The sequence below is a fragment of the Sabethes cyaneus genome, chromosome 2, assembly GCF_943734655.1.
Source record: "Sabethes cyaneus chromosome 2, idSabCyanKW18_F2, whole genome shotgun sequence".
Lineage (NCBI taxonomy): Eukaryota > Metazoa > Arthropoda > Insecta > Diptera > Culicidae > Sabethes > Sabethes cyaneus.
In genome coordinates, this window is record NC_071354.1 from 24577565 (window position 1) to 24865922 (window position 288358).

The window sequence follows — 288358 nt, forward strand, 5'->3', positions numbered from 1 at the left end:
ACTGGCGTAAAAACTGAATTTGCCATATGCCATATTTAATGCGAGGCCATATTGCCACATTCTAGTATTTTGTTTCAGCTCGCAAACAAAACGTCATCGAAGCAAAGTTGTTTGCAGAAAGAAAATTATTACCAATCGGTTTTCCTGTCACAGGAAGCAACTAAAATGATTTTGCTTGAAATTGAGATTGACTAACTGAATATATTTATTTTGTTAAAACAACCAGTTTTAGAAAATTTCAAAATTTCGGTGGCGCGATAATTTTATCCACCTATTATATTAATATGCGCGATAAAATTTAATGCACACATACTGCAAACGAACTAAGACTGCTCGAAATTCATTATTGATTCTATGGGATATTTGATTATGGTCACTATAAATCAAACCGTTCAGATTGATCTGACAGTAAAACTTTAACTTTTCTGCTCACGGATGTATTTTCAAGTTGACAAAGCTGGTGAACTGCTTTATTAAATTATGGCAGCGGCTGTCTAGCAGCTAAAGCTTAATCGGTTTTATTGCTGCTTTGAGCAGAGCGTGATTCGACTACTTGAGTTTATAACCTAATTCTTATAGAGGTTATAAAAACATTCAGAGAAGTGGGCCACTTGGTCAGAAAGCAGTTTTATAGCGATCATCAGAAAGTTCTGGTGAAGTTCATAGTTTTATTAGTGGTTTTATGAAATTGGTCATGAAAACCACTATACGAACGTAATAAAATTTGGAATTGTTACTTGGGTAGCGATAGCATGGACGTCGGTTAGCAGCTTTGTCTCAACGCAAAACTCCAAATTAACCAAAAACAGTCTATCAATTGCAGCAGAGAACAACAGAACAAAACAAATATAGCTACTTTTTTGCTCTTCTTTATTTTGTGACAGTGACGGTAAAGAAGGGTGCACTAAATCGGTCAAGAGACTGGTCAGAATTGGCTGTTGAACAGCATTACAAACGGATATAGTGCAAATAGCTTGACACTTTAGCATTATATACTTGTTATATAAGTTCATATATTGTTATTTTAGTGCCGTTTTAAATGCTGGGTGGTTACTTGGGATCGCTTACACCTAAAGTACAGGTAGTCATAGACAGTCAGCTCTAACTATTTGGAAGCATCACATAGTGACTTTATTCCTCGATAATTTGTCATGTTTCGCTTTTCGCCTTTTTAGAATACAGTAAACATGAAAAATTGTTTTAGTTAGTTTTAGTTTTATTGTTTTATTGAGTAGGAAAAATTCCTTTGAACACCGGCTTGTTGAAAATTACGGCAAGCGGTTTCGACAGCTCGGAAATCGTTTTCAAAAATCGTCAATTTTCATCGTAGTACAAACTGTAGATTCCAATTCCAATTCCTTCAAAATCGTTTAAATTTGGCTTTTTCGGGAGCTTTTCGACTTGCTTGGGACGCATGTTAAAATTGACTTAGTAAAATCACCGTTTTAGATTCAATTTTAAACGGATCTTTGATCTTTTTTTTGCGTTAGATTAAGTTGGTGGGCCAGATTTTATATTTGGACAAGATGGCAGCCAGAAAGCCTAAAAATATTGGATTCGTCAAAGTTTCTAAGTGGTTCCTTAGCTCAACTATTTTTTCGCAGAGTTCAAATTCAGCGAATGTTGTTTTTGAGTCATCATAAAAAGAAGCAAGGGCAAAAAATGCAGCACTGCAATCAATTTTTGCACATAGAGAGTCCCGAGCAGGAGCGAAGAGCAAATTAATATCAAAATGTGTTATGGAAATCGAATAATTTATATCAAAATTTGATCTTGTCTTGGCTGACACAGTTGGTAAAATTACAAAAAAAAATCAAAATTTTGTTCCTTTAGGGCCAAAATAATAACTACCTGTGTTATTTGACTAACAAAGCAATAACATGACTGTATTCAGAGTTTGGAATACCATATTTTGGTATTTTTAAGATATTGAATAACAAATGTAGTAGCATATGACATATTAAAAATTTATTTTATAAAATATTTATAATTTAAAATCTCTTTAATCAATAAAAAACATTTTTATGAAATATATCGAATGTCATTTTAAGGTCACAATCAAGAATGGAAAAAGTCATTCACCCAAGTGAGCATCGCTGATTTACGATCATAAGTTGTCGAAGGTAAAAAGATTACTACCGCTAATGCTCAGCAGTGTAGGAATGGGAAAACTATCATTAATTACTGATAGTTATCAGTAAGCAATAATATCACTAAGTATCAGTAAGGTTTCGCAGTTATTGATGCTTATTGATACAGTTACGTCGTCCTGTTAGAAAAATCAGTTGGTTTAAAGTTAATGGACGGTAGTTTGCTTACGATAGACGAAAGTGACACAACATGTCGTCGTTGTCGTCAGCAGCTTAGAGCCGGGGTGGCTCGTCCTGTTTCAAGCAGTCGTCTCTATTCAACTCAATCTTGGGCCATTCGTCGCAAATTTCCCAGTCGTCTCAAAAGTCATAAATCACTTTCGACTTGGTCAAGCCATCTTGCATGTTGAGTTTTCGTGTTTCTGGTGCCGGTGGGGTTGTTGAAAAGAACTGTTGTCGTTGCTCTATCGTCCGGCATCCTTACGACGTGCCCGGCCCACCGTAGCCTACCGACTTTCGTCAGATGTAGATGGGAGTCTCTGGGATTCTCAAGCAGTGAAAGTATGTCGTGATTCATATACTTCTACCCTTGATGAAAAGCATGCCTCTCGTTTCGATACCCGCTGGTCGGAACACAGCCTCAAGAGTGATGTTGAACAGTATACTGGATAAGCTGTCACCTTGTCTCAACCATCGCCGCGTCTCGAAGGGACTCGATTGTGTCCCCCAGACGTGCGAAACACATCACTCGTTCCAATATAGCTCTGATTAGTCGTGTCAGTTTATCCGGCAAACCGGTTTCGTGCATTGTGTGCCATAGCTGGTCTCGATGTATCGTATGTTGCTTTGAAATCAATAAAGATGTGATCCGAGGACACGATGTACCCTCAACATTTCTGCAAGATCTGTCGGATGTAAAAAATCTGGTTGGTAGTTGCGCGAGCCCTCATGAAGTCCACCTGATAAATTACAATTTAAAATTACAATGAATAATGCAGTTATATTACAATTTCCTATTTTTTTGCTACAATGCCGTGATATGTAAAATTACTGATATTTACTGATAGTTATCAGTAACGCACTGAAACTACTGATGGTTATCAGTAACGATTTTTAATGATAGTTCCCATCCCTACAGCAGTGATCCAGAATTGTACTGATTCGCTCTCGCTGTTAGATGTGCACGAACTAGTTTCGAAAGAGAAATGATTCAGAAGGGATATGGCAGACCAAGGTTAGTCAAGAGAGGTTTTCTGATGTTCGAATTTATTTTTCACCCCCGCTGGGTTACCCTTGACGATCACCGAAATTTTCAAAGCGGAAACTGTTGAATGTATTAACAACGTCGATGGTTGCTAACCAATCGTACCGCGCACTTCTGTTCTACAAACTGTGAAAACTAGATCACCTATTTTAACTCACCTTGTGGCAGACGTTTGGTTCGCTTCGTTTGTGTCAGAGAGTGAAAAAAACAGAGTAGGCATGATCGCAATCATTTCAGCTCATATTCAATTTGGTTCTTTTGCAACAAATGATTCAAACTGCCATGCCTTGGCCTCTCTGAGTGAGCATATAAAAGGTGATGGTTGTGTGAGTTGAATCGGTGACTGAGTATCGATGACAACATTTTGATGCGATTTTTGACCATGCCTGGTCACAATAAGATATGATAACAAACCCAGTTATTAAGGAGAAACCAAAAGTGGCTCACGTTATAGTATTAGAGCGACAAACACTGTACTGTACATCTCATGTGTTCGTTGAAAACCTAAACGTTTATTTGAATGTTGCATTAGTATTAGTAATATATGTCAAATAGCAGAGCTTGCAAATGTAAACACAGCTGATCCGCAGCCAACCGCTGCGACTCCAAATTCCCAAAATATGGTTTGTTTTCTTTATCCGTTCATTCCGATTCATTAAAGAGTTCCAGCAGCAACTGAATAATGCATAGAATCAATAGGATAGTTAATTAATTCGTTTGCATTGAAGGCCAGTTCCGTGTGTTTACTTTACTCTAAGCTTATCTATGCGGCAAAAGCTGAAAGCTCTTTAAAAGCTTATTGATGTGGCGAAACTTTGAGACCGTGGTGCTGTTTTTTCGGAAATCGCTAGTGCAACGAAATATGTGCGCAACCAAATATCTATTAAATAATTCCAGATTATACGTTTTATGAACACGTAATGATCTATATGATCAGTTAAATTTATTTTGCATTAGCAATTATGTTTTGTTGAGCGTTTGTTGATATATAGCGGATCGATAAATGAAATGACAAGTTTTAGGAAATTATAACAGCACTAGAAGCACTGATCACGTGGCGAAAGCGTGCTCTGCCAATACAGATGCATTTTTAAGGCACAAAACAATACATGCATCAAACGGTAGCCATTTATCCAGCCATCTTTGAGCCATTTTCGGTTTCCCCTTAAATTCATCTTACAAACAATGATATCTACTTAATAACAAAATGTGTTATCAATGTATCTCCATATCTATTCAATAACAAAATATAGGATTATACTTTAGTTTGATATAGTTCTGATATTATTTTGCTCTTCGTTTCTGCTCGGGGTATGACACAACATTTCTATACTTTTACTTTGTGCTGACTCCAACAGCACCAATCTCCAAACAATTTTACTAGCCGTTTACAGTTTTCTATTGATTGACGCAAGTTTACGGGCAGCCGGTATAAGTAAGCAAATATCATCAAAGAATATTGAGAATAGTAACCGGCCAAGGCTGCTTTCCTGTGGTACTGCGTGATTGTTAGTAAAGCTGTAGAAGTACGACTTGAACAAGATCAGTCGAATTGTATGTTAAACCATAGTAGAAGTACATCTCCTACCAAACTTGTAAAAGCTCTATTAACATCTATTCAATACTATCATGACTTAAGTCTTACTTGACGTAGTTTCATTTTCGTATTGTGTCTCGTTTTGTGTGCACGTACCAGGGTTTGAGTTACGGTCGTTGATAATAAATAAATTCCCAAACGGTGCTACATGCGGCACTATTTTTCGTGACCTCAAACAATTCGTCGCTTTTGCGACCGGCCCGGAAAATGGCAGTTGAGCTGAATATCAACAGGGAATATTTTCGCCGAATTTTGAAAATGGATCTGGATGTAAATACATTCAAAAAACGTAAAATCCATGGATTATCGGAAGCAACAAAACAAAAACGGCAGGAATGATGCAAACTGCTGCTCCGGTGATTCTGAAGTGATCTTTTCTGATGAGAAGTTGTTTGTTCTTCAAACCCCGCATCACGCTCAAAATGATCGGTGGTGGTCGGTTTCGATCATCTACGTTCCAAAGCACAAACGGAATAATGTACCGCGATACCAAAATTCATCAGCGGTCATGGTATGGGAAGGCATTTAAAGAAAGGGAAACTTCCACTTGTATTTATTGAAAAGGGTGTGAAAGTTAATGCAAAATACTATCTAGAAATGGTCTTAGAACAAAATTTGATGCCTTACGTTCGGGGAATATTACTGCTTTCAACAGGATGGAGCTCGAGCCCACACTGCAAATCTTGTGCAGACGTGGTGCAAAGCCAATTTAACGGATTTCATCTCGAAAAAGGAATGGCTTCCTAGTTCTCCTGAGTTGAACCTTTGAATTTTTGTATATGGGGGCACATGCAGCAGAAGCTCAAGGATTATAAATATTATAATTTGGATGAATTTAAGTTAGTTATCAACAAGATATGGGATGACATTGCGATGGAAATAGTGTCGCACGTAACGACTTCAAAAACCGTTTGAAGCGCGTTATCCAGGTAAAAGGGGATTCAATCTATCAATTGGTCCATGGGTAAACAACTTCTAAAACTAAAACTCGAAATAAAGCCTTTATTTACAAAAATATGTGACTTCGTTTTTGTACGAAAATATATGTGTCACACTGTAAATTGGAAATTTGTCAGACTGCCTTTCAATACGTTGATTTTTTTGAAAAAGTGCCAAAGATGCGTGCAGTTTAAAGACTATAGCCATTGGATTAATCTGCACCAAAACATTATTTCCAACAGTATTAAATACGTATATAGCTCTAAAAGACAATTTATACCATAGAACAGTTCTGTAGGTATATTAGTTTAGAAATATTTTACACTATCCCGAACAGGCATGTGTGCCCTAGACTCAGCAGTCCACTTAACCGCTTACCGTGCATGCGTGCGATCCGGCTAGATAAAAACCTGTGTAATAAAATACGATAATCCTGACTGAAGGACGGATTAAAATTGCCAATAACAATAAGTTGCGTGCTTAGAGAGACAGTCGGATACAATTGCAGTTGGCTTTCCCTCTCCCGCACGCATTGTGTTTGTGTCCATTCGGTTTGAATTGATTTTATTGTTCAAAACTTGAACCTGGCCGCTCCAGTTGAGTGTGTGTCCTATCACTGGGAAAAAGGACGACACCACCAAATTGGTCACGTGGAAAGTAAGGTTTGCGTCATAATTCGCCTAAAGGACAGGAAAAAGGATTGTCAATTTTCGAAATGGAAAATAAAAAACCCAAATCTCGGGAGAGTTCGGTCACGTATGCCGTGCCTACCTTCCAGTCAGTTCGCTCGGGTCCAGGGAGCAATAAATGTCCCGGCTATCGAAGGAAAAACCACGGTGTTTGGGGGTGAGTTGAAAACGAAAAAAAAACCAGACTAGTTTAAAGGTTGTGAAACAGTCCTGGGTGAAAATAAACCGATTTGTATACCGACCAGGACACTGACGACCTGGTTTTTTCTTCTTCTTTCTGTCCCACGAACTGCTTCAGGGTAGGCAAGAAAAATAGTACCGATGAAATTTATTGCGGTTTATTCGCGCTGGCGGTTGGTCGGCCTTTTATGTGCTAAACACGTGCAAATGAGTCTGGTGATGGAGGGTCCATTCTACAAAATAAGTGGAAGGGGTCAATTGGTTTTTTCCAGCTTCGTCCATTGATAAAAAAAAAAGATAAATGCAGAACAAATAAACCCCGATTTGGTATTGATGGTTATTATGATATATAAAGTTATGAACTGTACGGAGATTGAATTGACTAGAAGAAGAGTGTTTTGTCGCAGATGAAACACCGGGAAACCCAGTGTCAAGTCGAATTTCGAGGCAACCCACCAGCAGGAGCAGGAATCTTCTGTTCTGCAGTGCAGAAGAGTCGGCATTCCAGCCAAACAATGTTTTTGTTATCAGAATAACACAGTGAAGCCATTTGTTTCCGAATAATGGACATTATTCCTCTATTATGCTTTTTTATGGCACTCGAAACGTACTACACTCACATCTCGGTGTCGGCCTATCTCGTTGGAGTGCTCTCCTTCTCCGCTGCCAGGCCAGGCCCGGCCACGCCAGGAAGTATATTCTATATTCTATGATCGTATTATAGAGCGGAGTAAAATTGTTCGGCATTCAACCAACCGAACCTGCTTGCCTGCCCGGTGTTGGGTGCAAATGCGATGCGACAAATCTTCTTTATGTCCAAAAGTTTTTCCCTTTTTGGTTGGAAACTGGGTTGGAGAGTAAAGGAAGCGACTTGTTTTCCGAGTGTTTGATTTGCTTCTATGCACCACACCTAGGCCTGTTGTCCACAGGTTTCTGATAGCCTAAGGTTCGGGGAAGAATGCTAGGTTCAAGCTTTTATCATTGTGATTTGGTTCGGGATGTGAGTTTGAAACCATTCTGTCGACAGTGCAAGGCAAGCTTAGCAAGGAGTTATAATTGTTTTATGATTGCAGGCAGGCCGCTCGCATAGACTGGAATGGTGTACTATCCGTATGTTTGCATGAACTGTAATTATTAATAGAAAAACAATACAGCAATGTAAGGCCACAAACAAAATTCAATAAGCATTTTCATATCAATATGTATTCACTGATTTAAACCCTGAGAAGAAGCGGCTGAAATTTGTTATTCATTTCAACATCAGTTTCGCGAATATCATTTCGTACATCTAAGATATTAACAATTGATCGAAAAAATAAATACCACCGTGCAAGAGAGAATATGTCCAACCATTCGTGAATTGTGCAGCATTGATGGAACGGCTCAAACCTTCAATTGGAATCAATTGCCGAGTAGCGCCGTTGTGCGGCGACTGAAATAATAATAATAATAATATCCGCACATACGCACATCCCTCTTATCGAACGGCATCCGGATCCGACAGACGCCTGGAAGCAGAAAGTGCGAAAGGATTTTCTACCCAGCCAGCGCAGCGTCGTATTTATGCGACTTTCTATTCTAACCGACGCTCGGCGGAACACGTTTCGCATTATTAGCCGTGAAGCGTATCGCGCTGTTTTCGTTCGGCTCAATCAAAATTTTTCGCACACAAGACACGACCAATTCAACCTACGCTTCCTACCTACGTACCTCTAAGAATAAGAGAAGGCGCGTAATGCTGCGGAGGCCCGCAGTCATTGGAGCCCAATTTTGATAGCGCGCCGTCAGCCACAATCGACGACTAGCGTGGAAATTGTTATGTCGCGGGTAAAGGCTTTATTATTATTCCAAAATGACAGATCAAATCATCACCACCGTGTTCGGCTCAATGCTAAAATGTAGCTAGAAATCATACCCCGTGGAAAGAAAATAAACGGAAAACATTTGAACGACTGTGCTAAACAGAGCCGACACGGTACGTGGGTGGTCCAGAATCATCACCCTCCGCCTGAATCCTGACGATCTACGAAGGAGACGCGTGTGTTTTGCGCTTATGGTTAGTATTGAAATAAGGAGAAAATTGCTGTTGCACAAATTCGCAAATTTGTTCATGACTTTCCAGAGGGAGAAAATGTTATTTTCCTACCGTTTACCTACGCTGGTCGTCTTGATTGGGTAAAACGAGTTGTTTTTCTGCAATCTAGCCGATGTCGTTGCACCGGAAATCAAGAACATGCAGAACACGTTCCTTCTCTGATTGTTAATCGTTCCGTGTTGTTTCGTACGAGTGTTATAAATTTGTTTTATAAACCGTCGTATTCTGTGCTCGTAGAAAGTTTAAAACATAGATAAAAATAAATAAATAGAATAAGAGAGTGTAAAAATAAAATTTATTTATTCTTCTAAAGGTCAAGAGCAAAATTAACTATATTAAATTCCTACTGCAACGTGCGGGAACGTTTTACTCAAAATAATCATTCTCAAAACCGGCAAAACTAGCTCATTGTCCAACTTGATCAAAACTTGTTTAACTCACCCCGTATTATGCAGTCTTTTGTAGGATTTTTTTGCGGTAATTGCTACAGTAGTGCGGTGTGTACGCGGTGGAGGCAGCTTCCGACGGCAGGTCGCCGTCAACACTCTCAGATTTTGGTAGTTACGTCACTATGAAAGCATGGGTAGTTTAATTTACAAATATTCAATTTTTTCCTCACAGTAAAGTAGAAAACAATCCCCCCGTTACTTAGCCAGATAAAATAAAGCGGATGGCACTTAAATATTCGCCGTGATTGTATAACATTTCGCCGAATACCATTTCGCGAAAATCCTTACGCGGAATATACCATTTCACGGAAAACCTTTTCGTGGAAAGTATAATTTCAATCCTCGGGGTGATCCGCTCCTTAAGGGCCAAACAGAATGCTGCGTCAACGCGTCCGTCAGCGTTGTTCTGACAGTTTTCCCACGGATTTACTGTCAAATTGACGCCAACGGATGCGTTGGCGCAGTATTCTGTTTGGGCCTTTACTCGTTGTCGCTCGTTCGGACCCAACTGAAGGAATGTAATATGACCTAGGAAAACAAATAAACCTAGACAGAGGTGATTTCTGCGGGGGCTACAGATAGTTTTTGGTGGTTTTTTTATTGCCTGTGTATAAAATTTCTCGTGTTCGATTAGTTTTTGAGTTACGGAAAAATTTCTGTTTAGTTTGTATGAGAGTCCTTTTTCTCCTACCTCAAGGGGTCTCAAACCATTATAAAAAAATCCTGCCTGCAAAATACCTTACATGCCAAACTTGGTTCCATTTGATTGAGTAGCTCTCGAGTTATGAACAAATTTGTATTTCATTTGTGTGGGAGCCCCTCCTACTAAAATGGGGTGGGGTCCTAATTCATAATAGAAAAAATTCTTGCCTCCAAAAACACCCACATGCCAAATTTGGTTCCATTTGATTGATTAGTGTTCGAGTTAAGAGGAAATTTGTATTTCATTTGTATAGGAGCCCCCCCCCCTTTTAAAGCAGGAAGGGGTCCTAATTCACCATAGAAAAAACTCTTACCTTCAAAAACCTTCACATGCCAAATTTGTTTCCAGTGTATTGATTAGTTCGCGAGTTATGAAAAAATTTGAATTTCATTTGTATGGGAGCCCCTCCTACTAAAATGGGGAGCTCCAAAAACCTTCACATGCAGAATTTGGTTCCATTTGCTTGATTAGTTCTGGAGATATGAAGAAATTTATATTTCATTTGAATGGGAGCACCCCCTCGTAAAGGGGGGAAGGAACAGACAGATAGACAGACAGAAGAGACAGACAGATAGACAGACAGAAGAGACAGACAGAAGAGACAGACAGAAGAGACAGACAGAAGAGACAGACAGAAGAGACAGACAGAAGAGACAGACAGAAGAGACAGACAGAAGAGACAGACAGAAGAGACAGACAGAAGAGACAGACAGAAGAGACAGACAGAAGAGACAGACAGAAGAGACAGAGAGAAGAGACAGACAGAAGAGACAGACAGAAGAGACAGACAGAAGAGACAAACAGACAGACAGACAGACAGACAGACAGACAGACAGACAGACAGACAGACAGACAGACAGACAGACAGACAGACAGACAGACAGACAGACAGACAGACAGACAGACAGACAGACAGACAGACAGACAGACAGACAGACAGACAGACAGACAGACAGACAGACAGACAGACAGACAGACAGACAGACAGACAGACAGACAGACAGACAGACAGACAGACAGACAGACAGACAGACAGACAGACAGACAGACAGACAGACAGACAGACAGACAGACAGACAGACAGACAGACAGACAGACAGACAGACAGACAGACAGACAGACAGACAGACAGACAGACAGACAGACAGACAGACAGACAGACAGACAGACAGACAGACAGACAGACAGACAGACAGACAGACAGACAGACAGACAGACAGACAGACAGACAGACAGACAGACAGACAGACAGACAGACAGACAGACAGACAGACAGACAGACAGACAGACAGACAGACAGACAGACAGACAGACAGACAGACAGACAGACAGACAGACAGACAGACAGACAGACAGACAGACAGACAGACAGACAGACAGACAGACAGACAGACAGACAGACAGACAGACAGACAGACAGACAGACAGACAGACAGACAGACAGACAGACAGACAGACAGACAGACAGACAGACAGACAGACAGACAGACAGACAGACAGACAGACAGACAGACAGACAGACAGACAGACAGACAGACAGACAGACAGACAGACAGACAGACAGACAGACAGACAGACAGACAGACAGACAGACAGACAGACAGACAGACAGACAGACAGACAGACAGACAGACAGACAGACAGACAGACAGACAGACAGACAGACAGACAGACAGACAGACAGACAGACAGACAGACAGACAGACAGACAGACAGACAGACAGACAGACAGACAGACAGACAGACAGACAGACAGACAGACAGACAGACAGACAGACAGACAGACAGACAGACAGACAGACAGACAGACAGACAGACAGACAGACAGACAGACAGACAGACAGACAGACAGACAGACAGACAGACAGACAGACAGACAGACAGACAGACAGACAGACAGACAGACAGACAGACAGACAGACAGACAGACAGACAGACAGACAGACAGACAGACAGACAGACAGACAGACAGACAGACAGACAGACAGACAGACAGACAGACAGACAGACAGACAGACAGACAGACAGACAGACAGACAGACAGACAGACAGACAGACAGACAGACAGACAGACAGACAGACAGACAGACAGACAGACAGACAGACAGACAGACAGACAGGATTATCAACATCTCATCAGGGCAAATCTTTTGGGGCCACCATACGATTGAATCTTCTATGAAAGCATTCGATTCTTAAAAGATTTTAAGCAGTGAATTTACTTGAAATCACTCCTGATTTTAGCAATGAACCCAAGCTGTTGGAATGCTTTCGAAATACAGTGGTTTACCGATTTTATCTACTCATCCGAAAATTTTTGGTAGATATTTTTGGAAAGTAGTCAAATTTGAGGAAAAATAAATTGCTCCAAAATAATTTAAATGAATAAAAAATATTGGTAATATTGATAATTTTCTTCGATTATGAATTATTTTAGGGTAATTTTACGCATAGGGCTCATTTTATTCATATGAACAATTAGCCATGATGCATGTCAACTCAGAAATATTATGGATAAAAACTTATCGAAATTCAAAATTGCTCCGATTTTATTCAAATGTTGTGTACTTATTCCAGTAAATTTGAGATCCGTATTGTTATTTGGTACTTAGGGTTCTCTTTTCTGAGTCAGTGTAGTCCCAAAAGTTACCATTTTTTCCACATTTTTTCTTTGAAAATTCATAACTTTTGATCCATTGAACCGATTTCAATGGTGTTAATACCAAATGGAAAGTATTTTAATGAGCTTTTCAGAAAAAAATATTGGACTAAAGCTCAAACTTTTTTTTTTATTATCGCAAAAACATTGAAAACATTCACTTTTCATGTTTCCATGGTGTGTAGACCAAAGAAATTCTAAGTTTTCATAAAGTATCGAGAATACAATGGAGACGCATGGTTTTTGTTCTTACTTGTAATAAAAGGGGGGTTTTGACGAAGAAATGCGTTTCTAAAATGACACGCCATGCGAGTCAATTGCATTTTCGCATCTTTATTTCTTAAAAAAGAGTATCTCAAAAACTAAAAATGTCAGATATCTGTTTTTTGATATCGTATGTAAACAACTAGCTTGCCATTGAAAGTATAATGAAAAAATAAAACCTTGTTTTCATTTCCGGGTTTTCGAGTGATTGCTATATCTTTATACTATATATTTATATAGTAGAAAGGCAAAAACGAATATTTTAAATGTTTTAAGTGATTTTAAGAGTTTCAAGGCTCCTACAAAAAATGTTTTTACAATCCTAAAAAACATTGAACGTCAGTTTATTGTTTATTGGAGACGGGGTGTGCACGTTAGCGTTACGGTTGAAAAATATCACAAAGGATCATTATGAAATGTAAAAAATATTCATGAAATCTTCCAAATTTTCATGCCGAAAGGACAATTTAAAAAAAGGTAGATAAAACCGGGTCTAAATGGTAGACAAAATCGGGGGTACCTAAATTCGGGTGTAGATTAAACCAGGTGTAGATATAATCGGAATACCACTGTAATACAGTAGAATCGTGAAGTTTGAAACCGATTACGATGCTAAGGTCGCTTACTTGATCTACCATCCGGACCTGTTCTAGGGCCAGTTTACGACGGCGTCTTACCGATGACAATCGTTGATAGAACGCACGGAAAGAAACATTTTAGAACGTCAGCGTAGATAAGTGTGCATACGGCTTCAAGTAATGTATCCATGTCTTCAAAACATAGAAAGAAGAGCAATGGTTCCAAGTTACTTCTTTGGGGAACACCAGATTAATTGGTTAACAATCACAGGTATGTTCCAGTTGGATTTGCAAGACTCTGTCGCATAAATTTGACGCAATCCAAGACAATAGTTATTGCGAGGCCCCTATTAGCCGAAGCTTTCGAAGAAGCAGTACTGTGGTGATACGGTGGTTGATACGGTCAAATGCAGCTTTCAAATCATCAATTTGTGATGGATTCAAAACTAGAAGATAGCGTCGAAGACTGATGAGGACACTGATTCTGGACTGACGATCGGACTGGACAACCCCATACGCTGTGATAGTGAGGGATCCGACATTGGTTCACTCCGGTCGCCAAACGTCGACGATGCGATGGTGTTGGGAAACCTCAAGCGTCCAAGAGAATACTGTGCAGCTGGCGGTTACTTACTGGGGCCTTGGTCGGGGATAAATGACGTTCAGCTTTTCATTTTGTCGACGTGGGACCGAACGAAGCCATCAGTCTAAACGTTCTACAGTCAGTCCACAATCATGGGTCACACACAACTGTGGGCTACAATGCGACGAACGATATGATTTGATATTTACTACTTACCCTTGTGCCTTTACCATCCGGGATATTTTATGATTTTGTACTTCGATATTGTATTCAATTTTTCACATCAAGTACCGTGGAAGTGTGAGTAGTTTCCCCCTTGCAAATTTTTTCCAGTCTACACCCTAGGGGGAGTGGGAACGATTATTGTTATTATTAGCGGGCAGGCGTTTGTGTTTATTGTTTACTTCGCTATGCTTATTAATATTCATATAAGGATGATGATGATGGTGACGATGATGAGGATGTCTTTATCTATGGGCCGTCGTTTTAGGAGGGATTTAGCTAAAGAATGGCCAAATCAGCAACGGGTGGCAAGTCGGACGATGGTAGTCAATTGGAAAAGTGTGGCAAGAATTAACGTATAGGAGATGATTTTATTATATCCCTTCAACCTTGAAACTAGATTTGATTTGTATTTCACAGAAACTTTACCGAAACGATAAAACTATTTTGTTTGTCTTAAATTGCATTCGAAGCTTTGATTGCGGTGAATTCTAATGCCCCCTCCCCCCCAGTATGGTGTTTCGTTGAGTAAACATTCCTTTTCTGCAAGCTGGCCCGAGGACAGCAATTGACTTTTTCACGCCCGCGTTAGAAGAAACAATCGCCACCCTTCTCATTCATCCATTGACCGGCTGTTTCGCTTTCGGAAGGAATCGACAATCGCAACAATGGCAATCAACGTCGCATTCACCACGCAGACAGCTAGTGCCGATCAGCTCCATTGAGCGAGTCAATAGCCCTTGTAAGAAAAACATCAATATTTTCGAAATAATCTTTTATTTGCCGCCCCGGGTGACAACTATATTAGATTCTATCTATTCTGCTCCGGTTCCAGCTCGTGGTTCGTTGGAAAAAGGGGGTGTCGGGTGTATGTTTTTTTCACCGTGAGCAGAAACATCCCGTGTCGTGGCTGTGCCACATTCAGACGACTTCGAATCGATTTTGTTGTTTGTTGCATTGAAGCTCCGATAGTTACAGAACTGACAAACGAACCTCGAGCTTTGAATAGGATTTCTGTCTCTGGAAAAAACGAAACCAAGCTTTTCACCTTCAATCTTTGAATGCTTAGTTTATTGTTGGAATCATTTCGCTTGTTTCAGTTTCGATTTAATCAATAGTTTACCGGTATAATTTGAGCACTGTTTTATTTTAACTTTCAAACCAGACATATTCTATACTATCAGGTGCTATCAGTCCTTCATTAAATGGAAATAATAGGGGAAAAGTGTATAATGTGACCCCCTAAGAATAATTGAATATATCTCTGTTACGCTTCCCCAAATTACCGTTACAACTGCGAGTGTATGATGGTAGTTGAGCTTCCAGTTGATATTGTACAGTATATATGATAAGAATTATTTAGTAAAGGTACCTAAATGTTGTGTTTCTCGTCTGCGCGGGGTAATTTGCGCCACTTGCGGTATAATATCCCCAATGCGGTACCGTAGACTCTCGTTCGTTTGACCGTTTTTAATCTGAACACGTTTTAATTTGAACCCCGGTGGTTTGCACGACGTGCAAATTAAAAATTGTTCAAATGTCATTCTCAACATGTCATCATTTGCTTATGCAGGCAATGCACATAAACACAATTTGTACTAATCTATCGTGTTTAATATGTTTCACATTGCGTTTTCCCAACAATTATAATAAAGATCCGATCGAAGAAGGAAATATTCGCTGCTTGCAATTACCAACTGAATCAAACCACTAAAACAATAACAAAGAGTAGAGCGGCCAGTTCATACAAGTTCCAGCATATTGAGGGTTGCCAGTTGTTCAAATTAAAAACTAACCTCGTTAGTTTGCATGAGGGATCGTTAAAACGAACGGGGGTCCACTGTAATTTGAGTATTGCTACCAGAGATAGGCCTATTCTATTTTGTAGAAAGTAAAACCACAGACTAACAGACGTAACACTGAAGCCTCATTCCATCGTCAATAAAAACGATCATTTCAAATTTTCCCTAAATCTAAGACTCAAACAACAGTCGCTGCGCGAGAACACCGCTCGTCTGCGTTGGAGTTATTGTCAGACAATATAGGGTACGGGAGGGTATTTTAAGCAGGTTTCTAAATTCAGCCTATTTGCCTCTTCGTTCTTATTGGCGAAATATATACCTTTTAATATGCTATAACTATTTTCTCAAGACTGTAAGTAAGCTACACACTTAAAAAACTCAGCAAAATTTGCCGAGATTTGGACAGCCGAGCATTCGGTTAAAATTTTAGTTTTGCAAATCGACGTTTACGGATCTTTACTAACGTTTGGCATCATACAAAATTTTATCGAACGCTCGGCTGTCCAAATCTCGGCAAAATTTTGCTGACTTCGGCACTTTTTTTTAAGTGTGTACTATATTTTTTTTAAAGAACGTCAAAACCACCTATTTTTCTACTAGAACTAGGCCATAGGCCGTAAAAATAGATGCCATCACTTAATGGGCTGAAAATACCCTCCCGTACCCTACAAGTAAATTTATAGCATTGCTAAATTTATAGCAATCTACTCTGCGTAGCGCGATGGCTATACCAGGTGATGCTAGTGTTTTTTTTCCAAGTTTTAGGGGTGTCTTTTAAACGATGTTTTGTTAGAAAATTTGTTCAAAGTGTTACGCCTGTTAGTCTGTGGTAAAACTATTTCCGTTGTTTTCAAAATATTGTATTTTTATGTAAAACTAACTGACCCGACAAACTTGCCACAAAATAACCTGTGTTGTACATAAATCATGAATCTCGGGTGATCTTTGTCACAATCTCGAATTTTGAAAGTTTCTGAGGAGTTCAACCTTAGATGATTCATTTTGGCAGTTACGTAAATATGAAAGCATCCCAGGTAACCAACACGCATCTCCAATGCTATTCAAATGTAGGCCAATAAGCATTTAAGTCGTCTTAAATGCTACATAAATGCTATTTTGGCAAAGTATACAGCTACTTTACTGATAACCTTCTTATAGTGCTGACAATGCTAATTTACAGCTAATTACCGACACGAAGAATTTGTATACAATTTTAGATGCCAATTTACAACACCTATGCAGTCAAAAAGCTAATATACAACAACGTCCAGTATAAATGCCGGAAACGCTGATTTGCTGCTTATGTTAATGCTTATTAGTTACCAGGAATGTGTAGTTTAATATACAAATTTGCAATTTTTCCTCACAGTAAAGTAGAAAACAACTCCCCTGTTCCCTCATTGCATAGCCAGAAAGCGGATAGTAATATTGTCAGTAATTTCTGCCATCTAAAACTTCCACATGCCAAATTTGGTTCCATTTACTTGATTAGTTCTCGAGTTTTGAGGAAATTTGTTTTTCATTTGTATAGGAGCTCCCCCTCCTAAAGTGGGGAGGGGTCCTAATTTACCATAGAAAATATTCTTGCCTACAAAAACACCCACATGCTAAATTTGGTTCCATTTGCTTGATTAGTTCTAGAGTTATGAGGAAATTTGTATTTTTAATTTCACCCCTATTTTTCCATTTAGCTGATGCAACTTTTCGATTCAGAAATAGGTTAAAACGACATTGATTGATATCAGCATACCTCACACAATTGTTTCTATTTCACTTAAAGAATTTACTAAGAAAACGGTTCTGTACACCGAGGTCTTACTGAGTACAAAACAGTTCGAAAAATACGTTCTTCCAGCAAGAATGTAAGAAGATTTGATTTGATTCAAAATTAGCTCTGCCCTTAATTATTCGTCTACTATTTTCTTATCTTCTTAGTTTATTGGTTGGGAATTTCACAATTGCTAAATTTTTTTGTCCGTTACTGTATCACTGGCAAATTGCAGCATACAAGCGATACACTTTACAACAGCTTGTAAGCAAGTGAATGCTTGCTCGTAAGCAAGTGCTTGTTTGGCTCCAGCAAAACTGCTTACATATAATCGCATATCAGTCTCATATCAGCAATCAGCTGCAAATAAGTATTGTCAACACTACAAGAGGGTTAGCAGTAAAGCATTTTGAGTCAATCTGGATACTGCTGCACATCCGTTATCGGTCCCACGGAAACTCGAAACTGATCATTCGCAATTTTTTTGAAGCATGGTCATTGAATCAATAAACTTGGTAGAATCGATAAACAGTCGGGGTCCGGTTGGACAAAAGTATATCCGGATCATTAGGTGATACTCAGTGTTACGAAGCCCACACTCGCGTGGTCTAATTTTCTCACACACGCGTACTCATTCTAACGTACACGTCGGCATAAGCATCCCTTTAAAATTACCGGACTTATTTCTACATGCACTGCAAACAGTTTCTGTGATTGTGTTTAGCTAACAGCTTCAGTCGTCGCTCGTCGTTCGTCGTTGCGGCCCGATCTGCTGATATCGATTACTCACCACGGTTCGTACTCCCACTCCCACTTCCAGAAGAAGAAGCAGTAGAAGAAAAAGTAATGCAAAATTTGTATCCCAGTGCGCCATCAGACTCACGGGTAGCTGATTCCCCGCGAGTTTTTTGACTCGGGAATAAGCTATGCATGAAGACGATGTGAGGATGTGTATGCGCGAGTGTGTGGGTAGCAGAATGTCTGCACTCCGCCCCGGCGGCTGTTTCTTTTTGCCTGTGTGTGCGGCGTAAGCGTGGAATGCTATGTTTCTCATACTCTTTCGCGTGTGAGTAGGCATGGTTGACTTATCGCTCGATTCGCAACATTGGTGATACTTATGGTTTTCATCGCTAAGAGTCCTCCTGTGCAATAACCATTGGCGGAACTAGTGGGGGACCTAGGGGGGGGGGGGGTAAGCCCCTGCTAAGAGAGATTTAGTCCCCCTAGAAAAATGGACCTGGTCGTCCAAATAAAATGGTTGAAAAAAGTGCCGGGGGCTCTGGCCCCCCTGGAAATGAACGCTAGTTTCGCCAATGAGTATAACTGCAAGTATACTTTATATTCGATGTCGGAGACATAAAGCTTAGTTCCAATTTCCAGCAAAATTTCAACAGCGATTTCAAATCCAATTTGTAGTACAACTTAAAGTCTAATTGTAAAAAAAGTTGCAAATAAAGTTGCTTCGTCCACAAAGCTAATGAATTGATAAAAGGATTTTACTCTTGATTTTCCATGAGAAATTAGGAGTTGTTTGCTCCAAATCACCGTATCTCGGAATGACGTTGGAATTTTTAAGATGGAATTAGGAGGAGAAAAATGCCGATTTAGTTTTAGAGTTTAAAAAAGTAGATAATTAAAGTAATATTTAAAAAATGAACCATACTCAAAATTTAGTTCAAATCCGAGAAGGTAGAATACAACAAGAGAACAGCCGCTTTTATAGATAAGTCAACAGTAACAAAAACTCTTATACCTAAGACTTATATGCGATTAAAGGCTCTGTTTATGTTTACCAGAAGCATAACTTGCACACAACCTAAATCGTGTAGAAATGAGAATATATTTTCGCTATCATCCACTAGATGTCAGTAAAACCTAGAATTTTTATGTATTTTATGCTACCATCTTCACATCGAATTGAGCTCAAACTCCCGCAGCATATTACAAGCACCATTTGCCGGTGCTCACCAGTAGGGCTCGCTGAAGGATTTTTCGAATTTGAATGGAAGTCATGCAAGTTTGTGGTGATTAAGACTATATTTATATTTTGTTCAATCATGAATTCCTTCTTCGCTCAGTATGCTGATATTTTGTTATAATTTTTTTTCTGTTCTTAACCACAGAAGCACGTACCTAGATCGTTTACGCCAAAGTGGAGAAACAATTTAACAGTTTTATTTATACAAACTCGCATCATTCTTTGCGTCGGTTAAAGTTAAATACATACTGTCAAAAGAATCGATTGTTTTGTTTTTCTTTACGTGCACATTCACTGTTGGGTTTTCACTTGGATTTCGTTAAAACATTTGAAAATGTCAGTTAAATGCTCGCTTATTTCTACAATTTTTACTAGAGTTCTTTTTCTTAAAGAGGTGTGTTTTTCTTACCTAAAATGTGAGAAGTTGTTAATGGTTTATTTGATGAACTATTTTACAGTTATTTTTAATGTATTCTTAGCGTAAATCACGTGCTTCTTCACTTTATTTAAGTTATATGAAAGATTCGTTTCCTTGCATGCTACAACCCTAACTGTTCTAAAACATATGCTACAAACTGGTATAATTTAAAACGTTTGCGTCCTCGCTTATCCATTTGGTTTAGGGATAAGGTTCTGGGATTGGGAACTACAATATGACAATGCACTTCGTTAAAACTTGTCGAAAAGGACATGTTCCGATCGAAATTAGCCGTGGGGTGCGTTTCCAATGCAGGTAGTTGTACAACGGTTTTGGCAACCCAACATTTCACAGTGAACGGATGCATAAAAATAATAACATCTTATACTGACAATAATAATGATAATATCAATAAGAATCTAAACAGTAATTTGCGATCGTTGATCCATTGTTTTGTAGTGCCTAAATTCTACCAATTTAATAATCTCTGTCGTCCATCACTTCCGAGTTTGGTCAAAATATAACCGTCAGCGGGCGGCGATAGTCGCCGGCTCCTCCACCACCGCTTCCGGAGCTACCGACACCGCCGGCACCGGTTTGACCTGCTCCAGCATACTGATACAGACCTGCAGTACCACCGCCCAGAAGGTTAGCACTGTTGATACCATAGCTGTTACTATGCAACGGTGAGCTGTCCACCTGTTCACCAAGCTGTGGTTTTATGTCAACATTGACATCGCTCAGCTGTGGCGTTGGTTCACGGTCATCCCCGTTCAATTGGTGTTGATGATGCAGCTGATGCTGCTGCTGTTGATGCGCTTGTTGCTGTGCCTGGGATTGCGCCTGCTGCTGCTGTTGTTGCTGCTGCTGTTGCTGTTGCTGCTGGGAGCCATAGATCTTGGAGATGTCAAACGCATAATTGGCGGCTGCCGTTGCTCGATCCTGGTACATTTTCGAATCAAAGTACGCCTTGGTTAGCACGGTCGTCGGGTCGAGGTAGGCGCTGTAGGGATTGGCTTGCGATTTGGTAGTGTCGTATAGAGCACCGGCGGCCGCCGTATTCAAGTACGCACTGCGATCCAGGGCAAATTTCGAAACGTCCATCTGGGAGGAAATTGACGACTGAAAAAAAGAAACGAAAAGAGAATCGTGCATGAGTCAAACTAAAAAATACAAAGTTGCTTGTAAATGTGTCAAAAAACACCAACACCAAGCAATCCATCTTATTCATGCTTTTGCCAGTTCGTTTCAGTGAAAACTGAAACCGTTTTGCTACTGAATCTAGTGGCTTGCAATTCGGTAGCCCAGGTACGGCCAAGCGCTGCTATTGCGACTGACGCGTTTCCATCAGAACCCGAACTGGACACCCCGAGATCATAACTGCTCCGACGCGCAGGCGGACAAGGGGGGGAGCTTTTATGATGCAATTTTATTGATTCACAATCAGCATGACCGTCGTCAAAAATTTACACCCAACCGGTCGGTCGGTTGGTCGGTGATGCGCAAGAAGCAAGCGGAAGCGTAGAAACTCATTTAAATTTTAAAATGCTGCCACCAGATCCTTGTCCGGGGGTACTGCCGACAACGATGACGACGACACTATGACCGACACCGCATCACGGGAAGGTTTCTCTTTACGCGGACGGACGGGGTCCGACAGTTGAACAGGCCAAATGACAGCCAGCAGCGAACCGACTACGAGGATTGCTCGACCCGATCAGAAGAACACCAGAAGGGTATCATATTTTAGCTTCTTGTTTTGGAGGATTAACGAAACTTTTCTTCCCCGCTAGGGACCGTTCAGTAGTGGGGCAGTGCGAATCGAGCTGAGTGGCTTTATTGTTCCGTTTTTGGGAATTGTTTTGAAATCTGGCGGAGGTTTCCGTCACATTCCAAAATTAATAGTAATGATTTGAATAATAAATCTGCCTCAAGCACATAATAAAACATATATTTCCAATTACTTTTACTAGAGGACAAGGATTCACGCGAATTTGCGAATCGCTCTGAAATTATTTTTCCCGATTCGTCTGCCAGTTTACATATTTATACACTAAGACCAAACATAACATGGCACATGTGTGGCATCCTGGTATTTATACCATATCAGAGGATTTGACTGTAATCAATGTGTGCTTTTGTTACATTATTTGGGTAGTTGCCGGCAGGCTTCATTCTCGGTTTTCTGCTCAGTAGATGCTCATTTGACTACAGCGCCTCAAGTAAACAGAATTCGAAAAAGTAGTGTAAAGGGAAATTGTAGAACTAATTTTTATCTACATTATTGTTGAAGAAAGTATAGTTTTATCTTTTGTATTTACAGCGCTATGCGATTGCTACTCCGTTGGTAACCAAATGAGCGCTCTTTTTGCTACCAACGGGGTAGCAGCCCCATAGCGCCGTAAATACAAAAGATAGAACTATACTTTCTTCAACAATAATGTAGATAATAGTTAACTCTACAATTGCCTTTTTCACTACTTTTTCGAATTCTGTTTCGTTGCGGCGTTGCAGTCACATGAGCATCTACTGAGCAAAAAACTGAAAATGAAGCCTGGTTGCCGGTAGGGTGTAACGTGCACAGAGAGAAAGTGTCGGAGTTAGTTGACAGCTTCCCGCGTAAGTGCAATGAAGAGTCAGTTGTGAGATATGGAATAGCAAGTCATCACATTAGCGATCTATTACCAAATCGAACCTTCGGGGTGAATTTAGAGGAAAAATATAAGGTGAGAAAAATGAAATATATTTTATAGTGTATTTGATCCATTCGGATGGTTTTTTTGATAAATGCGAAGAATTCTTCAAGAGGAATTGTTAAATCAAGTACATTCAACAGCTTTGCAGTTATGCAACTTTTGATAACTTCTAAATAACATCAAAAGCTAGCTAGCTTTAAACTTTTTGCTGACTTAATTTTGAGAGTCGTTACTACAAAGATCAGGCCTATGATGATGCTGTCGGAAGTAACGGTGTGTGATTGAAGCAAATTTGTTAAGCTGTGAGAGAACAATACTTTGTCTACTGATAGGCGTCAATAATTTAAACCTCACGGTGCCACTGCACGTGACGGAAGGCAGAAAAAACGGTCCCGTTGCCGAGAAAACCAAATCGGGCTGGAGCATTTCCAGTGGCAGTGCCAAAAGAGTTACTCACAGGTTGAACTCCTTTTTACACAATTTAATGCAGGATTACTTTGATATTGAGGATACAGGAGTAAAGCTATCGCTACAACTGAAATTCAAAGAAGACAAGCATGTCAGATTAATCATGGAAGAGACGTGGGACTTAAATAAAATGAAAACTTATCCAATTTAATTCTATTATGCATATTTTATTCTTGACAGATACGTATTTCGCCTTCGACTTGCAGGCTTCCTCAGTGTCTGTTTTCGAACTAAATTAGCCAAAGTAATTTTACGGTTTTTATAGGAGCTTAAGGTTCCGTGAGCTATGTGCGCGTATACAAAATTAGTGTAGGTAAAGGGATAGTAACCGTTTCCAGGGTCTTTGTTTAGTAAAGTGGAGGAGCACCTCTTATAAATCTCTAAACTTTCCGTTACATCCATCTTCCACGCAGAGCAGTTGTTTACTACTTTTGCGTTGTCAATGGTCAGCGGATGGTTGTCGTTGAAGATATGCTCAGCCACTTTTGATCTAAAATGGTGTGCTAGACCCTTCTCGGCATCTCTTGGTGCTTTTATTACCTCTATCAAGTGTTCTTTAGTAGGTACGTGTATCCAGATTCCTTCTGGTCTGTCCGATGTAAACTTTTTCGCAATGTGGGCAACTGATTTCATAAACCCCGGGTTTCATGTGTTCTTCTATCGGGTCTTTAGTTGATCCCAACTGAGCTAGGTGTTTCGGCTGGTGTAGACTAGGACACTATCAAATTTCCTCATTTTTCCACGGAGAGGGCGTGTTATATTTTCGTCATATTCTACTGTCACTCTCTTAAGTTCTGATGTTATTGGTGTTAGTGTTGTGAATGATTTTTTGTAAGCGTCTCTTCTTTTCTTGGAAATAATGTTCTGGATTGTCGTTTCTTTATATCCGATCAATTTTGCAATTTCAAGAATGTGTGTTAATTCTTTTCGTTTTCCTAGCTCACTTAACGGTAATGTTTCCATCCTATGTATCATGTGATGGAAACCTGCCATTTTGTATTGGTGGGAGTCTCATCAACGTAAGATTGCTTTGACTAATTTAGTTCGAAAACAGACACTGAGGAAGCCTGCAAGTCGTAGGCGAAATACGTATCTGTCAAGAATAAAATATACATAGTAGAATTAAATTGGATAAGTTTTCTTTGTATTTAATTCCCAAGTTTCGTATTCTAGCCAGCCACGACGCAAGAATTCCGGAGAACTGTACAGTGAAATCCGTTCTCTTAAGAACCCCACCGGCACCAGAAATTAAGGTGCCCACCGTGCTAGGTTAAAGGCGACTTGCGAGACGCTCAACGAATTGGCGACGAGTAACCTAGGACCGAGTACAGTGGAGAGGAATTCGAAGATTCGAGATCCTGAGCTGGCAGCCAACCTAAGGAAGCAAGTCGAAAAACAAAGCTATCAAATGCGAGTTACTACGAGAAGATCCAAAGCGTGTTTGGTATCTGCCACAAGGTGCAATGATGAATCCACGAAAAACTAGGAAAAGTTCCTTTAATTTGGCACGCTACAGCTATGGTAGACGGAATATTCCTGAATACCATACTGTTTGAGGAAACTGCTAGAGGTAACTGCTTGAGCAGGATCGTCATTTGAAATGCTTTCTATAGAGGAACAACTCAACGGAGCCCATGGAAATATTTTAAAGGACGTCGCTATATTTGGTTTCACCAGTTCACCGGTGTCAGCGCAGCGACGCCAAGGAGTTCGCAGACCATTTCCCACGAGTCGCCGAAGGAATCGCGAAGAAACATGAAGAATTGATGACTCTCTCGATCGTTTCGTGAACAAAAATGAAGCGTTGCGTGTGTCAAACAAGACCAGCTTCATTCACTAACAAGAAGGCTGAAACTGAATGTCAAACAGTGCGATTGTGTTGTGAGCAGAGATGCCAGAAGTGAAGACATGTCTTCATTTGGAAGACATTTTTGTTACAAAAAAGTGAAATGTCTTCACTTGAAGACATGTGAAGACATGTCTTCACCATGCAGTTTAAATGGGCGGAAAGCCGAAGGAAGACAAATGAAGACATTTTTCTTTGGTTCGTGAAGACTTTTCAAAAAATCGCCTGGCATCCCTGGTTGTGAGTGATGAAGGAGGAAGATCCGCAACATAGCAAGAGTTTTGCCTGAACTCTAGTGCAAATATTATAACATATAGGAAATGATGAACCGCTCAGTTAGCGAGGTACGATGCTGGTCTAACAAGCCAGTTGAGGCGAGTGAAGCTGCGTCATCCGTTGTGGCCTACTTCAGTGCAGTCACACCAGACGATGAAGCTGAGTGTCTATTAGCTGCTGTCAAAACGAAAGTTGCCTGTCTAAAATCACTTTAGGTTCTGCGATTAGAATTGCAAGCAGTGGTCGTCGGATGCCGCTTGATGTCATCGGTCTTGGAGTATCGACCTACAATCAGTACGTGGCATTCCATATTAAGGAGCTGCTATCAACAGCGGATGTTACATAGGGGACAGCGGTTCCAAAAGGGCAAAACGTGGAACTTTTTGACGTAGGACTACGTCTTTGTTTACTATACTGGGACTGGGTAGCACTTTGTGAAAACGAAAATAGATGTGTAACGTTTGAATGAAAGATTTCAAATGCTAATATATACTAAAATACTGAACGAAACTGAACAATTTATATGTCGTTGGATAGATAAAGTGACCAGCAATTTTATGAGGGCTTAGAAACCAATTTTAAAGAGGGCGTAAGAGGGGGGGCTTCTATTCAAATCAAAGACAAATTTCCTCATAACTCGAGAACTAATCAAGCAAATGGAACCAAATTTGGCATGTGGAGATTTTTGGAGGTAAGTTTTTTTTCTATGGTGTACTGAGACCCCTTCTTCTTCTAATAGGGGGGGCTCCCATACAAATGAAATACTAATTTCCTTATAACTCGAGAACTTGTCAAGCAAATGGAACCAAATTTTGTATGGGGGGGGGGGGTTATTTTAGGCATGAATTTATTTTATGATGGTTTGAGACCCCTAACCCCTATGGTAGGAGGATAAGGACTCTCATACAAATAAAACAGAAATTTTGCGTACGAGCCATATTTTCTGCTATGTAAGAAGCGGTAAGCTGTGAAAGTAGACTAGTAAAATCTTCTCGGACCAAAAGACAAAGAATCGACGCCGCTAACTTATGTACCTGATGCATTCAAGTCAAAAGTGAAGGGCATTCGAATGGCACGTCATATTTGCGATGAACGTGCTTTGGCTTTAACGTTATTTGTAACCAATGGCCCTTTTAAAGGCCACAAGCGAGTTAAAGTAAGATTATTGAAACATGTCAAGCTACGACGCAGAATCTTATTTAATAAAATAATCTGTGGGCTGGTCATTCATTACTATTTCAACCTGTATGATGCCCACAAGCGATTTTTAAAAGAAATCTCCATGTCTTAATGATTGCAGGCGTTGTACTTATGAATCCCCGTCCACGTATTTTCAAAGCCACCATTGCATTCAATAAAGAATTTAATTTGAATATTTTGCTCTTCTCTTTTAAAAATTCAATTAAACAATGGCACTAACTGATTTTTATAAACATACATGTGCCAGAAATGCAATTTACATTAGTCCTTGATCTAATGATCTGATATGGTCCTACGTCACCCTTTCGTACAACCCTTACGGCTGTATACCTTGCAGGTTTTCCTACTGTCTTGTGCTTTCATTTAATCATTTATGGTCTTCAGTACTTTTGTTCGTATGAATATCCTGCTTAATAAAAAAGTTAGTTAGTCAATAGTTAGTCATCGCTTACTATAATAAAAATAAAAAAATAACTTTTTTGTGTTAGGAAATATAGACATAGTTTCTTTGGTAAAGTTGTTAATAATGTAAAAACAAGCAACTTTGCTGAAGAAATAAAGTTTCAATCTTTATCGAGTGGTGAACTATAGAGCATATTGTTAAAAATAGAGCAAACTTCCTTAAAAATTAATTTTTCATACTTAGCTTTTGTTAGTTGCATTTTACAAGAATACATTGTTCTAGGAAATTATCGAAGCACTTAAAATACACGTTTTTGCAAAAGACCGCAAATCTCTTGGACCATTACTTGCTAAGTTATTGTATATTCAAGTTTTAAATTTTCATTACTTCACAAGCCCATGGGGTGAAATGAAGCAAGTGGATTTATGAAATCGGTGCTTTACCTTATAGCACTTGTAAAGGCGCCGTTTGTGCCCAATCACCCAAATGAGAGTACGGCAAGCATATGTTGTTTTATTTATTTATTTATTTATTTAACTACATATTCACGTAACACAAGTAACCTTATAATGGTTTTCAAAGTTTGCGTACAATGTGATTTCTGCTAATAATCAATCAGTTCTAATAATAATCAGTTTTCTGCTGAGAGGAATGTTTTACAAGATATTTTGAAGACGGCGTAGCTCTAGCACTTTTGCACACGCTCGGCAGACGGTTCCAGAGACAGATACTACGGTGACGAAAGGCTTTCCTGCCAGCATCAGTTACACAACTGGTTAGCAAAAGATTGTTTGTTTTATTTGATTGGGAGAATGAGTAAAAGTTTGAAAGATAAGTTGGCCCATCAAACAATATTTTATATGTTTGAGTGCATATTCGGAAGTTGAGAAAATTTTCAAATGTACACCCAACCAATGAGTTTTGAAAGCTTGAAATATGATCAAAACGGCGAATGTTATGGACGTAACGAGTGACGGAATTAAAAGCCAACTTGAGTTTTTCGAAATTTTCGTTAGATACATTTGCAAACAGGACACTACCTTATTCGAACAAAGGAACAATAAGAGTTCTAGCTAGTTGTAAACGTAAAGGTTGTGGAGTGTAATGACGTAGTGCTACTAATGAATGCATAGACCCATAAACTTTCTTACACACGGCTGCTACTTGAGCATCCCACTTCATATAGCTATCCATGAGTATGCCCAAGTTTTTGACAACCGCTGAATAGGGAATAATCTCGTTTCCAACCATAACTTGAGCAACTTCATCAAAAATCATTCTTTTCGTTCTGAAAATGATTGCTTGAGTTTTTCCAGCATTTAATCGAATACCATTTGAGTTACTCCAATCCATAATTTTCTTTATGTCCATATTGATTTTATTTACGAGAATGTCGATTTCATTACTTTTTCCGGGAAGGTATAATTGAAAATCATCAGCATAAAGATGAAATTTGCAGTACAGCAATTGCTCAGGAAGATCGTTAATAAACATCGAGAACAGAAGCGGTCCTAAAATGGATCCTTGCGGGACTCCGCTTGTTACGGTAGCCGAGTCTGATTTTATGCCGTTGAGCTCAACGTATTGTGATCGGTTATGTGTTTATGTGTTTCGCGTTCGTTATAGGCTTGATACAAGTCGACTTTTTGTGTTACTAGATAGACACATGATTTCTTCGGCACAGTTAATATCAAATATAAAGGTAAATCACTTTGCTAAAGAAATGACATTTCTATCTCTATCGAGTGCAGAGCTATAGAGCATACGCCCCTATAAAAACTGTAAAATTGCTTTGGCTAATTTAGTTCGAAAACAGACACTGAGTATCAGAGGCTGCCCCCCGCAGTGGCCGGCGCTTCCAACGGCGGGTCACCGGCGCTCACTCGCGGCCTGCGACCGTCTCGCCGAATCATCTAGGAGACATTTAGTACTGACACGGTAAATAGGTCTCGCATTTGCGCTTAGGGTAAGAAAGAACTTTTAATCATCTCTACCCTATAGTAAATATTTGTGTTGCTTATTTTGTTTTTTGCTTGATTAAAGTTAGTAGTAAACTGCACGCCAATTCATGTTTTTATTGAATAGTTATTTAGGCATTCCGAAAAAATTCGGCCTTTCGTGATTCGGCCTTTCGTGATTCGGCCATTCGTGATTCGGCCATTCGTGAATCGGTCTTTCGTGATTCGGCCTTCCGTGATTCGGCCTTTTGTGACTGTTGTTGAAATTCGGCCAATTGGATTTCGGCCATTCGTGATTCGGCCATTTGTGTTTCGGCCATTCGGTACCAGCCCAATGTGTGGGACAGTCGAGAAATTGGAGACGTACAGCCATGGATCGAGTTTGTTGACGGAACATTATTATATGCATATGCAATAGATTACTAAACAAGGAATGGCAATATTTTGACGGACCAAAGTGGAAGTATCGCTTCGATGAACACCTGAATGGCACCCAGGTGGAGAACCATGACGATGAGGAAAGTAATTTTGGCGGTGCTATACATATGGAAGAGGTTCCAGACCCAACTATGGACGAAGTTAAGGATACCATCAGGTAGCTGAAGAATAAAAAATCAGCTGGAAATGGATTAAGAAAAGCTGGCCACTTGTATCCACTTGTTCGTTAAAGAACGATCAACAACGGATTAAATATTTACACTGCGGCAGATCCTCCAAAAAGGCCGTGAATACCGAGTTCCTACGCTCTATTTGTTCGTTGACTTCAAAGCCGCATATGATACTATCGACCAGAAGGAGCTATGGAAAATCATGGACGACAACGGCTTTCCCAGGAAGCTAATTAAACTGATTCAATTTACGATGGATGATACACAGTGCTGTGTTCGGATTAGCTCTCATTAGACCGGTTCTTCTCTATGCGTTCACAATGCTTGTGGAGGGCCTGTGAGTGCTCAGAGCTTTCGAAAGATGAGTACAGAAGCACAGAGTATGGAGGCGGAGGATGAACCATGAGCTCGCACAGCTCTATGGCGAACCCTGTATTCAATAGGTGGCTAAAGCTGGACGGATACGATGGGTAGGGCATGTTGCAAGAATGCCAAGCCAGGAACGTAGCGGATTAGGATAGTTAGACTATGTGGAACAAGATCTGGTACAGTGCCAAGAAATTGGACAGCGCTAGCCCACAATGTAGTGAATTGGAGAAATTTTGTGCATCAGGCAAAGTCTTAGGATGGAAAGCAAATTAAAGAAAAAAGAAGAAGCGTAAATTTTGTTCTTAACCACGGGTAAGACCGTCTGAAGACGGCCTTTACTTTTGGAGCTCCAGAGCCGCATACGAAATTTGTTTTTAATTGGCAATATGCAAAATGTGTTCAGAACAGATTTCTTGACATTTTGATACTAATATTATAACATTCTGACCATGCATTCAAAAGTTATCATCTTTCAAAAACAAAAACTTCGAAAAATTCCGAAAATAATTAATGCGCGAATATTCCCTTTTTTACTTTTTAAGGAAAAGAACCTCTAGAACAAAATGATTGACCTAAAAAGTTTTTGTATGCGAAAATTTTATGCATTATTTTAATCTATACCTATAAAGAAGGATTTCTGTCTGTCTGTATGTTCCTTATAGAATCGAAAACTACTGAACCAATCGGCATGAAAGTATGCATCTAGAGGTTTTTTGGGGCCAGGAAAGGTTTTAGTGATGGTTAGAAACCCCTCCCCCCACTAAGAGGGGGGGCTCCCATACAAATGAAACACAAATTTCTGTATAACTCGACAACTAATCAAGCAAATAGAACAAAATTTGGCATGTGGGTGTTTTCGGTGACAAGAATTTATTCTATGGTAAATTGAGACCCCTCCCCTCTTTATAAGGGGAATTATAATTCCTCTCCTCTTTGAAAGGGGGGGCTTCCATACAAATTTCCTCATAACTCGAGAACTAATCAAGCAAATGAAACCAAATTTGGCAGGTGAAAGTTTTCTAGGGCAAGAATATTTTCTATAGTACATTAGGACCCCTCCTCACTTTAAGAGGGGGGGCTCCTGTACCAAAGAAACACAATTTTCCTCATAACTCGAGAAGTAATTAAGCAAATGGAACCAAATTTGGCATGTGGGTGTTTTTGGAGACAAAAATTTTTTCTATGATGAATTCGGACCCCTCCCCGTTTTAGGAGGGGGGGATCCTATACAAATGAAATACAAATTTCCTCATAACTGAAGAACTAATCAAGCAAATGGAACAAAATTTGGCATGTGAAAGTTTTTGAGGGCAAGAATATTTTCTATGGTGAATAAGGACCCCTCCCCACTTTAAGAGGGGGGGCTCCTATACAAACGAAATACAAATTTCCTCATAACTCGAGAACTAATCAAGCAAATGGAACAAAATTTGGCACGTGGGTGTTTTTGGAGATAAAATTTTTTTCTATGATGAATTGGGACCCCTCCTCACTTTAGGAAGGGGGGATCCTATACAAATGAAATACAAATTTTCTCATAACTGAAGAACTAATCAAGCAAGCGGAACAAAATTTGGCATGTGAAAGTTTTTGAGGGCAAAAATATTTTCTATGGTGAATAAGGACCCCTCCCCACTTTAAGAGGGGGGGCTCCTATACAAACGAAATACAAATTTCCTCATAACTCGAGAACTAATCAAGCAAATGGAACCAAATTTGGCATGTGAAAGTTTTCTAGGGCATGAATATTTTCTATGGTGAATTAGAACCCCTACCCACTTTAGAAGGGGGGGCTCCTATACAAATGAAATTCAAATTTCCTCATAACTCGAGAACTAATCAAGCAAATAGAACCAAATTTGGCATGTGGAGGTTACTGGAGGCAACATTTTTTTCTATGATGAATTGGGACCCCTCCCCGTTTTAGGAGGGGGGGATCCTATACAAATGAAATACAAATTTCCTCATAACTGAAGAACTAATCAAGCAAATTGAACAAAATTTGGCATGTGAAAGTTTTTGAGGGCAAGAATATTTTCTATGGTGAATAAGGACCCCTCCCCACTTTAAGAGGGGGGGCTCTCATACAAACGAAATACAAATTTCCTCATAACTCTAGAACTAATCAAGCAAATGGAACCAAATTTATCATGTGGGTGTTTTTGTAGGCAAGAATATTTTCTATGGTATATTTTCTATGGATTTCCCCACTTTAAGAGGGGGGGGGGGGGGGGCTCCTATACAAATGAAAAACAAATTTCCTCATAACTCGAGAACTAATCAAGCAAATGGAACCAAATTTGACATATAAGTGGTTTTGGACGCAAGATTTTTTTCTATGGTGAATTGAGACCCCTCTCTTCTTTAGAAAGCGAGTTATGGCCCATCTCCTCTTTAAGAGGGTGGGCTTCCATACAATTCGAGACTCTTCCATAAAACATTAGTCAATACAAGACCACAAAAACTATCTATAGTAACACTAGATCATTCAGGACGAGACGGTCGCGAGTGTTGCCGGTGACCCGCCGTCGGAAGCTTGCAAAACTCGAGATTGTGACAAAGATCATCCGAGATTCATGTTTTATGTACAACACAGGTTAATTTGTGGCAATACGAAGTTTGTCGGGTCAGCTAGTTTTATAATATATTTCAATTGAAAAAATATCTGGGCAGAGCGTTAGACATGAAAAAAGAAAAAGAGAAATTGGACTTTTTCTTATCTGGCGCTCCTCCAGATAATTATTTTTGCATGAAAATCAGAACTTAAGGTTTTTTTGTATGTACTTTCATGATAAAATAGTCATTAGCTTGATCGTATCGTTTTTAAGGTGCTGCCCGTTAGAGGGTTAATCATTGAAAAAAAGTTCCTTATTATGGCGACGAAATTGTCGTGCGTGTCATGTCCTACAAGCGGCTATAAATTGCTCTATTAGTGCGGTTCGTTTCATAAATTCGCCTGCTAGTTGGATTCGACGGATCGGAACCCCGGGTTCGGATCAATTTGACGCTGCCGGGTGTTGTTTGGTGGGGCTGCAGTTTCGAGAGAGTGTCCGAACCCCCGTCGCGTGCGCTTCACACTTGCGAGTCAACAGCAGACAAGCGGACAGGTAGGCAGGCAGGCAGGCAGAAGAAATGCGCGCTAATCATAAAGTTATTCACCGCGGCTTTTACTTCTTTGGTTCTTTTCTCTGTTTATTGTTGTTGTCGTTATCCAGCGATTCTTTCTCGCGTTTATATTTTCCATAGAGGTATGTATATATTTCACTTTTTTTTATTTTCGCGTCCAATATATCGAAATGAGTTGGCGTATTCAGAAGGCAGCTTCTAGATTCTCGAAACGGCTGCCGTTGTGGCTCTGGCTATGTGTTGTGTGCCCCTTTCCCGAAGGGTATCGCGGGGAATAAATATTTTATTCATTTATACTTTTATTGATTAACAATAATAATGTGGTCTCTGCGCAGCCGGTACTGGCCGGATCGAATGGCGAGCGAAATCCAGTAGAGGCAAAACGGGAAGACGGTGACAGCCCTAGAGGTGCGGAAGATCGGCGACTGCGCGTCCTTTGTCTTTGAGAGACACCTCCGAGACGACGTTCTACGAACGTTGGTAGACTGGCTTCCAGCACACACGCGATTGGATCATTTTCGGTACTGCGTCGGATAGGAAGCCGCTCCCCCTGGCTGGCAGCCGCGGGTTTGGTGCTTCATTTTCTACCGTCCGTCCGTCGCTATCTCTTTGATGGCTCTAATCGATTCTTCGTGATCGTAACAAATGATTTGTGGCGGATTAAGCAGCCTCTCGTTTTTTTATTATGCCAAAACTATTCACCATTCGACTAAATTAGTTTTTCTCTACTATTCCGTTGTGTTGTTATGTCGTAGTTTAGCCTTTCTTTCGCTTTTTTTTCTTCGTTGAATTCATTCGGTTCATTCCGTTGACAATGGAATGGTTGAGCTGCTTTTGCTTTTCTATCACTCTCTAGTGCCTCTATTGGCATTATGACCGGAAATTGTTTTCAACGCTTTTTATGGGGTAGAACGAAATTTTTCTCGACTTTGCTCCATTGTTTGATACAAAGTTGGGATTACTAGAATTGGCCTGATCCGCCGTTAATGTGATTCGTAAGAGTGTCGTCCATCAGTCTCTTTTTAAGCAAAGATCTGTTCAAACACGACAATTATTGTGATTAAAATGTAAACAATTTTATTAAAAAAGCAGCTCATTATTATTTTCCAATTCCTAGCCAAACAGCTATTATCAGAAATAGTGCTTCAATTACAGACGCATACTATAATTATATATTTACGTTACTAAAACACCAAGAAAAACGAATGCTATAGACTGAATCCCATTCGGAAATCCAAGAGACACAATTTACTGACACGGTATAGAGTTAACAAGAATCAATTAATCGTCTACCGATTTCCACAATTAACTAGCCCAAATTACTACTCGCAACCTGCCCGGGACCGTTTATCCGTTTAGGCTCCGGATTCTCCTGACTCACGCTCTGCTGCAATAGCAGCAGCGTTGATGCTCCGGTGTTTCGGTTTTGGCCATCACACCCATCATAGGCAAAGTAAATGTGTTAAACTGCGTTTAAATCCACTTAAACGCAATGATTTCCGAAGCTCCATCATCCGTACTAAACTGTACAGGCTGGATCATCGCAGTGCGCGGTTCGACCGAAAATCGGTACAAAATTGAAACATCATTTAATTGCACGCCCAAATCGTACAGCTCGAATCTTTTCTCGCGCGCGGGATCGGGATCAATTTTCACGGCACGTTACCGGGGGCTGCTCTATGTCTTAATCAATCCGGCGTTGTTGGAACGAACGCGAATGAATCGATTTAACCCATCCGATGCGGCCCTTGACGGGAGGATGGATTCCGGGAAGCTTCCATTAACCGGTGCGTGAAGCGATTTCCCGGGAGTCTCGATTTCCCACGGAATCGAACATTTGGTTCCGTTCGGTTATCTGAGCGGTGGTAATTGAAGTTCGATTTTTTCCCTCTATTTATCATTGGAGAAGAGAAAAAAAACATTTTGAACTTTAAATTATCACTATTCCTCCGCTTTATTTTCACACTTTTTCCAACTCGATTAAAATAACACAAACAGTAGCACCCACTTGGGCAAGCTGAAAGCGATATTTTCTGTTTGGAAATCACTTTAGAGCGAGCGTTTATTTTTTACTCCCCGAAAGAAAGGAGCGACCTGGTTCGGTTCGGTTCGGTTCTGAGTATCAACACATCCGCCCCGGGATGGGGTGTCAAATTGTCCTGTTTGTTTGAGAAACATCGAAAAAGAAACTTGCCAACATAATTACAGAACGCGGTAATTTTAATTTGCGTTGTGGGTGCGGCACACCGCCACCTCCTGTCGCGGCGCGGCTCGGTGGCGGTTTGCAACCGAAACGGGAACCCTCAAAGCAAACAACACGAATCATCAGCACCCGAAAAGCAGTGCTTATTTGCGTAGATGATTGAAGCGTTTTTTCAGTATTTGTCCGTTTTTTTCCTCGTTTAGATACGACTGAAAAGAAGTGTCACTCTTAGGGGGTTTGTTTGTTTTCGCACTTTCGGGAAATCATTCTTTACCGGGCCGGGAATCGGGTTGGTGGGAATTCAATCGTTTTCCGGTATGTCAGGTGGTGGCTGAACAGCTGGAATGGACGTTATTCGATTCGTTGTTCGACTAGTCCAAAGACCTTTAAGCATACCTGCTATAGCACTGGTTAGGTACAATGGAAAAAAATTGTACTTTTTCATAAATAGCTAGAATAGGGTAGGTGAAATAGCATGCAATCACCTGAGTCGTAAGCCAGAAAACATGGTGCATATCCTTCAACATCAAAGGTTATCCAGAGCATACATATATAGTGACTCTAAAAGTCCGGACTGTGAAAGTTTTGAACTATCTATAAGTCATAATGAGATTTTATTTCCTGCTTTAGATGTAGATTGACCAATCGATTTTAGTTTGGGAGGCATAATTACTCATAAAATATTTAAAAAGTTTAGCTGATTGCGATGATGAAATTCACTTATAGGTGTTCATAAATTCTCCGAGAAGTAGTGAAATAATAGTGCAAACAATGACAATTTTATTTAAAATCCTCTTGCTCTATCCTAAAATATGCAAAAACGACTAGGAAATCTTCCGATGATGCGCTTGACTTTATTAATGTAACATTAACAAAGTTTCGCCAACCTCAAACTAGCTCGTGATCGGTTGCAAAACTAATAGAGGCAAATTCAAATGCATACCTAATATAGAGCCAAAAATATTTTTAAAAATGTTATGAAAAAACACCAAAAAACTACGTAGGGTATGTTACTGCTTCGTCATAATTGCCTATTCCCGTCATGTCCAACACAAATTATTAAAAATATCAGCATTTTTATGACACACAATGCAAAACTAGTTATTCCCTAATATTTTAGTGTGATGTCTATCAAAGTGAGCTGAGATCTATTTAAATGCTTTTTATTATTAAAGAAGTCCTACCAGCCAAATTTCCACGTTTTTTCGTGCGACGAAACAGAAAATGTCGACTAATCGTTTCAATTTCCGTCATTCATAAATGAAAATAACTCACGCAAGGCATTGTCGTTATTCTACAGCCAGGAAAACTTGCCTGACCTGCAGAAATTTTGGCAGAATAACATTTGTCATGCCGTCCTACACAATTATATGCGGGTTAGCTTTGTAAACATTGTTGTGATTTTTAGTTTGGACGATGAAAAATTTTGATGGACGGATTTTAAAACGGTACGACGAATTTAAGAAATAAAGTCAGTTGCGTAATTTCAATAATAGGCTTTAATAATCGCTTTTCAGTGATTTCAAAGTTTACGGGTCGGAAGGTAAGTGTGGTTTCAGGTATCAGGTATCAGCATCTTTGGCTCGAGCAGCACGTTCCTCACAATCATGTGGAAGATTTGTGCCTTGCCCATCTTGCCCGTGTCATCATTTACCTGATGAGGACGGGAAGGAAAACAGGAGGGATAGGAAGGGGTGGATGAGGAATTTGGACAAACACAAACATATATATACCGAGAGATTTTTGTACCCCCGAAGGGATACTGCAATCCTTGGTAGTTAACTTATCAAAAGTACACCCCCTGGGGGGTATACTCATGATAAATAAGAGCTTATAACTCAATACCGCTTTCGGTAAGGAACATCAAAATGTCTCGTAATTTTAGTTTCCTAAAATCCGATTCATTTAAGACGTAGGATCCAAAGATCCTATGACGCAATTGTGCTACTGCAGGACAGTTGCAAATTACGTGATATGGTGTACCGTAGTCGGATTCACATAAATTACAATGAAACGATTCAGCTCGCTGAATCGTAGCCATATGATAATTTAGCCTACAGTGACCAGTCAGTGATCTGACAAGAATACTGCAATTTACCTTTGAGTGTTGCAAAAGAAATTTCGCAACCTTCTCACAAGGCTTAACAATGAAACTTTTCGTTTGACGACAAGTTTCAAGATTTTCCCAATAACGTACATGTTCAGATGAAAACCAAGATCGAATCTTTTGTTTTATCCAACATGCCGCAATTGGTAAAGCAGGTTCCGGTCCGAAAACCGACTTTTCTGCTCCAGATCTTGCTAGTTCATCAGCCCATTCATTTCCGGTTATACCAGAATGGCCAGGAACCCAAACCAGATGAACGGCATTTAGAATGCTTAGTTCTTCTAATTGGGTGTGGCAGGCGATGACTGTTTTAGATTTAGAATTTGCCGTACAAAGAGCTTTTATAGCGGCTTGACTGTCAGAACAGAAGTAGATAATCTTGCCTATCAGTTCTTTCTGAAGTGCAAACTGAGCTCCGCACATAATTGCAAAGATTTCAGCTTGAAAAACGGTGCAGTAACTACCCAACGAATAGGATTCCTCCAATTCTAGCTCACGGCAGTAAACACCAGCACCCGCGCGACCTGCGTACAAGGAACCATCGGTATAACAGACTACATGGTCGGAAATTTTCCTTTCCATGTAGCCTGACATCCAATCCTCTCTAGGAGGAAAGTCACTTGAGAAAGTCCTATACGGGAAAGTACGCATGAGCGTTACATCGCTAGTGTGGTTTAGTCAAATCAGCACAAGAACTTTTGGAGTATTCAATAAATCCATCCAACAAATGATGAAAATTAGAATGGCTTTACTTACGACGGAAATTAGAAATAAACCCTAAGTTTTATAAAATGCTATTAGATTTTTATAACAGATTTATCATTTGTAATTATTATACAATTTATTATTTATACGCAAATTCCCACTTGCTTGGATTAAAGGCAGAAAAAGGCTTCTGTCCCTTTCCATCTCTTCTTCCTTATCCATGTCATTGGTCATAATTGATAGTATAGCAACACTACCCGTATCCGTCGAAGTCACCGTTGTCATCGTCAGCAACCTAGAGCCGGGGTGGTTCGTGTTGTTTCAAGCAGTTGTCTCCATTCAAACCGATCTAGGACCACTCGTCGCTAACTTCCCAGTCGTCTCAAAAGCCGCAAATCATTTTCGACCCATCTTGCTCATTGAACCGCCTTATTCCTGGTGCCGGTGCACAGTGGTCCAAAAGGGCGAAAGGTGGAACTTTTTTCCTAGCATTTCTGTTCGTATGAATATTCCCCTTAATCTAAAACTTTCAAAAGTTAGTCATCGCTTACTATAATGAAAATAAAAAAATAACTTTTTTGTGTTAGGCAAAGTTGTAAATATTGTAAAAATAAGCAACTTTGCTGAAGAAATTAAATTTCTATCTTTATCGAGTGCTGAACTATAGGGCATATTCTTTAAAACTTCTTTAAAAATTAGTTTTTCATACTTAGCTTTTCTCAGTTGCATTTTACAAGAATACAATGTTCTAAGCAATTATCGAAGCTCTCAAAATACACGTTTTTGGTGAAGACCGCAAATCTCTTTGCCCTTTACTTGGTGAGTTATCGCATATTCATGCTTTAAATTTTCAAAGCTTCACGGGCCCATGGGGAACAAATGGGGCAAGTGGATTTATGAAATCAGCGCTTCATCTTAAAGCTTAAGTCGAGAACTATGAATTTGTATGGGTTCTGCTTGTTCCCAATCAACCAAATAAGACTACGGCAAACCTACTAAATGCTTGCCGTAGTCTCATTTGGGTGGTTGGGGTTTGGGGACAAGTGGAACTCATACAAGTTTATAGTACTCGACTTAAGCTTTAAGATGAAGTGCTGATTTCATAAATTTGCTTGTGAAGCTATGGAAATTTAAAGCTTGAATATGCGATAACTCAGCAAGCAAAGGTCCAAGAGATTTTCGGTCTTCTACAAAAACGTGTATTTTGAGTGTTTCCATAATTTCCTGGAACATTATATTCTTGTAAAACACAACTAAGAAAGTTAAGTATGAAAAACCAAATTTTAAAGAAGTTTTAAAGAGTATGGCCTATAGTTCAGCACTCGATAAAGATAGAAATTTTATTTCTTCATAAAAGTTGCTTATTTTTACATTATTTACAACTTTGTCAAAGGTACTATGTCTATATTTCCTAACACAAAAAAGGAAAAAAACACAAAAAAGTTATTTTTTAAGTTTTTATTTTCATTATAATAAGCAATGACTAAATTTTAACAGTTTTAGATTAAAAGGGATAATCATACGAACAAAAGTGCTGAAGACCATAAATGATAAAATGAAAACATAAGAAACTAGGAAAAAAGTTCCACTTTTCGCCGTTTTGGACTACTGTGCAGTGTCTGTAGCTACAGCGTCACGCTCCGCTTTCAGTTTGTACTCCGCCAAATATCGTCCGCAGTACCTTCTGTTCGAACACGGAAAGGACGCGTATGTTTTCCGTGGGCGCACGTTACGGCTTCAAATCCATAAAGAAATACTGGCCTAATAAAGGGGTTGTACATAGTCAGCATCGTACGGCGGCGTATGTTTTTGAATCTTCGCGTTTTGCGAAGGGCAAAGTTGGCCCAATTTCTCGCTTGAATACGCCGCCTGATCTCCTTACTGGTGTTGTTGTCTGCAGTTACAAGCGATCCCAAATACATGAACTCATCTACCACTTCTAGTTCGTCGCAGTCAACGATTAACGTCCATGGGAGGTGCGCGTTTGTTTTCATTGAGCATCTTCCTTTTATGTATTTGCTCTTCGACGCATTTATTAGCCCAATCCTCCTAGCTTCTGCTTTCAGTCTGGCATAGATTTCCTCCGTCGTCACAAAGTTATGATATCAAAATCATCTGCAAAGCCTACGAGTTGGCTACCCTTGGTGAAAATCGTGCCTCACGTTTCGATGCCCGCTCATCGGATCACTTCTCAAGAGCTGATGTTGATCAGCACGTAGGATAAGCCGTCACCTTGTCTCAACCCACGCTGCGTCTCAAACTAGATCCAATGTAGCTCTGATGAGTCGCGTCAGTTTATGTGGAAAACCGTATTCGTCCATTATCTGCCGTAGCTAGTCTCGATCAACTGTTTCGTAAGCTGCTTCAAATGTACTTTAAAGATGTGATACGTGAGCATAATAATACATCGGATAATACAAATCGGGTCCGTAGTTGCGAGAGCCTTCATGGAGCCTGCCTGGTAATTTCTCACGAAACCTTGTGCTATCAGTGACAGCCGACGTAACAGGATCTGGGAGACTACCATTTAGGCGGCGTTTACCAGCGTTATGCCGCGATGGTTGCAGCAAGCAATCCGATCACCCTTTTTGTAGATGGGACAAACCATTTCTTCCATCCAATCCTCTGGTAGCTTCGCTTCTTCCCAAATTTTAAAAATATCCCAGTGTAAAGCCGTTGCCAGCATTTTTCGACCATATTTATAAAGGTTATAAACAACGAAAATAACATGTTTATAAAGGTATGCCGGTAGGCGGTCCTTACTCGTGGCTTTGTCGGTCTTCAGCTTCAGGTGTGACTTCTTGGAGATCAGGTGCTGGGACATTACTATCTTTCATGGGCACTTATTAGTTAACTTTCGTTTCGCCTCCTTGTGCAACTTCGCCATTGAGCTGTTCATCGAAGAACTGCTTCAACCTGTCGTACACCTCGCGCTCATTTGTAATTCGATTCCTGCCCCTCGTCCCTGCACATGTCAGGTTTCGGTGTGTCCCGCACGAGTTTGCTTCACCTTCTCGTAAAATTTTTCCGTGTTTTGAAATCTTTCTTGAAAATAGGCTTGAAATTAAACCTAAGAATAATTAAATTTACTTTTACGCAATTAATTAACCTATTCAAAAACACCGACTATTGAAAGAACAACTCCGATTTCCAGGTTGCACATTAAGGAATTATTTTGTTCTATATTAATTTTTTTAGAGGTGCGGAACGTTCCGTGGGCACCCAGTGCTCGCCAGATCTCGGTCCTATCGGATTCGATGCGAAAACCATTTTTGCAGGATAGTTGACCGGCATTCTAGCAACATGTCCTGCTTAATGTATTCAACCAGCTTTAACTACTTTCTGAATACTAGGTTCACTGTAGAGACGCGCGAGTTCGTGGTTCATTCTTTGCCTCCATACAGTGTTCTCTTGCACACAGCCAAAGATGGTTCTTAGCACTCGCCTCCGAAAACTCCGTGTGCTCGCAGGTTCGCTTTTAACAGTGTCCACGTTCCATGCTCGTAGAGGACAACCGTTCTAATTAACATTTTGTTCAACCACAAGTGTTCAACTATATGCGCCTTTTAATCCCACGGCTGGTATTGTTATCTTCTGTTGCCGGTGAGACAAGGTATACGAACTCCTCGACTACCTCAAACTCATCCCCGTCGATTATCACGGAACTACCTAAGCGGGTCCTGCCGCGCCTGCCGTGTTTTATAACACCTTCAAGCACTATGATCAATAGCAGACAGGAAAGATCACCTCGTTTTCGAAGTCCCCTGCAAGATTCGAATGGGTCCGACAATCCACCAGAGATTGTCACACTGCACGAAAGCCGGTCTCATCTAGAATTTTCCATAACTCTTGTCGGATTACATTATCATATGCGGCTTTGAAATCAATGAACAGGTGATACGTAGGGTCTCGGAATTCGCGGCAGTTCCCGCAGGGTGAAGATTTGGTCTGTTGTAGACCGACCCTCCATGAAGCCGGTCTGATAACTTCCCACGAATTTATTGGCTATTGGCGACAGTCGATGGCAGATGACTTAGGACAGCACTTCGTTGACGGCATTTAGGATAATGATCGCTCGGTAGTTCTCACAATCCAGCTTATCGCTTGTCTTGTAGATAGGGCAAATAACCCCGTCTTTCCATTCCTCCAGTAGTTGTTCCGTATCCCAAATCTTGACAATCATTTGAAGCCAACAGCTAGCCAACTTGTCCGAACCCATTTTAATAAGTTCCGCTCCAATACCCTCGTTTCCTACTGCTTTGTTGGTCTTTAGCTGCCGGATGGCTTCTTTAACTTCGCTTATCGATGGAGGATCTCCGGTGTTTGCTGCACCAATGAAGTCACTACCTCCACTGTCATGGTCGCACATTCTCATTTATAAATTAGATTAATTTATTTGAATCGAAATTGAGTTATTGAATGTATGTGACTTAACTAGCCTAGTTTATGCCAAAGTAACACGCTTCTACCACATTTAGTTGAAATAACGTATTTATGACTTGTATTAGCCATCCCAACAAACATTTTTCTCGAATAGTAGCTTATTCAACCGTTGTTTAGCTAATTACCGGGTAAAAAGCACTTGATTAGCTCTTATGCAACAGAAATATTTGTTGGGATTTTTGTTTAAAAATAGCTTGTTCGACTAAGGACTGTATCGAAAAGTAATTAGCAACTTTTAAAATGATTTTACTCAAAAATGGATGAAGTAATTTTTATGTGCGTGCAAGCAAAAGTTTTTTTAAATATCTTAAAAAAGTTGTGCTACCGATTTGTTTCGATTATTTTTTTACTTTTCGCTATGCCACGGATTGATCTTGAAATCAGAAAAAAAATTCTGCACACTTGGTACACTGAAAACGGTGTTTTCTTTCAACCAAATCGCAAAACGGTTTAAAGTGCACCACACAAGCGTAAAAATATCATCGATATATAAGGAAGAGTTATCCTTGTAGGATCTGCCTTGGTCCGGAAGGAAACCTGGTTCCAGTTACCCCCGGTAGATTCTGAAGTAACAAGTCATATTAAACGACACCGATTGGTTTTTGGAATGTGGAGACAACGTCTTATTTGGCTAAAATACTTAAAAGAAGCATTGAAATAATTCAGTGAATCAACGTCAGGAACTCCATAAAGACATACAAGAAGCATGAGGATTCTAAAAAATCCGGAGAGCAACAATCTCGAGTCTAAATAAGGGCACGGTAACTATAAACGGATAATAGACAACGGCAACAACTGTATCTATATGGATAACGAAACTTACGTCAAACAGGATTCAAAAACGCTTCCAGGGCCTCAATTCTACACGAAATCGGGGGACGAGGTAGTGGATGATGCCGACAGTACGATTGCGCTGGAAAAATTTGGGCAGAAGGTTTAAGTATGGTAAACCTGTACTACAGTGCCTTTCAGACAATAATATCCAATTCGTCGAGAAAAACTTCAATCCACCAAACCAATGTCCAGAGCTCCGACCAATTGAACATTACTAGTCGATTGAGAAAAGGATTTTTAGGAGGGAGGGAACAGTTTCCCAATGCATGGAGGAATTCAAGAAAAATTGAATAGCAGCATCCAGGAAATGCACAAAAGCTACTGTGCAGAATTTGCTGGGAGGAGTTTCATCAAAAGTGCGCTCACTCTTTAGAACTTAATATTTTGACTAATGTAAGACATGTTATTGTTTCAAGTCGTACTGATCTTCAATGAACCGAAAACAAAAATTGAAATAATAATCGTATTTCATTCTTATTCACGGATAATTGTTGCTAAAGACTTTTCGATACAGTCCTTATAGTCTAGCTAATACCCGTGGAACAAGTGCTTGATAAGCTTTTATACAATAAAAATGTTCCTTGGGATATAACTGCAGCTTCAACTACTCTTTAATAATTGTGCTGCTATGGTGTACCAATTCTTCTGAAACAAATAATGGGCCATCCATCCAGGGGGGGGGGGGTAAAGTTATAAAGTTCAAATGGAAAATTTATTCAGGGAATTATAAGGCTTTACAGAATACATTACACCACTGAAGAGCTCCTTGAGTATCGTCCTGCCTAAAAGATTTTTGCAACCGCAAATAGTAGTCGCACAAACTCCTTAGGGGCTACGGAGTCTACCAGACACCAATGGCAATGTTTCCCTTGCTCCCAATGCTCCCTGAACGGTAGAGTTTGTGCCACTTGCGGATTAAATTTCGCATCTAAGGCAATGTTGTATGATTGCAAAAAATACACAAAATGACAAAATCCGTCAAAAAAGTTTTTCCAAGGCGTCTTGTTGCAAGGCGTCAGCAGGAAGTGCTGATTCTTTCAAAATTTTCCTCGAAAATTTTCTTTTTTTTTATTTGCTGGTTCTGTTTTGTTATTTGATGGATTGATTGAAGTGAATTATTTATTTTATTTATTTATTTATTTACAACAAAAATAGCATAAGATTTAAATCTTTTAAATTGCTACATAGCATATGAAGTGCATCTTTAGAAATTATCTTTTAAAGAACATTAAAAAAAATATATATAATTTAATTAAGAAAAAAAAATAATCAAAAACTAAACTAACTAATTAAAGTGCTCTTTGCATTGCTTCTTAAATGTAAGAAATGACTTTTGATCCCTCAGATTGCTAGGCAGTGAATTCCAGATACAAACACCTCTAACAAAAAATGTTTTTCCGTATAAAGTATTCCGTATAAATTATATTGATAGCTTGATATAAAACAGTGGAATAATGTATATATAATTACAAAGGGGTCTGTATATTGTACATTGGGGGTGTATATTTAAGTGACAAAGGGGGGAGGAGGGGTTGATTTTGGTCAAAATTTGCGAGACGTACTAAATGGATGTCGCCTAACTGTTGCACCACGCAACGAAGCAATATCAGTGAAAAACAATGCGAATAGAAGAGTTCCCATATTGCTACCTTGGGGAATATCCATTAGATAAATGAAGGAAGAGAAAGAAATCAAACTGGATATGTTAAACTTTGCATTTCAACACTAGTCCTACCGGCTGTTGATGCATACCTATTTCTATCGCAAGGGCAAATCACCTGTTTTTTTTAAGTCACACAATTATTCCACATATTCTTTGCAATATATTTGTATGTTAATATACACCGCCACAACTCCGGAACGCCTGGACAGTTTCTCACCAAACTTGTATCCTCGGGTATGTTCCTTGTCATAAGGAAATCATAATAGACGGTTTGATTAAAAGAGGGGTAGTTTCTTACAAGGGGGGAGGAGATCTACAACAGATGTACAAGTGGTTGGAAAACAAAACGGAGAATGGTCTCGAGCAAGATCGGGCACTCAGTTAGTGTACTTATAAAATCCATCGGGACATTCTGCGGGTGTGGTCTAAGGAGGAACTACCGGCAGATTGGTTGGTAGGTCTCACATGCTCCATTGACAGACCATTGATTCAAAACCGATTACCGTGGTATAACTTTCCTCAACCCAGCACAGGAAATTCTCTCCTGCATCTTTTTCCATAGACTGAGGCCACCACAAAAATCCTTTGCTGACGAATATCACTTCGAGCGGAACGTTTCACTACGGACCAATTTTTAATCTTGTGACAGATCCCCGACGAATTTCGAGAATTCAACTATAAACAGTACAGTATTTTTCGATGTGCCTTAGTTCCGGTGCGTTGGAGGGGTTCATGTCCTTGGGTATGAAAGCGACTCCATTGGCTTCGTGCCACTCCAGGGCATCCTTTGAATAAAGGGATGAAGCTAGATCCGGCCAGAAGATCGTAGGGACCTCGTGTTGCTTCAACAGAGGACGCTTCTGTAGACACTCCTTGAGGTTGATGGGATTCCGCCTAAATGCTTTTACGACATCACTAAGAGAATATCTATTCTGACCGCATTGCTCCTTCCGTTCGATGCTCAGAGTTTCATAGCAACGTTTAATCTCACGATTCAGAGTTGTTTTCCAATATCTCGATGAGAAAGTTGCGAATTTCCCAGGTGCTTGTGCAAAATCAATTCGTGACGTTGTTTTTCGGGTGACGTCATTTTATTCAATTTTCGAAAAACTGACAGTGATAAAAATTAGTGGCAAAGTAAAGGGGATGATAGCGCTCGTAAACGGGACGTTTTATGGATTGCGCAGCTAGCTAAATTCCTGCAGTTTACAAATGTACAACAAACTCACAAGTTCTACGTGAACACTGAAGCAGAGTGACTGAAGAGCTCTTGGAGTACATGAATGTAAGATTTTGCAATCAATACTTGGTGGTAAATTGCAATGTGGTGCAAGCATCTGCACCGCGTGTATACAAACGTGGATGTAGCCAAGCGAGTAAAACATGGCAGCGTACAATGGGCCGACCACATAGCGAGAATGCCAGATGAACGACGAGAATATTGGAAGAGCGGGTATTGGGAATAATTGGAAATTGGCAGTCTAATACCGAGTAATGTGTAGGCGATTTTTATATTCAGTATAGGATAGCTTGGGAATGCGCACAAGTGTTTTTACTTGTGGGTCTTCCCAACGCTTTTGTGTATTGACATATTTTAGAATACCAGCCTTTACAAGCTATTTCGAGCAATACCCAGCCCTGCGGCGGTGCTACAACTTGTAGACTACAACAGTCAGTAGGATTATTGCACTAGCCCGGTAACTGTCATGTACTCTTGGGAAGTCTGTCGATAAAGAAGGTTTAAGTCTTAAAGACGTTTATTCCAATTTATACGTTTATAGTCAGTGTGTACATTGGGGGGTGGGGGAGATTGAGTGACAAAACTTTAAAAATAATTTGCAATGACCTTAGTTGCATTAAGGGGCCATTCAGATACCACGTGGACACAAAAATGCCCATTTTCAACACCCCCCTCCCCCTCCATGGACAAGCGTGGACATCGACTCAACCCCCACCCCCCTCCATTGTTTGTCCACGTGGACATTTTATTTCTTATGTGAAATTCTGTGCTCAATTCTGTTTTCATTTGCGTTATTCTGTAATATAAAAAAATTAAGAAAAAAGCTTACGTAAAAGCAAGCTAAACTAGTTATGTTATCTAGATCTAGTTATTCTATCCATGCTGATCTTGTCCACTGCAAATAAATGATGGATTACAGGAAAGCCTGTTCCAGCTTGATCTTTACTTGAAGATTCATCTGCTTCAACCCCTGTTCAACCTGAGTACCTTAGCATGGCCGCTGACTTTAACACATCATGAGACCTCTCCGTTGTGGTTCGTGAAATTTTAGGAAGACGAGTTATTTTTCAAATACGTTGTCAATGGATTTTCTTTTTCATGGCGAGCTGCATTTGATTGTAAGGCAAAATACAATACACGTCGTGACCTAATTTTAATTAATTCAAAAGGCACAAATGAAAGTTCTATTTATTGCAAAAAATGTCGCTTGTCCACGTGGACATTTTCTATACCCCCTCCCCCCCTTCCGTGGACAAGCGTGGACATTCACGTACCCCCCACCCCCCTCTAAGCTGTCCACGTGGTATATGGATGGCCCCTAAGATATTTGAAGTAGATTTCCTTCCACTTCACATAAAGAAATGTTGCTTCCCAAATCGAAATATGCATCGAACGATTCATTCAAGGAGAACGTGCTTAAATATTCTGCACGTCACACTCAACCGATCCTGTATCGATATTCCCATGATAATAAAAGTACACAAAACGAATCAATCACATCGCATAGCACTTGTACCGTCATCGTACAAACAAGCGGAAAATAAGATGCGAACAGAAGAAAGAGATAGGTAAGCTATGTAGAATATGCAAGTTGGCAAGTAAGTAAAAATCCACCGCTATTCACGCGTTCGGAAAAGGCAGAGCGCCTGGAGAATAAAAGGCAGCAGCCCACATTTCCACCCACTTGCTGCTACCGTGTCAGCACATTTTGTTCTTGACCAAATCTTCTGCGCTCCTGTGGGATGAACCGGCAGTCCAAGCCTTCCATGGGGCTAACCAGTTAAGGGAATACGTAACCCGGATAGAAAGACCGCAAATTTCTGAAAAGGTCCACTGTCCTTCTTTGATGCATTGTACTGGGAATTCCGGTGACCGACAGCAACGGCGAACCCCAAAACTGGGCGAGGCTTGCTCGGAAGGAGATGTAAAATAAAAAAAAACAGTGAGGAAACAAAGAATCAAAGGTTGATTTGTATGAGGCAACATAATAACATGGTTGTAAGAACAATGTGTTAAAAACATAATTACACGGTCAGTTCGTTTTGGGTAGTTTACTTTGAATTTGTTTTCTTCACAGCTTTCGGGCGAGGTGAGAACCGAATCAATCTGGCTCCGGGCGTTCCTTGCTTCGTCGTTGCCGTTTACGGACGGGCTGTGTATATTTTTCTTTTCCGGCGTGAACCGGGGTGCCTCTTTAGGATATTAACAGCAGAGAAGCTTGCTGGCGAAACAAAAAAAAAACAACGTCTACACAAATATATTACCGTAACAACAATGCCTCCGGGAGATCGTGAACAAAGGCGCGATGATGAAATTTTAATGGTATGTTATTGAAATAAATGAAGCGATAAATATGGTGTTTGCCGTCCGGCTGGCAGTTTTAGTGAATCAAGGGTTGTGAGCGCCTTCTGATTGATTCATCACGAAAGTTTTCATCTTTTTGGAATGTTTGTCCAACTTTAAAGTCGAACCTAGCTAGTCCGGAATACTTTCATTAAAACTTAATACTGATCTTGAATGTCGTTGTTGTGAAGAAATTTAACGCAGGTTGCCTCAACTGGTAACCCTGTCCTAATGCCTCTAATCATCCATAGCCCTGGGAGCCGAATAATTGAAACATTAATCCCGCAGAAGCTCCCACCGTATACACTGTAAACAGTTATCAAACCCCGTTTCTCCAGATCCGCTTGTAAGCAGCCCGGAATGTTCGTATGAATGTAAGGTAGATTGTAGGTACATAGCAAAACCAAGATTGAAATGTTACGCTGAATAGAGGAAGAACAATCGACCGGTAGCACATTCCGCACCGATAGATGGCTGACGTGAGAACAATCCGTAACTGTCCGAAAGAAAGGGCTATTATTTGGACAAACAAGCTGCTCCCGTCGGAGGTGGGCATAGTCGCTACCGCGATATAAAAAAGGCGAAAAAGAAAAAAGGCACAACAAACCAACCAAGGAAGATTGAAAAAGTCAGTGCCTTCTTAGCATCCAGATACAGAGAGAAAGAGAGAGAGAGACAAGGAAGCAAGCCAAGAGTTTCTTGAATACACCAGGAAAAAGTGCACGGTTGACAGGCACTGCAATTATCGTATCAAAATGGACGCATTTTTCTTTCCTCCGCAGCTTACCAGCATAACGAGATGATTAAGGCGAGAAGATGAGATATTTCTGCTAGGTGGGACCGAATAGGAGAGTAACTCTGAACCTCTACCTGCTTGGTTCGGAAACTGCTGAACCACCCTAACGGCACGACCCGCGATGCCAGTGCACTCCAAGAGTGTTATCTGCGGAATTTTCGAGCGCGGCTGCCAGTGATGCAGCGAAAATGCGAATGCAGTTGGCTGCTTTTGTAAAGTACTTTCAACCGGTTCAGTGGGATAATGATAGGTTATTTTGTGGCTGATTGCATACGAGCGCGAACTAAGGGGCAGTCAATCTCGGCCATTGTGGAACAACAAAACAATCGTTCGAGCCGGTATTAAGCCATTGTGTTGGCTGCGTAATGGAACGTTCTTTAGAACTTTGGATGAATTTAACTGTGCCTCTGCGGAAGCACGGCGTTAAGGTTAAAGTAAATTAAACCGGTTCAGGACACAATTGGATTCGGAATAGAACGAGAATTGATCTTTGTAGTGTGTTTAATCAATTTTCAACTGAATCAAAAAACGATATTATTATTTAACTAAGAAAACTAACTAAGAATTAATACGTAAAATAACATGATTCATCCTCGTAAAGCTGGAAAAGTGTTCAACTGTGATTTTTCGATGAACTGGAAGTGGTTGATGAGCTCGTATATTAGGGATCTCTGGTCACCGCCGACAAAAATACGGTTAAGAAGATCCACAATGTTTTAAAATCGTTCGATACTCGCTTGACAACAGCTAGGAAGAAGGGAAGTGCAACGTAAACGGATCTCAGGAACCACTACAAGGATGCGATGGTAAAACAAATATTACGGAGATCTTTCTGTACAAACCATTGCTCGTAAAATAAAAATGTCGCCAACATGCATACACACTTCTAAGCAACGACAAGGCATGAAGTCTTTCAAGGTGAGGACTGTGCCAAACCGTAATGATAAGCAAAATACGACGACCAAAACACGCGCGCGTAAGTTTTATCGCGAATATTTAACGAAGTTTCCATGCTTCCTGGTATGTCTTTTTACACTGCCATGAAACGGAATGGCGTTGCAGAGCATTTTAGGACAAAGAAGAAAGCCAAGTTCCCCAAAAATATTTAGTTTGGCAGGCCATATGCAGCTGTGGTCGAGCAAGCAAAAGATACATCACTACGGGAACGGTTAACAAGGAAATATACCGTGAAGAATGCCTCCAGAAACGATTGTTACCGTTCCTACACAGCCATGATGTACCCTCGCTGTTTTGGCCTGATTTGGCATCTTGTTACTACGCCAAAGATGTTTTAGAATGGTATGATGCTAATGGAGTCCATATTGTACCGAAGGAGGCGAATCCACCTAACTGTTCAGAGTTACGCCCCATCGAGCGGAATTGGGCTTTGGTGAAAAGAGAGCTGTTCCAGCACAAACAACAACCAATAACTATAGACAAATTTTGAAAATCTTGGATACACTTAGCTAAATTGGTTGCCAACAAGTCTGCACTGACCCTCATGGCAAGGGTAAACTTCAAAGTTCGCCAATTTTTCATGTAGACCAAATAAGTAATGTTAATTTGTTTGATAATTATTAACGATACACACATAAATGATATGAAATTGTTTCATGGATTAAACTTCTAGCAAATTTGTTTTATTGCAAAATTGAGGTGTCCAGATTTTGTCGCGAACAAGCCTTAAGTAATTTTAAAAAGAGATTTCATCGACCTTTAGATAACTTTCAGAGAATTCTTAGACAACTATTCAAGAGCTTTCAGACGACTTTTCGACAACTTTTTGATAACTTTCAGGGGATTTAAGAAAACTTTCATAGCGGCATTCATGCAACTTTCTGACGACTCTTAAATGACTTCCAGAGGGCTTCAGACGACTTTCAGATGATATTTAGAGGACTTTTGACGGATTTCAATGGCTTTTAAGTGACTTTCGGGAGACTTTCAAACGACTTTACAAGGATAGTCAGGTATTTTTTCACAACTTCTAGAAGATTTTGTTAACGATATTTATACGACTTTCAGACAACTTTCTGACGGCTTGCAGAGAGCCTAAGATTACTTTTTAAAATCTGTCTCATAAATTTTCTACAACTCTAGAAGACTTTTGGAAGATTTTCAAAGGTATGTTCAGGTGATTTTCAAAGCTACTTTTAGGTGATTTTCAGGCGACTTTCAGTCTACTTTCAAATGACTTTGTGCAGTGCAGCAGTGACTAAGACTACTTTCAGAAAATTTTCTAAACGAAATTTAGATAACTTATAGACAATTTTAGATTACTTTCTGACGACTTTTAAGTGGCTTTCAGTGGGTTCTGGTTACTTTAACATGACATATGTCATGTCATGTCATGACATCGTCTAAAAATCATCTCAAAACCACCTAAATGTGCGTTTTGGGAATCTTCTGCAAGCCATCTGAAAAAAATGTTTACGATTTTTAGGCAACGTTCAGATGGCTGTAAGACGACTTTCAGACAACTTCAGACAAAACCGGACTTTTCGACAACTTTTGCATGATTTTGAGATGAGTTTTAGCCGATTTTCAGACGACCTTTAGACGACTTTCGAACAACTTTCAGATGACTAGGACTGCTTTCAGCAGATTTTTTAGGGTACTTTAGAATAACCTTCAACCCACTTTTTTGATGGCTTTTTAATTACTTTTAGACGGCGTTCACTCTCAGACAACTTTCTGAATGGCATTCAGAAGGCCTTAGATGACTTTCAAATGACATTTAGACGACTTTTAGAGGGCTCTCAATAGTTTTCAAGTGATTTTAGATGACTTTCAGACGATTCTCAGGCGACTTTCAAACAACCGTTCTAAGATTTTCAGGCAATTTTTCAACAGCTTTTATATAACTTTCGGATAGTATTCAGAATTCAGATAATTCAGATGATTTCATAAAATGCAGCAGATTACAGCAATCAGGTATCAGCATCTTTGGCTCGAGCAGCACGTTCCTCACAATCATGTGGAAGATTTGTGCCTTGCCCATCTTGCCCGTGTCATCATTTACCTGATGAGGACGGGAAGGAAAACAGGAGGAATAGGAAGGGGTGGATGAGGAATTTGGACAAACACAAACATATATATACCGAGAGATTTTTGTACCCCCGAAGGGATACTGCAATCCTTGGTAGTTAACTTATCAAAAGTACACCCCCTGGGGGGTATACTCATGATAAATAAGAGCTTATAGCTCAATACCGCTTTCGGTAAGGAACATCAAAATGTCTCGTAATTTTAGTTTCCTAAAATCCGATTCATTTAAGACGTAGGATCCAAAGGTCCTATGACGCAATTGTGCTACTGCAGGACAGTTGCAAATTACGTGATATGGTGTACCGTAGTCGGATTCACATAAATTACAATGAAACGATTCAGCTCGCTGAATCGTAGCCATATGATAATTTAGCCTGCAGTGACCAGTCAGTGATCTGACAAGAATACTGCAATTTACCTTTGAGTGTTGCAAAAGAAATTTCGCAACCTTCTCACAAGGCTTAACAATGAAACTTTTCGTTTGACGACAAGTTTCAAGATTTTCCCAATAACGTAAATGTTCAGATGAAAACCAAGATCGAATCTTTTGTTTTATCCAACATGCCGCAATTGGTAAAGCAGGTTCCGGTCCGAAAACCGACTTTTCTGCTCCAGATCTTGCTAGTTCATCAGCCCATTCATTTCCGGTTATACCAGAATGGCCAGGAACCCAAACCAGATGAACGGCATTTAGAATGCTTAGTTCTTCTAATTGGGTGTGGCAGGCGATGACTGTTTTAGATTTAGAATTTGCCGTACAAAGAGCTTTTATAGCGGCTTGACTGTCAGAACAGAAGTAGATAATCTTGCCTATCAGTTCTTTCTGAAGTGCAAACTGAGCTCCGCACATAATTGCAAAGATTTCAGCTTGAAAAACGGTGCAGTAACTACCCAACGAATAGGATTCCTCCAATTCTAGCTCACGGCAGTAAACACCAGCACCCGCGCGACCTTCGTACAAGGAACCATCGGTATAACAGACCACATAGTCGGAAATTTTCCTTTCCATGTAGCCTGACATCCAATCCTCTCTAGGAGGAAAGTCACTTGAGAAAGTCCTATACGGGAAAGTACGCATGAGCGTTACATCGCTAGGAGCAAGGGCAAACTTGTCCTCAGCAACAATTTGCGACCACAATCGAGTATGACCAGTGGAACCTTCCACAGACTGCCAAAGGCCAATCGCGTGTAGTCGATAAGCACATATTAGTGCCTCTTGCTTCAGGTGGAAGTGTAGAGGTTTAATATTGAAAATAACTTCTAGGGCGACAGTAGGAGTTGTAGTAAATGCACCAGACATTGCCATTAAACACATCCTTTGAAGATGGTTTAGCTTTGTCTGGACAGTCACAACTTCTCCTCTCTGCCACCATACAAGACAACCATACGCCAGTATTGGTCTGACAACGACCGTGTATAACCAGTGTATGTATTTGGGTTTAAGCCCCCAAGAGTTGCCAATTGCTCGTCTACATTGCCCAAAGGCCATGCACGCTTTTTTAATTCGGAAGTCAATATTTGTGGACCAGTCAAGCTTGGAGTTGAGAATCAACCCCACGTACTTCACTTCGTTCACAACATCAACATCCGAATCGTAAAAGCGCAGAGCGCGAGCTCCATTGGTATTTCTACGTCTTGAAAATAAGACGATAGATGTTTTGCTCGGATTTACCGAAAGTGCAGTTTCACGGCACCACGTTTCCACGACGCGTATTGCCTGCTGCATTAAGCCAAATAATGTGCTTATGCACTTTCCAACTACTAGGATGAGATAGTCATCCGCAAAACCATATGACGGATAGCCTAGACCATTGAGTTTCCTCAATAGGCCGTCCGCCACAAGGTTCCATAAAAGAGGCGAGAGAACGCCACCTTGTGGACATCCACAAACACTTTGCTTCCAAATGCTTGCTTGCCGTAAGGACGAAAAAAGCAATCGGTTACTAAGCATTTGTTCTATCCACTTTATGATTATTGAAGGCACATTATGATAACGAGCAGCCTCCAAAATGGAAGCGAAAGATACGTTATCAAACGCGCCTTCAATATCCAAAAAAGTTCCTAAGCAAGATTCCTTTTGTGAAAAAGCAACCTCAATTTTATCCACCACATCATGTAATAAAGTGGTTGTAGATTTGCCACTTTGATAAGCATGTTGTGCTGAATGAAGAGGAACTTCTACTAAGCTTGTTTCGGGGATGTGGTGATCAACAATCCGCTCAAGTGATTTAAGCAAGAATGACGTTAGACTGATTGGTCTAAAACTTTTTGCTTGCTCGTATGTCGCGCGTCCACCTTTAGGAATGAACTTAATGGTTATTTCACGCCATTGAGTTGGGATGTACCCAATAGCAATACTACACACAAACATCCTTCTCAGAATGTGTTTGAAGTACTTGAATCCTTTCTGCAGTAGAATAGGGTATATTCCATCTGTTCCAGGAGATTTGTATGGAGAGAAGCTGTTCACGGCCCACTCAATCGCTTCAGTTGTGACAAGTCTCCGAGCAAAAGCCCATGAGTCTAAGCCACCTAAAACGATTTCTGGATCGTTTCGAACTTCAGGTTCCACACAGCCCGGAAAGTGACTATAAAAGAGACATTCCAGGATTTCATTGTCATTCGAACAGTATTCACCGTTCGAACTTCGAATGTTATTAACCTGATAATCTTTCGATTTTGACAGTATTTTATTAAGTCGACTTGCCTCGCCGAAACTGGAAACGTTGCTACAGAACCTGTGCCAGCTCGTGCGTGCTGAAGATCGTAGAGCCTTTGCATAGGCTTTCCGGGCCTGCTTGAAAGGCTCCACGCCATCCCTCCGACGTCTATTCCAGGCTCTCCTGCATCGTTTCTTTAGTTCCGCGAGATGAGAGTTCCACCACGGTGTTCCTCTAGTCGTTTTAATAGTTTTTAGCGGGCAAGCTACTTCAAAAGATTCCGCAATAAAAGATGTTGTGGATTATTTGCTCCGTATCCCAACGAGAATTTCGGACAGACGATTATATGGACTGAAACGATTTGCTCCGTGATCCTTAGAGCATGCATTCGGTAGTGCTCCGGCAGAAAAAGAAAAATGAAACATAACCGTCTACACCGTTTAGATGAATTTCAGATAATTGCCTAATATCTCCCAAATGGCTCTCAGATGGCTTTTTGAAGTGTTCCAGATGGCTTCCAGAGCCTTTTAGACGACTTTCAGATGATATTCCGATTCCCTTCAGTTGGCTTATGACTTTTAGATGGCCTTCAGGCGACTTTCAGTTGAATTTCGAAGATTTTCGGATGGCCGTCGGACGACTTTGAGCTACCCCTGGCACAATAGTACATTGGCGTAGCAATACAAAATTGATGTTATTGTGATTACTTGTCAAAGCGCCATAGACCTGTTATTTTTATAGTGCTATTGGTACCATGATCGAATAGAGTTTTTGGTACTATGTTGAAGAATAACTAAAGTTCAACAGATATTCTAGCTTTTTTGCCTTCAACCAAAACTTCCTGCAAACCGTGCATTGCAGAAACACAGTTATTATCAATATGTTTTCATATCGTAGAATGGATATAGAATAATTTTGTTTGAGATGGAGATTGACTTATAAAATATAATCAATTTGTTTAAGTAACTAGTTTTCTAAATATGCACAATTTCGATGGCGCGTTCAGTTTAGGCACCAGTTGTGTTAATATTCCTTGACTTTTCCAAAGCCTTTGATACGATGTCCCACAACATACTCTGCACGAAGCTTCAAACCAATTTCAATTTTTCAAACCACGCTACGGGGCTTATTCATTCATATCTCACTGAAAGATGTCAAAAGGTTTTTAGCGATGGCTCATTTTCAAATAATATCCATATAACATCTGGTGTGCCACAAGGATCCATATTAGGACCCATTTTATTTACCATGTATATCAATGACCTCCCAGATATACTAAAGTTCTGCAAAATACACATTTTTGCGGATGATGTACAATTGTACTTCAGTTGTGAATCCATGTCTTCCCACGATATTGCCGCCAAAGTGAATTTTGATCTCGCTAATGTAAATGAGTGGTGTACTGCAAATAGCCTGTCACTAAATACTACTAAAACCAACGCTGTATTCATCACAAGAAACACACTTTCTAACAATTTAATGCCAACACTAGAACTAAATAATGTGCACATTAATTTTGTAGACAGTGCTGGTAGTCTAGGTTTTACTGTCCAGAATAACTTGGAATGGGACAAATACTTACTGAAGCAATGTGGCAGGATACATGCCTCTTTACGATCACTTCACAAAACTGCCATAAATTGCAGTCCTGCAATCAAATTGAACCTATTCAAAAGTTTAATTCTTCCACACTTTGTAGCATGCGATTTTCTACTGCTTAAAGCATCCGCGCCTATTTTATCAAAGCTAAAAGTGGGTTTGAATATGTGCGCGCGTTTCATTTTCGGCCTCAGTCGATTCTCAAGCGTGTCTCACCTACATAAACAACTAATTGGTTGCCCTTTTGAAAACTATGCGCGAATGAGATGTTGTCTGTTTTTGCACAAGCTAATCAACACTAGAGAAACGGGCTATTTATTTAACAAGCTTCAACCTTTTAGGAGTTCCAGATGCCGAACATTTGTTTTACGTCGCTATAATACTTCTAAATCTGGCAACACTTTTTTCGTACGAGGTGTGTCTTTCTGGAATTGTCTACCTAACGATTTAACTCTAGAAACATCCTTTACCGCATTCAGGAGAAAATGTATTGAGCACTTCAACCAATAGTTTTAAATGAGCACTTAAATTAGTAAATTCTTAACGAATATTTATATTTTTTGTAAAATTACGTGACGCTTATTCTACCATTCAACACAATGTGACATTATAAGACTTGTCTTAAGTCGCGAATAATAAAGATAAACTAAACTAAACCCATCATTCTAATATGCACGATATAGTTTAATGCGCATATGCCGCACAACTATGAAAATTGTAGAAATTTTTTGATTTGTTCTTTCACATACTTCTCAAACCAAATCGATCATGACCTCAGATCAGCTAACAGTAAAATTTTAACTTTGCTTTTCACGGCTATATATTTTCAAATCAACAAAGTTAGCTGACTTTACTATCGGGGTTAACTATGCATGCTGGCTTTGGATTTAGTTTTCCTACCACAATAAGCTCATGCTTTATAACTTTGTACAACTAAACGAAAGGCGTCATAAATTTACGGTAGCCGCTATCAAGCAGCGATATACAGACGACTTTCAGATGTCTTTTAAATGGTTTGCAGGGGGCTTAAGACGGCTTTTCAGATAACTTCTAGACGACTTTCAGATGTTTTCCAGGACTTACAGAGGGCCTCAAATGACGTTTAGATGTCTTTCTGGCGACTTTTAAATGATTTTCAGGAGACTTTAGATAACTTTTCAAGGTCATCCAGAGTATTTTTAGATGACTTTCAGGTGCTTGTTCCTGTTGGTCCAGATGGCTTTCAGAAGAGTATCAAAAAAGCCTGAAGCAACTATCAAATGTTTTTCGTACAACTTTTTATGATTTTCGGAGAGCCTCAGACGACTATCAGATGACTTTTCAAGGCCTTCCAAACAGCTTTTTGACAACCTTTAGAAGGCTATCTGATAACTTAACGGCGGTCGTCAAAACGACTACCGTAACGACAATCTGATAACTTTGCAGAGGTTTTGCGGAAGCTACCAGATGACTTTCAGAAGACTTTCAAGCAATGTTCAAACGACTTTCAGGGGACTAAGATTGTTTTGAAAAGATTTTCTAAACGACATTTATATGACTCAATATTTAGTGAACGGGACACAACACTAATAGTTCTTACAAAACGGATAGTTTTTCTAGTGACATTTAGATGACTTGCAGACAACATTCTGTAGGGCCTAAGGCGATTTTTCAAGGACGTTTACACGACTTTTTAGTAGCTTTTAGATGACTTTCAGGTATTTTCCAGGCGGCTTCCAGAAAATTTTTAAAATGAAATTTATGAGATGAATTTCTAGACCGCCTATTTAGCTTCGAGGTATGATGATGGTCTAACAAGGCAGTTTTAGTATGTGCGAATCTCAGCTGGGTGGCTGGGCTCTAGCTAATGCTAGAGTCAGTAGGATCTTTGCATTAGTACCATAATTGTCCAGTACTGTATTAACCGGCTGTGAAGTCTGTCCATAAACAAGAGCAATGCTTTAAGACAGTTATACCCAATGCCTTGCTTTTTAAACTGACATTAGACGAATTTCCGACAATTTTCTGACGATTTTTGTGTTTTGGAAGACTTTAAACAACTCTTAAATGATGTTCAGATGACTTTTAAACGACTTTAAAATGAATTTCAAATCCCTTTTCAGGCAACTCTTCAAGGCAAGTTTCAGGCGTCTATTCCACACCGTTTGAATGACTGTCAGATAATTTGTCAATGCCTTGCAAATGGCTTTCAGGTGGCTTCCAGAGGATTTTAAACACGACACGACTTTTTAGTAATTTAGAGAACACTTGCACTACCGCCGACTTTGAATACGTTCAAACGACATTTAAAACACATTAAGTTGTAATTTAGCTGATTTAAAGCTGAATTTTTTCTAAATTTGCAGTGGAAAGCTCAGCAATTTGTAAAAAATCTTGAATATCCATCCTAAAGTAAAGTTTTTCCAAAACTAAATTGAATATTTCTGTAAATGTTCGTACGAGAAGGGGTAGCAACACACTGGCATAGTAATACATTGGCGTAGTTATGCGGTTGTTTACTTATCAAAGCGCCTTAAACCTGTTACTTTTAAAGTGCTATTGAAACAGCAATACCATCATCAAATAGAGTTATTGCTGCTATAATAAAGAAGAAATAAAGTTCAGCAGATATTTCAGTTTTTCTTGTCTTCAAACAAAACTTCTAGCAAAGTGTATATTGCAGAACCAAAGTTATTTTCCATGTGTTTTCACGTCACATAATGCAGAATGGAGATTGGACTGTCAAATATCGTTATTTTATTAAGGCAACTGATTTTCTAGGCACGCACAATTTCGATGGCGCGTTAAGTTTAGGCACCCATCATTCCAATATGCACGATAAAATTTAATGCGCATGTGCTGCACTACTATGGAAACTGCTGAATATTTTTATTTTTTTTGGAACGTTATAAACAAAATCGAACACAAACTGACAGTAAAACTTTTTCTGTTTACTAATATTCTCAAAGCAACAAAGATAGCCGGCTTTACCGTCTGGCTAAACGAAGCCAACTTTGGATTCAACTTTACTACCATAATAAGTTTTATAGTTTTGTAGAACTAAACGCTTCATAAATCATAAAAGCCTTATATTTACGGTGGCCGCTATCAAGTAGCGAAAAATCTGCTGTTTTGAGCACAGCGTAATATTGTTAATGTGGTTTTGTTGTTTCTAAAACTGCTTTAAAACCCTTCTGGACAGTGAGATACTATGCAGTAAAAAAATTTTACAGTTCTTGTCAGAGGGTTTTTGGGGATTTATAAGTACCGACTAGCAGTTTATAAACTTATTTTCGGAAATCACTTGAAGAGTACAGTCAAACTTGAATTTTTTCTTGGGATATTATTATCCTTAAACAGTTAATATTATCCTTAAGCAGTGACAAAAATATTGAGGAGTTTCGTGTAAAAGTATTGAACTATTGAAAAACGCCGAACATTGTCTAATCAAAGGAAGAAAGATCCATGCCTGGGAGCTCATAATGAGAGGCACGATTCTCAGGCAGAGTAGCCAACTCCTATGATTTTCAAATGATTCGATTTGAGGGTGATAGAGTCAATCCGCGCTAGACTGAAAGCGGAATTTAACAAAATTGGCCTAAAAATAACTCTTCATTTTTGTTTTTAGAATGTTTGAGCTTTGGGAGGCAGAATTTGAAAAAATCATTCTTGGAGTATTTCTTGAGTCTAAAATTAATCGTATTTTTCTCAATTTTATGGTATTTGTATTTGAATTTTTCTAGTGAATGCCATCACTGAACACTTATTCGTATTCAAGCCGCAGTTTTCACAGAACCTTTCTGTTGTGTATTAAATTTACCCAAAAAAGGGTATAATTTTAAGGAAGTGTAATTGATCGAAATCGATCAATTATATCGATTAATTATAGCAGTCTTTCTGGCAACACTGTCATCCGATAAAAAGTAGAATACACGAGCCGGTCTCGGCAGTCTAAGTTGATCTTCCAACGTGAACTAGTGCTCAGTGCTCAGTGATCCGAGCTCCTTTTCTACGACTATTTACAATCTGGAGAGATTATTCTACCTTGCTGTCTTGTTGGATCCCCGGCCTTAGGTAGAACTCGCAGGAAAGACTTTAAACTTTCAAAATACTCTAAATCGAGCAGCAACTTTTGGCAGTCGTCCATAATCTTAATGAGAAAAAGAATTTCACTTATTCGGCATAAAAATCAGAAACAGTAATGATCCTAAGTGCCTACCTTGTGATACCCCGGAGTGCATGGCAAATGGGCGAGATATGATTTTGAAGTTGTCATGTGAATCACAGTTTTAATCGATAAGCATTCAAAGGGCAAGAATGCCCTTCGAAAAACCATACATGCAGTTGTTTGTATTCAAATTCAAATGTATATTTAAGTCTTTACAAATATTTAACTTAGCATATTACGCAAATATATTTTAAAACTGTATATAAACTATAAAACTGAACAAATTTCGCTGTTCCTAGAGAACCAAAATATACATCAACGTAATTCCAATACGCAACAATCGATACATTCCCGCATTCCGCAGTATGCTGTTGCGGTTTTTGGAATGAAGGCTTAGATTCCCCATGATTACACCCCCTTGCATTTGGTGGCGGGGATGTAGTGTTGAAGATGTCGAACGCTCGTCTTTCTACCTAAGTAAAAAACCACAGCCGCCGAACCGCGGCACGGTCATCACATCATCTTCAAAAAATACTTTACCGCACTTGAACTCGGTTTCAAAGTTCTGGGGCATCACGACCGCACCACCGGCACCGGTCAGCAGGCGGAGGGAAACCGTGAGGTGGGTGCGTGAAAATGACAGGAAAAATGACAAAAAGATGACATTGGCACAATGGACGTCTTAACGAGAGAGCTCCACCGAGCTCTTCTTTTGTCACGCGGAGAGCACAAGATACAGACGGCACAAGTAGAGAAAAATAAACGCGAAAAAATGACGAATAATGCAGTGAGAAGTACACGAGTAGAGCAAGGGGTAGTGGAGACGAGGAAGAGAGGGAGGCAACAATAATAATTTCCATTCATTTGGTTTATTATTTATTGAAAGTTATTTATTATTTCTTGTTATTTAAATTTATACATTCTTTTTTTCGCTCTTGTTTCTTGTTTCGCTTTGTTTGGGGCTGGTTGGCGTTTCTGCGTTTGTTCGGCGGTGCTTTTTTGTGGCGGTCGGTGGGCTTTTCGGCGCAACGAAAGGGGGTCGAAGAAGTTCCACAAAAAAAGCCAACGAAAAACAAAACCGGCAACAAGCTGTCAGTGGGTGGATAAGACAAAGCGTTCGATGTTTCATGCCAGTGACAAATGGTCCGGCTAATAGGGTTTTGTGGTTATGCCCTTTTGGAGTCATCTGCGCCGAAAGCTAGTGCTGCTCGGCGGTAGTTTAACGAGTCGTTTTGTTATTATAAACTTCGCATGATGGTCATCTGCTTTTGTTTGAGAATCGTTTTGAATGCGATGCTTAACAAAGGTGACATTGGTTATATTTACAACAAAAAGTACAATCATTTCAGTCAGTCTTTTTAGCAGAAAAAAATCATTACAGAGAAGCTTGGTTCAGATTGTACTGTACATAAATACTAAATAAGTTTTCATTTATTTTTGCTAAAACAAGCAAACAGTACAAACTGTTTAACTTACAGTACATTGAATTGCAGTACATTTCACTTGCTCAAATTGCAGCTGCCTAATTAACGTAATTATACATTCAACACACTTTTCCTACCAACATCAGCAGCAGCAGCGGTGTTCACACTCATAATTAGAAACGAAAGCTACCTGGTGGTAGAGGGGCGCGCAACGAGAAATAATTTCGAATGAGACAACCAAACAGCAGTTTGCTCGGGCGGGTCCTTCGACACCCGTCGTCGTTTCGAAAAAAAACGGCCAGGTCCGCGATGCGACGCCATGGCAAACATTTGGACTGTGAAATCAGCTATAATTGGAACCGATTATGATTAAGAGATTTCTTTTCAAATCGCTGCTTTTTTCTCACCTACTCATTAAGCAGCTCAAAATCGCCTTCTGGCAAGGCTGATGTTTCACTGAAGACTACCTACTCCTTCCTTGGTATAAGGGGAAAAGGTTAAAACAGTAGACACTTGCTACTTTGGGTCTTCGGACGAGCGAACGAATGCTGTAAAATAGAGACAACAATGAAGACATCACCAATTCGATGGGGTGCTCCTTTCCGGGGCAACGGTTGCATGAAGCCGCAGAGAAGAAACATGCAACAGAGGAGAGGGGGGTCTACTTTTGAAATGATTACAAGATTAATTTGATGATTTAACACTTTAACCACTTCGGACTCGGTAATCTACCTACGACGGCCTTCTGGGTGCTGCCGGATTCCATCAATCTATCTCTGGCTGGCCTATGGGAAAGAGCACACCACAGCACAGGGATGATGAGGGGCTTAAACTGATCGAACGGAGTCTCTCTTGTGGAGGGAAGCGATACGATCGATAGCTGACGCATAAATTGGTGGGTTTGAGCTGAAGCGTAATCTGTTCGTCGCTCGATCAGAATCCAAGATCGTTCGATTGGCAGTGGATATAATCGGAAGCGTCAGGTGTCTTGTAAACTATGATCTTTATAATTCTTTTGAAAGTCCTCGCGATAAAAAAAAATGTTTTTAAATGAGTTCACAAATATTTGAGAATGAAGCAATTACACTGAAGTCGCCTTTTACGCGAAGGATACGTCCCGCGTAAATCAAATTGGCGTAAAAAACCGCGTAAATTCCGAAATTCGTGTAAAAAAAACTTTGTGGTTTTCGACACTACGCGAAAAATAAACTAATTTAGCACATCCGTGTAAATTCCGAAAAACGCGAAAAAAACCGCGTAAATTCCAAAATTTACGTAAAAATAGTTGCATTATATTGCAATTATATTGCAATACACAGAAATAATACAAGGAATAAAAGATCTCTGTCCATTTTTAAATTGCGGAACTACCTCGTAGAACATATTGAATTTCATACTAATACAAAGAAAGATTTCGTACTAAAGATCCTTTTGAAATTTAAGTTATAATATTTTTATTAAACACAAAATTCAATTCTATCAGATATTTAGTTTACAAATAAGGCCATTACAAATATTTTATAAAGTGTTTGTCCTTTCGGTGTTCGGCCACTGAAGGGGGGGGGGGGGCGAAAAAAACAAAGTGAATTTTTTAATCGAGCAAAAAAAAACATGGATTTTAAGAATTTTTATTTAAGGTTTAAACGTGAAAAACGAATCTATTCTTGCTTATAATATATACGTCATTATTTTCTTTGCAAAAATATACGAAAAAAGACAAAAACAGAGGAAAATTTTTTTGGACGATTTCGGAAATTCCATTGTTCGAATTTCCATTTCTGTTTCGTGCTAGAAGCGTTAATTCAACTCAGAGACTCATTTTTCGAGTTTTTCAGACTGTAGAGTCCACAGTCAATTGATTTTATAAAAAGAAATTTGACTCATATCCTACAAATTATTTTTTTGCCCTCCGATTTTTCAAGCCAATTTCCAAGGGGGGTGACAAAAACTTTAAAAATGATTTGCAATGGCCTAATAGGAATTAGTATTAAATTTATATTGATGGTGTCATAGTTGCACTCCATTACCGATACACAAAAAATGGCACGACGTACTAAATATTGTATTCGAAAAAAGTAGGACACATAAAAATTGTCGCTAAAAGTCCATTTTATGACGGATTTTATTCAAACTAGTGTAGATGCTCCAGTCGTTGTAGTAGTACCAGTAGTGGTAGAAACTCGAATTATTCCAGTACCATTTGGTTGTTATCAAACTTGTACCAAAATCTGCAAAAATGGAATCTGCATGATGGAACCATTCGGCATCGCATCGCGAATCGGAAGTTTCGGCCAACGCTTGAACAAAATCGATTCCTACTTGGCCTTTTTATGCTAGCTCTTTTCGGTTTTCTGCTGCTGCCAAACCGCCCACACCTAATATTCCATTCTTTGTTCTTCCCGTCTTGTTCCACTCTAGGGATATTATAAAACACCTTAGGTTTTATTACTTCTACCTATTATTTTCAATGGGATATTTCTTCTTTCGATTGGACATCGCTTGACGTTTTTTCAATAACTTCATTGTAATTGTAATTGTAATAATTGTAACAATTTACATCGCACTGCCTAAAAAACATTGGGCTAAACCTTAAAGTTATTTATGATTGCAAAAGCATTGAAAATATTAGTTTTTTGGTGTTTCCGCGGCGTGCCCTCATTTTTTTTATATTTGTTTTTTGGAGAGCTGAGAATTTTCTACATAACACATAAAAAATCAGAACTAGGTACACAAATTTTAGTTTTTGTCATAAGAAAGTCACGATAATTCTAGGGAGACGCAAGGTGCTTTGTTTTTACCCGGTCAAACAGACTTTTTGGAGCTTAGCTTAGCTTAGCTTAGCTTAGACTGATTGCACATATCAATGGTTGCACTCAGTGATTGACCAGAACCAGTGAAATTGCATAATGAATCAAATGAATGTGGTTGGGATTTACCGATCATTCTCATTGTGCAAAATTCAGTGATTCGACATAGTAATGATCAATAACTGCGCCGGCCACGTCCTTACAATCAGGTGGGAACGGGGAAGGAATGTTAGTGTAATCTTTGCTGTTCTAGGGACCGTGTTAACCTCTGCATCCCTACAAAGATTACAGGAAGGAGTTTTGCTAGTAAGGTTGGGTTTGTTGGATCAGGATTCACCTTGATAAGTGATGCGATCGTTGCTTTTTTTGTTTTTTTATAAAATGTATAATTTTAGGTATGTTTTTCGTCTATTCATTATTCATTCGATCGTATTTAATTTTTTCATTTATTATAGTTTTGAGAATATATTTGTTCCAATGAAAAATTTGAATGAGTACTCACACTATTACCAAGTCTAAGCAGAGAGTTATATATTAGGTAAAAGTATTTATAGCAATTTAAACTCCAGACAGCCGGCTGTAGGGAGTGTTGCTAAATCGTGCATAACCGCGACAATGTCTCATCCCTGTAGATGGTGTATTTCATAGTATAGTACGAATAGTACGTTTAAACATAAATACTACTAACCGAAAGAAAGAGGGGTAAAATAAGTCAATATTTCGCTTCATTCATAACTCTCGGTAACATGGATGAAACTGGCTACTTATTACAATTTTTTACAATTTTAAACTAGTATTTATTATTATCTTTATCACGCGATATAAGAAATATATTGTAGGAAATTATATGCTTCTAATAGTTGATGCGGTGTGGCGGCAAAAACCGCTTACGAAGTCTACAGATTAAAGTGAAAGCCTGATACTCAGAACCGCACGACCACTCTGTACATGTCGAAAAAGTTACCTATCGCGTCCCCAAACAGGCGAAATTCCATATATCTAGAGCTCTGAACAACATAAAAAACGAAACAACAGACAATACATAGTTTTCAATTGACTGAGAAAATGTCAAATTATCCAAATTTGCTTAAAACACCTTTGCACTAAACCTATTCACAGCTGAGAATTCACAGGTCTTCCAAGTTCCAAATAACCATCAAAAGAATCTATTCAAAGGATTCAAAGCCAAGCTAATGTCCAAAGGCGAAAAAATGCATCCTTACCCACCGCACCTTCAATTAATTGAAAGTCCAAACCAAGGGTTAAACACTTTTATGAAGTCTGCACAATGCCGATTTACCGTCCCGCAATATAAGGCACGACCTGGAAGCACAGTGAGCTCATGTAACCGCATTTAGGGGAAAAGTGTATAATGTGCCCCCCCTAAGAATAAATGGATATATCTCCGTTATACTTCCCCAAATTAACGTTACAACTACGTGTATATGTTGGTACTTAAGCTGACAACCAATTGCAATTGTTTATTTCATTTAGTATTGTGGAATAAACATGCTAGGAATTATTTAATAAAAGCACCTAAATGTTGTGTTTCTCGTCTGCGCGGGGTAAAATGCCCCACCTGCGGTATAATATGCCCAATGCGGTAATTTGAGTATTTCTACCAGTGACAGACCAACTCTATTTTGTAGAAAGTAAAACTATTTCCTTTGTTTTGCAAAATATCGTTATTTTATGTAAAATAAACCTAGTTTCGGCCTTCTGGTGCACTTTTTCTTTTCTGCATGGGGCACATTATACTGCAGCTGTGGCGTTTTGTACCGGGTAGTTGAATTACCTAGAATTTGGACGTTGGTAATAAATTATTCCCACCACGGTTACTCTACAATACTAATTGAATTAAATAATGGCGATCGACTTCAACTTAGATCTGTTTACATAGTTTTAAAGCCACATTTGCAAGGGGGGCAAATTGCACCACCGCAAGTGGGGCATTTTGGCCTGCTTTTACTTATTTGAAAAAATATTAAATGTTAAAGCAAGTCAAGCGTTTCATACCGTTATTTTTAGCAGGGATGTCATTTTGAAGTTCACTTTACGCAATCGAATCGCAACAACCGGTTATTTACAGATTTTGACAAGAAAATAGCTTATGGAAATGACGCCAAAAGTTACATCGGAAGCTACTCAAAAACAAATTTATTTTTGTTTTGTTTTTACAGCATGTGACAACTGTCATACTTGCATAGTAGGCTAGTTCCATCAAATACTATTGTTTCTGGGTGGTTTTGCATTTTAATTTCGCTTGTTTAGCGAAAAACGAAGGGGGAGCACATTGGCCACGGGGGGCACGTTATACATAATTCCCCTACGAAACAAAAATCAGTCAATGGTGTTCAACGACATGCTCACGCGGATAGCAAACATGACGAATAAAATCAAAAATGACAATATCCTCCCACGCTTCACACCATATCTGCTTCGCCAAAAAAACGTGACACTATATCAGAGAAAGAGAGGTATTTTACAGTTGCAAGTGCAAATATGAGAAAGAGAGAGAGGTAACTAGTTCTAATAAGAATCTGTCTGCAGGATAAACGGTAATGAAGTAATTTGCGGTTTCGTCACCAACGAGAATGACATTTGCTGAGGATCGCTTATGTAGGAGTGAGAGGGGTGCAAAGAGTGGAGGAGGGGATCCGGGAGTTTGGAATTTGATGTTGTTGATATTACTCCTACTGCAAACAGCCTCAACGAGGGCCTCAGCTAATGTCAAAAAATCTTTATATGTGTGCGTGGTGGAATACTTCATGGATCGGTGCGGTGCAGCACTTGCTTCGCGAGGGGGCTGCAGATGTATTGATATCGGAAAGCTTGTAATTAGTATGATTTCAATAACTGTTATCACTAAGAAAGAATTTAATGTTTGCATTTAAGTTAGTATGTTTAAAATAATTATATGAAATATGAAAATGGATACATGTTTGAATGTAACTTGATGCATTTAGTGCTGAATTAATTTGTAACCCTGTATGAAATAATACTAATACTTATCCCTCGTTGCTTTGCTTCTTTCGTTAACATGGCAACTCGTTGACTCGATGACCGGCAAACATAAACCAAAAACTATATTACAATTCAATAGGAATATATGGCATTCTTCATTCTCTACGATGAAATTGATCACTATTCTTCATTTGGCACACTAGCAATCACTTCCACTCGCGTTGCAACACACCGAAAAAGTATCTACAACATACGCGGTAACAAAACCTAACTGTTCGCCATGCAGTCCCATTAGACACTCTTTCCGGTCAAACAGACTTTTTGGAACAGATAAACTAGAAATATTTGTTTCTCTGCCAAAAATATCCGTAAAATAATTCTATAAATTCGCAGCTTAATCGGAAAAGGTCTTTGTTCCTCTGGAGCTGATAAATTTTTGATATCCACAGTATATTATTGGGTCATCTAAAGTCATCATACATTTCTATGATACTATATGACTTACGTTATTCTATCCGTGTACTACGCTAATTAGGAATCTGGTGAATTGAGTTTAAGGAAATACAATATCAGATCACAGAAAACTCCATAAGAATGGATGATAAGTTGCAGCTAAACCTTAAGTGTGGTTAAACTTGCGCCTCCAACGACCGAAAATATGGTGAAAATTACCATAGACTGCAAGTGGATGACACTGAAGTCAGCAATAATCAGTTAAAAACTCTAGTGCTCAAATTTGTTCTCAGTTTACATGATTTTCTCACGAAACAAATGTTTCAAACTAACGTTATAAATTAAGCTATCTTTTTTAACAGGTACATTAGACCAGCATGGAGATTCGCAAAAAGTTTAGGTCGTACCAAGTTTGTCATCAGCAGCAGCATAGAGCCGGGGAGCTTCGTGCTTTTTCAAACAGTCGCTTCCATCCAACTCGATTTTGGGTCACAGGTCGACAATTTCTCAGGTGTCTCAAAAGACGCAAATCACTTTGGAACTATTCGAGCTATCGTGCACGTTGAGCCCCTCTGTTCCTGGTGCCGGTGGGGTTGTTGAAGAGAAGTGTTTTCGTCGCACAGTTACCCGGCATCCTTATGACGTGTCCAGCCTACCATAGCCCATCGATTTTCGTCAGATGTACTATGGGAATCTCTTCAAGCAGCCCAGTGCCACTTTCAGCTTGTATTCTGACAAATATCGTCCGCAGCACCTTGCGCTCGAACACGGTAAGAGCGCGTATGTCCTCCGTGAACAGCCTCGCAGCCCAAGGAACCATTTGGGTTTTATTACAGTTTTATGATGGCATTTAATACCAAAATTGGTCTTGAAGGCCACCATAAGAGTACAATAAAACTCACATTGCTGCTTGGGAGTTTCAAGTCCATAAATAACTTCGGTCTAGTAAGACTGGTCTCCTACACAATTGAATCGTTTGTTTGAGAAACCCTACATGTGCTTTTCACACAATTGAAGGAAAACAACAAAAAACCGATTTACTCGAAATATTTTCAACCCCAATTTGTGAACCAACCTTTTTCCAAACAAACGATTCAATTATTTTTTGCCTCCGCCGTCGCAAAGTTGCTTGCTATGTTATCAAAGTCATCTGCTAAGTCTAAGAGTTGGCTACCTATGGTGAAGATCGTGTCTTTCGTTTCGATGCCCACTCATTGAATCACTTCCTCAAGAGCGATGTTGCACAGAATACAGAATACAGAATACGTCGTCATCTTGTCTCAGCCCTGGCCCTTGTCTCACATCACTCAATCCAATGCAGCTTTGGTCAGTTGCGTTAGTTTTTTCGGAAGTGTTTGTACATTATTTGCTATGGCTGATCTCGATCGACTGTATCGTATACTGCTTTGAAGTCAATAGCACCAGCTTGCCACAAAATAGTATAAAGAATTTCACCAGGGCCTTCGCAAACCAAAAACCACAGGTTTAGACTATAATGAGAAGGTATGTTAACATAAAAAAGAATTATCAAGAATCCATATGCCTAATAAAGTACCTTTTCAATCGCTATATAATTGTTGATTTTCAATCGTATATAATGAAAATAACTGGCACACATACGATGTTCAACACAGAATTATAAAGCAGTACGAAGCGAGTCGCGCTTAATCGGATATTATCGTATATAAGGGTTGAAGTACGTACAATTATTCCTCATCACCTATATCGCCTCCAAAATAGTACGGATATGCGATTTTTGCGCATCAAATACGATATGTTAGCATGCATATCAGTGCGTAATACGTTTATATGCATACAAAAATGCTAGCTGGGTAGTGCGTTGAGAATAATTTAACGTTCCTGGCTATGTCTTTTCAGCATGTATGAAATATTTATCGGCTTCGTTTGAGGATCGTCTAAAACTCACCTGAAAAACGTCTGAAAGTTATTTCCAAACTGTCTACCGGTCAACGAAAAATGCTCTGAAAACCATTTGGAAGGCGACAATATGCAATCTGAGAGCCGTTTGGAAGGCATTAAGATGGCTAAAAATCATCTAAAAGTCGCTTAAAACCACTCAAAAGTAATCTGAATATCGATTCGCAAGTCTTCTGAAAGTCAACTAAAAGACTCCTAAAAATTGTTTGAAAGACATCTGGAATTAAACTGAAGCCCTTTGAAAATCATTTAAAAGTTGCCAGGAATTTTATTTACAAAATATCTGAAATCATCTGAAATTGTCTGACATCGTTTAAAAACTGTAATAGGTTTAAATGATATCTTTCCTCTCTTTTCTCTTTGGGTTTAAATGTTATTTAGTAAATCTTGTGAAAGCAGTTTTAGTCCCTTGGAAGTCGTCTACAAGTCACCTGTACAATCTATAAGCTATCAGAAAAACCAAAGGTTGTCTAAATGTCGTTTCCAGCAGTGTAGCGAAGCCCACACTCATGTGGTCTAATTTTCTCATACACACGTACTCATTCTAACGAACACGCCAGCATAAGCATCTATTTCGGACTCTCGCTCTTGTTTACTGTGATGGGTTGTTGCGGGTGTGTATTTGACTAACAGCTACGGTCGTCGCTCTCGTTCGTCATTGCAGCCCGAGCTGCTCATACCGATTACTCACGAGAGCTCACACTCCCGCCCGTGAGTAGAATCGAGGGCAAATATATCTTAGACCCAGTGCACTACTAAAGCTGCTTCGCAGGCAGCTGATTGCTCACGGGTTATTTGACTCGCGAGTAAGCTATACAGAAAGACGATATGAGGCTGTGCTTTTGCGAGTGTGTAAGTAGCAGATTGTCTGCACACAGTAACGGCGGCTGTTTGTCTTACGCTTGCGTGAGCTACGTGAGCATTGAATGATATGCTCCGTTTACCCTCTCTTATGAGAGAAGTCGTCAAAAGTCATCGAAAAATCGTCTAAAGTTACCTAAAACCACTCGTAGTCTAAGTAGTCGGAATATCGATTTGCAAGTCTTCTGGAAGCCAATTCAAAGTCACCTAAAAATGGTTTGAATGACATCTGGAATTAGTCTGAAGCACTTCGAAAGTTATTTAAAATTTGTTAGGAAAGTTGTGTGAAAACAGTCTGAAACCAAATTTTGTTTGTAATCTTAGTCGCTTGAAATCACTTTGGAATTCATCCAGGTGTCGTCTAAAAATCATCTGAAAGTCATCTAAAAACCACTCGAAAGTAGTCTGATTACCGCTTTGGAAGTCTACAGAAAGTTATCTGAAAGTCACCTAAAAGTTGTTTGAATGACGGTTGTCTGAAGCCATTTGAAAGTCACTTAAAAATCGTTTACAGATGATTTCAGATATTTTTCAGATAACTTTCTGGCAACTTTTGAATGACCTTCAAATAACTGAGATCATCTAAAAGTTGTAATAAAATTAATGAATTCTTCTCCTCTCTCTTCTCTTTAGATCTAAATGTTATTCATTAAATTTTATGAAAGCAGTTTCAGTTCCATAGAATCGTCTAAAAATTGTCTTAATATTTATAAACCATCTGAAAACCATCTAAAAGTTGTCTTCTGAAAGCCGTCTGAAAGTCATCAGAAAGTCATCTAAAAGCCAACAAAATGTCGTCTTAAGGTCTTTGTAAACGCGATTCCCTGAAAAGCTGATCAATTCGCGATAATTAATGAGTCACATACATTCACGCTTCATAGCATCGCTGAATATAAGAATATCGTGTGCAATGCAAAAGTGCGAAATAATACCTTTTGCTGCTTCTAAAGCAACTAACACTATTTTAAATTATTCTCTTTCCATGGTGATATTATTTTGAACACTTTTCGGGGTCTCCGGGCTATACCCCTCCTATACCCGCTAAATCGGCCACACTTAATCAATACCGTCATCCGGGGATACTTGCAACACCGAGGTTACTTGCAACACCTTTGCGCAAGGTGCTTTTGACAGCTCTAATGCATTTGTTTGTTTACATAACCATTTGTGGTCAACGCCGTTTTAAAGAAGGGACGTTTACCTATCGTTTAGTTAAGTCTAACCCATTATATCATAGTTCTGCTTGTTTTTATACGATTGGAAAGTAATTTCTTTCAGAGTAGGAAAAATGGATGTGCAAAGTTGCGCCTGTTCAATGACATGAAATAATTTTTTATCGTTTGGTTCCTGACCACAATTAGTGCATCATATAAGCTAACAAAAGCAGCTTTGAGCTATGTTTATAATTTGAACTTGGAGAAGAAACGATGAATTCGTGTTGTTACTTCCAATATGGCGCGACTTACAGCACTTGGAAAATAGATAATTATCGTAATAGACAGTATGTACAAAGTATGTTTGCATCTGTACGATGTTAATTTGTCTACGGCCATCTCCAGAAAAATTAAAACTGTGAAAAATTCCACGTGCCTTGAAACCGCAATTTGGAGTTTGCTGAAATGCTTCATTTCCACCGAATATCTTTAAAAAAGCGATAGACGAAATTGGGAAACAAAACATGCCTCCAATATCCCTTATTTTACCACACAAATATACTCAAAATATCTGAAAATAGTCATTCGCGGTTTGAAATCAAATTTAAAATCATAAGAAATGCAAAATCAGAAAAGTGTTGCAAGTAACCTCGTTTACTGGGTAACTTGCAACACCCCTTTTTTCGGTTCATTCTGCAGATTCATTTAGCTGATATTTTTTCTCATAATCATAAATCAAAAGTACTGACCACTATACAAGTTTTGGCTACATACACTTGGACCTAAGCGGTACACTTCGAAAGTTATACCAAGTCAAAGTTCAAAAGTGTTGCAAGTATCCCCGGATGACGGTACTCAATTTTTGAACGAATGCCGATGTCCGCAATGAAGTTAAGTTCGTGATAAAATTCAAAGTCGATGTTCATAAGGGATGTTCATCGATTTAAATAATCATTTTTTCGTGAATTCTCGTATCTCTGCTGAAAAGTCATCTGAAAATCGCCTGAAAGTTATCCGAACGTCAAATGAAAGTCATTTAAAGCCCTTTGAAAGTTATTTAAAGTATCCAGAAAGTTGCCTAAAACTATCTGAAACCTACTAAATGTCGTTTGCGATTTTAGTCACCTGAATATCGTTTGCAGTTCATTCGAAAGTCTTCTAAAACTCATCTAAAAGTCGTCTGAAAACCAGTAGTCTGATTGTCATTTTGAAAGTCTTCTAAAATTCATCTGAAAGTCATCAGAAAAAAGTCTAAAAGTTGTCGAAAAGTCCTTAGAAAGGCGTCTGTGAGCCGCCTAAAAGTTTTCTGAATGTCATCTAATGGGCATCTACAAGATATCTAAAAGAAGGCTTCTGAAAGTGACAATAAATTCCATTTTTAAAAACCGTCTATTTGCCGTTTAGACAATCTTCTGATTAATCTTCTTCTAGTCTTAGTAACCTAAACGTTGTCTGAAAACCTTTCAAAAGTCATTTGAAACCCACAAGAATGTTGTTTTGGAAGTCTTCTGAAAGCCGTCTGAAAGTCAACAGTAAATCATCTAACAATTGTCGGAGTCGTCTAAAAGTTCCTGAAAACTTGTCTAAAAGTCTATGAGAATCATCTAAAAATCATCTAAGAACTGGATACAAGTCATTCAAAGGTTGTCTGAAAGTCTTATAAAAGTCTGAGACGCTCTGAAATTCGTGATGGCTTTTAACTTCAGAAAGATGCTGAACAAATTATCTAAAAGTCGAATAGGATAATAGGGAGGACAGTTTCAGTAAAATCAAGTGGAAGTGCCCAAACTACGTACAGCTGCAAATGAGTGAATGTAGTTTTTGGAGCGTCTTAGAAGGATACGAAACCTGAAATAAAGAAAACTATACCAATTAAATTTCGAACTAACACTCGTTCGTAAACAGACACTAAGGAAGCCTGCAAGTCGTAAGCGAAATACGTATCTGTCGCGAATAAATATAGATGGTAGAATTTAATTGGAATAGTTTTCTTTTTATTTAATTTCAGACATGCAAATGAGTGCCAAAATAGTTCGGTTACCCTAAATCTCATTTAGAGCATCTTCAAAAAGCAGTCTTAGTCATAAGAAAGTCGTTTGAAAAACGTTCAAAGGTCGTCCGAACATGATTTAAAAGCTTTCTAAGCAGAGTGAAAATTTCTTCAAGGAATTATTTAAACAGACGCAATTGCTAAGGTAAGCATTGCAATTGACAAATGTTTTCTATAATATTAATTTAGCTGATTAGTCCCAGAGTTTTATGAAATTTCCAGTAATCCAGTGAAAATACTGTCGACTCGAATGATTCATTACCTTAAAAAGAAAAGATTTGTTATTTTTGCACACTCCATTCATGATAACAAAATTATCAACTGTTCAACAGATAATTTCTTCATTGGCTTTGAGTTTTCGACTCATTTTATATTTCTTTTCTTAATGCATACAACGATGAAACTCCGCAGCGATCCGTGAATGAAATGTGTGGAGTGCTGAACAATGACAAATCACTTCTAATTCCGACATGACAACCAACCGTTCGGCTGTTACGCCATTAGTAGCCAGCGTACAGACTCCACGACAGACAGATGACAAATCTCTACGCCAACCGGAGCGCAAGATCAAGATCTAACTTCGTACAGGTCGGCGTCATCGCTGTCGCCACCACCGCACACCGCCAGGCCAGTAGCTAACTCCTTCCTTCGGTAGCCATCCGAGAATCGATTGGGTGCGCGTCGTACGGAGGAGACAAAGCGGGTTAAAAGTGATTTCGTGTTTTTCAGGAATTGTGTTTCCGTCAGCAGCCAGATGGATTTAAAAAGGCAGCAAATCTGAACTTTTCTATCTTCGCTTCGTAGAGGCGAGCCCAATTATGCTCTTGAGACAAAACTCTCGACCTATTGTGTGCAAACAAACATTGAAGACGCTTTCAAGTGTCAAGAGTTCGAGAAGCTGTTGAGCTGACAATTCAATTTGGGATCTAGATTATCTGCCACTCGGGGAATTGGCTGGTTGCTGCTGCTTCTCGCTTGCTTTCGTCTTCCGAATGGCAGCAGGGACGAGTGGCGTGAGAAAATCTGGCCCATCGGACGGAAGAGGCTCGGAAGGTGGAACGAAACAAATCGTTTTAGGAAATTGTGAAACTGCTTCTGTCGAATCGTTCCCAGCTGTATGTGGGATTGACATTTTAGTACTAACCGGTGCACTGGTACAGCGTACAGGTACGCAAACGGCACGGAGAAGCAAATGAAGGCAAGATAATTGCACTTACCTGGGTCGTGGGAGGACTAGCTTGTGACAGATGACTTCCTAAGTGGTACGGAGCACCGGGCGCAAAGTAGCTGGGTGTGATTCCTGCAAAATCGACGAAAGAAGCTTGAATCGTGTTTATGAGTCACGGGGAAGAAATATTGCTTAATTCTAGAGGAAACCTCAATTTGGATTTTGAAGGCCCAAAATAGCAAATGTAAAATGTTAATTACTAACCTGCTCGCAGGGCGTCGACCGGCACGGAGGGATACGTCATCGGATAGGGATAACCATCGCGGCGGATTGGCTTCGGTTTCCTCCTCGGACGGTACTTGTAATCCGGGTGCTCTTTCATGTGCATCGCTCGGAGCCTTTTCGCTTCGTCGATGAATGGTCGCTTTTCGTCCTCGGTCAGCAGCTTCCACTCGGCTCCTGGCGTGGTGTGGAATGGAGTAAAAAAAAACGTCGGATTCAGTCACGGTATTACAACAAATTTGTATTTTTATGTAAGTGGATACAATAGTCAGCACGGGCAAAAGAGGGCATTCTCGCATACATTCTGTTTCTGTTATTTCAGCAACTATTTTTCTTCGATTTTTGTTTCCTTTCCAGAATTGAAATAAAATGGAAATGAGAGATAGAACTGTTCTTTTTTTCCTCTGTCGGTGAAGGCCGCTCTTTAGCCGGCAGCAGCATTGTTCTCCGCTTTGTTGATGGTTCTTTCTTCGAGCTCGAACAACACAAATTCTCCGGTCCATGAAAACATCCGGAAGCTCGAACCGAATTCCGCACAGAGCATCCCGACCAACAACTAAACAACATGTCGTTTTTCTTTCTTGTTTTTTCTCCCACATTTTGTACCCATTTTGTAAATTACAATTCGCTGACTTGCAACTTCAATTTAACATCAGGGGCTTCCAGCTCGCTTGGCAGGATAACCTGCCGAACTCCGGCTGTGCGATGAATTTCCCCCTTTCCGACCCGCCCGCGGCAGGCACTGTCCGGTCGCAGATAGACGACGGGAGGAGACAATGTGGCGATGGGAATCGCCGGCGGATGATGGATTTTAACGATTCCGAACCATCCGACCAGTAGCAGCAGCAGCAGCAGCCGCGTTCGGCTTGGATGGCGTTTGTTGCTAGCTAGTAGAGCTACTGGTATAGCTGCAACTGGCTAGCACACAACCACAGTCTGAAGCAACAACACTGGAGTGGGTCGGCAGGCGATTTCAGTTCAGTTCTAGTTGGCTGGCTTGGCAACGAGAAATATAACGGGTGACATTCGCGATCAGTGGACATTTAGTTTAAATCGATTATGTGAAGTGAAATAGCTCTCACATAACTATGACGAAATGAATGCGTAAATTGTGAGTTCCAAAATTTTAGATCCCTGATTAATAAATTTGAAGTTTTTTAATTTAAAGGAAAGGAAAAAAATAAATAAATTATTACTTTAGCTTCTTAGTATAATTTCCGGGTCAACGAACATACCTATTTTAGCCGAAAAGTTAGCCAAAACTATTGTTAAGAGAAGGTGAGATTCACCCTTACCATTTTACCTAAGAATTTTTATTTTCCTGGGCTTGCTTCTATTGAATTCTTTCGATAGGCGATCCATCAGCAAATTTCTACAGGAAAACGATTTACTCAAACTAATCCAGTGCACTAGCGTGCTCAGACAACCTTTCAGAAGGATATTTTGGGCCAGAAAATCGAGAAATCGTAAGATGACGAAGTTATTATTCCTTATCAAAAAATACCGACCAATTAGTTTAAAAATTCCGGACTTTCGAGTGCATCTGACTTGACTAGGCTTGAAACTAGATTAGAAACCAATGTTGGAATTGTACTTGAAATTGAATATAACATGAGGCACTAAATAGGCTTGGATTCGGACAAGCTGGGACTTGAAAATTATTTTCAAATTGAAGTAGAAATTGAACTAAAATTGGATTTAAAATTGGACTTACATTTGGCAGGAATTTTTACTTGGAATTAGAAATAAAAACGGATGCGATGAGAATTTTGAAGTTTTTATTTGGACTTGAAAATGGAATTGAATTAGACTTGGATTTGGACTCGACTTTAGAGTTGAAATTGGAAATGAAATTATGCTCAAAATTAAACTTAAAATCGAAATTGAAATTCGACGAAAATTGAACTCGAGATTAGACTTGAACTTGAACTTGACATTGAATATTAAATAAGACTTGAATATGTACATGGACATAAAATTCGACACGAAGTTTTACTTGAAAGATTTCGACATTCTTCGTCTTACACGTTTTACCACTTTTCTATTCCTTTTTCTCTTTTCTAGTCCCGTTTTACCACGTGTTATTTTTCTGCTGTTCTTGTACTGTGCCATTTTCTCATTTTGTCCCGTCTATCTCCTTTTTTATCCCGTTGGATTTCGATTTCTCATTTTCATCGTTTTCTTTTATTGGTTTTTATTTTTCTATCTCGCAATTCTTCTTTTTCTCTTTCATTTTTCTTCTTTTCTGTTCCGTGTCCCCTCACTTGTGCCATTTGTTCTCTTTTTATTTCTCGTCCTTTTCTCCCACGAACATTTTTCTATCCTGTTTTACTTCTATTTGTATCGTTTTGCCTGATTTTCTGATTTGTTTTCTCCTTTTTTCTGGCAATTGTTTCCCCTTTATCTTTTCCTGTCCCGTTCTTCGCTCTTCTTCTGATTTTCCTCTTGTTTTCCACTTTTCTATTTAATTTTTCATCTCTTTTTTCCAATTACAAAACCCATATTTCCTCTTTTCCAGTTTCGGTTTTTGTATTCATTCCTGTTCACTCCTTTTCAAGTTTTTGTGTTCGACTATTCCATTCTTCCTCTTATTATGTCCTGCTTTTCCTCCACTTCAGTCACGTTTTGCTTTTCGTTTCCCCGTTTGTTTTCAGTTTTTATTGTTTTCTCTCAATTTTACTCTCTTTCTGTTCTCGTTTCTCAATTTTTCTATCTTAATTTTCTCTTTTTTCTCATTTTCTGCCCAGTGTGTCGTTATTTTCTATGGCGTTTTCCTCGTTTGCTTAGTCGTGTTTTGTTTTTTCTCTCTTATTTTCCTTCTTTTCTTTTCCGTTCTCCCTTTGTTGTCCAGTCTCTTATTGTTTTGCCTCGTTTTCTTCTTTTTCTCCCATTCTCTTCTCTTCCATTGTTGTCTTTTACATCACGTTTTTTCTCCTATTATGACACGATTTTTCTTCCGTTTTTTCATGCCAGTTTTTCCTTCGCGTTTGTTCTTCTTCCCTTATGTTCTTCTCCGTTTTTTTTCTCTTGATGCACCAAGACACAGACTAGATACATCGGTAATACATCGTCGGCTTCGCGAACGATGTGGTGTTCCTACTAACGGGCGAAACACGAGAGCTACGTCCATAGGTAGTGGGTAAGATTCGATATAACAAAATAAGCTTGCGATGGCTAATCATAAAACGGTGCTTTCACTGGCGTTCCCAGACCTGGACAGAAGGTGGATACACTCCATTGGCCAGTGTTGGTGAAGATGTTTAATCTTTGTATTAGTTATTTGAGTTCTTATATTGCATAATATAGTTCTAAGATATTGTACATAAATAGTCATAGCCGGAAACTGAAACAATTTTTTTTACGATCGTATTGGATTTCATTTGACTGCATAAAAACATCTGGCTGTTTGCAACATTTATGTAGTCAGATTAGAGTAAAATGTTGCTTAGCAAAATCTTGATCGTTAGCTAGCATTAACTAATTTTTTAAAATTTTGCGACTTGGTCCGGTCTGATTTAACACCGACCATATGATACCGCGACAAGCAATCGAGTTGAGCTGGCGAGTCGAGTAGTCGAATCAAGCAATCGAGTCAAGCGATTGAGTGGAGCAGTCGAGTCCAACAGTCAAGTCGAGCAGTCAACTCGAGCAGTTAAATCAAGCTGTTCAGTCAAGCGGTCCGGTTGAGCAGTTGAGTCGAGCAGTTGAATCGAGCGATCGAGTCGAGCAGTGCAGTCGAGCAGTCCTGTCGAGCAGTATAATCGAGCAGTTAAGTCGATTAGTCCAGTCGAGCAGTTGAATCGAGTACTCTAGTCGAGCACTTCAGTCGAGCAGTCGAGTTGAGTGGCTAAGTTGAGCAGTCTAGTCGAACTGTTGAATAAAACTGTCAGTTGGGTCGAACAATCAAATTGAGTAGTCTAGTCGAGCAGGTGAGTCGAGCAGCCGATTCGAATAGTTCAATTGAGTAGTTGAATCAAGCAGTTCATTCGAGTAGTCGAGTCGAGCAGTTAAGTCGAGTAGTCCAGTCGAGCAGCAGAATCAAGCAGTTGAATCGAGCAGTTGAGTCGAGTGTCGAATCGAACAGTTAAGTCGAACAGATGAATCATGCTGTCCAGTCAAGCAGTCCAGTCGAGCAGTCGAATCGAACAGTCCAGTCGAGCAGTTCAATCGTGCAGTTAAGTCGAGCAGTCGGGTCGAGTAGTAAGTCAAGCAAATGTGTGAAGCAGTCGAATCGAGTAGTTAAGTCGAGTAGTCCACTCGAGCAGTTAAATCGAGCTGTTCAGTCAAGCACTCGAGTCGATCTGTCCAATCAAGCAGTTGAGTCGAGCAGTCGAATCGAACAGTTCAGTCCAGTCGAGCAATCAAATTGAGCAGTCTAGTCGACCAGTCCAGTCGAGCAGTCTAGTCAACCAGTTGAGCAATCGAGCAGTCCTGTAGTCGACCTACGAGGTGACTGAGAATACAACCTGTCATAACCTGTCCTGTCAGAGACCTGGTTTTCGGTACAGACATAAGCCTCTTATATAAATAGAAGATTTGGAATCAGACTTACAAATGAACACTAGATTAAGCATGTGATTAACAGTTGGATTTATATTTAAAATTGGTCTCAGATTGAGCTTGAAATTAATATTAAATTTGATTTGAACTAGATTTGATATCGGAGTTAAAATTGCACTTGAAATTGCTTTGAATTGGAGTTCAAATTCAAAATAAAATTCGATTGGGAATTGGACATCGAAATTGAACCACAATTGAACTTCAAACTGTACTTAAAATTGGGCTTGAAATCTCTCTTCAATTTAATCTTGATATTGGCATTAAATTGGACATGAAGTTGGACTTAGAATTGAACTTAAAATTGAACTTCAAAACGGACGTAACAAAGCAAGACCTTGGGTATAAACGTCTATAAAAACTTTAACCTTCTTTATCGACAACATACGCAGCCGATTATTAGAGTACAGGGCAATTACACAGCCAAAATTCGAGCATACGACGACTGGCTTGTTAGACCAGCATCGATTCTCGAAGCTAACTGGGCAGTTAATTGACATTGGCATTAAATTGGACTCGGAATCGGATCTAAAACGGGGCATTAAATTGGACTGTGAAATTGAACACAAAAATTGATTTAAAGTTAGACTGGGAAATGGACATTAAGTTGAACCTCAATGGAATTTAAAAATGGACTTGAAACCAGTAATGAAATTGAAATTAAATTAGTCTAAAAATCGACATTAAGATGGGAAATTGAACTAATTGCGCTTGAAACTAGATTTGAATAATGCTTTAAAATCGAACATTAAATTGCACTTGAAATTGGAACAACATTAGACTTGAAATTGGACCTAAATGGGACATTAAATTGGACTCGTAATCGGAGGTGAAAATGCCTTTAAAATGGGTCATTGAAGCTGGACCACAATTGAACTTCAAAAAAATTGTACTTAAAGCTAGACCTAAAATTTTATTTAAAATTAGACTCAAATTGGACTCAAAATTGGACATTACATTGCACTTGAAATTAGACCTGAAATCGGAGGTAAAATTGGAACTAAATAAGACTAAATTAGACAATTGGACATCAAATCATTATTCGTATTCTACTAAGACGCTCCAAAAACTTCAGTCATCAAATGGGTCATTAATAGGACTTGAGATCGAGGCAAAATTGGAATTTAAACGAACTTCAAACTGACTCTAAGATGGCACATTGAAATTGTACCTCAATTAGACTTCAAATTAGACTTAAACGGAGGTGAAATTGGAATTAAAGTACATTTGAAATTGAATTTAAAATGTAACATTAAATTGCACTTGGGGCATTATGAGACATTAAATTGGCAAATGGGACTTGCAATTGAATTCATGATTATACATCAAAATACACTTGAACTTAAACTTAAATCGTACTTGGAAATTGAATTAAATTAAAGGACTTGATATCAAGTTAAAATAACTTAAAATTGCACTTGATGCTGAATCTATTTTTACGCAATTAAATTTCTTATCGCTCATTATTCAATACCGGGCTATTGAATTGACAATTCCGGACTTATCGGACGCACAATGTGGAATTATTTTTTTATATTAAAGTTGTTATAAAAAGTGGGGCAAGTAGGTGGTTTTAAAGATTAGCAACCAGCAGGCGCATTGCAGCAGGCGAAAATCGTAGTCAGAGAATTTACCTTCGACTCGAAGCGTGAGGTAAAGTACTTGGGTGTAGTTATCGATGACCTGTTAAGCGACATGGCACTGACTAGAATATTGCCAAACAATTCTGCAATACTAAGCAGCAAGAGAAGACGTCTGGGTAGTGTTATCACGTCTCAGATATGGCATTCCTTACTAGGTTGCAGGAATCAAAATGCGTAGAAATCAATTGTGCCTGAACAGCATAAACATGGTGATGAGCATGAAGGTGGTGAGCGCATACCGGACCAAATCACAGGAAGCGGTTTGCGTTATTACCGAGCTGATCCCGTTTGGATTGATACTAGAGGAAGATGATAAGTGCTAAATAAACAGAGGCTCCCAGTGAAATTCGGAAAAGGACACAATGCGAGCATAGTTACGAAAAGGTGATTCTACAATATGACAACGCTCAGCCTCATGTTCAACGTTCAACGAAGATACCAAAAAAAGGACTAGCCTTTAAAGACGGACACATTTAGCGTAACGGTACTCGAGCTCTGTCAGCAGGATGGAATAAAGTTATAGCTATCGATGGGCTATAATTTGAATGATTTTATTTTTTAACGTTAACGCTGTATTTTCATAAAAAAAATTAAGCAATAACATAATTGGGCACCCAATAATAATTTAAGCATTTCTGTGATTTCACACTTCAAGGTTTCATATTCAGATTTAAATAAAACGCTGTCTTCATGCGTCATCTTCACCCAGGACTACCTTCGTTATTGTACTTCATGAAATTTCGAGTCGGAAACAAAGCCCCATTTCCGTGTTTCAATCTTTTGTCATGCAACTCTTCTCCAGTCAGTGGCGTTAGAGAAACGCAACAAACCGAGCAGATGTGAGGATTCCTCCACCTCCAGCCGGCTGCTTGAATGTTGAATCGTTTCCATGGAATTGGAAGCACGGTCCTGCCCCCTTTTCTGAACTGAACGAGTTAGTCTGTGCTGTCCCTCTGTCACTCTACAATTAATACAATGCGTCGCGTCGCCTACGACGGCAGTCTCTTCTTGCGTCGAAGGCTGAAAGTAATCTCGGAAATACATACACACTTCCTCTAATTTCCTTCGAGCAGGTGAGCGCTTTTGTTGGGGAAATTCAGTCTTTGTTCCGTCGTTGTTGGTTGAGTAGGATCTCAGAGCTCATTTACAAGTTATCACTCGACCGACCGGTAAGATGAGTGACATTCAGTAACGTACTAGTTTTACGATCGGAATATCATTAAATTGTTTGAGAAACACTGACGTTGGTGGTTCGTCACTGATATAATTGAAGGATGTTTTAATTAGAATTTAGTTAGAAAGTTGTTCGGTGTGTTTTACAGGAAATGTAATGAAGCCGAATATTAAATTTTCAGCAAAATTTCAGCAAAACCCTGAATTTTTCTGAAATAGTAAGTTTGAGGGGATGAATTTATTATGACAATTCAAAATTCGTTTAGTAACTTCAGTAAAAAAGATGAAACTATTAGCTGAGTATCAATTTTTCGTCCATTCAATCAGTGCTCGGAAGGAAATCAGCAAATATTTGCTCAAATCTAGAAAACCACATACTTGTGATTCATTGTCCCCGAATGCACTGGAGCTGGTGCTAACTGGCTTTCCAGGTACCTACCTACATTCTGAACGACACGACGTACTGAAGCATAATAATAAGTACGAACAAAAATCACATTACAACCGAAATGAGACCGAACAGTACAATGGGCTCAATGACGCAGCAAAGCAAATGCCGGGCTGGCTGCATCCCTTCGGATCGGTCGATAATTGCCACCGAACGACACGGGTTGTGTAGGCCGGCGGGGGACGTTACCCTTAATTCTAGCTCCTGCTGGTGGCGGTGATGCACCGCACCGTTGAGTAGTGTTGGTAGCAAACATTGATTAAACAAGGCGCAAACAAAACAGGTTTTTCGATTTTTGTGTATTTTTTTTCGGGTTTCCCTCAGCGCTGCTGTACTGTGTTCTGTCGTATTGTTTTCACATCTGATTGCTTTATTATTATCGTAGTCTCGATCCCGGTGGTGCTGTCGGTTCGTCTCACTCAAAATATGCTGCTGCTGCTTCTGCTGCCGTCCGGTGAATGGGTGGTGAAGTGTTGTTTTTTTTTCGACTGAGACGAGCAGACTCATCGAAATTGGGGAAATAATTCGCAGAACGTATGAGCACTCAAGTGTTATGATCTGTTTGTTTCATGGTTCGTTAAATTCGACAGATTTTTTTGTGCTTTGTTTGGTTTCTATTATTGATATTTTTTTTGTCTATGTACTCGAAATTTCCAAAAAATTTAATAGTGCTCAGACTTCAACTGAAAATGATCGAATTATGTTTTGATTCTAGCTGAACATGTAAAAAATTATAATATTAATTCAATTGCAATTTCAAATGCAATCAATTCTTCAAGGAAAAGATTATAATAATTTCTATTAAAGAGTGTGAAATATATGAAATTTGAAAAGTAGTTTTAAGCTTCCAACCTAAAGTCTGTTTTATCTAGAATTTAGCAGCACAAAATTTTCAATTCCTCAATGTGAAAATAAAATACAAGATTAGTAAATTTATATTTTTATAGGTTTTTGATTAAGCGCCAAGGAAATGTTACAAGAAAAAATATTCTTCGTCTTTTCTGAAAAACTTCGGACCTTTACGTGGAGAGGTGAACAATTTTCTTCACAGTGACATTACCAACCCAAGCAGCACATATTTGGCACTTTTAGTCACAAATCGGTTGCCACAACCGGTTTGAAACAACTGTGCTACTAGGGAACCGTATCTGCTATCTTTTTCCATCACCTTTCCATATCAGATGGTCTTTTGATTGTATTGCCATTGATTTGCCATAATCCACAACACATTTCAGAGATGTTTGTATCAATGAATCTGCAATTTGTTTAACCATCTCTAGTAATATACTTGATTTTAAATTTGCTAATAAATTTTTCAGCTAAATGAAAATAATTGAATAATGTCTAACTAGTAATCGTCGCTCCGTAGTTGGTTGGAATAAGCATTGCTAATTTTTGAACGGCTCAATGTAATTCACGAACCAACGAAAGTTAAAAAAAACTTTTATTTAATTCTGCTGAAACCAAGTTATATGCACAATTGAAAAACTTTAATCTTTCTCTTTCGATTCCATTTCTGCGATAGTTCAACAGTAATGTTCCGATTTTGTCAGCCCCATGTTAAATTTTTGGCTGACAAAATGGGGAAACTGACAAACTCGGGAAAAATTTTTTTTTTTCAAAATTCAAGACTTAAGACCTTGCAGTATCGAAGACTTCTACTAACAATTAAATTTTAACCCTCAATTGGTCAACCAAAAACTCTATGAACTGGGCACAGCACACTGCTCCAGAACCTTTGCGCATTAGCTTTAAGCGGGAAAACTTGGTTTTAGGCTTTGGAAGAGTATCTTAATATTAAAAGTTCTATCGTCCAGCAGAATCCAAATTTTGATTAATCCCCTAAAAAAAGTCGTGGGTTTATACCGTCTTTAGACATTACCCTTCTTTATCGACCGACTTCGCAGCCGGTTATTAGAGTACAGGAAAATTACGGGGCAGTGCAACGATCCTACTGACTCTATCTAGCAAGCATCGCCTATCCGAGATTCGAACATACGACGACTAGCTTGTAAGACCAGCATCGTACCTCGAAGCTAACTAAGCCCTTAATCCCCCTAAAAGTGCAATAAAAATATTATTTTTCTTCAGTTTCAATATAACACATTGATGTGTTCTGCAAAGTTTTACAGCATATTGTTACAAGAAATTTTGCTGAAGATAGTAACCTTTTATCTTTTTAGCAAAGGTAGAATAATCCTATTTCTCATAAATGAAAAATCGTTAAAATTAGTTTTTCTTTTTTAGCTGTTTTGTAGTTGTTGTATGATTTTTTCCTGTTTTACAAAGTTGTACAAATAGTAAAAATACACAACATTGCTGAATATAGTATACCTCTATCTCTGCTTGTTTAGGAACTATAGAACTTTTACTCTAAAAATACTCATACTTTTGACCCCGAATAACTTATCCCCGAATTTTATTCAAAAACTCTCCCCAGAGAATCAGAATAGCTTCAAGCAGGCTGAAAAGTATTATAAATCATGTTTAAAAGCACAAAAATTAAGCAAAATTTAAAGGCTGACAAAATCGGGAGCAGACAAAATCGGAACATTACTGTAGTTTATTATAGCCTAGTTCATTAAGACCGACAAATCAGATGAACTGAGCAATTAAGATTTTAAGGAAATAAAGAAAAAATCCCTGTACCGAATTTGGGCGTTCTTTTTGGTTTTCTTTAGCAGCAATATGGCTTGAACATTCGGCAATGCACCACCTTCGGCAACGGTAACGTCATTCAGAAGTTTGATCAATTGTTTGTCGTTACGGATGGTTAGCTACAAATGACATAGGATGATTCGAACGTTTTTGTTGTAACGAGCGGAAAACATGCCAATTTCAAATGCGTTAATACTAGGTAATAGGTGCGCCTGCACCAACGCGTTCAGTGTAATTTCTCTTTCGCAGCGACCTACCGAGAACTGCCCAGTAAACAATTTGGTTTGTATATCTCGATTGCAATTAAGAAATACGACATCATATCTGAACGAAAAAGTTATATTTCACGCCAGATAAGAACATATAAGTACCAAAGTGGATGCAATATACGTGCGAAAATTTTGACGATTATTTGCAATTCTATCTTGCATTTTATACAGCGGTTTTCGTAATACGCAACTTAATACTCCTGAATATATGATTAAGATATAACTTAATATTGCAATCATCTATACTGCCTTATAATTTATAGTCATAAGTTGTATATGAGGACATCCACGACTGCAAAACAATTTATTGTTCATTTTGTTTTGACATACTCTATCATTATACAATTCCAATGTAAAATTGACATGCACACGATTTAATGTGAACTTTCTATTACGTGTCTTTCCATTCTTGTGTTATCTGGGTGAAGAACAGCATGATCTAGCAGAGAATTCTTTTTGTTCTTTCTTCTTCGGTTGCTTTCAACTGGTTTTTGGTGCCATTTCTGCTGGTGTTCTTAGGCTGGGGTACACTGGGGCATGGGCACATCTTAAAATTTAATGTATTACTAAATAATTTCTCAAGGGGCAACCGAGAAGTTTGGAGTTGTCAATTCCATAGCACGATATTTTTACGATAATTAAATTAATTCCATAGAAATAGTTTCAGTATCAAGCCCAATTTTAAGTCAGGGTCAATTGACGTCCATATTTAAGTTCTATTTTAAATTTTAATATGTACAACTCTAATTTCATGTCCTACCACACGATTAATTTCAATTTCAGTGGAATTTCAGGTCTCATTCCAAGGCCAAATCTGGTGAGGTCAAATTTCAAGTCTCATTTAAGGTCCAATTTATAGTCAAATCTTAATGTCCCATTTAAGGGCCAATTTCAAGTCATTTGAAGTCTAATTGAAGCCCAATTTAAAGTCCTGTTTTAAAGTCAATTTCAAGTCTATATTATTCAAAATTCGCCTCCTCTCTCAAGCCCTTGACCGTTCCACTTAGGTTCCATTACAAGTCTAATTAAAATTCACTTTCTCCTTCAATTTCAAGTCCAATTTCAAGTGCAATTTCGACCTCAACAGAGGCTCAATTTCAAGTGCGATTTCATGCCCAATTCCGAGCAGGAGCGAAGAGCAAAATAATATGAAAATGTGTTATGGAAATCGAATAACTCGTATCAACATTTGGTCTTGTTTTGGCTGACATAGTTGGTAAAATTACAAAGAATTATATGAAAATTTTGCTCCTTTAAGGCCGAAAGAATAACTACTTATGTTATTTGAATAACAAATCAAAAATAACTACTTATGTTATTTGAATAACAAAGCAAGAGCATGATTGTATTCAGAGTTTGGAATAAAGTATTTTAGTATTATTAAGGTATTGAATAACAAATGTAGTAACATATGACATATTAAGAAATTATTCTATAAAATATTTATAATTTAAAATCTCTTTAATCAATACATTTTTTTAATAAATATATCGAATGCCATTTCAAGGTCATATTTAGATATGATAACAAAATCAGTTATTAAACTCATCTTACAACCAATGTTCTAAATATCTACTCAATAACAAAATGTGTTATCAATGTATCTCCATATTTGTTCAATAACAAAATATAGCATTATACTTCAGTTTGATATTGTTTTTATATTATTTTGCTCTTCGCTTCTGCTCGGGATTCCAAGTCTTATTTCCAATCAAAATTGAAGTTCAGTTAAAGTCCCATTTCATGTTCAATATAATGTTTAATTAAATTCCAATTTCACCTTCCATTTCAAGCCCAATTTAAGTAAAAAAAAGCCCAATTAAAGTTCCAGATAATGTCCCATTTGCAACCATTTTCAACCAATTTCATGTCTAATTTAATTTTAATTTTAACTCAGATTTCAAATTCAATTTTAAACTAAATTTAAACCCAACTTTACGGCCGCTGCTCACATAACAGTCCCATTTATATAGGAAACTACATAGAAAATGGGACTGTTATGCGAGTAGCGGTAGTTTAGGTCTTATTACAAGTCCAATTCTGGTCCAGTTTCATGCCCATTTTAATACCAATTCCAAGTCGAATTTAATTCCAATTTCACCTCCGATTTAATGTTCAATTTCAAATCCAATTTACCTCCATTTTCAGTTCACGGAAAATTTCAAGTTTATTATAAATCCAACTAAAAGTCCAATAGCGTGTCTCATTTTAAGTCCAATTTCAAGTCTAATTACATTTCCTTTTCAAGTCCAGTTCGTAGTCTATTGTAATGTAAATTCCAAATTTAAATATAATTTGGAATTTAACGGACTTCAACACGAGACGGATCAGACCGGAGCACACTTCCCGTATTCTCTATTAAATTTAATGTTTTTTACTATGGTGGAAGTTTAGAGTTCTTCGGCCAATCGGCCACTATCTTTGCGATTATGTGAATTCTAATCCTACGATTACTTAATAATTTTCTGGTCAAAACATGCTTTTTTAAAAGGTCGGTGCGCCACCTTGTTGTTTACCTTTCGGGCACATCAGTGGCCATTTCTGTGGTTTGCGTTTACTTGCACCGCCGTAGCTGATTGCACTGCGGAAAGGTAGCCCTTGATTTATTTTTATTCCTACACATTTCATGCCCAATTTTAGTCCGTCCCATTTTCAAAGTTTTGCTATTTCAGTACTTACGTAGCCAAACCTTTTCTTCGATTGTTGTTCTGTTACATAACGAGGGGTAAGTCGCTGGACGGCATCAGCTTGACGTTATTTATTTTACAGCAGATCGAAATTAAAAATCATTCAACATGTCTGGACGGGGCAAAAAAGAAATGGCAAAGTCTCGTTCAACTCGTGCTGATTTCAAGTTACTGATAGGCTGTGGTGGTTTGATGCGAAAAGGAAATCACGCTCAACGCGTTGGTCTAGCTTTACCTGTCTATTTAGCATCATTGATAGAGTATGTGAATTTTTAGAACTGGTAAGTTATCTCGCTCGAACCTCGAACGAACCGCACGCTACATTGAACTTGGTGCTATTTCCCTTTCCCTTAAATTTAAACGTGAATCAAGTTACGTACCCAGTTAGCTCCGGGTCCGGGTACGATGCTGGCCTAACAGGTCAGTTGTCGTATGTCAGAACCTCGGCTGGGCCCAACTCACAATTCTAAAGTCACTTGGTTTTACTTGAATTTTATAATGGTTTTATTACGGATCTTTACCTCTGGTTTCATTACGGTATTAGGCGATACCAAGAGGATGGGAGTCAAAACACACTTGTTACTGGCTATAAAACTATAATAAAAGTGTTAATAAAGCAGATTGATTATGGTTGTTTATATTACCATGATAAAACTATTTGGCTGCGCTAGGTCTTTTATAAACTTACCATAAATGTGGCGTAGCAATACAATATGGCACATTAACCCCTCTAAGGTCCACATCATTTTTAGCACCGCAAAATTCACTAAAATGGTGGTAACTTTTTTATCGTTCAATATTTTTTCACCAAATTTGGGGGATTTCCCGAAATTTTTTTCTATTTTCATAATATCTATAGATAATGGCCATGTGTCTTATGGCCCCGGAGTTATTCCGGAGTTGCTTGGGGGACCGCGACATGGCTGTTTTAGATAAAGTTGTCAAATATTTAAAATTTGTTTGAAATCTGTTGATTTTTGTAAATATATCATCGACTGTGAACATATCAGTTACTTTGCCGCAGTTACGAGCCGGGGACACTATGAATCCAGAACCGGTTCCCATAAAGGGACATTTCAGCATCAGTAAAGTATGTCGTGTCGCATATCAAAAAAAATCAGCGTTCGACAAAATAGCAATTGGTGATCATCTCATGTCTCTTAGAGGTCATTTGGTCGATTCCAGGTCCCTTACAAGTTCCTTCGAAATCCGTTCCGTGATGACTCAGAAAAGAAACTCTCCCCGGGGCCGGAACCGGTCATATGGCCTCTGAGAGACATAAGATGATCGCCAATCGCTAATTTGTCGAATGCTGATGTTTTTTGATATGCGATATGTCCACAGTCGATGATATATTGACAAAAATCAACAGATTTCAAACAAATTTTAGATATTTGGCAACTTTATCTAAAAAACCCGTGTCGCGGTCCCCCAAGGAACAACGAAATAACTCCGGGGCCATAAGACATATGGCCATTATCTATAGATATTATGAAAATAGAAAAGATTTTCGGAAAATTCCCCAAATTTGGTGAAAATATATTGAAAGATAAAAAAGTTACGACCACTTTAGTGAATTTTGCGGTGCTAAAAATGATGTGGATCTTAGAGGGGTTAATCAAAATTGTTTTATCACGGTAACTTGTCAACCCGCAATAAGTCTGTTAATTTTATAGGGCTATTGAAATGGTAACACCCTGACTAATCAGATTTATTGCTGCTATTATCTATTTATATAACAGACTTATGTCTGTACTGAAAACCAGGTCTCTGTCAGGACGTCATAAGAGACTTATCGGTAACTAAAAACAAGTCCCTGACAGAACGTCATGCTTTCGTAGCAATGGGTTGTATTCTCAGTCACCTCACTGGTTGACTGCTGGACTGCTCGATTGCTCAACTGGTTGACTAGACTGGTCGATTTGATTGCTTGACTGGACTGCTAAACTGAACTACTCGACTGAACTGTTCGACTCAACTGCTTGATTGGACAAATCGACTTCGAATCGACGACGATTCGACTGCTCGACTGGACTGCTTGACTAGACGGCATGATTCGTCTGCTCGACTAGACTGCTTCATCTACTCGACTAGAATGTTCGATTCGACGCTCGACTCAACTGCTTGATTCAACTGTTCGACTGAACTACTCGACTCAACTGCTCGAATGAACCGCTTGACTCAACTACTCGATTGGACTATTCGAATCGGCTGCTCGACTCAACTGCTCAACTGACAGCTTGATTCAACAGCTCGACTAGACTGCTAGACTTAGCCACTCAACCCGACTGCTCGACCGGACTGTTTGACTGAACAGCTCAATTTAACTGCTCGACTAGACTGTTCGATTAGACTGGTCGGCTTGACTGTTCGACTCGACTGCTCGACCCAACTGCTTGACTCGATTGTTTAATTCAACTGCTCGACTAGCCTGCTCAACTTGATTGCTTGTCGCGATATCATATGGTCGGTGTTAAATCAGACCGGACGAAGTCGAAAAATTTTGAAAAATTAATTAATGATAGCAAATAGAAGTTATTATTCAGTTTAATAAAATCCAATACGACTATAAAAACTATTTGTTTCAGTTTCCGTATATGACTCTTTTATGTACAACATCTTAGAACTATATTATTCAGTATAAGAACTTAAAGAACTAATACAAAGATTAAACATCTTCGCAAACACTGGCCAATGGAATGTATCCGCAGTTTTCTGAATTCTGAACAGACATTTATATTTTCCGGATCGTAAAATTCGGGCTCAACTAGTGAAAAATATTAGAGTTCAACACCGAAATCCTTTTTTTATGCGAGGCCATATTACCATATTCTAGTATTTTGTTTTAGCTCGCAAACAAAAGTTCATCAATGCAAAGTGTTTTGCGGAAAGAAAGAAAGTTATTATCAATCGATTTTCCCGTCACAGGAAGCAACTAAACTGATTTTGCTAGAAATTAAAATTGACTAACTGAATATATTCATTTTGTTAAACCAACCAGTTTTCGAAAATTGCAAAATTTCGATGGCGTGTTGATCTTATCCTTCTATCACAGCAATATGCATGGTAAAATTTAATGCGCATATGCTGCAAACCAACGGAGACTGCGCAAAATTTATTGATTATTCTATGGGATATACTATTATGGTCACTTTAAACTAAATCTATCTGGAAGATCTGACACTAAAACTTCAACTTTTCAGCTCACGGATGTATTTTTAAGCTAACAAAGGTGGTGTACTGATTTAGCTTATTACCAGAGCAAACTGAATGCAGTATATATTTGTAGCGAAAAGCTTGGCGGTAGCTGTGAAGCAGCGAAAAACAAAATCGGTTTTATTACTGCTTTATGCAGAGGAGTGTGATAAGACTACTTAAGCTTATAATCTGATTCTTAAAGAGGTTATAAAAATCTTCTGAAGAGTGGGCCTCTTGGTCGGAAGGCAGTTGTAAGCGTTGGTAGCCTCCGCTTAGAAGGTTTCTGAGATTTATTGTATAATTCGTTTAAATGTTATTTATTGTAAAATGTAAAAGCTGGAAATGTTTGTCGTAGTAGATGGTTTTTCTCCCACAGTACCACCCAACACCACCCAACAGATAGCTAACAATCAGCCAATCAACCTTAAGTACGCAGCCTGTCACCTATCATATCCCACCACTAGGAGGAAACGATTGAAAATGAGGGCCGCGCGGATGACAGGACTCGCGTCAGATGCAAATATAAACAATCTGGCGGAAGGCTCAGCTTATGTACTTGGCGAGGGCATTAACCGTTGGCGTAGGGCAATGACCTGGAACTAAATGCTTATTTAAGTTACACTCAACTTTCAAAAACAGCATTTTGAAAGAGGACCTCAAACCGAACGGTCAAAAGCAGTGACCTAGTACAAAGCCAAAAATTATATACCATTGTTGAAAGTGCTGTGCTGTAAAAGAAGTGAGTGTAACATAGCGAATACAGGTAATGCCATCCCTACGCCGTTTTGCCAATCAAAGCCCTCGCCAGCCAACTAACGCCTTCGATGTTTTTCTCCCAGAACCCCGCAGTGTTTGTTTTAAAACCCAGAACGATCATCCGTTGAGCCAGACTCCTTTGGCGGATCGGCAAAGCCCGAGTGAGTCCTTCATCCGACGCAGAAGAAGCGGCAAGGACCGCTGGTTAACAGTTTCGACGTGCATCCAGGCCGGAAGCGGCGATCACGTGCAGCAGCGATTGGTGGTAACCGAAGAGGACGAAAGGTGGTGCAGGCTGTGTGTGTATGCTGAAGAAGAGGGGCCCCGTCGAAGAAATATAAAAGGTTAGATAGATTAAGAAAGTGGGTGGTACAAAGATCAAAGATAGAAGGTAAAAGTCCGGAAAGTGTGAATAAATTTGTGAAAAGGTAAATCGTGAGTTTTCCATCGACTATATCAGGTATCTCCTTGCTTTCCCGCGAAAACCCCAGGATAAGCGTGCCGACCCTGAGGCTTGTTTCAGGGAGTCTCAGCAACGCTCGCGGCTGAGGCTAAACCAGCATCTTACACTTTGGCGCCCAACAAAAATTGACTTACCATCGTTTTTTGAAGGGTTTAGCTCGTAGAATTACCTGAAAACAGCCGATTACTACTTACGTCTCTGGGAAAACATCCGTGCTTTCACAAAACAATTCTCACTGATAAGTGGCGAAACTATTGAAACTTACACTGCGAGTGAAATTTGATTTTGTTTCAGAGGGGTTCTGTGTCCAATTTGAACGAAAACTATACGATCGTTTAAAAGAATAGTAAACTAAATTAGTTACACTCAAATAATTTCAGTGCGGGATTCGAGATCGGTTTGAGGAAATAACACAAAGATAAACGTGCATTTTATTTCAGTTGTAGTACATTAGCGACTTAGAATATCTTTTACAAATTTCATAATGGAACACCAGCATCTGTTTACGAAATATTACACTATGAACGTAGCACACCTTGCTAACGACGAACTCGATCACGAACTGCAAATTCGCGGCGCGGAAATGATGAGTGAATCGCGAAGTAAACAGGAACGGAAGTTGCGTGGTTTCCTGAAATCAGAAAAAGAAAAACCTAATTTGAATCTTAGAAAATGTTGGACGTCACTAAGAGGAGAATTGAAATGTTGCGATGATAAGCTAGAATTGATAAAAACCCAATTAGAGAATAAAGGTCCGAGGGAAATCCCTAACGAATCATTTAAGACTAGACTGATACACATTTTCTTCCGCATGGAACGTTTGCAAGTTCATGGTAAAGATGAAGAGCATCTGAATCAAATTGCGTTAATAGGTGGAGAATGTTTGAGACTATTGAACATTTTCTACTCAATTACCTCTCCTTTACCGGAAGTGAGAGAAGCTGAAACTGCGCGCGTGAATGAAAGCTTGCGTGCGCTAAGAGAAGAGAGTAATTCGGAAGCAGAAGTGGATTCAAACTCAGAAGAAGGGGAAGCTTTAGTTGATCAGCTTGGGATGAGAGATTCGGAACAGCAGGAGAATTTGCCCAGGGAAAATGAAAGAGTAGTAGCTAGGAGAGAGGTAGAAGAACACTTTGGGCAAGTCGATCAGGAAGAAGGCGCAATAGGAGGTGAAAAAGAGGGTGGTGAGAGCAATAGGGTAATGCAGTTGGCATCAGAGAATGATCTGTTGAAGGATATGGTACAGCAACTGCTTGCGCGAATTGAAGCGTTAGAGAAAGAAAAGGATAAAAACAAAAATAGTGCAGGGAAGGACAAAGAAAGGGATTCAAATAACACTCATGTTGAGGATAGATCTGGCGATAAGGAAATTGAAGTTCAACCGGAAAACTTTGTAGATTGGATCAAGAAAAGGTGTAGTTCGTCGGCAAGTATGGAAGCGAGATTGAGTGAAGGGAAATGTAAGAACCATAGAGAAGGAAATAAGGAACGATTCGGTGAAGCACGACCGAACAGTAATCGATTCCCGATTTACAAATGGTCAGTGCGGTACGATGGATTGGACAATGGTAGAAGACTGAACGAATTTCTGAAGGAGGTTAAATTTAACGCGAGATCGGAAGGGTTTTCAGATGAGGAGCTTTTCTTGTCAGCACACCATCTGTTTACGCGGAAAGCTAGAAGTTGGTATATGGAGGTCAATGGGAATAATGAATTGGAAACGTGGGAAAATCTGGTGAGTGAATTAAAAAATGAATTTTTACCTGTCGATATTGACTTCCAGTATGAAAGCCTAGTCAATAAACGAATGCAGGGACCGCGAGAAAAATTCCAAGACTATTATCTCGATATGGTACGTCTATTCCGTAGCATGTCCCAGCCTTGGGATGAAGTCCGTAAGTTTAACGTGTTATTCCGAAACACTAGGGAAGACTGCCGAACAGCGATGCTTGCGGCCAATATTTCGTCGATTCCTAGAATGAGGGAATTCGGTAAACGGTTTGATTCTATCAATTGGCAAATTTATCGAAGAAGGGACAACAGGTTCGAACAGAGAGCGCACGTAGAAGAGTTAGGAGAACAACAACGGATATTCAATAGAAATGGCAATAGCTTCAATAATCGTTTTTCCAATCAACGAGGTAGTTATCAGGAACGAAATTTTAAACCTAATTTCAATTCAGCTGGAGATAAAAGATCGGTTAATCGGTCTAGCGAATATCAAAAGGGTAACGGGGGACAAAATTCTTTTAGGAATCAACCCTCGAAGCCAGCAGACAACCAAAAGTCTGGAAGAAACGTAGACGAGGGGAAACCAGGGTCAAGTGGAACAAACGCCCTTCAGAGAATAGTAAATGCTTACATTCCAGTTAGGCAAGGAACATGTTTTAATTGCCACGAGGAGGGACACTCATGGCAAGATTGTCCTCAAAAAAGGCACGTATTCTGCGAAAAATGTGGGTTTCCAGGTTTCGAAACAGCTAGTTGTCCATATTGTCAGGCAAAAAACTTGAAACGGACTGCTCAATGAGGCACAGCAGTCATATTAACCGCTCTGAAAGTCCTCTAATAATTACACCAAATGAACCATCCACTATTCTTCAACAGTTAGGATACTCAAAGATTTCGGGGCAAGCAACTGAACGAGAGGAAATAGCTTCTTTGCTCGTCAAGCTCAGTGGTGACGCCCGGCCATTTACGAGAATCGAACTGATGGGGATAGAGCTGATCGGTTTACTGGACAGCGGAGCAGCACGTACGGTTTTAGGTGTCGGAGCGAGAAAGATAATAAAAGCTTTAAATTTAAAAGTAGAGCCAACGTCGGTAAATCTGAAGACCGCGGCAGGAGAGAATTTAGATGTAGAAGGTTGTTCGGAAATTCCAATTACGTTCAACGGGACTACTAAAATTTTACCTGTTTTGATCGCTCCGAAACTAAACCGAAGATGTGTGTTGGAATACGATTTCTGGCTTAAGTTTGGAATTCGTCCCACAATTCAAGACGAAATAATAGACATTTTAGATGATGGGATTCATAAGGGTTTGGAAGAGGAAGAGAAAGCATTAACTGAAGGACAGTGTATGGAATTAGCGGAAATACAGAAATTGTTCATGGTAGCAGAGCCAGGAAAGTTTTCAATGACACACTTGTTGGAACACACGATTGAGATTAAAGAGGAACATAGGGGATTAGATCCAGTAAGAAAGAATCCGTACCCATGGAGTCCTGAAATCCAGCGCAAAATCCATCAAGCAGTGGACAATATGCTACGCGATGGCATAATAGAACCGTCTGATTCAGATTGGGCACTTCCGGTAGTGCCAGTCGCAAAAAGGGACACGCCAGAGGTTAGGCTATGTCTAGATGCCAGGAAGCTCAATGAGCGAACAAAAAGAGACGCTTACCCACTACCCCACCAAAACAGAATACTGAGCCATCTCGGACCAGTTAAATATTTGTCTACAATTGACCTTTCACAGGCATTTTTGCAGGTTCCTCTGAACATGCATTCGAGGAAATACACTGCGTTTTCCATTCCAGGTAGAGGGCTGTTCCAGTTCACTAGACTTCCGTTTGGGCTAGTGAACAGTCCTGCTACACTGAGCAAACTGATGGATCGTGTGTTAGACCACGGTGCTCTAGAGCCGGCTATATTCGTCTATTTAGACGACATAGTCGTGGCAAGTCGGACTTTCGATGAGCACATGCAAAAGTTGAGAGACTTAGCGAGGCGTTTACGCGAAGCGAATTTATGCATTAATATACAAAAATCAAAATTTTGCTGTCAGGAGCTACCGTATCTTGGGTACATTTTGTCCCAAGAGGGGTTGCGACCTAACCCAGATCGAGTACAAGCGATCATGGGATACCAGGTTCCAAAATCGGTTAGACAACTTCGGCGATTCCTCGGTATGATTAATTATTATCGACGGTTTATCGCAAATTTCAGTGAAATCACGACACCGCTCACTGACTTATTGAAAAATAAGCCAAAGAAGGTGCAATGGACCACGGCAGCCGATAATGCATTTAGAGCTATAAAGGAACGGCTAATATCAGCCCCAGTTATGGCCAATCCTAACTTTACGCTTCCTTTTACGGTGCAAACCGATGCAAGCGATAACGCTATCGCAGGTGTCCTCACGCAGGTGCACAACGGTGAAGAGAAGGTGATTGCCTACCACTCCGAGAAACTTAAAGGCGCGGAACTGAATTACCATGCAGCGGAGAAAGAAGGATTAGCTGCCCTTCGCTGTATTGAAAAGTTTAGGGGATATATAGAAGGTACAAAATTTACATTAGTAACAGATTCCGCCGCACTAACGTTTATTATGCGAGCCAAGTGGAGGTCCTCCTCTCGACTCAGCCGTTGGAGTATAACTTTGCAGCAGTTTGACTTGGAGATCCGGCATCGGAAGGGCAAAGAAAACATTGTCCCCGATGCACTTTCTAGATCGCTAGAGAGTCTTGATGAAAAGCCTGAGGATAGTTGGTACAAGAATCTTTTCGCTGGAGTCAGCGATGATCCAGAAAAATATATCGACTTCAGAATTGTGGATAACGGATTATTTAAATTTGTAGCATCAAAAGCTGATACTTTAGATTACTGTTTCGAGTGGAAACAGTGTGTCCCAGCTTCATTACGAACCCGAATCCTGAAAGATGAACACGATGGAAATATGCATATTGGCTATGAAAAGTGCATTGAGAAGATAAAACGCTTATACTATTGGCCGCGAATGGCAGCCGACGTTAAGAAATATGTTTCCAATTGCGAATCCTGCAAGGAAAACAAACACTCCACGACCTCAACAGCACCTCAGATGGGCAGACAGCGTATTGCTACTAAGCCTTTCCAAATAGTTTGCATGGATTACATTCAATCTCTCCCACGCAGCAAGCATGGCAACGCCCACTTGTTAGTTGTCATGGACATTTTCTCTAAGTATTGCCTGCTTGCTCCCGTGAAAAAGATCTCAGCTGTAAGTCTATGCAAAATCTTGGAAGAGCAATGGTTTCGCAAGCTGTCTACACCACAAATTGTCATCACCGACAATGCGACAACTTTTCTGTCCCGAAAGTTCCAAAATCTGATGGCGAATTATGAGATTCAGCATTGGGCCAATGCTCGACATAGAAGTCAAGCAAACCCAGCTGAACGTCTCAACCGTACAATCAATGCTATGATTAGAAGCTATGTGAAAGAAGACCAAAAACTCTGGGATTCGAAAATTTCAGAAATGGAATTCGTTCTCAACAATACGGTCCATTCTTCTACTAAATTCAGTCCTTATTATGTGCTATATGGCCATGAAATTATAACTAGAGGGACACAGCATAGATTGGAAACAAAAGATGAACGTGATGAAATCGAGAGGGTTGATAAGTTGAGAGGAGTTAGCCGAAAAATACACGATTTGGTGAGCGCACATTTGCAAAAAACTCACGAAGATACAAAAAGACGATACGATCTTCGTCATAAGCGATACTCACCAACTTTTGATGTAGGCCAGCGGATTTTTAAGCGTAGTTTCCAGCAGTCGTCTGCAGGTGATAACTTCAACGCCAAACTTGGACCGCAGTACACGCCCTGCGTAGTACTAGCCAAGAAGGGCACTAGCTCCTATGAAGTGGCAGATCTAAAGGGAAAATCCTTAGGCGTTTTCTCTGCCGCTGATCTAAAAGCGTAAACGTTCCTAAAAAGGGATGAATTTTAGCAAAAAAATCGCAACATTTCATGATGCTTTAGTCGACTGCATGTAAACTGGCAAGCAAATGGTCAATTTTATCAATTGTTTTATCTAAAATTACCATAAACTTCCAGTCAGGCAAATGCAACGAACAGCACGTGAAAAATGCACAGGAAGGTGCATCCTAATGCAACCAGAATTTTAAATCGGCCGTAATGAAGGAAAAATAAATTTTTTATTACTTGAAAATATGTTGTGTGTATTATGTTTAATGTGTAAATTTAGAATTTTTAGGAGGAATCAGGAAAAGTAAACGGGAAATGAAGAAAATTGTAGGAAAAAGCTTGGTTTTGCTCGGTTGCACAAATGCATTTTTCTGACTTGTGTACAAGATTGTAAACAAGTTGAATCTCAGCCACAGTCAGAAAAGAATAAAATGCAGTTCGAGAATGTAGGTGAAAGAGAAAGACAGAAAGTATCGAATGATCTAGGTCAAGGTCACAGCAGCAGAAGTAACAAAATATAGAATATAGAAATATAGAAGATAGCAGAAAGGGGAAAAAATAGAGAATTTAGAACAATAGGAGTGATCACTTACCTGTGTATCGCATATCCCAATCCATAAAGCTCCACGTGATGGGCTACTATATCGGAATAACAGAATGAGAACTTTGTGAAATGTTTGAACACGAGGATAGATCTACTGGCCAGAATCTTTGTAAAAGAATAACGGGATAATAACATTTCACGGCGCGCGCACTGAATATTCTTCCGATATAGCACCACATCATAGTTCCACATGGTTCAGCAACAGATCTTTTACACAATTGACCAACAGTTGACAGTTCGTTCGATCTTTCGTTGTTTTCGCACGCACACCGATAAAATATGATAACGCCTATCAGTAAAGAGGTACTAGAGCGCAACTCCGACAAGTCGCGTGAAATAATTCATGTACATTTGCGTGAATTTGAAACTGTATATAATTACTCCGGAGTACAAATTAGAATAAATAAGCAGAAATTAGGATAAATTAGCCAGTAAAGATTTTTTTATAAATGTTTTGAATTTTAATTTGTTTTGCATGTGCATGGTTATTGAATTTTTAGTAGTCTTATTTTAAATATTTCTTTTAAACGATCGTCAATAAGCTGATTTGTGTGAGGTTACCACGTCTTAGGACGGTCGGATTTGATCGCTGGAGACCGGAGTCAATATTGATTATGATGGTCAGTATGGACAGAAGCCCTGAAAATGAGAGGAGTCGGTATTTCCGACGATGATAACTTATGACCCCGATACTCAAAAATACAAAACAGCAAAGTTTTCAAATCTTTTTGGATATTTGAATCTAGTATGGAGAGATGAAAAGTTTCACAAGCAACCGTAAGTGGGGGTAGTTTTGTCCGTGTGATCGTTATTTTGTGATATTGCAGGTTCAGCAGGTGGTGTAAAAGGTGTTGTGCTCATGTAATTCGTGATGGAAAAAAATGTTTACTGCTTAAACATTTTTTTACCCGAGCTGGGGGAGAGTGTAAGCGTTGGTAGCCTCCGCTTAGAAGGTTTCTGAGATTTATTGTATAATTCGTTTAAATGTTATTTATTGTAAAATGTAAAAGCTGGAAATGTTTGTCGTAGTAGATGGTTTTTCTCCCACAGTACCACCCAACACCACCCAACAGATAGCTAACAATCAGCCAATCAACCTTAAGTACGCAGCCTGTCACCTATCATATCCCACCACTAGGAGGAAACGATTGAAAATGAGGGCCGCGCGGATGACAGGACTCGCGTCAGATGCAAATATAAACAATCTGGCGGAAGGCTCAGCTTATGTACTTGGCGAGGGCATTAACCGTTGGCGTAGGGCAATGACCTGGAACTAAATGCTTATTTAAGTTACACTCAACTTTCAAAAACAGCATTTTGAAAGAGGACCTCAAACCGAACGGTCAAAAGCAGTGACCTAGTACAAAGCCAAAAATTATATACCATTGTTGAAAGTGCTGTGCTGTAAAAGAAGTGAGTGTAACATAGCGAATACAGGTAATGCCATCCCTACGCCGTTTTGCCAATCAAAGCCCTCGCCAGCCAACTAACGCCTTCGATGTTTTTCTCCCAGAACCCCGCAGTGTTTGTTTTAAAACCCAGAACGATCATCCGTTGAGCCAGACTCCTTTGGCGGATCGGCAAAGCCCGAGTGAGTCCTTCATCCGACGCAGAAGAAGCGGCAAGGACCGCTGGTTAACAGTTTCGACGTGCATCCAGGCCGGAAGCGGCGATCACGTGCAGCAGCGATTGGTGGTAACCGAAGAGGACGAAAGGTGGTGCAGGCTGTGTGTGTATGCTGAAGAAGAGGGGCCCCGTCGAAGAAATATAAAAGGTTAGATAGATTAAGAAAGTGGGTGGTACAAAGATCAAAGATAGAAGGTAAAAGTCCGGAAAGTGTGAATAAATTTGTGAAAAGGTAAATCGTGAGTTTTCCATCGACTATATCAGGTATCTCCTTGCTTTCCCGCGAAAACCCCAGGATAAGCGTGCCGACCCTGAGGCTTGTTTCAGGGAGTCTCAGCAACGCTCGCGGCTGAGGCTAAACCAGTAACTTACACAGTTTTATAGTAGTCATCAAGAAGTACTGGTGCAGCCCATAGTTTTATTAGCGGTTTTATGAAATTGGTCAGGAAAACCACTAGATGAACGTAATAAAACTTAGAATTATTACTTGGGCGGTACTGATAATCAGTAGGATCGTTGCTCTAGTCCCGTAATTGCAATTAAGGCTGCAAATTAAGGCTGTCAATAAAGTAGGGTCAGGTCTTAAAGTCCTTTATACCCAAGGCATTGTTTACGTAACCTTTGAACCACAGTGGACTGGGTAAAAAGGAATTTCTACAATTTATTTTTTGACACAAACTGCGCTCCCACATTCGTTCAGGAAGCATCATACAGCATCAGACTTTCAAGTGGAAGGATAGTAACGGTAGGAAATTCCAGAAACGCCGGCCCCAAACCGGACAAACAGAACGTGATGACCAAAACTTACGCAAGGAAGTTGTACGGGAAGTGGCTCACAAAATCGTTCCAGTCAAGTATACTTGACAACTGTCCCGGAATTTATCAAGTGTCGGCCTTGATGTAGGTTTTAACATTCATTACTGTTCTATTAATGTCAACCAGTAAATTTGAATAAACGAAGAGTTAGAAAAGCAAAAACTATATTCCTTTTCAATTAAATTAAAATCAAATCAAATTAAAAATATTGCCGTAGTGTTACATTCCTTTGTCAATGTTGAAAATACAATTATTGCGTTTTATATTACTGTGTTACTCAAAATAATCGACGAAAGCAATAACAGTAAAATCTACGCACACTTTACAGACAAAAAATTCTCACAAAAAAAGCTTCATCCCCCAGGAGGACGCGTGGATGCGTTTTGTTTTGATTGGTATCTAGTTGAGTATTCAATTAAAACCGATTTCGATTAAATGATGTGTTGAGAAGAGGGTTAATCTTGGTCACGTGGCACCATTTCAGCGAAGCAGCAGCGTGCTCCCAGCTTTAGCACGAGCGTCGAATCCTATCTCCTTTCGACCGTGCGTGTGTTGCGTGCTGCCTGTCCTGTCTCCTGTCTGTGTGGTGGATCTTCCCTCCATCCGATCCGCATACAGAAGCAACACAATCCGATTGTTGGCAAATATTTAACTTCACCCTCTTGAAAATATGATAATTTAGATTAGTTTTGTTTGAATTTATTATCTGCGGGCCGCCGCTGCCGCCACCAGCTGGTATCGTTGGTTGGGTGGGAGGGATAGACAGACTCAGGGAAGTGGAAATGATGGAAATGTTGGAAATTCGTACGTGAGTGAGCGAGGATTACTCCGACACGCAATATTTGGGTAACGGTGTTGGCTAACATGTCAGAAACAGATTAGAGCTGTCATGTTGAGGTAGCGGAGATTGAATTTCCCACCACGTCTGACTGACTGGTCGGATTTAGATGGGTTGATAGGCGTTCTCACGCCGTTTTGAAGGAAAATTCTAAGGGTTTGAACATTTCTATTGATTTTCAATTTAAGTATTTGAAATAATTCACAAATTACCTCCCTCTGCTTCATTAGCAATCTCAACTCAGCCGTAGAAAGTAAAAATACAATAAGAAAATAGCTTCAAAGGCCACCAAACCGATTGATCGATTGACCAAATTTGAACAACAAAACCTTTGCTGCCCTTCAGGATTAACGAACCGACACAAATCAAGTGGCCCGTTTGAGTGATCTGCTCAATTGAAGCTGTAGTAACCTTCTACAAAGTTTCCACCAACAACGTAGGGGGAGAGTTTGACGGCATCGAAATCGAATCAGGAAAAACCTGCCAGCCGGGCAGTCAATCCTGCAGTAACAGTAGTTTAACTAAACATTTTCCTTTTGTTAGTGCTTTTTTCCTCGACTAGAAATAAAATCGGGCAAACCTTCTGTTCCGAGTTTCATTCGCCCGCTCTGAAAGGAGGCTTTGTTTGTCAAACATAAATTTTCACCAAAAAATGACATCCGTGCCATTCAGGCGAATGCCGTTCAACTCGTACTGTTGTTTGGAAAATTTACGTTGGGAAAACCTGAGCATGGCTTGATGTATTGACTTTCGGCTAACTTCCAGCGAGGATAGAATGTGAATGGAATAAGAATTCACTCAATGGTAAGTGAAAGGAATGATCCATTTCAGTTTGGTCGTCTGACGAATGACGCGAATCATCTTTTATGAAGCATCTTTAAATGAATTTAAAAGGAGATTTTTAACTGTTCACACAAACTTTGCCACAAAAAGAGTTCAACATAAGTATTTGACATTTGTTTTTAATTTTTCTATACAAAGAAAACATTTTGATTAATTGCAAGTTCATCCTTAGAAAAATATTCACAACATTAATAATTCTGCTTATCAATTCGTCAATTTATCAGATAACCAATTTGTCAATTAGTAGTGTTCTTTTAATTTTTTTACTTCACAGATTCGTTAATTTTTTTTATATCTTGAACCAAAATAGAACGACTTTTTCGATCCGACTCTGAAAATTAACTTTTAATTGGGAAACTAATTGACTTTAATAACTTTACACTTAGTTTCTAACGTTTTAAAAACCATTTCTGTCAAAATTAAGCCCTAAAATTCAAAGCATTCTACAGTTGATTTTACACCCCTATCGAGCTTAAATTTTCATTGAAAAAGTTAAACGCGCCTCTCGTCACTCCCAGCCGTTCGTCGAAGCGGAAATCAAAATTTTACGTCAAATTCGATCATCATCGTCTTGCTCATGTCAGCCTCTCGGTGCCATCCCAATCCACTCCATCCCATCGTGGTTATTTAATTTAAAGATTGACCCAGATTAGAGCAAAACATGACACGTGGCACCTGTCATTTGGGCCAAATCGGTAAACGCCCGAGCAGTGCTCCGTCGCCCGTCGGGTTCCTTCTGAAAGGATGACAGCTAGTGAGTGAGTCTATTGTTTGATTTCCAGGATTCGAAAAGGTTTCTCCTGCGATGAAACGTGATGCGCAATTGTAATTTTCTAAATTGAAATCGTTGTGTTCGCAAGCATTACTTTGCTTCGGACGCGTCGTCGCCGGCGAGGACTTGCTTCGGGGAAGGGTTGCCCGGACGCGTGCTTTGACAGCTTCTATTGTGCTTTGCTTTTCTCGCTCGGTTGACTGTGGCATACGGATGCACGAACTCAAACGTCACCTCTCAAGTAACAGGGAGCCGCGAGGGTGGTGGCTGCCAATGTCAAGTGAGTCGCTTTTCTGCAATATGAATCCCGAACAATGGGAAAAAGATTGGAAAGTGAAAAACAATTACTTAAGTCTGGCGTAAAATGACGTTGACTCTGTTGAACATTACCGATGAATGCAATTTGTCTGATTGATAATTTGACAAATGATTGAATTTTTTTATGTAGTCGAAAATTTCAACAAGTATTTGGAAATACATAGTATTTTGGTTCATTTTTTGTCATGGTTTCAGCGAACTTCTATAAAACAATGAACAACTTATTGTAACCAAACACTTAATTTCGACTTCTGTTCTATCTAACAATGTGAATGCTTCAATTAGGAAAACATCTCATAACCTAAGCCTAATATCAAACGAACTTCCTATTCTTACAAAAGACGGGAAAATTGAACGAAAAACTTCCCATCCATTCATTCTTCCATTGTCAGTCAGTTGGCTCCTTTCATCGGTGATAGTCTAGTGCACTTTTGCTAGCCACTGATTGACTTAATAAAAAGCATCATTCCCCAACTTATCGGCTGTGCCAAACAAAGAGAAAAACTCGAAGAAACTTATTTAATAAAGGCCAGCCACTTACTTAACCTCAATCTCTTCCTGGTCGGTGGCGGCGTGCACCCCCCAAACAAGCAACAAACCCCGAATCCATCATATCCAGCCGAGTGCGTATTGACAGACGTATCGTAGTACTTGTCTCGGCCGGATAAAATCTCCGGCAAACCCAAATCCAATCGGATTTCTCCCCCACACAGAGGACACTTTTCCGCTTCAATCACAGTGGTTTCCTTGGAATCACTACATTGCTGACTGCTGTCGTCGAACGGTTTCCTACTCAATCCAGTTGCCCCTATCTTTCTTCCGTATGCACTCACACACACGTACACGGACGCATTAATATTGTTTACCGGAGTGTCGTTAACATCCTTTCGCCCAGTGTTCTTCCCGTTCATGACAAAATCCTAACTAGAAAGGGCTTGTTTTGTGTATGACAAACAATTATCACATAATCAGCAACGGCATCAATTGCGCTAACCACCCACTTCCACGCCCACACCCGGCCAACCACCGACCGAAGGATTCGTCGTCTACCCGGCAACGAATTCATTTCCCTCCTTGTCTATGATAGAAGGTAGGTAGGTACTTGTTTATCGATCCTATCATCATCATCATCGATATTGTGTCCCCGTTTACCGATGCGGCGACGTCGTTGGAAAGCATCTGTCGGACTAGTCAGCGAGACGGTAGCGAACCGGGAAACGGTGGTGGGGAAAAACAAGGAAATGTGCATTTCCCTTCGCGTCAGTTAGCACCGTTTTCAGATTTTCCGCGTATCGGTGCGCATCGGCTGATCCGGAAGGCTGCTCCGAAAGGGAGTTCTGTTCTGTTCGCAAAACAATCGGCAGGAGATAATTGAAATATCTTCAACCCCTTTGATTCCTTTCCGATAATCGGCGGTACATATCCTTCGAAGTGGTTTCTTTGGATTTAGGGCTATGAGGGTTGAATTTTTGATGCCGAACTAAAGACTGCAACTGGTTGCATGTTTACATGTCAATGTTCTGTTTTTTGGACTATCAATCTTCTGGTTTCGTTTTTGGTAATGGTAAATACCTGCAGTATATTTATCAAATTCAATAATTACTAAGTAACGATTGCAAACTAAAATGGGATTATTTCTTTATTTATTATATTTAAAAATTTGTATCTTTGAGCAATAGTTTAGTTTCATAAAAAATAGTTAAAGCTATGTGATTTTTACTTAGAAAACATAGTTCCCCGGATTTATATGCTCATTTAACTGAAAATAAAATCTTCTGCAAACTATCTTTGGCTGAAAATGTATTGAGCCTTCAACAAAACTGCTTCGACACCCTGCCGGACGGCCTTACAGCTCGAAGTTTAAAAACAGACACCAATGAAGCCTGCAAGTCGTAGGCGAAATACGTATCTATCACGAAGAAATATACATAGTAGAATTTATTTGGAAAAGTTTTGTTTCCTTTTTATTTAATTTCAGGACAAATTTCTGCATGATTCGAGAACTAATCAAGTAAATGGAACCAAATTTGGCATGTGGGGAATTTTGGAGGCATGAATTTATTTTATGATGGTTTAAGACCTCTCACCCCTGAGGTAGGAGGGGAGGACTCTCATACAAACAAAACAGAGATTTTTGCGTAACTCAAAAATGAGTCGAACTCGAGAAATTCGAGACTCTTCCATAAAACATTAGTCAATAACAAGACCACAAAAACTATCTATAGTATCAGCATCTTTGACTCGAGCAGCACGTTCCTGTTCACATTGATTTCAAAGCAGCATACGATACAGTCGATTAGGATCTGCACAAACAAACTGACACAAGTGATCAGAGCTAAATGAGATCGAGTGTTAGTGTGATGTGTGAGTTCGTGCGCATCAAGGGGTGCGCACTCTCTAATCCCTTCGAGACGCGGCGAAGGTTGAGACAAGGTGTCGGCTTATCGTTCATGCTTAACCTTCCTTCATGGTCTTAACTGACATTTGCCACTTTTGCAACTTAGAACTAGAAAGTTCCGCGCACTAGCTCTGCTCCTGTGAAGCTCTTGCGTCTTCCAGGTAGCGCTTCTTCGGAAGCTACCTATTAACTCCGTATGGAAACTCCATCCCAAGAAGGTTATTGGTTGTATTAACCATGTAACAGGTACCTAATTGGGGCACAGTCTTACAACCTAGCTCAACTCCTCCAAAATGAGTAATGGGTATCAGCAATTCGTAAACTGTGTACGCAATCAGGTCCAGCTACAAAAGACAGTCTTCGTTACTGTCGCAGTGGAAATTTTAAACCTAGTGCCTTTCTGGCATACGAAAAAATCCTTCATGCTTTTCGACATCGCTATTGAGAGTATCATCCCAAGAGCGGACAACTCCTAGGCATCGCAGATGAATACGATGTCACAACCAGTAACTTTGTGACGGCGAAGGTAATCTACGCTAGACTGCAAGCGGAGAATTAGGCTAAAAATAAATGCGTCGAAGACCAAATACAAGAATAGACTCATAGACAACAACCGCTGACGGCGTCGAACTGGAGTGGTAGATGTTCTTCGTCTTTGCTTCTGCTTCTGCGTCACTGATTCGGTGAGCGTCTCGATACACGCAAGTCGGCTTCAACCTGGTCGAGCCATCTAGCATGTTGGGCCCCTCTCTTTTTGGTGCCGGTGGGGCCCTTGAAAAGAACGGATTTCACTGCAGAGTTGTCCGGCATCTTTGCGACATGGCCGGCCCATCGTAGTCTCCCAACTTTCACCAGTTGTACGATGGGAATCTCTCTAAGTAGTGCGTGCAACTCGTGGTTCATACCCAGCTAGCATTTTCATATGTATAAAAAAGGTAAAAATCAGCATTACGTACAGATATACATGCTAAATAAATCGTATTTCATGCGCAAAACTGGCATATCCGTACTATTTTGGAGGCGATATACGTGATTACGAATAATTTTGAGCGTTACGACTATATAAGTATTTATATACGATAATATCCGATTAAGCGCGAGTCGCTCCGTACTACTCTACGATTTTGTGCTGAAAATCGTATATATGTCAATCATTATCATTAAATACGACAAAAAATCAACTTGATCCCACTTTATCCAGCTTTAGTTACGATTTCGAGTTTGTTAGGAGATATTTACGATAGTTTTCGTACATTGATATACGAGTTGGTGCTAGCTGGGTACGCCTTCGGCACTCTCCGTTATCCGTTTGTACTGCGCCAAAAATAGTTTGCAACACTCTTTCGTTCAAATACGGCAAGTGGACGTATGTATTCGGTATGCAATACAGAGAGTATAGACTACAGAGACGATAAGACACTCACCGTTCGTATCATTACAATCAAACGTTACAACCAAGAAGCATACACCGTCGTACGAAGCTAACAATGTACAAAACTCTCGCTAAGCCGGTAATTCTTTACGGATTTGAAGCTGCTACGCTAATTCACGCTGAACATATGCACCCTTACCGTTTTCGAGTGGTAGGTGCTACGGACGATATTTGACGGAGTACAAACTGAAAGCGGAGAGTGGTTAGTTACAGGCATTGATTGGAGATATTCCCATCCCTACCAGCGCAGTTGTTATAAACTAGGTATGGTAACCGAATTATGAATAATTTCAGTCATAAATAGGTTGCAGCAACCAGAAATAACAAAAGTGTGCTACTTGCGATCCTACATCCGGTGAAAGTCTATAGGTTACGGTGAGCCGGACACGTCGTAAGGATGCCGGACGACAGAGCAACGAAAACGGTTCTCTTCAACAATCAGACCAGCACCAGGAACAGGGAAGCCCAACGTGCAAGGTGGCTCGACCAGATCATAAGTGACTTGTGTAAGTGATAAGTGATAAGTGATTAATCTATTTTGGTCAATGTTTTCATCAAATATTTGTAGGGGGAACATTTTATGTGAAATATTGATAGGGTACTCGTGGACAAAAAAAGAGTTGGAAAGGGAGTTTCCCAGCTTATAGTTGGGAAGGGATTTATTCTAAGGACCGTTCTGGTTCACGACGGACGTAGTTTATAACATATCTCGCACTCAGCCAGATTTCCAGCGACCCTTACAAGGCGCCATTCCCAAGTAACATTAACGGTTTTATTACACCGTTATGATGGTTTTCGTTATCAAAATTGGTCATAAATGCCGTTATAGGAGTACAATAAAACTCAAATTGTTACTTGGGTTGTGTCTCAACGTTGCTTTTCGACAGCTTTCGTCGCGAGTTTCTAGGAATAACGAAACATTTAACACTGAAATGCAACAATGATATGCTATTCCTCGTCTTCCGATTCCTGTCAGTAGCTCATTATTGAGAAGCTTGGCTACAAAAGTCGCTTGTTGATTCTTCCGACGACTCTCTAGCGTATCCAAGTCTAAAAGCTGGCAACGGTCTTCGTAGCGGGGAAGATTATTAGGTAGATGCCACGGCAAATGTCTTAGAGCGATACGGACAGATCTTCATTGCACACGTTCTATTCTAGCTGTCCAGCACAAGTTATGGGGATTCCAGATGATACAGGCGTTTTCAAGTATTGGTCGTACTAATGCGCAGTACAATGCCTTCAAGCAATACGGATCTTTAAAGTCACGAGCGATTTTTGTGATGAATCCCAGTTGCTGCGAAGCTCTTGAGATGACAGCAGCATATTGTTGATTGAACGTGAGCTTGTTATCCAACAGAACACGAAGATCATTAATCTGATCGACGCGTTCTAGAAGAACTCCGTTTATCTGATAGTGAAATGAGATAGGCACATTACAACGATGAAATGATATTGCAACACATTTGGCAATGCTTTCTGTTAGCTTGTTTCTGTTACACCAATCAGCGAAGATGTCCAGCAGTGTTTGCAATCGGCGGCAATCGTCAACAGATTTCACAACTAGATAGATCTTTAGATCATCGGCATATACCAGTACGCATCCGGAATCCAGCAGAATAGCAAAATCGTTAAAGTACAAGGCGAAAAGCAAAGGCCCCCAGTTACTACCTTGTGGGACACCAGAAGTATTACAAAATTCACTTGAAAATGTCGATTTCAGCTTGACACGTAAAGTACGGTCTGTAAGAATGAACTCAACCACGAAGTCAGTCTATCAGAAACACCCAGTTTAGAGAGCTTGTGCAAGAGTATTTGATGATCTACTGTGTCGAACGCTGCCTTAATATCTGTGTACACAGCATCGATTTGCGTTCCGGCTTCCATTTGTGAGATGCAGGTACTGGTGAATCCGATCAAGTTAGTCGACACAGAACGACCCGGCATAAAGCCATGCTGGTGAACTGAAATATAGTTTCTAGTGCTGCTCAGGATTACGCTTCTGACGATGATTTTAAAAAGCTTTGATCCAGCAGAAAGACTTGTAATGCCTCTGTAGTTCCTACCTTACGTCTCGCTTTCCTCCCTTCTTGAATACGGGAAACATATAAGACTGTTTCCACAGCGTAGGAAACTTCCGCTGATCAAACGATTTGTTAAAAATCCGACTGAAGGGCAGGGCAAGAGTAGTAGCGTAGCGACAGAGAATATAGCTGGAATACCATCGGGACCAGATGAGTAGGAGCTCTTCAACTTCTTGGCACCAGCAATAACCATATCTGGAGTGATGTCAAAAACATCCAGATCAACTGCACCATCAGGGACATCCGACACAGCTATTTCAGCATCAGATTGTGTAGTACAGCCACTCGCGAACACAGAAGAAAAATTATCGGCAAACAATTCGCAAGATTCGGTAATTGTCGACGATTCCATTCCACCCAGGATCACACTAGAAGGAATGGAAGAGTTTTTCCTCTTGGAGTTTACGAATGTCCAAAAGCTTTTAGGATTATTTCGCAAACCAAATTGCACCCGCAGTACATAGGATTTGTAAAGAGAACTATTCAACCTACGGTAAGCGTCACTGGCATCTTTGAAAGCGCGTTTATTTAGCGGTGTTCGTTGCTTACGAAGTAGTTCTCTGTTTAGCTCTGTTCAGTGACCTCCGCCATTTTCGAAAGCATGATTCACTTCGTTCAATCGTCCATGCTCGAACGATGGACGTTGACTATTTCGGACCATAGAGTTGCCTGCATTACGGTTTGTGTTATCCATCTAGAAGTCATCACGCTCTTGACTAGTCAATCGTATGTAATGGCCTTTAGGAGTTTCATAGCTCGACGGTTCTATTTTTGTGAGTGCCAGTCATCAACTGAGCAAAGGGATACAGTTGGCAAAGCAGTTAGGTAAAAACTGCGCTACAACGTTCAGGAATGCGAATATGGCATAGTGTTTCAATGTGCCGGCCGCTCCTCATATAGGTGGACCATGGGAGATGATGGTCACATGGGCGAAGGCGGTTTTACGAACAATTCCCAATACCTCACTTTTGTTAGCTGCGGTTCCGTTTCACAACTAAACTTTGCTTTTAGTTGACACCAATTTTGTTTTGATTTGGTTATTACGACTGGAGTAGAAAATATCCAAACTAATTCCAACGCATATCGTATTCAACCGCAACTCTTTTCAGATCTTCTGTTACCGGAAAGTACTGTTAATATATATTTCTATACTGGATCATTCAATGGCTTAAATGATACTTCTATTATAACTATTTGCCCTGGTTGTTCAAGAATATAATTCATTTCACTTTGTTTCGCAACTCCACTGACGGGCAACGATTGCATTCGATGGATCACATAATGGAAAGCGACCATTTTGTGTTTGAAAGAGCGGTTTGAATTGTCCCATATTACCCTTTTAGTACCGTCTTCCGGGGTGAGATTGTGCCAAAAAAGCATAGGCTTTTGTTCTTTAGCTTGTTATACACACAATTTAGCGATTAAATTGATTTAAAGCCTGTAAATATTAGAGATGCCAATACAGGGGAGTATTTCGAAAACCGGTTTTTCGGTATTCATAAATGCAATACCGGTAAAATCGGTAAAAACCGGTAAAAGTTAATACTTAAAACTACATTCAAAAATTATATGATTTGAAGAAGATCTTTCCATAATCAATGGTATGTATGTATGTATGTATGGGGATAGCCACCATCACCTCAAGGGTTTCCCATTGTATGCAAGTAGAATTACTGCAGTATCGAATTTATCTACCCAGTAACTTTCATGTCAATGCTGTTCGTGAAGGACCAAAAGGGGTTGGGTGGATCTATAAGCAATGTCGCTTATATGATTCCACGGGAATATAAGACACTCCGGTTCCTAGATACATAACTTCGCCGTGCAAACTTATCTTGCGTGATGATTTGTGTGCTAGAAGAGCGCGTCAAAATCCTCTCCGACCTTATATGACTTGGGCTGGTTACCACATCCCTCATCCAGTCTTTGATTCATTCGATACCCTGATGCTCCCTTCCCTCCCTTTTAATGATGTATATGTAAATGTATTAAATAATGAGTAATATGAATATATAATATATAAAGAATATCTATTATAGTGGCAATGATTCTTCACTTGTTTATGTATCGCAGTCATATACTAATTAATAACTATATTCTAAAAGTACATTCAATTGTATAAAATTGTACACTGTATTATTAACCGAGTCAGCCTCTCGATGGGCCAGCAAAGTCTGCGACTGTGTAAGGTTTAAAACGGACAGCACACAAGAAAGACATCGCCACACATCAGTCTTCAGCCTAAAAAACAAAAGGCCAAACCACTACTTATCTAAGCACTCGTCGGAACGTCCTCTGACCACTCTACATATCAGACCTTACACATGGGAAGCATGGTACCCGTACACTATGTACAGATTGTTTGCATGATGGTCTCTTATTCCCACCACTAGCAAGCAAAAACACTAAAACACGAACGGCGATGATATGGTTTATTCATCAGCGGCTTCAACGACAAGTAGCGCAGCAGCGAAATGCACACACAGAAAGCACGAAGCTATGTGCTGGCAAAAAATTAACAAGCCCCAACTACTTAACTAACACACATGCACTTTGCATTTGATACACATTATTATACGAACTGCAGACAGGGTTGCCACATGCACAGATTATTCTGTGTTTAACAGATATTCGAAAGAAATCGCCTGTACAGAATCTGTATGCATAGAATACAGATTTTCGCCAAATTACACAGATTAAACAGATTTTTGAGCTTTTACATGAGAGTGAAAGAGACGGAAATAGTCAGATAAAAGGACTCTATCTCTTTCACTCTCATTGTTTTGCATTGGACAGATTTTTGCACAGATATCTTTCCTCGCCGTACAGATTGTCAGATTTTTCCAAGAAAAAACACAGAATTATATGTGGCATCCCTGACTGCAGAAACGGAATTTTTCTTGCGCTGAGCACACAGCTGAGCGAGCAATATCATTGCTCGAATACACAGACATGCATAACCGACAAAGGAAAAAGCTGAAATAGCTTGGTTCGGAATCGCACTTTCCATCACAATTAGCTCAAAATATCACTCATTTCGATCCGCGGGGTACAAACTCATCGTTAGTCACTCTTGCTTATAGCAACTAGAGGCACTCGCGTATATTAAATCAAAACGAAAACTACCGATCCTTCGATCCAACGCATCGCGAAAACACACAAACGTCCGATCTCTCTGCTTTCCCATACTGAACTGAGATCTTTCCATAATCAATGGTACCCAATTTCTTTTGGCATAACTAATTGACCATGTAGTTCATTAAAAAACCATATTTAACAATGCGGAGAGAATTTACCGTGTCATCTTTTAAACGAGAAAATAAATTTATGAAAAAGCTTCCGGAGGCAGAGAATCTCCATTCGGTTTCCATGGAGAAAGAAAGAACAATTCCTACCGGTAAATTAGAAATGCGGCATTGGAAAACCTTTGTTCAAAAGCTTTTGATAAGCAGCTTAGATACTGACATTTATGATAAATCAATACTGAAGGTCAGTTGATTTGGTTCCTCTGCCTGCTCTGTTTCTGAATTTATTCCTTTGACTTTTGAAATAATAAAACATCCTTGATGCCTCGAAGAATATTACAAAGTCATCACGAATAGTGCGGTTAATTAGAAAACAAATGAATTCAAATATACGAACTCTCTCTGAAATTCTACCAATACAGCAGTGGTGCGATACCTGAAAGGTGTTCCGCGAGTAGTTTCAGAGTTCGTAGAGTTTGCAATTTTTCCGGTGCAGCATTTCAACAGCAGCCAAGACTGGTTCTAGCATTGTGGCAATTTCTTGTTTCTTCATGAATTCCTCATTGCTTAAGTAAAGCGTATCCTTCGCAAAGCGCTACGACCAAGAAGCATACGTCGCTGTACGAAGCTGACAATATACAGAACCCTTATTTAACCGATAGTTCTTTACGGACTTGAAGCTGTGACGTCGCTCACAGTGGAAATACGCGCCCTTGTCGTGTTTAACCGGAAGATGCTGCGGATAACATTTGGCTGAGTACAAACTGAAAGCGAAGAATGGCGGAGGCGTATGAAATATGAAATATGAAATAAAGGCATTGCTCGGAGAGATTCCCATCGTGCAGCTGGCGAAAGTCGGCAGGCTCCGGTGGGCTGGACATGTCGTAAGGATGCCAGACACTAGTATAATGGAAGCAGTTCTCTTGAACGACCCCATCGGCACCAGGAACAGTGGGGCTAAACGTGCAAGATGGCTCGACCAGGTCGATAGTGATTTGCGACTTATGACATGAGACGACTGGAAAATTGGCGACGAGTAGCCCATGGAATGAACCGAGCGGAATGGAGTCGACTGCTTAAAAAGCACGAGGCACACCGGCTCTATGCTGACAGCGGTGAGGTATTTCAGAGTTTCCCGTTGGCAGAACTACATAATGGAGTTATTATTTGTAGAGTCCGCAATCATGAAATTAAGTTTACCCTATGCTTTAAAAGTTTTACCAGCGATTCAGGCTTCTTGAGTTGTTATTTGATCTTGCAAGAAATATCGAAAATATCTGTTTATGATCGTGGAAAAACCGGTAATTCGGTATTGTAAAATAGCCCGGTAATACCGGTAAAACCGGTTTCGGTAAAACCGGTATAGCATCCCTAGTCCATATATACTTGAATATTTAGTTACAACCTCCAGAAAGATGGTTTAGTTACAATGAACATTGATAATATTAAAATTACATGAACTTTGGCACAATCTCACCCCTTCTAGGGGGTTACATTGTGCCAAAACCATAAAGTTAAGCTAAATACCTAATAAATAAACAGTAGAGTATCTATGAACAATACACATGTATAGAACAATATGAATTAGTCCCTATGGGGTAGACCATGAACCACGTGGGCAATTAGAAATCGGGGGATGACCAAAAACAACGCACTTTACAAATTATAATAAAACGTATGAACGAAAACTACACGGGGGGTCTACAATAAGTATGTACGTGGTATAGACAGTTACTAAATATGTGGAAGCGTCTCCAGACTTTAGAAAGGGGAAATTAAGGGGCGAAAAATCTCAGAAGGCTTATCTATTTGATCATTCAACAAAGTTACTTATTTACTTCGTTTGAGATACATACTTCGGCAAAGGACAACCAAAATCAGCCTAACCTTTAAAACCGACTTTATATGTAAGGTAAAGCATATTTGTCTCAGAGTTTATTCAAAGGATCTAAAATTTCTAGAGGAAAAGTAAAATTTAATTATTTGGCAGACTTACGATACTGTTTGCTCTTAAAAAGATAATGCCATCTAAATTGTCAAAATATTGTGTTCCCTAGTAAACAATGCAAGTGCATTGATGTACACTGACGCATTTTTGTTGAGTATGTGAATTTCACACTCCGAACCGATCGTTATGTTTCTGCACAATCTCACCTCGTGGAGCTCGGAAAGTGCAAAATTTAGAAAAAAAAAAATGTTTTCGTAATCAAAAGCCGTCCAACGCATAAAACCCTTTCAATATATTGTAAATGAATATTTTATCTATCTCCAGAATAGCAAACTAAGGTGATTTCTTGTTTGGGTCTGTTTATCTGGGACAATCATTGCAAACGTTTTTTCCCAGTATTTTTAACCGTAAAGTTTGAAACACTTTTTAAGCCAAACTGTACTCTAATATTTGTTGTGTTCCATTACAAGTTATGAATAAATATGTTTTGATTCAAATCATTTTGAATTTGAGCCATCGATTTGCATAGATATAAGGCCATTGCAAATCATATTTAAAGGTTTTGTCACCCCCCCCCCCCCTTGGAAATTGGCTTGAAAAATCGGGGGAAAAAAATAATTTGTAGGATATGAGTCATATTTCTTTTTATAAAATCAATTGTCTGTGGGTTCTACAGTCTGAAAAACTCGGAAAATGAGTCTCCGAGTTGAATTAACGCTTCTAGCACGAAACAGAAATGGAAATTCGAACAATGGAATTTCCGAAAATCGTCCAAAAAAAATTCCTTCGTTTTTGTCTTTTTTCGTATATTTTTGCATAGAAAATAATAAAGTATATATTATAAGCAAGAATAGATTCGGTTTTCACGTTTAAACCTTAAATAAAAATTCTTAAAATTCATGTTATTTTTGCACGATTAAAAAATTCACTTTGTTTTTTTTCACCCCCCCCCCCCCCCCCCCTTCAGTGGTAGAACACCAGAAGGACAAAAACTTTATAAAATATTTGTAATGGCCTAATTTATTTTTAAATACAAACATTAATGGTTTTTGGCACAATCTCACCCCCGTGGCCCAATGTCACCGCGGATGGCGGTATTCCAAGTTTCCAAGTTATCTTGTCACACTAGGAACGGGAATCTGCGTTCTGCTTCAATGGAAATCTAATGTTTTTGTAAATGTAAGTAATAATATCGAAAAATTGTCCAAGTTTTTCTTCAACAAAGATACAAAAAACAAAGATACAAGATACAAGATACAATACACATATTATTACCAGTGGTTTGGTAGATTGCTTTCATAGAATTTATTTTCTGTGTTTGACATAAAGAACTCACATAGAAAAGTGAAAGAGGGATCTCCATGGATGTCCCTTTCGTTTGTTTATAAAATTACATAACAGTAATTATTAATTGATTTTGTTTCTGTCCATCTATTATCGCTGTGCTGGTAAAATAGCTAGTCTTTTAAATCGATCAAGATTTCATTCACTGGAATGCTTGGAAACAAAACCGTCACGACGAATAAAATTATTATATCCGGAAGATTTCAAGTTTTCAACGCAATCTCCTGTGCTCTAAATTGATCGACTCGGATATTTCTTTGGCGTGAATTTTAGAATTCTTTCACCAAGCATTTGCCAATTTTTCAGTAGGTACTTCCACCGATTCCACAATTTTCTTTATTTTATACCCAGTCCATGAAATCTTGGCAGACCCTTTATCGTTCGAAAAAGAGGGTTTTACCATGCAACTTCTACGAAAGATTTACAATCTTTCAATAGATTGTCTACAAGTTTCACCATACTAGCAAATGCCTATTAGGGCTGTTATTAATTTTTTGGAGATTGTTTCATCATACTCAGCTTTATCCATGATAACAATTTTGTTGCCTAAGACTGCTTTCAAACAGAACAGTTTTTCTACGTAAATTCTAGTTTACTTCACGTGATTAAGTGTAGTTTGGAGGTCTACATCGCGAGGCCTGCTTTGAATTTTTGGATGTATATTTGGTTTTAACCTTCCGTTACTCGCGCCAACTTTTGTAACACGGATACTCGCGCGTTGTATTTTGTACAACACTTTTTATCTCGGAATATTTCGGAATCCTGGTTATATAAAAAGTTACTGTCTGCAGCAAAGTTAATCAGTAGGTTAAGACCTATCGTTTAGGGGATTAAATTTTATAAGTTTGTCACCAGGTGGCGCCAAAACCCGCTGTAAATTGTACATCTTACAATTGCGGCCATATACAAGTTGCTGCATTTGGAAAGATCCTTTTATCGTTCCTAAATGATGTAGCATTCTATTGATTAATTTTTTTTCTAGTAGTTATCATGCTTTCTTAGATATTTTTCACATAAATCATCTCATCATATGATACCATTTCTGAAGTTGGCAGAAACTAGGGCATTTGTGGTTAGAAAGTAGGGCTGATGTGGAGTTTTGATTTACTTGGGCAGGATGTTTAGAAAGTTTTTTGGACAGAGATGATACATAGTGTGAAAATTGGATACTTCCGTTCATCAGCCTAGCATTTTTGGTCCACTAAAACATTTTCTGAAAACAGGATCATACAAATAAACAGATTCCGTAGATAGAGCACATTCAGAAAACTAGCTCATACACTAGCGCCGTGAAGTCACGAAATTATTAACTTTTGCACTCCTGCGGAAAGACCATCAACTGCTGAAAAACTTTGCTGTATACAGAAACCATTTTCCCTTTTGAAGAAATAAGAGAAAATTCCAGTACGGACCAAGTGCGGTACCCTTCACACGCCGCTTGTATCGTTTCTGCTATTTCGGTTCATGCTCATCTATTTTGCTGAACAGTTTAAAGCATTAATGTATAAAATAATTATGACATTTTGTTCGTAATAAGTTTATTGAAGAATGCATTTTGGTTTGACATCGATCTGTTATTTTAAAACAAAATGGCATCCAAAAATCTACAAGTGTTGTACAAAATACAACAGCGCGAGTAACGGAAGGTTAATTATTTATTACCTTGCATGTTCTTTTATCCACAGACCAGACCAGAAAAGAAATACCTTTCAGTTCCAAAATTTGGCTACAATGGAAACCAATTTTACTCTACATGCTCAGAAATATGCTAGAAGCATTGCAGATAATATTCCGATTTTTAAGATGCTTCAGATTCAGTTTTATCTCAATGTTTTTAGTGTCTTTGTCTTTTGTGTTGATTTTCAATTGTGTTTCTATTTACATTATATTTTTACTAGCTTAATTGTTAAGTGTATAGCACAAAAAAATAATGTCCTTACAAAAGCCGCATCTAATGCATGTATGGTTTAAGTTGAAATCGCTGTACTGTCAAAATTTTCTTTTCGCATTGTTTCAATAAGTTGGACTCAGCTTTGTTCCAATATGATTTCAGTATTTTTGTCTTCATTAAAAAAGTCTGATTATAAAAACAAACAAAAAATTACAGTTTCAAAACGAAAAATTTAAATTACAGAAGCACCTAAAAAGCGCTCGCATACATGTTTGTTTGTACAATCTGCCATACAAAGGATCACATTTAAGCCGTCTATCTACGCTAAATGACAAAACGCGAACAGTCGCGAAAGTTCCTTTCTGTACCATATCCAAAACAGTAATTACTACACAACAACCTCGCTCTGAATGTAACATTTTCCAGCACCACTATTTTCCCATTTTTTTTCCCTCCGACTGGGCGTATGTATGTTGGTCCTGGTCCATTGAGTGATACACGTCAATAGAAAGAAAAAACAGCTCGGGCTTGTATCCAGAGTATTATTATTTTCCTCGAAACAATAGAACCCGGTACAGAGCCGGCCATTGTTTCGGATTTTAAAACATTATTCACCGTCACAAAAGGGAAGGGAGGCTGCGCACAAACACACAGAAGGGAATGAAATTGTCTTCCAGCTAGCGTTCATTCAGGATCACAATGGTGGTGCTGTTTGGTGTATATGTGTGTGTGTGCGCTTTCATACATACACTCGGCGCAATGGCAATGCAATGGGTGGAACACTGTGGACACTGAAAGTAGTGAACGAATCTACACAGTGAAAGGAGAAATGATACATTGTTCCTCTGTAAACTGTAAGCTTCAAACAAGCGCCAATGGATTCAGAATGATTTGCACGAATCATGCTGCTGTGTTGTGCTGATGTACAAGCAACATATGCACGCACCCAGCCAGTGGGGGGGAGGTACACCTTCTAAGTCCAGGGACCTCAGCTGGCATGTCGGTGGATTCGAGGTTGGCCTCGGATTTCCTACCTGTGGCAGGCAGGTAAAAACCTGGAACAACCGAGAGTGTGCCACCGGGTAAAGTGTACCGTAGCCGCCTGCCAGAGCGTTTTTGTTCTCTTCAATTATATGTTGAATTTCCCGAAACACAGGGAAAATGCTGATGGGAGGAAACATGTGTTGCCATATATGGCCTCCCATTGTTGTCCAGCGCTCGGTTCTTGGTTCTCCTTTGGTTTCTCGCTCGCTCGGGCGAGAACTGGAGAACTGCAGAGAGCCGACTACATCCTTGTCCGGTGTGCATTTGTGCTAGAAAATGTCCGCTCAGTCAGCCGACATCGTTCCCGTCGTCAAAGGTGGTTGTCCTCCGGGAACAAGCGCCAATGTGGTTGAAACAAGAAATTATGCGCTCTACCATTTAGACTGGTCGTTGCAAAAATTTAAACTTGAAGTAAACTAAATTGCCACATACCAGGATAAACGTTCATCATAGATTCCATTAAATTGAACAATCCTTTCGGTTTGAAACACAGTCAAGCAAAATAAACCGCTCCCAATCGGGACAATAGCTTAAATTTACATGCAAACTTGCTAGCCCGGCGCAATTTCAATTCCGCAATAGTCCTATAATCCGCACATATAAATCACGGCTATCGATTTTCGTCCAAGTTTTCCAACTCAATTGTTATTCCCTGTCGAACACAACATAAATTTTACACAAAACTCGACCGGCCGTCGAGTCGAAGGGAAGGAAACAGAAATATCGCTATATTTACATCATCATCAATTTTGTATGTTTTCACCTTCCGAATGGATTATGTATATTTCTGTCCCGTCCCGAGGACGATGAGGACGACGATGACGGTGTGTATTGAAATGACAGCCCGCTGTTATTGTATGAAGCGAACAAATAATTGAACGGGCGTGGGCGAAATCGAGAGTGAACGAACTGGTCTCTTGCTGCTGCTGCTGCTGCCTCTACTACCGTCATCACCCTGCCGCACACGGAAAAAATATTGACGAGGGAAAAGTGCCGATCCTCTTTACATACAGACCCACCGGCCGTAACAATGAGGATCTGGGTTCGGAATCGAATTTTCGATTTTCTCCGTTCTTCTTCTTCTGCCTGCTTGGAAAAGCGGAAGCAGATTGCGCCGCGGCGGGGGAACTGAACTGAACTGCCGTGTGTACCTTTTGTCATTGCAGCACCACTCGATATATAGCAATAATGGATTAGAAGCCGGAATCGAAGAAAAATATTGTAACCAAATTCTATTGTAGTCGGAAGCTCTGCACGTACTGAGCCCTAAGTACCCACTGCAGCAGCAGCAGCCACTAGGTAACGAGGAAAATCGATTCCTCCGCAATGGCAATGGCAACGTAACGAGAGAAAATTTTTAAAGTGACTGAATTGCTACTTACCGAGCCGCTTGGAGATCTCTGAGTTGTGCATTTTCGGGTTGTCCTGGGCGATCTTCCGCCGTTGCAGTCGGGACCACACCATGAAGGCATTCATCGGGCGTTTGATGTGTTCCTCGGCGGGTTTCTTCATCATGGTCTGCCCCAGCAGGCTGTAATAGTAGGGAGAACTTTGGACTGTTACGTAAGACTGCTGATTCCTTTTCCGGATCGAACGAGGGGGGCAAAAGGGCGGCGGTGAGGATTAAAGATATTTGTGAACTCGGGACGGGTTGGTCTAACTCAGCGGTTCCCAACCTTTTTTCGGTTCGCGTACCCCCTGACGAATTTCCCTATACTACTCTGCAGCGAACTAAAGTTTTGGCGAACCCCCATTTGGGAACCGCTGGTCTAACTGATTAGCTTTTGAGAAACTCCAAGCTCGGGGTTTCACCATTAAGACATTTTTACATTAAATTTTATAATGAAAACGAGAAGTGCGTTCCAGCCTGGGTCCACCCGAGAAATTTGGGCTGGATTTGAAATTAAATTTCAATAACTTTAGACTTAAGATAAGACGATAGATTAGCATATGGATTTGAATTGGAAGTTGAACTTGGGTTTAGCATTACCATTACCACCAAATTTGATTCAAAATTGAACTGAAAATTGGGCTTTAAACTTGAGTTGAATTGGAACTTAAATTAAATTCATAATTGGACTTTGAATCCAACATAAATTAGATTAGAAATTGGAATTGATGTTGAACTTGAAATTTGGATTGAAATCAGACTTGACATTAGAAAAGCATTTGACTTAAAATTGGGCTTGATATCGGATATAAAATTGAAGTTGAAATCAGACTTTAAATCAGAGTTGAAAAACGAATTTGGAATTGTCTTTGGAACATTAAATTGGACTTGAAATTGGACCTGAATCGAACTTCATAAATTGTATTTAATATTGTACTTAAAATTTCGCGTTAAATTGTCCTGATATTGCACTTCAAAATTGGAATTAAATTAGAGATCAAATTGTATTTAAAATGGGACTTGTAATTACACTTGAATTGAACTTGAGATCATAGGGGAAATAGCAATTAAATTAGACTCGAAATCGTATTTAAAATTGCATTTAAATTGGACTGAACCCATTGACGTTGTGGAAGTTGAACTTGCACTTGAAATCGGTTTTGAAATTGAAATTTAATTAGTCGAGAATTTGGCTTTAAAATGGGACATTGAAATTACACCTCAATTGGATTTCAAAATCACTTGGAATTAGATTTGCAATTGACTTTGAAAGCGGATATTAAATCGCACTTGTTACAGAACCTGAAAGCGAAGGTTCGGAATGGGTTACTAAATGGTACTTAAGTTCGGATTTAAATTGGACTTTCAAATTGAATTTGATTCGAAATTAAACTTGGAATTGGACATGAAATTAGATTTGAAAGTGGACCTTGAAGGAACTTTACATTGCACTTGAAATTGGACTAGAAATCAAAAAAAATTGAAACTACATTAGACAAGAATTTGGTTTTAATATGGGACATTGGATTGGTCTCTACTTGAAATTGTATCTAAAATTGGAATAACTAAATTAGATTTGTATTTGGACTTAAAATGGGACAATAAGTTGGATTAGGGACCGAAGGCGAAATTGGATTTTAATTGAACCTGAAATTGGCTTTAAAATGGGACATGGAAATTGGTTCTCAATTGAACTTCAAGTTAAACTTAACGCTTAAATCGGAAATAAAATTACACTTAAAATTGGGTCTGAAATCAGAGGTGAAATTGGAATAAAACTAAATTTGACGTTGGTCTCAAAATAGGACATTAAATTGAAGTTATGATAGGACATGAAAATTGATTGGAATTCAAACTTCAAATTGGACTCGAATTTAAGGTTAAAATTTGACATGAGATTGAATCTATTTCTACGCAATTGATTTACTTATTGCCTATTACTCAATACCGGGCTGAATTGATGACTCCGGACTTCCCAGTTGCACCTAGAGAAATTATTTTGTTATGCGTTGAATTCGTTGGGCCATTGCAAATTATTTTTAAAGCTTTTATTACCCCCTTTTGAAAATGGCTTAAAAAATTAGGAGGCAAAAAAATGATTTGTGAAAAACAGACCAAATTTTTATTGTAAAATCAATTGTCCGTGGGCTTTACAGCCTAAAAAACTCGAAAAATGAGTGTACGGAACACTTCGAACACAGAACAGAAATGGAAATTCGAACAACGGAATTTCCAGAAATCGGAAAACGTATTAAAATTGTTTTTGAAATTAGACTTAGATTTAGTGTTTTGGACTAGAAGTTTTACTTGGAATTAAACATGAAATTAAACTTGGAATTACATTTGAAATTGGAATTCAAATTTTACTTGAAATTGAACTTGAAATCAGAGTTTAAAATTGACTTAACATTCAACCCAAAATTGGAATTATGTTAAACCTGAATTTAGACTTATATGAATTTGGATTTTTTTTCAAACCGGACATTGTCACGAAATTACACTTGACATGTTATTTGAAATTAAAATTTCAATTTTTGATGTTATTCTCTCACACGTTTCACTTCTTTCCTGTTCTGTTTTTTTTTTTCAGTCCTATTTTCCCCTTGTTGTTCCGTTTTTTCTCCTTTTCTGTACCGTTTTTTTGGTTTTTGCTCGCACTTTCTTTCCGTTTCGTTTTTTTTCTCATTTTACTTTTTTTGTATCGTGTTTCCTGTTCCATTGTTCTGTTTTTCTTCGTTTCCTGTTCTATTTTTTATTATATTCAGTCCTATTTTTCCGTATGCTTTTCACTCGTTTTTTGATTTTTCTTGTTTTCTGTTATTTTTATTGTTCTCAGTCTTTTCTCTTTTCTTTTTCCCTTTTTTTCAACTGCAATTTTCGTATTTTTCCAACCCTTTTCATTTACTTTCCTTCTCATTTTTCACCTGTGTCTGTTCTATGTTTCTCTATGTGATGCTACGTTTTTCCTTCTTTACGTCCTTTTATACTGTTTTTGGCACCCCTTTTCCCTATCCTCATCGGTTTTCCTTTTATATTTGCCGTTTTCCGTCTTTTTCTCTTCCGTTTTACCATTTTTCTAATCCGTTCTTCCTGGTTTTCTGTTTTCCTACTGTCTCCGATTTTTGGTTCATCTTTTTCCATTTATATTCCATTCGACCACTTTTTCCCGTTTCTTCTATCGGTTTTCTTTTTACTCTCTCGTTATTTCGTTTCTGTTGCTTTCTGTATTGCTTTTCTTGTCTCGTTTACCCTCTTTTTTCTCCCGTTTTCCTTTTTTCTACGGACTGTTTCCTATTTCTCTGTACTATTGGTCTTCTCCAGTTTTTTACCCTTTAATTGAGTCCTTAGTATCCTCTGTTCCGTTTTTCGTTTGTATTCTTCCATTTTCCCCCATTTTCAGGCTCGTTTTTTCTTTTTCTGTTTCTTTTTTTGTCATTTTTTATCCTGTTTCGACTTTTTTTGGTTCTGATTTTCGTCGTTTTTCGCTTTTTAACTCAATGTCCATCCTATTTTTCAATCGTCTCTTCCGACCTTCCGGTTAGAAGTCTTTTCTGTCACGTTTTGTTTTACTTTTGTGTTCTTTTTTTTTGTCTTTTTTCTCGTTTTTCTACTTTTCCTCTTTTTTCATCCCTTCTCCTGCTTACGTATTCTCTGGTTTACCTTTCCTCCTTTTATATCCCGTCATTCGTTTCATCATTTTGTGTTCAGTCCTCTCGTTTTGCCTCGTTTTTCCTCCCCTCTTTTTCTCTCCCGTTTTCTTCTTTTTCTCTTTATAAGTCCCGTTTCCCTCCCATTCCATCACTTTTTTCTTTCGTTTTTCATTTTTTCTTGCCAGCTGGTATTCCTTTCTCTCTCTTATCAGTTTGTTCAGTTCCGTTTACTCTCCTTCTCATTTTTCATTTTCCGCTTCTTATTCTAGAAAGTAGGAAAATTAGATAAACGGAATAGAAAAAGAGGAAAATCGCGTGAGAGAAAAAGAATAAAAAAAAGAAAAACGTAGCAGAATGGGATGGGAAACAAAATGAAGAAGAAAGCGGGAACGAAAAAGAGGGAAACGAGGCAAAAACATAGAGATCGCGCAGAAAAAGAAGCAAAACGAAAAGAAGAGCGAAAAGAGAGAAATACCATAGAGAACTAGAAAGAATATGAGGACAAACTGGACAAAAGGAAGAAAAATAAAATACGGGAGCAGTAAAATGGATGAACCATGAACTCGCGCAGCTCTATGGCAAACCCAGTATCCAGAAGGTGGCTAAAGCTGGACGGATACGATGGTATTCGCCTCAAATCCGGTAGGAACAAGACGATCAGGAGCGCAGCGAGCAAGATGATTAGACCAGGTGGAGTGAGATCTGGCGGAGAGTACTCAATGTTCGAGGAATTGGAGAGCGGTAGCCCTCAACCGAGTTACATGGAGAAACTTTGTTCAACAGGCTTTGTCTTAGGACAGCAAGCCACCTAAATAAGTAAAATGGAGAAACGAGAGCAGAAAAAGAGGTAAAATGGGACAGATAAAGAAAAAAATTGAAAAAAGTCGAATAGATAAAGCAGATAAAGAAAAGAAGAATAAATAGATCAGATAAATGTGACAGCAAAGTTGGAAAAGCCGAGCATAGGAGGATGAACGGTGCAGACGAAAACGTAACTATACTGTTTTATCATTTTATCAAGAGCAAAAAAGACAAAAACTAAGCCTGGAAACAAAGCAAGATGTCGAAACGGGACAAAAAATGTTAAAATATAAAACAGGAGAAGAGGAAACCCGTGCCTGAAAACGAGAAAAAACGAACAAAAAAGATAATAAGTGGAACAGATAAAAATCAGGACACAAGAAATGGGCAAAACACGGCACAGGGAAAGAAAAGAGAAGAAAAGGACGAAGAAAGAGCACAATAAAAGAAAAATGAGCGAAAAAAACCGAACATAAAACAAGAAAAACCAACAGAAAAAAGAAGAATAGCAACGGAGAAATAAGTAAACAGAGAGGAAACGGGGAAAACGGAAAAAAGAAGAGAAACTAGAAAAAGGGGAAAGATGGGACAGAAAAAGAAGAAAAGTAAAACAGGTGAAATGGACGAGAAAAAGATGAAAACCGGGAAATAAAAATGGAAGATCGGAGACTGAAAACTACTGAAACACAGAATTAAAAAAATAATCAAAATAATCAATAATCAAGACCGGGAAAAGTAATCGGAGGAAAGGGAAAAGGGAGCTAAAAACTGAATAAACGTAACAAAAATGAACGTCTGGAGCATCAAAGAGTAAAAACGGGGCAGATGAAGATGAATAACGAGAATGAGAAGAGTTAAAAGTTAGAAAAAGATGAAAACTGGAAACGAAAAAAAAGAGAAGAAGAAAACGACGAGAAATGTGAAACTAAATAAAAAAACGAGCGAAAAAACAGAGAAGAAAAAGAGCTTGAAATACGAATACATGGAACAAAACGGAATAACGATACAGTAAACACGGACAGAAAAAACGCGACAAAAATAGGACAAACAGAAGGAAAGTTACACCAAGAAAAAGGTACAGGAAGGGAGAAAAACTAAACAAAAATGGAAAACACAGGGACAGGAAAAGAGAAAAAACGGAATAGAAAGGAGGTAAGAAGTGTGAGAGAGTAAGGCGGAAAATGTTAAATCTATTTTCAAGTAAAACTTCGGGTCAAATTTTGTATCCAGTTTAAAGTGAAACTTCAAGCATAAATTAGTTGAAATTCAAGTTTCATTTAATGTCTAATGCCAAGTTCAAGTGCATTTTGAAACCATTTTCAAGTCTAATATTATTCCAGTTTTAAATTCAATTTTAAGTCAAATGAAAACTTTGATTTCAAGTCTAATTTCAAGTCCAATTTAAATTCAATTGGACATAATCCAATGCCAATTGCAAGTTTGAATTCAATTAATTTCAAACCTAATTTCAAGTCAAATTTCAACTTTAATTGCAAATCCATACCATCCAAATCTTATGCAATTCTATCTTCAAATGCAATTGCAAATAAAAACGTCAAATTATGTTTCAAGTTCTATTTCACGTCTACTTTCATAAAAAAGTTCCAGTCCAAATTACTCTTAATTTAAATCTAATTTCAAATCCAATTTTATGTCTAATTTCCAGTTCAAAATGAAATAAAGTTTTAAGCCCAAATCACGTTTAATTTAATGACCTATATCAAGTCCGATTTCAAATCTAATTGCAATTCTCATTCTGATCGGCCGGTATTTTCGTGACACGGTAACTTACGTGTAGTTTTTACCGTGTGAATAAAATTAATTGAAGTTTTGGCTGATAATGGATGAGAGTGTGTTGTTCATATCGGTAGACTTTCAACAAAATAAATTGAACGATTGCAGTGACGTCTCGAACAAGAAAAATTGCGTAATAATTGTGGGCATTCCCTTCCATAATCCTAATGATTCTCGTCAATGGATCACTAAACAGCTCAGAATCGAACATTCAACTGTATTCCAAGTGACCAGAACGTTCAGGACCCATCAGACTGTGAAGCGAAAGGATGATAGCGCTAGCAAATGTGGCACCACAGATCCAGAAAATGCCAGGATTTTATATTCCCATTCAAGTGCAGCACAACATTTCACTTCAGGTTGTGGAAAAAACAGGCGAAACATCCTATTTGATTTGTGCAAAAAAACAATGATATGTTCTGGACTAAACGTGTGAAAAATACGGAAGGCACCGAATCGGAGTGGCAAAACTCGCGCAAGGAAGCTATACAGGAAGTGACTCACAAAATCGTTCTGCATTCTGATGAATGATGAACCCTACATATCCGATACCAGTTAAATGCCAGAACACGAATACTATGTTACCGCCTCTAAATTTACTGTTCTCGCAAATGTACGGAAGAAGTTGTTAAAATTTGCTAAATGTAATATACACTCAAGTACTTTGTTTACACTGTTTAATTTTTCGATTATTAAGAACGGAATAATTTACGGGCCATTCACTTATTATTATTTAATGTATTTGGGAAAGGCTCGGCATTCGTCACATAGTTTGTAAATGCTCCCTAAGTTGACCCATTTTGGAGTAATCGAAAAAAAAACAAACCGTGTAAAAAAGTCTAGAGTGTATAATATTGCTGGCTCTAATTCAGACACAGCACTGTTGAAGTCTTTTATTTTCAGAAACAAAATCAAATAGGGTATGTTGCTGCTTCGTCGTAATTACCTATTCCCGTCATTTCCAACACTAATTATTAAAAATGACACACAATGCACAAATTTGTTATTCCCTAATATTTTAGTTTGTTTCCTCTCATACGCGATCAATCAAAGTGAGCTGAGATCTATTTAAATGCTTTTTTCATTAAAGAATTCCTAGCTGCCAAATTTCCAACGTTTTTTCGTGCGACGAAAAGAAGAAAATGTCGATTAATCGTTTCAATTTCCGTCATTCATAAAATAAAAATAACTCACGCAACGCATTGTCGTTATTCTGCAGCAGGGAAAACTTGCATAATCTACAGAAATTTTGTAGAATTTCCTTACTACGACGGGAATTAGAAATAAACCCTATCCGGTTCTACGATAAGGCGTAGAAGTTGCGTAGAAGTTGCCTCATAGCAGAAACAAATCCTATTGTGCTAACGAAGGTTATAGAGAAAAGGGACACTTTTCCTTTTCTTTCTACTATTCAATTACATATTATTTTGACATTAATATTAAACGAATTCATAGTAAAATTAAAAGGAAAAGTGTCATCTTTCCTCTGTTTTCATGCCCTCTGGTGTCCGCATTTTGGCGGCCTCCACTAGATATTCAATATCTTTTCACACCAATACCTAATTCGGATAACGGATCACAAAAGAAAGCTAACAAAATTTTTTCTGACCGAAAAAAAAATTGGGCATCAGAAGGTTAACGTGCTCAAGAGAGGAACTTTAATCAAAAGAAGAACACCTAAACTAATTACCTAACAGAAACTACTGCAGTTAGTCCAGTTATAATAGATACAATTTTACCAAATTTTATTTAAATTCAATCATCTTAGAATAGAATCATTGCTAACAGAAACTTTGCTGTTTGGAAAATTGCATTTCCACATTTTTTGCCTTAAACAAAATTTGAAATAATCATATCCGAAGTTGCAGTAGACATAAATCTAAATAAAAATCGCGGTTAGAGATTTTAATTTAACATAAAAAATACCAAAATCAATATTTTCCAAAATTTAGTTATCAGTAAATATTCCGACCAGCCCCGTCACAAATGTCCCCTCACTGCCTGTGGCTGGACCAGGAGCGGCCAGCACGAGTCTCAACTCACCCGTTGCTGTTGGCGGTTCCGTTCAGCAGACCACCGACATTCTGGTGCAGGTTGGCGGCGGCCGCGACCGCATGGGCCGCCGTCGTCGAACCGCTCTGGGAACCGTGCAGGGCGTTCACAGATGACGCGGCGTGCAGATTCTGGCTGTGCAGATTAAGCGAATTCAGTGCGGCGTGCGATGATTGATTCGTGAGACTCTGCGAGGTCGGTATCGACAGCGGATGGGACAGCGATAAGCCCGGTATCGACAGTGACGGTATCCGATCCATCATGTTTGCTGGCACCTAACACACCCGCGGCAGCGCTTGGATTAGGCTTGGATCTCTCGTAGGCGCGTATCCGTTCAGACCGTTTTGCGGGATGTAAACTCTCTGGAATAAAAAACAGACAGAAATTTTTCGATGAACTTCATTGAACCAGGAACAGCTGGATTGAATGATAGAGTTTTAAGACCCGCCCGGTCGGACTGCCCGGCTGGGTTGAGGTGGAACGGTTAATGGACGAAATAGAATTGCCGCCCGTCGGAACAATGCCACAACAACGCTAGGTTCGAAAAGAGCAATTTTCCCGAACAGCATGGCTCTACGCCGAAATGGTTGATTATCTCGGATGGCTACTCATGCTGCCGGCCGCCGTTGTTGCCGGATGATCTACTGCCGCTTTTTGATTTGTGCCGAAAATGGGGTTTAAAATTGTTGCCAACGGGGGGTCTTTCATAGTTGCTGCTACTTGTGTTTCGCTATGAGTTCTGCCGTATTGTGCTGATGGTTGAGTTTTTTTTGTGTTACTGTCCTATTTCACGTCAAAAGATTATCGTCATGATGACATTGCTTGAAGCCAGATCGTAGATTAATTTAAATCCATTCAACGTCAATGGGAGTGAACATTTAATAGCTTTTATCTCCCACTATCTTTGAATGTGTACAAACGATTGATGTACGGAAACAAAACCGTTCTTTAACATGACAGTGAGTTATAATAAATATCACCATGATAGGTATGCCTTATAAATTCGAAGTGAGATCGAGCACAGTGGTTAAATTTATTTTTCAAAATTTCCAAGGAACGAACAGTCCGAAATAACTCACGGTGTATCGACTTCCATCAGATTTATATGTTCCGGGATTAATCATTGGAACTTCTGCTTCGCGATTGGATCACATCAATTTCACCGTGCGAGCTTCTGCTGGTGCCAAGAAACGACCGCAGGTCGCTATTTTTCATAATTCCTCATTTAATTACCGAAATTCCGAAAAGACAATAAAAATGTGTTGGAAAACCGATTTTTAACGGCCTCATTTGAATATAAAATGATTTTGCTTCTTTTGCAGCTCTCAACCGGGTAGCGATCATAAAAACCAGGAGGATTAAACCCCCTTCACCATCGACTGGGCCAGTGGTTTGAGTCGACCGCCAGCCACACCCTCCGGCCGAGTCGATTGATCAATTTTTGTGGAGTTCATAAGTAGTGCTGTGTTGGCCGATCGGACCGCGCCAAACAAAAGACCGAAAAGAATTCTTATGAATTTATAATCAGTGGATGATAAATTCGGTTCCTAATTTCGGCACCCCCTGTCGAGAGCGCCCGCGGACGGGAGTCGCATCGCCGCTTATCGGTTTCGGTGACAAAGCCTAGGCAGCCGCAGCCAGCAAAAAAAAAACAGGTTGCGTCGAACGGAATCAAACCGGCAGCAGTTCGGATTTCGGATGAAAATGGACGATTGTTTTATTTTATGCCATTAATATCATAATTGCTGATCAGCGTGTGACGGTCGTAGAAGTTGGTGTTCTCCAGTTTAATTCAATCGGTGGTTTCTTGGAGTGTGAAAAATTGAAAAAATTGACGTTGTAAATTTGTATTCAGAATTATTTAGGAATCTAAATTTGATGTTCGGCTGAAAATCCCTAAAAATAAGTATATTGGCATCCCAAGTAACAATGCGAGTTTTAATGTACTCTTATTGCGGTTTTCATGATCAATTTTGGTCATGAAAGCCATGATAAGAGTGAAATAAAATCCAAATTGTTACTTGGAATGTCTTCACAATCATACTGTTTCAGAGATATTTGAACCCGAAAAATGCCTTTTTTCGAAAATCTGTAAAAAAAGGAAGTAACGCTACTGGTAGGAGCATTGATCAATCGGCGTAAAACTTTGGGACCAATTCCCCGGAATGAACACTTATGCCAACTTTGGGTGAAATCGCTTATGGTCGATTGTAGCCGGTGTGTACCTATGCTTGAGACGGAATGACCCATATTTCAATTTAAGAAATACACATAATTCAAGATTGAAACACTGACCATTTTCAAAAAAAATTGAAAGGAAATTGAATATGATACGTACATTTAATTTTAAGGACTAAACAAGACTGCAAGAAATTGCGATTATTGACTAACGCAGAACGAGGCAAACTCGAGCACGCTTCACAACTTTTTTTGTAAAGTTCGATATCATACGTCGAGAAATAATGTCCTTGATTGTATTTTGAAGCGACTGTAAGTTGCATCTTTCAGTTGCTCACTTATTTCTGACCAACCGGACTAAGAACTATACACCTATCTTCAGCTTAGCATGCATTAACGTCTGGTCATTCCGTTTGTACTAATTTGGTGGAATTTACCTCGTTTTGCATTTCGGAAATGAAACAACTTGATGTAATTTACTCGGACTCAAAGCTGCTTTTGATAGAATTGGCCATGCAATATTATTACATAAACTTTCCAAGCTAGAGGCATCACTGTGTGTGTATTGTGTGTGAAGCTTGATTCCTATATTTCTTCGCAGTATACGAACATGACTGGAGTTCCGCAAGGTAGCAATATGGACCCGTTTCTTTTTTCGCTGAACTCCGAATTTAACAAGTTATTGTCCTACAACTTATGAATTCGTTCAACGAATGCACTGCCTCACCTAATCAGGTCGCCATTACCCTCTACGATGGGTCCCAATGATGCTTTCGAGCTCTGCCTATTTCACATTAGTGAACACATCATCATGTCTGCACTCCAATAGTTATAGCCTTCATATGCTGGTCTAGACGGCATTCTAGCGTCTATTCTTAAGTTGTGATCGGAGGTGCTACTTGCTCCGCCTACGGAAATATTTAACAGGTCACTGCAGGACAGCAAATTTCCTGAATTGTGTAAATCCTCATTTATGTTCCGCGTTCATAAGAAAAGTGACAAGAGAGGATTTCGGAATTACAGAGACATCACCTCCTTATGTTGCAGTTCAAAAGTTTTTGGAATCATTATCAATGAGGCGGTTTTCTGCTCATGTAGGCAATTTTTTTTCTTTTTAAACCCTCCACTGACCCTATACCAAAAGGCTCGCCTAAAGAGCCTCCTGGTAATGGACTCTTACGTGCAAAACAAAACAAAACAGAACGCGGGGAAATATTACTACAAACAAAAATAAACAAAGTGATATACCAGTGGAACTTAGTTCCTTTGAAGGGATTCACGTGAAAATATACATTAATAACTATATAACTACGATAAATTATTAAACTACTTTACATGACAAAAGTGTAGGAAAAACTAGCACGACCTAGAAAAACCGCGTGCGTTTGCACAATGGACAACGGTAAACAAGTTGATGCTATCTGCACTGATCTCAAGGCAGTATTTGGTTGCGTGGATCACGAAATCAAATCAGAGATACTTGGAGTCTATAGATCCTCAATCTTCTGGTTAAGATTCTATTTGATAAACCGATCGCTTTGCGTTAATCTTGGAGTTTCTTGCTCTGAAACATTTACGAATGTTTCAACCGCCACCCAGGGGAGTAATCTTGGACCTCTTTTGTTCTTCAAATGAGGGAGTAAATGAGTTTTTAGTGAGAACGAACATTGGAAGAACTAGGAAAACTTATATGAAAACTTTGAAAAATAATTGACTTTCCAGGTGGGCCTTGAACCTATAACCCTCAATCTCGAATCGAGTGCGTTATCCAATTACACCACCGCAGTGCAAGCTTAGCTGGCATAGTGATAAGACGTGTAATCGATTCGCTCGACAACACCAAACAAAGCCAAACTGAAAACCAAATCGTGTTTGTGCAATACTGTTCAATATTCGCAGCCTCCGGCTAATATCCAAATCCGTACAAGTAGCACCTAGTGAAAGACCGGTGTCCAGCAGCGATGCTGGACACCTCAATGTTCAGGTCGGGAGATTTCCCTGCCCTGGGGCAAATTTCTTCTATAGATGAAGATCCCAGATAGCACCAACTCGTATATCAATGTACGAAAACTATCGTAAATATCTCCTAAGAAAGTCGAAATCGTAACTAAAGCTGGATAAAGTGGGATCCAGTTGATTTTCTGTCGTATATAATGATAATGACTGACATACATACGATTTTCAGAACAAAATCGTAGAGTAGTACGGAGCGACTCGCGTTTAATCGGATATTATCGTATATAAATACTTATATAGTCGTAACGCTCAAAATTATTCGTAATCACGTATATCGCCTCCAAAATAATACGGATATGTCAATTTTGCGCATGAAATACGATTCATTTAGCATGTATATCTGTACGTAATGCTGATTTTTACCTTCTTTATACATACGAAAATGCTAGCTGGGATGCCAAGTTTCTAGTGATTGAGCGTGAAAGAGAAGATCCCTCACTAATTCCAGCATCGCCATTTGTGATAAAAAGGCATGTCGAGCAAACAGTACGAAAAATCGAAGATTCCCGGTCAGATCTGCTGAAATCGGCTCCGTTACCTGACGGAACAAAACTATCAATCCGTGAGCATGAGCAACTGAATTTCGTGAAAGTGGTTATCACGGCACCAGAAAACTCGAAGAGTTAGAAGACCAGAAGGTAACCGAGGTAAGAAGAATTACGAAAAAAGTAAACGACAATAAAGAACCTACTCCAACGCTGATCTTAAAAATAGATAAGCCTGCAACTCCGAAGTTTATAATAATTGGCTTCTGTAGAAAAGCCACCCCAGTAAACAATTTGGTTTGTATATTTCGGTTGCAACTGAGAGATACTAAATCATATCCGCACGAAAAAGTTATATTTCACGCCACATAAGAACATATAAGTACCAAAGTGGAGGCAATATACGTGCAAAAATTTTGATAATTCTATCTTGCATTCTATACAACAATTTTTGGAACACACAACTTAATAATCCTCAATATGCGATTGAGATAAATGTTACAATCATCTATATTGCTTTACAATTCTCAGCCATAAGTTGTATATGATGACACGCACGACCGCAAAACAACTAATTGTACACTTCGCTTTGACATGCTCTAACCATTATGCAATTCCAATGTAAAATTGACATGCATATGACTTAACCTTCTGCGGCTGAGGTGGTAGTCTGACAGACACCAGAAATCAGAAAAATGCAACAGATGCGTCAAGCATTGTATTTTGATTTTTAAGTTTGCAGCGTCTTCCCGACTCATATCTGCGATCTAATTACATCCAATAGGTTGTTAAAGATATGTACAGAATTCTAAAATAATTAAGATCTGAATTTCCATAATTCAATATTAGGAATTATTAAGTTAAGTTTCGGTATCCAGTAGACTACCACCTCAGCATAATGGTTAAGATTAGGGCACCTCAACCGCAGAAGGTTAATGTGCACTTTCTATTACGATCTAGTGTTATCTGGGACCCGTACATTTTACCCACGACCTACCCGCTGCTTTAACTGTTGGAAATTCGGAAATTATAGCCAAGATTGGCATCATGAAGTATGTAACCGTTCCCCAAAGTGCATAAATTGCGATCAGAATCACTCAGTTAACTTTGCATTCTGCCCTATATATAAAAGAGAAAATGAAATAATAAAAATTAAAATAAATACAGTCCATGACCTGATTTTGTCACCCCCATGATGAATTTAGGGATCACAAAAACGGAAAAGTGACAAAATCGTGTATTTTTTCAATTTTTTTTGCAGGTAACTTAGAACGAACCTATAAAAATGTATTTCTGTCTGTCGGGATGTTCCTTATAGAATCGAAAACTACTGAACCAATCGGCGTGAAAATTTACGTGTAGAGGTTTTTGGGGCCAGGGAAGGTTCTTATGATGGTTGGAGACCCCTCCTCCCACTAAGAGGGGGGGGGGGGCTCCCATACAAATGAAATACAAATTGCTTCTTAACTCGAGAACTAATCAAGCAAATGGAACAACATTTGGCATGTGAGTGTTTTTGGAGACAAGATTTTTTTCTATGGTGAATTGAAACCCCTCCCCTCTTTAGAAGAGGAATTATGACTCCTCTACCCTTTAAGAGGGGGGGGGGCTTCCATACAAATGAAATACAAATTTCTGCATAACTCGAGAACTAATCAAGCAAATGGAACCATATTTGGCATGTGAATGTTTTTGGTGAATTTTTGGCAAGAATTTTTTTCTATGGTGAATTAGGACTCCTCCCCACTTTAGGAGAGGGGCTCCTGTATAAATGAAATACAAATTTCCTCATAATACGAGATCTAATCAATCAATTGGAACCATATTTGGCATGTGGGTGTTTCTGGAGGCAAGAATTTCCCCCGTAGAGATCATTTTCCTTCAGTTGGGTCACCCCTGTGAAATGATACTTTCTACGAAAAGATTTTCCGTTAAATGGTACATCCCGTGTAAGGTTTTTCGCGAAATGGTATTCTGCTAAAATCTATATTCCGCATTATGTCTACCGAGAATTGGTGTTCCGCAAAATGGTATTCGGCGAAATGGATTGTAATGATGACGAATATTTAAATGCTATTCACTTTATTTTATCAGGCAATGCAAAGGGGGGAGTTGTTTTCTATTTTACTGTGAGGAAAATTTGTATATTAGAACACCCATGAACTCCTCAGAAACTTGCTAAATTCGAGATTGTGATAAAGGTCATCCGAGACACAGGATTTATGTACAACAAGAAATTTTTGCGATTCGCCTTACGTCAGCTGCCTTGGAATGACCCAATTAATCTTCCAAGTTATCCAGAACGTTCTCAGTTGAATAACCTGGAGATACTCTCAGCCAGGCCAACCTTGATCTCATAGCAGGAAACGTTGAATGCTCCGAGCTCCTGGGTCAGATGCGATGGAATGTACCTCCTCGGCGGCTTCGTAATCCGCCATTATTTGTAATTCCGTTTCACAGAACTAACTACGGCTATAATAATTGTTTTAGTTTTTGTTTACGGTCTTTTAATAATGTTTGTAATGTCTTTGATTTTACGATGTCTAGAAATGCGTTCAGTGTTAGAATAAGAGATTTAAATTAGCAGTAAGTTAGTAATCTGTACGAAGTAGTCGGAGATGGTACATAAATAAAAACCTAAATAAATAAACACAGTTTAATTTGTGGCAATACGAAGTTTGTCGGGTCAGCTAGCTACATATATTTCATTCTGAACGCTTTTAGGACATTTCGCACTGCCTTCTTCCTTTCTGGGGACATTTGTCACTTTTTTACAGCACAGGTCCCAAAGGTATCAAAACACGCGTTTTTTAATTGCGCCGAAATTGCGCCGATTATGCTGCCCAAGCAACAACGTGAGTTTTATTGTACTCTTATGGCGGTTTTCATGACCAATTTTGGTCTTAAATGCTACCATAAGTGTGTAATAAAACCCAAATTGTTACTTGGGTGGTTAACTATGTTCAGAGTAAGAAACTCTTTCTTATGGTATAAATGATTCTTTGATTATCCCCCTAAAAGTAAGTTAGAAAATTTATTTTTTAAGTAGAGCAGAGATAGAGCAAATAATAAAGAACTTTGCCAAAGAAAGTAACCTTCTAGCTATTATAGTTGTGGAGATAAGAAACAACTTTTGTGGAAACGATAATCAACTTTTTGAACACAGTTCTTTCCACAGCGTTTTAGCACATTTGACATGTTTGACAATGATTTTTAAACAGTCAAATTCATATTTTTCTTGAATATAATAACTTGCAATCGTCAATATTTGAAAAGAAAATTTAAATTTTCTTGTAAAAATCATGCAACTTTCAATAGAAATAACTCCCAAAAATACAGAAACGTACAAGCCATTCATTACCCATGTGAAAGTACAACAAAAATACAACAAAATGCTAAACAAATTAACCTGACCCTGCAAGACCATCTAACGAAATACTTGCACTGAATGTTGTTACTCATTGGGCTTCAACATGGCGTAGTTCATAGCGTAGTGTGTATTTCAAGCAACATAGATTATTTTTAGAGATTCAGAACAAGATTTTCAGATATCCTTTTTGTATGGAATCTAATTAGCTGCAGTTCAAGGTGTACAAGTTTCAAAGTACCTTTGAAACTTCTTCATCATCACTATCGCTGTTAATGTGCCTGTTATCTGTACTGACCAATTACGTATTTTGCCACCTTTCGAGCCGCTGTGCACAGTAGTTCCGAATCGTGAAAACGCGATCATTACCTATTATGTAAAAATTGCGTAATTTTTTGACGCTGGTATTTTTGGAGAAGTTTATTAATAAAATATAGTGCGTATTATAATTACTTCTCATGAAACTTTTCAAAAGGACCTAAGTAACATTGAGAGACTCTCTTTCGTGTTCTTCCTCTGATTTTTGCGGCGACATAAATGCATTTTAACCAAAGTATTCTTAACGAATAACTAGCTTGTGACGCCAGCAACCGGTTCATGCAAAACTGATGTATTGAAGTGCCTTTGCATCGCCGTGATAAGCGAAAGAGAAGAGACTCGAAGAGAATCTCTCATTGTTACTTAGGTCCCTTTGAAAAGTTTCGCGAGACTTCTCCAAAAATATCACCCTTAAATAATTACGCATTTTTGTGTAAAAAGGCTTGAGAGTATTCCGCTTTCGTCCAAAATTAAACCCTCCGATTTGCAGCCATCTGTTAGCACAGGACAATTGCAGGGCTCATGCTACGGTCCTTGTGACTAACAGTCTTCCCCAGCCGAAATTCGAATATGCGATGACTAGCTTGTCAGACCAATGTCGTACGTCGAGGGTAGCCGCTCAGTTACACGCTGCATATATTTTTGTTATTCATTCCTGCACACTTCTCCCCATAGTACTAGCAACTAGTACTAAAATGCACAGCCCATTCCTCCTTTGTCTATCTAAGAGTCCAATTACTACTACGCTACTGCACACTATACATCATAAAAACAATTACATATGAAATCTAAGCAGAAAAGCAGGTCATTTTGACAAATCAAAAGCGTGACAAAATCGGGAAAAACGTGACAAAATCGGGGAGTGACAAAATCGGGTTACCACTGTGTAGTAAGAAATTTAGTCAATATTTAATAAAAAGTATGAAACAAAACAATTAACTCATGAAGCCCCACACTTTGTTCAGCAGAGATAAACAGCTGAAACTTTCAGGAAAGTATTGTTTTAGATGAACTAAGAAAAAAACGCAGATTTTTTTTAAATTTTATCCCTATGTCCTGCAACTCTATGCTGAAAACATGCAAAAGCATGATCTTACAGGGCAGTGGAGGAGTGGTATGCAGGTCTTACATCCAATCCAGAAATACTGTCATTGACGGTCCCCCTTTCACCGGTTTCGCTTTTTCCATCCGAGGGAAGCTGACTGAAAATTGAGCTGACTGAAAATTAGCAAGACCTGTTAGGTTTACACGGCTGTAATTTTGTTATATGTAACATCCAAGCTTTGAGCAAAAACAGTTCAATCAGATTTTTTCCCAATCTTTCTTTGTTTCTTAGGGTGCAAGTTGGTATCTCATATCTAGCCTTCTCTAGAATCGATAGAAGGGTGCGTTGAGTTTTCGCAACGCTGAGGAAATGGGTTAATATGGAATCAATATACAATCCAAAGACAAGAAACCGAATAATGTGAAATTAGCAGGGGAATGTCTTCGTATTTGGGCCACCTTTCGGCATTCGCCCATAACTTCTATTAATATTTTTTGAAACGATGATTTTACAATTGATGGAGGGACGGTAGGGGAAAGTATTGAAAATTTTTTTTGGGTAAGGAGGGGAAAGAGTGGAAAGGAAGGGGGGGGGGGTAATAGGTAGCTACGCTTACCAAGTTGTCGTTGTGACTCCTATCTTTTGTCCAATGCGGGAAGGTGCATGGGTCGAACCAAGCTATAATCTTAGATTATAACTGGATTCGAACCCATAACACCCGCCAGTGCATATCCTCCCCCCTCCTCACCTTTCCACTTTTAATATATATGTATGACCGCATTTCAAGGTCAAGACAAAAAACATGAGATTAATCTACTTCCCGGTGACACACAGAACGATTCACGCGATTCGCTGGAAAATTTCATATAGGATAGCTTATATTTTATCTGCTGGTCGGCCGTATCTGAATTGCATCCATTTTTTGGCCTACAGTGCAACTATTTGGAAACCTGGTTAGCATAATGATGTGAAGAATTATCAAGAGACAGCTCTTTTTAGATGTCTGTCAAAAGTCTTTGAAAATATGATGCATGATAGACTATACCAATCCATCAAATTCATAAACTCTGCAGGTCAACATGGCTGCATGAAGAAATGATCGTCCACCATGAATTTGCTATGAAGTTACATGTCAATTCTTGCGGATAGAGTGGAAAAACTACAACAAATCGACTCAGAGTACGCTCATTTCGCCAAAGCATTCGGCAACGTTCGACAATTCAAGTAATTGAGAAGTTCAGAAGAATGCAGATGACAAAGTGACACATGGTGCGCAGCTGGTAAGGCTTGCTCAACTCCATTCCAAATTCAGATCGGTGTTCTTCAAGGCAATATCTTGGGGCATTTGCTATTCGTTGTGTTCATCAACGACGTAAGGAAATGAAATTTTAAATTTCAGCGTGTGACCATGACGCCGATAAACTATTAAAAAATGGGCCAAAAAGTACTATTAAACACTTTTTAAATTGGCCCTCGACACAAAATGGCTGAAACTCAGAAAAACTAAGAATTCTAAAATATTTTCCGATTTGTACTAAACCAAGGTTTCTTTTAATTTGACTTCATCATTCTCCTACCATAACCAATTTCTCCTCAAAGTATTACGAATAATTTCCTACCCTTTCGTGGGCAGCTCGAAATCGATCGCGACATAATTAAATCAATTGTCCCTGCAGTTTACTGCCACATAATTATTCCATTAAGTAACCGTCACTCGCGTTCCGAGTTGCCGAGAAGTTCATTAAATATATAAGCAAAATTAAAACACAAACTCCCGACCACTTTCTGACATTCCCAATCCAGGCCCTATTTTGTTTGTCAACTACACTTCATTATTTCATTTCAATTTTCCAATGAAGTAGAACGACGACCGTCGGAATGGAGCAAAAAAAAAAAAGAGGTACAAAAACTCGTCAGGCAGACACCGACCCTCCCCCTCCCCCCCTCATTCCCACCGATGCCGATGACGTTACTACTAGTGAGTGGGAGAATGCGGAGAAAAAAGCTGAGTGAAAACAATTCCGCACTCATTATTGCTGTCCCCTGTTTCGTGTTTCGCCCGTGCCTGACCCTCTCCCAACAGCCCCCGTTCCCGTCGACGGGGGTCCTTCGGCAGCCCCGACCCGGTGCGGAAATTAATGAAAATGGTTTCTCACTCAAACTCCAAACCCTGGAAAAGGACGACAACCATTGCCATCAGCCAGCGATCCATTTCCATTTCCGGTTCAGCTGAAGCGACCGACCAACCCAACTGACTGAAAGGGACGACGACGACGATGATGATGACGCTCGTAATTATTTAAAGTGGAAAAAGGGATACCTCCAGTCAACTAGTTCGTGCAATTGGAGCTGAGACCAGAACTTGTTGACAGTTGAAAAATGCCGAGCCTGGGGGGGGGGGGGGGGCTTCCATGTTGGATTGTGCGATGCTGAAGCGGAAAGAGAAAACTGCCATTGTCGTTTTGGCCCCTTCCGCTCGAATGTTGGTTGGTCACCAGCTGCTGGCTCTCTCGGTTCATGTCTCTCTCTCTCTGATGTGCAGTTGCAGCAGATTTTGTACCGCTCCGGTCGCCGTCCATTAACTAGATCATGCCGACGACAGCTGTCAATCAGTTACAATGGAAGGAAAAATGAAATAAAATCGAACCCAACTGACATTGGAACTCGATTATGGATTGGTTCCGTCCTTGTTTCTTTGGGGAATCGATAATTTAGAGAATCAACCTTAAAGTTTTATTCCAAACATTGAAATTTGACAATAAAAAATGGTGTGTTAAGAAAGACAGTAAGACATCAAGCAAAAGCTTATCACCAGTGATTGAATTTTAAAATATTTGCTGCTATCACAGTAAATCTCATGGAAGTGATCCATTCCAAACCGAGGATCAATTATGGAACAAAAATAAAACTTAACAAACTACACAATAGCCGTAAGTACCGAACACAAAGCCGAAATCGGAGGGGTCCAAAGGGAAGAGAAAAGAATTCGGTAACCATCATAAATAATAATTTCATTTTATTAATGAACGAGAACCAGAAGGAACGGCCGAAAATAATCTCCAAACTCAAAGCATATTAATTTTAATCCCTCTAAAAATAAAAGATGAATTTATTCACGCTGCTGCGTGCAGAGGCGCAAGTTTACCTCGTACCTCCTTGGCGTACCGCGGTCCACGGACCGGGTCGTAAGCGAAGTCATCTCATCACTAAGCATCCGTCGCTGCGGCCCCCAACCTTCACCATCCTCACCGGCTTTGAGAGGGCGTGAAAAAGCCTTTAAAGTGTGAAAATGATAAAAACTTCACGCTGAGCTCAAATCATTCGTTAATTTTTTTTCTTATTATTGTGTAACCGCCGGGACTACGGGAAACGGCAACAGCGAAACAAAAGCCAGTCATATTTGGGGTCTGTGTTTTTTTCCTTCCTTACTCGGTCGCCGCCTCAGCCGCGGGACACTTCGGGACCTGAAGATGCTGCGCACGACGACGACGACGGCGGCGACGCGGAAGAACGAAAATATTGAAGAAATGCTCCAGCTGTGCGTGAGGTGTTTAAATCTGTCACTTAGGAATGCGATCGCGGTCGGTTCGATGCGTTGCCGGGACCCTCCGGACCCGGTTTTGATTGCGAAGGGCCGGCTAGCTCCGGTGGATCGTTGCAGACGGTGTGGCGTCGATTGGGACGCGCTCCATGGAGGAGTGAGTGGAATTTCCGATGGAATTCAATTGAAGGCGTTTAGATCTATTGGTGTTAACTCTGCCATTGTTCGACGTTATCCGATAAGATTTGGGGCAGCGATGATCGAATGTTTCCCTTGTCCTGATGTTCGTTTTAGCGGGGTTCTTTTTTGTTTGTAACTAAATAATGTTTGGATTGAACATTTCCAACGTAAAATAGTTGATCTAAATAGCGATGGAGCTAGAAACGAGTCTCAAGTAAGGTACTCCTATTTAGAGTATGAAGTTTATTGATAAATTTAATTTATGAAATGAAAATTTATCTCTTCGCTTTTAGAGCTTCACAGCCACTCATGACATTTGTTTTGTATGGACTATATGAAAATGTATTTAAAACAGATTACGTATTTTGGCATCCAACCTTGGCAACCTTGGGGCTATCACTTAGTTTTAGGTACGAACAAGCGGTAGCGAGTAAGACAGCATACATCCCTGACGATCGAGCTAGTCGACGATGTCGAATGTCTTAATTTAGAAATAGATATACCACACCAGTGTGCTTATCTAAATTCATAAATATTCCCACTGCATAATCATTATTTCTTTAGGATAAATAATATAATGAAGAACACCGCACTGATTGTACCATTTGAATGTCGATTATCCACAAACTTAAAAGTAACGTCCTGTTTGGCCGTTTCTTTGTGGGCTTCGAAAACCGGGCCGTATTTCAATTGTTCCTTTCGACGGAAAGCACCGCAAAGACTGTTGTTTGACGAAAAGCGAAAAGATATTAATCACCGACATCTAGCCGTAAAAACATACACATCAGCCAGTCCAACGCGTCCGACGGAGTCCGTCCGTCATTCCGGCCGGGGCGGAATGAGATGGAAATCAGCTTTAGCGGCGGTTTGTTAGAGGCCACCCGCTCTCTGGCCGGTCGACACGCTGGACCGGGGTTTGGCACCGGCTAAGTGGATTTGGATTGTGGCTGGAGCGGGCTGATCGAAGCGAAATCGCGCCGCACCAGCCAGCACCGCCTGGCACATTTCCGAGGTGTCAATCTGGATGGAAGGCAGATTCGCGATAGCGATCTTAATCGTGCCAGACAGAGTGGCAGCAAAACAGAGATCTCGACCGGGCCGGCCTCCGGGGAGGTTCAGTTTGATGCAACGCAGCGCGCACGGTGCGGCTGATTTGTGCGGATAACGATCTTCTAATGAGCTGTTGGATGCGTTTTGTACGGTTCAAACTGTTGTTTTGATACCTTGTAGAGCATGGTAACTCTTTAAAGAATAATTCGAACTAAAACTATTTATTAGTTTAAGGTCGTGGTGGCGAAGAGCTTCATCAGATTAATCCAAAATTCCAAAAGTTGTCCTTTCTACCATTCTTCGTCGTCAATATGGCTAGTAAATCACGCCCACAACAACCTACGTCACCCTCGTGGAATTTCAAGAATTCCTACCATGCCCAACATCCTGCCCGGATTCTTCCCGATCGGCTCAGGCCTCATTAAAATATGATTCCCGATGTCTGTTTCCCCACTCGAATTCGATACGCCATTCTTCGGCTGACATTTGAATTCTTTCCCCCAGTCGTCTGCGGTGTTGTTGTGTTGTGGGTAATGATTACCTTCCAGACAAAAATGAAACCGGGAACGAGGGTGGCTTTCCGAATTGTTACTTTGAGTGCCAGTGCCAGCAGCAGCATTGAGACTGGAGAAGTGTTCGACCGTCCGGGAGAAGACAAAGATAATTGGGGAATTATGGGTGTCATAAGTTGCGTCATTTTTGGAGGCTTTTCGCCTGCCGCCTTCCGCTGCTGGTTCCGCCTCCGCTGAGCGGAGGAGAATAAAGCGAACAGTGCCTTAAGAAGCTTACTTACTGGAATGTGTCTCGTTTGCTTGTTACGGTGAAACAACGTGTGAATAGGCTTTTGGGTGTTATCGGAACTGAAACGAACAATGAGTGAAGAGCCTCAATCCGGTTCGTTCGACAGGTGGTTTTGTTCGATTGATACTTTGGTGAATAGAAAGTGATTCATGCTAATTAAAGAGTGGTATTTTTTGTTTTGTTTGGGGAATTCAAACTACTTTTTCCATTGAATTGAACTTTTGTAGTATATCCCTATTTATGGTTCGTGTGAGCTTGCTTCACCATTATACAACAGATTGCTCCTTTGCCGCGACACGTTTCCAGTCAGGTACGATACGGTATGATTCAATTTCCGAGCACTTTTTCGGCTCGACGAGCTCACTACATACTCGCACTTTGGTGACTAGCTTTTTCTTCTCGTACTTCTCGTCTGCAAAATAAAATTGCAACGACAAAAAAGTGACCCCTTCGCCCGATATGTCGCAAACGGCCTGAGAGTGTTGCCTATAACAGTGCATCGAACCAAACAATTGAGCCGAACCGTCGACTTATAACAAGGTAGTGACTCCAAATCGTGACGATACACAAAAAAGGTGACCAAAACGTGCTACCGGTAGCAGCACACGATGTGGCGATGGGTCAAGGATTTTTCATTAGAGTTAATTTCAAACAGCTTTCTGGGTAGAAGTTTTGTACGACAACCTGAAAAGGAAAAGTGGCAGACATTTTCAAGCATATGAAACTATCGAAGTTCGCTGAATGTCATTGAAGCGAGAAAAACCGAAAAAGTAATTGGCATGTTATGGTGCCCTTTCAGCGATGAATCTAATTTCTCTACCACGATGAGTGAGGAAGTCCAAATACTAATTCGCACAGCTACGCGCCCAACAAAGAGTCAGGTCTCGTCAGGTCAGGTCAGGTGCGTTAGACTCGTTTTCGCCGTTTATCATCCACGGTGAAGTCTTGATTTAGAAGCTCTGGCGAGAAGGTACAGCATAGGACAAGCAAGTGAGCAATGAAGTTTACACAAAGTGGTAGAGATGAATAAAGAAAATCGACCATATAATCGAGAATCGGATTCCCAGGTGTTATTTCAGCGATGCTACCCGAGGAACGTATCAAGATTTCGAAGTACACGTTTTTGTAGACGCTAGCGAGGTAGCGTATTCTTGTTCTCCAAGAACGGAACTTTAAAAGAACAGTGCAGTCCAATTGCGGCTAAATCAAATCTATTTCTAGACTGGAGCTGCAGGCATATGTACTAGGCACAAGATGGACAATTTTCATCTTAAAGCAACTCGAAATTCCTGTATCCACGGACTGTATCCACTGGACAGACTCCAGCACAGCACTGGCTTAGATTAAATCCGTGATCCACGAAACTATCGGCATCTTCCTGGAATCGACAACGCCAGCTCAATGGCTGTGGGTACCGACAAAATCCAATCCCGCGGACGTAGCAACGAAATGGAAAAACGGCCCATACTTCAACAACTTCCAGAAGAGGAATGGCTACGGGTGAAAGATCCAGTCACCGCCAAGAAATTCGTGACTCCATTTTGCATCACAGGGCTTTCGAACCAGTTATAGATTTCGAGCGGTCTTGCTCTTGGGATACTCTGCAACGCGCAACAATCTACGTTCTGGGACTCCTCATAATACGTCCAAGAAACAGTCGAAATATTCAGGAAATTTACAGCAGAACTTCAAGCAAGGAAGAAACTATTTTCAAGCAAGTGCAACGGTCTATCCGCATTGGTAAAAAAAGCGAATGAACCGACAGTCTTGCCAAGAAGCCATCGGGAAGAACAGCTTCATTTATCTCTTAATACCAACGTTGAATGACCATCGATTGCTGCGCGAGCGCAGCAGGGTCGAACCCGCAAAAAGTTTCGATTTCGAAGTACGACATCCTTTGATCGTTCCGAAGATACCGTGTTATGAAACTCTAGGTAAAACCGCTGCCACCGCTTCCTCTTCTGTCGGGTACTCTTACCGCTGCGTCCACTATTTTGAACTATTGTGGTATGCTCCGTTTATTTCTTTTACTGTACGCTTCAAGCTTACCTATCACTTATTCAGGAAGTGCTAGGTTGGTAGCTGGAATGAGACATGTGTCAATCAGGGACCACTAAGTTTATGAACCTAGTTGCCCTGATCGGTGACGCAAACCAGACCTCCCCTTTGAGATACTGCAGTTTGCGTACTGTTTGTGCTCCACATTGCAGAGCAAGTTTTCCGAGGTTAAATATCATCTTGTACGAAACTGAGATTCTGAAGATGATATACTCGGACAATGTCCTGTCACAAGACCGGTAAGCGATTGTACGGCCATCTAATTGGTCATGTCTGTTCGGCTCTCCCACTGTTTCAGCTCACCCTTCAGCACACAGTCAGAGATCAGGCAGAGTGAATCTCGACCCGTGAGTAGAGAGTTGGAGCCACATCTTCGTTTGTCGACTCACAATGAGTCGGCGTGTTGAGGATAGACGAGGATCAGGACTGAACCTCTGCTAGCGCATCGCTCAAGTCCTGTTCCTCCCCTATTCTCCTCTCCACCTCATTCGTTTCTTTGTTTTTCGGTATGCACGGTAAGAAATCGTTCACTGCATCAGTGACCTGCTTGATGCAGCAAGGGCAAATTACTGTGGAGGGCGCCCTGGTACTCCACACACGGTGTTCAAAATAGCGTTATTAAAAAATAAAATAGGCCATTTAAAGGGAAAATGCCAGTTGGTTTGTAATGCTATCCTACACCTCTGAGCCAATTTTTAAAAAAATCGACCGACTAATTTTTGAGTTACGCCCTTCTGAAGTTTTAAAGGACAGATTGCTCATATAAAGTAAATAAAAATCTTCAATGACACTTCCAAAATGAACGTAATTCACAGCCGGTATTAATTTTTTATGCAACATATGCCAATTGCCGACCATTTTAGGAGTTTTACGCTGTATTGAGACTAACCGGAAATGTTCCGGATTAAGCTATCGCTGTGGAAATATCCAATATCGAACATGAACAAATACTTATCATGCGACACCTCAAATTATGCCAGAATTTAAGAACTAAATCACTGACAATCAGATCAACTACCTAGCACCACGTTGGTTATATCTCGACAAGTTCCGGGGACTTTCGGAAACACCCAGACGAGTGGCCAATTTCCTTCATGGACAAAAACTTATCGTGCTATACCTTAAATCACACTAGAATTCAATAACTAGATCAATGGAAGCCAAATCTACTATCTAGGATCAGATTTGGTCATATCTGGACATATTTGGGGGACTCAGGGAATCCCTGGGAAGTCAATAACACAATATGGTACATTTTTGATAATAAAGATAATTGGCCATTGTAGTTCTTGGTACTCCATTTGGCTTACTTGAATCTATTTTAAAAGTTTTAGTGTGATTTAAGGTATCGTATGATGAGTTTTTGTTCATGTTCGAAATTGATCATTTCCTAGGGGTTTCCGGAGCCCCTCAAATATGTCCAGATATGACCAAGCCTGACCCTAGATAGCATATTTGGCTTCCATTGACCTAGTTATTGAATTCTAGTGCAATTTAAGCAGGCTTCATTCTCGGTTTTCTGCTCAGTAGATGCTCATTTGACTACAGCGCCTCAAGTAAATAAAATTGGAAAAAGTAGTGTAAAGGGAAATTGTAGAACTAATTTTTATCTACATTATTGTTGAAGAAAGTATAGTTTTATCTTTTGTATTTACAGCGCTATGCGAGTGCTACTCCGTTGGTAGCCAAATGAGCGCTCTTTTTGCTACCAACGGGGTAGCAGCCCCATAGCGCCGTAAATACAAAAGATAGACCCGATCAGACAAACATAACAAAATTATAACAAATCATGATATTTTGTTATGACGGTATTTCTAACATAATTTGCTATAATTTTGGTCTCGTAAGTAGTTAAAATATCAAAAATTCTATCAGAACTTCTTAGTAGCAGTAGCAAAAATGTAACAAACTTTGTTATGTTTTGAACAAAATTATATCAAAATTTGTTAGGATATTTGTAACAGGTTTTGTTATAATTTTGTTAAAATGTAACAAAAACTTCTTTGCTTTTATCTGCTATATCGACATTTTATTTCGGCTAAATTGCCAAAAATAGTACAACACTATTTATCAGGAACATTCACAAAGAGCACAGAAAAAAACTTTCATACATTTTCAAAAATCGCTCCGGCTTCGACCGGGATTGAACTCACGACACATCGCACAGAATGCAACAGTCTTAACCTTTGTGCCAGAACTACTCTTGAATGAATGAAGGTTAAATGCTAATATGATTTGGCCGATAGATCATTCGGGGTTGTCAGTTTTTGCTTCGAGGTGTCTATAAATAGATTATAAGCGTTCACTCCAAAGCCGATATCAAGAGGACGAAGAAATCGAATCCGTTTTATCAGTGTTGCGCCACTTTAAGAATGTAGCACGAATTGCCATCAAATATGGTCGGTGTTAAATCAGACTGGACCAAGTCGCAAATTCAAAAACATGAGTTAATGACAGCTAGCGTTCAACAATTTTCTGAGCTGCATTTTACTTTAATCAGACTACATACATAAATGTTTCAAACAGCCACAGTTATCAAATGATTTCGAACGATTGATAGGTATTAACCATACAGAGCAACAAACTTGGAACGCGTTTTTCTCGAAGAGTTTTGTCGCTTGGTTCTTTGACTTAAAAACGTCCATATATGATCGGTGTTAAGTCAGACCAAACCAACTGATAAACTCTGATTTCGAGAAAAACGCTGGTACTGTGTAGTTTAAAGCTATCAATCATTCGAAATCGTTTCATATCTTTGGCTGTTTGCAACATTTATGTAATCTGATTAGAGTAAAATGTAGCTTAGGAAATTCTCAATTGTTTGCTGTCATTAACTTATTTTTTTAAATTTTGCGGCTTGGTCCGGTCTGATTTAACACCGGTCGTATAACAAAATAATGCTATCAAGATTTTTTGCAATAACTCCTTGGTTTCAGTTTTCGAGTCTGTAGACTTTTCTGCTCATTTTAGCAGGATTCAACCACAGAAAAGATTGAAAACAACCATGAACTTAATTTTTTAAATGATGTGTACGGTTGAAAGCCCATTAAAAAGTAAATAAATAAATGATGTGTAGAAGAAACTATTTCTCGGTAATTATGCGACCTATTTAGACAATTTTTTTGTTTTGTTGGTAAAGGTTTGGAGAAAATTTTAACTATTTTTGAACTTTGTAAACATACATAAACCGAGAATATAAAAGATAAGAATTCATTTTATCGTTCATCCATATTTTGTATGCTGTTTTGCTCAGTTATGTTCAGTTTCAAGCATCTAGCAATGAAATATAAGTGTAAGTAAACGAGACATTCTCCAACTACATCCCATTAAGTAAAAAAACTGATTCTCTCAAATTCTACAATGACATTCAAAAATAACTCTTTAGGTTATTTAAACAAAGACTTCTGTCAATATTGCCCGTTTCTTTGGTAACAAAACGCGCTGCTCGCTTTTTTGATAGCTTGAAATCGTCGCAGGGAGAATCTGCTTGGCTGTATGTAAGTTATAAGTATATATTATGCTTGTCTAGCACGTAAGCTATTGATTTAGTTGACAAAATAAACGATATTTGCCGCCGCGACGATTCTGGCGACGGTTTCGCCCGCGACGGTTATAATTCATCGCGTACGAAAGGGTGGGAAATTGATAATACGTTCTTTAATTTCTAGTTATACCTAAACTGCATGAGGTTCCCCAAGCGTGACTTGACAGGAGCGGTGTGTCACTGCATCGAGTATGTTTCTTAAGGTGCATTTAGATTAGACAATTTTTTAGCAACTGTTAAAGGGGAGGACCGGAGGTCTGTAACAAAATTGTAACAAATTTTGATATAAGAACAAAACTTGTAATAATCCTGTTAGCCTAATTATTTTGTCTGATCACAAATATAACAAACTCTGTTATTTCTATCTAATTGAGATATTTTTTTGTTATATGTTTGTTATAATCATTTACTCGGGGAACTATACTTCCTTCAACAATAATGTAGATAATAATTAACTCTACAATTGCCTTTTTGACTACTTTTTCGAATTCTGTTTCGTTGCGGCGTTGCAGTCACATGAGCATCTACTGAGCAAAAAACTGAAAATAAAGCCTGAATTTAAGGTATAGCACGATAAGCTTTTGTTTATGGACGAAATTGGCCACTCGTGTTCCCGGAAGTCCCCGGAACTTGTCCAGATATAACCAACGTAGGTAGTTGATCTGACTGTCAGTGATTTAGTTTTTAAATTCTGACGTAATTTGAGGTGTCGCATGATAAGTATTTGTTCATGTTCGATATTGGCTATTTCCACAGCGATAACTTTAACCGGAACATTTCCGGTTAGTCCCATAATTCCATACACGCGCCTCGGCGACATTAATTATTTTTGTACTAGGTTGACCCGTCGTGGCTAGCCACGATACCAAAACCTTCGAAAAAGTAATATGGTTTACAGTTCAGTAGCACGTAAAATTTATTAGTGAAACAGCTCTCAAATTGGCAACCTTCTATTAATTAAAACACATGTACTCTAAAAAGGAAGCAAATGGGGCTTACATAAAAGGGCAAAAATCTGTCAATCGCGAGGAACGTGTTGCTCGAGGGAGTACGTTTTGAAAAAGTACTCAATTTTAGTACCGTTTCTTGATTCGGAAGAGATCGGTCGGCTGAAGAACAATAAAGCGGCTGGGGCTACCCGGCGAACTGCTGAAATACGGTGGTGACGCACTGGCTAGAGCGCTGCACTTGTCAAGATTTGGGAGGATGAGCTACTACCGGAGGAGTGAACGGAAGGCATCGTGTGTTCGATCTACAAAAAGGGCGACAAGTTGGATTGTTGCAATTGCAATTACCGCGCAATCATACTGTTGAACGCCGCCTACAATGTACTCTCCCAAGTTTTATGTCGTCGACTATCCCCATTTGCAAAGGAGTTCGTGGGACAATATCAAGCGGGATTCATGGGTACCCGTGCCACCACGGACCAGATTTTCGCGCTTCGGCAAGTGTTGCAGAAATGTCGCGAATACAACGTGCCCACGCATCATTTATTCATCGACTTCAAACAGGCGTACGACGCGATCGATCGAAATCAGCTATGGCAGATTATGCACTACTACGGATTTCCGGATAAACTAACGCGATTGGTCAAGGCGACGATGAATCGAGTAATGTGTGTTGTTCGAGTATCAGGGGCAGTCTCGAGTCCCTTTGGATCTCGAAGAGGGTTACGGCAGGGTGTTGGGCTTTCATGTTTGCTGTTTAACATCGCTTTGGAGGGTGTGATAAGAAGAGCGGGTATAGACACGAGTGGCACGATATTCACGAAGGCCGTCCAGCTTCTTGGTTTCGCTGACGACGTTGACATCATTACACGTACCTTTGAGAGGATGGCGGAAACGTACATCGGACTGAAAGCTGAAACCAAACGGATTTTACTTGTCATTAATGTATCGAAAACAAAATACATGAAAGGAAGAGGTTCTAAAGAAGTGAATGCTGACCTCCCTCCCCGGATTCATTTAGACGGTGATGAAATCGAGGTGGTAGAAGAGTTCGTGCATCTGGGCTCACTGATTACCGCAGACAACGACACCAGCAGAGAAATACAAAGACGCATTATGGCAGGAAATCGTGCCTACTTTGGACTCCGTAGGACGCTGCGATCGAACAAAATTCGCCACCGCACGAAGTTAACAATCTACAAGACGCTGATTAGACCGGTAGTCCTTTACGGCCATGAGACATGGACTATGGTCGTGGAGGACCAACGCGCCCTTAGTGTTTTCGAACGGAAGGTGTTGCGCACCATCTACGGCGGAGTGCAGATGGAAGACGGAACGTGGAGGAGGCGAATGAACCATGAATTGCATCAGCTGCTTAGGGAACCACCCATCGCTCAAACCGCAAAAATCGGTCGCCTGCGATGGGCTGGGCATGTCGTGAGGATGTCGGACGACAGCCCGGTTAAAAAATTCTCAATAACGATCCGACTGGAACGAGACGGCGGGGCGCGCAGCGAGCAAGATGGATCGATCAAGTAGAAGGCGACCTGCGGACACTACGTAGACTACGTGGCTGGCGAATTGCGGCCATGGACCGAGTGGAATGGAAACGACTTCTTCGTACAGCAGAGGAAACCATGACCTGGAGCTGATTAAGTAAGTAAGTAAGTCTTGATTCGGTCTCACCAAAACTATGATTGTAGAAAATATCGATTGAATTATATCGGGCAAACGCTTACTGTCCTATCCGCTATCACTCGTTGGACCACAACTACAAAAACAACCTTCGATTTAGTAAACCGGACAAACTCTTGGATTAGTTATTTGCTTGAAATCGAGTCAATGCAAAACAAAATCTTTGGATATTGGAGATTTCGACGGCTTTTTTGCGACCTAGTTCTTTAAAAAATTAGAATACTTTTAATATACTTGAAATTAAATACTTTACAGTAAATGTCTAAAGTTACTTCTACTAAATTCTTAAAGTTAGAACCTAAATTTGCGGACTTCAATATTTATGTTACTTTATATTAAGATATTTTAGGTTGGGTCAGTTTAGCAACAAAATCATGGAACAACACGTTCCATATAAACCATATTTTGGTGAATTCTTGCTTTTTTATCATCAAAGTATGAATATGTTCCTTGATAAAACACCAGACTTTGTTTAAGAAAACACGCTGCATCACCTCTGTGTGATTCAGATACCATACCACACCTAATTCGGGAAAGGTTTTCGTCTGACGAGAAGCGTTAAAAAGTCCGAAAGAAGCAAATGTAGGTATAAAGATACTCAACAGGATATGCGTTTTCGCGCTTTAATTGAGTATGCGCTACTTTCTGATAATCAATTATAGCTTGAGTAAATAAAGGGCAGCCCTTATCATCACGTGCCAAATTACACGTTTATTCCATCAATCTCAAACGGTTGACGTTTGCTTCAAAAATTTGTTTTGAAATCAAATTGTTGTGATCGAAAATCATTATTCGCATCAGGCACTTCCTCGCTCCCCAAAAAAAATGACTGATTTTTTTCGTACGCCACAGTAAATTATTATAGCAGTCCATTTGAGCGCCATCCGCCAAGCTTTCCGCAACATGAGATATGACAAGATTCTCTAATAATTCTCTAATAACTTGGAAGAAGCATACAGAGGAACAGAGGAAAAAGGCTGCTTGAGATGCACTCGGCATAGCTTCGATTTGTAGACATTTTCTATTAAAATACTTTTGTGCGACGCTACTTCTCGCTTATAAAAAAGTTTTTTAGTCATCTTCAGGTTCCTCTGAACGGTAGCTCGATTGGGTTGAGTTGTAGCGTGTTAGAGGTTGGTTTTTATTTGTTAACGGACACTTTAAATCATAAGATTCATTCATCTCCGTGTTGGAGTCCTTGTCCTTTTCCGTAATCGCAGGATACCACATCCGGCCAAAACAGCATGGAACAATCATGCTACTTCACGAAAAACAACAGATATTTTTCCGGATGGTCATTTACGTGAATTTCACTGGTGACAGTTCTGATTACAATGAAAATGTCACTTTTTAAGCTACAGATACAGATAGCCAGCCAGACTAGATATTTCTCAGTGGACTTCCACAGTTTCATATGCTTGAAAATGTATGGCACTTTTCCCCTTCTGGTTATCGTATAACCACCCGACCCTGCCATTTGACACCTGCTTTGACGTAGGTAATCAATCATCACCTCGCTATCAAACTTCATCAGCATCGTCGTGTACAGCTTCTGTGATAGTGTTGACGCCATTTTGTTCTGATTTTCGTCGCGATTGGGGTTACTACCGACGGGGTTACCTCAGTTCCTAAGTTAACATTAGGTTTACAAGGTAATACATGAGATATGATGCATTCAAATGGTTTGTCAGCTGCTTTCGGTGGGACAGGCTTTCTCAATTTCGGCATAAAGATGGTTAAAAGTAGTTCCGGTCGACCGTAGCGCATCCGTAGGGTTCAGATTTTAAGGAACGGCATCGGGTATCAACAGACTATCAGTCTGCTTCGCACTGATTCTAGTGCTTGGTCCTCCAGGCATTCTTGGAGCCGTTCCGTTGAATAGTCTCTGTCTCGCTCAGCTAGTTTGTTCCATTCAAGTTTAATATTCATTCAATTATTGCGAGTTCAATTTAGGCTACAGCCGTTCTTATGAACTTACACATAACTAAAACTAATCACACGTCAATATAAAAATCAACCAGAAACCCGCTTGCTTCGTCAAAATAATGGCAAATTATTATTGACTCTCAACAAAATCACTCACTGCAAACGCGAAGCTCACCTCACCGTGCAATGTGCAATTATCGGTCCTCGCGATAATTATGTTAAGCCTACTTAATGAGCATCAGTTCGTTTCTTGCTCAATTGAAAAATCACCCGGCAGTCAAACAACTAACCGCCATCATCATCGCATCGTCAGCGCGCTAGTCCGTCAATAACACCGTCAATAGGTTGTATACCGAGAACGAGAGGATCGGCGATACAGGTGGAGGGCGTAGCAGCGAAAAGCAGGAAGAAAAAATTAATTAATTTTATCATAATTAATTTTTAAACAATTTTTCAAAATAACGCTCGCGTAATTATTGCCCACTTTGGCAATTCCGTTGACGGCAAGAGGACTCGAAAGGCCACCTCAACCATGTGCACATGTTCGTCGTAAGTGTGGGTGTGTGTATGTGTGCTGTGTCTGTGAGTATGTGTGCAATGGTAGGGCAGAACAGAGTGGGCCGTAATGAGGTCGATTATCACCTTACTGCACACAACGCTCCGGCGACTTCGCACAATGTCTCTGGTAAGCTCCGACCAGCAGCAGCAGCAGCAGCAATGGGCCTGCGGGCGATTGGGGCCGATAATGATGATGATTGAAAAATCAGAACTGATGAGTTGCGATGTTGGCGGATGACGACGTCGACACTCTGGGAGCAGGGAGGATCGTACAAAGTGGTGAAGAAAGCGCGACTCGAGACGAGGTGGTTTTAATGATAGGTTAATTGTATGATGGGTATGTGCCAGAAGGAGACAACCACGGCTGGTCACGTTGAATAGTAAAAGACTGGAAGGGGGAGGGGGTACCTACCTGGCGCATGTATGTGAGTACATAAATAAACTTGCGCATTGTGTGGCATTGGAATCAAGGCTAACAAAGTTGATTAATGAGGTGGTTTTGTTCTTCACGAGGACGAAATGATTGAAATAAGCATGTGATATGAAGCTGCAATGCTGAGAATTCGAAATTGAATTATTGATTGAAAAACAAAGTAATTTAATACTTTTTGTGCTGAACTTCATTCGGTTTATTAATTTTTTTAAAAGTACTTCAATGGAAATTTTAAAGACCTTATTTTCAGGTGTTATCATAATCAATATTAACTTTAACAAATTAACTATTTAGTTTGTTTATCAACTAACCTGTAACTGCCGTATGTAAGTGATATATAATTTAACAATTTAGGAGCAATTTACCCTATCCTTCCAGTACTAAGCCAGACATTCTACCCTGTCTGGAATGCCACCATAAAAATCTAATGACATTCCGTTCTCTGTTCTCTCGAACACAAAAAAAAACAAAACTTATTCTAAATGTGGCAACAACCACTTCAGATATTGAGACTTGATGGTCCTCATTATGCGTTCATTTTCGAACAATTCTGGCTGAATTGTCGGTGCCACAAATCAACAATCCAAAGCCAATCTCTAAAGAAATAAAAAAAAACACACACACGGAATGAGCAGCACGAGTGCTTTGCCGACTGGCGCGGCAGGCGGCGGACGCGTGCTCGCGTCCTATTGAAATAATTATCCCGTGAGTTACTACGCCACTGTGAAAAGGTCCCGACCGGTAGGTACTCATGCCAGTATAGGTAGGTACTTGTTGTGCGCAGGAAAACTCGTCGATTCACTGCTGCTGATAACAAGTTTTTCTTTCTCATTATTATGCTGTTCCGATTGCGACCAACGCCGACGGCTGGCCCCTCTACTGCTGTTACTGCCCCCCACCCACGTACGTCATGCAGCACTCGAGTTCTTTTTTTTTTGTGCTCTTTATTTTCGTGGTCACATGAATTTTGGAGAGTGACCTTTTCGGTAATGTGCAAACGAAAACCTTTGAGGACAATCGTTGAGCTGGAAGTCACGACCGAAAAGTTGCTCTTGTGCCTTTGAGTAAACTTTTTACCCATTTAAATGGGAAATTGATTTTCTAGCATTGCGTTGTGTCGACTGTGCCTCAGTTGTGACATAACAACGACAGAAATTAACTGTACTTGGTCTTGGAAGGTCATTTAGTAAATGAGTTTAATCATTTCATTTTATTTGGTTTGAAAAAATCATTGGACTCCTAGTGATTTTTATGATATGAAATACAATACATATACGATGGTAACTACATACAACAGTACAATTACAAATGTATCAGCTTTGAGTCGAGTTAAAGTCGAACCATTCGTAGACTTCGTAGACCCGCCATAAATCGGTTGGGGTCGTATACTTCGTAGTTTGCATTTCGTCCTTGCTCCTAGTTCTGTGGTATCGTTCGAGAACATATAAGTTCAGTTGACTCAGAATGGCGGAGCGGTCAATATCTCTTAAAATCATTCTAGCTCGGAACATGGCTTGAGCGTTGGCACGTCGTTTTTCAAGAGTTTCCAAATTAAGCAAGCGACAGCGGTAGGCTTCGGAGATTCTAGCTATCCAAATTTGTTGCAAAGGACACATGATCACGAACCCGGACTCCAAAAAAGAACTAAGAAGTAAATAGATAATGTGTGGAGATAATGCTGTTATAATGTATGCGGAAGGTTAGTGCACTATCAAGGACAACACCATGCGCACGAATATGATAGACGCATTCGCACAGTAAGCATGTTACTCGAGCATCAATCTTCAAATTTGTCCACTGGACATTTCAGTTCAATGCATTCGGAGTCCGTTCTCATTACCTTAAAGATTTATACATTATCAGCCTAAAAAGAGTTCAGTTGGTTTCGAGGTACGACACTGGTCTAACAAGCCAGTCGTCATATGTTCGAATTTCGGCTAGGCGGTGCTGCTAGATAGAGTCAGTAGGATTGTTGCACTAGCCCCGTAACCGCCCTGAACTCTAATAGCCGGCTGTGAAGTCTGTCGATAAAGAAGGGTCAAGTCGAAGAAAGACGTTTAAGCCCAAGGCTTTGCTTTGCAGCATAAAAAGACCGACAGCCAGATGGCTATGCTGACCGTTTGCAGACAATTAAAAAAAAAGATAAAAGAGTAGTGGTCCAAGGTTGCTACCCGGTGGTACGCCAAATATGTTGCACAACGGTTCGGAAAACTCGGGCTCATTCATGCCACTTGACCGTCAACCGTTGTTGGGGAATATCCCTTTACCTATACCTTATACCTTTAACCATAGCTGCTCAAGTGTTTCGGAAATGGCGATTTTCTGATGTTCCGCTGCTTACGGTCACTTCTGAAAACGGGAAATGTACTCCCGAATAGCTATTGCGAGTGAATCATCACGCCAAGCCAGTTTTCTGTTAACCGTTATGTGTGCGACAGGGTACCCGGGTACCTTTTCAGTTTTAAAATAGTTATAACTCATTCAATTTAAAACATACGTCATTGAAATTTTGCGACATCGTAAAACTCGTTGATCTTAAGTAATTGAGGTTTTTTTGGTGCATATCCATAAAGGGGTTTAGCAATGAGAGTCACTTGAATTTTTTTATTACGTAGGAGGGCGACAAGGGTACCCGGGTACCCATGATTTGCTATCTTCATAACTTTAGTTATGTTGAACCGATTTGGATGAAACTAGTGGCATTTGATTCATACATTTATCTAGTTTTGATTAGATAAAGCATTTGGCCATCAAATGACAAGTAGTTCCCGGGAATCGGTAATTCCAGAGCAACATCCGGTAAAACGTGGGAAGCCGCATGTTTTGAAAGAATATCAGCTTTCAGTAAACCTATTAGTTTTGAACTTGACACTGTGGACCCTTTTTTCATATAATTGTATAAATTGGTGACTTTAGATCCCATTGGCCACTCCAGAATTTGGTTCCTGTAGGGATACAGATGGCGAGTTGGGTGCCTAATCCAATATTAGAATTGGTTTAGCGGATCTTTTAGATGTTTTGAACTGAAATGGTCAGTTTAGAACTGATTGATAATTTCGGAACTGGTTCCAAATGTATAACGGATGGTTCTACGTTTTGAACGGTTCTGATAATGCTAAGCATTATCTTGAATCCTGCGGTATCGTCTGTGACCCCGTAGAAGCCATTTTCGAAATTACCAATCAAAATACAACGAAATGTAAAAAATATGATGATGATGATGATGATGATGATGATGATGATGATGGTCCCGCCTCATACCCCCACAAAGGTTTGAGCAAGACGGTTTATCTATAAGATAATTGATATAATAACAATTTGAACCAGTTATGCAAAAAAGACGAACTGATTTCATAAACAGGTATAAATTCTTTCAAAAACAGTTTACTTGAGATCTAATAAAAAAGCTTTTGATGTCTACCACAAAAGTTTGCAAGTTGGCCCAGCAGTCTGCCGGATAACCCACTAATCATTTATGATTTCTCTCAAAGCATGCAATATGAATTATTTTTCATCAAAATGTAAAAATGTCCTTTATACCTGTATTCCGCGCGCGAGGCTCAAACTTTTGTAGACTACTCTTTATTTTTTTTTTTAATTACTACAATTTAAAAGAAAATTCCATCATCACCATCGTGGTGAACACAGCAGTTAATGTGATATACAATTAAAATAAAAATAAATAAATAAATTCTATATAAATACAAGTTAAAAATATTCAATACATACAGAAATGAGAGCCGTTCATAAAAACTTTGTTAGTTACAATCTTCGAATTATTAAAAAAGAAAAAAAAATAGAATAAATATAGGTAATGCTATGCAAAATAAAATTATCCACATATAAATTAATCCTTTTTGAAATTTCGTCAAATGCATGCTACAGCAATGAGTAAAATATTTTCTTCCGTTTTTAAAAAATTGTTTTAACGTGTAAAATGCATAGTCTCTTAAACTCGGCAAGTGTTAATGCCCGGTTAATGTGTCTTGGCATTGAATTGAAAACGTTTATTCCTTTGTAAAATAATGAATTTTGTGAAGCACCTGACAAAAAATTCGGTGTCCTTATTTCATCCGCGTTTCTGGTGTTATATCTATGAAAATCTCGTCCTCTTTCAATTCGATTACACAAATATTGAGGCAACATACCGTTGACTACTTTGAAAATGAACACCATAGTTAAATAAACAATTCTTTGCTTCACTGACAACCATTGCAACGCGTCTAACAGAAAAGTTGAGGAGGTGAATCTATCGCATCTTAAAATCAACCGCATTATTTTATTCTGCAAACGCTGTAGTCTCAATATTTGCGTTTCATTGGCCAAAAATAAAATGGAAGGGCAAAAGTCCAAATGAGGAGAGATGATTGATTTGTATAGCTGTATTTTACTACCAACAGTTAAATCGTTTTTCAATCGGCATAAAATTCCATACTTCTTGGCAATTTTCTTGATGACATTGTCAATGTGAGTATTGAACTTTAGTTTGTCATCAATAGTCACGCCAAGATATTTTATCTCCCGAACGCGTTCAATTGTCTCATTATCAATCATCACTGAGACATTTTGATTTGATCGATTCCGCGAAATGACCATAAATTTTGTTTTAGTTGTGTTCAATTTCAGTTGCTTATACTTCAACCATCTACTTAGACAACGTAAATCTTCATTCAAGTGTAAAACGGCTTCATCTAAATCTTTAGCTGCAATGAACAATACGGTGTCATCTGCAAAAAGATTGATGTCACAAAAACGCAAAACTCGCCGCATGTCATTTATATACATAATAAATAAAAGGGGCCCTAATACACTTCCCTGGGGTACACCAAGATTGTTACCCACAGGATCAGATACGAAATCATTAAAGGCAGTCCTTTGAGTTCTGTTGGACAAATAGCTTTCAAACCACTTGAAAGCAATATTCCTAATTCCAAAGCGCTTTATTGTTTTCAACAATAAGGGCCTAGAAATTGTCTCAAAAGCGCGTTTTAGGTCCAAGAAAACAGCAACTATTGAGTCTTTACGCTCTAAGTAGTCTTTCCATTTTGCTAACACCACGTTCAATGCGGTTTCACAAGAATGACCTTCTCGATAGCCCGATTGTTCCGGAATCAACAAAGAATTACTACTTAAGTATTGCAGTAGCTGATCTTTAACAACAAGTTCTAGGATTTTTTCTAAAGTGTTCAACATGTTGATGGGACGAAACTCTTCGGCTTTAATCGTTCCAGCAACCTTTTGAATTGGAACAACCAACGATTCTTTCCATACTTGAGGAACGTACCCAGTTTGCAACGATTCATTAATCAGGTCTAGTACGGTATAACCTATAACATGAAAGCAATCTTGAATAACTCTAGCATTTACGTTATCTACGCCAGCCGTTTTTCCTAATGAAAAGCAGATTTTTCTAAGTTCACCTAATGTGATTGGTTGAAAACCTTCAAATCTACAATTACTATTAATCGGCTGTTTTATTTCATTGGGCTCATCGACCAATTCAATAGACTGGTTGATCAACGACACACTTTCGACGAAATAATCGTTAAACTTAGAAGCAATTACTAGTTCTGACTGTTCTAACGTGCCATTAAAAGTTATGGACCGCGATCTACAATTACTTGGTTTCAATAAAGCTTTTAAAATTTTCCATAACTCTTTGCTGTTATTTTGATGCTGATTAATCTTCCTCTGGATATATTCACATCGAGTTTTCTTAATCTCTTGTGAATATTTATTACGCGCGGTCGTGTACTCATACCAATGATTTTGACTATTCGATCTGCGAAATTTTTTGTACCATTTGTCCCTCTCACGTTTAAGACGCAAGAGATCCAAATTATACCAGCTGTTCGAGTTTTTCAAAGAAACAAATTTTTGTTCAACTAGGGTAAGGGCACTATAATTCGACCTATGAAACCAACACATGGCTAACAAAATGCAATATATCGTCCAAATAGCGCTATTTTTTCGAAAATATGATAGAATAGTACAAAAGGATGTATTTTCAATTAACATTTAAAAGGAAATAAATGTACGATGTATATTTTTCACTCATTTTCTCGTTTCAATTCAATATTCCATTGGGCTAATTTTCGACCCCTTGTTTTAGTTTTCGACCCTTACCTGTTCTAATATTCGACCCAAGTACAAAGTAATGTATTTTCAAAGTCGAGGGTTGCTTAAATTGATGAATTTAATGCAAAAAAATAATTGCAACATTTCTGTAATATCACATTGGTATTATTTTCTTAAAACTAAACCGTAAACCTTTTTTGTAGACTATTTCAATTACCCTTCTCCTTTAAATCTATGGAATATGTATGAAATATGTGAATATATATGGAAAATGTATGAAATGCAATTCCGGAAAACGCCTGAAATCATACAATTACTTTCGGGTCAGGATACTTTTTGGACTTCCATGGCTTTTGAACGATGGGTCGAAAAATGAAACAAGCGTCTTTGAAAGCATACAGAAGGCTGTTTCGACCGGTCGAAATCTAGAACACAAACAGTTTCGCGGTTCAATTTTCGTACTTTTTTAAACGTCTCTAATTACATCATAAAAAACAAATATCCACTGCAACAAAAGAAAATTGGACAGAAATATTGCCTTTTCTTTGTATAAAAACATATTGCATGAATTCAGTGTCCTAATATACACAATTTATGGAAATTTTGATTCCGTATCTGTTTTCACTAGACTAAAAGAAAACACTCGAACTCTAGTCTCTGTTTAAAAAACTTGATTATTTGGACGTACAGAAGCAAATTTTGGTGGGGTCTTGCAAAATTTCTAGCAAAATAAAAACCTTGACAATATCCTAAATAATAGCGTTGCTCTACCTTTTTCTTAGGAATTTATTTGATGAATGTTTTAGTACTAGTACGAAAACTAACACAGGGTTGAAAACTAGATCCCTTACCCTAATTGATTCGTACACGTTTTCAAAGCATTCGTAAGAACAGCCGCAGATTCATCTAAACTTCCGGCCGCGAGTGGAAAATCTACGCTTCTCTCAACAAGATTCGAAATAGCATGTTTCGAATATTTTCTCCAGCATTTCAATTTTACAAAATCCTCGCTATTATTTAAGTTATCCACAACTTTAATAACTAATGTTTCATGATCGGTTATTTTCAAATTTATATCCGTGACTGTGCAAACAGTATCAAAATTGGAATAGACATGATCAATCAAAGTTCTGCTATGCTGGGAAATCCGCGTGTGATTATCTACGGTTTGTCTTAAATTGAAAAATTCAGCAAGACGTTTCAAGCGATGCGAAATTGAGGTATCGAGCCAATTCATATTAAAATCTCCAGCCAATATGTTTAATTTACCTGCATCAAGGAATGTCCCTAGCCAGTTGTCTAAGATTTCAACAAAACGCTGGTTACTAGAGCTGGGAGAATGATACAAAACACCATAATTACCCATCTTTATGCCACGTACAACCGTAATGCCTAAGAACCAGTTACCTTCATTCACTTCGTTAAGACAAAGGTTGAATTGAACTGATTCTTTGACATAAATAGCAACACCGCCAGTATGTCTAGAATGTGATAAACAAGCAGCAACATTATATCCCGGAATAGTGTATTGATCAAACGCTTCAGTTTCAATAATGTGAGTTTCTGCTAGAAAAACCATAAGTGGACGTTTTTCTTCAACAATCTGACGTAATGCAACGTAGTTTGTTGACAACCCCGCAATATTCAAATACAAAAAATCGATTTGATTCACACTTTTCTTGGAACTTTGTTGCTATTTGTTGAAACGCAAGCTGCTTTGCTTTTGCTCAAACAATCTTTTATAAATTGAGCACTCTGAACTAAATGCGGCATGGTTGACTTCCAAATTCATTTTTCGTTCTTTATTAATTTTCAAACAATTAACACATTTCAATACAGTTGATGTGCACTCTGATGTCTTATGTTTTTGGCTACACTTTGAGCAGGTATCACAATTTTTGCAATCCGTACTCTTGTGTCCAAATTCCCCACACTTGAAGCATCTTAAAACATTAATCGCGGGAACAACAAAGCACCGATCAAACTCGACATTTACTTTTTTCGCAGACAGCATAGACTTATACGTCGCCAAACCGACTTCAATCACTGCGCTAAACTTGTTATACATGAAGCGTGGATTTTCATATATATTTATAACTTTTACATCATTAATTTCGATACCATCATTTTGACTTTTTAAAAAATCAATGAAGACATCGGAGGAATATTTATCGCTCATGCCCACTACCTTTAATCTTGGCACCGACATGGGAACAACAGCGCTATAATTTTCACCCAGATTGCTTTCGATACCATTCTTCACCTGATCAATATTTTCGCCCGAAGCGCATTCAACAATAATGGAACCATCTTTACCGTTCCTGAAATTACTTATTTTGTGTGTTCTCGGATCTAAAGCTCTCTTTAAAAACTTACGAGTGTCATCGCAAGCTTGTTTGGATTCTTTCGGTTTAATCACAATGACCGGTCGAGTTTTACGTTTAACCGGTTTAAAACCGGCATTGTTATAGTTGCCAGTATCGGTAACATTAGTATCACTAATAGTTTTAGGTTTACTTTTACTGTGATTTTTAACGACTTCCGCAAATGTTGCGTCGTCCGCAAAAACATTATCATCATCACTACAATTTCGTAATTTACGCTTCTTTCCAATTTGGTCAGATTCAGAACGAATCGTCCCCGACAACCCGCGAGCATTATTCATTGCAGCTAATTTCTGATGCGCAGTAATTTCTGACACTGAACAGTTCAATGATTCAAATTTGTCACAAATTAATTTTTCAAGGGACTCATTCATGTTTAGCCTTACTTGTTCCATAGCGTTTCTCAACGCGTTCTCTATCTGGGCAGAAATTTGATCCCGCATGCCAGTGACCGAGTCGGAGAGTGCAGTCTTCATCTCTTCCTCCATTCTCTTGACGTCCGAGATCAAATCGTTCCGCTGCCCACTACAACACTGATCTGATCGATCAGATAAACAATCATTACACTTGAAGCAAAGATTGTCGTTATCTGTTATCATTTTTGCCACTGGCTTGTTGAGTGGCGTACACTTGTAGTGAAATACTCGTGCACACTTACCCACGCATTTCAGCGGCAAATCTGACAACACAATTGCCAAATCACAGGCCGAACAAATCATGGCTCAATACACATTAAACACGGGACGTTAACGTTACACCAACAGACATGCAGTGTGGCACAGAGACAGGAAGAAGAAAAAAAAAAAACAAAATCGCCGCCGCAGCTGCTGTATAGTAGCGCGCTGGGGGGATAAAAATATATCAATATTTAATAAGAACAAGCTGTAATTGCAACTATTTTTCTACTTAGCTTGAAGTAACTTTAGTTTAGTCACACGGTAGGAAGTTTCTACGGTGGAACACTTCACTATTTCACACGAAAAATATCAATTTATTAGCACCACAAAATCACACGAGCTACTGTGTTCGCCATTACAAAAGAGAAGATCACCTACCGAACTAATTCCAAGAACTTTGATACCCATATTGCTAGGTTTTACCTCCAATCCTGGACTGGCCACCCATGACCCCACAGGAACCTACTCCGGAATGGCCAACCTGATTCATCTCATTATATGAAATAGTACATTGTATGAATTTTTAGAGCTTTTATATCCGCATGACTGATTTTCCTGCAATACAATCATTTCTCTTCCTCACAGCGGACACTCTGTCGGAATTCCGGATTTTCGGGCCCCGCATGTCTTTTAGTGGCCAAATGGCCAAATGATTCAAAACTAGATAAATAAACGAATCAAATGACACCTGTTTCGTCGAAATCGGTTTAAAATTGTTGATGTTATAACAATATCAATTTTGGGTACCCGGGTACCCTTGTCGCCCTGCTAAAGGTGTTTTTTTTGTCGCACACATAACGGTTAAAATGATTATATCGAAGTTTGTCTCTGTTACTGCAATAAAAAATATCGATTTTGGTACGAAGTCCACGAACGTTCTGGTAGCAAACCAGCAGCGGATTGAAGGAATTCTTCTGCCGGTAAGATACATTGCTGGAAACGAGCACTGCGTCATCAGAAATATTGTTATAGCAGTTTTGCACTTGCCTGGTCTAAATGTTTGGAACCCCATTCCGTACACCCACGCAAGACTGATGTTTGTTCGCTGGCAGGCATGAATCAGTTGCGGTGGATTCGGGGGGGGTTCGGAAGCCACCATAATGCCAAAATCATTGCATCCTGGAAAAGCCTCAGACGGCAATAGAGATGTGGTGAGCTACCTAGTGTGGTTTGCTATGTCAAGCGAGTCTAGGTTGATGAAGAAAATGGTGTGTAAGGTGACCCTTGTGTTACTGGAAACAAAGTATGTATCAGCAGAAAGAGCTCGACTGGGCCAAGAGGAACAACTGTGGCTTGCCGTCCTAAGACAAAGCCTGTTGAACAAAGTTTCTCCATGTAACTCGGTTGCGGGCTACCGCTCTCCAATTCCTCGGACACCGAGTACTCTCCGTCAGATCTCGCTCCACCTGGTCTAACCATCTTGCTCGCTACGCTCCTGGTCGTCTTGTTCCTACCGGATTTGAGGCGAACACCATCTTTGCAGGGTAGTTGTCCAGCATTCTTGCAACATGCCCTGCCCATCGTATCCGTCCAGCTTTAGCTACCTTCTGGAAACTGGGTTCGCCATAGAGCTGTGCGAGTTCATGGTTCATCCTCCGCCTCCATACTCTGTTCTCCTGTACGCCGCCGAAGATCGTTCTTAGCACTCGTCGTTCGAAAACTCCAAGCACCCGCAGGTCCTCCTCGAGCATTGTCTATGTTTCATGCCCGTAGAGAACAACCGGTCTAATAAGCGTCTTGTACAGGGTGCACTTTGTACGGGGACTTAGTCTGCTCGACCGCAATTGCTTGTGAAGCCCATAGTAAGCACGACTTCCGCTGATAATACGCCTCCGAATCTCACGGCTGGTATCATTGTCCGCCGTTACCAGTGAGCCAAGATAGACAAATTCATCGACTACCTCAAACTAATCGCCATCGATCAATATACTACTGCCCAAGTGGTGTCGTTCGGCCTCGGTTCCGCTGGCCAGCATGTACTTTGTTTTAGACGTATTTACCTTTAACCCAATCTTTTCTGCTTCGCGCTTTAGTCTGGTGTACTGTTCAGCCACCGCCACAGATGTTCTGCCGATAATATCCATGTCATCGGCAAAGCAGACGAATTGACTAGATTTGTTGAATATCGTGCCCCGCGTGTTGATACCCGCTCGGTTCATAACACCTTGTAGCGCTATGTTGAACAGTAGGCTTGAAAGGCCATCACCTTGACGAAGCCCTCTGTGTGATTCGAATGAATCCACCCGAAATCCAAACACAGCACTGTGTACCATCCATCGTAGATTTAATCAGTTTGATGAGCTTCCTGGGGAAGCTGTTCTCGTCCATGATTTTCCATAGCTCTTTCCGGTCGATGTTATCATATGCGGCTTTGAAGTCAACGAATAAATGATGCGTGGGAACTCTGTATTCACGGCCCTTTTGGAGGATTTGCCGCAGTGTAAATATTTGATCCGTTGTAGACCGACCTTCGACGAAGCCGGCTTGATAAGTTCCCACAAATCTATTCGCAATTGGTGATAGACGGCGGAAAATGATTTGGGACAGCACTTTATAAGTGGCATTGAGAACGGTGATCGCTCGATAGTTCTCACAGTCCAACTTGTCGCCCTTTTTGTAGATCGGGCAGATAACCCCATCTTTCCACTCCTCCGGTAGCTGTTCCGTATCCCAAATTCTAACAATTAGTCGGTGCAGGCAAACGGCCAGCTTTTCTGGTCCCATTTTAATAAGCTCCGCTCCGATGCCATCTTTTCCAGCTGACTTGTTGTTCTTTAGCTGCATGAGGGCCTCCTTAACTTCGCCTATCGTTGGGGCTGGCACCTCTTCCCTGTTTGCTGCACCGTCGAAATCGCTTTCCCCGCCGCCAGGCAAGAGGAACAAAGGCCTCCCAAAACGTAACGTTCCAGCATCCAAACGACCAACGGTGGAGTGGCGGTAATGCTCGTAGTTTCAGAGCCAACTACATTCCTGAAGATCCTAGAACTACAACTGGATCCGAAGTTGTCGCAGGAATTAGTGTAATCCGTGGAGCGATAGCCGATGAAAGGGGGTTTTATGGTGCCCAAAAGATTTTTGAGATGACACGCTCAAACTTTCTAAAGAGAAAGCCTTGTGGCTTTTATGAAAATTTTATGATGAACAACTTTGCCGAAGAAAGTAAGGACGTATCTTTAAATCTCGCTGAGCTATTCACCATTTTATGAAGGCGGAACAAAACACATTTCTGTAATTTTAAAATTTTAGCAGTTTTATGTGAAAGAGGTAAATGATAAAACTTGAACTATTTACTCTAAACGTCATTTACGTTTTTGATAAGAGGAAATATGCACTTTCTCAAGAAATTGCCACTATTTAGGCTCAAGAATTACTTTTAAAAAGGGCGTATCGCGTATTTATTTTATTAGGTAATTTGTTTGAGAAATTATATCTTCTGAAACTAGGTTTGCTCCAAAATGATGCCTAAGCATGAGTTGTTGAAAATTGAGTTTTAAACATGAAAAAATAAACACTGAAAAAAAAATTCCACTATGTTCTAAAGTCAGGAAAAAATGTAAAATTAAGATATACAGGAAATGGTAACTTCGATTTTTTTGGAAAAATAGTGGTGATTTGATGCATTTTGAGACGTTTTCTGGAATGGTGCAATTTTTATCAAAGGATTTTGTAGAACAACGACTTTTATGAATATTTTGTGACCTAAGATTATTATTATATTTCCTATTATTATACTTATATTTCTCGTTATACATATATGTAATTTGAATTTGAAGAACAACTTTTTATGTGCTTGACAACACAGTGTTCAAAATAATAATTAACGTCTATATGCAGCCGTATTTAAGATATTTGAAAAAAATAGTTTAATATATTTAATTTTTTTATTTTAAACGTGCCCTTTTCATATGTTATCCGTGTTATATTACCAAGCTATGAAATTGTTAGCAACTAGAATAAATATTACCTTACAATTTGTCCGAATTCATATTTCTGATTCTACCATCTATTGATAGTACAAAAAGGGTTAAAAAAAATTCAGTGCTTATTTTTTTAGGCTTAAAAATCAATTTTCTACAACTCACGCTTAGGCATCATTTTAGGGCAACCCTAGTTTCGGGAGATACGATTTTTTTGAGCCTAAATGGTGCTAAATTCTGTCGAAGATGCATATTTCTTCCTATCAAACACGTTGGTAACGTTCAGAATAAATAGTTCAAGTTTTATAATAAACCTTTTACACGTGGAACTGCAAAAATTTAAAAATTGCGAAAATATGTTTGGTTCCGCCTTCATAAAAACGTGAATAGCTCAGCGAGGTTTGAACATACGTCCATACTTTCTTCGGGAAAGTTGTTTGTCATAAAATTTCCCATCTATACAGTATACAAACGTTACTCTAAGATACTGTTCGATACCCTGTTTTGACGTTTATTTAAATGAAATTTCGAACATTTTAAATTTTTACCGAATTCAATAAATTTTTGTAACCAAATATGACTCCAGACATGCCACCATAACTATTTTATGAATGTATCAGATCTCAATGATTGTGAAAAAAATAGTTAAGCACCTTGTTCCACCTACTTTAACATTTCTAAAAATATTTTTTTGAATCCTGAAAAATGCCATTTTTTCATAAAACACAAATGTGCGACCCCTAAATCGCGTCAACCAATGTTGACGTCATATAAAAGTTTTGTTGTGACACCCTAACCTATCATTTGAGGGGTGAGCCCCCGGGTTTTTTGACATAGTGCTATTTTGGGACACTCTAATGTACCCGCATTCAGCGCAGAGTCCCGCAGTTTTAAATCCATCTCGATTTTAAGCGAGACGAAGTTCATAGCGCACAAGTCTGCATCCTTTTTGGTCAAGCGAATGACGTTGAACAGGCTATCGCACTGCAAACATTCCTATACTAGATCAGTTACAGCTTTCGCCTCGACGCTAAGGTGAATTCTGGACAGGTACAGCCAGAATAATTCCTTCTGAGAAGGAACAGTAATTACGGTTTCATTAGTCGATGGTTTCGTACGTCCCAAGAGCGGCTTGAAGCGCTCATCACGACAACCGACGTTTAACCGGAGGTTCGCTACTAGCAATCGATCATTTAAAAAACTGAAAAATCTTACAGATGGCTTCAGCACAGACATGTTCTGTCAAACACACTCGACGAACATCTGTGAACGACTGTCAAACTGCCTTGCAATCTGATTGGTTTACCTGGTTCCTGGTTCCTGGTTCAGATTAACCGTCAGCAACCGTCAACAGCAACGGAACGCAAAGAAATTATGACGGGTGATCTGTATCAGCCTTAAGTTTACTCTAAATATGGCACGTTGTGCTTTAGTGTCCATCTAGCGGCAAGCATGAGCAGAGGCTACCTAAAATGATCCATTCTAGGGGCAAGAGTGATGTAGAGATAGTTTTTTGCACTTTCTTAGAAAGGTATCCCATCTGCTTGCCGTTAACCAAGATGGCCTACTTTGAGGCACTAATGGTTTCACCATGGTTGGCAGAAATTGATGAGACGGCTTGCCCGACGGGCGATAACAACTGTTTAAAGCGAGTCATTTTCATCAATTCGACGCCACTAGTACATTCAGAGGATAGATGCGCCTCAATGCATTGCTAGCGATAGTATAACGAAGAAAATACAACGCGTTTACAAAAAAAAAATAAGACTCGCATAAATACCTACATAAAAAATTTACATCTGGCAGTTTACATCGTACTGTATACTGTCATATAATCCACATAATATCAGGAAGTGAAACCTAAAGGAATAATGTCATTTTGTCAAGTTTCGATGCAGATTACAGAACTCGGAATGCGCACAAGTACCTCTGCTTGTGGGTCCGCCCAATCGGCCAAGGGCCCAATGTGACCCTTCTGTAACAGCATTAGTGTGAAACACATTTGATAATTTAATTTGGATCTACTGGAATTCTACCTACGTACACTGGCAAGTCCTAGAAGTGATGGTGGTGGCTTCCCCCTACTGTTACTACTACTTTTCAACTGATTACAGAACTTTGACGGTCAACTACCGTCCTTTTGTTTATGAATTGACATATACTTTCTGAAAGAGAGATGGTTTGCTAGAAGCAGGTTTCGTTACTTTTACAATTAGTTACGAAACATAGAATGGCATGTATATTTTGTAGTGGAACTAGCAATCATAAATCATTTACGGCTAATTCCAAAAGATTAGGTTATGGTAAAATGATTATTACTAAAATATTTCTAGAATATATAATATCTACGCTCTATTATCGTTAATTTAATAGCAAAATATCTAGTCGATTTCAGGGTCAGTTATTTAGGTTGGCACTACTTCATTTTCATGCTCGTTTATGAATGAATAAATAATTATGCATATACAGTGAGGAAAATTCGTTTAAATGCATGGTCAATTTTGGCTGATATGATATAACAACTAAAAAAGAATATGTCAATACAACGCTATGTGACTGGTAATTGAGAGTAGATTTTGTGCATATATTGATTTGGTTTGAATGCTACTCATGACTCCGATAAGATAACATATTTCATGTTGTTTTGGAAAATTCGTTTAAACGCATACTAATAAAAATGGCCTTAGTCGTGTCTGGGAGGACGATTCCTTAGTTAGCTTTCATTTTAGTATACTGTGATTGCATAGGTAAGCAAAACATTAACTGATAGTTTTATTTTGTTAAACAGAAGACAAAATGGCGAAATGAACGAATTTAAGCGAATCAAAGCAAAAACTGACCCGTAAATTGAAGGATGTTGAATCAAACAACCGTGAAATAGCCAAGAGAATAAACCGATACGAAGTAGCAATTCGAAATCTTGTCAAGAAAGGTGAAAAATATGGTGTAAAGAAGTGTACCAAGGTGAACGCCAAAATAAAAAACTGCGATCAAAATCGAATAGCGCAGCTGGGCGAAACAGGAAGGTATTCTGCTGCAGAAATAAAGGAGGAACTGAGTCTCTCGATTACAAACAAGCGTATTGCACAGATATTTCGAGAATGTGGATACTTAAAGTACACAAAAAAGGCCAAAAAACCTAATCTTACTCCAACTCATATCCAAGCTAGGCTGTAATTCGCGGAAAAGCACATGTCGTGGAAAAGAAAATGAAGCAGTGTAATTTTTTCGGTCGAGAAGATGATACGCTTGGCTTACTACTGGAGTGATTTGAGGAAGGAACTAGAAGTCAAACTGAGTAGAAACAATGGTGGTGGAATGCTTATGGTTTGGGCTGCATTTTCGTAAACTGAAAACCCCCTATTGTGATGATTTCAACAACGATAAATTCCGAAAAGTGTGTAGAATTGTTGGAAGAGGTCCTTGTTCCCTTTGCCGAGAATATTATGGCAGAAGATTTCATATTCAAGCAAGATAACGTAGCCATCACGTTGGTAAGTGAACTTTGCAATGGTTTGACGAGCGAGAAATCAATGTTTTAAAATGGCCTGCACGTAGCCCACAGCTATACCCGATCGAAAACCTTTGGGGCATTCTAGTGTGGTTTGTTTACCAAGGTGGAAGGCAGTTTGGAATAGTACGGGAGCTCAAAGCTGTAGTTAGAGAATCTTGGAGATTCATTCCTGTTGCTACCGCTGCAAAAGCTGGTAAAATTCGATGCCGGACAGGATTTTCGAAACAATTCGAAATAACGGAAAGGAAACGAAATATTAACTGTTATTAACTGTTAAAATATTAATTACATCCTTGTTTGAATCAATAAAATTTAAAGTGCGTTTATACGAATTTCCTTTATTAAAACCCATTTTTGTACTTTTATTAACTCTCGAAGGACTTAAAATTGAAATCGGCATTGCTGCATATTACAAATTTAGACTGCCACCATCTGATTCTGTTATGGTTTGTTTATAATATGTTGTTTTGTTAAAACATTAAAATATTACCATGCGTTTAAACGAATTTTCCTCACTGTAGTGTTTGGAGTTGCAAGGTCTTCCTACAGCCTGCAAGTAAATTGAACCAACTTTAATTATCTGATTGATCTGTTGGTAAGCGGAAAAAGAAACAGAAAGGGATATATTGAGTATCATACTGACTGTCATAAATGTACTCTGATGATATTTTCTTTCAATCAAGTAACTTTGAACAGAACAGTGCGATGGTAAACCATCTTAACACAATCTTTTGTCGTTGATCGATGTGTTGAAATTAACAAATTGTAAACAATGAGCGCTGGTGTAAACAAATCCTGATGGCCGAATAATTCTACTGATTTCGTGAGCAATAGTCGAGGTTAGTGAACAAATAAATCAAAAATACACTTAATTTCTATAACTTCACTGGATTCGTGACAGGCAAGGCTCAAAGAAGCAAAACTGGAAAAACTTACGGAGAACATAATTTCGTATTTTTTAGAAAAAATATTCGTAAAACTATATTCTTAGCTGATAAAAAAAATTCGAACCACTTAAAAACATTTCCAGGCTTATTTTCTACTGCAAATGTAGTATATATTTGGTACGAGAACACATTCGTAGCACCTTTTGCACCAGAACGCATTTGATGTACGGTTATTATCTGGCATCGTTATCGACGACAGCGGACTGCGTAGATTGAATGAAAGAGAAAATATACTTTGATTGCATTGCAATTATGGCTTCAGACAGTCGTCGTTGTTCTCTGGTTTGTGACTGTCGTCGACTGTTATTATGTTTTCAACAGGAAAAATTGTAGGAGGGTTAAACCTAACACAAAATAATGAAAATGTAGCAACCATTTAAGACATAATTGAAAATATTTATAGATAAAGAGTAACTGAATGGAGTTATTTTAAGGAATTGGTCAACAAGGCTAAGTTTAACAGTTGTACACTTGAACAAACAGTAAAAAATCTGTACCCAAAGTATTTGTCTGTACCGCTGCTGCGTGAGTACCAACAGCCTGGGGCAGCGCTCCGTCGTCGTTGATTGATTGATACATCGGATAGCCAAACTCTTCGCTGCGCTAGGACAAACAATCTTCAGCGGCCAAATTAAGACAGACAACTTCACCCGCAGTCACAGGCAGTGAGTGAGTGAGTGAGTGAGTGCACCATGCGCCTCCGCCAAGCGCCTCGATCGACCGTGCGGCGCGCGGTCCGCCCTCGGTGGGCGCACTTCTCCCATTGTCAGCGCTTATTTATTTTTCTTCCATCAACCTCATCAACGCAACGTTTGCTAGTGCAACGTTTGATGAAGCAGCGCAAGGCATGTGTGGTAGAGACAAAACCGACCTTTCTTCTGCTCAAGTCAATCCGTGTCGATTGCCAAGCGAGGCCAAAGCCGAAGCACCAATCCAAACAGAGATATCATCCTTCAACAAATATTACGATTATGATTGATAAGAATAACAAAACCGTAACAAGGAGACTGGAGTGCTCTTGACCACATTATGTGTGGATTATGGTGTGGAGAAGAAGGAAAGGCAACTATTTCAAGTGTGACTATCTACTACGACGACGACGACGATGACGGTCGGTGGGACCCCGGGTGTCGGCTTACCTTCAGTGTCCGCTGGTAATTAGAATATATCGCAATCGTTTACCCATGGAAGTACCTGGAAGATGGCATCGCATCGGAATAATCGCTCATTGTTCGGTTATATGTTGCCGAGAAGGGCCCTCCTGCTTTGATGTATTGCTGTTGAACACGTTTGTTTGAAGTGAGCCAAAAGGAGGAGTTTTGGCTTCAAGATGCTGCCCAAGTGTCATTGAGTGGTGATGCGAAATGGCCTTTGAAGGCGTATGGCTTCATCGGGTTGTGTGCGGCTATTATTTCGAACAGATCTTCAAGAGGGGCACGACACGAACCACGGACGACCTGCCTGCCATTGCATTGGAGCACGATACTTTTACTGACGACCGACCGCACGTTTGCTGCCTAATTGAATAATTGTGTTAATTAAGACGCAAAATTTTTCCCCTTTACTGTTTTCCCCGGGGGCGCTGATTGACGGTTTGACCTTTCGCAGCAGCAGCAGCAATTAGCCGGAATCATTTGTTTTGAAAACTTTGTGTCCATTTGCATTTCTTTCACTGTTTTGTTCTGATTGTCGCAAGTTTGTCGAAGGGAACAATTTCATAGCAAAATAACTGACGTTTGGATCCTTTTTGGAGTGAGAGGTTGTGTTTGAATTGAAAACTTGGATAATGAAGCAATGCAAAAGTGGCTTGCAGTGCTAAACTGTTGAATTGGTGGACATAAAGAGTAGAAGGCATTATTTAAGTTCGTCGGCACGTGACCTATGCATTCTTTAATAAAAACTAATCAAAAGGTAATAACCGCAACGACTTCCTACTGACTGGCAATTTACAGTCCTTTTTCATCAGGTACCATCCAACATATTGACTAAATTGACCAAAAACTTGAAACATCTACTTTTTGGATCGAATCATGCATTTGGTCGAAATTACTTACTCGATATTGCGACATGTTTCCAACCATATGATATATTACGGTGTAAGTAATCTGGCGCACTACTTGAAATCAACAGTTCTTACTCAAGAATTGGAACTTATTTCCAAAACTTTTGCTGGTGTACTCAATATTTACTAATCTGAAAATCTACTTTAATACCTGTCGCAATATAAATGAATCGGTTAATCCTATAATACGACCGTCATATCAACTTTGCTCTTGATTGTACCAATCAACTGAATGAATATATTCGTGGCTCTCCAGATATTTTTGTACACCAAGGAACAAATCCCGAAGAAATCATCGATTGGGCGCACTGAGACAGATTTTTCGGGTCATGATTTTTGGCTACAAGTGAGATCGAATGGGTATTCAGGAACGATTGTATTATTTTGGCGTAATGCAATGATGCTCCATACGGCCAAAACACGTGTTATCCATCTGCATGATGTTTTTATAAAAATGGGATCAAAATTTTCTTTAAACATTCGTCTGGTGCTCATCTTAATTGATAGCCAAACCAGAGGACGTGTTGTTGAAGGCACAAGAATAAGAACGATGTCCTACTGCGTCCATAATTTTAGCTGGTCTTCCACTACCTTGCTTGCGAATAGTTGTTGGGCATCTTAGGATATGGTAAACAGTCGAAGCTGCAACATATTCGCTTTATAAATGTTGTACCGTATACTCTTTGCCGAGATTTCTGAGGCAGTTCGTAGAAGTGTACAACGCGCTCTCGAAATGCTTTTTATTTCAACGTCATTTTAAGCGAAACAAGGCAAGCATAAACAAAACAAAAAATATTGGCAAAAACAGGAGAGAGAGCTTCTCACTGAGCTTATTTGTTGTGAAGTATAGGGGCCTCAAAAAATTCCTAAATTTTAGTTGTCACCCGTTAAACATGTTTGAGCATGGAAAAAAAGATAGTTTTCCCAGCGCTAGTCTTTTCTGGTGATATGAGGTACCGCTCATACTCATATATGCGCAAAATTTGTTTGAAAGTTATATGAATTTATGTGACAAAATCAACTCATTAGCATTTTTTATCCTTTACGCCAATATACAGTAATGTTCCGATTTTGTCACCCCATGTTAAATTTTGGGCTGACAAAATGGGGAAACTGACAAAATCGGGATTTTTTTTTCAAAATTTAGAACTTAAGACCTTGCAATATCGAAGACCTCTACTAAATATTAAATTATAACCATAAATTGATTAAGCGTGTAGGGCGCTATATCTCTGCATATTAGCGTTGATAGGAGGAAATGCTTATCAACTTAGGAACTATATTGGCTTGTTTCATTATGCCTGATTTTTGTTTTCAGGTATAATAAATTCAAATTTGTCACGAGGTTTTCGAGTCATTTTAAATCTCGCATGTGCATAATATTTTTAGATATAAATTATCAAATTATGGTTGTATATGAGCACCAATGGCATTATATTAAATTTATTAAAAGGTATTTTTTAAAGGTATCTTAATTTTCGTAATTACTGGCTTTACCAGAAAATTTTTGAATAGTCAGGTTAGTCTTATATAACTCATATAACTCCCCCCATCTACTAACAACAATTCCTTTCCCGAAATACTTGTGAAGATGCAGAGGATTCCCTGGTCTTTAGTAGCAACAAGTATTGGACTAACATTCCTTCCCATCCCACCAGGACCCGCATTCGGAAGTGGCCGGCGTCGGTATTGATCAGCATGCAGGGACCTGATAAGGTTGCACAATGAGGAATAGCGTGCTGTCCCAAGTATGCTCTTTCCAGCCATCATTTTGCAATTTTCATCAGTCCTGGTCAATAACGGAGTAGCAGCACACGGGCGGTATCCTATGCTTATGCTTATGCTTATGCTTAATTATAACCCTAAATTGATCAACCGAAAGCTCAACGCAATCTAATCAACCGGGCATAGCACACTGACCCAGAACCTTTTTTGGTGCACATTAGAGTTTTGAGCGGAAAAACTTGGTTTAAAGTTTATGAAACCTTTGGAAGAGCTTCTTAAAATTAAAAGTTCTATCGTGTACCGGAATTCAAATTTGAATTAATCCCCATAAAATGCAATAAAAACATTATTTTTCTTCAGTTTTAATATAACTCATTGATGTGTTCCGTAAAGTTTTAAAGCATGTTGTTGCAAGAAATCTTGCTAAAGACAGTAACTTTCTATCTTTCAGCAAAGGTAGAAAAACCTATTTCTCTTATATAAAAAATCATTTAAATCAGTTTTTCTACTTTAGCTGTTTTTGTACTTGTTGTAGGACTTTTTCATGTTTTACAAAGTTGTACTAATAGTAAAAATACACAACATTGCTGAATACAGTATACCCCTATCTTTGCTTGTTTAGGAATTGTAGAACTTTTTATATAAAAATACCCTAATTTTGAACCCGAATTATGCGCAAAAAAGTATCATTTCATTCAAAAACTCTCCCCAGGGAATCCGAATAGCTTCATGCAGACTGAAAAGTTCTATAAATCATGTTTAAAAGCACAAAAGTTAAACAAAATTTATAGGCTGACAAGATCGGGATAAAAAGCTAATAAAATCGGGGATAGACAAAATCGGAACATTACTGTATATGCTTAACCTTTCGTTACTCGCGCTAATTTCGATTCATAGGCATGAACAGAATAGACTCACTCGAATGCGTACACCACTGTACGAAAACTTATAAAATATTGTCCACCGATTGAGAGATCTTGGTCTGCGGATTAACCTTACTGAAAACAGTAATTTTCATTAGGCCATTGTAAATCATTTTCAAAGTTTTTGCCACCGGGGGGGGGGGGGGTGGTTTGGAAATTGGCTTGAAAAACCGGGGGGCAAAAAAATAATTTGTAGGATATGAGTTAATTTTTTTCATAAAATCAATTGTCTGTGGGCTCTATAGCCTGAAAAACTCGAAAAATGAGTGTAAAACTGAGTTGAGTTAACGCTTCTAGCACTGGAAATGGAAGTTCAAACAGTGGAATTTCCGAAACTTGGGCAAAAAAATTTTCTTTCGTTTTTGCCTTTTTGTTCGTAGATTTTTGCATGAAAAATAACAACTTATTAAAAGCAAGAATAGATTTGGTTTTCACGTTTAAACTTGAAGTAGAAATGCCTAAAATCCATTTTTTTTGCTCGATTAAAAATTCTCTTTGTTTTTTTTTTCGCCCCCCTTCAGTAACGCAACACCGCAGGGACAAAAACTTTATTAAATATTTGTAATGGCCTTATTGCCAGAATTTTGAGATACACCGAGAAAAGGTGAACGTTCCTATATGAGCCTTTCCAGTTCAAAACGCTAAAAAGCAATTTTTACTGGACTAATTTTGATTGAAATTGGCATGTGAAAATGTTAAAATAGTTTTTTTCTAAACCTAATATTTTCATATTTGTCTATAAGCAAATGGAAATGAAAAGGTTTGACAAAACGGGTCTTTCCCTTTAAAAAGGAGGTATTGACACTAATCGTGGGGAGTACCAATCGGGACCAAATTTAGGATTTCTGCTTTCTGACTTAAAACGAACAATCTGACAAAATTTGGTTCAAATCCGAGAAGGTCGATTACACTGTTTTTGGATACTTTGCATTAATTGGCCCTTATGCATAATTTTTATATCTCACATTTGCAACAACTTGAAAACTGCTGGGCCTAACAAACAGTTTATATAGGAATTTAGCTCAAAATATTGCGTATAGAATTTGATTTTGTTAGTTTTACAAAGAAATATCAGTAATATTGCCCATAAGTAGCTCTTTACCAGATTTTGGGGCATAATTTAAGCAGTTAAAAATAAGGCAAATATGAGGGGATATTTGAGAAAATTAACATTTTATGATTTTTATCATGATTTTGTGAAGTTTTTTCTTTCAGTGACATTTTTTTCTGACGCCATTGTGTTCAAATAAAAGCAGTTTTAAAATATAGCTAAAAGAATTATTTTATTTCTAGATACGTTCTTTTGAAAAAATATTCCTAACGAAGAAATTATGTTTAATGGAAAATAAATCCTTGAGTGGTATTCAACCTCATTTGAGGTTTATAAATTCAGCCTATTTGCCTCTTCTTTCGCCAATAAAAATACTTTGCCGACATACAATTTTAATATGTTATAACTATTTTCTCAAGACTGTAAGTAATCTTCTATTTTTTATTCGAAGTACGTCAAAACCACCTGTTTTTCCACTAGAACTAGGCCATAGGCCGAAAAAATAGATGCCATCGCTTAATGGGCTGAAAATACCCTCCCGAACGCAACCAGCAAAACTTCATCAAAAACCAGCAAACCAATCAAAAATAATGTTTGAACAGGAAATGCCCATAGCAAAAAAAAGTTCCTTTCGCCCCTTGGTGGATTAAATCGGGTTTTTGGGTCATTGTCGCTTTTATAAAGTTTCACACAGAATTGCAAGCAACGATTAAATCAAGTAGGTTTACCAGTCGTTCGGATTTTGCGGGGTAGTCCAGGATTTGGTTGACCAACCCGTGACTCGTCCTAGATGAGCAAGTGTCCCGCATTGAATGATTTTTTATCGTATCCGTGAAGTGTTGAAACTGTCTGATAAATGCAATCGGGAACACAGATTTTTTCTAAAAATCACCAAGAGTTTTTCTAGAAAACCTCTACTAGGTATCGAAGAATTGTTAAAACAAGTACACTCAGCTGAAAAACACATATATAGTTGGATTTCGTGTTTGGCATGCGTCGATTTTGGCAACAAAAGTATTCGTTTTTGGCAACACAAGATATTTCCCTTCCAAAAATAGGCTAAATGTCAATCAGCGGATGGATAGCTCTTGGCGGACTTATTAAACATAAAATGGTTGCAATTGTTTCTTAATGATATTTAGTCAATTTCTAAAGCATTTTCATTCAATTTTTTCACATCAAAAAAGGGTCTCGATAGGCGATACGCACTTGTTGCCAAATTCGAAATCCTACTGTATTTTTTATTATGAAGCTCTTAAGGGGGGACCCTACTTTGGAAGACCGAAAAATAATATATTTTCGTAAATTTTTTTCAGTGTTGGAGTATTTTGGTTATTGGTTAAGGTATGTTTGAAAATATATTTTGTATTTTTTGGATACCAGAATAGTAATTATTATGCTGGCAGCAGATGGGCACGTTAATGCCCTCTAGAAAATAGTTCCTTACTGGCGCACTATGGGGCAGAACCCGAAAAAGCTCGGACAAAACCTCAAACTTTTTATTTGAGATATTCTGTCAAACTTAATATTCTACGTATAGTAGACATATAATCTATAAGAAATATGCATAAATTGTTTTAAAAAGTTCTTTTTCAATAGGTATTAAAGAAGGTGAAACACAGTGCAAAAAAAATTTGGAAAATGAAAAAATAAAAATCATTCAATCTTTTAGTATCTAGCTACCATGCTGCTTAAAATTTTATACTTTATAAGGACAATTCACATTAAAGGGATCATAAACTAATAGTTTAGGTGATATTAAGACAGATTTATCAGTAGTAGGCTTTGTTCTAGCGAAGTATTTTAGAACAAAAAATTTGTTATTTTTGTCAATTTTCAATAGTGTGTAGAAAAAGATTTCTACAGATTTCCGCTCTGACACTACCATAAAATCAACATTCAAGGTGTTAACTACTAATAAGCAAAAAATTAGCTGCTACTAGTTGCGATGTTCGGAGTTATTAAAGTTTTCCGAATGCATGTTTTCCGGCATTTTAGGCTACAAAATAGTAAATGCGCGCGCCAGCTCGAAGTTCACCCAACAAACAATTTTGCTTAAGAGTAGCTTATTCAACTATTGCATAGCTAAAACCAATTGAAGAAACGTTTGATAAGCTGCTATACAACAAAAATGTTCCTTAACAGCTTTTTTTCCAATTAGCTCTGTTTCAAGTCAAATTGCCAGTAGAATATGTGCGGATAGACTTTCAGCTCGATTGAACAAGCCTCCATTTCTTTATTTGGAGTCCAACATGTTGATACGTGTTTGCAGGATAAACAGATAGCATATTTTTTGCTCGTTATTTTGTGTGCCTTCTGCCAGGCTTTGGCTGAGGTCGATGACGGTCTATCTCGCCACTCGTATCCATTTGCTTCGTATGGCCAAACTAATGAAATAAAAATTTCAAATATAACGGAGATCGTACTACGGAAACCTAGTATTATAAACGATCGAGAGGCATACCATAAAATACGCAAACATGTCCGTAATGTATCCTTTAAAAATCAAAACAAATGCTAACAGAGCAAAAGAAATATGAAATATTTTCATCTTTGCAATGAGAAATGACTTCTAAAATCGGTTAAAATTGTTAGTCCATCAAAAACACATGAATGCACTAAAGCACCCTCTCGATGCAAAATAAAAGGAAAATGTTTTAAAATATATGTAAAATATAGAGATTTGCAGCATAAATTGATATATTTAGCCTTATTCGAAAGTTACTAATATTGTAAGTGCCATCGGTTGGGTGTTTCGCGTTACGAGTTCAAAATAATTTATAGAAAGGTCTACAAATGGTCGATGTACCCTATACTAGAGTAATAATACTAAATTACTTTTGATATACAGCTTGTGATAATTTGTAGAGGAGGTCGTCTGACTACCAATTTCGACAACACACTGATAAAAATGTGTTTGAGTATTTAAAATATTTATAACTTGATTCTCGTAAGTCCTACAGTTTTGGTATGTTCAGTAACTTTACGTAACTTTACAGGACAAACAACTTTTCTGAAGACATAGCATTTCTAAAGTCATTATTTAAAAAGTTATACTTCAACGCCATCTATAGGAATAAAAACACAACTACTTAAAATTTACAAAAAGATGCGAAATTTTATTACAAACAATGTTGCTGAAGACAATAAAGCTCTACGAAGCATATGAAAGAAGTTATGAGGTTTTGTCCGAGCGCCGGGTCAATCTGCCCCACTGTGTGGCGGTATGTGCCGGGAACCAACGGAGTATCGTAGAACGGATTTCAAGGATGATTTTGAAGCTTTAGGTCAATACCTAAATTGTTACGTAGCGGTTTTTGAAAAATCAAAAAATTGCCCAAATGTCGGCAATTTTTTCAAAAGAAAGGTGTTTTTTCATAAAAAACCGCCAATTAAGAGCTCATAAAAAATTTAAAAATTGAGATATCGATAAACGGCTACGTAACAATTTAGTTAATTCATTTTTACCTGCTAAAAAAAAATTTCAGCAAAATCGGACCACTAGATTCTGAGACACACCTACCGCCTACTGATAAAATATGGTTTCGAGAAACACGCATTTAAAGTTTCATACAGCGATGCATTTCCCTTGAGGTGACCCCATAGTATTGCCGTAACTTTTCAACCAGACCAGATATCAAAAAATCCTTTTGGCATGAAATTTCTGAAGGTATAAGCATCTTGAAAATGCAAAAAAAAAAAAAATAAAATTCGATTTCTCCGACTTTCCAGGATAGGGTCCCCCCCTTAAGGAAACATAGTTTGGATGATTTGGATGATTCGGATGATGGATGATGACCTTTAAGGTGAAATTAGTCATCATCGATTCTTCAAATTTCAAAAGCAGTTTTTTGTTTGATACAAAAATTTTGTCATGGGAATATATTCGCTGTGTTCGGACTGGCAAGAAGAACGCAGTGAATACATTTACATAAACAGAATGCCGCTTTTGAACCCAAAAACTGCTTCCGAAATTGGGCTCTCCGACGAAAAGTTAATGACTGCTAGTTTTCCGTTAAGGACGTTTCGTTTGTCGCTATTTTTTGGAAAATCATTACTGTGCAACAACTTCTCCATAGGTAATTATATACAGTTTTAGGCACTGTATTACAGATACTAGACCGAAGGAAAACAGTGGCTATCCGCTGGTGAAACAAATAAAACTGTTTGGTAAAGCTTCGATCTGTCGGGGACTGCAGTACACCAACAAAAAATAGTTAAGGTGCAAATTGAGAATATTCCTTACCGAAACATATCGCAGATTGACGATATTTTGGTGGAAATTTTGCCTATCTCAGTAAATTTCTGTAACCAAATATAACTTCAAACAAGCCACGATAACTTTTTTATGAATGTATCAAATCTCCATGATTTTTTTAAAAAATTAAAACAAAAAGTTAAGTAGCTTGTTGACCCAAATCTAGCACAAAGTATTTCCCTAAAAGATGTGTTGAAATAAAATTGTTAGCCGATTACAGGAGTAACATCTTGTAATTGTTTTATGAAAGAATTGTATTGCTGTAACATAATGATGTAAGCCCGTCGGGATGAAGTTCTTGTCACAATTGAACAGTTCCGTTGTTTAATGTACTAAAACTTTACGAAATTTTCCCTCCATGAACAAACTATTCATCTTCTGCTATTTCAACAAAAGTTAAATATATTTTGTCAGTCTATTTCCAATCCACCAAGCAGATCTTTCAACGTTCCAAAATGTCTAGCCCGTGTTAACAAGACGTTCTACGATGTAGGCGATTGGAATAACAAACCGAGAAAACCCTATTCAACGACACACGCCGCACTTATCAACCGATTCGCAGCTATTTTGACAATCGGTCGATTTTTTCCTGCTTCTTCAAAAGCCCTTTCTTCCCCACCCTCCCTTAGCAGTTATGAATAAGCCGACCAACTTATAAATCCATCATTTCCGCGGAAGCCAAGGAAACCGTACCGGGCGGTTTCTCCCCGGTCGTTCATACCGACAGTCAGTTCACATTAGCACAGCGGCAAACGTTAGCTAGTTTCAGGAATGGAAAGCAACCTTCCCGCGATCGGATCCCGACCACAAAAATATGCAAATTAGTTTTGAGCTATAATAATGAACGGCAGTCTCATTCGTCGTCGTCGGACGGGCGGACGGACGGGCGAGCGGCAGTTTCTTCGCGTCGGCACACCATACCGGGTCGTATATCTACGGCTGCGAATTGCAGATGTTCGACAGTGAATATAGAGATTCTTAAATTGCCTACATTTTCGTTGTCCTCCTTTGGCTGAAGATATCACTGCACTTCGGTTGGTTCCGCACTGACTGCCTGCTGCCGGTTGGTCCGGGGGAGCACAGGTGGCAGGTGACACCTTCCTTCGAAGATGTTAGTAAATAGATTTTAAATCGGCATCACTTCTACACAATTCATCAATACTTTTCCGGTGGGCACGGGAACTAACGTCACTGCATTGCACTTTTTCTTCTCGCCGAGGGGTGTAACACCCGTGAGGTTCTGCCCGATACAATGGGCCTGTCACCTAGGATTCCGTTCTTCTGGTTTTTTTACTCTTCTATGGTTTCTGCACTGCACGCGACATGAACTCGAGGCGACGGTCTGCTTTTTTCATGTGCACTTGACACTCGCGGTGAATACAAAGAGGATAATTTTCGAGTTTGACCTGCGGCATCAGCGAGCGAAAAAAAAAATCCTATCAAACGCCCATCAGAGAACGGATCGAAGGAGAGGCAAAAAACTGTCACAATAGAATCAGCACTTGGCGCGACATTTCACAACTTTACACCCGCCGACCAATGAATCGGAATGCTAATTAAGTGATTTATTCATTATATTCGGCCGAACAGCTGAAAAATTCCCTTGTGCCACACTATATGTTTGTATAATTGATAATAAAACATCCAAACTTGCAAAAACCTTCGACGTTACTGACATTTAACGATACTTGTTTACAACAACAACAACCACTACAGTGAACCTGGGGGCCCGAATGGTCCCCGCGAAAGGGATACCTCGAGGGAGGGTCGGGGGGACTCGACCGAGCAAGCAAAACCAGAGAGAGCGCGCACGGTTGTGGAACCAGTTTCGGACATTCGCATACGGCATGCCGCCGAGAGACCGCTCCCGCTCAGACGGACTCGACATACCGTCGCTCGCTGCACCCCGGCCGACGGGGTCATGCGGGATCTCGAGCATGCGCGGCCGCCCCATCCACGACGATGATGTCTGTTATGTGTCTTACGGAGAGCATATTTTGCCCGGCTCTTAGGAGGCGTAGGCATTCGACCAAGTGTCGACCAAGTCACATGGCTGCTTGACTTAAGACGGAAAGAGACCACCGTAGGCAACGACGCAGACGACGCAAGGGTGCGAGCAAGATGTACGAACCCAAACAAGTGCAAGTACGTTGCTTGGCTTGTATGTGTGTAAGTGAGGTTCACCCTAACATCGGGAGGGGAAATTCGAATCGGAATATGCTGGTAGGAGCAAATATGGCAACGTTGCAGCAGCCGCCACCGCCACCGAAGGAACAAAAGGGTGGTATCATATGTTTTCTTTTGTTCGATGTTTCTTTTCGGAATGTTCCGTCTCGTTTCCGCTCTCCGCATTTACACAGACCTAGAGTAAAGTCAACGACAGATGGAAGGCTCCACATCGGACGGCGCAGAGCCACGGGTTCAGGTTCAGGTTTTTCGCTGGCTGTGTCAGTGTTACAAACGATGAATTCTAATTGGATAAAAGGGAATAGCTACATTTTAGCCCGGTTATGCGAGACCCGCTCTATTGTGTGCGTGTTGTGAAAGGTATTCTCTCTTTTCTTGTGCTTTAGTTCTATTCTCCTTTTTCTGTGCCCTCTTGTGACGGTTGTGCTGCACACAAACACGGCACGGCAACGGCACACGGTGTGTTCCTTTCAGGATGGTTCCGAGAGAAGCATTTCAGCTCTTTTCTTCGGCTATTCGTCTTTTGGCTTTTTATCATTCGGAAATACTTCTCTTTCTCTCGGACAAACTCGGCACGGGCAAGTGCCACACAATTCTATGGGGCGCTATTGTTGCGAGACTCCCGTTAAAAGGATATTCTACTATTTGTTCTCTTTTCACGGGAGTGCTATTCGGAGTTTGTTTGGCACAAACTAAACTAGGTATGGAAGAAGAACCGCTCCGGGTGGAATCTAGTACGCACTGGTGCCACCCTGAGCCGCTTTTCCGGCTCTGGTGGATCGTGTGCCAGCCCAGTCGAACAGGTTTCCCATATTGGGAGTCGAAGAATAGAAGAGCTTCAATGCTTTTGTTGAACGACCGTTTGATGCGCTGCTTGGAGTTCTTCCTACGAAACTTAAATCAAATATGACTGAATCGATTGTGAGCGATCTGGAGGAGGCTTCTGGTCGGTAAAATTAGAATATGGCATCTTATTCATAAGGAATGCTTCAGAGCATCAGGCAATAGATTTCTAGGAAAACTTTTTTAAATTTCTCCATGCTAATACGACTGTAGGTAAGTGAAAATAACCCAAAATATTATTCTTGGTATTTATTTTGAAACTGGTTAGTATTAACAGTATTAGCGTACATTTTGGTTTAAAAAGGGTTTCAAACTTTAGGGTTAAAAATACCGGGAAAAAATAAATGTGTCAATAAATGTGCCCTATATACAAACCCAAACATAAAATCGCATCAACTTGCTATTCTGAAGATAGATTCATTTACAATGTATTGAAAGGGTTTTAAGCGTTGGACGGCTTTTGATTACGAAAATAATTTTTTTTCTAAGCTTGGCACTTTCCAAGCTCCACGAGGCGAAATTGTTACAAACTATAACGATCGGTTCGGCGTGTGAAATTCACATACACAACAAAAACACGTCAGTGTACATCAATACACTTACATCGCTTACTAGGGAACACAATATTTATTACTTTATCTTTTAAGGAGCAAAAGGTATCGAAAGTCGAAAGAAATAATTAAAATTCCTTTTAACTTTTTCTCTAGAAATTTCAGATTCTTTAAATAAACAATAAACACTTTAATATGAGACAAATATGTTTTACCTTTTTTATATATTGTCGGTTTTAAAGGTGAGGCTAATTGTGTGTCCTCTAGCTGCAGGATCTCGAACGAAGTAAATAAATAACTTTGTTGAATGATCTAATAGATAAGTCTTCTGAGATTATACGTCCCTTTTATTTCCCCTTTCTAAAGCCTGGAGACGCTACTACATATTTAGTAGCTATCTATAAACCACGCACTCATAATTGGTTGTTGTAGGCCCCCTGAGTTGTTTTCGTCCATACATTTTATTGTAATTTGTAAGGTGCGTTGTATATGGTCGTCCCCCGACTTCTAATAGCCCACGTGGTTCATGGTTGGCCCCATACGAACTAGTTCATATTATTCTGTGTGTGTGTGTGTGTGTGTGTGTGTGTGTGTGTGTGTGTGTGTGTGTGTGTGTGTGTGTGTGTGTGTGTGTGTGTGTGTGTGTGTGTGTGTGTGTGTGTGTGTGTGTGTGTGTGTGTGTGTGTGTGTGTGTGTGTGTGTGTGTGTGTGTGTGTGTGTGTGTGTGTGTGTGTGTGTGTGTGTGTGTGTGTGTGTGTGTGTGTGTGTGTGTGTGTGTGTGTGTGTGTGTGTGTGTGTGTGTGTGTGTGTGTGTGTGTGTGTGTGTGTGTGTGTGTGTGTGTGTGTGTGTGTGTGTGTGTGTGTGTGTGTGTGTGTGTGTGTGTGTGTGTGTGTGTGTGTGTGTGTGTGTGTGTGTGTGTGTGTGTGTGTGTGTGTGTGTGTGTGTGTGTGTGTGTGTGTGTGTGTGTGTGTGTGTGTGTGTGTGTGTGTGTGTGTGTGTGTATTGTGCGTAGATACCCTACTGTTTATTTATTAGATATTTAACTTAACTTTAGGGTTTTGGCACTATGACACCCCCTAGAAAGGGTGAGATTGTGAAAAAGTTCATGTAATTACAATACTATCAATATACATTGTTAACGCCAAAATTAGAAATTCTACCCTAAATGATAGGAGATAATAGCACTCTCTTTAGTGCCACATATAGACATTTTTTATACCAGTTGCTTTCTTACCTATATAATTAATTGAATTGATATTACATAGTCAGTAGAATAAAGACTCTTATCGATCACACATTGTACATCCAAATCTCTATCGCGATCAATAAAGATTGGAGCGGTACCTCGTTTGTAAAATTTAGCTAGTGTCGACTAAGACCCATCCATATTACAGCCGGTGCAGTACATTTACCTGATCCTACGATCCGGCGAATCAGTGCTTTGCCCGAATATTCATTGTAACTAAACTATCTTCCAGGCTTGTTAACTTAACATTGAAGTATATATTAACAGGCTTTGAATCAACTTAATCGCTAAATTGCGTGTATAACAAGCAAAAGAACAAAAACCTATGCTTTTTTGACACAATCTCACCCCGGCAGACGGTATATACAAAGTCGAAACGTTAAAAGCAAGATAAAAAGTAAAGTATCAATATTAAAATCAATCGAAAAGATATATTCTGAAAATCGTCGCCAAAATCATAATCAAAATTACCTCTGCAATTACTTCAAAAATTATTTCGAAGATGATCTCAAAAATTGTCTCAAACTTTTTCACCAAAAATTTTCCGTAAAATTATTTCTCAAGTTGTCCCAAAAATTGTTGCAAAACATGTCTTAACACAAAAATTGTCCTTAAATATGTCTTAGAAATTATTTATTGAATTGTCTCAACACTTATCTTATCTTATCTTTTAGAAACTGTCTTCAAAAATGTCTTGTAGATTGTTCCACAAAGTATCATCAAACATTCCCTATAAAATTGTCTTAAAAGTTATCCCAAAAATTCTTCTAAAGACCAAAGAAAAAGAAAACTTTTTTTTTTCAATTTTATTAATAGTGCAATTTAATCATGAAAAAAGATTTATTTTTCTCTAATTTCAGTACTGCCCGAGCAGGAGCGAAGTGCAAAATAATCTCAAAATGTGTTATTGGAAATCGAATAACACATATCAAAATTTGGTATTGTTTTGGCTGACATAGTTGGTAAAATAACAAAAAATAATATCAAAATTTTACTCCTTTTAGGCCAAAAGAAGAACTACTTGTGTTATTTGAATAACAAAGCAATAACATGACTGTATTAAGAGTTTAGAATAACATATTTTAGTATTATTAAAGTATTGAATAACAAATGCAGTAGTATATGAGATATTAGAAAATCATTTTATAAAATATTTATAATCTAAAAACTCTCTAATCAATAAAAAAAAATTGTATGAAATATATCGAATATTATTTTAAGGCCAAAATAAGATATGATAACAGTTATTAAACTCATCTTACAACCACTGTTTTATATATCTACTCAATAACAAAATATGTTATCAATGTCTCTCCATATCTATTCAATAACAAAATATATCATTATAACACAGTTTGATATTGTTTTTATATTATTTTGCCCTTCGCTCCTGCTCGGGTGCACTAAGACGTTCTGAAAACTTCAGTATGTCGTTGCCTTAAAGATTGTCTTAATAATTATCTCAAAAACTGTTACAAAGATTGTATCGAAAATTGCCCTAAAATTGTCACAATAAATTTATTAAAGATTGTCTCAACAACTGTCTCAAACATTCTTACCAAATTTATATGTAATAGTGTCGCAAAAATGGTTTCAAAGATTGTTTTAAAACTTGTATTAGATATTGTCTTAAAAATTATGTCAAAAATTGTCTTAAAGGTTGTTTTAAAAATTGTCTCAAAAATGGTTTTAAACATGACTGAAAAATCGTCTTAAGAACTGTCTTAAAATTCATCTGAAATTTTATCTCAAAAACTGTTTCGAAACTTATTTTAAAAATTGTAACAGAAATTGTCTTAAAAAATTATTTCAGAAATTGTTCCATAAATTATCTTAAAAATTCCCTACAAAATTTTCACAAAAATTGCATGTAAGGATTGTCTTATCGTCAGATCTTTCTTTTAAGAATAAGTAGTAGATTATTTAAGTATTACTCTTTTTGATTCATCCCGAGCAGGAACGAAGAGCAAAATAATATCAAAACGATATCAAACTAAAGTATGATACTGTATTTTGTTATTGAATAGATATGGAAATACATTGATAACACATTTTGTTATTATGGAGATATTTAAAACATTGTTTGTAAGATGAGTTTAATAACTAATTTTATTATCATATCTTATTCTGACCTTAAAATGACATTCGATATATTTCATAAAATTTTTTTTATTGATTAATGAGATTTTAAATTATAAATATTTTATAAAATAATTTTTTAATATGTCATATGCTACACTGAAATCTCGTCCACTATTGGGGGGACGTAAATCAAATCGGTCGTAAAAAAAGTGGACGTTAATTCAAATTTCGGACGTAAAACGAGAGGACGTTAATTCAAGTTTTGGACGTAAAAAAAGTGGACGAATTGACATAATTGGTTCCAACATGGAATAACTCGTGATCCTGACCGTATAGAACGTTGGTGTCTTCGACAAAGTTGTTTAGCAGATCAAGGGCTTTTCGTCGGATTGTATGGATTATAGAATTGTCTCACTACGTGGCACTAGTGTATATGTAGTACTCTTATGCAGGCCATATCTTGCGCTGCTGACTATCTAGAATGTTGCGGTCCTCGGGAAGTTTACTCAAATGACTGACACCTTCAAGATGGTATGGAAAATAATGCAGAATTCGCTCATTACGTGGCGCTAGCGTATATGTAGCATTTTTATACAAGCTGTATCTTGCGCTGCTGGCTATCTGGAAAGTTACGGTCTTCGGGAAGTTTCGGAAAAATTTCTGTTTTATTTGTATGAGAGTCCTTATCCTCGTACCACAGGGGTGAGGGGTCTCAAAGCATCGTAAAATAAATTCATGTCTCCAAAAACACCCACAAGCCAAATTTGGTTCCATTTGCTTGATAAGTTCTCGAGTTATGAGGAAACTTATATTTCATTTGTATGGGAACCCCCTTCTTAAAGAAGGCAAAGGCCTAAATTCACTATAGAAAAAATTCTTGCCTCCAAAACCCCTTAGATGCCAAATTTGGTTCCTTTTGCTTGATTAGTTCTAGAGTTATGAGTAAATTTGAATTTCATTTGTATGGGAGCCCCCCCCCCTTCGAAAGAGGGAAGGGGTCTCAATTTATCATAGAAAAAATTCGTGGCTTCTGAAACCTTTACATGCCAAATTTGGTTCCATTTGCTTGATTAGTTCTCGAGTTTTGAGGAAATTTGTGTTGCATTTGTATAGGAGCCCCCCCTCTTACGCCCTCCTTAAAATTGCTCTTTCACCCATCCATAAAATTTGCTGGTCATTTTATCTATCCAGCGACATATAAATCGTTCAGTTTCGTTCAGTAGTTTAGTAGTTATTCGCATTTGAAATCTTTCATTCAAACGTTTCACTTCTATTTTCGTTTTCACAAAGTGGTACCCAGTCCCAGTATAGTAAACAAAGACGTAGTCCTACGTCAAAATATTTTAAATGTTTGAGCAGTCAATGAAAACCTTGAGCTTTAACTCCATATTTGGTACCAAAATAATAAAAATAAATTCAGTGGTTCAAAAGTGATAAATTATTAAAGAAGGAAAGTTTGGCAAAAGTTGGGATTTTTTAGGACCGCTATTTCTCAAAACGGGGCTCGCTAAGTGCCAAATGGAAAAATACGGGTGTAAATTTTGTAGAATTTTTATGGACGGTTGACCAAGCGGGAAAATGAGGGATAAAAAATACACAATTATCCTAAGAAACTCCCCCGGCCCCAAAAACCCTTGCACGTTAATTCAAATTTTGGACGCAAATCGGTAGGGCGTTAATTCAAATTTCGGACATAAAATGAAATCACGTAAAATGAATGGACGGTTCGGTAACTTAAACTACCTTTCCGAAGAAAGGAACTTCTTGTACAACCAAGATCATGAGTTATGGCAAATACAAAACATACACTAGTGCAGCCGGTTCCATACCACCTTGAATTTTCCATACCATCTTGAAGGCGGCAGTTATTTAAATAACCTTCCCGAAGACCGTAACTTTCTAGATAGCCAGCAGCGCAAGATACAGCTTGTATAAGAATGCTACATATACGCTAGCGCCACGTAGTGAGTCAATTCTGCGCTATTTTCCATACCATCTTGAAGGCGGCAGTCATTTAAATGACTTTCCCGAAGACGTTAATTCCAATTTCGGAAGTAAAACGAGAGGACGTTAATTCAAATTTCGGATGTAAAACGAGAGGACGTTAATTCAAGTTTTGGACGTAAAAAAAGTGGACGTAATTTAAATTTTGGACGTAAAACGAGAGGACGTTAATTCAAAATTTGGACGTAAAAAAGTTACGTAAAACGAAATCACGTAAAATGAACGGAATGGTACTTTCTACGAAAGGATTCTCCGTGGAATGGTACATCCCGCGTAAGGTTTTTCGCGAAATGGTATTCTGCGAAACTCTATATTCCGCGTTATGATCAACTGAGAATTGGTGTTTCGCAAAATGGTATTCGGCGAAATGGTTTGTAATGAGGGCGAATATTTAAATGCTATCCTCTTTACTTTATCAGACTAAGCAATTGGGGGAGTTGTTTTCTACTTTGCTGTGAGGAAAATTTGTATATTAAAACACCCATGAACTTCCCAGAAGCCAGAAACTTGCAAAACTCGAGATTGTGACAAAGGCTATCCGAGATTCACGATTTATTCACAACACAGTTTAATTTGTGGCAATATGAAGTTTGTCGGATCAGCTAGTAATAAATAAAAAAATAATTAAATTAAAAGCTTAATGAAGATATTTTGTACAGCAAGATATGCATTGCACGAGTCTCTGCAAAATGTTCCCTAACAACTAGTTTACCAATGAATAACGTATGTTTAATCATGATGCAATATTCTATCATGAATGTCGCCGTCATTCGCTAAACTGCTCTAGTAGAAATGAAAGGAAACTTTTTATTTTTACGCATATATTAAGAACAACGGACTTAACCCATTTCCTCCCAGTGTTGCGAAAACGCAACGCACTTTCATTCGATTCTAGAGAAGGCCCGGTTTAAGATATCAACTTGGACCCTAAGAAACAAAGAAAGATTAGAAAAAAATCTAATCGATCTGTGTTTGCTCAAAGGTCAGATGTTACATGTAACATAATTACAGCTGTGACAAAGCAACAAGTTTTGCTATTTTTCAGACAGTTAATGAAAAATGCTCAGAAAACTCGATTTTACCTCTATTAACGCCTGACCTATCAATCAGTGTTAGTAAGTATCGGTTGCTGGCAAAAAAAAACTTTGTTTCATAATTTTGATTATTTTTGTAATTTTAAGATAAGTTTGAAGCTTTGCGTTGCGAAAACGCAACGCTAGGAAGTAACGATATTCTAAATTTGCAACGGAAACTTTTGTTTTCGTTCGTTCGCTGTGGTGTTTCATTTGATGTCGTTGCTTTTAAGTAAACAAATGAATGTAAATCTTATCTTTCGCTTATTTAAAATATCCCGGAAACATTATAAAAGTTTACATAACATAGAATTCGCAGCTTCAAACACTGATGGCAGATGGAGAAGCCGTTGTGATAAGAGCGCAATAAAATTGTTAAAGTACCTTTGCCTCCGGAATATCTGGAGGAATTGAGTGATGGCAACGACAGTTTCATGGACCCAAATTTAATGTTACAACCTTTCCGGAACGTGTTGGTAGGCATTTAATCATCTGCGATGACATGCATTTCGCATTCAAACTGCATACTATGCGTCTAGTGCAAATGTTTCGATATCTATCATAAAACATAACATGTAATACTCTAAGTCGTTCATTTAATCTTTATTAATACTCAAAATCACAAAAAAAAATCCCAAATTTGATTTAACGGTAAAAAAGCAAGAAGCATTTATATGCATAATAATGAAGGTATGCAAAAACGGTATACCCTTAAGGCCCAAACACAATGCATACGGATTTTACTACGTTGCTACGATATTTGACAGAAAACCCATGGAAAAACTGTCAAATTGCCGCAACGTAGTAAAATCCGTATGCATTGTGTCTGAGCCTTTAACGCTCAGCGTTGCAGGACACAGGGTCAAAATTAAAAATACATGTCAGCGGCTTTTTCTTAGTTGACCTAAAAGAGAATTTTCCTGAAAGTTTCAACTTTCTATCCCTGCTGGGAAAAGTGTGGGCTTATTGGGTTAAGCGTCAATTGTGAAAGGTTAAATAAATTTCACTGTCTAAACACTATTTACAATTTATGAGTATAATCTTCCAGTGCAGATTATCTATATGTTGCTGCGCATTTCAGTTAATTTAGTTGTGTTCAGTTATGCTGAAACTGAAAATATTTCATAAAAACACCTAATGGAATGGATTTTCAGCAATTAAAATTATTCTCATTCAACGAAATTGATTTTATTGGAAACAATAATTAAATAAGTGCCAATTAAATAATAAAACAAACCAGTCTTCGAATCATCTCATGCGTAAAAATGACATTTTTAATACATTGATCCTATCGAGGCTCCCCATCAATCAAAACCGGGCTGAAAATTTCCACCAAAGGAAACAACACACCTTATCAACGAGAAGGCTGACAGGAACACATCCTTCCGATGTTCATTCGCACACCACGCGCCTTTCCATTAGCCGACACATTTGATTTCACAGAAACTTCTGCACTGAAAAGCAATACCATCCACAAACCCATTCCCTCGTTTGCCAAACACTGTAACAATAACGTGGAAAAGAAAAATAAATGAACGTACCAAAGTGAATAGGCATCCTTCACATTTTCAACATTTTATTCGTTTCTTTGCTTTTTTTTCATTTCCCCATTATCACAGCACAAGCACTCAACAACACAACAATTGCAAATAAAACTTTTCCATTTTCCTTCTCGATTCATTTTTCTTTTTTTCCCATTTACAATATCGCAACTTTTTTTTTCGCTTCTGCCTTATTCTTCTGCGGCCCCATTTCGACGGTGTGGCCTCCAGGGCCCCACCCCTTATCCTGGGCAGTAGCGCAACCATGCGACCTCACCTCATTCGCATCGCTGCTGGCCGGGCTGTGTGCGCCACACTAACGCAGGCTATCTAGCTAGCGTGCCAAGACCAATCGCGTTGGAACTCAAATTTTTCACACGAAAAGAAAACCATTTTCTCGTCCCGCTTCTTTCCCCTTCCCCATCGCCACTCCACTTTTCTTGCTTTTGGCCAACCTGCAGATACCAACATATATAGTGTATGGCAGAAACGAACAACCAACGACGGTGCGGTAGAGTTGCTGGCACCCATTATTGTGTTGCCCCAACCGTTTTTCCCCCCGCACTGCCACCGCATGAGCGGAAAAAGCGAATCAGTAGGAAAAATGGATAGGCAGCGAAGAAAGAAAAAACTTTCAATATCATTATTTTCAAGCATATAATAATACCACTCACACAATGTCTGCTGACTGGTTTTCGGTGAAAAGTGTTTTGTCTGAGTGCTGCGTGCTGGATGGGGCCGCCCGGTGGGTTGCTCCTTCACCGATTCGAAGCGATGGTGGTGATGGTGGTAGGGTGATCTTTAAAAGGCTCTCGTCAAATAGATTGAATGGACACCAGCGCAGCGCAGTGGGACGCCTTGGAAATATTACAGCTCGAAACGCTGGATACTACGAATAATTGATGTTGTGCGGTCACCCTACCACCACCGTCGCCCGGTCCCCTGCCCAGCCATGAATGCCTCAAACTGGGTGGGGGTGGAAATGAAAAACAGATTCTATCTCTTTTACACTGGCCCCGGTTCAGTATTCGGTACCCTTCCGTGGTACGAAAAATACATTCTCCTTTTCCGACGTCATCGTCGTCGTCGTCGTCGTCGTTATTTTTCCGACGCTGTTTTTGTTGGGTGCGATGTAACAAAAACTGATCATAATGACGGCGATGATAACGCGCAATACGCTGAATGGAACTGCTTTTCGCCGCATTCAGGCAAGCGAACAACAACAGCAGCAACAACAACAACGGCAGTCAACTAACGAAAAAAAATAGAAGACAGAAACAGAAAGATAGAACAGCAGAATAGAGCGCCGATTTTCAACTACAGAGTGGCGCAATTTTTCCTTTGGCTTCGGGTGGCGCGGTACCGAAATGAATAACCACCGAACCGGTGCGCGGGAGGTGGTGATGGTGGATGGGTAGGTGCCTTTGTGCTCCTGAAGGAATGCTTTTTTGTTTACTTTCTAAAGAACACCAGGGTGTTTAATTAAAAGAAATGGATGGGTGTACTGTTTCGGTGAATTGTTACGGAGAAACTTTTGAAGCACTAAAAGCAGTAGCAGCAACAGCAGTGGCAGCTAGGCATCCTCATTCGTTGGCGCCGAAGGCGTTCCGTCAAAGATTTTTGCAGCGAGATAGTTGATGGCGGTTAATGGAAGGAAAAAACAGGATTGCATGTGCCTGATGGAGGAAAAAAGTGAATTGCCGAATAGACCTAAATAGTTGAGTTACTAAGCCCAATACGGCTTATTGAAACAGTTTTCATACTATTTGAAAAGAAATGAAGTAAGAAAACTTAAGCTTCTGGCAAATTAATGACACATAACTAACAAAAATGCTTCGGCAGATTTTGCGGTTCGGAAACAACATGGTACAAAAATTTATTAAAACATTTAATGAATGAACAACGTTTGTCATTTAGAAGTCGTGATGCTTTTATAGCTCCTATGTGCTGAGCGCTAGAAACGATTTTTTTCCATTCCGGGTGCTAGAAGTACGTTTGTTAACCGTTATGTGTTCGACAGGGTACCCGGGTACCTTTTCAGATTTCAAAGTAAGAAATTTTAAAGTTTTCTTCGACCCAGGATACTGAAGCTCCGTGACATCTCAGAACTCGCTAAATTACAACTTTTTATAAAATAAGTTTTCATGTAGCACTTAAGGGGGAGGAAAGGGGGAGCTTCGAAATTTTTTACCCTTTAAGTGCTCGACAAGGGTACCCGGGTACCCACAAATTGAAATGCTTGTAACTTTGGCAATATTTGACCGATTTGGACCAACTTACCACCTAAAGATTCAGAAACTTATTCACTTCCAGTGGGGTTACAACAGAACCGGAAGTGTTTCAACTGGTTTCCGGAAATCCGGTATTCCGAGGATGTGTTCCGGAATTAAAGCTAAAAAGTGCTGAAAAGGATTTTTCTATCTTCGCTAAAGATATAGAAGGTTACTGTCTTCTGGAAAAATTCTTGTAATAATATGCTCTAAAACCTTGCAGAACTCGTAAATGTGTTATATTGAAACTGAAGAAAATAAAATTTTTATTTCACTTTTAGGGGGATTAATCAAAATTTGAATTCCATCAAACGATAGAACTTTTAATTTCAAGAAACTCTTCCAAAGCCTTCATAAACCTAAAATCAAGTTTTCCCACTCAAAACTGTAATGCGCACGTTTATGTGGTTTTGGACCACTGTGAAGCCCCACTGGAATATGTTCCGGAATGGCCATGCCGGGGCAAAATCATCAGATAGAGTCAAAACAATGAGAAACGACCTTCCGGAGTAATTTCATGAATATAGATACCCAAATTGCCAGTGTTGCAAGCCAAACAGTTCTGTGGCCACAGGAGGTCCCACGGGAGCTTGTCCTAGAATGGCCATTCCGAGGATAAATCATTATACGGTTTTAAAACTATGAAAAATGATCTTTCGGAGTCATTTGAGGAATTTTGGATACCCATATTACTATGATTACATCAAAAATCTTAAAAAGTGCCTTAATTCCGGAACACACTCTCGGAATACCGGATTTCCGGGAACCAGATGAACCACTTCCGGTTCTGTCGCAACCCCACTGAAAGTGGATAAGTTCCTAAATCTTTAGGTGGTAAGATGGTCCAAATCGGTCAAATATTGCCAAAGTTACAAGCGTTTCAATTTATGGGTACCCGGGTACCCTTGTCGAGCACTTAAAGGTGTTTTTTTTGTCGAACACATAACGGTTAAACAAGTTTCGTAGGATTCGTAGAACGCATAGGTTCAACCACTAGCATCCCAGGCTTGAGCTATGTCTTGACTTGGACTTGAACTTGAACTTGGACTTGGACTTGGACCTGGATTTATACTTGGACTTGGACTTGGACTTGGACTTGGACTTGGAGAGCAATCAGTCAGAACGTAAGATGGCCTAGGAACTGGAAATTTCGTAGTCAACCATGAAGTATGTTTTGAAAGATGATCTTCGATTGATTCTACACAAAAATCAACGGGTGCACGTTGGACTGAAAAGTACAAGGTTGCAGGAGTCGAAAGATATCGGTAGCTACTTAAGCGGCACTATGATTTTGAAATTCTTTTTACGAACAAACAAAAATACTCCTGCTGCGGGATCACCACAATGATCGGATATATACTGAATTATACTGCTGTGCAAAGGTTCTTGAATGTTTCCAGGGTGATGGTATGGGGATGTTTCTCCAAAGATTTGAAGATACCATTGGAACTACTTTTAGGCAAAAATAAGGAAAACACTAACGGGTGGCAACTAAGCTTTTGGAGTTTTTTTCTTAAGCTGTCAAAGAAAGACAAAAATACATGAAGAAGATCTGATTTACCGAAATTGAAGATACATTATCCATTCTTGAAAAAACATTAGTATACATTTGAAAACGGTCCATAATCGACTGTTCGGCGAAGCTTTCGTTTGATGTCGAAACAGGAGCGTTGTACAGCCGTCATGTCAACTTTGCGAATGCATCTCTTGATTCTACCAATCAACTGTTTGCAATTCGTGGTTCTCCAGTTATTTTTGTACAACAAGGAACTCAAAACCCCGAAGAAATCTTCGATTGAGCGCACTGAGACAGATTTTTCGGGTCGTGGTGTTTGGGAAAATGGGATCGAATGGGTATTCAGGAACGATTGCGTTTTTTTGGCATAATGCGATGATGCTCTATCCGGCCAAAACACGTATTGTCCATCTGCATGATGTTTTTGAAGAAACGGGATCAAAATTTTCTTCAAACATTCGTCTGGTGCATCTTGATTGATAGCCAAACCAGAGGGCTTGTTGTTGAAGAAACGAGAAAGAGAACGATGTTTTTATGCGTCCATAATTTTGGCTGGTCTTCCACTACCTTGCTTGCGAATAGTTGTTGGGCATCTTAGGAAATGGTAAACAGTCGAAGCCGCAACATATTTGGTTTTTAAATGTTGTACCTTATACTTTTTGCCGAGATTTCTGTTGCAGTTCGTAGAAGTGTACAACGCGCTGCCGAAATGCTTCTTGTTTCGACGCCATTTTTAGCAAAACTGGGCAAGCATAAACAAAACAAAAAAAATTAACAAAGAGAGGAGAGAGAGAGCTAACACATACATACTCTCATTTTTCTCTGAGCTCGTTTTTTGTGGAGCATAAGGGAGCGGATAAGGGAGCATTGTAGAGCAAAAAAAATCCAAAATTTTAGTTGCCACCCGTTAATATGACCTGACGGAAAACATCTGTCATGCGTCACTTTTATTGTTGAAATTCCAATTGGATGTTTTGATTATTTTGAGGCTGGTTAATGGAAATGACTTCTTACAAAAGAATGCATTCAAAACAATTGAGTCTGTACTATTGAAGAGCCCTGAAAAACCGGAAAAAATTATTCTAAAGTATCTCGTTGAATAAAACTCCATCATTCGACTTTAAACACCTTTGCTCAATAAACCGGCACCCTGTCTGTCCTGACTGTTTCGTCTGTTACGTTTATTCCGTCAGTCTCATCTGTTCCGTTTGTCTCGATGATCCCGTCTATCCTATCTGTTTCGTTTGTCCCATTTGTCTTGTCTGTCCCATCTGTCTCGTTTGTTCTACCTGTCCTGTCTCGTGTCTATCTCATATGTGCAGCCCGTCCTCTCTGTCCCGCTTGTTCCGTTTGTTCCATCTGTCCCGTCTTCACGTTCTGTCCGTTCTATTTTTTCTGTCCTGTCTGTCCCGTTCGTACCGTTTGTCCTATCTGACCTTTACTTTACTTAACTTTACTGTCATTCTCACGTTTTGGTCAGCCGGGGTTGACAAAAAATCCGACCGTCTTTACAAGAACAAAATTACAAAATCGTTAAATTTAAAAACATCTTCCTATGTATTGCACAGTGATCTAAACCCAAAAATAAACGTGAGCATTAGAGGTTTGAATGGAAAATTTTGTTTTAGGTTTTTGGAACATTTGGAAGAATTTCTTGAAAATAAAGGTTCTGTCGTTTGGTGGAATTCAACTTTTCGATCAATCTCCCTAAAAGTGAGATAAAAAATGTATTTTACTTGCATTTTCCAATATAACACATCGATGTGTTGATTGTTTTAGAGGATGTTAAGAAATTTTTCTGAAGATTCCCGATCGATTTTAAATGTTTTTGTACCAATCGATCGGAAAATCTTCTACGCATCTACACAAATAAAGAAAACTATTGATTTTGTGCGACTATTAAAAAATTGCAAATAATGAAGCCTTTTTCATCTAGAAATCCTAGCTTCGTGATTGGTTGTTGGAAATGAAGTCATCAAAGTGGTAATGCGTTTTCACGCTTCGGCATATAATTCAGTTAATTCCTAATAGATTTCCAAGCTATTTATACCAATAGATCGGAAAATCGAATTGGAAAATATGGAAAACAGTTTATTTTCAATGCATGCCATTGAAAAATTGAAAATAACTCTCACTCGGTAGTTTGACTGCAGTTTGTTCAACTCTTCGTCGAGGTATAAATTCTCGCTTCGTGATTGGTTGGAATAATTTACAATTATTTTCGAATAAGTTTTGATACAATTCAGGAACCAACGAGAAAGTTCATAGAAAATTCCATTTAATTCTACTATAACAAAGTTGCAAGAGAATTAAATGTAATCCTACCCTTTCTCGTTGATTGCTTATTGGCTTGATAATTCCTTGTTGTGATGTATCACCAACGGCAACACGAGCGATCCCGCAGCAATTTTAATTTCAATAATCGTCACATTGAAAACTTGTCTACCGTGAACAAGTGATAGCAATTAAAACCAAGTTAAACACTATTCACTGCAACAAAATCGTAGGAAAACGCATTAAAACTAAACCCAATGTTTTGTTGTAATACTTTATTGCTGGCCCAATAAACTTTATTGTGATCAGCGGAGAACAACAATCTTTTATATCCTCATGTAAGCAGTATTAGTATTAGCATTTTTAGTGACATCTTTTACATCTTCATATAAGAATTTGTTCATAAAAGAACGATTTGTAAAAGAACGGTTTTCGGTAATTGATGAAACTTAGAAAACTTTGAACTTAGGGCTTTTCGCTAGGTTTTTTTTAGCAATACAAATCTATCCATCACCAATACTACAGTAATACGTAGTATAATTTTTTTTGGCAGCAAAAGGTGAACGGCTCACTAGTAACTTTGCTCTTTAGTTCAGATTGAAATTGAAATGCTCCATTTTCTTCAACGTAGATGATGGAATGACGGACCACGAAAAATAGGCGGAACTGATTCTTGTCGCTTGCTCTGGTACATAACACGAGGTAAGCCAGCGAACAGCATTATTCAAACGCTAGCTAAGCTCCTGCCAACATCTTACTGGTGTGTCTGGACGCGGCAAAGGAGGAAACATCAAGGGCAGCGAAAGTCACGCTCGAGTCGTGCCCGTCTGCAGTTCCTGGTCGGTCGAATTCATCGGCTGCTGAAGAAAGGAAACTATTGAAGCTGGAGCTGGCTACCGTGATGGAATAATCAACTGCGAAAGTGCTTGAATTGGCAGGAAATGCTGCTCGCGACAACAAAAAGACCAGAATTATCCCACGTCACTTGCAGCTGGCCACCTGGACTGGACAAGCTGCAGACGTTTTGGATGTGGCATAAAATGGCGCCCGTGACCTGAAAACTTATTCCCGCCATTTGTTGGTCGCCCGCAACGGCGAAAAGTTCAACTTTTCCCTCGTTGCCTGTGTTATTATGGTATTAACGGGAAATTAGCAGTCATTAACTTTTCGTCGGAGAGCCCAATTTCGGAAGCAGTTTTTTGGCCCAAAAGCGCGAATTATATTTATAAGCCAAATTATAAGCCGAAGTGTGAAAACCCTGTTCCACTTTTTAGGAATGACACCCTATCTCAAAGCTTGCCGTAAGACGTAGTCCTATGTCAAAACTTTAGCTCTTTGAAAACTCGCGCGTACCGTTTACCGATTACCAAAGGAAAAATACTATTCAACGTAGAAACAGGTTATGAAAATTTATTTACTGTTTGGTTTAGTGTGACTTCGATTCGTTTTAATAAAATAGATTCAATCAATTCATGGAAATAACTCCGAAATCGGTTGAGGGTTGTACGTATACAATGTTAATACTGTGATAAACTTTACGTATGTAGCATATATACATGAAGAATCGTATTATTACATACATGGATACATGCTACTATAGCTACAAAGACACTTACGTAGTCCTACGTCACCTATGCGGTCGTGTCTTGTGCACATGGCGGTCGTGTTGTGTGTCTTGTGTTTACGAGACCATTAACGAGACCATATAAAAAAAATTAAACCCAAATGAACTGAATTAAGTGAACCACATAATGGGATGGAATTAATATTTCAGGTTTCGTATTCTACTAAGACCCTCAAAAAACTTCAGTTCAATTTTCTTGTCATCTGTAATAGATCACGGTTGGCATTTGCCAAACGAGAGAACTGTCTTGCTTAAAGTGTGATTATTGCCAATTGTCCAATAAATTGGTGTTGTTCTATTGGGAACTGGCTAAAATGTATCAAGGTTGGCAAAACAAGTCTGGAATGCTTTCCATACTTTTGATAACACTAAATTTACTTACATGAACAAAAACCTAGTTGAAAACAGCTGTAAAATCTAGAAGGTTTCTTTTGTACCTCTTGCCGTTAGTCGAGGAATTTCTATATTCACTAAGTTACTAGCATTGAGGCGTTATTCTCAGTAGATGCTCATTTAACTACAGCGCCTCAACTAAACAAAATTCGAAAAAGTAGTGTAAAGGGCAATTGTAGAGCTAATTATTATCCACATTATTGTTGAAGAAAGTATAGTTTTATCATTTGTATTTACAGCACAATGCAATCACTACCCCGTTGGTAGCAAAAAGAGCGCTCATTTGGCTACCAACGGGGTAGCAATCGCATAGCGCCGTAAATACAAGAGATAAAACTACACTTTCTTCAACAATAATGTACATAATAATTAGCTCTACAATTGCCCTTTACACTACTTTTTCGAATTTTGTTTAGTTGAGGCGCTGTAGTTAAATGAGCATCTACTGAGCAAAAAACTGAAAATGAAGCCTGCTAACATTCCATCTAAACATTACCTTCCGTTCTTATTGGCAAACTACGCAGTAAGCTGTTAGAGGAGTACAAGACAATTGCCTGACTAGTGTTACGATCCTATTGACTCTATCAGCCTCTCCCAGCTAAGATTCGAACATACGACGACTACTGACTTCTTAGGCTAGTGTCGTAAATGAAAGCTAACTGGGAAGCTCTTTTCTGCCGCTACTCGTATAACAGTTCCATTTATATAGGAAACTTCATAGCAAAGCAATTGTAGCGAGTTTGGAGTTAACTAAAAATTTGGTATCAGAACTCACGGGAGCAACCCGGGTCCGTTTTTACGCTACTAAGGGCTTTATGTTAATTATGATTGTCGCCAATGAGTTGAAAGGAAGCGGTGAAATGCTACGGATGTTACATTTCGACAGCAGCGTGCACAAAAATTTGAGATGACAGACTTTTTGAACTGAATTTTACTCATTTCAATATGGCATCTTAACATTATTTAAAATGCTAAATTAAGACTTAAGACGCAGACTTAAGATGCATAAATGTAAAAAAAATCCCTTGATTTGTCGTAAATAAATGATAGAAAGTTAATCAGTGATACTATAAGTACTACTAGTACGACTAGTACTAGTACGACTAGTAGGTACGCCCGCCTAGTTTCGATTGAAATCTTATTCCGATCAACCCCCCTACACCATCGGTGTGATTGGAACATAATTTCCCGGCACAAACACTAGGTACTCAGTGCCAAGATTGTCCCACACCCGACAGGCAATGTCGCTCGTAAATCAAACTAATTTGAATATTAAATATTCGTTCTGAATGGCACTGAAGTGTGTCTCATTGCAGCAGCAGCAGCAACAACCATCATATAAAAAGAACTGGGAATCTGGCTGGCATGCCGCTTATTTACCTATACCTGAACCTGACGGATCTCCGTCGGTGTTTCGGAAGGGGGTTGACATTTGAAAAGGCTCAATCCGAGGACGGCCTGTGCAGTCTATCCGCCACCGTTTGCGCCGATGCGATGTAGACTTCATCGGAGCGTAATATATTTGTCGCCGACCGTTATGCAACAAATATCAACAATATGCAAATTGGTTAATTGTAACAGGAGCAGTCGCAGTTTCAAGTACTGCAGCCAGTCGGAACTCGGAATGACTAGAGGGGATTCCTTTCCAAGTATAAACTTCTTTCCCTATTGACGATTGTTAGCCATTATGGCGTATTATTCGGTTTTGTTAGCTTTGGTACCATTGTGAGCGTGTGTATTATTGCATTTCTGATGATGGCATCGGGTTACAATCGGGCTTTGTGCCATTATTGTGACTTTGGTCTGGAACAATCGGCCAATACCGGAGTTATGGGTAGCGCTCGTTAGTTCGACAGCTCAAGTGGAGACACGTGAAAGTGGTGGCAACCGTGGCATGTGCCTACGAAGCAGGTGGTTGGTTTGGTTGAAACTTCACATATTCTCACAGTCCAATATCGACTATTTTGGATTTCCAGTTACTGACAAAAGAAAAGAGTCTTTTCAGCTGGCTATGGAAACGAAAAATCCCAACGTAATCAAAAGCCAAAGTTTTTAATTCATTAATGGTTGAAAATCACATTTAGCCTACCGTTAAGCAACAAAAGCCGCCTTTCAAAACCGAACCGAATAATGGAGACCGAAAACCAGCTGAGAAAACTCGTAACTTTTTCCTCCAATCAAATGACTATATTTCGTCGCCATTCGGTTTGGATTTCGTCCATTCATTGCCCGTCGAACTGTCGCGCAACGAATCGTTTCAGGCCGTTATTCCGTTCCCGGAGAATGGAAGAAAAAGAATGACCGTTCAAAAGACACTGTCTAATGAATAGCAGTGGGAAGGAAAAAGAAGAAACGGCTCGCTGGGCTGCCAGTAGCCACCTGTCTGTCCTCTTCACTTCGTTTGCCGTGCATTCCTTCGATTGCTGCCTTAATTCGATTATTTACAACGGAAAACTGTTCTGAAAGGAAGCGAAACAGACCCGCAATGACACGGCGCGCGAGTCTTTCCGTGCTCGCGCGTTCGAAGCGGAAAACCGGCGCAATGGCCATCCTGCCTTCGTTGCAACTCACCGCCGAACAAAGGACAGTTTTGTTGCGGGGGAAGAAATTAGACAAACTGTTAGATAGTCGACCGATGAATAGCTTCTTCTGAATTCACGGTTGATTTCTGCTCAGGTCGAGAAAAAATATACTCGAACGAACTACCGACGAACAGTCAGCCATTATTAGGCTCTGAATAGAAAGACACGCACATCACGATGGGCTAGCGGAGTTCCGAAAAATAGCGATTTGAAAGAAGTCACAACACAAGTCGCAACTAGGCAGCGAATTGTTCAGCGCCAGCAAGCCCGCAGAAGGTTTCCAGCCTTTCAGAGTCCATTCAGGCGCATCAAATCGAGCAACAAAATGGCGAATGGAGCGTTTCGAAACGCAATGAACGGCGGGCCTTTTGTGAAGTGTCTTCTCAGGGCTATTCTGTCTGTACAGCTATTGCGCTGCTGATGATAAATGGGCATAAAGCCTTCGCCGTTTGCCTGTTTAGCTATCAATTCATTGGTTTTCGAAAAGACTATTTTCTATGACTTTAGGAAATGATACTCATACTAAACATCACATAACACAATTAGTCATTTTTTCTTTTCAAAGATTTGATCTGATCTAATACATAAAGTTGAAGCAAATTCTTAAATTCGATAGCCCTTTTCGATACTTTGTACAGAGACTTCGGTACTACTTTCGATATGAAGACAAAAATTTAATAATCACAAATAGGGTTAGTCCCGAAGTAGTGGTTTGCATTCACGCCTCTCACGCCGAGGATCCGGGTTCAATTCCCAACCCCACAGAAGTCGCGAATGACCCTAGCTGTTGAAGTGACTATAATCTAACAAAAAATATACAATACCGTCAAACGGGGTAACTTCTCAACTATGAGCGCAAGTAAAAACTTATCTGTAGCACATTTAAGGATATTGAAATAATACGAAGTGATTAGGTCTCGGACAGAATAATTTCACATGTTGTAGAACTTTTAAACTAGTTTGTTGCCAATAACCCCTTCAACGGGGTAACTTGCAACAAGCAATATTTTTTGGAAGTTGAACAAATTTAATGATTTGTAGGAGCTTCGTTTGACGGAACGGAAATTACGAACTAAAGTTTTTAATTTATTCATGCAGTTCATATTCCGTGTCTGGATCTCATATACTCAAAATATTCTGTACATAACTAATAATAAATTTCCATATGAAACCCCACATGATTATCATGAGCCGCATTTAAACACAATCCTCCCAGAAATACACAGAAAAATTATACGCGTATGAATAGTATGTGCAATTATACACATAAAAATTACACGCATATGAATATCTATGTGCTAATTTTTCGCTTGCCCATAAATGATAACTGTTTGGCACATAAAGATCATTTACTGGGCATATTGCAAAAATCTGTATGTGGGACACATAGAAACTATACGAAAAGTTTTCTCAGTGTAGAGCAGCCTTCTTTAACAGCCATTCACATATTGCGTAAAACACTTAGGAAAGCGGTGGTTGTGTAACAATTTATTACCATTCTGCATCAATATCCGGAGTCCGGACACTTAAGCAGGTCATATGTTTAATATGTTCCGTAAACTATATTTCGCATCATTCTGGTAATCGCTTTGTAACAACACGTCAATTTTACAATGGAAACTCAATAAAATACATTAAAATAAGAGAAATAAACAGGCTTGTCTTGTTCATAAATCCGACCTTAGGACACCTCACATCTCAGTGAATTAATATACTTTTGAATCGTTTTCCGGACAGGCAAAACTTTCTAGTATTTTGTCTAAGAAATGCATGCCTATAAGTAAACAATTTATCACTTGTAAAATGTAGGATTAAATAATCATCTCTCTATACAATTTTTTACTTTAAATGCCACTTTGGTGTCAACGGTTGCGGACCGGATTTTACCGGATTTTAGTCAAGTGCTACACCGACCCCCTTACCTAACCAGAGAACGAAAATGATTAAGTACTTCTACATTAAATGCCTTAAAGTCTTTTGGAATTCCAAATATTTTGACGGTTCCATGGATCGAGACTCCTTCTCTTACCACACCTTCTGCCTGGTTGAACGTGCCCTTTCGCATTTTCTAAGAAAAACATTAGGTAGGGTTTATTTCTAATTCCCGTCGTAGTAAGGAAAACCACTCTAATTTTCATCATTTCTTAGGTGGATTTAATGAATACCACAAAAGTTCTTGCGCTGATTTGACTCAAACACATTTACCTTCCGATCCGTGCACTTTGAGTTCACTAAAAAGCGATAATTAAAGCATATTATTGAAATTACGCAACTGACTTTATTTCTTAAATTCGTCGTACCGTTTTAAAATCCGTCCATCAAAATTTTTCATCGTCCGAGCTAAGAATGACAACAATGTTTACGAAGTTAACGCGCATGTATTTGTGTTGGACGGCATGACAGATGTTACTCTGCAAAATTTCTGCAGGTCAGGCAAGTTCTTCTGGCTATAAAATAACGACAATGCCTTGTATGAGTTATTTTTATTTATGAACGACGGAAATTAAAACGATTAGTCAACATTTTCTTTTTCGTCGCACGAAAAAGCGTAGGAATTTTGGCTGGTAGGACTTCTTTAATGATAAAAAGCATTTAAATAGATCTCAGCTTACTTTGATTGATCGCGTATGATAGATAACAAACTAAAATATTATGGAATAACTAGTTTTGCATTGTGTGTGTGTCATAAAAATGCTGATATTTTTAATAATTTGTGTTGGATAGGACGGGAATAGGTAATTACGACGAAGCAGCAACATACCCTATTTAATTTTTGTGCAAGTTTATACGACGGTTCGTGGAACTCAAAAAGGCTTACAACGGCGGAGAAAGTTCGAATGCAGGCAGTTATTGGTTCGTAAGATCCAAAGGTTGTCCGGTGGAATCGCGGCTGCAATAATCCGGTCGATCGGAGAGAGCGTCGCGACGCGCGAAAGTTTAAGACAGACAGGATTGTCGGTGAATCGATCTCGCCATTTAATGTCCTCGCCACACACACACTGCTTGCTGAACCTTCCTACGATGCTCGAGTGTCTGGAGACCCAGGAGACGACATCTATCGGGATACGGCGGTAGATTTGCTGGATCACACCAAGGTAAATCTCTCAATGCAAGCCTCACAAAACGTTTTTGAACTCGTTCGATGCGTAGATTCCATGCCAGCTGGTAAGGGCACCATACCAAGCAAGCATTTTCAATTACTGGACGTACTAATGAACAATAAAGTGCCTTCAGACTGTGAGGATCATTGAAATCACGAGCAACTTTAGCGACGAAACCTAATTGTCGAGACGCTTTTGCTATTGCAGTGGGGCGATGCAAGTTGAAAGTGAGTTTGGCGTTAAGCAATACCCCAAGGTCGATAACTTCAGCAACTCTAGTGAGTACATGCTCATTTATTTGATAGTTGTAGACGATTGGACTGGCAATGCGGTGGAAAGTCATTACTTAACATTTCGGGATGCTGATCACAAGCCAGTTTTCCTGCACCAATCTACAAACAAATCTAAAAGCCTCTGCAGCCGAACACAGCCATCTATAGAACGAATCACCGAATATAATTTCAGATCATCTGCATACATCAGTTTACATCCCACTCCAAGCAGCGTCGCAATATCGTTGAAAAACAACACAAACAGGAGAGGTCCCATGTTGCTGCCTTGAGGGACAGCCGAGCAGTTGGTGAACTGAGAAGAGAAACAGGAGTCGAGCTGCACACGTAGAAATCTGCCGCACAAATAGGAACTGAGCCATTTCGTAAAATTCCGAGATGCGCCAAGTCGCGAAATTTTCTGCAGCAGTATTTTATGGTCAATACGATCGAACGCGGCTTTCAGATCAGTATAGATCACGTCAATCTGTGCTTTTTGTTCCATGTAGGATATATAGGTGGACGTGAAATCCATGAGGTTCGTGCTTACGGATCGACCAAGCATAAATCCGTGCTGGTCGGTAGAGATATAGCATTTTGTTCTAGCGAGGATGAAATTACTCACTACTATTTCAAACAGCTTGGATGCAGCAGAAAGGCTAGTAATACCACGGTAGTTCCGAACATTCCGACGATCGCCACTTTTGAACACAGGAAACATGAATGACTCCTTCCAGATATTCGGAAATTTTCCATGCTCGAATGATTTTTTGAAGATAAAGCACAAAGACTCCACTAGCGCCACTGCACAACGGGCGAAAACTACAGCTGGAATACCATCAGGTCCAGGACGACGTAATATACAACAACGTGCAGTATAAAATGCTAGATATGCTGATTTGCTGCTTATGTTAATGCTTATTGGTTACCTGGGATGGGTAGTTTAATAGACAAATTTGCAATTTTTCCTCACAGTAACGTAGAAAACAACTCCCCTCATTACTTAGCCAGAAAGCGGATACCAATATTCGCCGTGATTGTACAATATTTCGTCGAATACCATTTCGAGAGAAACCTCAAGCGGAATGTACCATTTCACAGAAAGCTTTTTCGTGGAAAGTAAAATTTTGCTGTCGCCCGTTCGGACCCAACTGAAGAAAAAGAATAGAGGTCAGTAGACCTAGGAAAACAAATAAATCTAGGCAGAGGTGATTTCTGCGGGGGGGTTGTCGCCCCCCCAGTCCGACAGCGGGTCGCCGGCAACACTCGCGGCGTCTCGCCCTGAATGATCTAGTGTTACTATAGATAGTTTTTGTGGCCTTATTATTGACTAATGTTTTATGGAAGAGTCTCGAATTTATCGGCTTCGATTAGTTTTTGAGTTACGCAAAAATTCGTTTTATTTGCATGACCCCTTATCCCCCTACCATAGGGGTGAGGGGTCTCAATTCACCATAGAAAAAATTCTTGTCTTCAAAAACATCCTCATGCCAAATTTAGTTATATTTGCTTGATTAGTTCTCGAGTTATACAGAAATTTGTGTTTCATTTGTATGGGAGCCCCCCTCTTAGTGGGAGGAGGGGTTTCTAACCATCATAAGAACCTTCCCTGGCCCCGAAAACCTCTACATGCAAATTTTCATGCCGTTTGGTTCAGTAGTTTTCGATTCTATAAGGAACATCCCGACAGACAAACTGACAGACAGACAGAAATCCATTTTTATAGGTATAGATTGCTTAATAAGGATATATTAGTGAAGGTGTCCGGATATTGGTACCGTCCGGATATTGGCACCGTCCGGATTTTGATGCAGCATGGTACACGTCGTAAATCCACTATACAAAATCTTGTCACGAAGGGGAGCGGGGGAGTTAAGAATCATCATTATCTTGGTTACGTAATACACGTCGGACTCGATTATCCGGGTGAAAAAAAAAATTGAAATAGGTTTTTTGGAATGTGCTTACGTTTAAAACGTGTTAAACATTACAAAAAAAAACGAGTTTTTGCGAGTGTGTATTTTTAACTAACAGCTCTCGTTTGTCATTGCAGCCCGGGTTGCTAATACCGATTACTCGCGAGGCCTCGTACTCCTGCCCGTGAGTAGAATCAAGAGCGAAGATAAAGAGGAAAAGAAAAGGTAAAGCAAAATCTCTATTCCAGTGTGTCACTAACCCTGATTGCTCACGAGTTATTTGACTAAGCTATGCAGGAAGACGTTATGAGGCAGTGCGTTCACGAGTGTGTAGGTAGCAGAATGTCTGCAAATCATGTAGCACGTGGTCTAGTGTGCCCGATCCTGGACACGCCAATGGTAGCTATACAGGCATTTGCCATAACGGACAAGATGCATAATTTATGTGTGCCATATTTTTGACGTAGGACTACGTCTTTGTTTACTATACTGGGACTGGGTAGCACTTTGTAAAAACGAAAAATAGAAGTGTAACGTTTGAATGAAATATTTCAAACGCTAATAGCTACTATACTACTGAACGAAACATAACAGTTAATATGTCGTTGGATAGATAAAATGTCCAGCAATTTTATAGTAACATATTAATAATAATTTTTTATATGCTAAATAGTGAAAATGTGTGTAAAGTTTTAAGGTCGAATTTTCCCATACATTTCCCTTGTAATCGCCTAGCTTCACAGGCACGGACGACAATTAGATACACCAAAGGATTTGGATCCAAATGATAACCTTTGAGACCACTTTGTAAGCCGACATTGGCGACATCGATGGCTATTGACGGCAACGCCGACCCCGAAGACAAGCGGAATCAGCGGGCAATGCCCAACGTGAATCCCACATGATGCACTTTACGTTACATTTCGCATTATCCCCATCGCAGACATGCGAAATTGTTCGATAGCTTGCTCAATCAGTGTCGGACAATCATTTAAGCAGCAGCAGCCGATACGGTTTCCTCCACCACAGCTTACAAGTAGCAGCGGCAGTGCCAGTAACTATAAAATGGTACACTTGGCTCGCCGCCTGCTCATTTATCGCACGATCGCACTGACGGACGGTCAGTATTTATCACCGACGGCTATTGGTGGCGAAACCAACGGCATTTGGCGGCAACACCGACAGCAATTGGAGGTAAAAACGATGGCATTTTGGCGGCAACACCGGCAATTGGAGGCAAATTCAACGACCTTTGCGGCAATTAATGGCAACATCGATGACAATTCGAGGCAAACCCGATGGCATTTTGGCGGCAGTTTCAATGGCAATTATCGCAAACCAACACTGAAGGCAAATAGAAACGTATCGACTGACGGGCAGCAAATTCAGCAGCAGGCCATTGTGGTCTTAAACAGTTCTTATAAGAACTATAGTAATTGAAGAATGGAAAGATTTTTCGACACTTTCTAAATGGTTAACGTTCCATTTTGCGTTATACCATGGTAAACATGGAAAATGCTTGCTCATTCAGCGTCGAATAGTCATTTGAGCAGCAGTAGCAGTTGATCTGGTTTCCCCCAACACCTACACTAGTTTACAAGTAGCAGCGGCAGTGCCAGTGACTATAAAATAGCACACTTGGTTCGCCGTCTGCTCATTTATCGCACGATTGCACTGACGGACGGTCAGTATTTACCGTCGATGGCTATTGGTGGGGCAACACCATTAATTGGCGGCAACGCCGATGGCAAATGGAGGCAAAAACGATGGAATTTCGGCGGAAACACCGGCAATTGGAGGCAAACCAAGGGCTTGGGATGGCAATTGGTGGTAAAACCAAGGACATTTCACGGCAACACCGGTTGTTAGTGGTAACATTAATGGCAATTGGAGGCAAAGCCGATGGCATTTTGGCGGCAACTTCGATCGCAATTATCGTAAACCAACACTGATGGTAAACGGAAACGGAACGACTGACTGGCAGTAAATTCGACAGCAGGCCGTTGTGGTCTTAAACAGTTCTTATAAGAGCTATAGTAATTGAAGAATGGAAAGATTTTTCTACACTTTCTAAATTGTTAACGTTCCATTTTGCGTTATACCATGGTAAACATGGAAAATGCTTGCTCATTCAGCGTCGGATAATCATTTGAGCAGCAGCAGCAGTCGATCTGGTTTCCCCCAACACTTACACTAGTTTACAAGTAGCAGCGGCAGTGTTATCGCACGATCGCACTGACGGACGGTCAATATTTTGATAAAACTAATCCATTTCTACTTTACAATGATTTGGTATTTCCTATCACTCCTGTATTAGCGGGCAACCACCATCCTAGAGTCTAAAGGACCGAATAGCGACATCCATCTATATATTGGCAACAGTAATTATAGTACTGATTTTTAAGAAGTGCTATCAGCTCAAACATAGTTCTTTTCAGGGCCACCAAACAATTTCAAACGGTTTTTTTTTTCAAAACCACCATTGATTCAATGAAGAATTAAATCTGAATATTTCGCTCTTCTTTTACAAATAAACACTCAAACAATGATACTCACAGATACTCAAATATGCAAATGCCATAAATGCAGTTTGCATTAGTCTTTGATCTAATGATCAGACATAAAGTTATACTTCATCGATTAAAACATGTTATCAATGTAATGAGTATTATATGGCACAGTCCTACGTCACCCTTTCGTACAACCCTTAGGGCTGTATACCTTGTAGTTTTTATACAGAAAATTTTCTCAGCTATCTGGGAAAAATATCAGTTGAAAAAGTTGGAAAAGGAAAAGGAAAGAAGGATCTTCTAGAATTTCTAGAAATTTTATAAGCCGGCATGGCTTATGGACCAATAAACGAAAATAATTTTTAAAAAGTTCTAAAGTTTATGACAAAAACATAGTTACCCACATCGTCATCGGGGACTAGGACACGATTGTGAAACCCGATTTTATCCTCAAGTCCGACATTTGTCTTCTACGAACATTTCAACGGAAGGTTTCTCACTGTCGTATTATCGATCACTTGCACGACTTTGCCGAGTCTGCCAACGCCGACTCGCCTTCAAATGACCTATTCATTACTGCAAACATCGAACAAAAGTACAAATTCTATTGCCCTAACTTTTCTGAATGTACCACACCTCTATCATCCATTCACGCCTAAGTAAAGCAGACATTGTAAGGTGATGGCTCCGAGCCGCTCTAAAAGCACAAGAAAAATGAATCGCATTGCGCAAAAGTTGCCGCCGCCGCGCCGCCGAAGTCGTCGCCGTCACATGAGCAGAACATGATTTATCACTCCACTAATTCATCGCAACCAACAATACCTGCTATAATGTACTTTGACATGTTGAAAAAATGATAAAACAAATAAATTGTTGATGATACCGTGGAATTTACCGCGCGCTGGTCGACACTCGAAGTCGGATGGTGGTCAGTCAGTGCGTCTCTACTTTGTAGTCCCCGGGAAGGTTTGGTTGGATCACCTTCGGTTTGATACGATTAAGATGTAGCTTTCTGGGGCTGACGCGTGATGACTCGACGAGACGAAAACGACGAGGAACAAGACGCGCGGTCAATGCGGCAAGATCCGTTCAAACTCGGACCTCAAGTCGCCGCGGCCGGCGCGGCAGTGTTATTACTGCGCGCGGTACAATAATAATCTTGCGCGTTTTGAATGATGATGATGATGATGACGAATGATTGATCAGCATAATTTGAATAAGAAAAGACGGCTCTTTGTCCGAGCTGAATGGAATTCAGCTTTGTGCGACGAACGCCGTATTGTGGGTCGTGTTTGGCGTGAAAACAATGATACAGTATCACATTCCACAGACAGACGGACACAGGATCTGCAACGTTCATCTGCACCGGTCCGTTTGTTTGATCGTGTTAGTTTCTACCTATGTGAAAAATACAATGTCTCCAATAATCTCATAAAACTAAGGTTAGGAGGCCTGGTAGATATCCTCTAACAATGTAGCTCAACCAGAAAAGCAAATAATATAGAAGATTAGTTTGCCTATCTTGTATGACAAAATGACAATTGCAGATTCTCTTCAGTCGAAATCCACGGCTCACAATGGGGACAATTTCAATTATTCTCCTATTATTGTCATAAACAAAAAATATCTTCAGAAAGATCTCCCATACAACGATGACAAAAAAAAATAAAAAAAAGGAGAAAGACAATTTCATACTCCATCAATATTCAATTTTTGCCTGCACTTTCTCCGCCTCGGTGCATTATTTTTCGATTCTATTATTATGATTACTATACACACAATATCGGAAAGTTGATTATACGGCATTTGCTTTCGTTTGTCATGGAAATCTCGGCCATTCGGCTCTCGGGAGACAAAGTCGTCCTAATCCACCCTCTGTCAACGTGTCAATTGTGCAAGGACTTTCTCTAACCTAGCTCTAGCTCTAGCTTTCTGTGATCATCACCGTGTGGAAAATGCGATTTCGACATTGTCGTCGACGTCGTCGTTGTTTTCATCGTCAGTTGAGTCGGCCCGACCCGGGTTTGGCCTCACATGTCACACACGATGTAGCCAGGATACTTGAACGTACCGATACCTTTCGTTCCACGTGTGTGACAGTCTGTACAAACCGATTCGTCGTAGAAGCAGAGAAATGAAAGTGCATTCATCCGGGAATGGAACAATACACCGCACAAGCAACCACTTTCGCCGGAACATGATGCTAGAAGAAAGTGCTCCTCCTATTCGAGGCACCTCCTGGATCGGGTCTCCGGTTTCTTCGCTTCAACTGAAATTCAGCAGATTAGCAAAAGAAAGAGGACACTTTCTGGTGAGATTTGCGCACCCGATGAGGGCCGAGCTGGTTGTTTTTACGGATGTTGTATTATTATCAAATAAAACCGGTTGAAAAACGGGAAATATAACGAAGGAATGGTGATCCGAGTGGTCCAACGCCTTAAAACCTACAAAATTTGCACAAATTTCTCCAACTATTCAATACAAAAATCAGGTTTTATTTTATTTTCATTAAGATTTACCCATTAGCTAAGCATTCACACTTGTCAACTTTGAAAACCGTTATCGTCACAAAGAGACTCGATAGAAAATTTCGCTGAAGTCCATTCAGCAGCGCAACCCCCGTGCGGTAATTAATTACACGAAACTCATTTTCCATTTCTCCGCATTTGCTGCCACCGGGAGCAAAAGCCCATGAAACGCTCACTTGAGGTTTGTATGAATAATTAATTAATTAAAAACATGGCATACATAAAGCCCTTCCCCACGCTGCTACTGCTGCTGCTGTACTGGGCCTCCTAGCCTAGATTCTATTGAAATCACAAAACCAAAACGTGTCGCAGTCGTGTTCGGCCTAGCATTTGTGGCCTTATCAGAAGAACCCCACTACCAACTCCAGAGTGGGGGGAAAAGTGCGAAGCCACATCACGAGCCTATGATATTGTGTACCATACCAATCCCAATTTCGTCACTCGTCACTCGTGTCGAGTGACGACGGCCGTTCGTCCTGTACGCGGGGGACATTTTTCTGTCGCTGTGTTTTTTGTTTTGTTTTACTGACTTTCGTTTGGTAAATGACAAATTACCTAACTTTGTTCATTAATTCATGCCCGATTCTCTTTTGGGCGGTGGTGGTACTGTGGCGCATTTATTGCCTATGCTCATTTCTTTACATCAGCACTTTATTCGGTTCTCTAGCAACTCGTGCACGTCACACGACAGGCACTCAGGCTTTTTTTTAGCTAAGAGTGGTTCGAGTAAAATAAACTTTTTTCGGAAATAAAAAAATGCTTGTGGACAACAATTTTAAACTTTTTCTGTGCAATGTGAATATGTATAGATTTTTAAAGTTATCGCTTCAAAAGTTATATGACCAAAAAAATAAAATATATTTTTTTCATGAACGATATGCATGACCCAATAAAAATTTTTAATAGTAGATTGTTCAACCGTTATATAGCCAATGTTCAGCAATCAAGATTCTAATAAGCAATTATATAACAAAAATGTTTGTTGGGGATATTTTTGTATAGAATTTATTTGTAAAACCAATTGTATTGGATTTCGATAAAAACTTTCCAAATAATGCATTGGATGCGATAAACATGTTCCATAAGTGAATTCTGGCATTTCTCACATATCCATTGAGTCATAAGGAATCATTCATAAATTACATTACGCAGTAATTACATGACTACATATACAGTACGAGAGGTGAATTGTTATGATGAGGTAAGCGCTATTTACTAGCATTTTATAGATTTTTCGCTCACTGTAGGCTTTTGGATCGAATCTCTATTGGCACAGTTGTTGCAAACCAGTTGTGGCAATCGGTTTATGACTAATCATAGTCATAAATAAGTTTCTGCAACCATAAGTGCGAAAATTCTGTTACTTGGCATGCACCCTCCCCGGCAGGTTAAACCTCATGGAGGTCGCAGTTTTCTTTTTACCAGTACTGAAATTTGTTTTGGATCTGGGGGGAAGCTGGCTTCATGTCGACCCGCTTTTTCCACGGATCTTACCGGGGTTTCCTGGGTCCCTTGTGTAAATCACTGTTTTGGTACCGCTCGCCCCTTGCACCGCCAGACTCGCAAGATCCTTCGGCTTGGGAGATTCATCTCGAAGAGTCTTCGCTTTACCAGAATCTCTGATTGGATTCCTTTGACCATCTTGTGAAACAACATATTTGATACCACTGGCTCCATGGATGACCCGATAAAAAGGATTCTTGGAGTTTCGAGACTCAGTGCAAGCGGATAACTGATCCTCTTCGACTTCGCTAGTATTAGGCTTAACCTCCATGTGCTGGCTTGTGAACTGGCGTTGATAGCTCTCAGCTGAATCTTGCCAAAACGAAAGCTAATGACAAATTATCCACTTGCGAGCTGATGCGTATAAATTTTATCGACTGTTAGCGACCTAACCGCATGAATTCCATTGATCGCTGCAGAATTTGCCAGCATTTGTCGGAAACGAGGTTATCATTGTGACTCTCTATGAGTCTTTCGTCATCGAATGTTGAACTTTGAGGGAAAAAAACAAAGAATTTCTGGATGCGGAAAATTTTGTGCATCCAGAGCAACAAGCCTTGTTTCTTTCTATAAGGGTAAACTTGGAACCACTTCTTCCGAGGCTTCCTGTAGAAGCAGAAAGTACCAGGTACGCGGATTTATACGAACAATTAAAATACTTGAGTTTCACCTACTCATTTCGTCCCTATTCTATTGCTATTAATAGAGCATCCTGCATTTAATCTAACTAAGCCGTGGTCAGTGCCACCCTCATCGATAAGGGAAGTTAAAGAAGCCATCCAGCGGCTGAAGAACAACAAAGCAGCGGGAAAGGATGGCGTAGGAGCGGAACTTATTAAAATGGGCCCGGACAAGTTGGCCGGCTGTCTGCATCAATTGATTGTCAAGATTTGGGATACGGAACGACTACCGGAGGAGTGGAAAGACGGGGTTATCTGCCCTATCTACAAGAAAGATGATAAGCTGGATTGTGAGAACTACCGAGCCATCACTATCCTGAATGCCGCCTACAAAGTGCTGTCCCAAGTCCTCTTTCATCGACTATCACCAATAGCCAATAGATTTGTGGGAAGTTACCAGGCCGGCTTCATGGAGGGTCGATCTACAACAGACCAAATCTTCACCCTGCGGCAGATCCTCCAGAAGTGCCGCGAATACCGAGTCCCCACGCACCACCTGTTCATCGATTTCAAAGCCGCATATGATAGCGTAAACCGACAAGAGCTATGGAAAATTTTAGACGAAAACGGCTTTCCGGGTAAGCTTACTAGACTTATCATGGCTACGATGGATGGGATCCAGTGCTGTGTGAGAATCTCGGGTGGATTGTCGGACCCATTCGAATCTCGCAGGGGACTTCGACAAGGAGATGGTCTTTCCTGCCTGCTATTCAACATTGCGCTTGAAGGTGTTATAAGGCGAGCGGCGATCGAAATGCGGGGCACGATTTTCAATAAATCCAATCAATTTATCTGCTTTGCTGACGACGTGGGTGCTGCCGGCAGAACATTTGAGGCGGTGGAAGATCAGTACACCAGACTGAAACGCGAAGCAGAGAAGATTGGATTGCAGATAAATACGTCTAAAACGAAGTATATGCTGGCGGGCGGGACCGAGCGTGACAGGGCTCGCTTGGGCAGTACCGTGGTAATCGACGGGGATGAGTTCGAGGTAGTCGACGAGTTCGTATACCTTGGCTCGCTGGCAACAGAGGACAACAATACCAGCCGTGAGATTAAAAGACGTATTATCAGCGGAAGTCGGGCCTACTACGGACTCCACAAACACTTGCGATCGAACTATTTGAGCCCCCGTACAAAGTGCACACTGTACAAAACGCTAATTAGACCGGTTGTCCTCTACGGGCACGAAACGTGGACACTGCTAGAAGAGGACCTACGAGCACTCGGAGTTTTAGAACGGCGGGTGCTAAGAACCATCTTTGGCGGAGTGCAAGAGAACGGTGTATGGAGGCGAAAAATGAACCACGAGCTCGCGCGTCTCTACGGCGAACCAAGTATTCAGAAAGTGGTTAAAGCTGGACGGATACGTTGGGCAGGACATGTTGCTAGAATGCCGGACAACTATCCTGCAAAAATGGTTTTCGCATCAAATCCGGTAGGAACAAGACGAAGAGGGGCACAGCGAGCGAGGTGGCAAGACCAGATGGAGCGAGATCTGGCGAGCACTGGGTGCCCGCGGAACTGAAGATCAGTTGCCATGGACCGAAACAGATGGAGAAATTATACTGCGCAGGCCTTGTCATAAAACGTTAGGCCTATTAAGAAAGAAGAAGAAGAAGCCGTGGTCAGTTCAGTGCTAGAATGTACTCATAGCTCATAGCATACTCATAGCTAGGGATGCTTCGGAGCTTCACCATAGAGATGGTCGGGTATGAAAATTTCAATACCCGAGCCCGACCCGTATCCGATTAAGAAAAAAAATTAAAACCCGTACCCGGCCCAGTGTTGAAAAATTCATAGCAGCAAAAAACTCAATGAGATTTCAAGCACCATGATATTTCAACCTTGATCAGAAGCGTCGAACTCACTTATAATTTCTCTCGCTATTATCCGCGATATCTCTGTTGCTATGCGATGTGAACCAAATTCAGCTGTGAGCATTTTGCTTAATTCTTTCACAGCTGGTATATTTCATACAACGAACCAGAGAGTGAAAGAAAATTAACCACTAGAGAAAACATCAGCAGTAAAAGTACCCGGCGGGAATGGGTACGGGTGCGGGTTTCGGGTAAATTTTCCGCTACCCGACCATCTCTACTTCACCAGTAGCCTTCACTCTAGTTCTTCCTCCACGAGCGGGAATATTGAGTTGCTTTCGCACATCCTGTCTTGCTCGCTATTGGGGCATAGACTCCTCTTCTGCTTTTAAGATCGGTTTTTCTTCACTGCTAGGCAACGCTGATCCTCGTGGTCTTTTAGCTGAAACAGAGTCTGTCCTTACTACCGTGACACTTTGCCTTGAAGCCCAGAGGTAAGCAGACTCTTTGTTTATCTTTTCTTCAAACCACCGTGGAGGGAGCCCTGGTACTCCACAGGCTCCGTTTGCGGTTTGGTATTTGTTATTTATTCCACTGTACGCGGAGCGGGTGACACCTTGACTTCGGGGTATATCTATTCAAGTTTTTATTCACGTAATAGCCGTGGATAAGATCAATTACAACCATTCTCGTTTTAAGGGCTTTTGACCCTCTGCTCTGATTCTTGGTAGTGTCAGGTTCGTTCGGACATACTACTACAGAGATCCGTCATTTGCAGGCAAAGAGTTTCAGTCAGCATTCGTATGAATTGCACTAAGGTACGTATCTCGGCTGGTACCACGAGGAAGTAGGGATAGGGTGGTAGGTGGTGGTACCTTCAATAACAAAAGAGATCAGTTTGTATTTTTTGATAATCACCCAATTATGATCCGGGAGGTTCACTCGATATTTTAGATGCATTGGCGCCTGCCGATTCGCTAGTAAAGCTAAACTAAAAAAAATCGAAAAAAGGCAAATGCACATAATTTGAACAAAAAATCAAAGGGGTTGTGTACAAGACACGACCGCATAGGTGACTAACTTGAGACTAACTGCTGGTCGAGAAAATTCGATTATTTTTAAATGAATGTTTTAATAGCGTCTAAAATCTTACTTCAACATCATACACTATTTACAAATATGTGTATTTTTAAAACATGAAAAAATTGCTACGCTAAAATGGTTTGACTGTGCTGCAGGTTGAGAAATTCAAATTTTTGCAAGTAGGTAGATATTCTTTTTAGATGTTTTTACATTTTCCTCGCGTGGAGAATTGCTGCGTCACATCACATGTATAAATATCCCTTTAGCCCTGTTTCCGAGCAAGACAACAGTTTCGAATAAATTCTTGCAATATATGGATGCAATCTGGCAAAAGGAAAGGGTGGTCGCTCACTTTTATATGAAGTTTCACTTTCAGGACATCGAATTGGACTATAATCAATGTTTAAACGTGATATCGGTTAAATGAAAGGGGTGGTTTTACACTTCAACAAATTGTTTACGCTCAGAACATCAAATTGGACTAGGTATAATGTTTAAATGATTACACCGATTGAAGAAGAGGAGTGGTTTGGCACTCTGGCGTACTTCCCAAGCACAGATATCAAATTGGACTAGGTTTATTCGCGTTCATAAGGAATTTTTTTTAGGACGAGGAGATTTTATCACACTTTCTGGCATCGCTTCCCAAGCACAGATATCAAATTGGTCTAGGTTCAATCGTCGCAAAGAATCATCGATCTGTTGGGACGGGGATATTTTGTCACTTGTTTTCTAAAAATACGTTAAAACTATGATGGAGTCTTTTGCAACCAATCACGAAGCGAGGATTGCCAGTTGGACAATGCTTCATGATTTTCAATTTTTCAACAGTGCTCACTTAAAAATCGATAGTTTTCTTTATTCGTGTGGATGTGTAGAAGACTTTCCGATCGGTTGGTGCAAAATTATTTAAAATCGATCGGAAAACCGCTAAGTTAATAGCGCTCAAAACCTATCAATTTTCGTGACGCTCGCATTTTTCGATTTTTTGGATTGACACCCTATCCCAAACCTTGCCGTAAGACGCAATCCTACGTCAAAATTTAATGTATATCATACAAATTATTTTTTTGTCCCTCGATTTTTCAAACAAACATTCAAGGGGGAGGGGAGTGACAACAACTTTAAAAATAATTTTCAATGGCTTAATCTCCCTTCCTGTACCTCAGCCCTTTAATAACCTCGGTCCGTTAAAAATTGGGATCTTCACAAAGATTTTCAATTTCAAACTTTCTTTTATCCTAGCCACCATTATTGGTTGGATAATCCCCTTTTGGTTATGAATACCTTGGTTGTATTCCGCCCGGTATTTGTGAGCAAATCTGTATAGGTAACCCCTCCGCCCCAGACGCAAAGCTCCAGACTTAGAGTGTTATTACGCATGCATCTGAGCCTTCATGATTGTGTTAGAAACCGGCTTCCTGCGAGAGTCACCCCTCCGTGCCAGACGTGAACGCTAGATGTGGAGGGATATCACTTCCCCAGTCGACCGCATCACAGTTTCTCCTATCGATTGTAGAGAGAGCTTTCTCGGGTGAGAGACCCCTCCGTCCCAGACGCGACGCAATGCGCCAGACTTGGAGGGATTGCTCATCTAGATGACAGTTCACTCAGGTCGTTTCTGATATCGCAGAGCGAGCTTCCCGATTGAGTGACCCGTCCGTCCTAGACGCAAAGTGATAGATTTAGAGGGAAGCGACGGAGAGGGGGGGGGTATGGGGGTTCAAACCACCCCCCCCCTCCCCTCCCGCAGAAAAAAATTTGTTCCACACTTTGAAGCTTGAAATTTCACAACCAGCTGTTTAGAGCACAGGAAAATGTTCGAGACTGGTTGAACAATCCTCGTCGGCGTCGTCAGCAGCTTAGAACCGGAATGGTTCGTGCTGTTTCAAGCTCCATTCAACTCGATCTTGGATTATTTATCGCCCATTTCCCAGCGTCTCTAAAGTCGCAGTTTTTTACTAAATAAACGTCGCTTTAGGCCATCTCGCACGTTGAGTCCCTCTGTGCCAATGCCGGTAGGGTTGTTGTGTAGAACCGTTTTCCTTACGACGTGTCCGGTTCACTGTAGTTTACCGACTTTCGACAAATGTACGTTGGCAATCTCCCCAAGCCGCGTCTGTACGATTGATTCATGCTTGTACTCCGCTAAATGTCGTCCGCAAAGGCACGTAAGTCCTCCGTGAACACGGTCTGTCGATCTAATTGGGGGTTTGTACATTGTCAGGTTCGAATGTTAATCGCGGCGTTTTGCGATGGGTAAAGTACTCGGTCGAACCAAAAATATTCGCACAGATTCTCTAGGATTTCTAGCGCTGGACTCGTGTGAAGGAATTGTGTAGAGGATTCGCACTAAATGTCTCGTTTATAGAACCAGGATTCATATATGAGAATCCAAGAGTTGAATCCATGGTATACCTATAACTCGATAAAGGAATCGCCTGCACTATGAAATAAGAATCATCTATATTCTAAAAGCAGGATTCCTGTAGTGTTAGCAAGGGTAGACTCGATGCTCTGCTTGAATATGCCGCAGGATCTCCTGATTTGTGTTGTTGCACGCGGTTGTCAGCGATCCCACATGCAAGAACTCAACTACTACTTCTTGTTTGTCGCCGTCAAAGATTACCGTCCGTGAAAAAGGCACGTTCGTCTCATTAGAACCTATATCATTCATGTATTTGGTCTTCAACACATTTATTTCAATCCCAATCCTTCAAGTCTTCGCTTTGAATCTAGCGCAGTTGGCCTCCCCGTGGCAAATTTTCTGTCTTCAATATCTAACTGATCTGCGTAGCCAAGGAGGTTGCTACCTTTCCTGAAAATCAGGCCTCTCGTTTCGATATCCTGTTCGTCGGATCACCTTAAGAGCGATGTTAAAAATCATGCAGGGTAAGCTGTCTGTAGCACCCTCGTCGCGTCTCGAAGAGACTCTGAACTCTAACAGCCTCATCCAGCCGAGATTCGAACATGCAACTGAGGTACGTACGTGCTAACTGGGAGGCCAAAATTGTAACATTTGTCTTCTATTATTTCAATTTAATTTTTTGTCGGTTGCAGAACATTCCATTTCAACCAAAATAACTTTTAACTGAAAATCCCCATTTCCTGAATAAACTTCTTCCTAACTAAACGGTAAGGCTATGTGAGATTTCTTCTTGTAAACCCCCCCAAGAAATCTTTCTGGCTACGCCCGTGAAAGGGATATTAGGAATTTTCAACAAGGTTTAAAATGCATTTGGAATTGGCGGAGCTAATTTGCACATTATAACCTATGGTTACAGTTTTTCTCGAACATCACCAACACATGCTCCCTACGAGGTACGAATATTGGCTCGGTCCATTATCTAGCAGTAGTACATGCCTACAGAAGCTCTACCTTCATCTATAGAATTAGCTGCTTCGACCACAGAAGACGGATGGAGCTCGGCCGTCAATGAGGTCGCAACCACGATGCTAGGCGAAGATGAAAAATATATCACAATAGATCAAACAAATGGTTGCAGTGTTAAAAATACCCAACATGGAAGAAACCACAACATGAAATGATTGCTTTGGCGGGGAAGGCCATCAAGTGATGCAGGTTTAAAAAGAGCATGCAAAAACTATCTAAGCATTGCCCCCAAGGAGAATTTGGTCAAGTAACGAGCAGGGAATGAACAGGGAACGATTCTGAGGAGGAAAAAGCGCCGGAAGGAAGACAGAGACCGTGATGAGCTGTGTAGATTCTGTGAGAAAGTGCACCAATCTAGTAAAGGATACACTCTAAAGCTTGATAGGTGTAGGGACGAGGAGGGAAACCTGGTCACAAACGAGTGCGAGGTTGTCGACAGGTGGTAGCCATTCTTCGATGATCATCTCAAAGGCGATATAACAGAAGGAGACAGAACGAAAGTTAACCCAGGAATGCCTACAAGTGAAAATAGCGTGTCGGCTTCCAGTTTCAAAAAGATGCGACGAGAAATCGGTCAGCCGAAGAACATTAGAGCCGATGTAAAAGGCTGACTCCCGGCAGAATTCTAAAAAAATAGCCAAGACCGTCTAGCAACGGCAAAAATTTTCACTCCGCCACATCCCCCAGAAATGTCGGGAGTAAAACGTGTCTACGCATCATATTTTCGTGGATTTCAAGGCAGCGTACGATACAGTCAAGCGCGAACTGCTATAGCAAATAATGCACGAGAACGCTTTTCCGAACAAATTGACGCGGCTGTTGTAAGTGATGTGCTACGTGCGTGTCTCGGGGGCACTCGCAAGTCCCTTCGAATCGCGCAGACGGTTACGGTAAGAGGATAGACTGTCCTGTATGTTATTCAACATCGTTATTGAAGGTGTGATTCGGCGAGCGGGCACCGACACGCAAGAAAAGATATTCAGTCAAAGTACCCCACTCCAACCCATCGCAGACGATCTCGACATCATTACTAGAAACCTTGGGATGGCGAAGGCAATCTACGCCAGACTAGAAACGCAGGCTAGTAGGATTGCGTTCTAACCAATGCGTCGACAGCCAAAGTTAAATGGTTGGAAAAGGCTTCAGAGAAAACAACGTCGTATCTTGTGCGTGTTACGACACCCCCCCCCCCCCCTCTCCCCAAGTGCGTTGCGTAATTTGTAAATTGTCCCTAATAATTATAGTAGCTTTTACAAAAGAACATTGACAATAAAATCGGTAATCATGAGAAATATGGTAATACTTACACTATATTTCAGCCAATGAAAACGGGTTTTCCATGGTCTCTCGGTGCAATATTTTACCCCAGCATAGCTAGGCTTGCTTCCGTACAACAACTCTTGGTGTGTGCCTATGCCTGCCCCCTATTCAACCTTTGATGGCTGTCAAAGAGCCCATCAGCACAAAACGTCTTCTCGCCTGGCCACCGACCGGTTGGCGTGGCAAACACACGCACACGGGAGGGATCACGTCACGTGTAACGAGCAACAATTTAGTCGTGATGAAGCTATTAACACATTTTCCGTCGTTCGTTGTCGGCGCCTGACCGCAAATATGCGTATGGAATAGGTTTTTTTCTTCAGCTCCTCATTCACTGCCGTGGCACTCAAACGGAAAAATTGCTCGTTAGTTCTCTACACCGACTGTTTACAGGTTTCAATTGAGGGAATACAGCTCACTATTTTATTGCAGTACAACCGAACATCATGGCTTACTGGAAGTAAAACTGTGAAAATTAAAAATTCCTGGCGGATTTTTGAGCAACTAAAACATTGAATCAGAAGGCAAATTAAAGTATTAAAATCAAATAAATGAAAGAAACTAATAATATTCCTTTCATTTTTCGTTCAAAGAAAATCTGCAACCTCCATTGAACAGGTTTACTTAAGGATATCCCACTGTAATCACATTACACTGCTTAACTTCCCATTTGTCCTTCTGGCTTTCTGAAAGCAAAGTGATAATCACACCGAATTAGCACGCTAAGCCAGCCGTCAGAGCAAATTGAACGGCCGGCCTCCGCCGTACGGCTCCGTTTCCCCCTTTTTATCAGCATCAAAATATGTTTTACTTTGACCATTTCATGCATCAGATCTTATCAAAGAGTCCTTCCCCACCCCACCCGGCCGGCAGCGCCTTCCCCTCAGCAGTTTGCTCCAGAGGAGCCGGAGTGAAGAAAAAGGAGATTTATTAAATTCTTTCTTTTGATAACCAAACCAGCAAAAAAGGACCAGCATAATACGTTAGCTGTTTTTTTGTGCTTTTTTGGTCAGCACCACCGGACTACCGGACTGCTTTCAAGTGGACCATACTTCACGCTAATATGTTTTCTTTGCCGGTTGCTATCGTTCTCGCATAAGCAGCTCGGCATTGGGGCAGCCTTTTCATGCAAAAAAGAAAAAGAATAAAGGATGAGAAGAAAAAAGCGCTGAATGGGAGATGGTCATTCAGTGGCAACTTTTCTAGCGTTCCGTTTGTAATCTTTATCCTTCGGTTGCATGTGAAGATCTAAATACACAGCTGATAAGAGGATAAATCTAAATGTTAATTCAATTTTCACAGCTTCGATGAGCCGGCAGCCGGCCAGCCGGGTGGGAGAGTGGGTCTGATTGATTTCCGAAGCTCGTCAAAGGACTAGCAAAGTGGTTACAAAGCAATTTTTTTCTCCCATTCGGTCCATTCGAAGTAAAAAGGTCAATATTTGCTTTGAAGGGAACCGCCATTCAGAAGGAAAAAAATGACCGTCGAATGCAAATCGAATTCAAGCGATTCCTTCCATTAGGGCTTAATTGACCGGGAGTTCTTTCATCAGGACAGTGATTCAGAGATTTTTATTTCACCTTATTTCGGGCTTATGAAAAGAAAGTACCTATTCGGGTTTTTAGCAGTGTCATTCCGAGCAGCTTCCTGCTGGCCTGCGGTGCGTATCTGCGTTCACACCATCTCTCACCATCATGTTACTTTGTACGCCAGGCCAGGTCGGATATGAGTAAAGGACATCCATTTCATATCGTCCAAGAGAGATGCATTCATTCATCCGCTCGTCCATTCACCGAAGGTAGAAGCGGCAGTGTGCCAACCGATCGATTAGAACGGTTGATGGCCAGAAGAAGAAAAAAGCCCTACAAACAACATCCCCGGTAACCCCGGGGAACGACAATGCGACTGGAAGCAGAAAGGAGTCATATATCATTCCTAGCAACAAAACCCCGCGGCGGCTTTGTTCGGCCGAACCTCATTGAGTCCCGAATGTTGCTGCTCTTTTTGTCGTTGCCAGGATGTTGTAAGAATTTAAGACCTCTAAAGAATGCACACCCACAGTTTGGGCTGTTCTTTCCGTTGTCACTGATAGGTAAAGCTGAATTTAATAAATAGAATTTAGTGTTCGTGACTGAAACTGGTTGAATGGGACAGTTAAACGGACAATTAATGCAATGTGGTTGACACTGGGAAAGAGGTTGCATGTTGAAGTCATTTTAGAGGTCGTGCATAATTAGTTCAATTTTCATGTCGGATGATCGTTACTCTATCCACTTCCAACCCTCGAAGAGAATATTCCTCGTCTAAATAATTTTATGAAAAGTCCAATTGAGTGTTTTATTAAACGACAACCTCAACTGTGCTTAAGTTATAAGCAAAAGTATTTTTTTAACATTGCGATTGTTGGAAAGCATTCGAAAGTGAAGATTTACAGCCCAACTTCCTTCAAGGTCCACATACACCAAATTCATTGTACATTTCTAAATACATGTAACTGTTTCATCGTATCGGTTCGGTATCGGCTAAAATGAAATTGATACATAAATATGATTTGAAAGTTTACGGTTTCTCTTTCGATGCTTTATTATGATAATCGATACTAAACAGATTCTTCGAAAACAAGATTTTCAACGGATATCCATTATTCGCTAAACCCTTCTGATAGTAGGTACATCTGCCAAGCCAGTTTTTTTTGCTTCCCGAACGCATGCCCTACCCTGATTGGAACCCCCTCGCTTATTTTTCGCCATTTATTGATTCCTAACATATGCAAATCGATACAGTTAATTCATTTATTACACGCCAATTTTATTGACTTGCACGGCATATACGAGGAGAAGGCCCCCTGGACGAACGAATTCGGCGGCAAACAGTCGATTAAAGTACAAAGAAGAACTTCAATCGCTACGATTTTTTTTTTCATTTCATCGAAGTAATACAGATGTTCCCGAATGTAGATCTAGAGCTCATCGTAATTATATTCCCATGTGCTGATGAACGGGTTTCGATCGAAAGGAAAGGGAATTTTGTTTTTTCCTCACATTTTGCACATGTGCAATGATCCAAAAGTCGCGCGCGCGCTCCGTTTATTACACGCCAGATTAGTTTTGGGAACACAAAAGTAGCAGAGGCCGTGAACGAACCGATTGATTTCGATGTAAACTATTGACAGGATTCTCTGAGATGAAGCAATTCAATTGATATGCATAATAATTCGAAGAGAGGTGTAACTTACCTGTACTGCCAATCGCACGAGGTGCGATATGCAAATATCCTAAGGGATTCCATGCCAGCGGCATATTGATTGTACAACAACAATTCGGTTTTACGGTACATTTTGGCGGCAGAAATAAGGTAAGCTACTGTGAAAGAAGCGAATAAGGATTTTCTGCTGAGAAGCCGAAAATCCGAGTGTCCTATTTCTTTTTGTTCTTCCCTTTTTCTTAGGATTAGAATGAAAATTGAGCAAGAATGATGCTCAACAATGCAATGCGTCAATGGACTGATTGCAAAACCTGATTTTGCGTGTCAAATTCGATACCAGATGAGAAGAGATTGAATTTTAGATTAACAGGAAAAACTAAGACAGCTCCTAAATGTGGCTGTGTAGTGATTGTTTTCAGGAGATAAATTTTGAGCCTAATGAAGACGGAGTTTAGCAAACTAAAAGAGCCGTTTGATCATTATTGCGATAAGAGCTCACACTGCAATTTTGTTTTGTCTGCTAGATTTGCAAAAATCGATTACCAAACAAAAACTTGTATTTTCGTTTTTCTTTTATCAACTGAAACTGCAATTGAGAGAAGCCATCAAAAAATTTTACCAACCCCGAAAAAACCGCGGGTTATCGGCTCCCCACAGTAGCAATAGTAGGATTCCCAAGTAACAATTCTATATCCACTTGGTTTTATTTGAATTTTATAAAGGTTTGCGGTATTAATCATTACCTCTGGTTTTATTGCGGTGTTGCGCAATACCAAGAGGAGACGAGTCCAAACACACTTGTAGCTAGCTAGCAAACCATAATAAACCTGTTAATAAAGCAAATTTATTGTGGTTTCTTATATTACCAAGTTAAAATTTGTTGGTTGCACCACGTCTGTTACAAACTTACCATACGTGTGGCGTAGCAATACAATATGGCGCACCAATCGAAATTGATCTTATTACGGTTGCTTGTCAAACCGCAATAAATCTGTTAGTCATATAGAGCTATTAAAACGGTAACACCATAGCCAATCAGATTTATTGCGGCTATTATGAAGAATATTACAGTTCAACACCAAAATCATTTTTTTATGCGAGGCCATATTACCATATTCTAGTATTCTGCTTTAGCTCGCAAAATTTATCAAAACAAAATGTTTTGCAGAAAGAAAGTTATCTTCACTCGGTTTTTCTGTCACAGGAAGCAACTAAATTGATTTTGCTAGAAATTGACATTGACTGACTGAATATATTTATTTTGTTAAGACGACTAGTTTTCGATAATTGCATAATTTCGATGGCGCGTTGATTTTATATGCAATATGCACGATAAAATTTTATGCGCAAGTGCTACAAATCAATATAAACTGCTAAAATTTGTTAATTATTCTATGGGATATTTTATTATGGACGCTGCAAAACAAATCGATCAGGATGACCTAAATTTTAACTTTTCAGCTCACGGATATATTTTCAAATTAACAAAGTTAGCGGACGGATTTAGCTTTTCAGCCAGCTATATGCTTTATAGCTTTGTAGCGAAAAGCATAATCGGTATTATTGCTGCTTTCAGCAGAGAGACTATAAGACTACTTCAGCCTATGACCTGATTCTTATAGCAGTCATCAGAAAGTTCTGGTGAAGCTCATAGTTTTATTAGCGGTTTTATAGAATTGGTCATAAAAACCACTAGTGGAACGTAATAAAACTTAAAATTGTTACTTGGGTTAAGCTAGGTTTTAAATATAACATTTTTATAACCTGAATCTCGGACCACCGTTACCCGATGGGATGTAAGAGCCTCAATAGTATGTCAAATAAAGGGAAATTAGTGATGGTCGAAAAAATTTATCTTATTCAAAAATTCATATTTTATTAACCAAATACCGTTGAGCAAACAGTTTCTTATGAAAATGTTGATGAAATGAAAATTTGATTAGCCTACTCACAGATGAACTACCGATGGATCTAGAGCCAGAGGTAATCTGTCTCCTGCTGCTTTACAAAAAAGGAGCAAAAAAGGAAAAATGAGACAGAAGAAGAAAAAACGGAAAAAGACGAAAGAAAACGCAACAGAACTGAATAAAAAAGTAAAGCTTTGAGTTTAAACGTCTTTCTAACGACTTGACCCTTCTATATCGCAGCCGGCTGTTAGAGCACAGGACAATTACGGGGCTAGTGCAAATACTGGGACAAACGATAGAGAAAACCAATAAAAACTGGCATGAATAAGGAAAGCCGAAAGAACAAACGTGACAGAACGGGAAGGAACATGAGACATAAAAGAGAAAAGAGTGAAATTGAGAAAAAACTGTCTCCAAAAGAGGAAACTGAACGGGAAAAAGGAGAACAAAAAAGAAAGGGGAAACACTAGAGAAAAGAGAAGCAAAAATGAGACAGTATAGTAAAAACGAAAAGAGTAAATACGGGATCAAGAAAGAGAAGAAACGACAACTGTAAAAGCGAAAAAAGCTATAGAAAAATAAAAATAAAAATGAACGACAAACGGAATAAAAGTAAAACAGAACGAACCAGAAAAGGAGGAAACGTCATATAATAAAAGGAAGAACGAAACAGACGAAAACGAAAAACGGGATGAAAAAGGAGTTAAAAGTGAAGAAAGACGAAAACCGGGAAAAGAGACAAAGCGGCACAGAAAATAACAAAAAACGAGACAAGAAGAGGAAAAACAGGTCTGAAATGGCATAAAAAAGAGGAAAAACGGGACAGACAAGAGAAAACCGCGGAAATCAGGACTGAAAAGGGTAAAAAATGGGACAAGCAAAGAGAAAAAATAGAATAGGTGGATATGTGGTACCAAAAAAGCTAGAGCGAAAAGCAGGGAAAAGAAGATAAAAAGACAGAACGTAGGACAGAACAGAGAAAGCTGAAAAACGAAAGTGAAAGAAGGAGAAAGAGTGGAACGGAAAGTAACGTAACAGAAAAGACAAGAAAACAGGAGAGAGACAAGCGGGATATAAAAAAAGAAGTTGGAACAAAAAATGGGAAACGGTGCAGAAAAAGAATCCTTTGGGAAAATGGGACGTAACACCAAATAAAAAGGCATAACAAAAGAGAAACAGACGAAAAATGGGAAACAAAAACGCAATTCTAGAGAGCAGAAGGAACAACTTGACAGAAAAGAAGTGAAAACGCGGTGTAAAAAACGAGAAACAATAAAAACAAGCCAAACTTTGTGTTTAATTTCATGTTCATATCCGGTTTGAAGTAAAACTTCAAGTTTATATTAGTCAAAATGCAAGTTTAATTTCAAGTCGATTGCCTCCCAGTTAGCTTCGAGGTACGATACTGGTCTGACAAGCCAGTCGTCGTATATTCGTATCTCGGTTAGGCGGTGCTGCTAGATAGAGTCAGTAAGATTTTTGCACTAGGCCCGTAACTGTCCTGTACGTCTGTCTAATAGCCGGCCGCGAATACTGTCAATAAAGAAGGGTTAAGTCTTAGAAAGATGTTTAAATCCATAGCTTTGCTTTTTTCAAGTCAATTAGTAAATAAGATTTTAAGCCCAATTTCAAGCCTATTTTAATTCTAATTCTGAATTCAATTTAAACTCTGATTTCTGAAGGAAAAACGTGACAGAATGAAAAAGAAAACGGGAGGTAAAAAGAGAAAAAATGAAGAAAAAAAAGAGAAAAGAGAAGAAAATGAGAACAACAGAAAAGAAAAAGTGGGAAAACTTGGCAGAAAAGAGGAAACTGAATAGGATAAATTAAAGACTGGAAGAGAGAAAATGAAAATCTATAAAGAAGCGAAAAGAAAAAAAGAAAAAATTACTACCGTACATGTAAAAAACACCAACCAGAATTGGAGGAAAAACGAAAGGAAAAAGAAGAAAAGTGAACCAAGACAACGGTACTGCAGAAAAAAAACAAAACAAAAATGCCTGAAAATAAAACAAAAAAAATAGAATAGTAAAATGTAAAATGTGTGCGAAAAGAAAACGAAAAATGTCAATTCCAATTCCAAGTAAAATGTCGAGTCTAATTTCGTGTTGGAAATAAAAGTTCAAGTTTCAGTCAAAATTCACCGTTAAGTAATTAAAGATCAAGTTAAAGCCAATTTGCATGTACGATTTTATAACCAATTCTATTTTAATTCCAAATTAAAGTTCATTTAAATCCTGATTTCTGTTAAAAGACGTGACAGTATGGGAAGACGGGACATAAAAGAGAAAAGAAAGGTGGAAAAGAGGAAAATGGGGGAGAAAAAGATAAAAAGCACATAAAAGGAAAAAATGGAAAACGAAGAAGAAGCTATAGAAAAGAAGGAAACACGAGAAAGCAATTGATAACAAACAGGACAAAAAAACAAAAATAGGATAAAAAGAAAAAAAAGAAAGAAAATAAGTATGGGAGCAGAAAAATGCAATGACGAGAACAGAAAATGAGAGAAAACGTTACTGAAAAAAATAGTAAAAATGAAAACAGAAGACAAACGGGATAAAAGAAAATGAGAAAGTACAAGAAAAGGAAGAAAAGTAGAACATAATAAGCGGAAGAACGGAATAGACGAAAACGCAAAACTGGATAAAAGGAGTTTAAAGGAAAAATATGCGAATACCGAGAAAAGCGAAAAAAATCAGAGCAGAAGAAGGAACGAACGGAAGAAAACGAGGAGAAACGTAAGAAAAAATTTGTTAATCCGGGAAGAAAAGAGGAAAACGAGAATATCAAGACGGAAAAGGGAGAAAACCGGGACAGGAAAAGTAACAGAACAGAGAACAAGGAAGCACGTAGCAGTAAAACGAACGCGACCGACTGCGAAAAGGAGGGATAATAAGACTACAAAAAAATATTACAGAAAAAGAGGAAAAACGGGAGGGAAAAACAAAAAAAGCAGGACAGAAGAAAAAAAACCGAAAAAGTGCAGAAACGGGATATAAATAGGGAAGTTGAGACCAAAACAGGAAAATGGGGCAGGAAAAGAACCTATCGGGAAAATGGGACAAAGCAAAAAAGGAAACGGACCAAACAATAATGGAAACCTGGAGAGCAAATGGAAAAAGGAAGGTAATAACAGAATGAACGTGTCAGTAAAGAAGGAAAAACGCGTTATCCAAAAGACGAAAAACGAGAAAAGAGATAAAAAGTATTAAAAAAGACGAAAACGGGAAAACAGAAAAAATAAGAGAAAACGAGTGTAAAGTGTGACTGGAAACAGAAAAACGGTATATGTATTTTAGCACACTGAAAAACTTTGTAGAACATTTGAAAGCAATGAAAAGATCGTGTGCAAAGTTATTGAGCTTAATTGATTTTTAAGCGCTCCTTATTACACATCTTTATATTTCGCAACCGGTAAGAGACAGATAGTTAATGTATTCAGCAAAATTGCTTATTTTAGTATGTTCTGCAACTTTCTGAAGAAAGAAATTTTTTCGAAATTTTAAAAAACAAAAGTTTATATCACCCTAACAGGTTAATCCACGGTCACCCTAATAGTGCAGAAAGATGCGCTATATTTTATTATTAAACTTTTCCGAAGACAACACCCTTGAAAATTACGCATTTTTACCCAATTGCTAATGTCCCGTTTTTTTCAAAATTTGACCACTGTGCATTGCTTCAATTTCTAGTCCTTACATACTTACGTACCTAAAAATAAAAATAAGAAAACTTATCCAATTTAATTCTACTATGTGTATTTTATTCACGCCAGATACGTATTTCGCCTACGACTTGCACTTGCTACGACTTACGTTTCCTGTTCGTCTCATTTCTCGAATGCCCCACACCAACCGGAATCGGGGCGAATTCTATTTGTGCGGGGGTCTTTCCCGGCACTCTCACAACACAACTTTCTTGATATTGGATTCGCTGAAGAGCTGCGCCAACGTCCTTCTCCTGCATATTCTGTACAGTAGGTTAATAAATGCCTGTTTCGGTGAATGCTGTAGAGTTAAAATAGTTTGCCTAACCATAAATTTCCAGAGCAGAATATTTTTTATTAAATGATCAGTAATTAAGCTCCTCATCGAAAGTCCCTGTTAAGGACTAGTTCAAAATTTTCGTGACAATTAATCTGAGCTTTACAGGTCATTGACTTTTACGATGAACCTCACTGTTCATTTATGAAATGTTTCCCTAATATGTTGGTTATGTTATAATCCAAAAAGCGAGTTTATCGGATGATTACATTAATGATCATCATTTTCGTAACTGACACAACGATAATTGTGTGCCTTGCATTCATATGCGTACATGTTATTGCAGATGTTCAATGTGTTTAATGTTACCTGCAGTGAGCCTTTGCGAAAATGGAACAAAGCATTTTGTGTGTTTATCAGTCTAACTTTGATCTATCATAGTCTAGCCTGGCGGTCCCCAAAAATCTCGCACGTTGGCGACATACTGTCTGGCCGGTTTCGTTCTCAATCTCCTGTAGCTGTCTGCCCGCTCTGGAAGCCGGTCCTAATTTGCATGATCGGCTTTCGGGCTTCTTCGCTACATGGCGCGTAAGTACTCGCCGCAATGCATGAGCTTGCTAGGCTCCAGATGGTAGGCAACAGTTCACCAGAATCAGATAAGCTGCCATAGGTGCGTAAGCCTTTCTCGATCACTGAAGAAGATTACAAGACGATTATCGGGTTCTGGATTGCTGCATGCCTGCGTCCGTGCGTGCGAGCTTGGGCAAGCACAGATGCATTTTACGTTCAATGCTTCAATTCGAAGAGCAAAACTATTCGAGCCTAATCTTCAAACTAAAGGATTACAAGCGATAAATAATAAAGCCAAAATAAAAATAACAGCAATGAGCGGGTGCAAGCACAAGGGAAAACTGCCCGCTGAAAGAGCTAGGACTAACAATGGCGAAAGGATTACTAGGTGGGCCTGAACTGAAGAGTTAGCAATGCGACAGAAAGAAATAGCGAAGCGAACCGTTCTTGGTCGAAATAATGAAATAGCAAACACAAAAAGCACCAGTAGAATAACGATAATGGAAAACGAAAATAAATAATCACACAATGGAGAGCGAAAGAAAGCACCGAGTACCGAGGGCTGAGCGGATTTGGGCCATTCTTCGAAAGCATCCCTCTGAATGTACAATGCCGACCCGGAGCTGCCCGGAGAATGGGGAGAACCTAATTAAAAACAAATAATTCCCAAAACTGTCATCGATAATCCTTGCCCGGGCTTGCTTCTGACTCAACGAGAACAATTACCCGACCGGAGTTGGAAGAGGAACCGAAGCGAACCGATTAGCCAAATGTAATCGCTGCTAAGCTCGTCCCACGAAGAATGCTATCGCTGATGACTTGGATTGTGGTCAGCTCACATATGAACACGGAGCAGGTATCCTACGTCCTGCCGAAAGACCATGCGACCACGCAAAACTTCAAACAGGTGGTCGGCCGGGTTTAGCCTCGAACCGATTCGATCCTATCGGGGTTAATTTTTGCCGCCTTTTGTTTACATGGTTGCATTCATTAGGATTACCCATTTTTTGTGTATCGCCGAGAGCGAAAAATGTCATTTAATCCGATTTTTTTACATTGCATATATAATAGGCAGTCGTACAAAAATGAATTTAAGTTTAATATTTTTTTCTGAACTCAATGCTATGTTTCTCTAATGATATCTAATTCGTTTCCTATTACACTGCTTTTTCACGTTGCTTGCGTTGCTTGAAAATATCAATTCAATCATTCAATCGAATATTGCAGCATCTTTAAGGTCTGGTCCGAACCGGAATGACTTTGCAAAAGTCGTCTATATTTTAAACAATCATTCCGATTGTAACAAAAGCCGCTGAAAACTTCTGTTTTGATTTTTCCAAAAGAAATCATTCTTGATATTCCCTTCCCGGTGCGTTTTGGGCCTATCAATCCGAAGAAATCACAACCAGTAACAATAGCGGACGGTGAAAAAGTAATTTCCTCCGGAGGAACCAAATTTCTATCGAATAGCCTGGCAATACTGTGTGTATGTGATTTTTTTTCCTTCGTTCAATTAAATACCATCCGCGATTCCAACATACCGAGCAGTGTTCATAATATCATTGCACAGCACACAAAAGTTCTCCTATTTTTCGGAAGCCGACAAGGAACAACGGCAGCGGCAACCGGCAGCTTCTGTTCGATTGTATTCCGATTGGAAGAGATAAGTTTTAATTGAGTTTCATTGTCTAGTCCGGTAGGGTAGAAGCCGAGTGGGCTTCGGCTTTGGTGATTTGGGCAGTCAATTTTGCTGAATAGTTGTCTATTGAATGGCGTAGAATGGCGCTGCTTATTTAATTCCTGTGTAGGAAGGAACTCTTAATAGAAGAAGGCTTTTCGATGTGCACAAGAAAAGTAAATTGGAGCTTTATTTGCTTACACCTGTTTATATATCTTAAAACTTTTCTAAAGTGATACAACTAGAAACACAAATTTAGTTATATAATCGCTTTAATATCTTAAGCTTTTACAGCTTTGTTTGATCCATTAGAATGTATGCACTCACGAGTTAAATATATTTTGGTGGTGGTTGGTACTGTCTGATCTATAACTTCACTGTTTATTTTCACCCAAGCCTTCTTGTGGAATTCAGTAGTAAACTCATTTTTGTTTCGAATTCTAAAAATTTCTGATTGATTTTATTTTAATTTTGTTTAGCTAGAAATCGATTACTACGATTACTTATTACTTAAAATGTGAAACTCGTGTGGGTTTGTTACTTCCAAGTTATTTTCAATTTCTTTTAGATTCATTCCGTATTTTAATTGAACTTATTTTGAATTTATCACCATAAAATTTGTCGTTTATTTTATAGACACAGCGCCAGCGGTTTGCATGATTTTACTTACTTACTTAGGTAGCTTGCCGTCCTAAGACAAAGCCTGTTGAACAAAGTTTCTCCATGTAACTCGGTTGAGGGCTACCGCTCTCCAATTCCTCGGACACCGAGTACTCTCCGCCAGATCTCGCTCCACCTGGTCTAACCATCTTGCTTGTTGCGCTCCTGGTCGTCTTGTTCCTACCGGATTTGAGGCGAACACCATCTTTGCAGGGTAGTTGTCCGACATTCTTGCAATATGTCCTACCCATCGTATCCGTCCTGCTTTAGCCACCTTCTGAATACTGAGTTCGCCATAGAGCTGTGCGAATTCATGGTTCATCCTCCGCCTCCGTTATCCTGCACATCGCCGAAGAACGTTCTTAGCACTCATCGTTCGAAAACTCCTCGAGCATTGTTCTTGTTTCATGCCCGTAGAGAACAACCGGTCTAATAAGCGTCTTGTACAGGGTGCACTTTGTACGGGGACTTAGTCTGCTCGACCGCAATTGCTTGTGAAACCCATAGTAAGCACGACCTCCGCTGATAATACGCCTCCGAATCTCACGGCTGGTATCATTGTCCGCCGTTACCAGTGAGTCAAGGTAGACAAATTCGTCGACTACCTCAGACTCATCGCCGTCGATCAATATACTACTGCCCAAGCGGTGTCGTTCGGCCTCGGTTCCGCTGGCCAGCATGTACTTTGTTTTAGACATATTTACCTTTAACCTAATCTTTTCTGCTTCGCACTTTAGTCTGGTGTACTATTCAGCCACCGCCTCAGATGTTCTGCCGATAATATCCATGTCATCGGCAAAGCAGACGAATTGACTAGATTTGTTAAATATCGTGCCCCGCGTGTTGATATCCACTCGGTTCATAACACCTTGTAGCGCTATGTTGAACAGCAGGCATGAAAGACCATCACCTTGACGAAGCTCTCTGTGTGATTCGAATGAACTTGACAATCCACTCGAAATCCGAACACAGCACTGTGTACCATCCATCGTAGATTTAATCAGTTTGATAAGCTTCCTGGGGAAGCTATTCTCGTCCCTGATTTTCCATAGCTCTTTCCGGTCGATGGTATCATATGCGGCTTTGAAGTCAACGAACAAATGATGCGTGGGAACTCTGTATTCACGGCCTGTTTGGAGGATTTGCCGCAGTGTAAATATTTGATCCGTTGTAGACCGACCTTCGACGAACCCGGCTTGATAAGTTCCCACAAATCTGTTCGCGTCAGAGAAATCCTGAGATATAGACTTTTACAGCTCTTCGTATCGAAAAAAGTAGGATAAAATGCCCTTCAAAAACTATTAAAAATGCGCCTTACGTGCCGTAAACATGCATCACGCCATTGGAATCTTTATAAAAATACTTTCTTTTGATATCAAACAAATTATCCTAGCCCAGCGGTATTTTGAGATATAGAAATAAATGACTTTTTTTAAGAAAAAAAATCACTCTGTGTAGTGTTGCGAAGCTCACACTCGTATCGTCTAATATTCTCACATACGCGTACTCATTCCAACGACCACACCAGCATTGCGACGAGTTTTTGCAAATGCGTAAGAAGAAAAGGGTATCAGATGAAGTTTTATCGTACTTTTTTTGGCCTTTTGTTTAGGTTGTACTATCAATCAGCTGGACAAGTTTATAAAAAACGGACTCACAACAGCTGATAACCAGATAAGAGCTCTCAGAGAAAAAACTGCTCTCGTAGAACACTGCATAGGTAACAACCACAGATTTGATCTACCCAACGCCAAAATAGTCGATCGCAGTTACAAGAAAAAAGCACTCCCAATATTAGAAATGTGCCATATCTATAATACACCCGACACAATCAACAGACGGAGCGATGTAGATGGATTAAACCATACATATCCAGGGATACTAGCCTCCATAAAACCCACTCAGAAATACAATTTCCCTACCACTCTCTTCCAATTAGATAGCAACGGTGGAAACAGTTAGTGTGTGAAGTTTGAAAAAGTAGGTTCAACTATGATAGTAGCAAAGTTTTTGAAAAGGTTTTTGCACCAACAAACTGTACTAAACTGAGACAGACTACACATATTAATCTTTTGCAGACGACAGATATGTACAGAAAAACTACATTTACATTCTTAAAATTAAAGATTTTTAACGACGAACTAAGACAATTTTAGGTATAATCTAAACAAAAGACATTTATAACTAAAACTAAAATCACAAAATATTGTAGCTATCCTTTAAAAAGACTAAAATAAATAGTCGAAACGTCGGAGTGAATTGAAAAAGTCAGTTCTAATTACCATAAAAGACTGAAAAGGCAAAAAAAAGTATGATAAAAATTACGAAACTAACAGTCGACAGAGTGTAAAGAAAAGAAAAAGTAATGCAAAATCTATATCCCAGTGTGCTCTCGCGGGCAGCTGACTGCTAACGAGTTGTTTGTCACGTGAACGAGCTATGCAGAAAGACGCTACGAGCTGTGTGTTCGCGCGTGTGCCTGTAGCAGAATGCACACAGCACAGTAGTGTTACTCACTAATTAAGTCACACACCGTTAGTAAAGTAAACCAAAACACACACGGTGCAGTGCGGTTGGCGAAAAACATATGTTGGCCAAGCGCGCTGCACATGTTGCTTTTTGTTCCACCGTTCGTACGACCGAACTGACTTCGCTATAAGAAAGTATCATATGACGAGCACAGGGACGGACCGATGTTATCCATAATGCTGCGGCGACAATAAGAATGCACTCGGCACAGTCAATCCAACATATGTCGTTATACCCAGTCGTTTTACCTACGCTAATAAAAATACTAGAATTAATGTTTTTTAAAAATGGGTATAAATACTCGAGGTTAATTAATAAATGCCAATCTTATAACTACATTGAATTGAACCCGGCCGGACAGGACAGGACTCGATTAGAAAACAATCAGTCGGTCTTTTGATTGAATCATAAATGATGAGCCGCATAATAATCTATACCTTTAAAAATGGATTTCTGTCTGTCTGTCCCTATGTTCCTCATAAAATCGAAAACTACTGAAACGATCGGCGTGAAAATTTACATACAGGAGTTTTTGGGGCCAGAGAAGGTTCTTATGATGGTTACGGTTAGAGACCCCTCCCCCCACTAAGAGGGGGGGGGGCTCCCATACACATGAAACACAAATTTTGTGCATAACTCGAGAACTAATCAAGCAAATGGAACAAAACATTACAAGGGGGTGTTTTTGGAGACAAGAATTTTTTCTATGGTGAATTGAGACCCCTCCCCACTAAGAGGGGGGACTCCCATACAAATGAAACACAAATTTCTGCATACCTCGAGAACTAATCAAGCAAATGGAACCAAATTTAGCATGTGGGTGTTTTTGTAGGCTATTTTTTACATGGTGAATTGATACCCCTCTTATCTTTAGGAGGGGAATAATGACCCCTCTCCCTTTTAAGAGGGGTGGGGGGGGGGGGTAAATGAAATACAAATTTCCTCATAACTCGAGAACTAATCAAGCAAATGGAACCAAATTTGGCATTTGGGGGGTTTTGGAGGCAGGAATTTTTTTGAGACCCCTCGCCCGTGTGGTAGGGGGATAAAGACTCTCATATAAATAAAACAGAAATTTTTGCGTTACTTAAAAACTAATCGAACTCGAGAAATTTTAGACTCTTTCATAAAACATTAATCAATAACAAGACCACCAAAAACTATCAATAGTAACATTAGATAATTCTGCGCGAGACGTCCACAGGCCGCGAGTGTTGCCGGCAACCTGCCGTCGGAAGGACCGGCCACTGCGGGGCGCAGCCCCCCGTAGAGATCACCTCTTTCTAGGTTTATTTATTTTCCTAGATCTACTGACCTCTATTACTTTCCTTCAGTTGGGTCATCCCTGCGAAATGGTACTTTCCACGAGAAAATTTTCCGTAAAATGGTACATCCCGCGTTTTTCGCGAAATGGTATTCTGCGAAACTCTATGTTCCGCGTTATGGTCAACCGAGAATTGGTGTTCCGCAAAATGGTATTCGGAGAAATGATTTGTAATGATGGCGAATGTTTAAATGCTATCCGCTTTTTTATCAGGATAAGCAATGAGGGAAGTTGTTTTCTACTTTACTGTGAAGAAAATTTGTGTATTAAAACACCCATGAACTCCCCAGAAACTTGCAAAACTCAAGATTGTGACAAAGGTCATCCGAGATTCACGATTTATGTACAACACAGTTTAATTTGTGGCAATACGAAGTTTTTCGGGTCACCTAGTAACGTATAAAAAGACGTTTTAGTTAATATAGCAGATGGCGACCGTGACAGGACAGACACGAACAACGCAGAGGCGGCTGTTTGTCGTACGCTTGCGTCAGTGGTGCAAGTGTTGAATGGTATGCTTCTCATACTCGCTTGATTGCGTGAAATCTGTCGCAAAGTTGAGAAGGTTTGGAAGACATGTGGCGTAAAGGACCAGTTCTACCAGAGTGGTGGTACCATTGACGAACTGAGAACGAGCTTTGTCAGTATCAGGCAGAATGCAGGATTACGTGATAGAGTGGAAGGCAATTAACGAGAGGATGTGTTCATTGAGGATAAAGGTCCGTTTCCTTTATTACAACATCATCGACGGGCACTGCCCGCACGAAGGTCGACCCAACGATGAAAAGAAAACATTCTACGCGTGGCTGTAGCCAACATACGACAACTGTTCGCCACGGGACATCAAGATCGTCATCGGGGCTACGAACCCCGAGGTCGGCTAGAAAGAAATTTATTGATCGATGAAAAGACCTCATAGCCTGTACACCGACAGGAAAAATCATGGCTAACAATGTATGATCTTCGTAACTTCCCGGGGCCTGGTGATCCGAAGCATCTTTTTCTTACGTATCGATATCACAAAGCCACCTGGAGATCACCTGACAATGAACCAAATTGACCACGTTCTTTTAGGTGGCCGGTTCTTCTCTAACATCACGAATATACGTTCCCTGTGGGGTGCAGCTGCTAACTCTGACCATCACCATCAAACTATCAGTAGCAGAATATGTGAGCTCCAAACTGTCAACCTTTTACCAGACAAGTCAAAGCTGAACATTAAGCAGTTAGATAACCCACAATCTGCCGAGAAATACGCGCACACTGCCTTCTTCCGATGCGTTAAAGTGGAAAACACCTCCTACAAGGTACGCTCCCATATTTCACTACAAACCCCGACTGTTCGCAGAAAAATTATCAGGCAAGCATCACAGGAGCTCGCGCTACTGCGTACCAAATTATCACCTTCCGACAGATGTTGCAGAAATGTCGAAAGTTCAACGTGCCCACGCATCACATCTTCATTGATTTCAAAGCAGCATACAATGCAGTCGATCGAGACCAGCTATGACAAATAATGCACGAACACGGTTTTCCAGATAAACTGATGTTGTGCATGTTGTTCAACATCGCACTTGAGGAAGTGATCTCCTAGGCTATGCAGATGACTTTGATAGCCAGGAACTTCATGACGGCAGAGGCAATCTACACCAGACTGAAAGCGGAGTCTAGGAGGATTGGGCTAAAATGAAATGCGTCAAAGACCAATACATGAAAAGAAAATGCTCAAAGGAAACAAGCGGTAACTGTTGCCAGCAACGAACTAGAAATGGTAAATGAATTCGTGCAATTGGGATCGCTGGTGACCTCCCAGCCAGCACCAACTGGTATATCAAAGTACAAAAATTATCGTAAATATCTCTTAATAAACTCGGAATCGTAACTAATGCTTAATAAAGTGCGCCCAAGTTGATTTTCTGTCGTATATAATGATAGTAACTGACACACATACGATATTCAGCCCAGAATTGTATAGCAGCACGGAGCGAGCGGGACTTAATCAGATATTATCGTATATAAGTACTTATATAGCAGAAACGCGTATATTTATTCCTCATCACGTATATCGCCTCCAAAATAGTACGAATATGCCAGTTTTTCCGCATCAAATACGATTTATTAGCATGTATATATGTAAGTAATGCTGATTTTTAACTTTTTTATACATATAAAAATGCTAGCTGGGCTACTAGTAAAGAGATCCAGCTACGCATTTAAGTGGAAAATTGGGCCTACTTTGCCCTTCGCAAAATGCTACGGTGAAGTATCATGTGCCACTGTACGAAGCTAACAATGTACAATGCCCTTATTAGACCGGTAGGTCTTTATGCATTTGAAGTCGTGACGTTGCTCACCGAGGACATGTACGCCCTTGTCGAGTTCGAACGAAAGGTTTTACGGTCGATATTTGGCGGAATATAAACTGAAAGCGGAGAGTGGTGGAGGCATATGAATCACGAGCTACATGCACTACTTTAAGAGATTCCCATCGTACATCTGGTGAAAGTCGGTAGGCTCCGGTAAGTCGGACACGTCGTAAGGATGCCGGACAACTGTGCAAAGAAAACAGTTGTTTAAAAGAACTCTTCCCGCACCAGGAACAATGCAGCTCAACGTGCAAGATGGCTCGACCAGGTCGAAAGTGATTTGCGACTTCCTAGATGATTGGGAAATTTGCGGCGAGTAGCCAGAGATGATTAGACACGACTACTTGAAATAGCACGAGTCACCCGGCCAAATAAAGGGTGTCCCACATCAAACTGCACCATGGATGAAACGCTGTAGAAAATTACCCATAAGGTATTTTCTCTTGAAAATTTGAGTAGAAGTAGTTCAGAGTGTATTGTTTACACTCTATTTTTATCGCCGTCAGTATTTTGAAAATTGGAAAATATAGCGTCACCCGAAAAGCAACGTCGCGAATTTATTTTGCGCAAGCACATGAAAAATCCTCAACTCTCTCATCATGAATGATGTGACTTACGTCAAAGCGGACTTCCGGCAGCTTCCGGATCTACTGTACTTCACCGCCTAGCACAAGTTTGATGATACGGAGGAATCAAGGTGCAGAAACATTCAAAGTAGGCCAAGAAATACATGATTTGGCAAGCGATCTGCTCATGTGGCAAACGGAGTGCGCCGTTCGTGACTACCGGGACTGTAAACGGGCAGATCTACCTCAAGGAGTGTCAACAGAAGCACCTGCTTCCTCTGTTGATGCAACTCAATGGCTCTACGATCTTCTGGCCAGATCTAGCTTCGTGTCACTATTCAAAGGATGTCTTGGAATGGTACGAAGCCAACGAGATTTCTTTCGTACCCAAGGATATGAACCCTCCCAACGCACCGGAACTATGGTCCATTGAAAAATACTAGGCTATTAGGAAGCAGGCACTACGGAAACATCTCAAGGAGGTCAAATCTGAGGAAGACATGAAGAAAAAGTGGGTTTCCGTACAGATGAAGGTGCCAGGTTGTACAAAACTTTTTGTATGGAGTTAAGCTTAAGGTGCGAGCATACGGCTATGGTACTGAAGTTGAACCAAATAAACATGCCGAAAGCTTACCAATGGGTTATATTTTGTAGTCTGAAAGTTTGTAAAGGATCGGTCAATTTGGTAATTTTCTACAGCGTTTCTTCTGTGGTGCAATTTGATGTGGGACGACGACGTTCCACAATCAGTCCGGTGTACCTCAAGGCAGCGTCTTGGGAACTTTGCTATTTGTTTTGTTCGATCTATGTGGAAAATTGAAGTGCACGGAATCACTATACGTTGACGACCTCAAATTTTACCGTAATTGTTGTGAACTTCAAACGGACATTAACACACTCATGGACGATCACGTACCCGCCGCTTGTCAAAAATAAATGAATCATCCTGCAATTCAAAACGCCATCACGATTTTGGGCCAAATTGTGGTTTTTCGACATTGATACTTCGAACTGCTTATGGAATGAATTACCCGCTGGGAGTTTACTGCAGTCATTTTAATAAAATTTATTATACGAACATTTGGTTTCTCAAAAAAAGTATCTAGGAATTATTTAGCTAAGAGTTTGTAGGATAACTTTTATGTTTGTGCGATATATTTTTTAAGTCGAAGACTAATAAACAAATTAAATAATGTTGAAAACTTCTTATTCCCTTTAATATCTTATTCATTAATTATTTAATATAAAATATTTATGACTGAATTTTGGAAAGAAAAAGTCTATATTTTGTATTATAAAATCATTTTATAGTAGCGAGTCGATTTTCGTCGAACAATAATCCGAAGGCAAATAAAACTATCGTATTTATAGTGTCATAAAAAGGCCCTAATGAGTGCCGTTGCAAATATTCTTTTCGCAGGGCCATTTTGCAACAGTTGTGCGAAACATTAATCCAATAAACTTTAAACAGTACCGCTTCAAAGCCCATTAGCAGCACATTTTAACAGCTCAATTTAGCGATGAAAAATGATCGCGAAATCAAATAAAATTCTATTCGAAAACCATAAAATCGGTAAACGCCCTGATTTTACAAAACTAATCCCACTGTTAACTGTTGTTAGCTTGCAGTGACCTAGTTCAATTTGTGAACTCTGCTACCGACCCCGATCATTTTTAAAAACGGCCAATTGTGTGCACCAAATCGGATCGAACAGATTCCTGTGTGGTACAACAAAGGGTTGCCTAAAATTAGCATATGCAATGTGAAATTTAACCCCTTTCTGCGTTGCAATTTTCATTCTGGACTTTCACCCTTTGATAACGCAGCCGTGAGCTGCAACAGTTTTGCGGAACGCCTCCCATTCATCAGTTGGCTTCTCATTTCGGGGCGTTCAAATGCAATTTTTATGTTCGATCGTTCCGGATGTCTCTTTTTGTTGGCGAATTTTGCGTCGTGTGACGCACAGAAGTCAAGAAATGTCGTTCGATTTTTCAGTAAATGTTCCAGTTTTTTTTTCGCTCTCTCGCTGCAACCCTCATAAATGTTAGCATAAAAATATTGATTTAAAAGGTGAAACCCTGTTCGGAAGCATCATAAATAATTTAAATTTGTGTTTTGTTCGCAATTGCTTTCACCCGGAGAAGAGACACATTTTCACCCCATTAGAACGCAGATCGGTTAATGGTTATGAGAAAGGAAGTCCGGAATGCGGAGAACGAACGGAAAAGTGTAGCAAATTCCTTGTGGCAACTCCCTTTAGACCGTATACAACGAAGAAAAAAAGAACTGTAACGAAATGAACAATTCCTTTCAAATTGAATCTTAATCTTGATTCGATTGTTATTCGAATTTGCACTCGCGTAAAGTTGCACAGTTGCTGGTGCAACGGCGTGATGGTGGAAGTGTCGTATGTCCTGCTGGCTATACCTTTAGCATGAAGGTTTATGTGCCATTTTTGCTTACCAAATATCGGGAAATACTTTTCTGATGTTTTCTGTGATTTCAAATTTTAACCCATCACCTTGCCAAGCGACAACAACAAACTTTCTTCCCGAGTGAGCGGTGTCATTCGTTTCAAGCAGTATTTAGTTCAAGCCGGCATAGAATAAACGGATTGTACTGATGGGAATTGAATGGAATCAATGCCATTCGAAGCAAAAAGGGGTGATCCAAATTTTCGTCATTTTTTTTCTGCGATTTATGCGTGTCCTTCTCTGACACGACTGCGAGACAGTTGTAAGATATGAATTTTTAATTAACGGAAAAGAAGTCAACCGAAGTCAAGCGTGTGAGAAAGCCAAATTGATTAATCGAAAAACGGTTGCCTGGATTTTTTGGGCGACGGAACTGGGGTAATCACACGGTTGACACGTTCGGTTATCGGTTGCAAAGTCGCAGAGTTGCAGTTGTTGGCATCCAAAGGATTTCGCGCTCTTTGTCAATTGATTCGTGAAGCCATAAAACAGGCTGGCAATAGAATGTGGATTGTGGGATTGGCAGTTATTAATCATGATTCGCTAGAAGAGTGAAAATTTCACGTTAATATATTTGCCTTAAACATATGTGAATTAGAACACTTCTGTGGACACCTGTCTGGAACGTTCCGTACTGTTCATAGTTATTTAAGTTTATGTTTCTTTTGGATTTTCATCACAATTTATCATATAATAGTCTTGATATAACTTGTTAATGAGCAATTGTATTGAACATTCATTGTTGTAAATTAAAACACTCCGTCAGAAACTCATTTACCGGTTAATTCGCACACGCATTCACTGACCTACAAAAAAAAGTTCAACCTTCTCGGGATACAGCGATCCGGTTTACAATTGCACGAACAATGCTACGCAGATCCAACAAAACCTTTTCGCCAGCAGGCATGAAATATTATGGTTAATAAATTTGCATTACCAATTCGTATGTGACAAAATATTATAAACTGCCTTTGTTAAACGTTAACGTACATCGGTATCGTTCACCCACATTTTCAATACCCGCACCACACACCAAAACCTGCAGGCAGAACCTCCAAACCGAACATAGTGGACAGACAGTGGAATCCGACCGGATCGATCGGGATCGGGTTGCCACGAGCTGGCCAGGCAGTCTTCCAGAACTCGACGGCTTCAGCTTACGAAATTTATTACACCTTGTAATGGGTGCCCTTTCCAACCTTTTTCCCTCCGCCATCACACCACGTGCTCCATCGGAGCCAAATCTAAATCTGGCAATTCAGCTGTAACCGGTGCGATTATTTATCTGTTTGCAATTTTCCCTGATTATCCTTTGCTGTTGGTTGTTACCGTTCTTGGCAACATTTTCGAGTGAAATCAAAATCAAAATTGCGGATCTTAGTTCCAACGCACACCTTTCGGTGAATTGATCTTCATCTGATGCCCGGAGGTGTGAATCCCCCCTAGTGGAGGACCGCTGATGGTGGGGTGTAAACACGGGAAAATATTTGTTTTTCATACACGGCAAAGTGAGTATAATTCGCATTTATTTACGTTCCAATGTTGTGATTTGTGACGCGGAACTCACCGCGGCGAAGTTGACCTTTTCTGGATCCTTATGGGGGCAGGCCACTGCACCACTGACTGCACGCACTGTTGCTGTGGCCACCACCGCAGCATGCACTTCATCTAATTGGACAATAATCGGTGCGAGAATGCGGCAAGAAATTCCCGCAGTTCGATTCCCGTTGTTGGCAGCAGATGCATTTTCGGCTCGTAATCCCATAACAAATGAGTGGTTGCAATCGCGCGTGGGTGATTTCTTCTTAATGCGGTTGTTTCATTGGAATGCGTTTTTTTTTGCCACAGAGGTAAAATAATGGCTGACTTCGGAATGCGTTTGAAAGAATCAAACGTATCGATAAAGGAATAAAAATCTATCATCAATAGATTCAATTTTTGGACAGGGCTTCGAAAGATTTTTAAAAAATCAGTATTTCTTTTATTTCAGATTTCAAATCCTTAGACTTTTCCATTTATTTGATGCTATTTTTGTAATGATGGGATGATGGATGGGTCATATGGGGCCAAAAATATACTTTTCAACGGAGCGCAACCGATACTTCTCCAATCGTTTTCCGGAATTCGCGAAGACTACACCATATTCCTTTGCACGCCTTCGTCGAGAACTGCCAGAGATACCACTGATCTCTCGTAAATACGGTCGGATGCGGTCTGCACAGTCGCCTTTCTTACCCGGCCTTTTGGATTCGGATACGTAGCGGTGACTTGATCTCCAAGTCCAAGAATTTCAAGGAAGCTTCGGATCAAAAATACAAACTTCAGCAGGAAACTTTTGATCATAATCGAACTCACCAGGGTGAACCACTTAGTTCTACGAAATACCAAGGCTAGATAGTGCCGAACCCATTGCTTTTAGAAGGTGTCTGCTAAGATTTGCAATGGTTTCCATCTGTTCTTGAGTAGGACACTGCTACCGTCCAGAGGAACCCAGGATTTCAAACCGTTACGTGACCCCAACAGCAAGTCATTGGGAGTCGAGAATTCGAATTGACTATAGCGCCTTAGCAAAACAGATTTCGAAAAAGTAGTGTAAAGGGCAATTGTAGAGTCAATTATTGTCTACAATATTGCTGAAGAAAGTATTGTTTTATCTTTTGTATTTACGGCGCTATGAGGCTGCTACCCCATTGGCCAGATGAGCGCTCTTTTTGCTACAAAAAGGGTAGCAGCCACATAGCGCCGAAAATACAAAACATAAAACAATACTTTCTTCAGCAATATTGTAGATAATAAATGACTCTACAATTGCCTTTTACACTACTTTTTCGAATTCTGTTTCGCTGAGGCGCTGTAGTCAAATGAGCATCTACTGAGAAAAAAACCGAAAATGAAGCCTGGAATCGTCTCCAACAACAGGAATGTAGGCTAGAGGGTGAGAGTTTACAATGTTCTCGATGTCTACCAAAGTGTTTGAGGACTTCGTGTGTCTGCATTGCTTCGAAGTTCTGCCTTACGCTGCGGATCGAACGTTCCCACGATCCATCTCTGTGAGGTGCGATGGGAGAACAGAAAAACCATTCAGTGTTGCTCGTGATGAACTCGCCCTTCAAGGCGTTGTAATTGAGTTTCTCTGTTGCAGCTCGGAAGTTAGCACCCCGATCACTGACATTTCGGATAGCCAAACGCTGGATTCAGTAGTCAGTATGTAAGGGAATGGCACGAGTGATTAAACAGGTGGCGTTAAAGGGCTGGCTAGGGTCATTCGTGACTTCTACGGGGTTAGGATTTGAACCCGGGTCCAGAGCGTGAGAGGCGTGATTGCTAACCACTAAACCGGGATTGACCCCTAAGTGGCACTTATAAGTCTGGCTAATATCGTTGGAAGATGATGTTGAAGCATAATTCTCCATGAATCGTTTCTGCCTCGAAATCTATAAGAACTCTCGAATTATATCGTATGTTAAATAAGGCTTGTTCGCGACAAAATCTGGACACCTCAATTTTGCAATAAAACAAATTTGCTAGAAGTTTAATCCATGAAACAATTTTATATCATTTATGTGTGTATCGTTAATAATTACTTACATTACTTATTTGGTCTGCATGAAAAATTGGCGAACTTTGGAGTTTACCCTTGCCACAAGGGTCGGTGCAGACTTGTTGGCAACCAATTTAGCTGCGTTTGTCCAAGATTTTCGAAATTTATCTATAGTTGTTGCTTGTTGTTTGTGCTAGGACAGCTCTCTGTTCACCAAAGCCCAATACCGATGGGGCACTGGACAGTTAGGTGGATTCGCCTTATTCGGTACAATATGGTACAATATCCATTAGCATCATACCATTCCAAAACATTTTTGGCGTAGAGACTGGATGCCAAATCAGGCCAAAACAGCGTGGGTACATCATGGCTGTGTAGGAACGGTTCGTTTCTGCAGGCATGCTTCACGGTAAATTTCCTTGTTAACCGTTCCCGTAGTGGTGTAACTTTTGCTTACTCGACCACAGCTGTATATGGCCTGCCATACTAAATATTTTTTGGGAAACTTGGCTTTCTTCTTTGTCCTAAAATGCTCTGCAACGCCATTCCGTTTCATGGCAGTGTAAAAAAACATACCAGGAAGCTGTTAGAAGTCTTCTAGGACATACATTTCATCGTCCTATAACGCATGGAAACTTCGTTAAATATTCGCGATAAAGCTTACGAGCGCGTGTTTTGGTCGTCGTCTTTTGCTTATCATTACGGTTTGGCACAGTCCTCACCTTGAAAGACTTCATGCCTAATCGTTGCTTAGAAGTGTGCACGAGTGTGAATTTTTATTTTAAGCGACATTTTTATTTTACGAGCAATGGTACGTACAGAAAGATCAGATCCATTTTTGTTCCACTTCTCTTGTTCCTAGCTGTTTTCAAGCGAGTATCAAACGATTTCAAAACACTGTGAACAGTGCTTGGAGAAAATCCAAGCTTTTTGGCAAGTTTTCTTAACGAGAGATCCAGATTTTCATTGCGACCGCACACAATTGCTTTTCGCACCTGCTCTTTTTTCGACGCCATTTTACGCTGAGCGTTTGTAATATAAACAAGTGTTATATTTTCAGAAAGAACAGACATACGTCTACCACTCTGCAAAATATTTCACTCATTGTTAATGTATTTCCGAAGCTGTGTGTGTTTAGGGGTGTCCAAATTTTGTCGAGAACAAGCCTTATTTGGTTCTTCTGGAGTCCTTCTCTTGAAAAATATACTTTTATTTACCAACAAAGCATGATTGCTTATCTATCCTGACTGGCCTATATGTCCCGTCTGTCCCGTTTGTTTCCTCTATCTGTCTGTCTGTTCCACTGTAACATTAGTTCTACCTGTCCCATCTGTTTCATCTACCGCATTTGTTACATCTGTTCTATCTATCTGTTCTATCTGTTTTGTCTGTCTCATCTGCTTGGTCTGTCTCAGCTGTTTCATTTCACTCATCTGTTTCATCTGTTTCATACGTCTCATCTGTTTCGTCTGTTCCATCCGTTTTGTCGGTCGCATCTATTTCGTATATCCTAACTGTTTCATCTGTTCCATCTATTTCGTCTGTCTCGTGTATCCCGTCTGTCCTATTTGTCCAGCTCATCCTATGTATTCCATCTGTCCTGATTGTCCAGTCTATGTCATCTGTCCCATTTTCCTCGTCTGTCCGGAGAGTACTGTCTGTCTGGTTTGTTACATTTGTCCAGTGTGTTATATCTGTCCTATCAGTAAAGCATATCCCTATCTGTCTCAGCCATTCCATCTATACCTCTATCTCGTCTGCCCCACCTGTCCCGTCCGTATCATCTGTCTCATCTGTCTGTTTCGTCTGTCCCATCTGTTTCATCTGTCCCGTCTATCCTATTTGTCTAGCCTATCCCATCTATTCTAGCCATCCTCCCTAGTAACAATTTGGGTTTTATTATACTCTTATAATGGCATTTAAGACCAAAATTGATCTAGAAAGCTGCAATAAGAGTACAACAAAACTCACGTTGCTACTTGGGCTGTCTAACTCGACTATTCGATCTGTCCTAATAGTTCCGTACTGCCCGATGTGCTCCTTTTGTCCCCTCTGTTATATCTGTCAACTCTTTTCCCGTCAGTCCCATCTGTCCCACTTATTCCGTCTGTCCCGTCTGGTTCGTTCGAGCTTGGTTCAATTTTGCTCTTCCGACTGTACCGTGTCAGCCGAGCCACTTATAGATTTAGTTATAATCTACAATATTGCTGAAGTAAGCATTATTCTGTCTCCATTAATTTCTGTTTTATAAAGCAGTTGCTGCTTCATAAAAGCGCTCTTTTTGCTACCAACGATATTACAGCCTTATAGCACCATAACACCGAATCAAACTGTGCTTGCCAACCCTGGTCTCGATTAACCCGACTGTTCCATATCTGCCATTTGCCCCGTCTATCCGATCTGTCACGACTGTTCCACCTATCGAACATGTTCCTTTTGTAACGTTTTGTCTGTTCCGTCTGTCAAGTTTGTCCCCGTTTGTCTCGTCTTCCCGTCTGTCTTATCTGCCCCATCCGTTCCGTCTCTATCATCTGTTTCGTCTGTTCCATCTGGCCCGTTTGTCTCATATGTACAGCCTATGCCATCTATTCTGCCTGTGCCATCTGTCTCGGTTGTCCCATCTGTCTCGACTGTCCGATCTGTCCCAATAGTTTCGTACAGCACGGTGTGCTCCTTTTGTCCGCTCTGTTATATCTGTCAAGTGTTTTCCCCGTCTGCCCCATCAATACCGTCTGTCTCATCTGTCCTATATGTCCCGTCTATACCACCTACTTTATCTGTCCCGTATGTATCATCTGTAAGGTCTGTACTATCTGTCCCGTCTGTCCCATTTGATCTATATGTCCCGTCAGTCCCATCTATCCCAGTTGTTCCATCTGTTCCATTTGGGTCGACCAGGATTAGTGCGCCCAGTTCGATTCGGTTTTGCCCTTTTGAATGTACCGCCTCAGTCAAGCATAATTTCAAATAGTTTTATATGTATTCATTCACATAGTTGGTTAGGCAAAGCAAAGCCTAGGTGCTACATTCCGTTATCGAAACTTGACCTTCTGTTTTTTTATACGACAGACTTCGCAGCCAGCTGTTAGACTGCAGGACAATTGCAGGGCCAGTTGCTACGATCCTATTGACTCTAACAGCCTCTCCCAATCGGGATTCGAACTTATGATGACTGGCTTATTAGGCCAGGTTGGTATAATCTACAATATTGCGAAAGTAAGTATTGCTCTACCTCCATTAATTACTGTTTCATAAAAGTGCTACCAATGCAATAGTGTCACGGGCTTATAGCACCATAACTACAAGTGGTAATGCAATGATGAATTCAGCATCATTGTAGAATACAGCTAACTCTACAACTGTCCCACAAACAACTTTTAGAAACACTGCTTGGTTGAAACGGTACTGTCAAAAGAACAAAATCGAATCAAACAGTGTGTGCCAACCCTGATCCCGACTGTCCCGTCTGCTGTCCCATTTGCCCCGGCTATCCGAACTGTCCCGTTTTTTCGTCTATCCGACCTGTTCCTTTGATCCCATCCGAGCTGTCTGTTTCGGTTGTCAAGTCTGTCCCCATCTATTTCACCTGTCTATCTGTTCGATAATGTTTCATTACAGTTTTTCATAGTTGTCGTGCTTATTTTAATACATTAAAATCTCGTTTTACGCTCACTATTGGGGGACGTGAAAAAATCGGTCGTGAAAGATGTCGTTGATTCGAATTTTGGACGTAAAACGAGAGGGCGTTAATTTAAATTTCAGACGTATAAAATGGATTTGAATCATGTAAAATTAATGGACCTAAAAAGAGATTCTGGTGTATTTTAAATTTCCAATTTAATTTAATTTCCATAATTAAGCATTGGATTGGATTATTGGATTGAGTTTCATTCTTCTCACAATTTTGCTTAAGTTTTGTATCAGATTTGTTTGATGATTATCTTTATTTGTGTCATGTTTTTCCCATTTTGAAAAGGAATAAATGAACAAATGAAGTCCTACTTGCATGTCAAAAATTGAGTCGATGCTTTAAATATTGTTGACTTATTTATGGGTTATTTCCATAATTTATATCTCAATAATCAATAATTTTATATCTAAAGTACCTCCAAGATTCTAAAATATGCCTCATTTGAAATAGCTGAAATATTTCTCGAATAGGATGGCAAAATTGAACGTATACAAACGTCTCCAGCATGCATAAATATTAGAATATCTTCTTAAACACCAAAAGAAGTATTTCCATATCAACTCACACTCACCCGGCTTGATCCCGGAGAGCACTCCGTACGGATTTACGTACGCAACAAAGGCGAACTTTCTTCTTTGAAGCCATTGTCAGATTACGCCGCGCGGCTTGAAGGAGCCAATCGCACACGGCCCAGCCCAGATGCCGACGACCGTTTCCAGGTTACCCGTTCTCGTTATTGGCCTTCACTGCCACTGTTGGGCTGACTCCTTCCTGGACGGTGCGGGTACAAAGCGAAACAGCAAGGTGAGATTCGTTGTTGTATTTTTCCTAGCTGTATTCAAGGATTTGCGAGGACCCTATTGCTTGCTACACGGCTTCAAACAGTAGGTCCATGCACTAGAAGTCTATGCAAATAATGCCGATTTATTTCCACTAAATGCGCACGCAACAATGGACGCCAGGCGCTTGGAACGTTTCTGGAGGCACGAAAAAAAGATGCGTTCAATAAAGGTTGAAGCTACATAAAAAGGGCGGGGAGAAGGTGGGTGAATAAAAAGTTGGCGCAAAATTCCAATTCTGTTTCTTTGAAGGTGGAGCGCACGGTTGTGGAGGTGCCGTTTTTCTTTGTGAGAAACGGATGCTAACAATTGACTTCAAAAATTGTGACGAAGTAAGTAAGCTTTCGTCGACGACAAAGGAGAACTAATCGCAATAATTTTCCGGGCATAATTATGACAAGTGCTCTTGGCATAATTTAAGGTATTATTATTATTAGACTGATTATTTCGGTTTGCTGGTGAAGAAAGTGGCCCTCTCGTTGAGTACGAAATTGGCTTTGAATGAAATTGATTGAAGAATGAACGAGTCTAACGGTCATGACGCTTTTCATGAAGAAGAAAGAACGACCGTTAAACCACTTTGGTTGCAAATCAGTTGAAACTTTATACTTCAGAGATTCATTTGCCTATCGCCATTCTTTTGGCAGAGAAAGGATCTTAAAATGTATGTAACTTGTATCCCAATACTCTTTTGACCCTTTCTAATAATTATTCACAACGGTATGTAAAACCGTTCAAGCCAAAGCGAAAGGATACAGATTGCGGATCTCTCACCCGGTGGACTCGCGAAAAGTCGACAGTTAGGTAGCTTCGTTCGGAAGATGTTTTCTTCCGAACAACAGGAACTACCGGCTACAACAGCAACCTTTCCCCGTTTTCCGAAGTACTATCGAAATTGTTAATGTTCTGAATTGGGCCGTGCCAGGGAAAAAGAAATGATTTATGGGAAACGGATCAGTTTCCGAAAGGGTTCCAACCAATTGAGATAACAAAGATCCTCAAATGCGTTCATCTATGGTGCACGCGAAATAATCGGGAATCGTCTTGCTTTTGTTGTGATAATTTGAATATGAAGTTTCCTTTTTGAAATCGATACTTTTTCGCCCCGGAAATCCCCGTTAACCGCTTCAAGTGGTCGACTGTAGATAGGGTAAAGGCAAATCAATCAATTTGACTGGAAGAAAACCACGTTTGACGGTTAAATTCATAAAGTAATTTCGATCCGAAATGCAACTACTAAAATACCATTCTATTTCTTTTGTCAATTATGTTGCTCAATCGTCGTTTATTTCTCAAACTAATTAGGCCTAAAACAGTAAATCATAGCAGCATCTCAACTGCGCCCACCACCTTCAAATGTTCTCTTGTAAAAGAGCAATAAAGTGAACCATCAAATCAATCCGAATCCGAGCTCTGTTTACCGATAGGCTCACACGGGTGTTTTAATTCCCCATCAGCCACACACCGAGCTCGTAATAGGTGCCTTCCGGGGGTTAAACCCTGCCGTCGTCGTCCGTAGCTGCCCCGAAAGATTTTCTCTGCTTTACTGATGTGCTTCGAGTGAGTGCGGCGGACCCCACAGCAACATTTCGTTCGCATTTCATCACATTCCGAAATAAAAGGGCCAAACAAGGGGCCTGCAATTCGTTACCGTATTATTGCAGCCCGGCCAAATAAAAGCAAAGCATCGATCTCGGTCCAATAAAAATACTCATCATCCTAGAAACAACAATCGTAAACACAATAAAATTATGATTTTTTATTTCCCATCAGACCCGGTCCGGTTTTTCGACGTCGTCGTCGTCGTCGTCGCCACCGAGAAGGAAGGGTGACTTAATCCTATTTGCTCGGGTATCGAATCGAACGAACCGCGCGTATCGGCGATATCGATCTCCGCTCCAGAACGGACAGCTCGTCGGGTTCGCGGACAAGACGGACACGGATTGACGCGACCGGCCAACAGACAGCCGAACATAAACCATACTCAATTTTCTTAATCCGACAAGTGAATAAGATATATAACAATGTTTCTATGAGCCATCAAGTCAATAAAATAAAACTGTAATATTAGCCCATAAATCGGAATTAGCCTGATGGGTGGCGAACTCTTTCCGCCATCCTTTCGGTCGACTCGACAGTGATTGGAGGACGGTGCTCGAGATGGCCGACAGCTCGAGGGAGTCCGGCGGGCCGGCCGAGGAACGTATCGTTTTAATAAATCCCGATGCACCGACGCGAGGTGTCGGACAGGCTGCCAAGTGTCCCTTTGGTTACGGGGGGACATAAAGTGGAATTTACACGCTGAAAAGGATGACGAAGCGGAGAGAATTGCCCGCGCCCGCGAGAATAGTTTATTTTGATTTCGGTGTGACCGTTCAAAAGCTTTGCCTCCGGCAAAGGAAACAGCAGGAAAATGGTGATAAATGGAAATTGCCTTCACTTTTTTTTATGCGAATGCTGAAAGTATTCTGATAAATGAAATTGGTGTTTTGAACTATTCAAGCTAATCTGTTAAAAATAAAAAATATTCGACCAAAAGAATTCTTTTTACGCAAATCACGCATCAAACATTTGTCCTAATTAGACTCAGTTCTGCATGCATGCACCTTCTTAAACTGCTCGGCTAACTTTGAACATATGGTTACATTGTTAGCCAACCTAAATGAGTCAATTCATCCGTTAATGACCGTGCTTCGAACGAACCCGGCCTCTGGACAGGCACGTCCGAATGATGAATTGGTTCGCATTGTGGAAGCGAAAAACGAAAGGCAGGTAGAGTCCAAACAAAAGGAGAAAATATTTCCGAACTTTCCGAATGTCGAATGCTTGAAAACCGCACCATCATTGTGGATTTCCGACCCGAAACAAACCCGAAACGACTGGAGAGGCTCCGCCAGGTCTGTCCGGACGGATCGATTAGAAAACCAGGAATGCTGCTGCTGCTGCAGGTGTCGTCTAGGGCTGATCTACATTTCAGGCTCGCGTGGCAGCCTTTTACATCCATTCGAGCTGGATAAAGAATCGAGTTCTTTGAAGATAAATAATATTGACAGCTTTTCCTTTGAGCTGCTAAGTGCCGATGAATCACCGCTATCCGAATGACGGAGGGCATTCTTCCATGACACATGCGATCGTGGTCGAGCGATTGATCCGTTTGTGTTTGAATGAATGCGCTCCTCAAAGAGATAGGATTTAATCTGCATACATCAATCTAAATATAAAACACGAACAGTAACACCTTTGCTCGGACGTTCGAAAATAAACTTCGAGAGTTGCCGTGAATGGTACGAAATATGTCCTTCCCGGCAGGCAGAGGCAGAAACTGGTTTACGCTCACATTGCACAATCCGACCAATCTAATATTCGAAGCCCGAGTGACGTGCCGTCGCCTTGGTTACCCTTTCCGAGTGGATGCATGCAGCAGACTTCGGCCACATTTCCACAACTATTCTAGGAGCAAACCATAGACAAAGTTCATTCTTATTAAATGCCAAACATGGCCTTCCTCTATGAATCGCTCGTTGGTTCAAACTACAGGGAAGGATAAGAAGTAGAGCACATTTTTGCACGCAAAAAGCGGCACGGCATTCATTCCCTGTCATACACCGGTATTGTGTTCGCTTGTCTTCCTGATTCCAGGAACACCGTTCATTTAGCTAGGACCTTTCCTGCTGTTTCCCACATTGTGTTTCAAGGTAGAAACAGGAACTCCTTTCTGTTCCCGATTGTAAGCGACTGGCGATACAAAGTTGCTGCTCTTCCTTTGTTCTGACCCGTGTGTCAATCTTTGTTTGCACGAAACTAGTTTCGTGTGCACATCCGTTGTTTTAAATTTACGACAAGGTGTGTTTTAAGTGATGGAAAACTAGTTAATTTATTTTGTGTGAGAGAAAGATTATCTTCTTTTTAATCTGTTTTAAACACATCTAACAATCTCAACAATTTTCATGTGGTTTGTTGTTCGTAAAGACAAATTTAAAACAAAAACTACAAGGTATACAGCTCTAAGGGTTGTACGAAAGGGTGACGTAAGACTATAACAGATCATTAGATCAAAGACTAATGTAAACTGCATTTCTGGCACATGCATGTTTATAAAAATCTGTGAGTGCCATAGTTTAAGTGAATGTTTAAAAGAGAAGAGCGAAACATTCAGATTCAATTCTTCATTGAATGCAATGGTGGCTTTGAATTGAGACATAGAGATTTTTAAAAATCGCTTGTGTGCATCATAAAGGTTGAAATAGTAATGAATGATCCGCCCTCAGATTATTGTATTAAATATGATTATGCGTAGCTTGACATGTTTCAATAATCTTACTTTAAATCGCTTGTGGCCTTTAAAAGGGTCATTGATTACAAATAACAAGCCAAAGTACGTTCATCGCAAATATGACGTGCCATTCGAATGTCCTTCTCCTTTGTATGAGAGTCATTATTCTCCTATAACAAGGGTGGGCCCCAAGTAACAATTCCAAGTTTTATTACGTTCGTATAGTGGTTTTCATGACCAATTTCCTAAAACCGCTAATAAAACTATGAGCTCCACCAAAACTTTCTGATTGCCGCTATAAAACTGCTTTCTGGCCAAGCCCACTACTCAGAATGTTTTCATAACCGCTATAAGAATCAGGTTATAAGCTCAAGTAGTCGTATCACGCTCTGCTGAAAGCAGCAATAAAACCGGTTAAACTTTCGCTGCTTGACAACCATCGCCATAATTTAAAAAAGCTTTTCGCTTTTCGCTTTACTGGCAAAAGCAAAATAAGTTGTCAACTTGAAAATATATTCGTGATGAGAAAAGTTTAAATTTTACTGACAGATCATTCTGAACGATTGGGTTTATAACGACCAGAATAAAATATCCCATAGAATATTTATTAAATTTTAAGCAATTTCTTTGGTTTGCAGCATGTACGCATCAATTTCATCGTGCATATTGATATGATAGGTCGATATAATCAGCGCGCCACTGAAATTTTGCAATTTTCGAAAACTGGTTGTTTTAACAAATTGAAAATATTCAGTTAGTCAATCTCAACTTATAGCAAAATCATTTTAATTGCTTCCTCTACAGGAAAACCGATTGATAATAACTTTCTTTCTGCAAAACACTTTGCTTTGATGATCTGTTGTTTGCGAGTTGAAACAAAATACTACAATATGGCAATATGGCTTCGCATGAAAAAATGATTTTGGTGTTGAACTGCGGTATTTTTCATAATAGCAGCAAAACACTGTTTGGTTAGAGTGTTACCGTTTCAATAGCTCTATAAAACTAACAGATTCATTGCGGTTTGACAAGTAACCGCGATAAGATCAATTTTGATTGGTGCGTCATTTTGTATTGCCACGCCACACTCATGGTAAGCGACGTGGTAAGAGAAGTGGACTTATGGTAATTATAAGAGACGTGGTGCAGCCAACAAGTTTTAACGTGACCTAAAAATAAAAAATAAGAAAACTTATCCAATTTAATTCTACTATGTGTATTTTATTCACGACAGATACGTATTTCGCCTACGACTTGCAGGCTTCCTCAGTGTCTGTTTTCGAACACAGACAGGTTCGAAAACAGACACTGAGGAAGCCTGCAAGTCGTAGGCGAAATACGTATCTGTCGTGAATAAAATACACATTGTAGAATTAAATTGGATAAGTTTTCTTATTTTTTATTTTTAGGTTTCGTATTCTACTAAGACGCTCCAAAAACTTCAGTCAAGTTTTAACGTGGTAATACATCCCGGACTCGATTATCCGGGTGCTCATTTTTATTTTCAGCCCGGATAATCGAATCATCATTTTTGGTACAAAATTTTTTTTTTTGGTATATCAAGTTTTTTGACTTTTAGGTATCAGAAATGTTTTATTTATTATTGATCTATCTTCCCAAAAGTCAGAAAAATCCTTTCTTACGATTTTTTTCACTGATGATTTTTTTTGGTACAATATTATTTTTTGTATGTTATGTTTTTCAATATTTAGGTATTATAAATGTTTTTTTTAATTTTTGATCAATCTCCCCTGAAGTCATAAAATTCCTTTTTTGCAATTTTTTTACTGATGATTACGATGATGATAATGATGATGGTGATGATGATTTTTAAGTAAAAAAAATTGATTTCATCATCGCAGGATTTATTTTTGTTTTTTTCGCCGATAAAAGGGATATAAGAAAGGAATTTTGTAGCTTTAGGGAGGTTAATCAATGCTTGTCTAGTTGGAATCATCATGTAGCATGAAAATTACAACATTTGGGTTTAAAATAAATCAGTGAAAAAAAAATTTTTTTTTTCACCCGGATAATCGAGTCTAAAAACCCGGATAATCGAATCCCCGGTAAATCGAATCCCCGGATAATCGAGTCCGGCCTGTATAAGCAACCACAATAAAATTGCTTTATTATCAGTTTTATTATGGTTTTCTAGCTAGCTATAAGTGTGTTTGGACTCGTATCCTCTTGGTATTGCGCAATACCACAATAAACCAATAAATTAATAAATTAATAAATTAATACTGCAATAAAACCTTTATGAAATTCAAGTAAAACTAAGTGGCTTTAGAATTGTTACTTGGGGGGTCTCACACCATCATAAAATAAATTCATGCCTCCCCCTCATGTTAAAGTTGGTTCCATTTGCTTGATTAGTTTTAGAGTTATGAGGAAATTTGTCAAATTAACTAATGTAAATTTGTATTTTATTTGTATGGAGCACCCCCTCCTTAAGAGGAGAGGGATCTCAATTCACCATAGAAAAAATTCTTGCCTTCTGAAACCCCATATGCCGAATTTGGTTCCATTTGCTTGATTAGTTCTAGAGTTATGGAGAAATTGGTGTTTCATTTGTATGGGAGCCCCCTCCTCTTACGCCCTACATAAAATTGATCTCTTACCATCTCCATAAAATTGCTGGTCATTTTATCTATCCAACGACATATAAATTGTACAATTTCGTTCAGTAGTATAGTACCCAGCAAACCACAAATTGTATAATAATGTGTGAAAATCATCTTAAATATCGCTAAACAAACTCGAAATCGTACATAAAGCTTAATAAAGCGCACCCTAGTTTACAGTTATTCGTACAAAATGATAGTAACTGATTCACATACGATTTTCGTCACAGAATTGTATAGCATTATGGAACTAATCATGTTAAGTCGGATTTCATCGTATACAAATACTTATGAATGTGAATGGTTTTCATATAATTTGCAGTACGTATATCGCCTCTAAAACAGTACGCATATGCTGGTTTCGTGCATCGAATGCGATTTTTCTAGATATATATCGGTACATATATCATATTTGTTACTTTGATATACGTACGAAAATGTTTGTTGGATAGTTATTACCATTTGAAATCTTTCATTCAAAATTTACACTTCTATTTTCGTTTTCACAAAGTGCTACCGAGTCCCAGTATAGTAAACAAAGACGTAGTCCTACGTCAAAAATAACGGATAAAAAGTTTGCGTACTTCAAGTTAGCGAATTCGCTAAAAGTGACCAAATCAACTGTAAGTAATAGTAGTATTTGGCAAACGATTGTCGTCAGCCGTCAGGGAGCTTGTGTCGATGGCACAAAAACGGGCGGAACCCAAAAAAAGCCAGGAGTGTCGTTTACAACCTTACTTCGAGCTAAAGGTAACGAGCCGGACTGTCGAAGGTAGTGACTCCAAATCGCAACCAAAGCACGGTTAAAACACGATCCCGGAAGCTGGACATTAGCATCGTCTTGTGATGTGCTCGATTGCGTGATGATAGATGACGAAAGTTACGTTTAGTTAGACTGCATACAGTTTCCTGGGTAGGAGTTTTTAGCAGCAGCAAGGGAAAGTTGGCAAACACTGTCCAAGTCTGCGGTGCGTTGGGGGGTTCGAGTCCCTGAGTACGAAAGTGACCCCGTTGGCTTCGTACAACTCCATGACATCCTTTGCATAGTGGCACGAAACTAGATCCGGCCAGAGGATAGCAGGGCCCTCGTGTTGCTTCAACAGAGGAAGCAGACGCTTCTGTAGACACTCCTTGAGGTAGATCTACCCGTTTACAATCTCGGTAGTCATGAACGACGCACTCCATTTGCCACATGAGCAGATCGCTTGCCAAATCATGTATTTCTTGGCAAACTTGGTTTGCCAAGTTTCTTCTTCCTTACAACTCCGGAATATCAAACTTGTGCTGAGCTCTGAAGAACAGTAGCCCCGGAAGCCTGCCAAAAGTCCGTCCTGATGTAAGTCTTATCATCCATAATGAGACAATGAGGCTTCGTCAGCATCGGGGTGTTTGATTTTGTACTATAATTAGTGTAAAACCCGTTTTTACTTTAACTAATTGACTAGGGGCGAGATGAGCATTTCTATGTGGGGTGAAACGAGCACACTATATCGAATAAACTAATCTCAAATTCATCTCAGTAGGCTTGTCAATTTTCTTGTTCACCTCGTCAGTGCTTGTGCTAGTGAACCATGTTTTGGAAATCGAGGTTCGATGCTACGGTATTACTACCGTATAAATCGGAAGCCTCGCATATCAGCTGGCGGAGAAAAATGGGAAACCCCATGTCTTCAACACCAAAATACAGCTTGCTGGCAGGGATTGGCTGCGTGGCTTCCGAAAGCGTCATCTGGAACTTTTTTTGCGTGCTCCAGAGGCAACCTCTGCGGCTCGATTGTAAGGCTTAACCGGGTAACGGTCAATAATATGTGATATGTGTATATGTTCTTGTTGTAGGGTACGGGAGGCTATTTTCAGCAGGTCAAACAGGTGGAACACACGGACGGACCAAGTAGGACAGTCGTGATAGACAGTACCGACGAGACAAACGGAACATGGTTTATAGACTTGACAGATGGGATAAATGGGACAGACGAGACAGATGGGCCGGACAGGCAGATAATACAGATAGCACATGGGATGGGACAGGCGGGATAGATTGGAGAGATAGAAAAGACGGGACAGTCAGGCCTTGCGGGACAGACGAGACATACGGTACAGATGGAACTGACAGGAACACATTTCACAGACAGGACAAACTAAACAGGCATACAAAGGCTCCAGACGGGGCAAATGGAATAATCAAGACAAGCAGATGAACCCTACCTGTGCTCAGTTTGAAAAAATTGAGACCCGCACCCGATCCGAACCCGAAAACTAATTTTTTACGATACCCGAACCCCTTCCGAACCCACAGGGTACTGACGGTTTTCGGGTTTTCGGGACAGGACAGATGAAACAAGTGTGACGAACGGTACAGATTGGACAGACGGGATAGTCGGGATGGATGAGACAAATAGGACTGACAAGAAAGATGGGATAAATGGGACAGATAGGACGAGGACGATACATGCATGACAGAGGAGACGCACAAGACAAACGAAACAGTTGGTACAAATGGGATAGAAAGAGACAGAATTGACAGACAGGACAAACGGAACTGGCGGACAAAAGAAACAGACGAGACAGATAAATGAAACTGACTTTCTCTAACCTTCGCTTCATACCTGAAGTGACTTGCTTCATTTGTTGAACAGAACGTGTCAAGTCACCTTCAACTGAAGTTGGTGGCTATTTCAATTGACGACGGGAGAAAGTCAGGCACAATTTGTAGACATTGACTAGGTTAACTTAAATATGCGTTGTATTATAGGAAATGTTACTCAAATTCAATTCATTTGCATTCAAAGTTGCTGGCCTTCTTCTGAATGTTTAATAGAAAAGTACAAATGAAAAGTTGAAACCGATAGTCATGATGAAGTGAAACCCGTTTCGCTGACGCTGACTGAAGCCAGATTGAAACCGAAGCGGTGCTGCTTCTGTTGAATCCGAAGCTTCACTGCTTCATTGTTAAGTGACGTTATGCAATTGAAGGTGACGTTGTCGGGCCCTGGTCAGGACTGTCGAGCCGAACGGTATAGTCGGTACAGTCGGAACATACTGGATAGATAAGAGAGATGGGACAGATGGTATAGATTAAACAGTTGAGACAAACGATACATGGCACCAGAAAAGCTGGCCGTTTGTATACACCGGTTAATTGTGAGAACTCTTGAGCGATCACCGTTCTCAGTGCCGCCTACAAAGTGCTGTCCCAAGTTATTTTACGGCGACGATAACCTATTGCGAACAAATTTGTGGGAATATATCAAGCCGGTTTCGTCGAGAGCCGGTCCAAAACGGATTAAATATTTACACTGCGGCAGATTCTCTAAAAAGGCCGTGAGAACAGAGTTCTCACGCACCATATGTTCATTGACTTCAAAGCCGCATATGATACCATCGACCGAAAAGAGCTATGGAAAATCATGGACGAGAACAGCTTCCCTAGGAAGCTCATCAGACTGATTCAATCTACGATGGATGGTACACAGTGCTGTGTTCGGATTTCGAGTTGATTGTCAAGTACACTCGAATCACACAGAGAACTTCATCGGGATGTTAGCCTCTCGTGCCTGGTGTTCAACATAGCGCTACAAGGTATTATGCATGCAACAAATCTAGTCAATTTGTTTGCTTTGCCGATTACATAGATATTATCGGCAGAACATCTGTGGCAGTGACTGAACAGTACACCAGACAAAGCGCGAAGTTCAAAATATTGGTTTAAAGGTAAATACGTCAAAAACAAATCACATGCTGGCCAGCGGAACCGAAGCCGACCGACGCGGCTTGAGCAGTAGTATATTTGTCGTCGGCGAAGAGTTTGACCGGTTGTTCTCCATGGGCATGAAACATGTATAATGCTCGAGTAAAACCTATGAGTGCACCGAGTTTTCGAAAGACGAGCGCTAAGAACGATTTTCGGCGGCGTACAAGAGAACCAATTAAGGAGGCGGAGGATGAATCATGAACTTGCACAGCTCTGTGGCAAACGCAGTATTCAAAAGGTGGCTAAAGCTGGACGGATACGATGAGCAGGGCATGTTGCAAGAATGCCGGACAACTACCCTGCAAAGATGGTGTTCGCCTCAAATCCGATAGGAACAAGACGACCAGGAGCGCAGCGAGTAACATGGTTAGACCAGGTAGAGCTTAGTGAAGAGTACTTGTCCGAGGAATTGGAGAGCGGTAGGCCACATCCGAGTTAACTGACGAAACATCTCCGAAAATTTCCACTCACATCATTTTGATATTTTCGAAACTGAATGATTGGTCAGGTTACGATGCTGGCCTAACAAGCCAGTCGTCGTATGTTTGAATCTCGGCTGGGTGATGCTGCTACAAAGTCAGTAGGATCGTTGCATTGTAATTGTCCTGTATTCTAATAATCGGCTATGAAGTCTGTCGATAAGTTCGTCTAGTTCTAAAGGATGTTTAAAACCATGGCTTTACTTTTTTAAACTGGTTGAGTATGACAAAGAGCAACCGCAGTTAGTTACAAACAATGAAAAGTTCCGAATTGAAAAGCAGATTCGCGTATTTCGTTTTACAACTTGGAATTTTTTACTGTGCAGAGTTGCAGACTTTTTCCAAGAATACAGCCATACTCGACGATATGAAAAATTTTACGCGGAGATCTTGACTAAAACTCAATAAATTTTTGGTGAGAGGGTCTTAAATCAACATGGAAAAAATTTGCTTTTTTATCCAGAAATTATGTTCAATAACAAGATCTGATTGAACGGATACGTCAACCAACACAACTGCCGTTTTTAGCGTAATAAGCAACCGTAGTCAAGAACTGACAAGCGCCAAATGTATAGTTATTAAGTGTGTTCCGTACATATCTACACGTGATTTCAACAAGACGGCGCTCTTTGCCACACAGCACAGGAAACAAAAAGTATCTTTAATTCAAAGCACATTACATTGAACCGATTTCTAACCTACACAATGCAAACTGATAGAAAGCAATAAATGCCACATTGGATAGTATGAAAACTGGCCGGCCTTGAAAATGAAAAAAGCCGGAAGCATCTTGCAGCCAAGAAAGTGAACAATAAAAACTAGGTCGAGCCGTAGACAACAAGCAAAAATTGATTGAATGCAGCAGCCGTGTCTCACCTGCCGATGAATTCAGTTTTGCGATTCAACTCTTCCAATTTTTTTGTTCCTGTTACGAAATTTGCCATAAGCTTTTTGGGTCCTGCAGCAGCAACAAAACACTGGAAAAGAGTTGGAAGTGTGTAAATCATTTCCCCTTTCCTGCCTGTCTTAGTTGATGAATGAATTTTGCAATTATGTTTACGTGAAAACATGAGCTGATTTCACCGGCTTTGGAGGAAAGAGAGGGAATTATACAAAAAGCTGCACAAGACTGACACGACAGCAAGCGGAAACGAAAAGGTGGAAAAGTTCAACCTAACAATTCTAATGTATTCAATACCTTTTTTTGTCGAGAGTTGTCACATGAAGCGCTCGGAAAAGGGGACCAACGAACGAAGTGTAATGCCGCCGAATGCGAACTGCTCTCTGTGCGGTGTTTTAAAATTAAACTAACCTTTAAAACGACCCTAAAGAGAGGCCATTCTTTGGTGGCATATTTGCTGATTGCGAATTGTCGCTAGCGACTAGGGTGGTTCTAGGACCAAATTTGAGTTTCGAATTTTAATCCCGTACAATCGTTCAATACGTCAGTGAGGACCACACTGGCGTATTCGACATTTTGCCAATCGACAGGTAATCAAGTTCAACGCAATTCCACAGAACAAGTCGGCTGCACAGATTGAACGCGCACTGCTAAAGGTAATAATCTATTAAACAGATCGCACAATATGAATCGAAACGAGAGACACGTCAATGGAGCGAGAAAAAAACTCATCAAAAGCGATCATCCGCAAGAAAATAATAACAACAACGGGCAAAATTGTACATACACATTGCGTATTTGACGCACAATCTCCGAACCCAGCTCCGCTGCTGGCCGACCCAACCCTACCCTGGGCGCTGTTCGTTCGGAGCACAAAAGAAGAGGTCACAAAAGGGGTTCGCAATCGCAATTGTTCGCCTGATTCAGATTCTGCAATCCGACATAGACATAAGGGTCGATTTTCCACCCTTTCCCGGTCGAACCAGACGAGTGTTCTAGTTTTCCCATTGTTCTATGATTATTTCTATCTGTTGCTTCCCCTCTCCACTCCCCTTGAGCAGCTCTCTTTTCCCATCGTCCGTGAAAGAAGAGAGTATCCTTTTCTGGAGTGATTTTGATTAGATGCGATTTTTTTTGCGATTGTGCTTTGCTAAGCTGATCCAAGCAGAGCCATTCTTCGCGGCGCTAGTCGATCCGAACGATTTCACCACAGTTTAGAATCGGGATAGGGTTTGGAAGTGCCTGTAGTGTTTTCTACAGCCTATGACTATGATTTCCAGTGGGCCAATCTGTTTCGCATGCTTGTGCTCACGCTGTGAGGATTCTACAGGGTGAATTTGGTTTCAAAGCACAGGTAGGTACCGACTTCACCGAAATTTGCCGCCGAAGGCTGATTGGCTCGAGAGTAGTTTTTGAAGTGTTTTTAATTTATCTGGAGTGATGGATCTTCTTTGTTTGGAAATAACCCAACAGAAAGAGCGGATTTTCGTGTAACAATGGCCGTTTTGAATTGGCACATTCAATATTTTTAGGTGACTAGTTTTTTAGTTAGACGAACAGATGAAAGTACTTTCATTCGAAAGTTACTAGTTGTTCACTATTGAATATATATTTAATTAAACTTTACTTTTTGCTTTAGAAGAATAAATTAAAGGTTTATTGTACAAATACTGCGTTATTAGAGATGACTTTAACAATACTAGACTTATGATTTGTGGTGGAACTTAATAGTTTTGCCATTAAAACTAATAAAAGAAGTAGAGTGTATACAATTTACAAAGTGGTGGTGGTTCAAAGTTTATACAAAGTTGAGTGCAAAACCGGCTATAATTAGCTCCAGACTCAGAGATTACATCTTTATCAATAGTTTCGAATATTATTTTCTGCATTGAAATAAAGAAATTTTCCAATATTTTAGTATAAATGGATTCTTTCAAAACAGTTTCAAGTTCCTGTACTGTTTCAAACTGTTTTCACTTGGGTAAACGAGTCATGCAAATATTTCATGTATATACTTTTGAGATTACAAAAGCGGTCTTGCTGTGATAATAAAGTGTCCTCCAAACTCTAAACATCCGGTCTTCAATGCTTTGACTTAGTTTAATCTCGAATTTCCTCTAGAAATCATTGTCAGTTGAGAATATCAACAATCAGGTTTATTACTTAATTTTGCAGCGTTCAAACTAGAAGTTTTACTTCAAACAGAGCAGGCACGAAGTTTTACCTTTTACTTGCATTTAGAATTGACATTTTTTCTGATACGTTTTATCTCTTTCCTGTTCCGTCGTTTCTCTTTTCCAGTCCCGTTTTATCACTTTTGACTACGATTCCGTTAAGTTTTCTCTCCTTTTCTGTACCGTTATCTCTGTTTTTGCACTAACCTTTCTTTTTTCCCCTCGTTTTTTGTTTTCTATCCCGGGTTTCCTGTTTTCTTGTCCAGGGTTTCTTCGCTTTTTGTCCAGTTTTTTCTTATTTTCAATCCTGTTTTTCCTTGTTTATTCGCTTTTTTTAAATTTTTCTTTCCTATTTTTAGTCTTTTCTTTTCTCTTTTTCCTTTTTTTTTTCATTTCCAACTTTCCTCCTGTTCTAACTCTTTTTATCACCCTTCGTTTCGCTTTTTTGTCTTCGTCTGATTCGTTTTTTCCCCTTTTGATGCACCGTTTTCCGTCTTTTCGGGTACGTTTATTCTATTTTCGGCTCCCTTTTTTCCCTTTCCTTTCCGTTTTTTTGTTAATCTTGTTCTCTTTCTTCTGACCTTTTTCTTTGGTTCATATTTTCTGTTTTTCTATCCTTTTTTTTCTGTCCCATTTTGTCGTTTTAGGTCCCATCTTTCTCCTTTTATATCACGTTTGAACACTTTTTCTTGTTCTCCTTGTTTTCTTTATCGGGTATCGATTTCTTTTATCTCTCTGGCCTCCCAGTTGGCCTCGAGGTAAGACGCTGGTCTAACAGGCCAGTCGTCGTATGTTCGAATCTCGGCTGGGAAAGGCTGTTAGAGCCAATAGGATCGTAGCACTGACCCCGCACTGTCCTGTATTCTAACAGCTGGTTGCGAAGTCTGTCGTATAAAAACAGAAGGTCAAATTTCGATAACGGAATTAGCACCCAGGCTTTGCTTTTTTTCTTTTATCTCTCTCGCTATTATTCTTTTTCCTAGGATTCTGCTAATTTCGGTAACGCATTCCGTTTCTTGTCTCGTTTGCTCTCCTTTTCTAGAAGCTCTCATTTACCCTTTTTGCTCTGTTCCTTTTAATTTTTTCACTGTTCCGTTTTTTGCCCTAAGTCCTGATTTACTGATTTCGCTTTCCCTTAGTTCTGGTTCCCCCCTGTCCCGTTTTTTGTCATTATCTGTTCCGTTTTCACTTTGTTTGGTCCCAGTTTTAGTCTTTTTTGCTTTAATACCGTTTCTGTCCTATTTTTCGTTTTCGTCTGTTGCGTTCGTCCTCTTATTAGGTTTTGTGTTTCATTTCTGTTTCGTCAACTTCAGCTTTTCATTTCCGTTTCCTATTCTTTTTCGACATTTTTCTCTGTCTGTTCTAACTCTTCCTGTCCCGTTTTTACTCCTTTTATTTTCTTCCTTTTTTATTTCGTTTTTTTCTCCTTTTTTGTCTCATCTCTTCTCTTCTGTCCAGTTTATCTTCATTTAATTTGCTTCTTTTATTATTTTTTTTTCTTTTTCTAACTTCCGTTCTTCGTATTTTTCCTGTCTCCTCGTTTTCTTCTTTTTTACTTTTTTGTGCCTTTTTTCCCTCCCAATCTGACACGGTTTTTTTATTTATTTTTTTTTTCTTTTTTTAAGTTAGTTTTTATTTTCCTCTCCTCACATTTTTGGTCTTTTTCTCCAATTTTGGTCACTTTTTCCTTCGAGGTTTATCTCGTTTTTTCTCCTTATGTGTAATTTTTCCTTTCCGGAAAAATTCTTTTTCTGAAAGCAGCAGAAAACAGACTTGCTCCAGACCCATCGGTTGTCTATCTGTGAATATGCTAAGAAAATTTATTAACATTTGCATAAAAAACCCGAATTAATCCACCTAGCGGCGTGACCTAGCCTTTCTACTGCCACAATAATCATTATATAATTTCTCAGGAACATCTATAATTAAATTGACTATATTTTTACATATAGAACCGTCCGCTTTTCAATAACTCGGTTTCGTTTGATAGATCTTAGCAGCAATTTTCAAATAATAATAAAATGTGTGATGTTTTTCATTGAATTAATGCTTATATGTTACAAAAATATGCTTTAAATACTATTTTTTCACATTTCTTTATGTCACTTTCAAACTACAAGTCCGATCGTCATGAAATTTGGAAGTTAAGGGTTTGCAAGGCTCCTCTTTCATATGCAATCAACTTTGTTCAAATCGGTGGGACCTATGAGATAATTAAGTCTCATATTTTTCGTATTTTTATACATAACTTTTGAACTAAAAGTTTGATCAGTATGAAATTCAATAGCGACCTATGGGACACCTAGACCTTTCATTTGACACTAAGAACATTAAAATCGGTCCAGCCATCTCCGAGAAAAGTGAGTGAGATTGAAAGCGTTACACACACACACACACATACACACACACACACACACACACACACACACACACACACACACACAAACGCACACACACACACACACACAAACGCACACACACACACACACACACACACACACACACACACACACAAACGCACACACACACACACACACAAACGCACACACACACACACACACACACACACACACACACACACACACACACACACACACACACACACACACACACACACACACACACACACACACACACACACACACACACACACACACACACACACACACACACACACACACACACACACACACACACACACACACACACTCGCGCACACACACACACACACGCACGAAATGCGTCGAATGGTATATGACATTCGGCCCGCAGGACCTTCTTTCCATTTCCGGTTTTCCGAGTGATTTCAATACCTTTATACTATATATTTATATAAAGGCAAAACCACACAGTGAGCAATGTCCACCTTAAAAACGATTTTTTTAGTTTTTTAAGGGGTAAAAGGCAACTTTTTTTATGTAACAACTAGCTGACCCGACAAACTTCGTATTGCCACCAATTAAGCTGTGTTGTACATAAATCGTGAATCTTGGATGACCTTTGTCACAATCTTGAGTTTTGCAAGTTTCTGGGGAGGTCATGGGTGTTTTAATATACAAATTTTCCTCACAGTAAATTAGAAAACAACTCCCCCCATTGCTTAGCCTGATAAAATAAAGCGGATAGTATTTAAATATTCGCCATCACTACAAACCATTTCGCCGAATACCATTTCGCGAAACACCTTACGCGGGATGTACCATTTCACGGAAATTTCTCGAGTTCGATCAGTTTTTGAGTTACGCAAAAGTTTCTGGTTTTATTTATATGAGAGTCCTTATCCCCCTACCACAGAGGTGAGGGGTCTCAAACTATCATTAAGAAAATTCCTGCCTCCAAAACCCCCCACATGCCAAATTTGGTTCCATTTGCTTGATTAGTTCTCGAGTTATGCAGAAATTTGAGTTTCATTTGTATGGGAGACCCCCCCCCCCCCCCCTCTTAGTGGGGGGAGGGATCTCTAACCATCATAAGAACCTTCCCTGGCACCAAAAATCCCTACATGCAAACTTACTCTCCGATCGGTTCAGTAGTTTTCGATTCAATAAGGAACATAGGGTAGACAGAAATCCATCTTTATAGGCATAGATTTGTACGGGAGCCCCCCTCCTTGTGGGGTGAGGGGTCTTTTGCCATCGAGAGAACCTTCCCTGGCCCCAAAAACCGCTACTTGCAAAGTAGTTTTCGATTCTAAAAGGAACATAGGGACAGACAGACAGACAGACAGACAGAAATCCTTTTTTATAGGTATAGATTCACGAGAAACCGATTGGTGATGGTCTCAATACCCGTTTGGCGTTTTGCACCATTAAGCCCTATTTCCAAAGAGGAAAAGCTGGCCTGAAAACAAGGAAAAACGAAACGAAAAAATAAGAAAAACGGAACAGCAAAGATAAAAATCAGAACTGAAAAGGATGAACAAGCAAACAGGAGGAAGGAACAACGAGAACGAGAGAAAACGAGACAAATAGACGACCAAACGAAACGGAAAAGATGGGAAACCGGGAACGAAAAAGAGGGAAACCCTAAGCAGAAAAACAAGAGAAACCAAAAAGGAAAAGAACAATTGCTAAAAAAACAAAAATGAGAGAAACGGGAGAAAGAACTCAAATGGAATATAAAAAGAAAGAAAAAGATAAAAAAAGACGACGATAAAAAAGAAATTGGAGAAAAAAGAGAGCTATATAATATAATAATAAACGTGACTGAAAAGAAGACGGGCATCTAGAAGAGAAAAAATTAAGCAGACAAATACGAAAACTAGAAGGAAAGAAGATAAAAAGTTAGAAAAAGACAAAAAACCAAATAAGAAAAAAAGGTAAGAGAAAAGACGGCCAACAGGAAAAAAATGACAAAAATACGATCGAAAAAAAATAGGACTGAAAATAAGAAAGCATAGGACAGGCAAAAAGAAAACGAGCAAAAAAGGGAGAAAACGGAAGCAAAAAGTAGAAAATTGAGAGCATTAACCCAGAAAACGGTACAGAAACGAAGAAAAACGCAACAAAAAGTAAAAGAACGGATCTGGTAAAGAGAAAAAAATGATCATAGAAGAGGTAAAACGTATGAAGGAGTGAAATGAAATATGTAAATCTTAATTTCAAGTAAAATTTCGTGTTTAATTTCGTGATCATGACCAAATTCAAGTTTGATTTTATGTCTAATGTCAAGTTCAATTTTAGGTCTAAAGTTTCAAGACAAATTCAATTCCAGTTACGAGTCAAATTGAAACTCTGAATTCGAGTTTGATTTCTAGTATGATTTGAATACCGAGAACAAGTTTAACTATAATTCCAAGTTTAATTTCAAGTCCAATTTAAATCCCGTTTACATACAATTTCAATTTTTAAAGAAATTAACTTTAGTTTCAAATCCAATACCTATTCCATTAAGCGTGTAGGGCGCTATATCTCTGCATATTAGCGTTGGTAAGACGAAATGCTTATCAACTTAGGGACTATATTGGCTCGTTTCGTTATTCCTGATTTTTATTTTCAGGCATAGGTTATAAGTTCAAGTTGTCATGAAGTTTTCGAGCCGTAAATCTCGCATGTGCATAGTATTTTTCGATATCAATTAAATTATGGTTGTATATGAGCGCGATTGGCGTAATACTAAATTTGTTAAAAAGGTATAGTTTATATCTTAATTTTCGTAATTACTGGCTTTACAAGAAAATTCTCTAATATCCAGGTTAGTATCATATAGGGTCGTTTGGGGTGATTTGGACACCTGGGATAAAATGGACAGGTGCTTTATTTCGGAAAGTAGCAGTTTCTCTGCATTCACATTATTCTCAACTTCTTCCTCATCTTCTTACACCATTATTAACGTAAAAAATTGGGCTTAGCTTTGACAGGTGTTGCCAAAGTAAATGTAAACAAAACAACTTCCTAAAACGACACCAATTGTAATTTTGATGCTTTAGGTTTTAAGGTTTTTCCAGTGATTTAACAAACTTTTCAAATTATTGTGCAGTGCAGTTCTGTTTGGCTACATAAGAGAAACTGTTTGATAGAAAATAATAGCTAGATTGTATAATAATAAATCCAATTTTTAAACTCATATTGTTGTATGCTGTGTGGGGTGAAACTAATAGTTTTTTGGGGTGAAATGGTCCAGTTGATTTTAAACCATTTCTTCGGTCTTATTAATTCTAGATACCGTAAAAGTACAAAAAAATGTGCATGTGATGTTAAAACAAGAATCCACCGAAAAGATCATTATAGAAAATCAAGAATAGATTTTGAGTATTTGAGAGTATTTGCAATCCCGCCAATAACGTATGATCTAATATTTTTTTGAAACGATGGTTCTACAATTGATGAAGGGACGGTCCAATTGGACAAAAGGTAGGAGTCAAAATGACTACTTGTCAAGCATAGCTACCAATACCCCCCCCCCCCCTTCCTTTCCGCTCTTCCCCCTCCTTCACCAAAAAAAAAAATTTTCATTTCTTTCCCCTACCGTCCCTTCATCAATTGTAGAACCATCGTTTCAAAAAAATATTAAATATATGTATGACCTCATTCCAAGGTCAAGACTAAAAATCTTGAGATTAGTCTATAACGTATGATCGCCAAAGGGAACATTCGCAACAAAAGTCAGGGATTTTAATAATTGGGTTTCGATGTGTTTGAGAACAAACTGAATGAAATATTTCTCTGGCCATTTTCCCTCATACTCAGATTCATTTTGAAATTTGTGATTTTAGAGGCACTCGGGGCTAATCCCTGAATGTCTATGGTTGTGCAAAATGCAATATCACATTCATTTTGTTATCGTAACTATTTTATTGTTACATTTTTTCTCACCTTTCCAATAGTGGTCTTAGAATGAAAATCGGCCGGAGGGCTCATGGAGAAAACGGCGATTTTTTGATAAAATCCAATATGGCGACCAAATCCAAGATTGCCGCCAAAAATTTTTTACTTCATTTGAAAATCCTGTTCTTCTTCTTCACAGAACCGGGCCATTTGTTAGTTGTTTCATGGTACATTTATGAAATATCACATGACATCTATCAAGGTTTGCTTAAAATTCAACTTTTTTTGGACCTGTTAGGCCCTTTGGCGAACGAGGGGTCCACTATTACGAGGTATCAAAAGTGTAATTCTTATTTTTTAACCATTTTCAACCAATTAAGCGCAAAAGTTCCAATATTTGAACACCTCATGTCAGCAGTGGCCCCGTTTCAGCGAGAATTACTCATTTGTAGTCGAAGATAAAGATTTTTCAGTTCTTCTAAGGCCATTACAATATTTTATAAAGTTTTTGTCCTTCCGATGTTGGACAAAAAAACAATGAAATTTTTTTACTCACGCGAAAAAAAATTAGGATTTCTATACATTTTTACTTGAAGTGTAATCGTTAAAACCGAATCTTTTCTAGTTTTTCATATAAACGTTATTATTTTCCATATAAAAATTAGTGCCAAAATAGTCAAAATCGAAAGAATTTTGTGTTTTGCCGATTTTCGGAAATTACATTCTTTGAATTTCCCCTTTTGTTTCGTGCTAGAAGCGTTAACGCTCCGTACTATAAAACACACAGATAATTGATTTTATACAAACAATTTTTAGTCAAGTTCAACTAACTTATCTTGTTCCCTGATTTTTAAACTAATTTTGAATGAGGAGGTGACAAAAACTTAAAAAATAATTTGCAATAGCCTATTTTTTACAAACTTAAAATAAATCTTAAATCTAATCTTAATCTAATCATTTCAAATGAAATATTTTTTCAACCATCAAATTCGGAAAACATTTCCTGCACAGTAACTTCCCCGGTTGCGTTGGACTCCCTGCAGGGTTAGTTTCCAACGAACAGCTAATTTCTGTCCGTTGATCCTAATTTTCGACAACCCTTACTTGCTACACATCAACAGCGAGCGGAGCGAAGGTGAAAACAATAAACTAATAATGAAAGAAAGGCACGAAACAGACAGTAAGTAATTCACTGCCTCAGTTGAAAGTACAAAAAAAATGCGTTCCTTCGTTCAAGACAGTAAAACACACACCGAAACGATGAAGGAATCGAAGCAAAATCAATTTTGTGGGAAAATATTTTCTGGAAGTGATTTTTTTCCCTACTAACTCTTTGTTATCTTCTTCTCGGTTAGGAGTTTTTTTTTGGAAAAATTTATTACCGAACAAATTTTGGTTCCCTTTCATGGCACTCGGTTCCACCGCTTTTATCTTTAATGATGCAGTATTTATTTTTCATAGTGGGTATCGATAGAAAAATGCGCTCGAGAATGGAGAGGATTGCCGGTATAGTTCCTTCTGTGCAAACAAAGACGGGATCCGTTTCGGGAGGAAATGCATTTTTTTCTTTCGTTAGAATTAAAGTAAAGTTTTGACCTATGGCTCAAGACTAAGAAGGTGTTGTTTGACCATTCACATTTTTTTTACTTTTATTAGTTGACTACCTGACCAAAATGAAAACTTCGACCGAAGGTGATCCCTCATCCGAAGGAATGCTGATTTTGTCTCGCTCGTACCAACACGGACCAAGAACAGGCAGAGAATTAGTGAGACAGGCAACTAGCCAGACTAGACATAGTGTCTCGTCCAGGCCAGACTGCTTGTCGCCGATGTCCCGCTGGGAGCCTGAAACCCATTTTGTCCGAATTCCTTTCGAGTGTTTCAGCCTCGTGTATGAGCGCTGTTGTGTATGCTTTGTATGGGGGAAAATAGAAAGATTTCTCGCTTCATGGTCTCTATTCTCCTGAGGCTATTGCCGAATTTGGATGTCCAGCTACGAACGAACAGTGGGTGCGTGGTGGTCAAACTTGTTCTCGATTAGAAGCGTCAGCTAAGAATGGTTGATTAAAATTGTACTACAAAATGAAGATAAATTCAGCCAGTGTGCTAATCACGAACCCATCTATTAACGACAGAACTGTTGTCTCCTCTTTACCTTATGCACTCAATAAAACGATTAAAAGGAAGACCCAAAAGGCGACTTTGAATCGTTGGTTCATGATGGCAACATTTTCGAAATAAGAAAGAAAGAAACGAGCCATTATTCAGCCCGAAGAATGAGCAAAAGAATTTAATCGTCTTTAGTTCGAAACGCTAACTTTCTCTTTCTCTGCTCTCTGCTGTATCTGTTCTGTGCGGAACAAAAACGCGGCCCGAGAGAAAGCCATTTGATCTTTCGAACTTTGAAGGATCAGAAATCGGTTTTTGTCATTTTGCTATGTCGAACGCATTGTATTTCATAATCTAGGGGCCTTTTCTATTCACTGCAGAGACATCAACTATTATGGTGCGATTGTCATCCGATTGTTCCGAGCGAAGATCCAAAATGGACTTATTTCACGGTCGTCTATTCGATGGCTTTGGCTTTGAGTTCGATGGTAATTTATGCAAATCGTTGCAATCTGAAGGATGATGTTTTTTTTTGCTGTGACTAATTTTTTACGAGAGAATATTTTGCACCAGAAACCACATGCTTTTCTTCGGTGACAAACAACCTAATCAAATCCTGAGTAATTTCGAATGAGTCCGAATTATTAATCATTCACGATGCGTCGCAAACCATAAATTATCGACAAGGTAGGACGTAAGCTGTCTGCTGTCACTGGGAGCGAAGCCCACATTGATGAATGCAAATTTGATTTAGACTTAATCTACCGTGTAACTCAATTAAAATGTAAAACATTCTTCTACGGTGCAGCAGGACTGGGAAAGAGGGTCGGTTGCGAACTTAAGACGATACAAGAAAAGCCTCTAACAATAATGTCACATAATCCCGTCTCTGTTTTCTTCATGTTATTGATGCTGTTGCAGCAGCAGCAGCAAAAAATAGCAACCCTTTGCCAATCGTTACAAAACGGCAGAAACAAAATTGATTGATTTCCAAGATTAGTTTCCTTACCAGCGAGCCCAGAGCCTGGCAGTGAGGATCGGTTCGATTGATCCCTGGTCGGATGGATGTTTCGCATGCCCAGTGTTCGATTGAGCGTAACGGATGAATTTCGGTTTCCATTTGTCGGTTTGATCTTGACGACAAAAACGAGACAGACGATGCCATTGCCTGTGTGCTGATCTGCATGTTGCGAAATGTGGTGGTTTATGGAAATTTAATTTAATTAAGTTACCTACATGTCATCTTGAGTCCCTTCGTCTTGATTGTTCGAAGATTTGCTTGCATACATCTGTCATCCCCGTGAGATTTTTACTGTTTTCACGGAGTTGTACTCCCAACGAATTTATGAACGGGTCGTTTTTGTGCAATCCAAATCAATTTTTTTAGGAAAATAAAACTGATACCTTCGGGCATAAAAAACAAATGATGGCAACACAACAGGTGCTACACAATCAACACATGAATGCGTCCAAACAGAATGAATAATTATCGTACAATCCCGACAACAATAGGCTTTCGTGAAATTAACCATCAACAGAAAAAAACACACCTAATTGCAAACTCTTTCTCACCATTGTACACATTAAACTATCTAGAACAAACAAACTGTTGGCAGTTACATTGAGCAAACTAATGCTCAACAGTGTGCATACAAAAGCGGAATTATAAAATTGAAAAAATATAGTACATTGTCCGAGTCGAATGTGTAATATAATGTTCATAAATGCCCCTGCACGCCCACATCATCGCCATCGGCGGGGCACTCCTGAACCGACGCACCCGATCCGACCCATGCTTTGCAGGCTCCGTCCGGAATTCACTTTTCCCCATTTCAGTTCAGCTGTTTGATGTAGGCTTGATCAACAGCAGCCGGAAAAACTCTGAGCTCGGAGAAAAGAAACAGTAGCAATGCGTCCAATGCTGCTGCTACGAACAATAGCCGCCAACAATGGGCAACGGCGAACAATGACCGGCCGGTGAATTCATCGGATGAAATCGTTTATAATCATTGCATTAGAATGAAAAGGCATAAATGTTCTCGCAGCTCGCAGCATAGCCCAGCAAAACAAATGCCATAAAAAACGCATAACCAAATTCATAACATAAAACACCGTTCCGCAACAGTTGCAGGGAAATATTTTATTATGGTCGGTCGGTATAGGTTGTGTGCATGGTGCATACACGGAAAAAAGTAAACAGCGGAAGCTAATTGCGGCATGTTTGTACATCCGAACATCCGTTTTCGGATTACTTTCCTACACACTTTACTTCCTTTACTTGGGCCGTCAAAATTGGATTAGTTTTTATCCACATTATCAACCTCTTGGTATTGACATTGATATTTAGGTACAATGAAATACAAGAAGAGACGGATTATTTTCTTTGTTGTACGCAAAAAATACGTAATTGTTCCACTTTCCAATGAAATTATATGATTCGTGTTGAAAATACTAATGACTTGGTTTTTACAGAGACACGGAACTTATGATCTCAGCTGAATCGGGGTCAGAGAAAGTCTAATCGGAAAATTCAATTTTCGATTACTTTTTACACCAACGGAGGCCATAATATCAGTGATGATAGGCCGCAAATGTCTTCTACGGCGTCAACCGACTGCGACTTATCGGAGAAGACCTCATCACCTAACTTCACCTATCTGCACAAAAGTCAGTGACCATAGCCCTGTCGGTAACCAATTACTTCTGGGTTTCGGCATCATTTTCCGACGACGGGAGGAGAAAGCTACGACGTCCGCCGACTGAAGAATCTTGAAGGCCTTTGTCGAAGTTTCGGAGCTGTCATCTAATGTAACTGTCGAAGAACAGTGGACACGCATCAGGACGAAAACCTCGGCATAGTACATAGTTTTCGGATTCAATTAACTATGTCAGCGTGCATTCGAACGTTTTCTTTAGTAGAGCACAAGTATGAATTCGGAGAACCATCGCACAAATTTTACCAAAAGATTTCTAATTCTAGTATTTTATAAGTGACCTTGATTGTTTGTATTTAGTTTAAGTTAGTTACTCACTTGACAATTAATGTTTATATGTTATGTGGTATGTAATGTGAATTGTAATAATGTATTTTTGTAAAGATTATGGGGTTTTTATGCCTACGTGAGAATGGCCTCAGCTTGGCTTTTCCACATCCAATCATTGCTCCATGGAGATCTATTAGGTCGGATGGATAGAAATTAATAAATAAATAGTACGCAGTGAGTGGAGTGAATGGATTTCGCATATTCTTAAAAAAGAACATCAACTTGAATGTAAAAATTACCGAGGCTCAATTCCGGCTATAAAGTGCTCTCCCGTATCCTGTTCTGTAGACTGAGACCGTTATCGGAGTTCTTCGTCTGCGAGTATCAAACTGATTTTCATGACGGTCGCTCCACGCCGTTACTGGAAAATTTTTGGAAATACAACTTCTCCGCTCCGCTGTCCGCTCGATGTCCTTGTTAAACTTCGGTCACTCGATATTTCAAAAGGCTCCGGACCCGATTGTCTCCCGCCCGTCCTCTTTAAAAACTGCGCAGAGTCCCTTGCAGCTCCTTTGAGCATCATCTTCAACAAATCACTCAGCGAAGGCGTCTTCCCTACTTGCTGGAAAACCGCTACGATAATACCCATTCATAAGACCGGAAGCATTCATGACGTGAAGAACTACAGAGCAATATCTATCCTTAGCAGTCTTCCAAAAGCCCTAGAGTGTTTAATCCTGGATACAGTGTATCCTCACGTTCATCATTTTACGAAGAGCAACATGGGTTTATGAAAAAGCGATCTACAACTACCAATATGATGTCATTTGTCTCCTCACAAGTACGTAGCGTCGAAAAAAGAGTGCAAGTCGACGCTGTGTATGTGGATTTCTCAAAGGCCTTCGACCGTGTACCGCATAGACTCGTCGTAGAAAAGCTGTAGCGGAGTTTTCCCGATTGGTTGACAACGTGGATTCATACCTGAGTAACCGAAGCGCGTCTGTACGAATCGGAGGCACCTTGTCGCATCCGTTTAATATCTGCTCTGGCGTCCCACAAGGTAGCCACCTGCGTCCGCTGCTTTTTGTTTTGTTCGTCAATGACTTATGCAACTTACTCAAAGCACCGAAATTTATGCTCGCCGATGATCTCAAGTTCTTCCGTGCGATCACTTCAGTTGATGATTTTATCGCACTCCAGGAAGACATTGATCTTCTTCTGGAGTGGTGTGCAACAATTGGAATGGAAGCTAACGTTAAAAATTGTCACATCATAACGTTTACTCGCCAGCGTAATCCAGTCTATTTCAATTGCACGATGTCATCAACTGACCTGGACAGAGTGCACACCGTCAAAGATTTGGGTATCACATTGGACAGTAAGTTAACCTTCTCGGAGCATATCTCATCATGTGTGGCAAAAGCATTCGCCGTGTTAGGTTTCATCAAGCGCAACACTCTGCAATTCAGCAACATATACTGCTTAATGTCACTATATTGCTGCCTGGTACGAAGCATCTTAGAGTACGGAGTTCAAGGTTGGGCACCATACCAAGCCATCCACATCAACAGGATTGAAAGAGTTCAGAAAATGTTTACCCGCCTCGCACTTCGTTCGTTTGCTTGGAATAATCCCACTGCACTGCCACCCTACGAACAACGTTGTCAACTCATCTGTCTGACTACTCTGGAATCCAGACGGTTGCTGCTTCAACGGCTGCTTCAACGGAGGTACTTGCAAGTCATCACTACGAAAAAGCCAAAGCAACGACCCAGCTAGCACCAACTCGTATAACAATGTACGAAAACTATCGTAAATATCTCCTAACAAACACGAAATCGTAACTAACGCTGGATAAAGTGGGATCAAGTTGATTTTCTGTTGTATATAATGATAATGACTGACATACATTTCAGATTTTCAGCACAAAATGGTATAGTACGGAGCGACTCGCGCTTAATCGGATATTATCGTATATAAATACTTATATAGTCGTAACGCTCAAAATTATTCGTAATCACGTATATCGCCTCCAAAATAGTACGGATATGCTAATTTTGCGCATGAAATACGATTTATTTAGCATGTATATCTGTACGTAATGCTGATTTTTACCTTTTTTATACATATGAAAATGCTAGCTGGGGAACGACGTAAGTAATGATTCAGATCGGAACAATCGGGAAATACCCGACTGCCGAAAGTGGACTAACTATTGGAAATAAGGATGCAGCAAGTTCGACATCGTAGCGTAGCAAGAAGTATGCTGCAAAGGAACGATGGTCGTACGTTATTATCGTGACGGGTGAGATGCAGAAGCGGGAATTGAGGGCCGATTCTTCAATATTAGCATAATTAACGTGCACAGCCCTTACAAACAGTCCAGCGAACACCCGCAAACGAATAAAAACGGCCTGAAACATGTCGACTTCGTCGGTTCGAAGAACATGACCAACGTAACTCGACTCTTCCGGGAGAAGGAAGAGAACGAGTGCGAAGAATTCGAGCAGCTGTACCGTATTCACGACATACGGAAGTTCTATCAAACACTCAACGAATCTCGCAAGGGCTTCGTGCCGCAGGCCGAAATGTGCAGAGATATAGATGAAGGTATTTTGACTGTCGACCGTGCGGTGATCAAAAGGTGGAAGCCGCACCAAGATGAACACCTGAATGGCGTGCAGGCTGAAGACCGTGATAGTGGAGGAGTGTACTATCTCCGAGCGAAATTAGAGAAGCCATCCAGCGGCTGAAGCACAAGTAAACCAGCAGGAAAGGAAAATATTGTAGCGAAACTTATTAAAATGGGCCCAAATCAGTTGGCCAGTTGTTTGCATCAACTGATTGTCAAGATTTGGGAAACGGGACGACTACTGGAGGAGTGGAAAGACGGAGTTATTTGTCCTATCTACAAGAGAGGCGATAAGCCGGATTGTGAGAACTACCGAGCGATCACTATCCTGAATGCTGTCTATAAATTCCTTAGCCAAGTCATCTTCCATTGACTGTCGTCAATAGCCAACAGATTTGTGGGAAGTTATAAGGCCGATTTCATGGAGGGACGGTCTACAACGAACCAAATCTTCACCCTGCGGCAGGTCCTCCAGAAGTCCCCACGCATCACCTGTTCATTGATTTCAAAGCTGCATATGATAGTGTAAACCGGCAAGATATGTGGAAAACTTCGCCCAACGGCTTTCCAGATAAGCTTATTAGACTTATCATGGCTACGATGGATGGGATCCAGTGCTGCATGAGAATCTTGACTGGATTGTCGGACCCATTCGAATCTCGCAGGGCTTTTCGACAAGGAGATGGTTTTTCCTGCTTGCTATTCAACATTGCGCTAGACGAGCGGCGATCAAAATGCGGGGCACGATTTTCAATAAATTCAGTCAATTTATCCGCCTTATCGACGACGTGGGTGCTGTCAGCAGAACATTTGAGCCGATGGAAGATCAGTAGACCAGTCTGAAACGCGAAACGGAGAAGATTGTGTTGAAGATAAATACGTCTAAAACGAAGTATATACTGGTGGGAGGGACCGAGCGTGACAAGATCCGCTTAGGCAGTAGCGTGGTAATCGACGGGAATGAGTTCGAGGTAGTCGACGAGTTCGTATACCTTGGCTCACTGGCAACAGAGGACAACAATACCAGCCCTGAGATTGAAAGGCGTATTAACAACGGAAGTCTTGCCTACTACGGACTTCACAAACACTTACGGTCAAACAATCTGAGCCTTCGTAGTACAAAGTGCATATTGTACCAAACCTGCATGAAACGTGAACACTGTTAGAAGAGGAGTTGCGAGCACTCGGAGTTTTCGAACAGCGGGTGCTAAGAACCATCTTTGGCGGCGTACAAGAGAACGGTGTATGGAGGCGAATAATGAACCACAAGCTCGCGTGTCTCTACGGCGAACCCAGTATTCAGAAAGTGGTTAAAACTGTACGGATACGTTGGGCAGGATATGTTGCTAGAATGCTATCCTGCAAAAATGGTTTTCGCATCAGATCCGAAAGGAACAAAACGAAAAGGGGCACAGCGAGTGAGGTGACAAGGCTATGTGGGTCGAGATCTGGCGAGCACTGGGTGCCCGTGGAAGTGAAGATCAGCTGCCATGGGCTGAATTAGTTGGAGGAATAACGTCACGCAGGCCTTGTCATAAGACGAAAGGAAGGTCAATTAAGTAAGTAAGATAATGCTAGGAACATTGGTCAGAATAGCGGGTGAAATCTCGGACGCGCTCTAATTTTGACACTGACTTGGAAGGTGCAATACAAACTAGCAAACAATTTGGTTTGTATATCTTGGGTGCAACTGAGTAATACGAAATCATATCTGCACGAAAAAGTTATATTTAACGCCACATAAGAACATATAAGTACCAAAGCGGAGGAAATATGCGTGCAAAAATTTTGACAATCATTTATAGTTCCATCTTACATTTTATATAGTGTTTTATTATCCCCAACTTGATACTCCTGAATATATGATTAAGATATAACTTAATATTGCATTTATTTATACTGCTTTATAATTCGCAGTTGTATATGAGGACACGCACGACTGCAAAACAACTTATTGTTCACTTCAATGCAATTTCAATGTAAAATTGATATGCATACAACTTAATGTGAACTTTCTATTACGATCTTATCTTATCTGGGAAAGGGCAAACGGGGAAAGAAACGGGACAATCATCACAAAATCTCACAACTTTCTTGATATTGCGGATGGCGTCAATACCATCAAAATCAACCGTGAGGCAGTAGAAAAGGTTCTTAAGCTTTTTGAATTGAAAGAAACGCGATTGGGACTCATCATCAATATTGCCAAAAAGAAGTACTTGGTTGCTGGTAGGAATTGTGGGTGTCCAAATGGTAAAACAACGAATCGCAGCTGCGAAACGGGCTTTCTACGAATTTTGTACCCAGCTGAAGTCCCGTAGTTTACAAATTCGCATGAAACTAGTGCTCTACAGAACACAATTCCAACTGGTGACCTTTTACGGACAAGAATCGTAGACGCTAAATAGAGTGTGGCGCCGACGCATAAACTGCGAAATGAATCAAGTACATAAATATGCTGATACAGTAAATGGTAGTAATATATGGCAAGCTGCGGTGGGCTGGGCACATGGCCGAAATGCCCGTTGAAAGAGTAAGATGGGTGACAGGACAGCACTGATCACAGTAGTAGTAGATAGGGCGGACAGTGCAAAAAAAGATCTCTGCGTGTGTGGAATGATAGAATTGGGAGAAACAAAACTAGGTACCCTAGACTAGAGTTCTAAATTGAGAGACGGGCCATGTCACTCAAAAACTCGCATCATTAAACCAACGACACTCACTGATTACGTGAAACGTGTGTCGCTGGTTTAATGATGACAAGTTCTCGCGAGCTACTGAGTTGCCATGGCCAGTCTCTCAATTCAGAACTCTACCCTAGACCTCCTCATAAAAGGGTGCGGTAGCAGTTCAGTCAGTAAAACATTCGAATTACAACCGAAAGAGCGACCCTACTAGCACAGTTGTTATAAATCAGTTGTGGCAACTAATTTAGAACCAATTGTAGTCGTAAATAAGTTTCTTCAACTGAAAGTGCCAAAAGTGTGCTGCTTAGGGAGCACCACCTGCCCTAGCACTAACGGGTGGCAACTAAAATTTTGGATTTTTTTTCGCGGCCCTTATACTCAACTACAAACGAGCTCAGAAACAAATGAGAGTATGTATGTGTTAGCTCTCTCTCTCTCTACTCTTTCTGTTAATATTTTTTGTTTTGTTTATGCTTGCCCAGTTTTGCTAAAAATGGCGTCGAAACAAGAAGCATGTCGGGAGCGCGTTTTACACTTTTAAGAACTGCCACAGAAATCTCGGCAAAAATTATACTGTACAACATTTAAAAAGCAAATATGTTGCGGCTTCGACTGTTTACCATATACTAAGATGCCCAACAACTATTCGCATGCAAGGTAGTATACGAGCAGCCAAAATCATGGACATGCTGGATGACAAACTCCGTACCCATTACTTCTACTTAAAGTCACCTTAAATCACCTATCAGGCGAATCAATTATAGATTTCGCTTCAATAAGTTTTTTTCTTATTATATTTTAAAAATAGTTTTGTCAGTAAGTAATATTTAGTGGCGTTGAAAAGATGGTCCATTAGGTTTTTTCTCGAATCTAAAAAAATACCCATAGCAGGAAGAACTGACCTCTTCGACACTAATTCGAACAGGGCAATATTGCATTACATTCATTAAATAAGCCATTGTTGTGTGAAACTTACTTCAACTGTCAAACTGCTTCCGGGCATCTTAAGATCCTCTTTCTAACGGACATCTCCTCTATTTAGTTGCGCTATCAGAGCTGTGTCCTCATCAAAATTCATTAACCACCATTCCGTGTCAACCGTCGGCGGCAATCATTCCATTAGTCATTTATTTGTTTTGGTCACCATCACTTGGTGACCTTTCCGAATGCCCTTCGTTGGGAAAAAGATCCGAGAGCAAACAAATTTTTCAATTTGAGTAGCCGACTTCTGATGCTTCTGGCACCTCCTTCTGGCAGTAGCAGAGGAAACAAAATCCCGCCACACACCATTTTTTACCTGAATTAAATAGCATGGTCACATAAAAATTCCGAACAGAGTAGGTCCTTTCCGGAGGTCTCCGCACTATTTGCATTGCTGCGGCTGTCAAAAATTATACTGACATTGTCTTGTCAGAGTCGCCCAAGGGTTTCTGCTTCCTCTCCTTGTTTGATTAATGAATAAGCCGACCAAGAAAAACTTGATCCCAGGTACGAGCTGACCGATATCAGGACATGTATAGGGAATCATTTGCATCCCATAAGATAACCCATACGGAATGATGTTTATTTGTTTGTATAACTTTTGTGTGAAGGCAAGCCTTACG

The 288358-nt window shown here is 39.6% G+C and overlaps 1 protein-coding gene across 2 annotated transcripts; it reads right to left on the reverse strand.

Moving 5' to 3' along the window:
* Positions 1–19952: 19952 nt before the first annotated feature.
* Positions 19953–185782, reverse strand: LOC128738268 (SOX domain-containing protein dichaete). Of its 2 annotated transcripts, none has more exons than XM_053833275.1 (6): positions 185222–185782; positions 130544–130914; positions 122248–122396; positions 76100–76294; positions 75885–75967; positions 19953–21400 (listed from the first exon to the last, which is right to left on the reverse strand). In XM_053833275.1, exons 2-6 carry the CDS (start codon positions 130813–130815, stop codon positions 20792–20794), a joined length of 1308 nt encoding a protein of 435 aa, XP_053689250.1. In that variant the 5' UTR covers positions 130816–130914; positions 185222–185782; the 3' UTR covers positions 19953–20791. The 2 variants fall into 2 exon arrangements, with proteins under 2 accessions (XP_053689250.1, XP_053689249.1); XM_053833274.1 differs by having other exon boundaries at positions 122248–122414.
* Positions 185783–288358: the final 102576 nt, after the last annotated feature.

Coding starts and splice junctions, on each gene's coding strand:
- LOC128738268 (XM_053833274.1), bottom strand. CDS start 130,815: ATGATGGATCGGATACCGTCACTGTCGATACCGGGCTTATCGCTGTCC. Junction 122,415..130,543: donor GGAACCGCCAACAGCAACGG/GTGAGTTGAGAC, acceptor AACAGTCCAAAG/TTCTCCCTACTATTACAGCC. Junction 21,401..75,884: donor CTAGTCCTCCCACGACCCAG/GTAAGTGCAATT, acceptor TCTTTTTTTCAG/TCGTCAATTTCCTCCCAGAT.